The sequence below is a fragment of the Amphiura filiformis genome, chromosome 2 (assembly GCF_039555335.1).
Source record: "Amphiura filiformis chromosome 2, Afil_fr2py, whole genome shotgun sequence".
NCBI classification, from domain to species: Eukaryota; Metazoa; Echinodermata; class Ophiuroidea; order Amphilepidida; family Amphiuridae; genus Amphiura; species Amphiura filiformis.
Genome location: NC_092629.1, coordinates 47,408,319 through 47,658,318, shown reverse-complemented (window position 1 = coordinate 47,658,318; position 250,000 = coordinate 47,408,319). Strand labels below are relative to the sequence as shown.

The window sequence follows — 250,000 nt, the reverse complement described above, 5'->3', positions numbered from 1 at the left end:
GGTGTCAGCTGATTGGCGCCAATGTTAGGTGCCGGGGCTGCTGGGTTAGCGTGCATATTTATGCAGGGCTGAGACAGTGGTGGGGATGTATATGCATTGTCCATTATCACATGGTTAGGGTGTAGCTGGCACATACTTTCTGAGGAATTTCCGGTTACGAAGCGTGACTCGTACAGAGCCATCTACTCTAACTACATATTGGTCACTTGTCTAACCTCTACTACGATGCCCGTCTTAGCCTATTTGGCGGGGCGGGGCCCTGCTTGATTTTGGATTCTAACATGGTCTCCAATGGCAAGGGGGGTTTCATGACTGGCCGTTGCCAAGCGGACTGCATTCCGGGTGGTGGAGTGCAGTGTAGCCAAGGCAGCTGTCATGGCCTCTGTTGCATCAGATTTATCATGATTGAAGGGACATGAGTTGTTTGGGGGAATGTTGGTCCTAATGATATCCAGTAGGTAACCAAGGGAGCATGAGGGTGGCCACGTCATCTGGCAATGGGATGCAATTGGATTACCAACTGGGTGGCGAGAAACACCATCGGCAACTCGGTGACGTACCCTGGAACGTGGACTATACGAAATTGGTAGCGGAAGGACTTTTCCTTCAAGTTGCGGAGTCGGGGGTTTGGGATGTCCTTCAGGCACCTGTTCCCTAGAATTTTAAGGAGAGGTTTATGGTCGACTGCAATAATGAGGTCTTCACAGCCAAGGACAAAGACCTCTCCTTCCACAGGTTGGTAGCGGGATTCTGTAGGTGTTGTAAATCTACTACCGACAAGGGTAATTTTTGCAGTCGTAATTTGCGCAGTCACAATGTGGGGCGCGATTTATCAAATATTTCAACACCCTTGGCTATTTCATTGATTATCACTTGCTTGGATCCTCAAAAAGGGCATTAAGGTCCTCTGTCCAATTGAATGACATGCATTTTTTCCGCTTTAGCAAAGGCGTATGCTACCTGCTTTGGAAGGCTGAACCATGAACGCATGTCTGTGATATTTCGTAGTGTTGGGAATTTCTCGATAGCCTCGAAGAGGCGAGGGCAAGGCTTGACTGAGGTGGGGGATATTTCAAATCCTGCAAATTCTACGGTGTCTCCTGCGAAGGTGAACTTGTCCGGATTTAAGGTTATGCCATTGCGACCACACAAGTCAAGCCAGTGCACCGCCTGGAAGAAAGATTCTTCAATGGTGGATGACCAAAAACGTAAATTCACAAAAGCGCGCACCAGTCACGCAATACGCAAAACGCAGTAAGCGTAGGTGCTGCGCCCAAATATGTGTACGCCGTTCTACACCAATCCACGATGCTATGAGTCCCGCCTATTATACGCTGATCAGAGTATATGTGAATAATTGTTTACACGATTCAAGTTAGGAAAAGATTTTGATTTATTAAGTTGAAAACATTTCAGGAAACAACAGGAATGATCGGTGCCTTCTCTAATATGGCAGGTGCTGCAGGAGGGCTTATATCGTCCAGGTGAGTGTCAATTGAGACAAGTCGTACAGGGGCGTAGTAAGTGGGAGGACAGGGTGGACGAAGTCCATGGACCCCGGGGGTTCAGGAACCCCGAGCAAACTGAGCGAAAATGAAATAAGAGAGAAAGAGTAAGAACGAAAGAAAGAAAAGAAGACCACGTATTCCCTGGCTTAATGATTTATACTTGGGCTTCAGGTTCAGATGGATGTGAAGGACTCTATAGGTTAGGGATGTGGCTGATAAAGGAGATGTTAAAAGGGCCCGCACTGCACCTTGTCCATGGGCCCCTGAGGTGCTTGTTACGCCCCTGGAGTCGTAAATGACTCAAGGCCAAAAACACCTATACCCAAATTCACTTCAGAATGCACAGCACTGTTTGATTAAGTTAACAATATCTTAATTTTTAATGAAAAGTAAGCTATGATTGAAAGTGATTTGATACATAAACATTAATACATGCACTTTATAATCTATCAAATACATAGATTAGGAATGTTACTTATCCAGCAGTTTTCTTATGTTTTAAGCGACTTGTTAAAATGATTACCAGCTTGACAGTTCTTCACATGTCATGGTAAAACTATGGTAAAGAATCATTGTTTATAAAGAAGAAGTTGGGAATCATTTTATCATTGCATTTCTAGGATTGTCGATATTATTGGCGGGAAAATGAAGCTAGTTATACTCTGTTTATCGTCTTCATCTATGTGCTGCTTTACGTGGTTTCTCCTCTTGAGCTTGGGCGTCATACGCTTTAATCTAGGTAAATAGGAAGACTGTAGGTGTTTTCACAAATGTTCACATTAATAACTCTGACAAATGTGATGCGACACTACGAATGAGTCGTAAAGTCGGCAAATTGTATTCTGAGTTACAGGGTAAAATGTGTGTGAAGGTCGTATTCATAGGTACTTTAATTCTATGCGACAAGTATCTCATCAAACACTGTTTAAACCAATCAATAATCCTATTGCTGAAGAGGATAGTAAGCTTCTACCTATTTCTATAGAATAGTTCTTGTCTTTGTATGCTTTGGTTAAATCCTGTTCAAGTGGTGGATAACAAAGCATTGTATTTTGTCTAGCTATGTATAACCAACAATTAACAATGAGAGGACATTACTGAACCTCGTTGACTTGGGTATGATTTGAAATGACCGCCAATTATGACTGTTTGATGATATTCATTACCAGAAATATGGAAAAAGAGACACATGTAGAACCGAAAAGGTAAACATTTTTTAAAGGAACAGAGTTCAACAAACCATAACCCCGCTTCTGGATATCGTTTAAAGTCAAATGATATACCATTTTAAAGCTTACGATATATATTTTCTAAGCACGAAATACAACCAAATTGACCGGGCCGACTTTACGGCTGATTTGTGGTGTCCAGTCACAAATATGAAGTTCCAATGAAAGTGGAGAAACATTGTTTTGGTAACAAACATTTATATAAATCTCCAAAAAATAGTTTGCATCATCTCTAGGAACACATAAAGCCGGATATCTTTTTATGTAGCGGTCTGTATTACCTTTGATATTTTTCCTATTTACAGCCAGCCTTTACGCTTCAAACATCCTTTTTGCCTTCCTCATAAACGGTACTACTCCAATCTATTGTGAACTTATCGTTGAAGGGGTGTACCCCGTAGCAGAAGGGATTGCAATAGGATTATTGATGTGGCTTCGATCTTGTATTGCTGTTGTCTTCCTGTTAGTTATGATGGTCCCTACTATTGGTACGTACCAAGAACACTTTTTAGAAATAGAATAATCGTGATAATGTTATTTTGACTTTAAGATTTAATTCACATCTATTCAACCAAACATATATATTATTGACGGACGTTGCGACTTACACCTTCAGTCTTCCACTGAGTTGTGATGCAAATGACAATAGAGAGTTTGTGAAATGCGGTTCAGAAGCGTAAATTTCAACCCCTAGATGATTGTAGAGGATTATCTATTCAAAACCACTATGCCATGGAAGCCTCGAGAAGTTGAAGTGAACGCGAAAATCTATAGTGAGCAGTAAAATTATGAACGAAAATACGTCAATTTAAAACAATAGTTTCCACATTTCCTCATTGATTGCAAAATTACTTGTTATGTATTATCGAGACTAATTATTGACAATCTAATTTAGTTTTGCGTAAAAAACACACCACATGTTGTTGAAAATTAGTGATTGAGTTAGGATGAAATGTTTTTGTGTTCCAAACATCAGGCTAGGTATATACTTGATGATCATGACGTAAACAAAATAAGTTTGCGAAGTCTCGTTCGATTAAAACTTCAACGTCAAGGGGATTAAGATTCTGTATAAATGACCTATTTTGACTGTTCCCCCATGGGGCAACTTGTCCTCCTTCTTTACACCCCCCCTTGCATGCTGCCGCTAGCCGCCGTGATATTTTACCTTTTTAGGCCTTTTTTGCCCATTTTTGTTTAAAATGTTTCCCCTTGAAAGTCGCCTCCCCCATGCCCTCCTAATTGAAAACCCCTGACAACGTCACTTGGAAGGGGGAAACTGGAGTGCGAGTGGGGTATTAGGGTATTATAGGAGGGGGTAAAGTTTGAGAGACCGAGGATAGATGGAGGGATGGGAGGAGAATTCGGAGAAGGGATGGGAGGGGAAACAGAAGGGGAAGAGTAGAGGGAGATTGAGAAGGAGGGGAAAGAAAATAAAGAATTGGTGTTTCATTACGCTTTTCGTTGTAAAATGGAAATATAATAAGGAGATTAGTGCTGGGTCATGCATCATCACATAATCCTTGTTGAGAAGTAAAGCGAGTTCATTCATGTTTATTCAAACGAAGCGACTAAGCCAGAGTCTTTTGTCTTGAAGTGTCACCAATTCGCTGTAGAGGTGACGTAATAAATCGGATTAACTACCATAGCAATAGATGAATACAATTTTGACTATATCGCCCTGCACTACATGCAGGTTGCACTCATCACATGTGTGTGTCTGTAATCATAGATTGAATACAATACCGCTCTTTTCAAAGATACTAATCTTACAGGTGTGAGTGATCAGCATGATATGGTTCAATGCATAGGTACCGCGTGAACATTGTAGTGCAGGGTGATATAGTCAAAAATTGTATTCATCTATTGCTATGATAGTTAATCCAATTATTGCGTCACTTCTACAGCGAATAACTCACTTGACTATAACAAAGGAAGAAAGTGTGTTGCAGTCCAGGGATGCAGTCGCTTACACGTGCCTTTCTGTTGATCGCCAATTGATACACATGTCCCGAGTTTAAGCGGCATGACGCTGTTGGTGCAGTATCCATTCAGACGTTCGCGTTGGAGTAAATTTGAGCAAGAAATCCAATCGATATTTTTGAAGTTGCCGGTGCAGTTGACGTGAATTTTCAAACTTCATTTCGCAAAGTCTCTATTGAGTACTGGTAACTTCCGTTTCAGTCGTACTTATAAGCATTTCTGGTTAACCAGATTTAAATTAAATCTTAATTTCAACATCCCAAGATGATGAACGTCTACAGGTTAACTTCAATTGTAATTTAAATATTGTCTACTTTATTGAACCAATACATTTATATCCTCCATTACAGGTGTTATGTGGACGAATTGGGCAGTACTTGGCACCGTTACTATTTGTATACCAGTTTTACTCATTTATAAAGAACAATATAACAGACTTTTACTAGATACATCTAATAATATAAATGATAATACCAATGGAAGATGAATCGTGGCATCATTGCTCATTTATAAAGAACACTGTAACAGACTTTTATTGGACACATCTAATAATATAAATGATAATACCATTGGATGTAAACTTTCATCCTTCTATTGTCTATGTATAACCCGGGTGATGGAATGCAGTTTAACATCGGGGCTTGAGATTGGAATTCCAATTTTCTTTTCTCACGAAGTAAGGGCTAAGAGTAAAATTGTACAATTGCGTTTGGGAGTGGCATTCTCTTCTTTCTCCTTTTCCTTGCTATTTTCTTCTATTTCTTGCTTTGTTTATCAAAGCTATCTGGGCATACAGCATACATCTTATTAGCATGCACTGGCTATCTAGGATTTCCCATGGATTAGCAATGTGTCACTCACGGACCAACCTGGGTAAACAAACATACAAACAAACAAACACCTATGGGCTCGACAGGGACCCAGCTATAACTGCCATCGATTTATATATTATATTAATTAACCAAATTTCAGAAAACACATTACTTTCTTCAACTATTTCCATGTTTTAACACATTTTTTTCAGAATTTTTACCATAAAACAGTGGTAAACAAATAGTTACAATGCATCAAATATGAATGTCATTAAATAAGGAACAGTATGCCACTACACGGTGCATCCTTACAATTTATCTGACATAAATATGCTAATTAACATGCATAATTAAATATTCACAAACATGCTCATGAAAATATCAGAATAGTCACAACTTCAAGCAAAATGCAAACTTAATTCACAAAATCAATTCCCATTTTCCAGGGGTAAATGAAATAAGTTAAATCAGTTCTGGGTAAACAGTGCCTATCACAATTGGTTTGGGTTTGGTAATAAAAGCTTAAAACATTGGGTTTCTAAACTATCATCGGTCAAGTCATCTCTATTCCTAAACGCAATGTCATTTCTGATGAAAGTGCAAACCCTACCCCTTCTCTAATTCTGTCCTTTCTTATAACACAGTAGCCGTCTATCATTATTTCACAATCAGTCACAGAATCTTCAAGCCAAGTTTCGCTTACAGATAATGACGGCTGCTTCTGTTTTCCTAACCAAAGTTCTCAGTTCGTGTAGCCCAGGCTATCAAGACAAGGTTGCCGAATTCATTAGGCTGTTCTATAAGCTTATTGATGATAAAAGTCTTGTTCTGCAGAACATGTTTATTTATAGTTACCTTAGCAGCAATTCACCTATGAGCTACAACCGGAACAACTACCCTCTGAAAGATGTAACTTCAAGGTAGATTTTTCACGGTGATGTACGAAACACACGCTCTTTTAGCTATAAACAGCCTGCCCGCCAAGCTAAGCACAGCAAATATCCCAACTAAACACTGTGTTCTGTTTCTAAACACGTCACATTCTCGGTCACATGTCACATGTGTAGTTTCTAAACGCGTCACACGTTACCTATTTTAAACACTATGTTTAGCATATCAATCTTTATTTATGTGTTTACCATTTAAACACTTAGTTTCCCAGCTAAACACTGTGTTCAGTTTCTAAACGCGTCACATGTCACATATTTAGTTTCTAAACGCGTCACACGTCACCGATTTTTACAGTGTATAATTATTACCCTGTAGTAACACTAGGCTATTATACTGAAAACACCAAAGGTCTAGCATACTTGCTTCTAAAGTTATGAGGTTTTGTGATATGTATTTTCTTATGTAAATGGCCAAAAATATCTTCAAATTACACTACTCGTTCATAAATAACAAAACAAATCTAACTTGGACAAAATCACCAAAATAATTCATTTTCCTTAAATTTTTATTTGATTGATTTATTTCATTTCGGTGCTACTTTAATATTTACATTGTTTGGGTATACATGAATTTAAAACCTATAAAGATGCATTTTTAGCTCAGATCACGTTACTTTTTAAACTAACAGCTAGGTAAATGAATAGAACCTCGAAATCACCATGTGGCCTATTTGCTACGTGTCAGGTACGTGAATATTCTACCTCAGCAGTTCCCAAACTATTTAACTGGCGATCCAACAAACTATTTAATATATATTTACGGATATGGGTGTATGACGTTGAATATGAAAAAACACTAACATGTAAAATCCCGGTAATAATATTTCAAAGGCCGAAGAGCCTACTTGTGAAAAAAAATCTTGATCTTAAAAGTAACTTTATGTTTTTCCGAAGCAACCACTTGCGTACATTGATAGAGTATATAAAAACGGGTTCAAAGATGCGTTAATAGGTACAATAAAAACCACAGACCATATGTACACATCTAGAGGTACTGAAATATATCCAGTTTGGGAGATTAAACCCAAAATTATCAATGGGCACCAACACATGCAATTAGTCAGCGCTATCGCAGTCATGCGCAGTGCCATGATAACTTCTTCTTTGAGGTGAGGTGAGTCTTGAGCAGCTCTTCGAGACTTCTGTACGGAGAAAAATATTATGATCCACAAAATAACTATTATACCAGTCAAAAGAAAGTTAATACCGAGAAAGACAACCAAAGAAAAGTACCAGGAGTTCTTAGACCCTGCAGGCATGGGTATTTCAAAGGTATGTTGCGAGATATCATTGTCAATATAGTCAGATTGAATTTCGTAACTTGCTGGCCTTGTAATTAAAGGGAGCCCAATACAAACATCTGATAATTCGTAGAAATCAGAAACAGGAGCAGCAAAAATAGAAGCCAACAAAGACAACGGTACGGTTACACACCAAACTACAAGTACAGCGATTATTGCAGACAGCCTTTTGAAATGCTTTAAACTAAATGGAAAAACAAGATGCAAGAATCTGTCTATTGTTACGATAGTTAACAACAACAGTGACGTTTCACTGGAGAGAAGCACAAGAACACTGGCAACTCTGCACGGAACGCTCACTCGCCAATCATTTGAAAATTGATAGAATTCGTCCCCATAGTAAATATCAGCTCCGGCTAATAATAACATATAAATGCCCATAAATAGATCAGAAACGGCTAGATTTCCAATCAAAACGTCTTGCACTATTTGAATGTCACTTTTTGTATTTGCCGTAATTCTCATTATTATTACAATAACATTGCCAAAAATGGCACTCATTCCAAGTAACCACATAAAAATACGGAGAGTGTCGTTCTGCATCAGACTTCCACATTGGAATAAAAGAGGCTGTTCCTCCAATACGACACATGTTTGTAAATACTTGAAGTAGCAACATAACCTATGGTCGCTGACGTATCTGTGAACAAAACATTCAATGTGCGTGGTTTATTTGATTCACGTTATATTTCATTAAAAACCGTTGACATGTATTTAAGATATGATATGATTGTATTAACCTGTACAACATCGCTGCCAAACGGCGGCCGAATTTCATTATACAAGAAACACAACAAATATTATGAAAGAAACAAATACAAATGTAAGGCAGAAATATGAAAAAAAAGGCAAATTTGGCATGGAAGACAGCAGAGAGATGCAAAAGGGCACAAATGGAAGCCACACCAACACGCAAGCTAACTACTGCTTATTCATCAGATGTAATAGGGAATGGGGCTTTTAGCAAATCTGCTTGTGCGTACACAATGCAGCGTACATAATACAAATATTATGAAAGAAACAAATACAAATTTAAGGCAGAAATATGAAAAAAGGGGTGCATTTCTCAGTTGTCTTCCATAGACTTCTCAGTTGTCTTCCATGGACTTCACTTCTACCAGGATGGAGCAACATGTTTGGTACGCTCTGTTAAGCAAGCGAATGCGCGAACTTAACAACTTTGCGATTGTTGTATAAACGTATCGATATTTAATCTGTTTAAAATTCACGATTCTGAATTATAAATTGTCTATATTACATTTTATTATTCAAATTTTATAAACAAATTTCGACCTCAGCGTACCTAACCTGACTTCAGTTCGACTTCTACAGAGGCACTTACTCTAACTAATTTCTAATCGGTATCACTGCCACGGTAACTGTCTGTGGTAGCGATACCGCCTATTTGTCTATATCTATCGTTTTACAGTTATATTTTCGTCATAGACACAATGCACTATTCTTACAATTCTGTTAAGTTGTCCATTCCATGTAGTTCAGCACTCTCAACATCGATTCGTCCCTTTGTTGTTACAAGAACCCTAATATTTGTTATGAATGGAAATCATATCTGTTAGTAAATTTGGTTGCAATTACCAATTAACCCAGAGATTATCTTTCTTAAACATATAAATGATGGACGATTATTACACTAAAAAGTGTTGGAGTCAAGTCTTCTTAGTCCGTGTCCAAGATATGTGCGAGTCCGGCAGAGTCCGAGTCCAAATCCGTGTCACAACCTATACTGATTACTGATTAGGGTATTTGGATGAGTGAGTGAATGAATGAATGAGTGAATGAATGAATGAATGAATGAATGAATGAATGAATGAATGAATGAATGAATGAATGAATGAATGAATGATTGAATGAATGTATGCACGGTTGTTTGATGGCATGTAAAACTGAGTCATTTTTAAGAAACGTTCAATAATGAGGGCGCTATTTATCTTAAATCTTGTTTCAAAAACTTTTTATAAAGAAATGTAAGGATGTAATATAAAGATATAGGTAAATAGCGCCCTCAATTTGCCAACAAATATACAGTTTATAGAATAAAAATTACCACAAAAATGCAGAAAAAGATGAATAATTTGATATAGAAACGAGAATCTATGGTAAAAATTATTACAAAATATATATGTATATACAGGTTATTTTTGTGATAGCTTTTAGTATTATTCAGGTCTAGAATTGAACATTTATCAAATGTTTTGTTAGAAAAAATAATAAATTATCACAACCGTGTGTATGAATGAATGAATGAATGAATGAATGAATGAATGAATGAATGAATGAATGAATGAATGAATGGAAGAATGAATGAATGAATGAATAAATGAATGAATGAATGAATGAAGGAAGGAAGGAAGGAAGGAAGGAAGGAAGGAAGGAATGATGAAGTAAGGTTTGAAGTTAAATGAAATTGAAATGAAATTGGCTTCAAGTCTGAATTCAACAGAGTCTGAGTACAAGTCAAAACGAATCAAGCAGAGTCCGAGTCCAGCAGAGCCCAAGTCACAGCTAAGTCCGAGTCCATTGAAAAACGGACTTCAGTACGAGTCCAGACTTGAGTCCTCCAACACTGATGCTATAATACTATTGCCAGTATGTTTTAAAATAACAATGTCAAGAAAAAAGATGTAAAATATGGCCAAAATTGGCGAAAATCAAGATGTTCAGAAAACCAATTTGATAAAAATGTATCTTTTAGTTAATATATTGAAATGAAATTAGAGTCAAGTTCGACCAAATCAGAGTCAGTGTCCAAGTCGTCCGAGTAAAACAAAGATACGACCAAATTAGTAGTTATAGTGTTACATAAAAACATTGTTTCACTTACAGTGTTTTCAGGTTCGTCATAACATTCAGACTGCCATTTTTGATGGATGATAAGGAGATATTGAAAAGAAATCTACAAATAACAATTCCAGATCATATTTCAGTGAAAAACGAGAGCCTATAATTGAAGACCGAATTAAAAAAAGACTTGTTTGCTTCTGACGTCAGGGCAAAGGCGCGGCGTGATTGGTTGCAGACCTGCGCAGTACAGCATTCTTAGTCTGGTTGACAGGACGTCACACGCAAAATAGTCTTTTTACTTTTGTCTTCAATTATACCAGGAGTGCCACCCCAACGGTTGGAAAGGAGGGAAAGTATGGATGTATGTAATTACTTTGTACAATTTCCATTTCGTGCACCTCTTCCATATGGCTAATAGTTTCACATGGGTCGTCCGTACATATTACCCCCCCCCCTCAATAACCTGGATCCGCATAGATAGTACTGTTCCTATATAATGATAATGATGATGTTGATGATGATTATGATGATGATTATGATTATGATGATGATGATGATGATGATGATGATTATGATGATGATGATGATGATGATGATGATGATGATGATGATGATGATGATGATGATGATGATGATGATGACGATGATGATGATGATGATGATGATGATGATGATGATGATGATGATGACGATGATGATGATGATGATGATGATGATGATGATGATGATGATGAGTAAGAAGAGGAAGAGGGGCAGGGGAGGATACTTACAGTTGAATAAGTTTAGGTACTTCTTTCAAGAAACCGTTGCTGATGTCTGTAATTGGATTTCTAGACAGATCCCTTTGGGAATAAAAAACAAGAAACCTCTAAAATATCATGTCATTAAAATATCTTTTTTATAATTTGATATCTTTATTAATATGTTAACACGCATCTTATATCTAGTGTAATGGAGAAGAGGTTGACTTTCATTCTTGAGACCGCTTCGTGGTTATCACCGTTATCCAGTGCGCAGCAGTTGGTGTATGGATGAAGGTATTCATCATCGTTATCAGTCGGCTGCGGAACAGGCGACTACAAGCTTTCTCCAACTATTGCGATCTTGGGCAAGCGAAACAATTTTGTTTGGCTGCAGCATCACTTCAGTATCTCCCAGGAGGTGCTGGGCATACTGTAAGTACAGTGTGCGCGGCCGTCCCGGTTTCCTCTTCCCGTGTGGTGGCATATAAAGGGCATATTCTTTCACAGTCTCGTCGTCTTCAAGACGCAGTATACATGGTATATGGCCGAGAAATTTGAGTTGATGAATCTTGACTCTGGCTATCAGTGGATTGGTGTTGGTCAGATTGTAGATGGTTTCATTCACACGCTTCATGTTCACGCTTGACTCTGTAGCAAGATGTTGCAAAGGCATTGATCTTGTTTTCCATGTCCTTGGTTATTACTGATATTGGGACAGTATAATTTACAGCTCTTACTTACAACAATGTTAGATTTTGGATTCCACGAAATGCATCCTTGTGGACTTCCGTTATCATATTGTGCTCAAGAGATCTGAAATAAATCGGATATATTTTATTTGAGCACAGTCTTGCAATTAAATAAGCATCAAACTTCAATTTATTATTATAAGTTAACAAACATGATACAACAAATATAACCTAACAAATTAGTGTTACAACAAAAAAATCTTACTCACATTGCGTGTAGATTGCTCAAGTATTTGAACATATCATCATAAACAATTGTTGCAGATTCCTTGTCAGAAAGTGTCCTGTTTTAAATGATATGGTTCAACGGGTATGCACACGTAGTCAAATAATTATGGTAAGAAAGAATGTATAATATTATTTAGCCTTTTAGGTTTTTACATTTGGCGTATTTTTAAAATACATGTATGAAATTTTGGTACGCCGGAACAACGGGAAATTAAGACCGTGTAGCAAATCTGGACGTTCGCACTGATGGAAACAATAAATATATATACTATACTATATTTTACATCGGTACTTCACGCAAAACGGTCCAGACTTCACTCCAAAGAAAGCAAAATTTTAGTGTGTCAAGTATAACGGGAATAAGGTTTAAAACAATACTACTTTTACGCAAGTGTTCCAATTAATTTTGGCATGGATTGTAGCTTGCGTGACAATAAAGGAATAATCACACTTACAAAACCTCGGTTATCCGCGCGACGCTGAGCACTGTTTCATTAGTCCACTCCCGACAAATTGTGTGAAATTTCCCCTCAATATAACTACATATACATTCAGCAGGACAAAGCCTAGTATCTGCAAAACAGGGATAAACGATCATTTTTTAGAATGTTGATAATGATAACGATAAAGATATTATTATATACGAACTAGACGTTGATCCACGAACCTCAGCACACTTTACATGATGATGATGCTGATAATGATGACAATGCTGATGCCGATGATGATGATTAATTGATATAAAGCATAATACTATTATAGTTGTACACTACATTGTTTATATTACCGCATTCTGTTTCATCTTCGTCCGTGTAGCAGTGTTGAATTCCGTCACAGACGTGTCCCAATGTGATGCAAAATGGAATATTCCCCGTGTTGAACGTCTGTTGTTTACACAGGTAGTATCCCGGACAAATAACGTATGCTTGAAATAAAACAGCGGCGACGTCTAATTTAGTCCTATAGCGCTATAGGTGCGCCGATAGATACCGATGACTTTTTCTACCGTGATCCTGAACATTTGCATGAACAAAACTATAGCACTATGCAAATGTTTATTATTATGCGTGATTCAATTACTAAAATTTATATCACCATTATGTTATAATGATAGAAAGAGTCATCAGTACCTAACCAGGCACCGCGCTATAGGGCCAAAGTCAACGTGGTGCCCTAACAATTCTTATTATTTTTGTCACCTAACAAAATCATTTACAGAACATTATATTAAATAATGCCTTACCACAAACATCTTCGTCAGCGTTATTGATTTGACAGTCATTAAAACCATCACAATCACCGGATGCTTCGATACAAAATCCAGTTAAGCCACATGGGAACTCATCTTCTCGACAAACACCTGAAATTATAATTTAAAAATCAGTTCAATAGAGGACGTCAGCCTTTCGCCATCTTGTGGGTACAAATGATCGGTGTGCTCCTGCGTCGGACACTACGCGCAGGGCGCAGCTTGCCACGCAGCTGTTATCGCACATCAACGCGGTGATTTTGCCGCTCACGCATGGAGATCGAACGACCATCACAGCGTGTACCCACAAGATGGCGGCATATGACGTCACGCTGACGGCCTCTATTATATTCCAAGATCAGCATAGTTACAACAGATGACCATCAAGGCACCATAGAACTTTTTTTTATCTTTTATTTTATTTGTTTCGTTGATTTCATCACATTATATATTTACATAACTCATTTGTTCTCACTTTATTTTACTAATTTCTGACTTTACTGATTACTACAATTTTTACTACATAAGCTTTCTGATTCTTAATTCAGAATGTAATAGACGGATCAAATCGGGATATTTCCCGTAACGATATTTACTAATTGACAGTTTACTAACACTTATTGATAATAGTATTACATTTTCCTGCATGGTAGTAACCAAAGATAACATCTGCTTGTATTGTGTGGTTTTAATTTTAACATTGTAGTGTTGCAAAATTATTTTGTCCACTTCGCTCCATATCTTTTTATTTTTTTTGCAACCAAAATATAAGTGTTCAATATAGTCTACTTCGTTACAAATTTCACATACATTACTTTTATCTTTTCCTATTTTGTTAAGAAAGACTTTTGTTGCGTAAATATTACTGGTTATTTTCCAATTTAATGTCCTTAGCCTAGGTTCTTTTGTTGCCAGAATATTTTTCCAAATTTTGCTCCAATTGAATTTCATGTTTTTGAATTTATTTTCCCAAAAGGTTTGACATATTGGTTTAGTCGATAACTTTGATATCATAGCTTTCCTATATAATTGTGTGGTGCAATTCCCTAATGCAACAAAAAAATGTCCATCATAAAAATATATATCCTTGTTAGTAACATTCTGAGGTTTATTTTTGCATGTCGTTAAAATTGCTTGTTTTAGAGCTAAATATTGTATACAAACACTGGCTGGCTGTGGGAACCTACTGTTGATTTCATCTAGTGAATGAACTTATGTTAAATTCCTCCCATGTACATGATGTATTGCAGCAAGGATTCAAATAACGTGTAGGTGTTTTATGCAGCGAGCTGAAGACGACCACAGCTTAAAAGTTCTGACACGCCTTCACTCCACATGGAAAGTAAGAGCTGCAAATTATCTTACCCAGTAATACATGTACTGTCCCGGCACCCCTTTTGCACCACATGAAAAACTCTGGAGTGGTAAACATCCTCACCAATCCAGTCGACATCCTGTCAAGGTTCTAAACGATCTGAGTTTTGTTGGTGATATTGCACTGCTCGAATTTACTACCTCACGGGCAGAGGTACAGCTGACTAGAACATCAGCTGCAGCAGCAAGTCTTGGTCTTTAAAGGTACCTAATCCTGAGTACATGACTATCAAATGCAACCCGTAGCCACCACTTTGTCCTATAGGGAAATCATATACCCAACTTCAAATAAATTGGTTCTATGATAGCTTCCAATATCAGCGGCCTAACCAAAAAGAAGGCTTTTTTGTGGTCTGCATTCTTGAACTTAGAACGCCTATCAAGGAGTCAAATATCCCCATTGCAACAAAAGTGGGTCTTTTCACCACCACTTGTGTGACAGTGCTACTGTACGGCTGTGACTCCTGGGTGATATCAAGTTATATGATGCACAAGATCTAAGGCTTTGCCAAAGTATATGCTACCTTGGAAGATCCTTGCAGATTGTACCTTCTACACAACATCACATGGCAATTTAGGAAACAAGGTCAACAAAGAACAGCTTTTTATTTGCTATTTTTGTTAAATACAGAGGCTGTTGAGAGACGCATTAACAATGAACCGTAGCGAATGTAGAAAGTTTATGATCGCCTGCTTCTCGATCCACAGCCAAATACTGGTTCCCCATTTCTGATCTGACTAGTATCCGTTGGTTTAATGTGTCATTCATAAGAAGAAGAAGCGATGGTTTCTTTTTACCCCTTCATGAAGCAGGTTTAACCGCTCTTTGAGGTTTTCCTCAGCCTAGTGCATTACTCAATAAATTACCAACTTTATAGTCGCAATTAAATTTAATAATGTACCCCAGATTTTGAATCCTGTCCTTATTGTATAAATTGTACCAAAATGTACTTCATTGTGACCTGCTCACACAAAATGAGCGTTAAGTCGCAAGTTGGTAGTTTTGAAACATCCTGGCTGACTGAGTTCTTTGTTTACCGCGAACCTGTACAAGCTAGTAGTATGTCCTTAGAGAATGGCCCATTGTGCCCACATTCATAAAGGACACACAGACATACGGCTGGAACAGGTGCGTAAGAAACAAAGAACACCAACGCAGTAGCCAGGGCGTCTCGAAACTACCAACTTGCGAATTTATGCTCATTTCGTGGTAGCAGGTCACATATACCATCAATAGATTCTTCAGTAATGATCTTGAGCTTAATGTCGTATCCTTTTGCAACACCGGATGAATCCGACACGAAAGTTAACCAAACGTGATTACCCGAAGATACCAGTGTACGTAGTTTGGGTTGCCCAGTTAACTTGGCCAATACTGAGCTGGTGTCAGATGAGTCAGCACCATATCCGACGATCAGAAAATCAAAATCTAATTCAAGATCAAATCGTGTGATTCGTAATAGTATTCCACCAGATTCAGGCGTAGAAACAGAATAGACGCAGATAATATCATTGGGATACAAATCTTGATGAAAGATAGAAACTGAGTCTAGTGTTTCTGTAACGTTCATTTCTAAATTGTAATTCCTAATTCCACATGCTGAAATTTAAAAAAATATAATATACATGTATGCGAGTATTTTTAAGTTTATCAAATCACTAACTCACGGGAATGATCGTATTTGCACCAATTTCACCCGTAGCCACACCAGGGGTGAATCCAGGTGCTTCATTGTTGAGGTAATATCACAAAATAGGTCATGACATTACTTTGGCGTCGGAAGCATATCAAGCATTAACATTTAGGGGGTCGGGGACGAGCATAATTTGTTACGGTTTTACTGAGAATATTCAATTTCCGACCATTTTAGCCTCAAATGAGGTGTATTCGCTATCGTAGACATGACGTCATATTGGTGACCCGGGCGTTACCATAGCGACTGGATCACGTTTTTGTGAGAACCGCAATGGCGATATCAATGTATGGAATTTATATATCAAATTTTTAAATTACCAGTCACATTTAAGACCTGAAATGATGGAGTCATGTCTACAGTAGAATTCATCTCGACCTTTGCAGGACTTAAACCCCATTAAAAGCTATTAAACCAAGATAACACTCATTAAAACAGCTCAACTGATTAAATCGGATCTTCTCTGGTTGTGCACATGTGTCTGTTTTATATGTGCGGTATCGCTATGAGGTGCTATAATACAGCTTCAGTTGGGTAACTGATTATAAAGGAAACGCAAGGAAACAATGGTATGTGGACCTTTGTTCACGAAATGAGACAATGGCCTGCTTTTTGTTAACCAGCATTCTTGAAAATGAGCAGCATAATGATTGTTGACTTAACACGGTTTGGAAATAATTTCTTCATATTTTTGGTGTTATCTGTCGTTTACATATCCTTCCTAAAACACAAAAGTGCGACTATTTCCAAACACCTAAATTAACTAAAAATTTAGGACATGTTACAAAACTATATTTTCTAGAATTTCATAGAATAGTTTAAATGTACCTTGTACCGTTTTTTGTGGCATCCTTCAGAACGGAGCGGTCCGTTACCAATATAGCTCAATATTTTCGGTCAAATCTCCATTCAATTAACACGGGGAGTTGGCTAGCTATGAGCTAGCTATGCTTTGCCCTCACTCATATTCTACGAAAGTGCGACTATTTTTGAACATCTAACCTAGCTGTAATTTTAGGTCATGTTAGAGAAATATATTTGCTAGAAGTTTGGAGAATAGTTTAAATATTGGCCGGTTATTTTTCACACAGTGATGTTAACTAGGCAAATGCAATATACTTCTAACATACACTATTTGTAAAGGTCGCGCGTCAATGGTGAGAGCACTGAGTATTGTGTATAGGAAAACGGACAGTAACTGCAGTATGAAACCTCATGATTTCAAAAGGAAAACATCTTGCAAAAGCTTACTAGGCAGTGAAACCCATGAGAAATGGCTAAAACTTGATTTTCAAACAGCAGAACATTGACGTGTACAGCGTAGATAGCGTTGTCATGCAACCGCTTGATCCATCACTACGGAAGTATATAGTTGTGACATCGGCAGGAAGTGACGTCGGACTACGATAGCGAAATTTGCCCCGTATTTTGCTGTTTTTTGTTTTCGTGTCTAGAAATTGTAGCAGTCAAGTTAGCTCAATCGATATGGCGTTCGACTATGGTGCGAGAGACTGCTGGTTCGAACCCTGGCGGTTCCTAATATGCTCACGTGGAAAAATTGAGTTAGCTTGAAATTCCCCTGGACAAGGAACTTACTGCTAATTGTCTGATCCTGGTTGCAAAGGTTATTTGTTGAATGTCTAGGGTGTGCGCTCTTGAAGCAGCAAAGTCCCTGAATTGTTGTTATTGGTTTATGGAATGCTGTGGGGCCGTAGTGGTCAGCGACAACCTGTAAAGTGTGCTGAGGCTTGTGGATCAACGTATAGGCGTTGTGCCTGTGCGTAGCGCACTATAAATCACTGCGCTTTTGTTTTCTTTTTTTGTAGTATTAGCGCCCATTTGGCCCTTTTTGTACCCTTTTTAAAATAGCCTAAGCTGTCATGGCTGATCAATGCCATTACCGTAAAACCTCGTCTACAAGGATATAGACAAAATTATAACATTATGGAGTTTGAGCAAATAAATTACTGATACACGCATATACAAACAAGTACTAGACCAATCTAGTATTGGCATATTTACAGTTGTTTCGTGTTAATTTAGCTTTTATCAAAAACACTATATATGCTTGTAGACGAGGTTATACGGTATAATTCTAAAAGAAATAATCTCACCACATTTACGTTCTTCGTCCTGGTAAAAGGCTCCATGATAGTGCCACAGTCCGTTCCATATATAGTAACGACAATGTCTAATTCCATCACATACACGATGGCTGTCTAGGCATATCATTACATATTGATCTGCCAGTAAACATTGGTACTCATAAAATTTACACTTCCATGTACCTGCCAATGAGAACACTTTCTTGAATTATAGCCCAGCAAACACAAAGTTTAACAGTAACCGTTTAAATATCGGATTATATGAAGGGTATAAAACGTTTTAGTAATATTCTGAAAACATTTTTGAAAACTTGCCGCAAAACATCCTAACATGATGTAATTGACTGTTCACAAAATAGTTTGCAAAAATGTTTGCGTTATAACGTTGTGCTGAGTTATTCCTTTTTTTTTCTTTTTTTTTGTTTAAACTCTTGGAATTAAAAAGTGTTTTCTTTTATTGCCTGTATGTGCGATTAATTGTTTTAGATTGTTCAAACGATTTTAGATGCGCTTTTGAAGCACAGTTTACCACGTGTAATCATAATTCGACGTTTCGCAGGTATATATTATTCCCTTTTTAGCATTGATGCCTCATATTTTTAACAAATCCATACTCTGTTACCCTAAACACCCAATTTTTCTCCTTGGACCTCTCAGATGGAGGCCATATTGTTTCAACTTGAATGGTATATTTCTATACAGTTCTGCTTTTGGTTAAGTTTCAATAAAAAAGCATTTTAATAAAATAATAATTAAGAACTAGTAAAACAATACTGTAGTCTTCTGGTGTGCTGTTTGTTTGTTTTTGTTTTGTTTTTTGGGTGTTTTTTTTCATTTTTGTTTATTTTATGTTCTCGCCCAATGCACTCAAAAATTATATCTAAAAGTCCATCTCTCACGCAAACATGTTTAACATTTACTGTCTTCACCGAAAGCCCGTACTTTGAGAGTCTCAGCCTTCCAATTTCATATTCAGTGTATTTATTTATTTCCGTGGTTTTGTACTGCTGAAATGGACTTTGCTACAGGGAAGTACAAAATGTATTATTTACTGGTAACTTAAGGCTTAATTTTCAAGGATTCTACATTTAGGAGGCCTTGTCCATACACATGTCTACACCAGGCACAAAACGAAACTCGCCAGTTATAGTCATCCTTGCTGTTCAACAACCTGATAAATGTGGATTATTCTGAAATATGCATTTTGTTAATTGTACTTTGCTTTCTCATTTGACACCCTGTTTGTGAAAATCGAGCAAGAATTGACTAAGATATGTGCTTCCAAACCCTCAAACCACAAAAACAGCAAAGATGACTATAACTGACGAGTTTCTTTTTGTGCCTGGTGTATATATCTATGTTAAACATTTAAATAAATACTTAGAAATTACGTTCATCTACACGAGGCATAGCAATGATATTCGCGAAAAATACTTCACGATAAGACCGCTTTGGTTGTAAAAGTTCTTCCCGTAGATCGACATAAATTTCAGAATATTGTCCAATTGTTATTGAATTTGGCGCCATAATTCCGTTAAAAGTTAATGAGACTCGTCCCCGCGTATTTCTTATGTCTGGTGTGTTTATTTGTGTCGTTAACCATTTAGATCCCTTGAAGTGTACGATTTCAATATTACAAGCCATATCATCAGGAACTTTAATAATCCATGTACAATAATAGGCAAGTTGAGACCGAGGAGTATTTGGGTACATAGGGCTGGTGATATTTGTTATTTGAACATCAGTCAGGGATATTATGCCATCCTCACAGACCGTAAATAACTCTGAAATAAAAAAAATTTTAAAGGAGAAAAAAAGAAGCGTTAGCTTATATTACGTAAACAGTGTTACGAGCCGTAATTCCTCAAGACCAAATACACCTTTTCCCAGTTCTCACACGAATGCACAACAAAAAAACCATTGTTTGGTTGAGTTAACAATATCTGAATCTTTAATGAAAGGTAAAGATTTGACAATGATTTTGCACATAACAAAAATGCATACATTTGAATCAATAAAATACACCGATTAGGAATGTTACTTATCCTGCAGTTGAATGCTGAATACTGAATGCAAAGTTTTGTTCCAGTCGATGTTCTGTGCGACTGATGTATTTCCTGATTCAAACTTTTCCTGCAAAGACCACTATTCAACTAAACCCACCGTTGACTTGACTTAATATATCCTTTGAGTATAAAATCCTCGCACAGATGGCAATTTTTAAACTGGTGCTCTTTCACCAATCTACCAATTTACTCCAGGAAAACTGACTTCAGCAGTTCTTTGAAGGCACATAGACTACCACCACATTAAAATACCTACAACTTTCTTGTTGAATCTGCCCCGAAAACATGCTTTTATATCTAACATAGTATAACTGGAAATTCCCCAGCTATAAATAATTATTTTCGTCATTTTTACCTAATTATCTTATTGACTTTCCCACATCATGTAATACAATGTTCACATGGGGATTTCCGAGATATTAATATGGATCAATATGTGTCTATTCTGTATTATTTACGTTAATTTAAGGGGGTACTACACCCCTGGCCAATTTTATGCCTATTTTTGCATTTTTCTCAAATATTATAGCGCATAGGTAACAAGTAAGATATGTATACTATAGGGGCAAAGACTACAACTACTGCACTGAAAATTCAGCAACTCAAGGCAAGAAGTTATTGATTTATTGATCAAATATTGGTTTTCCCTCATTTTTGACTGTAACTCCACAACTGTTGTCTGTGCTGAATTAAAATTCCAGTGCAGTAGTTGTAGTCCTTGCCCCAATAATATATCTTACTTTTCACCAATGTGCTATAATTTTTGAGAAAAATGCAAAAATGGGCACAAAATTTGGCAGGGGTGTAGTACCCCCTTAAGCAAAGAGGACATATAACACCAAGTATATAGTATGTAGCAGTAATGTGCTGATGTTTAGATCAAATGCATCACCGCACTCTTTTCACTCATAAATAATTATTATTAATATAAGCCCATGAATAATTATTATTAATATTAATGGCTAATAGTGGCTATTTATTTATTTATTTATTTATTTATTTATTTATTTATTTATTTATTTATTTATTTATTTATTTATTTATTTTTTTTTATTTATTTATTTTATTTTATTTTATTTTATTTACAACATTTATTCATTCTTGGGCTTTGAACAAAGTAATCAATCCCCAAAAAAAGGAAAGCGTATAAAGATTCATAAATTTGTATTTTATTTTACTTATTTGCTATTTTTTTATTACATACCACATCCTTCATCAGATTCATCCAAACATAGCAGCTGACCGTCACATACAAATTCATAATCTAGACATCCATATCTTGAATGACATTGAAATTCGCTTGAGATGCAATCAACTATTCACAAAAGTTGGTGAATTAAAGATGGAAATAGTGATTAATAATGTGAAATTACTTGATGAGATAGAAATGAGAAGTAAATGAATAGACCTGATTTTGTTGTGGTTGGAAAGACGTCATTAAGAGGAGAATTAAGGGATTTTATTTTTGTTACAAATAATATGATATCCATTACACTTTTCCTGGTATTATCTTGGAAATATGAAAATATTGGTCCTTCGTTTTCAAACCTGATTTTTTGCTATGTATTTGTAATGTTTTTTAAATGGAATCAGCCAAATGTGTTGGCTGATTGTGTTTTTAGATCTACATAGCAATGTCCGACGTTACCGTGGTTTCTTTCACCTTACCTTGTTATTTTCGGCTTAAAGTTGACAGAACCCATTCTTAACAATTATTACAAATATTATTTCAGCATTTTGGGTAAAGAATAACAAAATTAAAATGATGTACATATATTTCAGATATTGCTCGGACAACATCATATCATTTGCAAGCTAATATTATGAGGACAATGAAAATGACTCCTTTTTTTGAGAAATTAAAATGTTTAAAATTGATATTCCGCAAAAACCAACTTAAGCGATGAGTTCCTTCGAACGAGACAGATTTGACCTAGAAAAAAGTTGACGTCATGAAATGAGATGTACCTGCTTTGAGAGAAGGGACTATAAACATTCTCAATGCACAGAACGTATACTGTTGTTGTTGTCAGAAAAAAACTCTGAATTAAGTATTTTGAGCTTAGAATTTCAGCGTGATCAATCTCAGACTAGTATATAAACCGTGTTAAGTCCACAAACTCATGTATCTGATTTTCCTGTGCGATATTGCAATACTATAGGTATTATAGGTTCAGTTGGATGAAATATTACAAAGCAAACGCATAGTAACAATACTGTGTCAGGTTTTGTTTCCCAAATGAGAACAATAGTCTGCATATTATTATGCAGCGTTGTTATAGTAAATAATAGTACAACTCATTGTTGCTAATGTCAAACGTGATTGTGATTGTACCACACAAGTAAATGAGAGCATGATAGTGTCCGCTTCATTTACTTACGTCATCAGCCAGCTGACTTGAAAATTAAAGAACACGTACGAGCCCGAACTTTACCCACAAAATGTCTCTTTTTTCAGGAGAAATACACATAAAAATTGCAACGAGTGTCAACTTGTAATGTAATAATTATTCTCTTCGAATGGAGATAAACTTGTTTTTGCAATAGATCTGCCCTTTAAAACACATTTTTGAAACTGAATATCAGTAGAAATATAACCCCTGCGTCTGTCAGTACTATGCAAAACAGCAATTTATTTTAGATATGGTAAATATTTACCAAATTCATTAACGATTTGAGCCTCCAATAAGAAACCGTTTGATTGTTCTTCTTGATCTGATGTGAATACAATCCACACATCTGACGAGTTTATTGTGATTGAATTTGGATATCCATTTCGGTTGTCAATATTCATAATGTTATGATCGGCATTATCATCTACCCCTGTCCCAATGCGTAGTTCATCTACTGGAGCCAGGTCGATTTCCAAAAATATTAGTAAAATGAAATGGGTAATTTGGTTTGATATTTTCCATGAGCAGTCCAAATTGTTTGGATATGGCGCAGGAAAAAGAGGTGATGATAAATTCAGATGAAATCCGTCGTATAATTCAATATTTTCAACATCTGGACAAAAATCTAGTGGATAAAAGAAACAAACAAGTTTCAGAACCTCACATGTTCAAAATTACAATCACTACTGTCTGCTGGGTGAAAATAAATAGCATAGTTACAAGGGTAATTGTTTTTGAACAATTTATTTGCAATGTTTCAGGTTTATAAACTAGCCATTACAAATGTAAATTCCGCGACCTAGGCGAGTGCCAAAATGAGAGCGCGAGAATGCAGATTGGAGCAGCGGGGTGTACACACGCACTTTAAAGGAAATTACAGTCAAAATACAGGAAAAGTACGTGCATGTTGTGGGTGACAAATCATTTCAAAGTAACGGTACTATAAAAGGGAACCCCTCAAAAAAAGGAAAAGGAGAAGAAAAGAAACGAACCTCAACAATTACTATGATTTAAAATTATTCATTCTGGCGTTGTGACTGTCTTTTATATTTTTGGGTCGAGTTCCAAAACCACTTACCGCATATTTCATCTGAATTAGGTATGCATTGTCGCCATCCATCACAAACAAGAGTGAAATCAAAACACCCAGGACCACACAGGAATGACTCTCCACAGGATGTTTCAAAATCTGTGAGAGAGAAACTTGAATATTTAACATTAGTTTCAAGTACACCGTACAATAGCTTATACAGTTGAACAGTGGCGTAGTGTCGTAGGGGCACGGGGGCACATCTAATATGCTTATTTGCTTTTTTTTGGGGGGTGGCTTTTCCGAGCTATATATATATAACAGCCCATCAAAATGAGTACCAAGACAATTTACTTCGGTGCGCGTAGTGAAGTCAACTGTGCAGAGCGACAATTTGGGCAAGGACACAAACAAGCGCGTCTTTCGTTTTAGACATGAACGTGTTGAGGTGCGTCTATTTCTCCGCACATGGTAACTCCGGTCATCCCGTCAAAATCACCATAGATCTACCGCCGTGGATAGGGATGGGCACTCAGAAGACTAGGTGATTAGTCTATGCATAACAGCTCTCACAACTGCATCGCAGTTCCGGTGTACGTGTACGCCTGTTATGCCGAGGGTTATGCTATGTCGAAGGTTCACTATGTCGAAGGCTCGCTATGTCGAACTGGTATTCTTATACCAGAGGATTTGCTATGTCGAATATGAAATAGGGTTCTCTATGTCATTTTTTGACATAGTGTACTTTCGACGTAGTGAACAATATATGCGACATATCGAACCATCTACATATCTGGCTGTGTAACCGCAGTTCCAAGTCAGATACCTCCAGTCCAGTGTCCTGCGTGAGCACATCTACATAATGTCAAGGGATGGGCTACCAGGGTTTCTTGCTCCAATCGCGGGTCTCTACTTGATCATCTTGGCGACAGGTCCGCTCTTATTCGTGAAGCAATATCCAGCAAAAGTAGTAAAGAGTAATTATACTTGACCTGTTGACTGCGCAGATAATTCAGTGCTACACTAATATGGGCGTACTCTCATCTGATTGGCTACAAGATCTGTGCTCTGATTGGTCCAAAATAATCCGAAGTTCGATGGTAAGTTGACAAGATAAATGACGAATTCTGCGACGACTTCGTACTTACCGCTCTAAAGCTCTTCAATAACTCGTCATTGGCTTGTAATTTAATTATGACAACATGGCGAATTATACTATTGTCATTGCTCTTATTAGCCAGAGTAAACCCGTCCTTTGTCATGATTGGCTGTTTCCAGGGTTGCCTGACTCTAGTATACATTCCGCATTCATTGACTTGTTGTGTCCAATTTGTGGCACATTTGTTGCTTGGTCATATACAGGGTGTCCCAGAAAAAATTACCGGGCGAATACATTTGGACGTAAGTCGATAATTAGACATCAGAATCCAAAATTTAAAAATCAGCGTGTAGCCCATCTTATTTTGCATCTTATACGTCAATTTTATTGGATTCGGTTGACTGACTACGAGGAAATGAGCGATTACATAACGCATGCGTCATTTCACTTCATTCCAAGTTTGAAAGAAAGATCATTCAACACAATGCGCACTAGTGGTTAACTCTCAATGCGCTTCATATTTTGCTCGGTGAAATCCTTTTCGTTCTTTTTAAACAATCTGTTTCTTGCAAAACATTTAATTAGGTTTTGTTCAAATTTGAAATCCTGCACGATATTGAAAATGAAAGCTTTGTATGTACGTAAGATGATGCTTGGTACTTGTAAATATCTTTTTTCGTTAATGTTGATATAAATGTTGCATTATAAATTATTGCACAAAGAATCCCAGCTGGCTTAAAAAAATTCTCACACGGCACATTAATGTTTTTTGGAATTGTAATGCAAATTGTAATGCAAAGTTTAAATCTTTTAAAACTTCAACATTAATGTTACATGGTATCAACAATTACACGTAAAGCTGTAAGTACTTGATCATTGTCATTCTTGGTTCAAATGTTCTTTGGAAAGTTAATATAACATTTTGCACAACCTAAAGAATTAAAGTTGGAAAGCTTCCAATTGCAGAAATCAAGGTTTTCTCGGAAAAACTGTTGAAAGTGACAGTGAAAGCATGAATAACATGACACCGTCGGATTATAAAATAGATAATGTGGACTCAATTTAATGAGATACAGAAAAGGAAGTGGTGAGCGAATATGAAAAACGCGCCTGTTGATCAAACTTGGAATGAACTGCATTGATGCACGCATTATGTAATCGTTAATTTCTTCGCAACCCATCAAGCGAATCAAATAAATTTTTCGTATGTTTTGCACAATAAAATGGGCTATACGCTACATTTTATATTTTTTGATTCTGATGTTTATTTCTCGACTTACGTTCAATTTTATTCACGCGGTAATTTTTTCTGGGACACCCTGTATAGGACTAGGAGGAGAGAAACACAAGATCTTACCATTTACATCGGCTTCGATAACGAATTCAACATGATGCATGTCACTGATCTGTTCATATTTGATCCACATTTCATCCGTGTATAACGTAAACCAATTCAACGGTTTTACTGATGTAGCATCGAAGACTCGACTATGACCGATGAGAGGTGCACCTCCGTATCCAATGAGAAATAATGTATCGGTGACACTGAGAGATATATCGAAGATGCGGATGATGTAGCTCATCACGTAGCTATCAGAAGTAATAATCCAGATGCAATTGTGATATGAATGACCGTTTACTAATTCTTGCAGCTGCACAAAAAATGCTACAGTTTCACCAGAAGAAACGCTAATTTGCTTGAAATCGCCTGTACAAACTTTAAAATATAACAATAAAAGGATGACTAAAGTGCCCTGGTAGCAACGTTTGGACAGTATTATTTGTCGGAGATGAGAGCACATCAGACATATCGAATTGCATTTTGAATGCGAAGAATGTCCTTATATCAAATAGTTTTGGTTTTTTTTAATTTGAGATACAAAACACATTTTATGAAAAATGATTAAAAATTAAAACAGTCTTCGAAGTAAACTTTACAGCTGGGATGAAAAGCAGATGATCAATTGAACATTTTGACCTTTTGTATAGAAGATATGGATTTATACCCCAAAACACCAAAACAATTTAGTAGGGCATTGAATTAGCGAGTTACGCATAATTACATGTATTACAGCGTCCAATAGAATACTGTATTGTAATCTTGGGCTGTCAACAGCCTAAAATACATATTGGACCACGACTAATGGAGTAAGCAGTAGAAATGAGACTGTGGATCACAACATTTTGCAAGACGAACAATTTGAGACCATTTTGGTTAAAATACAATCTTGGGGGTTGACACCATGGAGCGATCATTTATCTTTTTGCTTATAACTCGAGAACCATGATACGTCGCAGCACTCAGAGTCTATGATCGCAGGTAGACTAAATTGTATTTTTTCTGTGTCGTTTTGATCAGACAAGATGAATACTACCAACTGACACAACTGTTCCCTAATGTGAGAATCTTAATTCCTGTCTCTTTCCTCCTCTTTCTTCCTCCCCCTTCCCCTCCCATCTCTCTGTCTATCTCTCAAAATTAAAACAATTTAATAAAAATGGAATAAAATACCATATGCGTCAATATTGGTAGTCTACTTACTTGGAGGGTCAGTGTCATTTATACAGCGCGGTATTTCGCATAAGAAGTGTTTTCTAGGAGGCTCAGACCATTGATCGGGGAAATAAAATCCAGGCCTGCGCAAGTCGCATTCAGCTTGACTAATAATATTCACGTCCACGCAACTGGCTTCATTTTCATTTTCGGTCATGTATGCCCAAACACAAGCTTCCTCGTGAATCAGAGAAGAATTTTCCCAGGCTGCGCATGAAATAAGTAAATAAATAAACAATAAGTAAGTAAATAATTATAAAATATTTATTAATTTATCATTAAAAGTAAATAAGAATGTATTTATGTAATTTATGTAATTTATTTATTTATTTATTTATTATTTTGTTTATCCCATAGTGGTAGATTGGTAGATATGGGTTGGGGAGAGTTATTGCTGTTAACTTACGCCAGTAACCAATTCCTGATTTGGTACTAAAATTCCAGGAAGAACCGTCTTGACATTCTATGAAACCAGTGTTTTCGAAATCAGAACAACCAAGCCAAAAACCAGCCGCAATATTTTGGCTATGCGTGTTTATATTCAACTCATTGTATATTGTAAGAAGCTCCGTACAGTCATTTGCTACAGCCAAGTAGGATTCTGGAGACATAAACGAACAGATATCTAAAGCCCTTTGCCAATACGCTGGCCAATGAAACCGCAGGTAACAAGACGAGTTGGGAGACCGTGGTTCAACTATTAGAAGATTAGAGGATAAAAACAAAATTTATTAAGACAATAATATTATCATTAGAAGAATTTTTTGACTTCAACACTACTTAAAATTTGATCGTTACCGGGAGCGCTTTCACGTCCCAACTGGTCCTCAGCCGATGTTACCTTTGACGTCATCTTTTGGTGTGACGTCATCGAAGGTTGTCACAAGCTTAAAACCATCAGAGTCATAACATCCGGCTCGGACGCAGTTGGTACGAGAAAGCGCTCCCGGTAAGCGATCAAATTTTAAGTAGTGTTGAAGTCAAAAATTCTTCTAATTTAAATTATACCACTACGTATGAATTTACAATTTTATATCAAGACTGAATTCGGCAGTGATTGCCTTCGGCTTGTTAGACAGTTTGAAAAAACATCACTCAAACTCGCTCGGTTCAAGAATCATTTACGATTTAACCTGACGTGCTTTAATAATCGTGTGACACCAAAATATCTTCATCTGCCGACCCCGGAAGTAAAAGGATTTCGTGCGAGAAATATCATCCAAAAAGCACAAAGATCTTTACTCAACGAGCGGATACGGCAAAATAATTTTACTTTGGATATTTTAAAGCAAAAACATCAAGAATTAGAAACCAAATTACGCGGTTTATTACCGGAAACAGCATGGTTGAGAGTCTCGGAGTTCATCGCCCATGCGCAGAAGCGAGAACATGACTTGGTAAAGGATCGCCAAATTCGGAAGTTTGGACGTTTAAAAACAGAGAAAGAGAACGCCGATAATTTGGGTAAAGACGGTTTTACAGCGGATAAGAGGAGTAAAGACAAGTGGGTGGTGAATTTGTCATCTAGGAAGCTTACGCAGCCGGAAGTTAATGTGTTAGAACGCGGTCTTAACTTCGCGGTAAGTCCAGAAAGTTTGCCCATCAATGACATTGTAGTTGCCACTGAAAGTGCATGTAAACAAATTGCAAACGATAAAGCGGCTGAATTACGTGCGCGTGTTGTGAACATTGCAAAAAATGCTAAACCCCCGGTAAGCAATATCAATAAGGCAGAGCGATCGGCGGTTGAATCTTTAAAGAAAGACACAAGCATCCAAATCTTGCCAGCTGATAAGGGAAGAGCAACTGTTGTGATAGACAATTCAGTGTATGAAGAGAAAGCTTTAGCTCTACTGCAAGATGAAAGTGTCTATGAGACTCTGACACAAGACCCCACTCAGAAATTTCAAAGCAGACTTATCAAGTTGCTGAAAGAACTCAAAGAAACAGGTGCGATAACTAGCAAGACATATTGGGACTTATATCCTACCGTAGCTGATGTTCCCAGATTTTATGGTCTCATAAAGATACATAAAGCCGAGGCACCGTTAAGACCCATCGTGTCAAGCATCGGTGCTGTGACCTATAATCTTGCGAGATTTGTTGCGGACATCATATCACCTTTGATAGGAAAAACGGAACATCACATCGTTAATTCTCAGGCCTTTGTTAACCAGATCAAAGACTTAAAAGTAGAGCCTGATGAGTCCATAGTGTCCTTTGACGTGTCGGCATTGTTCACTTCTATCCCGGTGAAAGAAGCTCTCGTCGTCGTTCGCAGTTTGTTGGAAAATGACGAAACCTGGAAAGTAGGGACAGCGGAAGATCTAGAGGTGGACGACATCATCAATCTCTTGAACTTTTGCTTGAGCACGACATATTTTGTGTTCAGAGAGAAATACTACCAACAGAAGGATGGATGCGCAATGGGCAGTCCTTGCAGTCCCCTGGTGGCCAACGCGTATATGGAGTATTTTGAAAAGCGAGCTTTGTCATCCGCTCCTCATCCACCACGCATGTGGGTTCGCTATGTCGACGACACATTCTGCGTTTTAAAAACTTCGCACGTGGATGAATTTACAGATCACATAAATTCGCAAGATAATAACATTAAGTTCACCAGAGAGGAAGAGGAAGACGGGCAACTTCCTTTCCTAGACACTCTGATCGTGCGGGCTAGCAATGACAGTGTGAAGGTCAAGATCTTTAGAAAACCAACTCACACTGACCCGTATTTAAGTTTCGCTTCCCACCACCCACTGGAGCACAAACTAAGTGTGATTAAGACATTGCTTTATAGGAGTGAAATTGTTACGGATCCGGAGGATAGAGCTGAGGAAATTGAACACGTAAAAGGAGCGCTCCGAAACTGCGGTTATCGCGACTGGACCTTTTTCAGAGCCCAGGAGAAGCGTGAAAAATCAGCTTCACAGGACGAACCGGATAGTGAAACTTCCAGGGGGTTCACAATAACTTTACCTTACTTGGAAGGAACTTCGGAGCAGCTTCGCCGAGCATTCAAAACAGCAGGTGTTCCCACAGCCTTTAAACCATACCGCACACTCCGGCAAACACTTGTGTCACCGAAAGATAAAGTAGACAAATTAAAACAGTCAGGGACCGTCTACGAAATCTCCTGTTCAGACTGTGATGCTATGTACATTGGTGAAACAGGCAGAAAGTTGGAAAAACGGCTATCTGAACATAAATCAAAGGCTGCCGGTTCCTAATCTGCTGTACATGAGCATATTTCCAGGAGCAAAAACACCCACCAAATAGACTGGGAAAACGTAAATGTGCTGGAAAAAGAACCCAAAGAATTTTCCAGAAGGGTCCTAGAAGCCATTCACATCAGGAAAAAAGGACCCAACTTGAACAGAGACACTGGACTGGATTTAGATCCAGTTTGGGACAACCTACTCTTACCCAAGACCACCAGGGGGACGAGGACAACACCTTTGACGTCATCTTCTTCTAGTGTGACGTCATCGAAGGTTGTCAACAAGCCATAAACCATCAGAGCCATAACATCCGGCTGAGGACGCAGTTGGTACTGTGAAAGCGCTCCCGGTAAGCGATCAAATTTTAAGTAGTGTTGAAGTCAAAAAATTCTTCTAATTTAAATTATACCACTACGTATGAATTTACAATTTTATAATAATATTATCGTTTTACAGCTCTCAATCATTTCAGTGAAAGAATTTCACCTGAATTTCTCAGCGGTGGTAGAAAAAGTATATGGTGTTATTTTTCTCCATAGTAACTCGGCGTTGTTTACAGCTCCGTAAGCTGGCTCAACCTGACCCTAATGGTGGTGCAGATGGTGAAACTTTAGTTGTATGTAAAGTTGGTAAAAGGCCTTTCGTTCATAAGTGGCACCAGGATTTTTTCGTGAAATTGGGCAAAGTGAAATTTGAGGGCAAAAAATCGGTTATTGAAGACCCATTCAGAGATCCCAGCGCAAGTTTTAAAAAAAATCAAAATTGTTTATAAATTGCTTAAAAAAGAAGGAAACGTCATTTACATTGTCATTTGGTATTTTCAAATGAAAAATTTGGCAATAAACGAAGAAAACAGCAATATTGACGTAGTTGAAGCCCCATTCAAATAATGTCAGTATATAAATTACAGATTCATGTAAATGCCTTATTTTTTGTCTTAAATACATAGCTTTCGGCTGAATCAAAATCTGAAATTTGTCTGGATGAGCAAATCACTGAATGGGCCTTTAACCTATTGTTTTCCCCTAATAGTATTATTTTTGGTGATTACTGTTCTGACCGGGGGCAACCGGGGTCAAAGCATAAGTTTTTGTTGTTGTTGTTCGCCATGATATACCCGTCTCTAAAACGTAGCAAATGCAGTGTAACATACAAATGAGGCTTTTATGTGATGTCGAAGTTCAAACTTATTACAAAAGTCTCTATACAAAGGAGTCTGCATAGATTACCGGATATGTATCCAATGCGGTACATGCTTTATTGTTCGCGCGATTTTCATTCAAATTTAAACCAATTTGTTTGTCGTGTGATTGATTACTCGATGAAGAGCAGACTTGAACTCACGATGGCCAGCTCTCACAAAATGAGCATAAAGTTGGCTCCTTGATTTGGTCTTAAAAAATCAATATTTCCTCCCCCAATGTCTTTTGTATTCTATTGAATTTTGTCTTGATTAATTGACTGTATCTTTTATAGTGCCCTGGCGACTTTATGCTTATTTTGTGGGAGGTGATTGTGAGTTGAGGCTTTCTGGCTCTCAACCCTTGACAATGGAGAATCTCTGGGACACTCTGCAGAAACCAGACACAACCCCAGGGGGATAGCGCCGCATCCTGTTGAGGATAAAGTGGAACAGCATTGCCCAAGAAGAAATAAGACACCTCGTTAGAAGCATGCGACGTTGCATTTAGCTGAATTTATACTCCATCGCTGAGCGACGAGCGATTTGTATTTGACCAATCCGATAACGCGCTTTACCAAACACAACAAAAAGCGCGCTACCACATTGGCTAGAAACCAATCGCTCGTCATGCAGCGATAAAGTATAAATTCAACATTACAGTAGTTGTGAACAGTGATGGTGGACACACTATAAGTATTTGACATGAGAGTAAATAATGAATAGATGAAAACAAGAGTAGCATGAGATTAAAATAAACAGGTTCAATAAAGGTTTTCACTGAGTGAAAAAAATGTTATGAATTTATAGCGTATTTATCGAGTTTGTACGGTGTACCATCTCCGCCAATTTCCTTTTTTTTAATTCCCCTTTTTTTATTTCCCCTTTTTTAATTTCCCTTTTTTTTTTAATTTCCTTTTTTTTTTAATTTCCTTTTTTTAATTTCCTTTTTTTTTTTTTTAATTTCCTTTTTTTTAATTTGCACTTTTTTTTAATTTCCCTTTTTTTTTTAATTTCCCTTTTTTAATTTCCTTTTTTTTATTTCCCTTTTTTTTATTTCCCTTTTTTTAATTTCCCCTTTTTTTAATTTCTCTTTTTTTTTTTTTTTTAATTTTCCTCTTTTTTTAATTCCCCTTTTATTTTCTCACAAAGCAGAATCTTAGCCGAGACACATACTCAGTAGTTGTCCAAGAATTCGCTCGCTTCCCGCTGCGTATGCTGGTCTTTACGCACTGTAGTCTTTACGTGTGACAGACCATGGATATAGTATATGGACAGACCCACTATGTAGAAGTCAGTGGTCAGACCAAGTGTGTGTATTATTTACACCACTGATATAGCCTGTGCCGGAGCCTGTGTGCTAGGGCCGTAGACTTATTTCAAGTCACGGGAAAACCATAAGAATACTAGTATATAAATCGCAGTGGTTTTATCCCGGCCCGGGTGAGGGGGGTGTAATTTTCCCAAGGCGTGCCAAAAAATTGCTTGCTTCCCTTCTCGGCCTGCCAAAAAAAATCTTCGCCCCCCCCCTCCTTTGCACATGCCAAATGTTTTAAAATTGCCATTAAAATTGCCATGTAAAGGGACGGCATATTCGTACTATTTAATAGAGCTATTTTATGACTATTAGGCCTATGTGACTATTTTTGCATTTTTTTCACAAACTAATAACACACTGGTAAGGAACTGCATTGGCTTCCTGTGTTCCAATGAATTGTTGTTTAAGTGGGTACTACTATCGATAAATTTGTGTCTATTTTTGCATTTTTTTTAAAAACTAATAACACAGTGGTAACAAAAGTTATGTATATTATAGGGGCAAGGAATCCAGTTACTACACTGGAATTTCAGAGACCCAAGACAAGCGGTTTGTTATTTACGATCAGAAATAAGGTACCGCTAGGATGTACCTCGTTTCCTATCATATATACTGAACCGCTTGTCTTGAGTCACTGAAATTTCAGTGTAGTAATTGGATTCCTTGCCCCAATAATGTACATAACTTTTGTTACCAGCGTGTAATTATATTTTGAGAAAAATGCAAAAATAGTCACAAATTTACCACATGGGTGTAGTACCCCCTTAACTTATGTTGATTGTATATAAATGTAATAATGATAGGCCTATTGCTCCGTCATATTTATCTGAACTTCTTTCAAATTATGTTCCCACTCGTAGGCCTACTCTTCGATCTGGAAAAATGCAACTTCTTCAAGAAACAAAATAAGAGCACATGAGTCATTTGAAATTGCAGCTCCGCGTCTATGGAATGAATTGCCTATATATTTTAGAACTGCTAAAAATGTAACTATGTTTAAAAAGATGTTAAAAACTCATCTTATGTCGGGGTTTGCTCAGGGAAATTTGAAAATGCCACCAAATAGTGAAAAACTGTATAAAATGTCTAACTTTTGTGTTGATTTGTAAAATAAAACAAAGAAAAGTGATTATTTAGCAGTAATCAACCATTAAACAATCAATTCTAGCATTAATTTTAGGCCTACGATCCAAGATTCTGGCCATAGGCCTAGTGCTTAACAGTGGACACGGAAAATCACGGAATCGTCCAATTTGCAACACGGATTTTAGATTTTGTAATACCATGAACACGGAGAAATCGTGGCTTTAGCTATAGGCCGAATAAAGACTTATACAGTGGAAGGGTCTAAATATGTAATATATTATTAACAATTATTATTCTAATCTAATTCAAATTAGGCCTTCTTTAATATAAGCCTCGTGATCACTCTATTGGATTCGGATTGTTTTACTAGGTTTGAATTAAATTTTTGTCTTCACTATAGGCCAAGATATAAAAAAATAGAAAGCTATGCGAGCGCTATCCATGTTGGACAGCTGTGTTCAAATATAAAGTACGGACGAAGCCTTGACTAAGGCTAATGCTCCCCGCGGTATACTAACATGAATCCACTAGCTGCAACATTATACGCACATCAAAAAAAATATCGGGGAAATTAAAGAAAAAGGGGAAATTAAAAAAAGGGGAAATTAAAAAGGGGAAATTATTTCGCAAAAAAATGCATATTCATCAAAAAATTAAACTTTGTCCGATCGGGCCCAAATTTGGTGGGTGGCATTCTTGATACAAGGGGATTACATGCGCGAAATAAAATCGAGGTCAACCAAGGTCAAAGGTCATTACGGAGGGGTCAAATGTCAAACTTTGTCCGATCGGGCTCAAATTTGGTGGGTGGAATCCTTGATACGAGGGGAATATATTCCCGAAATAAAATTGAGGTCAAGCGAGGTCAAAGGTCATTACGAAGGGGTCAAATTTCAAACTTTGTCCGATCGGGCTCAAACTTGGTGGGTGGAATCCTTGATATGAGGGGAACACGTAAAACTTAAAATCGAGGTCATCCGAGGTCAAAGGTCATCCAGGAGCTACATTTTAAACTTAATCCCTAAGCTTCCCTGGGTGGGCGCTTTATATTGGGGCATGGGCGCTTATTGGAATGAATACGGTTGTTATCAATTAATTTATTAAATGAAAACGATTAAATAAAGAAATAAATATAAATAAAATAACTCATTAATTGATCAATAAATTAATAAATAAAAGAATTCATTGATTGATAAATAAACACATAAATAAGCAAATAATCAATTAATAAATACATAAACAAATAAATCAAGGCAGAGAATTTTATTTCAATTTTATATACGCCAAAATATTTTCTGAATTTAGTCAAAATTAACACTCTATTGATGGTAAAAATTTTATGTAAATTTTACGTAGGTCCTAGACTATGCCATAGTCGATTTTTGATAAATAAAACATGTTATTAATCATGATGAAAGCATTCAGTTGAACTCGAAATTATACTGATATTTATTACATCAAAATACTATGGTTATGAAAAAGTTTATATAATTATAATAGTGACAGTAAAGGTACAAAGTAAAGTATACGTTGGCTTATATTATTGAATGCAACATCATGTCATTATATAAGCACTTCAATAACTGGAAGAAACTTTGGGGGACCTACGTGTAATTATCCTATAAATTGCGAAAATCCAGACCGTGTATGCACGAAAATGGCAGGTTCTATATGTGAACCACATGTATATACCCGGTATCCCGGGCCCGGTATATAGGAGTATTATAGCACGTGCAGCCGGTGCGGCCATACGGCCTAGCGAGTTCAAATCGATAATGTATTGTGCATGTACAATCATTGCCCATTTATCATGTTTATTATTGTCGGATTTCTCAACAATTGAGCGCTATTAATACACATTAATGTTTTTAGCAAATAAAATTCCAAAATATGGTACATTTTCTGCCTTTGCTTGTCACGTGGTAGGCCTATGTTGAAGTTGCGACCATATGTTCAAATAAGTTTCAAGGCATAACAATATGACAAGTGGTCGAGTGGTCTAAGGCGCTAGGCCCACAGAGTATCCAAAGCCCTGCGCCGTGAGTTCGAACCCCGCCTCTGCCAAATTTAATTTTACTTGGGAAAATTAAAAAAGGGGAAATTAAAAAAAGGGAAATTAAAAAAAAGGGGAAATTCAACCAAAAAAGGGAAATTCAAAAAAAGGGGAAATTCAAAAAAAAGGGGGAATTAAAAAAAAAAGTGAAATTAAAAAAAAAAGGGGGAAATTTAAAAAAAAAGGGGAAATTAAAAAAAAAGGGAAATTAAAAAAAGGAAATTAAAAAGGGAAATTGGCGGAGATGGTACACCGTAAGTTTGCACTTATAGGGGCTACTGCAATTTTCTGAAATCCGATACCTACCATTGAAAGGCCTGTAACTGTTCTCAACGAGATTGCAGTACAAAAATGAGTTGTCAAAATTTGCAGTATAAAATGCCTACATTCAGCGAGCTTATTGATTTACCTAATGCCCTTTTTGTTCTTTCAATCATCGCGACTTTTTCAAGTATAGATACTTTTGGAGCAGTCATCATACAGTTATTGTTGCCTACATGTATGCACACAACACAGGGGTACTCACAATAGGCAATTAATACGCGGATTTAGGGTTTCTCTACCGGAAGTCAATTTGTGCCGAAATTCCTTCCCACAATGCAATACAATATGCGTATTGCATAACAAAGAATATTGATTAACCTCCGAACTGTATTTATTGTATTGAATACACATTTTGCTTGGTCGCATTTGGAAGAGGGGTGTCTCGAAACCGTAATAGGTACAAATTTAGTAATTTCTGTCAATCAAGTATGGTTTATTCTCTACATGTCAATCTTTAAATCATTAGCATAGTCCTTATAATAACGGAGGACCGGCTTGATGAGTAAATGACAGCAAACCATTGTAAAATACCCCAAAACTCGGTCAGTGGAGCTCCGCCCGGACATGTCAATAGCGTCATTATCGATTGGATTAGTCGACCGTAGCGGACCATTCGATCGCTCATTGGATTAATATTATTACGTGGTAATAAATTTGCATTGGACAATCGATTACTATAATGGTTTAGTACTGCATATCTCGGTTTAATCTTCACTGAGCGGGTTTATGACTAGAAATCCATACATACTATAAGTAAAGCAGTCGTCTTCATCTTCCATATCCAAACACGTATTGTAACCATCACATTGCTGGTCGCGATGAAAGCATACCATGCCATTGTTACAGTCTTCAACGCCTCTTCTCCGACCAGCATGATCAGGACACGCTGAAATAGCATGCATAATCAATGTTGAGATATTAAGTGACACGATCAAGGGAAATGAGTCGGATGTCGCTAATATTGATTTTGAGATATTGGCAAAGAAAGTGTTAAAATTCTTTTGATTTATATTGTTTTCAGGGATTGATAAATTAGCGTAACTTCAGAAAGAAAAGTCGTATCAACATGGGGTTTTCAGTTTCTGAAAGCTCTAAATGTCCTCTTTAGAAACATGTGTAAAACTCATTTTCGACCAATGCCGACATGTGACTCATTCCCCTTGATCATGTCGTATCTTGGTTTTTGACCAGCAGTATTTTTTTGCGTATTTCATAATATGTAACAACAATTTGCAACACCCTTTTCAACTATGAAAAATCAAGTTGTTTTTGGACCACGATGTATGATGATCATTTTGATCAATCGTGGTCAGGACTCAAAAGCGTGAGCCAACTGTTGGCATAATGATAATCGGATTACGGTGATGGAGGAAGCCCTAAGTATTGAAGGATAAACTGAAGAAAACTGCATTTGGTATAAGGGTAAAGAATGAATCGGTGAAAACAAGAGCGCACTATTTGCCAATAATTCTGCATGAGAAATAAAAACAAACCTCGCTCAATGTTTCTTTCTATCGCAAGGTAGAATCCAGAATGAGCGCCAACATAATCAGACGTAAAGAGTACCCACATCGATGAACCTTCAATGAAGAGTCTTAATGGCGCATATTTCTGATGTCTGGGATATTGGTACAACACGGTTTGGTTTGAAATGGTTGAATCATTACCTACTTGCAAAGCATCATAATCTTCCAGTTTTAAAACGCGTCCAGGTTTAATTATAAATATCCTGTCGTCGTTAGCGGTAAATCTCCACGCACAGTAAACGTTGTTTGGGTAAGACAGAGGAAAGTGAGGAGAATTGATGACGATAATGTCAAATGTCTGGAGCTCGACCTCCTTGTCTTTGCAGGTCACTATAATATAGAGTTCAGAATTGGAATCAAATAATATTACATACATACATACACCCCCACACCTCCACACACCCCTACCCACCCCCCACCTATTACACACATACATACACACCCCTACATAAGACATTTCTATAGCTCTTTTCGCAGTTCAGAAAAATAAATGAAACTAGGGCACCTTTGAAAGGGCACAGGGCACGGGATGACCTCTGACGTTAAACAACCCATAACTTTCGTAGCCAGCTACCCAATACTGCTTGTGACTAAGTTTGGTCAAAATCCGATCAAGGATGTGGAAGAAGTAGCAAATTGTGAGAAAGATAGCAGATAGGCGAGGTCTGCATTTTCACTGCTCACAAGGGGGCAATCGTCAGTGAACGGCTCTTTTCAGAGCCACCGGTAGGCGATGGGTGGCATACATGTCTCATACTTAGGTACTTTGTCCTGAAGAAGCCAGAGCTACTCCTGACGTAAGCTTAACAGTTCTAAACTAGTCCGACGGCGAAACCGCTAAAAATACTAATTGACTGACTAAGTATTATTCAGATTTCCTTTTACAAAGTAAGCGTACTGCTAGCCGTCGAGCGCGTATTATTTTGCACATGGTCCAATGCACACGCTTGACGTCGCGCACGTATACGCGATGGTTAATTTGTAAAAGGAAATCTGAATAATACTTTATAAGGTGGAGGCATGGGCTTCACACCACGTTACGTTTTTGTTCTTACCTTCGTGACAGTATTCCTCATCAGAACCATCTGAACACGAAGTATATCCATCACATACTAACTTCAAATCAACGCAAACAGAGTTACACATAAAGTGGGTATCACTGCACTTGGTCGCTGTAATTAAAATGAAGCACTGTGTTTTTATGTAAATTTCCTAAGACATAAAGTGCATATATTAGAAGCAGAGGCCCTACATGTGTGTTAAGAACCAACCCACTCCTGTGAAGGTCTATGTACTTAATGAGATCATAAGATAATTTGTGACGTGTCATGTCAAAAGGAGACACTTTTGGGCAGGAATGTAAATGGAGAAATAGCCAAAAGTCTACCCGGTGGTAATTTTTTCACAATTTGGGTTTGTTGCGAATTTGTGATGTTATTAATGTTTAAAATATTGTCTGATAGTTTCAGACCGGAATATAACTGGCATCTTGTATTTTTTGAAACATTTTTCACGGTAATTCCTACTCTCAACATTGTCAATAATATTTTAAAAGGCCGATATCTCAATTTCCAATTTTATAATACCATAACTTACGAACTCAATATCTTCGCTTAGGAATGTCCGATTTCATTGGGAGAAACGGCGTTGTGGAGCAAAATATCTCTATATTTAAGATATGTAAAAATCTCAAAATTGATAACCTGCCCAAAAGTGTCTCCTTTTGACATGACACGTCACATTTATTTAAAACATGTAAAAAAGCAACTCAATAACTTAAAGACCCTTTCGTACATTATACATATAAGTCAGCGCACGAGTTTTTGATGTGATTTATTATTCTTTTAAACAAAAATGATACTGTTTATAATTCTAGTTTAAAACAGGGAAAATATGACACAACGTCCGAAATAGAAGTAACACAAAACATATAAACAAAGTTAAAAAGCCGACGTTTCGAAAATACAACTTTTCTTTTTCAAGGAATAAAATTAGAGAACTCTCGCAATATGGTGGAGACTAGCTTTTATCATACATGTAAAAAGAAAAAAGTTGCATTGACTGAAACATTGATCAAGCAGCAGAAAATAAAGGAAATCTAAATAACAGTGGAAGCTTGAGTGGGTTATAATTTTAGACCAGGAAAATGCCAACAGCTATCATATACACATAATAATTTCATTTCTTTATCAAATTTCATATCTTTTCTCTGTGGTAGTTTTTATTCTATAAATTGTGCATTTGTGTGGAAATTGAGGGCGCTACGCACACTATATTTTAAGTTTAATTTAGCCAAATAATATGAATTATTCCTTTCATTTCATGCCAGATTTTTTTTAGAAAATTGCTTTGATCATGTTTCTGATGTTTTAATGTCATTATACAGGTGTCACACATAAAGTTTTCAAAACGTTTTAAATTGGTTTTAGTTTGGTTTCGTTTTTATGAAACATTTAAGAAACGTTTTCAAAACGCTGCCCTGTAACAGTTGAATTCGTGATTGCTGAATCTTTGCATCAAAACGTTTTAATAACAAAATAATAACGAATGCAACGGCTCTTAAAACAATCATATTAGAACGCAATTACAACGGTTATAAAACGTTCCAATACAACCAATAATATTATTTTCGTATGTACAAACATAGTTTGTCATTATGAAATCGGATTTCGTCATTTATCATCATCATCTTCATATCATCATTATCATCAACATCATCATCATCATCGTCATCATTATCAGCATCATCATTCCATCAAAGAATGCCCCGACCAACATGTTGGATGTTGGTTTTAATATTAATACATCAAAGAACACATTTTCATGACATGTTTTTATATAAAGGTTCGGGGAAATGGTTCTTGGTCATATTTTGTAAAATGTACAATTGAAAGTTACTTCCTCAAAACATATTTTTTAAATGTTGTGCAAATATTTCAATGAAAAAACTTCCCTTTTTATCAGGAAAACATACTGCATATACATGTATTGTACTCCCTGCAAAAATAGAGATATCGATGAACTTTTGAACCTCTGGCTCATTATATTGGCACGATCGTAAATTTGTTAGATTTTGCAATAAATTCAAATAATGCAGCCTCATACCACATGTACCATGTAGCTTTGACCTCTGCCTTGGCTGCAAGGTGATTAAAAGTATATGCAGGCAGTTCGCGTACTGAAAATGAGACTGCATGCTTGACCCCATGGTATGCCAGCATGACGGTTATAACCGCGGTCTGCGTACATGTATGTCGATCTTTGCCGAGTCGGGGCAATTTGGACATGTTGGATGTTGGTTTTAATATTAATACATCAATATAGGATTTTTTTGAAATCAAAACACCGCTCCGATGCAGGTAAAATTGACAAAATGACTGTGCAGGCCTACACATCAGCCAAACTTATATCGTTTTGGAATATATATCATTGTAGTTTCTGCATAATACAATGTTTAATACACTCTCCTGAATAGAGCTGTTGGGATACTGCCATGACTGTAGTATTTTCCAAAAATTGACATTTTTTGGGTACTCAAGTTTGAGTTTTCTTCCATCGGTAATTTGCTATAGGATATTGAACTATGTCTTAACGAAATGCGAGTTTATCATGGATCTGGATACACCAACTTCAAGCTTCTAGTGGTGGATATAATAAACGCGGTCGCACTAATATCAAAACAGGATGTTTGATACTGCAGCCAGCTAGAAGACACTAAACAACGGCTATAAAGCTATAGCTTTCATATTTTGGTTATCCGAATCCTTCCTGTCGGCAAGAAGAACCGACGCAGCAGTGAGAAGTATATCAAGAGCACGGAGCCTTTGGGATATGCTTATCTCATGATGTGAATCTTGAATTCATCATGTTGAATGAATTTCTTAACGGTTTCATGTCTTATACTACACAAGAGATCGAGAAGTATTACCGTCGTATGATTCTGTGGAAACGTTATTTAAACGGTTAAAAAACTCCACACTTTTACGTTATGAAAACGTAATTTTGAAACGTTTTCTAAACCAAAGGTGACACGGTTTATGAAGGTAAGAAAAACGTTATGATACCGTTTTTGAAACGTTTCATGCGAACGTTATTTAAACGTAATCAAATCTCCACACTTTTACGTTTTTAAACGCAATATTGAAACGTTTTTTGAACCAAAGTGAAACGTAATATTAACGTTAAAAAACGTGAAATGGCTAGCTGCTCCCTGCAAAGATGCAACCAAGAGTTAAGATAAATAGTGCCATCATATTGTTCAACTTGGCTTAAAAATGCATACAGTTCGACATGCCATCAAACAGCCGTGAGCACAAAAGTACCAAACCTTAGTCTACTTATAGCCCTCTTTTGAAAATCATACTTCAATACCAACTCATCTCACAATGATTACAATGGTCATAATCCAAAGAAAGCATTACTTTTTTCTGACAGAGCGGTACGTCACTTTGGATGTGTTTTTATGGAAGGACATAGCTTGGGTGATATGTTAAAAGGGACTACAAGGTAGTCTAAGCAAACCTTTGCTGACATCTGCCCCTTCTAGGCGTAGCTTAATGCCATTTACACTTGGATGGGAGTCAAACTGCACAGTATATCCGTCTATTTCTGTTTCGTATTTTGACCTTGACATTGGGTCATTGACCTGAAACCAGATCCATAGTTCAGATTCCACATGAAACACCATTGTATCATTTACACCTATTTGTATGTCTGAAGTTCCTATTATCGCCAGCATGCTTTCCGCCTTAAAATCATTCCCGGAACCAATGGTGAGTGACGTCCCGAACGTGATATTGAAATCCAGAAAGGTTAGTACAAATGCACCATTAAAGTCGTTTATCGCAATCCATTTGAAATCACCGTATGTTTTTCCTGGATAGTTAACAGTCGACAATTCCACGATCTCTCCAAATGTTATAGTTTCCGTATCAGGGAAGAGATATTCTGTTGAAATCAAACAAAAAATAATAGCTGTGAAAGGTTTGGGCTATTTTATGCGAATACCTTTTTTGGTACAAGCACATTCTGATACAACATGTAGATAGAGCGACAGTCTAATTTGTAACAAAATGTATTCTCATGAGTAAGGTGTATTTCAGTGTAATATCAAGTCATTATTATTGCATAAGTTGTGATATTTCATTGCTAAGTAGTTCGATGTTCTACTTTCGGTGGCGTAAGTAGAGGGACATGGGGGCAACGTGCCCCGGGCGCCACCCTTAGGGGCGCCAAATTGACCAATTCAGCATCGATTCTGCACCCCTCCAAGCGATGAAAGTCCAAATTTTCGCCCGCATTTCAGCACAAAATCAATTGAAAGAACATTTTAAGACTGATATTCAACTTCTAGTAACCAAAATTAATTAGTGGTAGGCCTTATTTGTCCACAATTTCGCGCGCTCCGCGCACAATGTTTCAATATGGGGGGGGGGTATTAGGGACGCCAATTTTGTTTCTTACCCCAGGCGCTAGCAACCCTAGTTACGCCACTGTCTACTTTAATATACATACCACAATCCTTCTCGTCCGAGAAATCCGTGCAGTGTGTAAAACTGTCACAAACTTGATACTCAAAAATGCAAACTATTCCAGCAGCTATGTATTCACATAAGAACCCACCTGAGCAAGCGTCTTTAATAATAAAAAGGATAGAACAGTGGTGTAGATTTCTTTTTGACATGGGAGATTTCTTGAAGTATAGTGAATCCAGCACCTTTTGGCGACAGAATAAGTGCAGAATTCCGGTGCCACGGTTGTTTGATGTATATAGAATTAGCTTCATTATTAACTAAATGTAAACTATAGATGGCGCTATTTATCCTAAATCATTAAAACAGCTGGAATAGGTGAAACAAGCAACAAGGAAATTTTATAAACATATTTTATCAAACAATACAAGGAATCATTTGTATTAAAAGCTTGAAAGAGCAATTTCCAGTAACTAAATAGCGCCACCAATGTTGTCATTAATATATAGATACATTTTATATCCGAAAAAGCTATAAAAATGCTATAAAAGTGAATAATTTTGTAAAAGAGGGGAAACTTAAGTTGAGAATGACTCACAAGCATCTGTAAACATTAGGATGATATCACATTTAGCTGTTTAAGCCTAAAACTTGGTTGTACATGATGTTTTGTTTGAAAAACTAATAAATGATCCCATCAAACAACCGTGGCGCAGCTGCAAATCATTGATAGTAATAAATTTGTCCATACTACAATTAAAGAATGGGGCAGATGCAGTGAATGACAAAGAGTTCGTAGCTAGTTTCGATCGTTATCATGGTTATAATAATATTGTATTAAAATGAATAGGCTACCACTTTCATAAACTTCTATTAGTAGTCATTTATTTTGTTCTTCGCCAATCACAACATTATGTTTAATAATGTTAGAAAAAATTATCAAGCACGAATCACATGCTGTTATGTGATAAAAACTCATATTGTTCATAAGGTCATAAAAAAACACTACTCAACACGCGATATATTCAGAATTTCCGGGCGCCGACTGTCTAGTGCAATGACGTCATGGTTATCTGTGCTCAATTGTCGTCAGCCTTCATTGTATGGGACGTCATTACACTAAACAATTTCGGCGCCCGGGAATTTTGAATATCACGTGTTGAGAGACGGGTGTGTATTTTTATTTTATTTTTTTTGGTCAATATGAGTTTGTTTTAAATAACGTCATGTGATTTGTCCTTGATAATTATTTTTCTTACATAATTATAAGGCATAATGTTGTGATTTCCAGGGACTTCCTTTAAAACACGAAAGTGATATTAATCCTCATACCGTAGTCATTGACTAACGAGATATTCAGAAGAAAGCCAATATTGGGCGTAGTTAACTGATACAGACTAGGAGAACGATTGGAATCTTCAACTGCAAATGCGACCCACATTCTGGCACCAAATACCGTAGATTTTATGTAAATACTTCGTGGGTGGTTATTTCGAACAGGCATCTTATTGGCAGCAAGTGTACCATAGACTGCTTGATCAAAGGACGGAAGAAATCCTGCACCAACTGCCAGGATGTCGTTAGGAGAGATTTGAGAAGCGATAATTTGGATTTGAAATAATCCTTTCTCCGCATATAATTGTCTCATGCAAGTTGGAAAGTGGGGTGCCATTGTTGGATATTCTTTCGGGTAATTATTAGATGAGATCATCGCAGATTCATTAACCTTTAACTCTATTGTTAGCTCTGAGTTGTGGTTGACAACGCATATATCTGTTAGAATAAAAACAGAATTGTGGAAGGTTGGGCATTACTTTGAAAATAAAAGCGCCGTTCGTTCTTTTTGTGTAGCAATATTACGAAATGGCTGGTCGGAAGTTGAATTAACCATTAAAATAAGGCAGAAAGAAAACAATCAATGAGAGTAAGATTTTGTAACACAAGTCTCCACATACATAAATGAGAGCCAGTGCAAATTATTTCACTGACCATCCAGTATTTGAACATATGACCTTCGGGTTATTTATGTATGTGGAGACTTGTGTTAAAAACCTTTCTCATGCTTACTTTTGGACATGGGTAGAAAGTCATGAATATCTCCTGCTTTTTTTTTTGTTGTTGTTGTTGTTTTTTGGTTTTATAAAAAAAACCTTTTTTAAGGTTTGCACTTAAATATATGTGCTAAAAGGAATGTGGTACGCTTCAGTCTGCGTATTGAAAACCCAGATGAGGGGCTGCCGCGCATGCGTAGTGGGGAAGAATCGTACCCAATCTGTATATATTTTTATACAATCACTACGTGCTCTTTATTAGTCCATGACAATAGCCTGTGTCGGAGTCTCTCGGCCCATTTCTCAAAACTATTAAGCAGGTCGGAACAAAATGGCTATGCGTGGTTGTTGTAGAAATAGTGGATTCGTCCTACCATCATATCGTCATGACAGAAAGCTTTTGTGAGATTTTTGCCCGAAATCATGCTCCAGGAGCATATGCTCCTGGCGCATATGGTCCTGGAGCAGTAAGCGCAAATCAGCTATTCCAACTATCGATAATTGTCGGGGTGTTCTATTCTCATAATAGGGGATCGCTGAGCCTGAGGGGAGCTATATGTTTTATTTTTGGTATGATGCTCCTGAAGCATTCTCATTCACATCATTGTACGATAACATAAACATGCTCCAGCAGCATATTTGATATAGATATATTTGGTTAAACTATACTTAATGGGCAATTAAATCAGTGCAGTATTTCAAAATTCAGACTGGAGAATTTTCACTCATCATGTACAAGACAACATAAACATGCTCCAGGAGCATATTTGATATATGCTTCTGGAGCATTCTCATTCACATCATCGTACAGACAACATAAACATGCTCCAGGAGCAGTTCTGATATAATTTGTTGAACTATAGGCCTACTTATTAGCAAGTAAAGCAGTGCTGTGTTTCAAAAATTAGACATTGGTATGATGCTCCTGGAGCTTTCTCATTCACATCATTGTACAGACACCATAAACATGCTCCAGCAGCATGATACCAATGTCTAAGTTTTGAAATTAGCAGTGCTGTATTTCAAAATTGAACAGTCCATATCATGCTCATAAAAACCAATACATCATACTGCAGTTACTGTCCGTTTTCCTATACACAATTCACAGTGCTCTCACCATTGACGCGCGACCTTTACAAATAGTGTATGATAGAAGTATAGGCATTTGCCTAGTTAACATCACTGTGTGAAAAATAACCGGCCAATATTTAAAGTATTCTCCAAACTTCTAGCAAATATATTTCTCTAACATGACCTAAAATTACAGCTTGGTTAGATGTTCAGAAATAGTCGCACTTTGGTAAAATATGAGTGAGGGCAAGGCATAGCTAGCTCCGTAGCTAGCCAACTCCCCGTGTTAATTGAATGGAGATTTAACCGAAAATATTGGTAACGGACCGCTCACTTCTGAAGGATGCCACAAAAAAACGGTACAAGCTACATTTAAAGTATTCTATGAAATTCTAGAAAATATAGTTTTGTAACATGTCATAAATTGTTAGCTAATTTAGGTGTTTGGAAGTATTCGCACTTTTGTGCTTTAGGAAGGATATGTAAACGACAGATAACACCAAAAAATATGAAGACATTATTTCCAACAATCATTATGTTGCTCATTTTCAAGAATGCTGGTTAACAATAAGCAGACCATTGTCTCATTTCGTGAACAAAGGCCACGTACCATCGTTACCTTGCGTTTCCTTTATAATCGGTTACCCAACTGAAACTATAATACCAGCTCATTGCGATACCGCACAGATAAAACAGACACATGTGCACAACCAGAAAATATATGATTTAATCAGTTGAGCTGTTTTCAATGAGTGTTATCTTGGTTTAATAGCTTTTATGGGGTTTAAGTCCTGCAAAGGTCGTGGTGGATTCTACTGTAGACATGACTGCACCATCTTGATTAGGCTTACTGCTCCAGGACCATATGCTCCTGGAGCATAACCTTGGGCAAAAATCTCACAAAACTTTCTGTCATGGCGATATCTTGGCGATGATACTGTACTAGTGACAGGAGACATGATACTTGTATATCATTTAAGACTACGCAAAAAGTAACGCAGCTGTTATAAATACGCCAATAGCCTCAGAACTAATAACTGTTTCCACAATATTTCTACATAGAAAGAAGCATGATTTATTTACGCGTACTTTGATACCCCATTTGTCAAATGTTGTTCAGTATTAAAAATACCTGAATTTAAAAGTTTTAGTTTACAGCGATCAATGGTTATAACACCATTTTTTTTGGGGGTCAAAATCGACTGATCTTACATGCCTAGAGCAAATTCCGGACTTTTTGGCCCTACTACCGGAATTCCATAAGTTTCCGTAACATTTACATCAATGGGGATCCATTTCACCAAATTTATGACAATTCGTAGCGCTTCGTAAGTCTCAAAATCCATCATAACTTTAGAACGTATTGTAAAATACATTTCACTAAAATTATTTACTAATCTGCACTTCCCAGAGATTGCCTACTAGAGGAAAAACATGGGAAAAATCCCTATGTTTCATGAAGTTACGTATTCGTTCCGAGTTGTTCGTAAGTTGCGAAATGATATAATTGAATTATGAGGGTTAAAAATATGGAGTAATAAAGTGTTTATAATGATATTTGATAGGCAATAAACTGATAAAGTAAGCGTAACTTAAGCTACAAAAAACAGAGTGCAAGCCTGCAGCCAGTGCAAGAGCCAAGGCAACAGTGCAGTTGGGTGGACTATATTTGCCGATTTCATAAGCTTATCTAAAACCCCACCGTGTCTGTGCTAACATCATTCACACCTTGCAGAGTCATAAATTAGTTCAAAAAGTGATATTTGGCACTTGGCAGGTATAAATCCTCTGGTTTGGTCAGAAAATTTGATAATTTTTGATGTCCGAGTGTGCGAGATTGCCGAATTCTGCAGCTTTTACGTTTTTACTAGTTTTCACGGATATTTCAACAAACCACATTAATTTCTTCATTTCTTAGCAGCTGAAACATGCATTTAGTACACCACAACGTTGATTTTCAAGCCTAGAATCATGAAATTAAACATCTCTTTCCGCGTCCGTAGAAAATCAAATTTTCCCGGTTTGACAGCAAAATAAACTTAATCGAGTTCATGAATGAATAGTCTCATACAGTGCGTTTGTGTTCTCTCTTGATCATATACGATCGGTTGATTTACAATACGTTAAAATTGGCGGCAAAATCGGAGATTTTAAAAATGCACACCAAACCGTAATAGGTACAAATTTAGTACTTTCTGTCAAAAGTATGGTTTATTTCTACATGTCAATCTTTAAATTATTAGCATAGTCTTTATAGTAACGGTGGAGCGCCTTGATGAGTAAATGATAGCAAACCAGTGAAAAATCCACAAAACTCAGTCAGTGGAGCCCCACCCGTACATGTAAATAGCGTCATTATCGATTGGATTAGTCGACCGTAGCGGACAATTCGATCGCTCATTGGATTAATATTATCACGTGGTAAGAAATGTGCATTGGACAATCGATTACTATAATGGTTTAGTACTGCATATATCGGTTTAATATTCACTAAGCGGGTTTATGGCTGAAAAGGTCACGGTGAATTTGCTGTGGACAAAACTGCACTATGTATGTATGGCGTAGGGAGGAATGGTATGGTATAGACTTACTAGCAATGTGGCAGTCCGCCTCATCAGAGCCATCAGGGCATTCTCGTTTCCCATTGCATTCATTTAATCTCCATAAACATAATCCATTACACTTGAAGTAGGCAGGATCAGTACAAAATGGAAAGTCACCTAAAACTAAGAGTAAAAGTTATAAAAAAAACAGCATAATTATCAAATACCCTCCGTGTTTTATGGTTAGGTTTATTGTTAGGGTATGGTATTCAAAGAGAGTTCCCTCCCCTTGCACCACAGACGTCCCGGGTTGTGCACAAGGACTGTGCACTTGGTTTATCCCGATTCCATGCTCGCTCGTGCTGGTTTCCTTCTGCTTTGAAAAATCGGTGATTAGTTGTTTGGTTATCAAAATCTTCCGTCACCCAATGGAAGTTGGTGAGATTTACAGATAATTGGTGGATGTTACAATCTAAGTGCGGATAGGTTTAAGCTGCAACTGGCCCTAGTTTATTAAATTTATTCATTATTATTTATTCTACGGGAAATTTCCAATGAAAACATTTTAAAGTTAGTTAAATTCAACCCAGAAAGTATCGAAACGATCATAGATGGTCAGATATATCGGGAACTGAAATATATACCAAAAACTTATTTAATGTATATAAAGCGCATTGTGATACCTTATTTGTTGCTCTACGCTATCCTTTGGTCGAGTTATAGGCGCTTGAGTGGCTTCAAGTCGGATTTTGAAAGTTGCCCTTAGCTCCTATTCAAGCCAAATGCGTTGTACTGTGACCAATACATGACCATTGCTTTTGTCCGCCAAATTCAAATGAGTCTGTGTGTCGCGTGTTGGATTGCGATGACCATCAATAATTGTACTCAATGGTCAACAATGGTAGGTATAAATCAAAATGAGGTTGAGGTCAGATTACCTGACAGGTAGGACAGGGAAAGGGGTCCCGAGTAACCAACGATGGCTGAATTGGGTCAAATGCAAAGAGGGAGAATTGACCAAGGAAAGTTAAGACATCTTGTTCAGAGCATGAGACGATGAATCCAGGCAGTGATAGACAGAAAGAGGTCATGAGGTAAGTCAGGGATAAGTAAAGGATAACAAGTATTGAAGTTGGAAGTCGAAGGAGTAAAATAAAGTAAAGTTCATGGTTAAGTAAACAGCGCACATCGGTGTCCTTTGTCTTGATTTTGTGTGGGTGGGTGTATGTGTGGGGGGTGTACACGACGAACGCATTTGGCTTGAATAGGAGTGCAACTTTCAAAATCCGACTTGAAGCCACTCAAGCGCCCATAACTCGACCAAATGATATCATAGAGCAACAAAAGAGGTATCAAAATGCGCAGGAGAAAGCTGCGCTTTATATACATTAAATAAGTTTTTGCTATATATTTCAGTTCCCGATATATCTGACCATCTATAATCGTTTCGATACTTTCTGGGTTGAGTTTATATATTTTTCGTGCAAAGCACAGTTTGTGCAAGTGTTGATTGTTTTGTATTTAGTGTATGCACAGTGTTATATTCATACCATAAAGTTTGCAATAACGTTTATTCTAAAATCAGATAAAGGCCTAGTCTCCACGGCAGCCAGTTTGGTTCCGCTCCCTCCACACAAACAGTCTGCCAATGATAACGAACGAGTTCGTTTTGATTGGCTGGCACTTTTTCCATGACGTCATCCAGCACGTACGTGCTGTCGTGTATCTGATTACATTCAGCCAGGAGTTCAACCCACGGGCAATCAAGTTCCCGGATGCATCGCTGCTGATCAGGTTCTCGTAGACTTTGCATTGTCGCCCTCTTAGCCAACCAGAAACGGCGTATACGTGGTCATTGGCTGACTGTTTGTGTGGAGGGAGCGTAACCAAACTGGCTGCGAAGGAGACTAATAAAGGCCAAATCTGTAACAGTGAAAGTGTCATTTTTTAAATGACTTCGCTACGTTGTTTAAAACATTAAAGAGTGTATACAGTTCAGTTCAATTTTATTTCATCAAATTTGGCTTTATAACCTTCAGGCCACATATTTCAAGTTTGGGTAATTTTGCTTAAATAATGCAATTTATTTCTGTAGGGTAATACATTGATCTTACATGATCTCACATTTATATGTCCAAATATATTGCAGTTCTTGAGTTATGAGAAATAATAGGCCAAAACGAAATTTTCGTTATTTCTCCCCTCCCAGAAAGGTCATGTCTGAACCCATACCTTTCCCGGAAAGTGAGTGTGGGCTTTATTTTTCATTATATATGAGCACAAACACCGCTAGTTCAGGCAAAGCTTTAAACCGTCTAAGGGGCTTTTAGTGATCCGCCGAGAACCAAATAAACCGTGAAACTCCATAATTATGAGGAGTAATCACTGCAAATGCAATATCAATCATACAGATTTTTTTGTTCTCGGTGGATCACTAAAAGTCACTTTGATGCGGTTTGATAAAACCCACACTCACAGGGAAAGGTATGGGTTCAGTACATGTGATGTACGTGCCTTTTTTTGGGGGTGGGGGGAATAATGAAAATTTCGTCTCTCTTGACGCGTTGTCTAGCTTTATTATTATTATAAGGAGTTAGTTACCCATAAATCTTCACAAAAGGTAACCCCAGCCGTTATAAATACGCATAGCTTCAGAACTATTAATCGTATATTCGCCATATTTTAACATGCAAAGAAGCATGAATGGTTTATTTACGCGCATTTTGATACCCCATTCGGCCAATGTCGTTCGGTATTAACAACACAGTAGTGGGTTTTTTCAAGTACCCGAATTTAACAGTTGCCGTTTATATGGGCAAGCATTGTTGCATGTAAAACGCGCCATTATCTTCGCGCTGAATTCAAATCAATACAAATATCTTCAACTTTTAAATTTGGGGATTTTCTTCTTTAAAAATACTATTGTATTATTAAGGGATGGGGTATGAACGTTGGGACAGTATTTATTGTGGGCCATTAGAGCACATCAGACATATCGAATTGCATTCTGAATACGAAGAATGTCCTTCTGATATCAAATAATTTTGATTTTTTGAAATTCGCAATGTAATGCACATTAATGGCAAATGATTAAAAATTGATATTTTTGATATTTATCAGTACTCGAAATAAACTTTATAAATCTAATGGTTTATACTTAAGGGATCTAAAATGAGCGTTTATTGCGTTTCGACAGTATTTTTGTGAGACATGAGAGCACCTCAGACCTATCGAATTGCATTCTGAATACGAAGCATGTCTTTCTGATATCAAATAATTTTCATTTTTGAAAATCACAATATAATACAAATTTTATGACAAATTATAAAAATTTGATATTTTTCAAATTTTTGATATATAACAGTCCTCGAAGTAAATTATATAAATCTAATGACATATTTTTAAAGTGTATGAAGCAGGGAGGAAAAGCCGACGGTCAATTGAAAATTGTGACCTTTCATATTGAAGATATGGATTTTCAATACGAAAGGTCAAAATTTTCAATTGATCGTCGGCTTTTCATCCCACCTACATACACTTTAAGTATAAATCATCAGATTTATAAAGTTTACTTCAAGTACTGTTAAATATCAAAATATCAATTTTAATGATTTGCCATAAAATGTGTATTAAATTCAAAAATCAAAATTATTTGATATCAGAATGACATTCTTCGTATTCAGAATGCAATTCGATATGTCTGATGTGCTCTAATGTCCCACAATAAATACTGTCCAAACGTTCATACCCCAGTTTTAAAGTGTATGTAGGTGGGATGAAAAAGTTAACGATCAATTGAAAATTTTGACCTTTCGTATTGAAGATATGAATTTTTTTCACAAAACACCAAAAAAGTAGGTCTTTTGGGGAAAAAATCCATATGTTCAATATGAAAGGTCAAAATTTTCAATTGATCGTCGGCTTTTCCTCCTAGCTACATACACTTTAAGAATATATCATTAGATTTATAAAATTTACTTCGAGGACTGTTATATATCAAAAATGTGAAAAATATCAAATTTTAATAATTTGTCATAAAATTTGTATTATATCGTGAATTTCAAAAATGAAAATTATTTGATATCAGAAAGACATTCTTCGTATTCAGAATGCAAATCGATATGTCTGATGTGATCTCATGTCTCACAAAAATACTGTCGAAACGCTCAAAACGCTCATTCCAGATTCCTTAATATTGAACGACATTGAACGAATTGGATATCAAAAATCTTTTTTTTTTCTATGTTAAAATATTGTGAATTCGCTTTTAACAGTTCTGGAGCTATAGGCGAATTTTATAACAACTGCGTTACTTTTTATGAAGTCTTTATTCTGTTAGTGCAAAAAATGACATCAGTGGGAAATAGCGTAGTTTGGGAGTGATAGATCTCTGAATATCTCTTTACAGTGAGTAATGCTGGTTTTATACTTTCTATCGCTTGCCACTGAGCGGCGTGACGCAGACGCTTCATCATGGCGCTTGCACTTGTCTGTAGGCGGTGGGCGGCACACCGCTGAGCGGCATGACTCTGAACGCCACTGTTGCCCCTATAAGCACCGCTCCAAAATCGTATTTGTTCTCATACGTCAGAGCGGCACACAGTGTCGACTTCCTATTCGATAAATATAAATTTAATACTCCGTTGGTGAGCGACGGGCGACTGGTATTTCACCGAACGCAAGAAAAGGAGTTCTATCTGATTGGCTAGCAATCGATCGCTTAGGTCGCTTAGTAGTCAACTACAAACTCAAAACTGAGCATCGTATTCAATTCGATTGAAATCGATATTCTATTATTGCCGTAGATAAAGAGAGTGATAGTGTGTCAGTAATGTACATTGTATTGCAGCTGGATTTTACATGCATTCTTTTATATAAATTTTTTCTCAAAGAGTTGAATATGATCAAAATTTTTACTCAGGATTTCAATTTTTTTACCCGCAAATTGCAGTTAAACATATCCACAGCAAAATACCGGTCCTCACTAATTAGTACATTTAATTTCCAGTTAGTACATTTAAGATAAAACCTGACAACAAATAAAATTTTCTTGCAATAGAAATATCATATGGGATACTGATATGGTAGGCCGCAACCGCCACAACGTGGAGCTGCTACGCGTAGCTGACTTTTTGCTCCGTGGAGCCAAATTGACCAATCATGATCATGTTAGAGTTTTTCATTACTCGGAGGTAAAACTGACTAATTAAGTACGACTTACTCATTACGTGAAGCGAATTTATTCATTAAGAATTTGCCAGACGAGCGTCACGTAGTTGCAAGATATCCTCGGTCACGAAAGTTATGATTCAAAAAGTAGTTTATGAAAAGTACGAACTGACTTATTATTAAGATGGACATGCACTCATAAGAAACTCATACAGTATTGTACATAACTATATAGCTAAGCAGAGTGGTGGTAAACTATGCACACAGTTCTGCGATCTGCAGTGTATCGCCGGGAGCTAATTTGTATAACTTGCGCGGTGTCCCTGCTGAATTCGACCTTCAGCAAACTGCAAACCAGTTCGGATTTACTTTATATACTAGTAGTAGGCCACACATACTGTAGTTACTGTCCGTTTTCTTATACACAATACTCAGTGCGCTCACCATTGACGCGTGATCTCTACAAATAGTGTATGTTAGAAGTATAGGCCATTGCCTAGTTGACGTCACTACTGTGTAAAAAATAACCGGCCAATATTTAAAGTATTCTCTGAAATTCTAGAAAATATAGTTTTGTAACATGTCCTTAATTTTTAGCTAATTTAGGTGTTTGGAAATATTGGTACGGAATTATGGAATTATAAGTCATTAAGCTTCTCATTTTCAAGAACGCTGGTTAACAATAAGCAGACTATTGTCTCCTTTCGTAAACAAAAGCCCACAGTATTGTTACCTTGCGTTCGCTTTATAATCGTTCACCCAACTGAAACTATAATACCAGCTCATTGCTCATTGCACAGGTAAAACAGACACAAGTGCGGTGTGTATTTAACCAGAGAAGATCTGATGTAACATAGTTGAGCCGTTTTCATTGAGTGTTATCTTGGTTTAATAGCTTTTAATAGGGTTTAAGTCCTTCAAAGGTCGTGGTGAGTTCTACTGTAGACATGACTGCATCATGATTATTTTTAAGTCAACAACATTCAACAATATGATCACCGTGATAGTATGAGAGTATCAGTACCGTGGGTGTCAGTGATCCTGGCCTGACACAGTAGACAAACAAACAAACAAACACGCCACACACATTACACATGCATGCAAGGTAACATTGACTATACACTAATCAAACAATGGTATTGATCCTGTACAACTGGTCGTGGTTTATTTACAATCGATTCATTTAAAATCCCCATAGTAAACATTAATGTTGGCAAGAGTTTTCTCTCTCTGGAACGAGGATGCATCCACTGGCTCCGCGTAATGAAAAGATCTAACATGATTGGTCAATTTAGCTCCGCGAAGCGAAAAGTAAGCTACGCGTAGCAGCTCCATGTTGTGGCGGTTACGGCCAGCCATATATTGATCATGCGAAAATCGTAAAACATAGAATAGAAACAGTCCCTCATTTCAAATATATAGTTTTGGTTTCTCTATTGTTCAGAAACCAAAAATCAAGGGATTAAAATGTGGAGATGAACTGGTATGCAATCATAACACTATTGTGCTGGGAGGACACAAGAGGGTATATATAATCAAAAGTATAAAGGCCTATAACCATACGTATATAATAGCCTATTGTGCTAACATTTTCATTATCGATATCTATCAACGCGGACGACTTTTGATGCTCTCTGCCGTAGATGGCACACTTCCATGACACCATAAAATTACACCCAAGTTATGCATAGACATCATGTGCATATATTGAGGGGTGGGGTGGGGGTGTTTTGTTTATTTGTCTGAAATATAAACGATGCAAGATGATGTAGATGATTTGATTATGAATTAGATTATTCCCGGAAAGCACAACCCATACCTCTTACCTATGTTCCCTCCGCCACCTATATATAACCTCCTCCTCCCCCTCCCCACACTCGATATCGACTCTTCCCTATTATTCCACTCCACTCTTGAGCCCCCTCTCCCCTCCTTCCCTTCCCACTTCCAATGCTCTCTCCCCTCTGTTTCTCTTTCTCCCTTACCCTTACCCCCTCCCCCTCACACACACATAGGCCTACCCTCTTTCCTGGCGATCTCTTCTATCTCTCTCTCTCTCTCTATTCTCCAATAAATAAATTGAATAAAAGTTAGTTTAAACCAGCTTTCTATGATATTGATCTTCCGTCATGCGACATGCACATAAATAGAGTTGTGTATAATAGTGTTTATAACACTGAAGTCATAATCTGTCAAGTGCCTATTGTAATGTCTGTGGAAATATTTCGATGGTCTATATATTTTCACAGTGAAATCAGCTTAGGCTAATTCGTAGTCTCAAGTCAATGCTTTCAAACTAAATCAATGCTTTCAAATGTAGACTGCTTTGTTCGACTTCTCTGCTCGTGAATATTGCACTGCGAAATTTAAACATTTCTTTTGTATACTTAGAGTAGGTATCTTCAAATCAAATAATTTTACGATCCACACCACTTATAAGAAACTGAAACCAAAACCGAAACTGACTGACACAAATGTTCGGTTTTAAACAAAAGGTAGAAACAATGAGTTCGATATCTTATGACTCAAGTGGTTAGGCAGGACAATAGGAAACCACGTGACCAAAACCAAAACCAAAACTAAAACTATATATTTGAAATGAGGCAGTGTGGCAGGCGCTCAAAATCTCAAATTGTATGCTTAGCCTGAGTTGCACGGCCTATCTCGAATAAAATCACCATGCGTAGTTGTTGAAAAACGTGAGGATTCATCGTACTATCACGGCAATTTTTAACACGAAGATATAGGGATGATGACGGTGTGCGGCACCGCTCCGAGTTGAATTGAGTTCAACTCCCAGCGGTGGAGTGATCGATGTACCGGCTTGCCGCTGGTCACCACTTGAGCTCGCTAGCGTTTCTGGTGCGACTGCCCAGTGAAGCAAAATCATCTTCAGAGCGGCAAAGTGGCAAGCGGTAGGGAAGTATGAAACCAGCATAAACATCCTTTTTAGGTTTTTTTTTTCAACACACCTATCTGACAATGTAGTATACCACACATCAAAGCAGTACCGATCCAAATAGACATTGTCATCACTGTCGTCAAATCAAGACGAGAAAATAATAAACAGAATTATATCTTTATATCAATATCAATAATAATAATATATTAAACTAGTAATAATAATAGTATTAATAATAATAATTATTAGGGAAAGCATAAAGAATAAAGACATGGCAAACATTATTGTTTCCTCATACTTTTCCTGAAATACGTAAAAAGGTCGTATAAAACATTTTAAGGCAATCAGCACAACTATCTCCATAATTTATCCCCAGTGTCAATTTAAACAATAGCATGCAATTGCCATGTTCGCGCCATTACCCTTTAACCAGCACTATTTACAAATTAATTATCAGCGCTGTTTAATATGCAAATTATCTTTTCAATATTATCAATCACGTGTAACAGTTATCTCTCCAATTCTCATAAGAAATATCTTGTTAAACTATACCCAAAATGAATTTCACAATCTGTATGATATTATTTTAGATTACAAAATTACAAAATATTATTTTGAAAACCTACCGTATTATGTCTGATTACCAACCTGCCTAAATATAAGCTTTGAATAGATGCACTTAATGTCGTAGCTCCAGCGTCGTGTGTGTAATGATTATAGGAAACCTAATGCACCGACAGAATATTGGGCTATTCCAGTTAATATCCATACACCCCTTATCGAAGACATCACCTTAAAATCTTACACACATGGGGTTAATAGAGTCATCCGCTCAGGAAACACTCCCTGTGCCGCGTGTGGAAGACTAAAAGTCATATCTTCCATAAGGGGTGTGGATTTCAAATAGAATAGCCCATTGTTTGCGGGAATCGTATTGTATTTTTTGCAGATTCATCACGTGTTTGTTTGAAGTTCAAAAGAACTGAGTTTATTTTTATACCTACGGGTTTGATTATACGGGAAAATTGATGATTATTTTAATAGGATTGCCTTTGCGGATATACTGATATGATAGGTTTATTAACACATGGCAGTATCTTACACGTACATGCATACAAGAACGAGAAATGTCGATTAGATAATAAATAAATAAATAAATAAATAAATAAATAAGTAAATAAATAATTAAATAAATAAATAAATAAATAAATAAATAAATAAATAAATAAATAAATAAATAAATAAATAAATAAATAAATAAATAAATAAATAAATAAATAAATAAATAAATTAATTAATTAATTAATTTAAATAAATAAATTAATAATTAATAAATTAATTAATTAATAAATAAATTAATTAATTAATTAATTAATTAATTAATTAATTAATTAATTAATTAATTAATTAATTAATTAATTAATTAATTAATTGTCTTCTCTGATATTGTCTGAGGAAACACCATTGAAATTGACAAATTGAACAGAAGAACCCATTACTCGTTGACTGCCGATAAAACGCCCAATAAAGACTTAGTCACCGGACCGCGCCGGCCAGTTAAAGTACATGCCCTATCACACCACTCCACACCATACATAAATTCTCCCAGTCACATTTCCCAAATATGAAATTTAAAAAAGTCAAATTTTAATTTACTGCTTTTAAAGTTTGGCAGAGGCGGGGTTCGAACTCACGGCGCAACGCTTAGTACTCTATGAGCCTAGCGCCTTAGACCACTAGGCCACTTGTCTTCTTGTTATTCAGCTGAAACTAATTTAAAAATATAATCGCAACTTCAACATAGGCCTACCACGTGACAAGCAAAGGCAGAAAACGTATTATATTTTGGAATTTTATCTGCTTAAAACATTAATGTGTATTATAATAGAGCTACCATTATTTATATTGTTGAATTCTCAAGCGCATAGAGACAATTAATACGAGCGTCCTATGATACATACACAATACATAAAATCGATTTTGATCTTCGGCATTACTCGGTGACCTCCGATAAAACGCCCAATAACGCCGGTCAGTTAAAAAATGCTTAAGTACATGCCCTATTGAGATAAGCAATCCTTTTGTGATATGTCCATTCATCCATATAATAATAGCAATCAGATTTTTGGATGGATGTTTTACACAGTGATTGGAGAAGAAGCTATGTAAATAATCAAAAGTACATGTCTACATTAATTGACAAGGACAACTCCTTTTGTCAAAATTGTTTTCACCTATTGCCACGGAATAGGCCTGGAAGCGGCACTAGACATTAGCATGAAGCCGCATTCATATGTAAATAGCGTATTGTTATTTAAATTTGCGCCCAGACGTATTGAGGGCGACAGTCATGTTATCCAGACAGAGAATGTCTTGATGCGCCAGGCATGTCAAATTGCTGAGTGATTGTGTATAAATCCCCTTTCTGTATAGGTAATAAGCTAGTACATTTCGTGTTCCAGTTTGTTATAACAAAAAATAAGTATTATATTAAATATAGTAAGTGTATAAACTTTGAAATTGACGTGAATTTGAAGTGCAGAGCTCCAAATCTAGCTAAATCGTGTAGTGTGAAATTATGCTGTGTGACCCCCTCTGCGTGGTAGAATTATATTCATAAAACATTGAATTTAACATATAATATGGGCAGCCAACCACGATTTATCAGCATTTAAAAGATATATTAATTAACAAAGATAAATAATCAACAGTACAAATGACAATTTAACTAGTAAACAAGTCTGAAATCTTAAAATGTTGCCACGTGATTTCCCGAACACATGATATGTCTACATGTGACCATTATTCAGATTTACCGAAGTATTTGGAGTATGGTGCACGGCTTGCAGGCAACTGTGTATTTCTTTACCTCCGTATAAAATCAATAATTCATGCTGGGAGCCAAGTAACATTCTGTCTGCTTAGTGCATATTGGTATTTTATTTTACTTGAGAGCATATAGAAATACATTAAGACGAATAAGGCGCCATGATGGAAAGCTATGGAAGGTCAGGTCGGGTATCAAAGGTTATTTTAACTTCAAATACTACTTGTGTTTCACACCTTGCCTCTGTCACGTATTTCCTTCATGTTATTGACCTCAAGTCCTAATTTTGACTTTGCTATTGCAAAATGTCATTTCATATCAAATTAGTAGACTTTCTTTGAAACAAACATATCACTGGTGCCTGATGGGAATATCCGTCCGCCATTTCATTAAACTGGATCGTTTTCGCCTGGTTTGCGCCCAGATGTATTGAGGCGCGCTATACTCTCATTGAACAGGCAAAGTTCGCAAAACTAACAACGTTGTTATTTGCCAATAGCAATTAACATGATCCAAGGGTCGAACATGAATTATTCATAACGGATCGATAACTGGCCTCACTTTCTAGTTAGTAAACCAGCGGAATTTTTCATAGGTTTTGCGTTGCTAATAGAACAACCGTGAATTTAGTGTCACCCCCTTGCTATTGCTCAGTATGTTAATTAATCCGATTAATTACGTAATTTCGCCAGCGTATGATATATCAGTACTAATATCACAGGGGTGACACTAAATTCACGGTTATTCTATTAAGCACGCAAACCTATGACAAATCCCGCTGGTTTGCTTGGTAGAAAATGAGTCCAGTTATCGATCGGTTATGAATATTCATGTTCGACCCCTTGATCATGTTAATTACGGTTGACAAATAAAGCCGCCATTCAGTTTTGCAAACTTTGTCTGTTCAATGCGAGTACCAAGCTTGAAAGTGCGTCCTCTCTAAGAGCTGAGACCACTGACCTTCACTGACCTCGTTTGTTTTGAAACGCCCTCAACTGAGCTGAGGCCACTGATTATATAATCACCCGAGTGTTTTGAATTTTGATTTATACACTACAGCGTGTGAGCCGGTTAGTAATATTAATGAAGTGACACACTGATGCACGGCGTTTATAGCACTTGTACATTGCACTGATATGTCACTTGCTGAATTACGTGTACGGCCTACTCATAGTATTTAAAATCTATGGCCTACTAGAAGAGTTTAGGTCTATCAAAAGAATGATTGAATGATTTTGGAGAGTATCCCCAGAGATTATCAAGAGCTGTGAAATAATTCTGAGCCGAAGGGGGATTTTTGCACATATTCATGGTAGGCCTACGCCTATAAAACGCTCTAAAAGGCTTAGGATAACAGTACGCGTCCGGAAACGCTTAAAAATATGCAAATTGTCTTATGAACAAAACCAAATTCTTCGCCTGTTTAATAGGCCTATGGTCAATAATGAGTAAAAAATCGGTTTTGTTAAAAAAAAAAGTTTCTTACTGTAAGCCTAGGAGGGCCTATCCACCAATCTGATGAATCTATTTAATTTAAGGTTTGCGGGATCGGATCCCAATAATTTGGATGTTCAACCAGGGGTGGGGGTGTCACAATTTTATTTGCAGATAAGCGATTTTTGGCAGGCCGGTGGGGGGCATTTTGACACGCCGTTTGGAAATTTTATCCACGGGGACCCATAATGAGCCCCCAATTTGCGGATATCATGCGGTATGGCTTATTATGTTGCGAGCGCAGCGAGAAGGAAAATTTGCATATTAAAGCGTTTCCGTACTGTTTTCCGAAGCCTTTTTAGAGCAGAGCGTTTTATTTAAAACGCACCCCCATGGATGTGTGCCAAACATCGCTTCCCCCATCCTCGGCTGGCCAAAATTGCTTGTCCCCCCCTCTTGCGGCTCGCCAAAAATTCTTGCCCCCCCATTTTACCCTCCCCAGGGCTCATAATTATTGCACAGCCCCTAATGATTTCAAAAGAGAACAAGGCCTACAACAATTTTATGAAAACAAAACAAATATACAGATAGATAGCCCTAAACGAAATGGGACATCTATTGCATTGATTTTTCTTGCACAACTTTTATATATTTATCTAATAATTAATTAGTTAATGAATGAATGAATGTATGAATTAATTAGTTACTTAATTAATTAATTACTTAATTACTTAATTAATTAATTAATTAATTAATTAATTTATTTATTTATTTATTTATTTATTTATTTATTTATTTATTTATTTATTTATTTATTTATTTATTTATTTATTTATTTATTTATTTGTTTATTTAATTTAGGCCTATTGAAGTAACTCAGCTCTTAAACATTTCACGTACTCACTTGCACCGGCTCAACGAATTAATCAATAAATCAATTCTTCAAGTTATCAATCAATCAAACAATAATAATATTAATAATTATATAATAGTCAATTTCGATCAATAGACTTATCAAACCATCAAACAATGAACTGATCGACCAATCAAGTTGTCGATCAATTTTAATTTTATGACTTGTGATGACGTGAGACTAAATGACTGACAGATTGACTGATTGATATGTTGATGTATGGATTGATTGATTGGTGAATTGATTGATTGATTGATGATTGATTGTTGGAATAAAGTGTGAAGGTATAACAGGTAAATGAATGAATGCAAGAGTGATTGAGAGGAGGGAGTTGATTGGTTGATTGATTTACTGACCATATATTATTTCACACAATATTATTTTGTAAGATGGATGATTACTGAATCTGTCATTATGGTAAAATAGACAGTGGTGACAGTAGATTTCTTGGCATTGGTGGATGAATAAATTTTTCTGAAATAAATGCGAGCAATAAATTGCCATTTTGAAGTTAAAGTGAGACAGGTGTCAAGAGAAAAAAAAAAATCATCATTATATCAATGTGTTTTTCATTATTAGACACATTAACATAATGCACTTTTGATAATACATTAAACAAAATTTTAAAAGTTATGCAAATCGGATAAAAAATTTAAAAACAACGTATTTTTTTAATTTTCAAACGCGTTTTTTACACATTTCATTTTTTCACCATATTTCGACCTGAGATAAAATGTAGCTCCAAAAGTATACCCACCATAATAGGCATATATTGTCTTTAGACTATTTTCTACTGCATGTACCTACAATCAAATTGATCTATCTGGGACATTTATAAAAATATTTGGTCAAATTTACAAAATTTAAATAATTTAAATAATATTGTTCATGATATAATTAATTGGGTTGTTTTGTCATCAGAATGAGATTAATTTTAAGTGAGTGAGTGATGAAGTGAGTTTAAATGTTAGTGATTAAATAATAAATAAATAAATAAATAAATAAATAAATAAATAAATAAATAAATAAACAAACTAATTAATTAATTAATTAATTAACTAATAATAAATAAATAATAAATAGTATAGACAAGTTATTGTAATATTTCTTCCCAATAGAGGCGTAACATTCTGTTTCAAAATATTTATTTAAATTTATTTGATTATTTTCTAACTTAAATATTTTCTTTAGAGCAAAGACAAATATTTTCCCTTTCTCTAGTATAGCTTTCTCCAATTTGAGCCCTAAATAAAACTCTGCTTCATTTATTATTGATTTAATTTCACGATTTATTCCATTGAGCAATATCAAGGATTAAAATCACACGTCTCACAACAGATAGCTACTTGGTTTAGTGGTCGTACGCTGTGCCTTTCAACCGAGAGGTACCGAGATCGATTCCCGCCACCGCCTACTATTTTGTTCAAGACTGGAAAGAATGAAGCTTATTTGACTTTACAACACTAAATTATTCATGGCTTACCCTACGTGGTGGTGTAAAGTGCTACCGGTAAACATGAATATGAATTTATAACACAATGGCTAATTTAAATAAGAATGCGGCCTCATGCTAATTAGGGAGTGCCTCTTCCTATCAATTATTCCATGCTAATATGTAGGCCCAAGGAGGTTAGATATAGAAAGAAGAGGAAATAGATTACGTATCGCATATTGGTCCTTTGTGCCTATTAGAGTTTCCGCCAAGGGAGGAAGAAAAAAGGAAGGAGGGGGGGAAGGAGAGAGAGGAGAGGGAGACCGATGGAGTCACAGGGCTCTAAATTACATAGACGTAGATCGGGGGGATAAATGCCACAATATTTTGCCAGGGGGATGATCAATATAATCACCCCCCCAATATTGACGCCTGTGTATTGGTTTGTGTCGAAATTAACCTCATATTTTGCCATTTTATAGCCACAGAATGCCATTTTTAGCGCTTTGCGCGAATTTATTCCACTTTTGTCCCATATTTCACCAGTTTAGTTTCAATAGGCATTTGCTAAAATTTTCGCGCGCATTTGTACCATAAGGTTCACTGGTACTGGGTACTTTAAAAAAAATCCTAACCTAACCTAAAACATAACTTTAACCCTTAGATTGGAGCTCTACTAGAAGCAAGGGGGTGACACTAAATTCACGGTTGTTCTATTAGCAACGCAAAACCTATGAAAAATTCCGCTGGTTTACTAGCTAGAAAGTGAGGCCAGTTATCGATCCGTTATGAATAATTCATGTTCGACCCTTGGATCATGTTAATTGCTATTGGCAAATAACAACGTTGTTAGGTTTGCGAACTTTGCCGGTTCAATGAGAGTATAGCGCGCCCTCAATACATCTGGGCGCAAACCAGGCGAAAACGATCCAGTTTAATGAAATGGCGGACGGATATTCCCATCAGGCACCAGTGATATGTTTGTTTCAAAGAAAGTCTACTAATTTGATATGAAATGACATTTTGCAATAGCAAAGTCAAAATTAGGACTTGAGGTCAATAACATGAAGGAAATACGTGACAGAGGCAAGGTGTGAAACACAAGTAGTATTTGAAGTTAAAATAACCTTTGATACCCGACCTGACCTTCCATAGCTTTCCATCATGGCGCCTTATTCGTCTTTATGTATTTCTATATGCTCTCAAGTAAAATAAAATACCAATATGCACTAAGCAGACAGAATGTTACTTGGCTCCCAGCATGAATTATTGATTTTATACGGAGGTAAAGAAATACACAGTTGCCTGCAAGCCGTGCACCATACTCCAAATACTTCGGTAAATCTGAATAATGGTCACATGTAGACATATCATGTGTTCGGGAAATCACGTGGCAACATTTTAAGATTTCAGACTTGTTTACTAGTTAAATTGTCATTTGTACTGTTGATTATTTATCTTTGTTAATTAATATATCTTTTAAATGCTGATAAATCGTGGTTGGCTGCCCATATTATATGTTAAATTCAATGTTTTATGAATATAATTCTACCACGCAGAGGGGGTCACACAGCATAATTTCACACTACACGATTTAGCTAGATTTGGAGCTCTGCACTTCAAATTCACGTCAATTTCAAAGTTTATACACTTACTAAATTTAATATAATACTTATTTTTTGTTATAACAAACTGGAACACGAAATGTACTAGCTTATTATCTTTACAGAAAGGTGATTTATACACAATCACTCAGCAATTTGACATGCCTGGCGCATCAAGACATTCTCTGTCTGGATAACATGACTGTCGCCCTCAATACGTCTGGGCGCAAATTTAAATAACAATACGCTATTTACATATGAATGCGGCTTCATGCTAATGTCTAGTGCCGCTTCCAGGCCTATTCCGTGCTAGAAGTAAAAATATAGATAGTGAACGAATTTAGTATTTCTATATCTATGTGAGAATGATACAATAGAGGCCCTGCATGAAATTATTGATTGGCTCCAAACAAAGGTTTTCAACCGGTGTCCTTCACCGTAGTTATGGCGGAGTGCAGTCCATTCAATCAAATGTTGTCATCAACCTATTTGATCGTAGTGCAGGATTATGTGTGTGAGACAATCTGTCACGGTAGATTGCAATCATGCTTTTGTTGAATGCATTTGAGTAGTCCGCCATATTTACGGGATGATACGTCGCATGCAAGGCCTCTATATGACATGATGAACATAGTCATTGATGCATCAGTTTTAAAATAGACTAGGCGGTTACCCATATTTGGCGGTTCTCGGCTGGGCGCGATTACCAGGCTGATGGTGACATGCCCATATGACAATTTTACTAATTTGACCTCAGATGACCCCAGGGTGACATTGGATGACCCCAAAATGACCTAAACTTATAACTCTAAATGTTGACTGTACCTACCAAGTTTCATGCCCATATATGAGCTTTTACTAATTTGACCTCAGATGACCCGTGGTGACCTTGGATGACCCCAAAATGACCTTCAAAAAATGCTGCTTTAAATGTTGACTGTACCTACCAAGTTTCATGCCCATACAACACTTTTTAGTAATTTGACCTTAGATGACCCCTGGGAGGGGACCCCGTGGTCGGATGACTTAACGAACATAGACATCTTCTTGCCAGGACAGAACTACACCCACCCACCGAGTTTGAGCCCCGTAGGACCTAGTTTCATGCCCATATGACAGTTTTTAGTCATTTGACCTCAAATGACCCCTGGGAGGGAGCCCCGGGGTCGGACGACTTAACAAACATAAACATCTTCTTGCCAGGACAGAACTACACCCACCCACCGAGTTTGAGTCCCGTACGACCTAGTTTCATGCCCATATGACAGTTTGTAGTCATTTGACCTCAAATGACCCCTGGGAGGGGGCCCCGGGGTCGGATGACTTAACGAACATAAACATCTTCTTGCCAGGACAGAACGTCACCCACCCACCGAGTTTGAGTCCCGTACGACCTAGTTTCATGCCCATATGACAGTTTTTAGTCATTTGACCTCAAATGACCCCTGGGAGGGAGCCCCGGGGTCGGATGACTTAACGAACATAAACTTCTTCTTGCCAGGACAGAGCTACACCCACCCACCGAGTTTGAGCCCCGTACGACCTACGACGGCCTCACATTAGCAGTCACAGACAAAACCTAAATCTACAGAATATATCCATTACTCGTCGATACTCGAAAGAGCTCAAAATAAATAACTTAGAAAATTTTCTTGATGTCCTTTAACATGTTTTCATAGTTAACCATCGTTAGCCATGGATATCTATCATGAGAACTGACCGGTGACTAAGTCCGATTTATTGGGACGTTTATCGGCAGTCAACGAGTAATGCAGAACACTCCTACCAACTTCGGCAGCATTGCTGAAACCAGGAGTGATTGATGAGACTGCCAAAAATTAATAACACAGTGATAACAAAAGTTATGTATATTATAGGGGCAAGGAATACAATTACTACACTGGAATTTCAGTGACCCAAGACAAGCGGTTTGTTATTTATGATAAGAAATAAGGTACCGCTAGACTGAACTGCTTGTCTTGAGTCACTGAAATTTCAGTGTAGTAATTGGATTCCTTGCCCCAATAATATACATAACTTTTATTACCAGTGTGTTATTATTTTTTGAGAAAAATGCAAAACTAGTCACAAATTTAACACAGGGGTGTAGTATCCCCTTAAAGTAGTTGTAGAAATGTTAAAAAGTTAATCTTTTTCAATATTAAAACTTTTCAGAGTTAAAGTTTTTCAATAGTACAACTTGTCAAAGTTTTGAACACATAAAAATGAGTGCAAAGTACAAAAGAGACTATTAGTAAAAAGACAGTCACAGACATTTGCTTTATTTAATTGTGAAGTGATCACAAGAAATAAAAATAGATTAAAAGAATAAGCCATTCAAATTAATTTGATCTAAAAAGAGAGATCCAAACATTTTATTTTTTTAGAAAACTGAAAGAAAGAAATCTTTCAGGACAATTTTATGTGATCACAAGAATTTGAGAAAAATGACTCTTTCATGAAAAGAAACACATCTAAAAGAAAGGGGATGTTGAGATATTTCATTTAAAAGAAATTCAGAACAATAACTTTTCAAGATGAAAAGAACAAACTCTTAAAAGAAGGGGGATGTTATGATATTTAGGTGATGATTATGATTCACCACATCACCATTCATGATGTGAGCCCTAAAGGGAACCCTCGTAAATAAATGCTGATCATTATTGACTGAACCAAACGAGTCGTGTTACAGTAACTAAAAAAAATGATCAATAGTGTCGAATGCTTACGATAAATCGAAAAATTCTAGCTGTGAATTTGTTGATATTGACCCCGTCCATAACTTTATTACTGTTGTTCTGTTGTTATTGCGCCCTGATAACTTCAAATTCGGCATTGGTGTCCATCCTCCTCGCTGTTGAATCAGTAGGACGCGACATGTTATGTACGTCGTCTGGTGCTGTTCACCCAGCCCCCCCCCATATATATTGCATACAATCGTCAACTGCTATACGGTATCTGCTTTTTATTTACCTGATTATCATTTTGCCTGTCGTTCGCTAAGCATCCATCTTAGTCCATATGCCCCTGTCAGACTTTCCTGACGCTTGCCGCTGCGGCAAGCGGCATGACGTATAAACCAATGACAAGCCTTGATTGTGTCCATTTGTCTGCAATGTGCGTGCGCCTTGCCGCTCAGCGGCAAGCGACATGGTAGTATGAAACCAGAAGTATGCTGTTAACATACTTGTGTGTTTTATGATTATTAAATTACATTTAATATGGAATATTTTTTCGCGAAATCCCAAGACGTAAACCGCACGGGCTAAATATTAATTGGGGTGTGTCGGGAGATGGTGTCAAATAGTTGTTGGATAGGAAACGTGCTTTCCATAAGTTTACATTATGGGACTCTTAATGTAGCGTATTTGCCTAAAATGGCGGATTTAAGGAGGCTGACTTTATGCAACATCGTGCTGTTATTATCAAATTTACAGGGGTTTGAGGTGATATTTCTTAAACTGTGTCAGCAATTGGCATTCATCACAGCTGAAATACGCTTGTAATGTACCAATTTTTTGAACACGGGAGGAGCTTAAAAATAGGGCGCTGAAGAGTAGTACATACTCAGAAAGTTTGAATGTGCCTCTGGGGTCAAATGTTATAAACTCGCGGCACAAAAACAACTACAAGGATTCCTGGTTGTCCAATGAACTCACGCTGTTCCTTTGTGTACATTAAGTTTATAACATTTGGCAACAGGTGACCATTCAAACTCTCTGAGTGCGAACCACTTTTAAGAGCCATATTTTATACAATTCCTCCCACTTTCAATACTGGTAGATTACAAGCGCATTTCAGTTCTGACGAACTTTTATAGGTATTTACGTTCAGTAAAATCGCCTCAAACCTCAATAAATTTGCTAATATCAGAATAATGTTGCTCAAATTCAGAAATTTTACCCCCACAAAAATCAAATCCAGCCTCCCTAAATCCGCCATTTTAGGTTAATTCACTACATTATGAGGGCCAAAATGTAAACTAATGGAAAGCACATTTCTGTCAAACAATATTGTACACCATCTCCCGACACACCCCAATTAATATTTAGCCCGTGCAGTTTATGCAGATCCCTTCCAGACCAGTCTTGGAAGTTTGCGAAAAAATATTCCGTATTAAATGTCAAGTCTGTATGATTGAATGATACATATTTGTTTTATTATTATTGTTCATTTTGTGTTTGAACAAAAATAAAAAGATAGAAAGAATAAGATCAACTTAAGCAACACAAATACAAAAGCATATCTTACAACATAATATAGGCCTAGTACAATATCGCGCATATTTCTAAATTCGTTTAAATACTTTGTTTACTTTATTTATCCGTGGTACACGAGAAAGACAATTAATATATATATATTATATTTACAGATACTTACTTTGTTTACATTATAGTTACACAAATCCTTCCCGTTTTATACGAAAGATATTCAATTAATTTATTCTCTAAAAACAAGCTTTTTCTTCTCAATTGTTTCTTTAGTTGGACATAAATGACACTTTCGTTCTATTTACGTTTAACTAAATTAGTTACTATTTACTTAGGATAATTCGATGAAGGATTTTATATTGAATGTCCAAAAATATTCCCAATTTAGATTACCCAGATGATTAAGCAAGCGATCATAATAATTCTGATTAGCTGGTTTTGTGGATTGTGATATGTTTAATTGTTTAGATACATCACGAATTGTTAACTTCTGTACCTTTTACGTAATGCATTATGCAGTTACTGTCCGTTTTTCCTATTCAGTGCACACACAGCGCTCCAATTGATGATTGACCTCTAGCTCACTCACTGTACTGTAGGCATAGGCAATGGACTAGTTAGTGGGCTGGTAGAAAAACCCTTCACCCAATAATAGCCATAAAAGCTCACATGTGAATTATAATGTTCATCCTTAACATACTACAATTTGAAGTAAAAAATGTCACGGGAATGCTGTTGTCGAGCTGTTTTCCCGAAGAGAGTCTTCCAAAATTTCATAACAGTCGGACATGTAATTTCAATGGCAAATTGTGCTCAACAGCTGACTCGCGATAGCTCCAACTTAGAACGAGCACCATCGTGTGATCGGTTTGATCAATTTTCGCCATACAAGCTGTAAATAAACTTCAATTCTTTCCCTCTATGGTCATCTAAAAATGATTAAAATGCGTGTTAAGTCTAAAATCACATGTTTCTCATTTACTTGTGTGATACGATCACAATGACTGTGACAAGTTTGACATGAGTTGTACCATCCACATGGCTGGAGAACAATACGCAGACTATTGTTCTCGTTTCGGAAACAAATGCCACGCTCAGTATTGTTAACTGTGCGTTTGCTTTGTAATGGTGCATCCAACTGAAATTATAATACCTATTTCATCACAGCACATTGAATATCGCACAGGTAAATCAGAAACATATGTTTATGAATTTAACCAGGGCTATGAGACCCATCCTTGATTTAACATAGTTGAGCTGTTTTCAATGAGGTTTATTTTGGTTTAATGGGGTTTAAGTCCTGCAAAGGTCGTGGTGAATTCTGCTGTAGACATGACTGCATAATGGCTTTTTTCAATAATTAAGTTTTATAATATCTGTTTCAGAGAGTTTATTTATTTCTAATTTCCATCCCCTTTATAACACAGTAATATATTACAAAATCGATACATCTGCCATATCTTTAACAAAGCTTTTCGTATGCCTAAAATGAACCTTTACCATCTAATATGTGATCGTACAGCACGAATGAGCCGTAAATTCCCTAAATTGTATTCTGAGTTACAGTGTAAAATGTGTACGAAGGTCGTATTCATCGGTAACTTAAGCTGGCGCGACATCTATCTCATTTTGATAGTCAAACACCAATCAATAATCATATTGTTGAAGTGGCTAATAAGCTTCTACCTTAGATGGCTATAGAAATTTTAATAGCTCTCTTTGTTTGCTTTGGCTAATCCTGTTCAAGTGGTGGGTTACCATGCATTGTATTTTGTATAGGTATGTATAACCAACAATTAACAATGAGAGAACTTACTTAAACCTCGTTGACTTGGGGATGATTTGAAATAACCGCCAATTATGACTGTTTGATATTTATTGCCAGCAATGTGGAAATAGTGACACATGTAGAAACGAAAAAAGCTATAATTTTGTTGAAAGAGCAAAGTTTAACAAACCATAACCCCGCTTCTGGATATCGTTTGAAGTCAAATGATATACCATTTTAAAGCTTAGGCCATATAAAATTAATATTTTGGTTCTCGTCCAGAGGATTTTCATGAATTGATGAGGGAGGGAGGTGTTTTTTTTTGTTTGTTTTTTTTTTCAATGTAAAATCAGCATTGCCAGTAGTTTTCGGTCTTTTCCAACAGTGCTTGAGGAAACGATGAGGCACTTTTTTTTTTTTTTTCAAATGTGAGATTCTGAAGGATAAACCCCCTAGAGTACCACAAAAAGACTTGGAAGTGATCCTTGTTCTCTAATAAACTTATTTATATGTATGAAAAATTCATAAATCATTCCAAAGTCTAAAATAATTGAAAAATCTAAAAAAAAAAAAAATCTGACAAATCCCAGAAATTGAGGAGGGAGGGACGAGAACCAAAACATTAATTTTATACGGCCTTATGATGTATATTTTCTAAACACGAAATAAAACAAAATTGACCGGGGGAAGAATTTACGGCTCATTTGCCGTGAACGGTCACATATGTCTTTAATCTTTGTCATCCTTAGTCTTGTACGACCTCTAGCAAGAGACTTGATTACATCTTTCGAAAACAACTTATTATAACTAAGTGGCATATGCAATACATCTTCCAAATTGATTGTTTCTTTGTTATTACATTCTTTAAAACTTTGCCAGCTTAAAATGACTTCTTTTTAAAACTGAGGGAAATTGGCAGGAAAAACAGAAGCATCAACATTACATTGTAACAGAAACTCCAGACCTCCCAATTTTTAATAAAGAAATAATTTATGACATCTTTCCATTGTTCATAACCTTCACTTAAAAATCTTTTAGCCACGTTATATGTAATGCTTTGTCTGTATTGAATACATTCACCATCTAAACTGAGCTCAAAAAGAAACTTATAATTTTTCACAAGGTCATATCTTGAAATCCTGTCTATCAAATTCTACCAAAATTACACACAGGTTTACTTCAATGCTTTACTCTTAACACATGTCAGTAACCAAACAGTTATCCAACTGACACAACAACAAAATGCACTGACATGGAACAGCTAGGACCACATTTACAGCCCAGCCCTGTTTCATGAAAAAAGTGTATGAAAAGCAGAAAGCAGCACCGTTTTATCATCAGAGAAAGGATCGTGTGTGCATTCTCACATATTTTTTGTGCTGGGTGCCAAATGTTGGGCTGTGAAAGTGGAGGAAGTCCAGGAAGCTGTCCCATGACAGTGCATTTTGCTGTTGTGTAGGTTGGACAACTGCTTGGTTACTGACATGTGTTTTGAGTAGAGTATTAAAGTAATCCTCTGTGTAATTTTGGTTCATTTTGATTGACAGTATTTTAAGATATGACCTTGTGATTCACAAGTTGTAAAAATTATAAGTTTCTTTTTAGCTCAGTTTATATTCCTCCTTTTTCTTTTGGTGTAATTAAAACAAAATGTTAGATTTTTTATGGTTTTACTTTCCATAAGAAGTTAAATACGGTATATTTTGAAAATCAGATAACACATTTCCATTTACACAATCTGTGGACATTAAATAAATAAGTCATTTATGAAATACCAATCATTTTAATAATAAGACTTTTCCTCTAAGTGTTTGATCTCTTTGTCTCCAAATATCTAATTTGTCCTTTAATGGTTTAATGCCATAAACATAATCATTACAGTTTCATTACACTTCCTATCTTCATCAATACCGTTTTCTCCTAATTTGTCTTCAAACCAGACAAGTTTCCAAACTTATCTATTTCTCTTACAAGATTCTCCACAGATTTCGAGTCAATAATGCATATTAAAAGAATAGAGAACTCGGGGGAAAAATCGTTGTGATTTATTCGAAATGATCTGCTATAGCAATGGCAAGAGTGTACAAAAACGGATTAATCGCAGAATTTATGGGTAATATTAACCCCACTGTCCAGGCATACATTTCGGGTCCAACGGTAAATGCACCACATTGCACGAACAAACATACCAAGGCTAGCGGTACCCAGCAAAAGGAATCCGTGAGGACTACAGATGACATTTTAAAGGCCATTCGCAGTTCTTTCTTTTTGGCCGTACTCTGAACCTTTTTGGAAGATTTGCGAGCTATTTGAAATATTCTGATGTAAAATACAGCTACGGTAGCAAAACAGATAAGGTTGATTCCAATGTAGACGATAATAGACAAGTAGCTTGCTACTTTGTGCCCAGAGACATGCGCAATGCGATTAGAAATATCATCTGTGTGTTTATGATAATTAACGCGATACAAATCGTCATTTATGCTAGACGTGCCATTATGCTCAACAAAATCACTTCTTGTCAAAACCCAAAACAATTCATATATTGTGTTACTACGAGTTACCATCACCTCTTCTGATGTTATTACTTTTTTAACTATTGGTAATCCTACACATACTTCGGATATCTCGTAAAATCCAGGAAAGAATGAATCTATGACAACAGGAGCGACACCTATTATAACTGAAACCACCCAACAAATTGAAACCAAGATTCTCATTCGTGTATTTCCCAGTCCTCTGTGGACACCCAAAGGGTACCTAACTCCAAGATATCGATCCAACCCTATGACTAGCACCAATAACACAGATGCTTCACTTGATAGTGTTGACAAAGCAGAAGCTATTTTGCAAAGTGGCCCTTTTATCCAACTTTCAGAGTAACTTGGAAAATAATCACCATAATACAAATCAACGGAAGTAAGAATTAGCATATCAATTCCCATTACCATATCGGACAGCGCAAGATTGCATATAAGTATATTCTGTACCTTATTTCCCAGGTCCATAACTAATCGACAACCGATAACAGCGGTATTAAAGACAACAGCAGCTATACCAACAATCCACATCGTCACTCGGAGAAATCCATACTGTAACATTCGCTTACATGTCAGGTATGCAGGTCGTGGCGACGTCGGACGGCAGGTAGTGGCATCATCGCCGATAAAACAACAAGCTGAGAATGTATCAACTGCAAATATCAGATTTTCGGAACTCACAAATGACTGCAACGTTAATAGCTTAAGTGGATTTTCCCTTAAATCACATGTTATATTAACAGTCGATGCTATTGATATAGCTGTTCCGTTTACACTAACGCTTTGTATATGGTTTCGAGATAATATTAGGGATATCAAAACTGAAAAATGTCTTAACATTTCCATGCCAAATTTAGTGAGCCTATTATAACCCAGGTCTAATGTACGTAGGCTTCTTAACCCACTGAAACTTTCATTTCCAATAAAGGCAATCTTGTTATCAGAAAGATTTAGATACTTCAGATTACCCAAGTGTTTGAACGTATACGATTCTATACGACTTATATTGTTCGAATCAAGAGTAAGATAACCCAAATTGTAAAAGTTGTTAAAAGAATAATTAGATATGATTTTTATTTTATTTTGATGTAAAAGTAAAATTTTTAAATCTGTAAAATTCCCCAAATGATCAAAGTCTGTGATCTCGTTATTATTGAGTTCTAGATATATCAGATTAACGCATGAACTGAGTTTAGGTATTTCAATCAAAACATTGTGAGATAATGCTAACGATTCCAGAAACATCAATAAAACAAAACTGTTAATTGGTAATCTACGTATGTTGTTGCTTTGAATGCGTAATGCGCGTAACTTGGAAGTTCCATCAAACAGGTCTTCCTTTAGCTTGGACAAGGCATTCGCCGAAATAACTAGGGTCGATAATCTATGCAAAGTATGAAGTAATTTGTCAGGCAACTCTAACAAGTAATTCCCATCCAAGGATAACAAATGCAGTTGAACAGTACCGTCAAATAGTCCAACTGGTATTGCCGTCAAGTAATTATCTGACAAAAGACTTGGCGCAGAGCAACATTCGATACAAACAGTCCTGGTGGTAGCGTGGTTAATTCGTTTTTTCGAAGCTGCACGAATTTCAGGTTAGTCAACGCTTGAAATGATGAGTTGTGTATTGCTGTCAACATATTTACGTTTATGAATAAAGCTGATAGGTTAGCCAATGAATCGAATACCCCAATTGGTAATTCGACCACAAAGTTGTAGCCCAAGTTTAAATGTTTGAGTCTCGTCAAATTTCTAAAAACATTCTGATGCAACGAGGAAATCTGATTATCTTCTACTGATAATACTTGTAATGTTTCCATCTGGTTAAAAAGGTTTTCTGGTAAATAGTATAATTGATTAAAAAATAATTCGACCTGTATTAAATTGCCAGGTATGGGATGTGGTTCGAATTCAACGAATATGTTGAAACCGGCGTATAAGAACTTAAGACTTATCAATGTAGAGATATTTGGACAGATTTGCATTTGGTTATGATCAATTCTGAGACTAATTAATTTAGTAAGTCCACTAAATATTTCACTATGTACATTTGTAAGTCGATTATATAATACAAATTTTATGACAAATTATAAAAATTTGATATTTTGCAAATTTTTGATATATAACAGTCCTCGAAGTAAATTATATAAATCTAATGACATATTCTTAAAGTGTATGTAGCACGGAGGAAAAGCCGACGGTCAATTGAAAATGTTGACCTTTCATATTGAAGATATGGATTTTTTCCCAAAAGACCTAATTTTTTTGGTGTTTTGGGAAAAAAATCCATATCTTCAATACGAAAGGTCAAAATTTTCAATTGATCGTCGGCTTTAATCCCACCTGCATACACTTTAAGTATAAATCATCAGATTTATAAAGTTTACTTCAAGTACTGTTAAATATCAAAAATATCAATTTTAATGATTTGCCATAAAATGTGTATTAAATTGCGAATTTCAAAAATCAAAATTATTTGATATCAGAATGACATTCTTCGTATTCAGAATGCAATTCGATATGTCTGATGTGCTCTAATGTCCCACAATAAATACTGTCCAAACGTTCATACCCCAGCCCTTAAGGTGACATTGGAAGCTACAATTCCTTCGAATGATGTTAAAGCATTTGATGTGACATAAAGACCATCTAATGCATCCACGTTCCTCAATGAAGGTAGTTCCGTCAATAAGTTATATTCAAGATCAAGATATTCTAACTTTATGAAGTTATTGAACATGTCAGGTGGTAAGGAAACCAGCAGATTCGAGCTTAGAGTTATAATTCTTAGATTTAAAAGATTGGCAAATATATCATAGTGTAATGTCGTTATACGATTAAAATCCAAATGCACTTCTCTTAATAAAGTCAGATTACTAAAGATACCAGTAGGTAACGTAGCAAGTCTATTCAATGGCAGAGTTAAAGAAGAAATATTATAAAGACCATTCAATGCATCACCTGATATACTATACAACTTGTTTGATGCTATCTGTAGTGCCTTGAGTCGAAACATTCCACTAAACACTGCATTCAGCACTGTTAATTCGTTAACAGTTAAGTGTCAAGTCATCTACATACTTCCAACATTTGATATCAGAATCCATGTTTTGGGCTGCATCATTGATCACCACTTGAAACTCAATGGGACCACGTTTAGTTGCCTGAAGAAGAGCTCCATTGAGGACCCTATACTCAGAGAGAGTTTGGTTATAGCGCACACATTGGACTCGGTTACTGACAAAGTCACACAACCATGGAAGATGGATCTGCGGTCTCCAAGGCGTATGAACTTTCTAGTAAGGATAGTGTGGTCGATCATATCGAACGCCTTTGAGAAGTCCGTCAGAACCACCGTTCCAATGTTGTTGACTTTGTCAGCACCTTGGTGAATTGAGTGAAGAAAGCTGACCAAATAGTGCGATGTGGATATGCCCTAAATATTACCATACTGTCATAATGCAGTTTTGTCCACGGCAAATTCACCGTGACGTTTTCAGCCATAAACCCGCTTAGTGAAGATTAAACCGAGATATGCAGTACTAAACCATATAGTAATCGATTGTCCAATGCAAATTTCTTACCATGTGATAATATTAATCCAATGAGCGATCGAATTGTCCGCTACGGTCGACTAATCCAATCGATAATGACGCTATATTGGCATGTACGGGCGGAGCTCCACTGTCTGAGTTATTATAAGGACTATGCTAATAATTGAAAGATTATCATGTAGAGAATAAACCATACTTGATTGACAGAAAGTACTAAATTTGTACCTATTGTGGTTTCGTGGCACCCCTCTTCCAAATACGACCAAGTCAGGGCGGCCCGGTGAAGCAAAATGTGCATTGGATTAACACGGAAATTTGGATAAGATGTATAGATTTCCTTTCTCATTCAAATATATGGTCCCCCGTTATTAAAGCTTGTACCGGGTTAAAAATTCAGATATTTTGAAAAGAATAAATAATTGAAACATAGAGTAAATACTAAAATCATAGCTGTTATACTTTTTGATATATGACGCTAACTAGTTCATCTCCTATATCTACAACACAGCGCTACCAATACGGGTCAATTGCCTATGTGAGTGCCCCTTTGTTGTGTGCATACATGTAGTTATCAATAACAGCACCCAGTCAGTGATGAACTCTTCGCTGATTTTGGAGAAACAGTTGGTTAAAGAGATGCGCCTGAGTTTATCAGCCCTATGAGGGTTTGATTTGGGGATTGGAACCCCTATGGCTCTCTCCCATTTAGTGGGCACAACACCTTCAGCGTATGACTCAAGAGCAACTTGAAATATCAGGATAGATAAGACTATTTGCTATAAAATGATCAAAAATATAAAAAAGAAAGTCATACTAAAATTGGCATTTTGTACGATTCTATGCACCATTTGTGGCTGAACCACTTTAGGGTGCCCTAAAATTCTGTAGACTCAAGTGGCCAAATTAAAAACCTCGCGTCGAGGTTTTGCCAAGTTTTAAAAATAACGATTACTTAATGAAATAACGGTTAGTTCATGAAAAAGAAGAAGTGAAATTTAGCAAAACGCGACGAGGTTTATTTACCCGTAAGAGAGCTCTATTGTTCCGCTATTGTATCCGCTATTGTATCCACTATTGTATTCTATTCATAAAAGCTACTGCAAGAATCGCGGCAATCCCTGATATCGCTGGTGTCTACCGCCGGCGTTTCGTATTTATTAACATTCAAAATGATCCGATACTCTTACATTTATAGACTTATTCCCGCTTTTTATATAATATTCAGAAATTGCAATTATGAAAACTACAAACTTTGAAAGTGAAAATATATTACCATCGAAAATATATCATACTTAAATTCTATAGAATCTATAGAAGCATTGCATGTGACATATCATCCCGTAAATATGGCAGACTACTCAAATGCATTCAACAAAAGCATGATTGCAATCTACCGTGACAGTTCGTCTCACACACATAACCCTGCACTACGATCAAATAGGTTGATGACAACATTTGATTGAATGGACTGTACTCCGCCATAACTACGGTGAAGGACACTGGTTCAAATTCTTTGTTTGGAGCCAATCAATAATTTCATGCAGGGCCTCTATAGATACCCAATCCAGAAGTGCCCATTTATTTTCTAATCTTTTGTAATCGCGCCCAAATATCCCGGCAAATATCTTAATATACACGGTTTTATTGATTCATTTTGGGCATTTCAAAAGTTAGAAGTCGTCAAAAATGGCAACATCTAATTGATATCAATGGTTGAGTAAACATTGTCTAAACACTAGATAAAAAGACAGCTTTGTACTACAGAGAAGATGTGAGGAAAAGGAGATAGATCCAGCTATCCTCAAACAAAATATGTGTGCTGCCGCTCATTCAAAAGTAATCACGCTATTCAGGTTTAACAATAAAATACAATAAAGGGTTCGAACCCATGATGGGTGTGATACACAACTTGCTGCTTAATAGTTTTAGGGAAAGGTCAGTGTCTGTATATCATCATACTATGCATACCATGCATGCAGACCCTAACATCCAGTTATATTTAAAATAAAATATGACCGAAGTTCCATGGCAAATTATAATTTCTGACGTTTGTTGACTCTTTCAACCTCTACGATTTATGATACAGACTATTTTCAATTATCAAAATATCTTTATTAGGTTTGCAGGAAATGACAGGAAAATACATACAACAATAAAATAAACATGATCAACAATCATCCCTTTTCTAACAAAATCCTAAAACACTCTCCCTAAATAATTATAATTCGAAATAATAACACCTATTCATTTATTCATTATAAACCTCTCACAAACTGGAATGTGTATGTGGTGAATTGTAATTTTAATAACCGATATATGGAAACAAACAGGTACTATAATATTATTCAAAATCAAGAATAATATCAAACAAATCCTCCTACTCGAACAGTACACTTAATTTAGGCCCGGAATTTAGGCCTGCATTATGATTATAGACCTAAGGTAAAAAAAAATACTTGAAGAGATAACAAGAAACCTTTCGTGCTTGGCCACTGTAGTGCTTGGCTGATCCTTGCTGGATGAAGGTCAATATTCACTAGTAGAACATTTATAATGAGAATTCTTTCAAAGCGATGAGAATTGGACAAAAGTATGAGAATTGAAAATTTTCTCATTTCTATGAAATTTTCTCATCCAAATGAATGAGAAATGTTAATTAACGTGTCAACCACCTGTCACATTGTTTTAAATGAGTAATTTAAGTTTCAACCGTCATCTTTGCGTGCTATATATAAACCACATGTACAATCAAGTGATAATTTGCTGGGATGTTTCCATAGTTTACAGACTCTCCCCGCTCCCCTTATTCAATGTTGTATAACAAACGCCGCATTTTTTAATGTGCTCTATGTTTGCTCCAACATTGATTGGTGGGGGAGGGAGGAGATAAAAATATTTAAATAGGTTGGAAATTATACAAATAAAATATCCTATGGTGAACTTCATATGAACGGCTGAATTGAACCGAGGGTGCGAAATATGCATATGCAGTTAATAGGCCTACGAATTTCTATAATAGGAGATGAAAACAAAATTAAACATGTGGAAGGAAACACAAACATTGATAAAGAAAGAAAGAAAGAAAGAAAGAAAGAAAGAAAGAAAGAAAGAAAGAAAGAAAGAAAGAAAGAAAGAAAGAAAGAAAGAAAGAAAGAAAGAAAGAAAGAAAGAAAGAAAGAAAGAAAGAAAGAAAGAAAGAAGAAAGAAAGAAAGAAAGAAAGAAAGAAAAAAGAAAACAAAAAAGAAAAAGAAAGAAAAGAAAAAGAAAAAAACACAGATATTTTACATGGATTCGAACTTATAATCTTTGGGGCAAGAAGCGATGTATCTAACGACATGCTACTGGGAGAAGTTAACAATCACTCTTGATTTTAGCGTATTCATTGCTACTACATTGTGCTAATTGATCTTCGATCGGAATGAATTCATTCATTAAAACTTATGTTTTGATCGTATACGGCATTTTATCTCAAATATATTTTGATTATACACGGTCACTTTACACACCCTTTTGTGTGCGATATGTTTATAGGTTATTATTCCTCCATTTAAGGCAAATTGCCACGGTCTACCATTTATGTAAAATAAATATATATTACCTTTTAAGTTATATTATGTTGGTAGACCGTTATTGCGTCATTCTTGTTATACATATTATAAATAAATTAGCACGACTAACAACGGTTCTCCTGCAGTGTAGTGGATTCATTACTGGGATTGTGATCAGGTGGTCTAGAGTTCGAATCTCATTGGCGCCGTTTTTTTTTTTGTTTTTTTTTTCATTTATCCCTTTTTGAAATTTCAGATAACACCTGCGACGGCAGGTTTATCGATTCTTATTTAAAAACAAATTACAATCCGTTATGAAATCTGTGAGATAAATTAACAATGTCTCACGATACTGGTTGAGGCTTACATTTTATATACACCTATTTGGACACAAATAACGTAATGTATGTGTTTTGTATCAAAACAAAGTAATCATAATAATTTTGTATTAGAAAACGAAGCTCACATTAATTTCAGTGTCAAAAACCATTTGTGTCAGGTTGTTGACAGGTTAATTAGTATTTCTCATTCATTTGGATGAGAAAGTTTTATAGAAATGAATTCCTCATTTAAAACAATGTGACAGTTGGTTGACACGTTAATTAACATTTCTCAATCATTTGGATGAGAAAATTTCATAGAAATGAGAAAATTTTCAATTCTCATACTTTTGTTCAATTCTCATCGTTTTGAAAGAATTCTCATCCTAAATTTCCACTAGTGATTGATCTATTATGTGAGTGAAATCAAACACCGTGTTCTCTTTGAGCGTGTTTATAGTGAGCCAGATTATGCGGTATTTAGCTGGACTGCCACGCAGTCTATATTTGTTTATGTTTTACTAACCATTGCAAATCTAGACTACGCGGTAGTTTAGCTAAATAACGGAAAGACTGTCTCACTATAAACACGCTCGTTGCTACTCCCATGTAATCGAAGGTCGTAAAAATTAATCCGATAACAATAGAGGATATTCATTACTACATCATCGATGTGGTTGCTCAATGCTCATGCATAAAATTCTTCCACATATGCTGTTTAGCTTAATCATGTTAATCGGGAAGTGACCTCTTGAAATGATATCATCACACTGATCAGAATGGTCTTTATGTTATTACAGTGCGGCCCACATAAAATGTTCAACACAAAGTGAACGATGTTATAACTTGGAGGGCTAACAAACCAACACCGCCAAATTCGACTGACGTGTGTACAACGTGAGAAAATGGAACACTCGTTGTCTGATAATGCATGTGTTTATGGTTCGGATAGCGGTTACTTAGCAGCTCTCGTTCCGCTTGGGTTTATTGAATACACTCTATATATAGTCATCAATATGTCGTTTACAGTCCCTGGCTGAACTATAGGGTTCAGCTATTATTTTTTTTAATAATTCTTTTACCCCATGCAGCTGATTGGGGTGGTTACGGGTCGTTTAAAAACCACTATCCGCGAAATGAGGATATCGACCATAGGCCCCGCAAGGCTAAAAAACTGCTAACCGCGAAATATGGATATCCAACTAGTTTGCCCTCGAAGCTGTAAAAAATCACTCATCGCGAAATATGGATATCCAACTAGTTTGCCCCGCAAATACAAAGAACCACAAACCGCGAAATATGGATATCCAACAAGTTTGCCCCGCAAATAAAAGAACTGCTAACCGCGAAATATGGATATCCAACTAGTTTGCCCCTCGAAGCTTCAAAAAACCACTCATCGCGAAATATGGATATCCAACTAGTTTGCCCCGCAGGCTACAAAGAACCATTAACCGCGAAATATGGATATCCAACTACTTCGCCTCGCATGGCTACAAAGAACCACTTACCGCGCAATATCTTTTTACCGCAAAAAAAAAAAATTAATATCTACCAAAACACGTTTCAAAACGTAAAAGGGGCCAAGTTTAAAAAATCTTTCCTGTGTGGCTTTTCACCCTTTTTTAAACTTGGTCCCATTTATGAAAGTTTCTAAAGACCCATACGAAGTCATCTTTAAGCTACTTGTTTGTTTTCTTAGTTGTCAGTGTTCATTTTGTACAGTAAATTAATTAATGTTCGTGCTTGATTGAAGTTTTTCCGTAAAGACGTTATATAATGTATTTTGATTTAAGCAAAAGTAGCAAATACTCACTTTGTTAAATTCTTCATCGTCTTGTGCGATCCTGCGCCTTATGTACAGATGTAGGGCCTATAATATGTAACAGGTTGACAGACAGTCAATTTGCTAAGTATATATAATACTCTACTACTCTTTATGAACACGCAATATAATGAAACATAAACCTTCAAATGTTTTTGATAATACATAGCCTACGTCATATTGCACCGCTTTCGAACAGTCTTAAACCTAATTGTTGCATGTAGAAATTAGGACTCATTCTTCATGTTATTACGGTACCACTTTACTGAATGGGACCAAGTTTAAAAAAGGGTGAAAAGCCACACAGGAAAGATTTTTTAAACTTGGCCCCTTTTTACGTTTTGAAACGTGTTTTGGTAGATTTTGATTTACCTATAAACTTGGCAGTGACTGTGGAAGCATTATAATTTAAATGGAGATGAGGATCCACTCTTTCGAGGAGATTTGAGCGCGCAAAAATTCAATTCCAGACTATTTTAGCCCAAAATGAAGGTGAATTTTGCTATATGAAGAGCCAGTGCGCGCAAAGCGCACAAAATTGTGCAATGTTACCCAAAACATTATGTTTCGGGTTAAAAAAGAAGATGCATACAGGAATTATTGGGGCCCTTGACCAGTGTTGACACTGGCCCAATTGTGAATTGGGCCCTGTCTCGCTCCCCCCCCCCCCCCCACCTGCTCTCCATATCCCTAAACGTACACTACACAAACTCTCATAATATAGAGACGTAGCACATGCTCTGTGCTTGACTCTGATAACTACGATGCTCGCTACGCTCGCTATTCGAGGGCGTGGCGGTTTGCGAATGGGGCTAGTTCTATTAGAGACGTTGATTATTATATGGGACGAATAAAAACCCAATTTTAACGAGCGGATAGACTTTTTAAGTAGGGTTGGTGGGTTGTGATTTCTTAGGGTCTTATGACCCTAAAATTTCACCGAAAGCTTGACACATCTGGCAAAACATATTCTGAAGAAAAAAAACCATTTCAAGTCAAGACATTTTCAATGAATGATTTTACATGATTTTAGCAAAATATTTTAAAACAATCTCCAAACAGCAAAATATGGGTCGGTATGGCCGAAAAACGGAGTTTTATTCGTCGACTAAAGATGATTCCTGCTTTGTTTACTTACCAACAAGCATGTCTTTAAGTCAGACGTTAATAGCCTACTGAGCTACGAATAGTAGAGGAATCGAAATGTATAATGTATAAACTACAACTTCTGTTCGTTGTAAGATATCAAGTTAACACGGTACATTAAAGGCTACAGTTGATTACATTCCCCACCACGCATTTCCATTAATATAGCAATATTTGAAAGAAGCCTGATGATTTATCTCACTACATTATTGTGAAACGATCGTGTTTTACTTAGGCCTGAGACAAAAATACCTTGGATATTTTCGCCTCAGACTTGGGCGATGCAATAGTTCCATACGTACCTGGTAAACAACGTAACACAATAAATCTAGTAAATAACTCTAAAATATCTCCCTTAGTATGCCAACTTGAGTATGACTACTATATTTTCCCTTTAAATCGTCGCTGTTTTGACAAACTGTCGTATGACGAAAAATGCAGTTTTGAAAAGATCGCATTTAAAGTTTTTCCAATTTTTGAAGACCTACCAGAGAGCGCCAAGTATGAAATATGTTTATTATTATCAAAGAATATAATTAATAACATATCTGTCTTTGTTCTCAACATAATACAAACTTTTTATTTATTCTCTAATATAGAAGTAATTAATCTGCAAACTCATACGACAGTATGCCAAAACATGCACGTGGTATGCTATCTACTGCTGATGTGGGTTTGGATGACATACGTGGTATGCCATCTACTGCTATATATGCGGGTTTGGATGACATACGTGGTATGCTATCTACAGCTGATGTGGGTTTGGATGACATACGTGGTATGATAGCAGCTGCTGATGTGGGTTTGGATGACATACGTGGTATGCCATCTACTGCTGATACGGGTTTGGATGACATAGGTGGTCAGCAATCTACTACTGATGTAGGTTTGGATGACATACATGGTATGATATCTAACTACTGATGATGGGTTTGGATGATATAGGTGGCGTGCCATCTACTGCATACCACGTATGTCATCCAAACCCATCATCAGTAGTAGATGGCAATCTAAATCTTCATCCAATCAGAATTGTTTTTTTCATCGAACGAAACCTAACACTTCCCCTAAACATGCTAAAGACACGTTTTTCATTACATGCATTAGGTTAACAGATAACGCAATTCAATGTTTATAGCAAGAGCGAATGTGCTAAGTCAAAACCTCACGTGATCCTTACAATATTTTGTCAGATTTTATGTATAATTAAATGAAAGAGCACACTATATATTGTCCATATACAGACTTGACATTTAATATGGAATAATTTTTCGCAAAATTCGAAGACTGGTCTGGTAGAGGTCTGCATAAACGGCACGGGCTAAATATTAATTGGGATGTGTCGGGAGATGGTGCAAAATAATTGTATGACTGAAAATGTGCTTTCCATTAGTTTACATTATGTTGCTCATAATGTAGTGAATTAACCTAACATGGCGGATTTAAGTAGACTGAATTTGATTTTGTGGGGTAAAATTTCTGAATTTGAACAACATTATTCTGATATTATCAAATGCATTGAGGTTTGAGGCGATTTTACGGAACTTGAATACCAAAAAGTGTTCGTCTGAACTGAAATGCACCTGTGATCTACCAGTTTTGAAAGTGGGAGGAGCTTCAAAAAATATGGCTCTTAAAAGTGATACGCACTCAGAAAGTTTGAATGGTCCCCTGTGGCCAAATGTTATAAACTTACTGTACACAAAGAAACAGTGTGAGTTCATTGGACAACCAGGAATCCACACAGTTGTTTTTGTACCGCCGAAGTTTGTAACATTTGACCCCAGGGGACCATTCAAACTTTCAGGAACGTACAGTTTCTAAGAGCCCCATTTTAAGCTCCTCCCCTGTTCAAAATCTTGGTACATTGTAAACGTATTTCAGCTGTGATGAATACCAGTTGCTGACGAAGTTTAAGAAATATCCCCTCAAACCCCTATAAATTTGAAAATAACAGAACCATGTTGCATAAAGTCTGAAATTGTGTCCCCCACAAACCTAAATTTAGCCTCCCTAAATCCGCCATTTTAAGCAAATTCGCAACATTATGAGCACCATAATGTAAACATATGAAAAGCACATTTTCTATCAAACAATTATTTTACACCATCCCCCGACACACCCCAATTAATATTTAGCCCGTGCGGTCTATGCAGACTCCGTCCAAACCAGTCTTGGAGTTTTGTGAAAAATATTCCATATTAAATGTCAAGTCTGTACTATATAGCTTCATTTCAATGATCAATTCTCTTTAAATTGCAAATCTTGTGCGATAAGTTATTATATATTTTCGCCTGTTTTATCATATGGTTGTAAGCGCGCTTACAAATTGATTATGCCCGTATGTCATTCAAACCTGCATCAGTTAGATGGCATACCACGTATGTCATCCAGACCCACATCAGCAGTACATAGCATCCCGTGTATGTCATCCAAACCCTCATCAGCAGTAGATGGCATACCACGTATGTCATCCAAACCCACATCAGCATTAAATAGCATCCCGTGTATGTCATCCAAACCCTCATCAGCAGTAGATGGCATACCACGTATGTCATCCAAACCCACATCAGCATTAAATATCATCCCGTGTATGTCATCCAAACCCTCATCAGCAGCAGATGGCATACCACGTCCACGTATGTCATTTAAACACATTATCAGGGAGATGGCATACCACAGCTTGTGTTGTGACTTTTACTTCTTCTCTTCATCTTTCTTTCTTGCTGTCCCAATCATAGTGTTTGTGTAGGATAGTGTTTGTGTAGGATGTGGATTCTCAGGGGGCGCTGAGACCCCCTGTCAGTATAACAGCAAGAGCTGACTTCAAGAACTCCTCTCTTCCAACTCGGAGCTCATCCAGCCTCTACCATGTTACCTCGCCAGTGTGGTATGAGTAGGCAGAAGGAAGGGACACTTTTGTAGGGTGAACCTTCTGTAATCCAGCTATGGGTAAATAGCGAATACTAGCTATGGTTTAAATAGTCGTCAATGGTCAACAGCATTGATGTATGTGTTGCGCCGGAGGAATCAACCGTATGGTCAACGACAAAACACAATTACACAAAGCTCATATCTGGCATCCAGGGAGATGGTTTGTGTCAAGAGGAGGCTAGTACTGTAAGAACTCAGGAATGGCCCTCTACTGTTGGTACGGAAGGACCTGGCCACCCACCGTACTATTTGGCCTTGAATGTAAGCATGAGAGTACAAAGTCAAAAAGAAAACGATGGTATCGGAAGGTGCGACCCGCAGGCCGGAAGATACGTCAATGGCTACTGGGGAAGAGAGATGCTGCTCAGAGTACACCTGTTGGTGATGACAGATCAGGATTAAAGCCTGCTACAGGAAGTCCTGTTCTTGACGGTCCCAGGAAGGAAAGGAACAGCACCCCTTTAAGGAAGCCAATAAATATTGCTACATGGAATGTACGCAGTATGTCAGGAGGAAAGATTGAAGTTGTGGAGAAGGAGATGGTTGCAAACAATATTAAGATCCTAGGATATGAGTAACAGAGTTGTGGTGGCTTGGTCAAGGGAGGTTCACTACAGATGATGGAAGTATGTTCATCTATTCTGGAAAAGATACTGGAAGGAAACGAGGAGGTGTGGGTTTCATAATAGAAAGAACCACAGCCAAGTGTGTTTTGGGATATAATCCAATAAATGAAAGAGTGATGACTGTAAGACTGCAAGGACATCCTTTAAATGTATCTATCATACAAGTGTATGCACCAACATCAGATGCATCAGAGAGCGAGGTGACAGACTTCTATGAGATGGTACAAGGAGTTATGGATAGTATACCTAGAAGAGACTTACTCATCGTACTGGGGGATTGGAATGCTAAGATTGGCAAAATGAAGGAGAAAACTGGGTGTATAGGCCAATATGGACTTGGGATCAGAAATGAACGTGGAGACAGACTGGAGGAATTTTGTGAAGCTAATAACCTAGTCATTGGGAACACGTTATTTCAGCATCATCCACGGAGACTGTGGACTTGGATGAGCCCAGGAGATAGAACAAGAAACCAGATCGATTACATCATGGTCAGGAAGAGGTGGAGAACATCACTCCAAAATGTCAGGACACGACCAGGCGCTGACTGTGGTAGTGACCATCAGCTACTTGTTGCCAAAGTAAAACTAAAACTGAGAGCTAAGAGAGGAAATGCACCACCTACCAGGTATGATGTTGACAACATTCCCACTCAATATTCAGTGGATGTGAAGAACAGGTTTGACGAGTTACTGAAAGTTAATGAAGAAGAGCAGACCCCAAATGAATTGTGGGAAGACATGAAAGAAACAGTCCAGAGCACAGCAAAGAAGTACATCCCTAGAAAGATGAAACGGAAACAGCCGTGGATCTCTCAGCAGACCTTAAACCTAGCTGATGACAGGAAGAGAGCAAAGGCAGATGGAGGAAAGGAAGAGTGGGCACGCTTAAACAAAGAGGTCTCCAAAAGTGTTAAGGAGGACAAAAGAAACTACATCGAAAGGAAATGTGTGGAAATGGAAAGATGTAAGGGTGACTCAAAAATAGCTTTTGGTATTGCCAAAGAACTTACCAAGAAGTGGACCCCAGGATGGATGTTATAAATGATGAGAAAGGTAACACTCTTACCGAAAGTGTAGACATCAAAAGGCGATGGGTTCAGTATAGTTCCCAGCTGTTTGAGGCACAAGATGACAAGGTGTATGTACAGTGTGAAACGAGTGAGGAAGAACCTCCACCATTGAGATCTGAAGTTGAGCTTGCCATGGAACAAATGAAAATGCTAAGTCACCTGGCATTGATAATGTAGCTTCTGAGTTGTGGAAGGCAACTGGGAAAGAAGGGATAGACCTAATGTGGCGTCTATGTGGTATCATCTGGAAAAAGAAGAAATGGCCGAGAGACTGGTGCAGGGCAGTATTTATTCCATTGCCAAAGAAGGAAATTTGAAAGAGTGTGCCAATCACCGGACCATCAGCCTGATTTGTCATGCAAGTAAAGTGCTTCTGAAGATCATCATCAAGAGAATGAAGAACAAAATGGAGCAAGAAATATCTGATGAGCAGGCAGGATTTCGTGAAGGAAGGGGTACTAGGGACCAAATTGTCAATATCAGGAATGTGATTGAGAAATGCAGAGAGCATAGACTTCCTCTTTACATGTGCTTCATAGATTACAGTAAAGCTTTTGACTGTGTTAGCCACCCTCAGATGTGGGAAACTATGAAAAGATGGGTTTCCCAAGTCATCTTGTGGATCTGATCAGCTGCTTATATGAAGACCAAGAATCGGCAGTCAGAACAAGTAGTGGAGACACAGATTGGTTCAAGATTGGAAGAGGCTTACGACAGGGCTGTGTGCTATCACCAAACCTATTTAACATCTACTCTGAAGACATAATGAGAACAGCTTTGGAGGGGTTTGAAGGTGGAGTGAAGTTTGGCGGTACAAGAATTACTAACCTGAGGTACGCCGATGATACCACTCTTATTTGTAGCAGCAGAGTAGAGCTGATTGATCTTTTGAAGCGCATCAAACACCTTCTCCTGAACACAAAGAAGACAAAAATAATGGTTGTAGACAGAGAGCGGAAAAGTGATGAGTTTGTGATAGATGGACAGCAGATTGAGGAGGTGAAGCAATTTGAATATCTGGGTTCAATGATTAACAACAGTGGTGACAGCACAACTGAAATTAAGAGAAGACTGGCTATTGCAAGGACAACTGTGCAGGGCATGTCAAGCATATGGAAAAGCAGAGGCCTATCCATTGACCTCAAGGTACGCCTACTTCGTGCAACTGTGTTTTCCATTGCCACTTATGGATGCGAGTCTTGGGCTATGACCAAGAATGATAGGAAAAGAGTAGATGCTTTTGAGATGTGGTGTTACAGGAGGCTTCTACGAGTGACATGGAAAGACAGGAGAACAAATTCCTGGATCCTCGACAAGATTGGTACAAGTCTAACCATCAGAAGCGGCATAATGGAGAGAAAGCTGAAGTACTTTGGCCATATTGTCAGGAAACATGGAGGTGTAGAAAACAGATTTTGCAAGGGGCTATGGAAGGCAAACGAGGAAGAGGACGTCCACCAACATCTTGGACTAATGACGTGAAGCTGGTTTCTAACCAGGGAATGCAAGGTGCAACGCACTTGGCATCAGATCGAGTGAGATGGCGTACTCTTGTGAAGACCACAGCAGCGCTACACAGCGCCACCTGACACACAGAGAGAGGCATACCACGTAATATGTCATATCGGCATCCAACCCTCATCAGCAGTAGATGGCATATCACGTATGTCATCCAAACCCTCATCAGCAGTAGATAGCATATCACGTATGTCATCCAAACCCTCATCAGCAGTTACTGTAGATGGCATACCACGTATGTCATTCAAACCCATCACCAGTTAGATGGCATACCACTATGTCATCCACACCATCATCAGCAGTAGATGGCCGATGGCATACCACGGATATCATCCAAACCCGCATCAGCAGTAGATAGCATACCATGTATGTCATCCAAACCCACATGCATCAGCAGTAGATACCACATAATATCATCCAAACCCACATTAGCAGTAGATTGCATACCACGTATGTCATCTAAACCTTCATCAGCAGTAGATGGCATACCACGTAAGTCATCCAAACCCGCATCAGCAATAAATAGCATACCATGTATGTCATGCAAACCCATATCCGCAGTAGATAGTTTACCACGTATGTCATCCAAACCCAACATCAATTAGATGCATATCACGGATGTCATCCACACCCTCATCAGCAGTAGATGGCAGACCACGTACGTCATCCAAGCCCTCATCAGCAGTAGATGGCATACCACGTATGTCATCCAAACCCACATCAGCAGTAGATAGCATACCATGTATGTCATCCAAACCCACATCAGCAGTAGATGACATACCACGTATGTCATCCAAACCCACATCAGCAGTAGATGACATACCACGTATGTCATCCAAACCCACATCAGCAGTAGATAGCATACAACGTATGCCATCCAAACACACATCAGCAGTAGATAGCATCCCATGTATGTCATCCAAACCCACATCAGCAGTAGATAGCATACCACGTATGTCATCCAAACACACATCAGCAGTAGATAGCATCCCATGTATGTCATCCAAACCCACATCAGCAGTAGATAGCATACCACGTATGTCATCCAAACCCACATCAGCAGTAGATGGCATGTCATTCAAACCCATTATCAGTAGATGGCATACCCCGTATGTCATCCAACCCTTATCAGCAGTAGATGGTATACCACGCATGTCATCCACATCCTCATCAGCAGTAGATAGCATACCAAGTATGTCATCCAAACCCTCATCAGCAGCTACTGTAGATGGCATACCACGTATGTCATTCAAACCCATCACCAGTTGGATGGTATACCACTATGTCATCCACACCAGTATCAGCAGTATAGATGGCATATACCACGGATGCCATCCAAACCCTAATTAGCAGTAGACAAATGGTAGATGGCACACCACGTATGTCATCCAAACCCTCATCAGCAGTAGATGGCATACCACGTATGTCATCCAAACTCACATCAGCAGTAGACGGCATACCACGTATGTCATCCAAACCCACATCAGTATACAAATATTAACTGTCTATGGGTGTGATGGTCGAAATATAATCACGAGGTGAAAGATGGATTGTTCCATTCACGAGCCGGAACGGCGAGTGGAATGGAACAATATATCTTTCACCTCGTGATTATATTTCGACCATGTACCATTACACGAATTTAAGACAGTTAATATTTGTTTTATATCACTCATGCATAAATTCTATTACTAAAATACTATTTAAGGTAGGAAATACATTTTTTCATCAACATAACACTATGTTTTGCCGTGATATACTTCACATTTTGGGGTTCACCCCATAACTAAATCGGCGAGTCCAAGAGTCAGCGCACGGCTTGGCGCATGCGCACTACGGCAGAGCACATGACGGTAAAGACTATCACACGGAGAGGGTGATTGTAAAAATGATAAATGGTAATCAACCAATGAACTGTCTAGAATTTATATGAGTGATATAACAGTAGATAGCATACCACGTATGTCATGCAAACCCATATCCGCAGTAGATGGTATACTACGTATGTCATCCAAACCCAACATCAGTTAGATGGCATACCACGTATGTCATCCAAACCCGCATCAGTAGTAGATAGCATACCATGTATGTCATCCAAACCCACATCAGCAGTAGATAGCATACCATGTATGTCATCCAAACCCACATCAGCAGTAGATAGCATACCACGTATGTCATCCAAACCCACATCAGCAGTAGATAGCATACCATGTATGTCATCCAAACCCACATCAGCAGTAGATAGCATACCACGTATGTCATCCAAACCCACATCAGCAGTAGATAGCATACCATGTATGTCATCCAAACCCACATCAGCAGTAGATAGCATACCACGTATGTCATCCAAACCCACATCAGCAGTAGATAGCATACCATGTATGTCATCCAAACCCACATCAGCAGTAGATAGCATACCACGTATGTCATCCAACCCCTCATCAGCAGTAGATAGATAGTATACCACGTATAGGGTGCACAACTTACAAGTTCCCCCTAATGCTTTTTGAAAGAAATCGAAAACTATTTAACGAAATGTAAAAAAAAGTTATGGGTAACCTTATTTGTTTTACAAATCTGGACCAATTTGTAGTGTCACACATTATTGCGTTCGGTCACAATGATCGATTATGTAAAAAAAAGAGACAGTTTGCAAAGTTGCACCTTGGTCCATAGGAGTCAAGGTCTGTTCATGTGTTTGTAATGGAAATAAAACTTAAAGTCTAGATGTTCAGTAGGTAATGTGTCCTCCTACACTGTTAACAAGTGCATTACAACGTCGGCGCATGCTGTTTATTAAAGTCCGGATCCGTTGCTGGTTTCAGCCAAATTCACTATTGACATGTCCTGACGAACAGACGTGACACGTCCACGAGGTGCTCTCGGCTGATTTTTCACTTCTCCTTTCACCTGAAATTTTGTTCTCAATTTTCGAATCGCATAATGGGCGCAACTCCCGCACGACGAGCAATTTCTTTCAGTGGTACATTTTCATCCAGCAAACCTATTGGTCGACCGCGAAGGAAATCGGGCAAACGTGGCATTTTTAAAATGACTTTTCACATGTGATGAACTACTGGCGATGTATGGTCTATTCTCTCCGCAGTACATATCCCGCCCAACTCAGCCATTTATCAATTAAAGAGAAAAGAATTAAGCACCTGCTTTGCTTTTGAAAAAGAAGAAAAACAAAGATTAAGTTTTCTTTAACAAACACATGAATATTCCTGGCCTACTGTATTGTTTTAGAGTTGATTGCCTCATATGGACTCAGATGTAACTTTTAACACTGTTAAAAACGGTCTCTATTGTTTACATAATGAACCATTGTGACAAAACGCAATGACGTGTGAAGCTATAATTTAGACCATTATGTGTACAACAAATAAGGCTACCCATACCATTTTACAGGTTTGCATTTCGTCAAATATTTTTCGATTTATTAAAAAAAGTATTTAGGGGGAACTTATAAGTTGTGGATCCTATAATATGTCATCCAAACCCGCATCAGCAGTAGATAGTATACCACGTATGTCATCCAAACCCGCATCAGCAGTAGATAGCATACCACGTATGTCACCCAAACCCACATCAGCAGTAGATATCATACCACATATGTCATCCAATCCCACATCAGCAGTAGATAGCATACCACGTATGTCATCCAAACCCACATCAGCAGTAGATAGCATACCACGTATGTCATCCAAACCCACATCAGCAGCAGTGGCGTAGCCAGGATTTTGGAACCGAGGGGGCACAACTTGTAAATGTACCGACGGAAATATTTTTTACCGACGGAAGTTGTGATTTGTTGACCCAACAAATTTGTGCATGGTTTGAAAAAGTGAAGAGCAAAAAAAAAAAAAAAAAGAAGGATAATAGACGGTACTAACATAAAACACGTTAATTATGTGTAATTCAAAATTTTTCTTCATTTTCTTTACAATTCTCCCCTTTTTTCTTTCACCCTGGGTGAAAAATAGTCTATTGTTAACCCAATTTGTTGTCACAACAACGCCTTCCGGCTACCGACGGCCTTACATGAACCGACGGCCATGGCGAGCGGGGGGCACCGGCCCCCTGCCCCCCACTGGCTACGCCACTGATCAGCAGTAGATAGCATACCGCGTATAATGTCATCCAAACCCATATCAGCAATAGTTAGCATACCACGTATGTCATCCAAACCCAAATCAGCAGTAGATGGTATACAACGTATGTCATCCAAACCCACATCAGCAGTAGATAGCATACCACATATGTCATCCAAACCCGCATCAGCAGTAGATAGCATACCACGTATGTCATCCACACCCTCAACAGCAGTAGATAGCATGTCACGTATGTCATCCAAACCCTCCTCAGCAGTTACTGTAGATGGCATACCACGTCATTCAAACCCATCACCAGTTGGATGGCATACCACTATGTCATCTACACCACCAACATCAGCAGTAGATGGCATACCACGGATATCATCCAAACCCGCATCAGCAGTAGATAGCATACCATGTATGTCATCCAAACCCACATGCATCAGCAGTAGATACCATATAAGTATCATCCAAACCCACATTAGCAGTAGATTGCATACCACGTATGTCATCTAAACCTTCATCAGCAGTAGATGGCATACCACGGATATCATCCAAACCCACATTAGCAGTAGATTGCATACCACGTATGTCATCTAAACCTTCATCAGCAGTAGATGGCATACCACGTATGTCATCCAAACCCGCATCAGCAACAGATAGCATACCACGTATGTCATCCAAACCCATATCCGCAGTAGATAGCATACCATGTATACCCAACATCAATTAGATGCATATCACGGATGTCATCCACACCCTCATAAGCAGTAGATGGCATACCGTAAAACCCCGTCTACAAGGATATACCTAAGAAACGCCCTCAATAAAATTGGTTGCTTTTTGTATTTGGAGTTTGAGCAAATATATACTGGCACTGGGTGGCTATGCATTCCATCGAAGTATGTTGTAACACCAATCAATTGTATTGACATAATAACGACTGTTTCGTATATCAGGATCGTATAGCTCAATTGATAGAGCGTCAGACTTTGGAACTGAAGACATGCTGAAGAGAGCATGGTCCGGGCACCGGTTCCGTTTTTTTTCATTCTCGTTTAATTTTAACTTTTGACATGTTCTTTTTTATCTTTCTTCAAATCTACCTTTCTACTTTTAATATTAGGTGTTTTTTTTTTTTGGGTTTTTTTTTTTTTTTTTTTTTTTTTTTTTAGTGTTTTTTTTATAGTTTTTTTAGTAATTTTGTGGTTTTATAGAAACTAGTAAAAGCATTTATTCTAAATAATAGCGAAACCCACGGTTAGACAGATGTGTTGTAACTACTTGTCTGTCCTCTTCTTTGCAATAAAAACCTATGTTGCACCTTTGTGTCATCCCAATTCTTGAGGAATGGTAGGTAGGGTGCGTTTTTGGCTTAAGCACGATTTTGTTTCTACTTGAAATGAAATCAAAATAAATATTGTTCTGTTGCCACAATTGCAGTTTTTTCAATAAAAAAATAGATGAGGAATAATAATTATTCCATATTTGAATCTATTGTCCCATCAAGAATAGAGTGTCTTCAAAAACTTCAATCAATTCATCTGACAAAGGAAACTATTCTGGTCATTCAATTTTGTTTCGCTTGCACCTGTTATATCACAGGCGTTGGTAGAGAAGGCACACTTCTCTTGTCTTCACCGAAGTAGTGATGTAAACACTAACATGATTAATTACCATAGCTAGCAATGGACATACACTATTTTTTGTTCCACTTGAACCCATACTCATAGGCTATTCGCTGTCGATGTGACGTAATTAATCGGATTAACTACCATAGCAATTGATGAATACAATTTCGAATATATAGCCCTGCACTTCATCGTTCACGTGGCACCTATGCATTGAACCATAGTTGTCAAAGAAATGCTAATCACTCGCCATGTAAGATTAGTATTTATGAAAAGAGTGGTAGGCCTATTCAATCTATGTTTGGTGACATACGCGGGTGATTAGTGCAATCTGCTTGATGGTAGTTATTGCGATTATTACGTCACTTCGACAGCGAATTGTAGTATAGACGAATCCAACAAGCCAAGTGATGGTCAGAATTTATTCGGCCATTATACGCTGGTGAAGTTGCGTAATTAATCGGATTAATTACCATAGCAATAGGTGAAAACAATTTTGAACATATCGCGCTGCGCTACAAGCAGGTTACACTCATCACCTGTACTGTGTATGTCTGCAATCATAGATTGAATACAATACTGGTCTTTTCAAAGATACTAATCTTACAGGTGCAGCATGATATGGTTCAATGAAGAGGTACCGCCTGAACGTATCAGTGTATAACGCGGTATATTCAAAAATTGTTTACACCTATTGCTATGGTAGTTAATCCGATTATTACGTAACTTCGCCAGCGTATTGGAATAAAACAGGAGGATGTGAGTTCATAAGGGCAATGTCGGGGATTATAGGTCACAATCGATGTGGAGAGATGAGAGGTCCGACCAACAGCCATAGCGAATGGTTCATGTTCAACTAATTCCAGCGGACGGTCTGTGGCTAGTAAGGAATCGTCTTTGACCACATGCGCAGATCTGTCTCGTCAGGAAGATATTTAATATCCCGAATTTATAATAGGCCTATGCCTACCAGTTCCATCGTATAACCGATCTGCTAGAGAACATTTGTTACCATGTTTAATAAATTCGTATTTATCGTATAATAAAATGTAGCCAAATGTATATTATGTGTCACACGGTTTTCTGCTGAACCACTAGCAGGCTATGTTACCACATCTATGACAATGACAAAGGTGAATTTTGATGATTTTTACGATCGTCCGGATGAGCAAATCACTGAATGGGTCTTTAGTTCCTCCTCTCCTTATCCTGCCAATATTATATGAATCAAAGAAAAATAAAGAAAAAATAAAATTAAACAAGAAAAAAAGACAAAGAAAAGAAACAATAAAAGAAAAACAATAGAATAAATTAAACTAAATATGAAGAAAAAAATGATCACGAAAGGAGTCTTTAGAAAATGCAAGAAAATATAAATGAAAAGTTTGAACAATATTTTGTTTATAAAAGTTTGTGTGACCGTGATGAGGCTCGAACTCACCATCTTCCGATCTAAAGAACCAAAGTCTTATGCCTTGCCAAGTGAGCTATGCTCGTGAGATGCGAAATAAAGATAAAATAATACATTGTATACCTGCTTGTGTCGGTAAATGATTTGCTCAAATTCCATAATGATATAATATTGTGGAGGGCGCTAGCGTGAAATATGCTATCATCACAGACGCTACTATTCCTTATAGACGGGTTTCTACGGTATCCCGTATGTCATCCAACCCCATTATCAGTAGATGGCATACCCTGTATGTCATCCAACCCTGATCAGCAGTAGATAGCATACCATGTATGTCATCCAAACCCTCATCATCAGTAGATGGCATATCCCGTATGTCATTCAACCCCATTATCAGTAGATGGCATACCCTGCATGTCATCCAACCCTGATCAGCAGTAGATAGCATACCATGTATGTCATCCAAACCCACATCAGCAGTAGATGGCATACCACGTATGTCATTCAAACCCATTATCAGTAGATGGCATACCCCGTATGTCATCCAACCCTTATCAGCAGTAGATGGTATACCACGCATGTCATCCACATCCTCATCAGCAGTAGATAGCATACCAAGTATGTCATCCAAACCCTCATCAGCAGTTACTGTATAGATGGCATACCACGTATGTCATTCAAACCCATCACCAGTTGGATGGTATACGTATACCACTATGTCATCCACACCAGCATCAGCAGTATAGATGGCATACCACGGATGCCATCCAAACCCTCATTAGCAGTAGATGGCATACCGCGTATGTCATCCAAACCCTCATCAGCAGTAGATGGCACACCACGTATGTCATCCAAACCCACATCAGCAGTAGATAGCATACCACGTATGTCAAGCAAACCCATATCCGCAGTAGATAGTATACCACGTATGTCATCCAAATCCTACATAAGTTAGATGGCATACCACGGATGTCATCCACACACCCTCATCAGCAGTAGATGGCATACCACGTATGTCATCCAAACCCTCATCAGCAGTAGATAGCATACCACGTATGTCATCCAAACCCTCATCAGCAGTAGATGGCCTACCACGTATGTCATCCAAACTCACATCAGCAGTAGACGGCATACCACGTATGTCATCCAAACCCACATCAGCAGTAGATAGTATACCACGTATGTCATCCAAATCCTACATAAGTTAGATGGCATACCACGGATGTCATCCACACACCCTCATCAGCAGTAGATTGCGAACCACGTATGTCATCTAAACCTTCATCAGCAGTAGATGGCATACCACGTAGGTCATCCAAACCCGCATCAGCAGTAGATAGCATACCACGTATGTCATCCAAATCCTAAATAAATTAGATGGCATACCACGGATGTCATCCACACACCCTCATCAGCAGTAGATTGCATACCACGTATGTCATCTAAACCCTCATCAGCAGTAAATGGCATACCACGCAAGTCATCCAAACCCACATCAGCAGTAGATAGCATACCATGTATGTCATGCAAACCCATATCCGCAGTAGTAGATAGTTTACCACGTATGTCATCCAAACCCAACATCAATTAGATGCATATCACGGATGTCATCCACACCCTCATAAGCAGTAGATGGCAGACCACGTATGTCATCAGCAGTAGATGGCATATCCGCATACCACGTATGTCATCCAAACCCTCATCAGCAGTAAATGGCATACCACGTAAGTCATCCAAACCCACATCAGCAGTAGAGAGCATACCATATCATGTATGTCATGCAAACCCATATCCGCAGTAGATAGTTTACCACGTATGTCATCCAAACCCAACATCAATTAGATGCATATCACGGATGTCATCCACACCCTCATAAGCAGTAGATGGCATACCACGTATGTCATCCAAGCCCTCATCAGCAGTAGATGGCATACAACGCATGTCATCCAAACCCACATCATCAGCAGTAGATAGCATACCACGCATGTCATCCAAACCCACATTTGCTTGTAGCAGTTCACCCCGGCCTTCCCGCCCATGAAATTGATTCAGTAAATACCACAATTTATTTCGCAACATTATGCCACATGTAAGGCAAGATTGATGGACCCCAGCTTTCAGTCAGTCAGTCAGTCCAAATAGCTTTGTAAAAAAAAAAAAAAAATAAAGTGAACAGACCATGACTTTGGAGCTTTAAGGGTAAAAACTATACTAGGTTCAAGCATTAAATATAATTTAGCATCTGCCATGGGGTATTGTCGAAATCAAAATTTGCGCGTTCGAGCCCCACTATGTGAGCCAGTGTGTTGTGCCCTTGAGCAAGATAGCTTAATTCCCAACTGCTTCATTCTATCCAGGTGTAAAATGGGGAGCTGCTGAGGGTAATCACTAATCACAATCTAAGTCACTGAGAGTAGGCCTACCTGCGCATCAGTTGCGGACTTGGTGAAGCGGAAATGATTCTGATATATCCTAATGGCAGCAGAATAATTGTTGAAGTGTGCTGATATTTTTTTTATAACTGCCTGTCCAAAATGACGGGTAAGGGCCCATGCCGGGGCCATCGTGGATGGTTAAGACTGTACACTATAACCGGGACTATACCGTGTCATCCTCATATCCCGGCCTCATAAACTTCTTCTTCTTCTTTTTTTTTTTTTTTTTGATGAACTCTCTGCTGGGTGGCCCGCTGGGTGGTAAACTTTCCAGTGTGCTAGCGGACGTGAGCGAGCTTTCCTGTCTTTTCTTAACGTACCAATTTAGTCTCGTGCTAAATCCAACCGCACCTGTCGCTGCCTGTGTTGATTTTTTTGTTTGTTACTACGCCATCTATCGGCAGAAAAAAATTAGCAAACAAAATAATTTTTTGCCCAGGCCAGCGACAACATCCACCATGGCCGAAATTGAAGCAGCGAAAAATATAGTATAATTTACTTGTTTGTGTGATTTTTAATTCGACATCTGTTGTCTGATACTAGTGATATATATTTGTGGATAATTCTCTCACCATGGATCACCCAGCCGTAGAGAAAGAGTTCCGGGAAAAGCTCTTGCGATCTGTCAAAAAAGAGGTAAGCTTAAAGTTGTTGACAAGTCTTGTCATGTTTTCAGCGTACAGGTGGTCAGTTTCCAGTGACCTGTGGCATTATTTTAGAGGCCACGATTGAATGACATTATATGACCGATATCGGATTTAGCTCTTCACATAATTTGTCTTTCTAGTATGTGCACACAAATGTTGGTACCGTAATTGGTATCCAAATCATTAAATGCACCCGCAAATGCTTGCTGTGCGTTGATGTTGAAAATGATTTCATTCGAACAGCTGGTACATGCTGATGTAGACTGTACATAAAAATATTAATTGAGCATGTGCATATGTACTATATAACACAGACTTTATGTGACATGTAGTTACCACATTTTGCAGCCAAACTCACTTATATTTTTACATAGTCATACATGTAGAATATCATATGTGGTCATGTGTCATATGGTGGGGCACATTTGCGTTACAAGCACTGATTTTGATCATTTGCCCTCATTTTCACTAAAATTGATACATGTCTAAAACTATACATCTCACACCAACAAAACTATACATTTTTGGAAAGCTTATGTTCCAAGGAATCCAACAATGCAAAATTGATGTTGGTATACAGGGTGTGTAAGAAAATATATAGGGTGATATCATGAAAAAAATTAATTTGACTAGAAAATTGATAATTTATTGCATTTGCTACTGATATAGAATACCTCTAATGTAATCTAATTTTGTGGCAGGCAAAACTATGAGCTTTAATAAAATGTTTACTTTTGCTATGTTATGATTGACCAAAGTGGTGATACAGGGTGTGAAAATGTACGTAACTTTACACACCAAATGTTGGTTACATTTTTGAAAATATTTTCTTTAGAGTGTATCCTACATTTATTTTAACTGCATATTTGGATTCCTGGGGTAAAATGCTTTCCAAAAATGTATACTTTTCCTATCTTAGGGTGTATAATTCTCAAGATACAACAATTTAAAGCCAAAACGTGTGTTGTGACTGAAAATCCAGGCATTTGTGTGTAGAGAATAGGGAAAAATTGTGGGTCTTGTGACTTGCAGTTCTCAGTGAGCACTTGTAAACATGAAATAGATCAAATTAATAGTTGAATATGAATATTGAATGAACAAGCATTGATTTGAGATATGATTTGCATGTATAGCACAGAATTTGGCAATGATAAAATCTAAAATTCAAAAAGATATCATGTTTCCACAACATTTCTCATAGAGATTACACATACTCCTCTACCGCTTATCCTCTACCGCTTATCCTCCAGGTTTATCCTCGTTAACATTTTAATATTTTTCACTAATTAAATAAATGATAATTTCAAATTGTGAAACATATAATTGAAAAGTAGAATAATCAAGCTGTATAATGAGCCCAAACTTTATGCAATTGGACAAAGAACAGCTCTGTAACAACAAGTTAAATCTGAAAGAGGAGAGAAAAATGTAACGCCTCCCACTATTTTGGGGTCCCACCATATAACACATGACCATGTACCGTACCCGTACCGTATACAATTGTTAATTTATTTGTCATACATCATGTTTGTGTGACAGGGTCAGAAATTCTGCGAGAATCCATTCATTCTTGCAAAGATTCTAGCCAATAAAATTGCAAGAATCTTAATGGATTCCCATAAATATTTCAGTTTATCAAACAAAGTTTTATGGTGAGAATCCATGGATTCTTGCAAAATTACACTTGGACTTTTTGGAGAATCTAAAAGGAGTCTCGTACTTGGTTGCGAATTTCTGACCCTGGTGTGATGTGAAGGTCGATATGTCTGTGTCGTGTGAATATCTACACATGAAAAATTGAACTCCAATAATTTATTATAGTAAAACTGAACATACATTGTAACAACTGAGAAAACACAAATTAAAAAGCTTTTTAAACCTTTTATTTACCGCAGGCTTTGCCGTTTGAGGAGAGCTAAAATGATTGCTCCGCATCACTCCCCTCAAATAAAGAGCTTTTTACTCGCCTACCTTTGGTGTAACAATAATAACCACATACATGTATAAACAGTACATTCATACGACTCAGTACACCGGTCGATCTTACCGCTTCCGATGTTGATTAAGATACTTCTTGCATCGATCCCGAGATGCGGAAAACCAATAGTCATTTTGTCCCACATAAATGAATAAATAACAAAAACCCCCCCGATCCCCCGGTGGACTCACCCAAAAGGTGACGTCACACCATATGATCGTCCCTTATCCTCCTTGGTCTCCGACTGACACAGACGTGCCTATCGATTGTTCATAGCACTGTGTATCAATTACTCGACTAAAATGTAGATATATCGGTTGTAGTTTCACACCTTAGGTAAAACCAAACCGGTATTGTTCGGCTGAGGATAGTTTTGACGGCATTTTCTGGCGAAAGAGTGACAAAAAACGATCCAAAACTTAGCTACATATCGTGCCTCCGTTTGTATACGGGACACACGAGCAATTCAAAATGGCCGCTCGTTGACGCCATTCATTTTGTTTCCCACGTAAAACAACCATTGCAGCCTGTAAGTTACAATAGATGTTCGTACATACACATTGTATTTCATGTACGGTAGGTTATTGTTGCTATGTTAGGGTGATTACTCTATCGTTATGTCTTCATTACCGTCCGATAAGACGAGTTAATCAGATATTCATACGGTGGGGATTGGTAGGGACCCGCCTGACATTTTAGTAATAAAGTTAGCCAGTCCTTACTTTACCACTAACGTTAGCGACCAGCCTCCGTGCTCAGGTTTGCTTACTGGGCTTGAGTCGCGTGTTGGGGGGTAGTGCCCCTCCCTTTTCTCCTCGCTTCGCCTCGGCCCTGTCGGGCTTGCCCTTCCCTGGTGACGGAGCGGGACCCACACCCGCTCTGTTTCACCCACAGGGAGTGCTCACGATCTTCTAGATGTCTTTCTTTTGCTTAGGACTCTCCGAGTTCCAGCTTGACGATTGGGATAGGCTCCGCCATCGCCATAAGACGAAGAAGAAATCTACCAAGGGCACTGGTAAGGTCGACACGGTGGATTCTGCTGTGACAGCCCCTATGGGTCATGGCAGGTCTGCTTAAGGGGCTCCGGTCCCCGGACAAGCAGGCGGTTCCTTCGGGACTGCTAAGCGCCCAAAGGCTCAGCAGCCAGCGAAAGCACTGACTATACGCCGGAGCAAAGTAGCAGGCAGCAGAGCGGTAACCACCAGCGAAAACCCTGGCGGGTTTTGCAGCAGGAGGATACCAGTCGATACGGTAGATTCTGCTGTGACAGCCCCTATGGGTCATGGCAGGTCTGCTTAAGGGGCTCCGGTCCCCGGACAAGCAGGCGGTTCCTTCGGGACTGCTAAGCGCGTCCAAAGGCTCAGCAGCCAGCGAAAGCACTGACTATACGTCGGAGCAAAGTAGCAGGCAGCAGAGCGGTAACCACCAGCGAAAACCCTAGCGGGTTTTGTAGCAGGAGGATACCAGTCCTCTAGCGAAAATCCTCACGGGTTTTTAGCAGGAGGACACCCGTCTGTTGCAGGCATATCTACGGGCTCAAACAGCCACAGTAGTAGCCAGCGACGGGCAGCATACAAGGGTACCCCGGGCTTGCCTGGGTTGAAACCTAGCATGCATGGGTTCAGCAGAGACGATACCGCGGCTAACGCTGTGGGTGTAGTCTTAGCAGAACCAACTGGGGTTGTCACATGGCAGCGTTCCATTCAGGGAACGCAGTGTGGCGAGGGTACAGCGGTCCACAGTTGGGAACCCTCACGGGTACCCACGCTGATCCCGCACCGGTACCGCAGCCCCCGCCTTAGTCGCCACAGTCTCTGTGGCAACAAGGGGGGGGGGGAGGCGGTGCTGGTACTGCAGTACCATGGGGTTACCCTGGTGGCGGATCCTTTCAGGATCAGCTGCCGGCTGGGTATGCCCCGTGGTACCCGCCGCAGGGTGTTTCTTCCACGGCCTAGCACCGTGGCAAGTGTCGCCTAGCGATGGCCACGCAGTACCAACATCAGCTGTTGACCAGGCCAGCCGGCATGGGGCTAACCCAGATCTTGATCAGGGTAGGCCACGTGCTGCTAGCGCTAGGACGACGGCTGCGAGAGCATGCGGACCCAGTGGTGCCATGGCGGATACCTCAGGGTCTTGCGGGAGTACTCCCTCTTCTGCTGGCAGGTAGTCGGCGAGCCACACAGTGGTTATGCCTTCTTACCTGCTTTCAGATGCCCGCCCTCAGTTACCGTCATCATCGGAGCATGATACGGATACTGTGGGCGAGGGAAAGGAGTCGGAAGCTGAGTCCGTAGTGACATCACTACATTCTCCTTCCCCGCTGCCCCGCGAGGGAGCAACAGCACTGATCTTCCTCCGGACACCCCCTAAGGGGGAGTCCATGGAGGAGGACCAGGGATCCTTTCAGTAGGATGCTCAGCTGCTGCTTCCTCACAGGGGACGCCTGCACTCTCATTCCCGCAAACCTCACGGGTAGATATCGTAGGGCTGTCGAGCTCAGTAGAGCTATGACGCCGCTGCTTGCACGCTTCCTCTGCGTGTAACGCGGGAGGACCACGGACCTACCTGAGGGGATCAGAGGGGACCCAGATGTCGCCACGTGTATCACGCTCAGACAACATCTGAGCTCTTCCGCGAGGTGAGCCTATTAGCGGTGCTAACAGCTAGCCTCAACGAGAGCTCCATGGGCCTAGCCCATAGGGTGTCCACTCAGCGCCCGGGGGTGGGGCCTGCCACTCCAATCGCTCAACGCGATGGAAAGGCAGGGTCCTTTTTCTTTGGATGCTTCTGCGCCACGGTGGAGGACCGTGCAAAGAAGCTACCAACGGAGCACTCTGAAGAAGTCGGAAACTGCCCTTACCATGGGTAGGAGCTCCGACTTCAGCAGGCCGTGCACCACCAACAGTACCCGAGCCCACTACCTCTGCAGCACCCATTTCTGGGAGGCGCAAAGGTAGCACAGGAACAGCTGGCAAGCCCCAAGAAGAGCAAGCGCTCTTCCAAGGGAAGCTAGGCAGAGCATTCCTGGGGGCTCAGCGGTTTTTCCACAGGGGATCTCCCAGTGGATCGACCGCTATGGCTTTCACCCAGAGGTGGGAAACCATCTCTTTGAGCGCCTGGGTATGGTCAGTGGTGAGTGGGGGTTACAGACTGGCAACCCAGTCTCCCCACATTGCCTGCACATTTCAGAGGTCCACAGTAGTGCCGTCAGACGGCCCCCAGCGCCGGGCACTACTGACAGGGATCACACAGCTTCTCACGAAGCGGGCGATTGTCCCGGTCTACCCCCCGCTCTACGGGTGATCTTGGAGCCATTGGCTCCAAGGAAGACCGGCGACCGGCGACGGGAGCCCCATCCGGAACCGCAGGCGTTCTTCAGGCCCAAGAGGTTCAGAATGGGGACTCTCGCCTCGGTGCTAGCCTGCCCCATCAGGGGCATGGGAACAGCATCGCTAGATCTCTCGGACGCCTATCTGCATATGCCAATCGCCTCTCAAGATCGGAGGCATCTGCGCTTCTAGGTACAGGATCAAAATTACCAGTTTTGATACCGGCCATCTGGCCTGTCCATCTCTCCCAGGGTGTTTAACACTCTTGGTCAGAGCGGTGGCAGCGTACCTGAAGCACAGGGGTGTCAACATCAGTTGCTACCTGGACGTTTGGCTCATATACGGATGCACTCCACTGAAGACTACGGGTCTCATGGGGTTGATAGTCAGCAGCTCAAAAAAGTCCAGCGTGGTCCCGACGCAGACACCACTATTTGTAGGGGCCCAGATCACCCTCACGGAGGGGTTCGCGGTGCTCTCACCCGAGCGGGTGACGAACATGGTGCGGTGTGCCTGACTCTTGGCCGAGTCTCGGGCAAAACCCGCTGTGGCATGGATGAAGGTGGTAGGCCTAATGGCCAGTATGGTAGACCTCGTACTGTACTGCCGCTTTCTACGTTAGGCTTACCCAACTACACCTTCTAGCCTGCTTGCAGGCCCAGTCGTCACCCAATATCGCTCGCGGTTCCGTTGTCGGAGATCGCGCGAGAGAACTCTGGTGGTGGACCCATCAGCCCAATTTGACCCAGGGTGTCAGGTTTCCTGCACCCCGGTATGTCACGTGGTGACGACCATAGCGCCAAAACGGGGCTGGGGGTCCACATCCACGGAGACTCCGTCTCGGGCCTATGGGGCCATAGAGACAGAGTTTCACATCAACCTCCCTCGCTTACGAGGAGGTGATCGTGGAATCACATACCGTTGTCCTGACGGATAACACAACCGTGGTAGCCTACCCCAACAGACAAGGGGACTCCGGGCCACCACGATTGAGCCTGCATGCACGACACCTGATAGGGTGGTGCAAGTTCAGGCAGATTCCGATGAGAACGATACACATCGCGGGCGTCACCAGCATCCTCGCGCACAATCTGTCACGAGGAAGGGTGTCGGGACCAGCAGAATGGTCCCTTGCTCCATGCAGGTCGCTCAGACGATCTTCAAGGGGATGTACCACCCCTCGAAAGATCTGTTCGCATCTCATCGCAATCATCCACTGCCGGTGTACTGCTCAAGGGTCGCGGACCCCCAAGCATTCACCGTGGACGCTCTGTCCATAGACTGGGGAGGGATGACAGCTTACATGTATGCAGTCCCTCCGATCTCACTACTCATGAGGGTGGTGGCCAAGATCGGGTGGGAAGACTGCATTGTCATTCTGCTAGCGGCAAGGCCGCTGGCACTCCCCGAGGTACCAGATCTACTCCGGATGCCCGGAGCGGAGGTACCCAGTCTATCACTAGAGCACCTGCAGTTAGCTGCATGGCCCTTACCAGGAACGCGCAGCGCGAGGGATACTTTTCATCAGAAGCTGTTTTTCTCATCGCCGGGCTAGACGGAAGTCTACCCTCCGTGACGTATAGCCAGAGTCTGGCTCCATACTACGCTTGGTGCAATGAGACAAATAGCTCTCCCGCTAGAGCCTCTGTGCTGCTAGTTCCGGAGTTTCTGACAGAAAAGTTCCAAGCAAGACTTCAGCGGGCCACTGGGGCCAGCTATAAGTCAGCTGTCCTCTCCATTCACCGAGGTTTCGAGACGGGTCGACTATCATAGCCGATGGTTACCTTATTAGTCTACGCCTCGACGGTATGTTCAACGAGTGTCTACCAAAAAGGAAAGTGATCCTCCTAAGGGGTCCCAACACAGTCTTAGATTACTTTAAGGGTCACCTTTTGACCTTCCGTCCAAAGCGGCGCTTAAATACGTAACTCTCAAGATGGCTTTCCGGTTTGGCGTTGGCTTCGGGACGGCGGTGCTGAGTTGCACACGGTCTCGAGGTTAGCTTCCGTGTTCACAAACACTGGAGCGACACTGTTTCGGGCGCTCTGTTCTCGTGACTACTGAACGGGCGCGGTGCATACCGACATTCGTCCCTCTCCAATCCCCAGGGTTGGGCAAGGTTCGCTGAAGCCAAAGATAGGCTGGGGTGTCCGATAAGGCGCTGCAGCACTATTTCTTCCGAACACAAGCCTTGCGAGGGACTCACGACCGCATTCATCACCCTTACAGAGCCTTTCGGTCCAGCCGCTGTCGCAATGGCTGGTCCAGGTGTTGGTGGGGTCCGGGGATCGCGAAGGTTTCGCGTCCCACGACCCACTCGACACGAGCTATCTCATCATCTTGGGTATACCGCTCGGTTGTCCCTTGAGGAGATCTAGCAGGCGGTGTCCCGGAAGCCACCTTCGCCCTTCTCTACGATACTTCCGCTTACGTTAGTAATCAGAGACGGGCGGAGGTTTACCGACATTGTTCGGCGATCATAATACGGTGGTGTACGGGTACCAGGTTTTCAGACTATACAGAATACTCAGCATGGTAAGAACCAGTGTCGCTATTCTTAACCACCAAACTTATTAAGTAAGGAGGTTTATGTCTGTGATCGCGTGGTCTTTTTTGTTTCTCGACCGCTGGGGGAAAATATTTTCTGACCTCGCGAAAACCATCGTTACCGCCTCCCGATCCCTGATCAGATGCTGACCAATCTTGTACCTCCATCCGTCGGTTACTTGCTAGATCGATCTTTCAGATGTTGATGCAAGAAGTATCTTAATCAACATCGGAACGGTAAGATCGACCGGTGTACTGAGTCTAGTCCCAAACAGAAATGTTTGGTAGACTCATAACCGTCGCGATCTTACCTTTCCGATGTTGATTATCCCGACCCCGCCACCCCTACAAGTTTGGTCCGGTAGGGGATCCCAAGTCGGATAAGGGATTTATCATATGGTGTGACGTCACCTTTTGGGTGAGTCCACCGGGGATCGGGGGTTTTTGTTATTTATTCATTTATGTGGGACAAAATGACTATTGGTTTTTCCGCATCTCGGGATCGATGCAAGAAGTATCTTAATCAACATCGGAAGGTAAGATCGCACCGGTTATGAGTCTACCAAACATTTCTGTTTGGGACTAATACGCGTTATATAACAGTATGCGTGATTGGTCGATAGGCGGTCATAAACAACGTTTATGCCCTGCTTTCTGGTCGTTTTAAACAAGCCGCGTCAGAACCGATGGATGCTCGCGAGTAGGATATACGCGCGTATACTCGCGAGCTATTTACGCAAAGCGCGAATGATGTACGCGATGTTCGAGTGCGTCTAAACACGGTGGACTGAGCAAGTAAACGTTTTCTTACAATTGGCAATGGAAAAACTTTTAAAAAGGATAAGAAATTGGTAGTTTTTAGTCTAAAATGACGATATTTTTTAGTTGTGGAGGAAAATAACAGCACGCAGAATGTTACGTATGTAACATAAACAATCGTTTAGTCATGAAAATATATGAATGAACCCCTAATGTATACAGTAAAAATGCTCTACTGTAGCTCACTCAAGGAGAGGATAAAAAAGCTCCCCTGCAAATTTCAAACGGCAAAGCCTGATTACCGGTACCGTGAGGCCTACCGTACCAGTCTGAAATGTCAAATTAAATTAAATAAAGTTTTAGGAACCTTTGTTTTTAGTTTGGACGCCCTGTTTTCAGGGTTAAAGTGGTCCAAATAGCTTCCACTAGACCCCCTGCTTTAACCAGGCACCGCTAACCCTGGTTTTGAGATCACCATGGGCCTATAATTTTATCCATGCCCCGAACAAAAAGTAGTCAATATTAATAGGTTTAAATTAATGTATACCAAATCTGAATATTCTTGTCATCTGCTTGGTTTTAAAGAGCATCGATTTTGGGATGAGAACTTGATAGTTTTAATGCAAACGGCACAGATTACAATCTACGATTTCCGCATAATTATAGCGTGTGAAAACATTAATGTGTGCGTAATTAATATAATTTTACGCTGTGAACAAAGCACACACAGAACTATGCCTGGGGCATAGTTACTTTTGCGGACATACATGTACATAGGCAAAACTATGCCCGCACTTTAAGCCAATGAGATGGCGGGAATCTTTAGATGAGGCATATAAATTACACTAGCCCCATCATTTTTCTAACGGTATAATAAAAAATCATTCAGGTTAGAGATTAAACCGGAATATTCCTGCTCACCTTGATTTTCTACTGCTCTAAATACCAGATAAATACCCGATGCCGCTGATGTCATTTGCATATTTGCCAGTTGTCATCCCCCACATTGTGATTAAACTTTTCAAAGCTTCAGTACCGGTAAGTCCCTGCACTGTGGTGAACCGGAATACGGAGACTGTGGTTTTCTATCAATTGACGAAAGCCGGCTCTCCTCTCCGGAAAAAATCCTAGTTTTAAAAGAAAGATAAATGCCGGCGAACTAGCGGAGAAAATTTAGCCGGCATTTGCGGCCAAATACCAGAGGACAGCATTTTCTACTGGTAATCTTTAATCCCCAAACCGGATAAAAGCTGGCTTTTTACTCCAATAGAAAAACACTGTATGACATGATATCAGTTTTTGGCTTTCTATGGCTAAAATAATTATATACATTAGGCCAGTGTTCGAAATAAGCACTTATCCTCTTGTCCTTTTGTCCTTTTTTGGTGTAAAACCCCTATTTGGTCCTCTTTTGCAATGTACACAATGTTACCTGGAAAAACAGGAGGTCTTTGTTTTTCTGGTAGGTAAGGCCCCTATACTGATCACAAAACTTTCCTTAGCGCTTCTTGTATGACTATAATAACAAGGCTATAGAACTTCATTATTACCGGTATTTAACTAATAACTGAAATTTTAGAAAATAAAAAGAAAATTTTAGAATCTTCCAAAAAGGAAGCGGAAGTGGATGCTAAACTTATTTGTTTTACTCTGCCTTATAAACTGACATGGTTTATGAAATATTAAATTAAATCGGATTATTAAATATGATAAAACTGTACTGGTACACATTATTTTCCTAGATGTATTTCCCAGGTATGACTAGATACATATGCCACCTGCTGTCACAGCCTGTATTTTTACAACTCTTTATTTTTATGCGCCCTATTACACAGCAACCAACCAGAGGTGTGAAAATAAAACCTGTTACATTTGTAATATTTTGCTATGGAATCTAGGTGCCTACAAATTACACATCCAGGACAGTGACCTTGATCTGCATGCACTAATGACACAAAACTAATCAATGCTTTGAACGACCCCAATACCCGCGAATAAAACACTTTTTAAAACATAAGCTTGTGTTGTGTTGGTATTTATATGCACCGGCCACAGCGAATCGTGAGCTGAGAGCAGGCACAATTAATATTGTAAATACCGTATTGGTCCGAGTATAGTCCCACCCGTTTTTTAGGTGTTTTAGGTTTTGGAGTGTCCCTGGACCTAGACCTAGACTAGAAGTTAGGATCATTCATGGTTGACCTAAAAAAGAAAATTTAAAAAAAATTCAAGATGTTTTGTATTTTTAATATGAAAATTGATAATTTGTATTCATGTCATACTCTATTGTCTCGAGACAGCAGGAAAGCACAACAACGCAAAGAATAGACTCCGCATTGCCCCCACGATCATGAGGACCATTTAATACACATAAGCTTATTTATAATAATTTCACAATCTCATAGAAATTAAGACTATATTGAGATAATAACAGATTTCATATCAATTAAACAAATTATATACATTGAGATGATTAATTGCAGCAAGCATTTGGAATTATTTATCATCTTCATATAAATCAATAAATACACAAATTATTGGAAAAATGTGTACAAGCCAACCATACAGGCTGGACAAACAAAAGTTGACTTCTGAATCACATTTAACCAAATTTCATCTTAAGCAAATCTTAAGCATATCTTAAACAGATACATCTTTGGATCAAACAGAGGATTGGATTGGAAAACAGCATTTTTAACCGCAATTAAATAATTAGAAATCTCCAAAAGAATAAACAATGCCAACACTAGCAAACGAACATTTTGTATTCAGCAAGATACGGCATCAATGCTTAAACCATTTACTGATATAATCCACTGGTATTGACAACCAAGTAAATAAAGATACTCCAAATAAGCAACAAAGCATTTATAACCCTGGTATAAAAAACGCAGCAGAAAGGGAGGAAAGCATGAAGGCAACCAATAGCCCACTATAAAACGCAGTAGAAAGTGGAGACAATCTACCGACGAGATTCTTCAGGTTTCAAGAAACTCCGTAACACATTCAAACACCATAAAACGCAGTAGAAAGTGGAGACAATCTACAGACGAGATTCTTCAGGTTTTGAAGAAAATCCTTAACACATCCAGGCACCATTAAACGCAGTAGAAAGTGGAGACAATCTACTGACGAGATTCTTCAGGTTTCGGAGAAATTCCGTAACACATTCAAACACCATAAAACGCAGTAGAAAGTGGAGACAATCTACAGACGAGATTCTTCAGGTTTTGAAGAAAATCCTTAACACATCCAAGCACCATAAAACGCAGTAGAAAGTGGAGACAATCTACCATCGACGAGATTCTTCAGGTTTTGAAGAAACTCCATAACACATTCAAACACCATAAAACGCAGTAGAAAGTGGAGACAATCTACAGACGAGATTCTTCAGGTTTCAAGAAACTCCGTAACACATTCAAACACCATAAAACGCAGTAGAAAGTGGAGACAATCTACAGACGAGATTCTTCAGGTTTTGAAGAAAATCCTTAACACATCCAGGCACCATTAAACGCAGTAGAAAGTGGAGACAATCTACAGACGAGATTCTTCAGGTTTTGAAGAAAATCCTTAACACATCCAGGCACCATTAAACGCAGTAGAAAGTGGAGACAATCTACTGACGAGATTCTTCAGGTTTCAAGAAACTCCGTAACACATTCAAACACCATAAAACGCAGTAGAAAGTGGAGACAATCTACAGACGAGATTCTTCAGGTTTTGAAGAAAATCCTTAACACATCCAAGCACCATAAAACGCAGTAGAAAGTGGAGACAATCTACCGACGAGATTCTTCAGGTTTTGAAGAAACTCCATAACACATTCAAACACCATAAAACGCAGTAGAAAGTGGAGACAATCTACAGACGAGATTCTTCAGGTTTCAAGAAACTCCGTAACACATTCAAACACCATAAAACGCAGTAGAAAGTGGAGACAATCTACAGACGAGATTCTTCAGGTTTTGAAGAAAATCCTTAACACATCCAGGCACCATTAAACGCAGTAGAAAGTGGAGACAATCTACTGACGAGATTCTTCAGGTTTCAAGAAACTCCGTAACACATTCAAACACCATAAAACGCAGTAGAAAGTGGAGACAATCTACAGACGAGATTCTTCAGGTTTTGAAGAAAATCCTTAACACATCCAAGCACCATAAAACGCAGTAGAAAGTGGAGACAATCTACCGACGAGATTCTTCAGGTTTTGAAGAAACTCCATAACACATTCAAACACCATAAAACGCAGTAGAAAGTGGAGACAATCTACAGACGAGATTCTTCAGGTTTCAAGAAACTCCGTAACACATTCAAACACCATAAAACGCAGTAGAAAGTGGAGACAATCTACAGACGAGATTCTTCAGGTTTTGAAGAAAATCCTTAACACATCCAGGCACCATTAAACGCGCGGTAGAAAGTGGAGACAATCTACAGACGAGATTCTTCAGGTTTTGAAGAAAATCCTTAACACATCCAGGCACCATTAAACGCAGTAGAAAGTGGAGACAATCTACTGACGAGATTCTTCAGGTTTCAAGAAACTCCGTAACACATTCAAACACCATAAAACGCAGTAGAAAGTGGAGACAATCTACAGACGCGATTCTTCAGGTTTTGAAGAAAATCCTTAACACATCCAAGCACCATAAAACGCAGTAGAAAGTGGAGACAATCTACCGACGAGATTCTTCAGGTTTTGAAGAAACTCCATAACACATTCAAACACCATAAAACGCAGTAGAAAGTGGAGACAATCTACAGACGAGATTCTTCAGGTTTCGAAGACACTCCGTAACACATTCAAACACCATAAAACGCAGTAGAAAGTGGAGACAATCTACAGACGAGATTCTTCAGGTTTTGAAGAAAATCCTTAACACATCCAGGCACCATTAAACGCAGTAGAAAGTGGAGACAATCTACTGACGAGATTCTTCAGGTTTCAAGAAACTCCGTAACACATTCAAACACCATAAAACGCGGTAGAAAGTGGAGACAATCTACAGACGAGATTCTTCAGGTTTTGAAGAAAATCCTTAACACATCCAAGCACCATAAAACGCAGTAGAAAGTGGAGACAATCTACCGACGAGATTCTTCAGGTTTTGAAGAAACTCCATAACACATTCAAACACCATAAAACGCAGTAGAAAGTGGAGACAATCTACAGACGAGATTCTTCAGGTTTCGAAGAAACTCCGTAACACATTTAAACACCATAAAACGCAGTAGAAAGTGGAGACAATCTACAGACGAGATTCTTCAGGTTTTGAAGAAACTCCATACAAAGCATTCATTCCCCTTCTATAAAACGCAGTAGAAAGTGGAGACAATTTACTAATGATATTCTTCAAGATTTCAAGAAATTCCATACAAAGCCTCTATTTTTAAGCATAAAGCAGCATATTTGGACATACCATTTTATTGGAGTATCTTTAACCATATTTAGTTACTGAATCACCCTTCCAGCTTTTGGGAGGGTGGGTGGGATTTTGGTCCATCAAGATCGAAGGAACAATTGCAAGTGCATCACTAGGAGAACTATGGACATAACAAAGGAATTAACAATAAGACGGGAGACCTGAATGGCTGCACACCACTAAAGTGACAGCTGACTGGACAGAAAAACTGAGCTTGTTGCTATAACAACATAACAACAACCCCTAAATTAAAACTGACTTGACCAGGAGACCAAAACACTTTAAGTGTACTTGAGAATGCTCAAGTGGGAATAAGAGGATAAGCCTCTACACCTAGATGCACATGACAGCCTAATGTCCCCTGCTGCTGAGACAATCTAGTTTTTAAAAGATTTGCAACTTTAAAAAACGGAATTAATGATTTCAAAATGCATTGAATTTGATTTTTTTTTTTTACAATTTCTGGAATTTTTTCAAAAATGGGGGGTGGGACTATAGGCCTACTCGAACGTGGGACTATACTCGGACGAATATGGTAATTGTGAATCTTTTTTCAATTACTCTACTTGTACAAAATGCAGTGGTATCCTATACTAATACAAAACTCGGAAAAACTCCACGAATATTATTTTTTGGAGAAAATTGGAGAACGTACGTTGAACCCTGGCTTTCCACCTCATGTCAACCTGATGATTGAATTCTTTCCTCCCCGAACAATCTGTCAAAAACCCACCCTGGATAAACGACAGAGGTAAAAACATTTTGACATACACATTAAAAATTTTTGGATTTAACAAATATTTTTGGAAAAAAATGTGTGCTGCGTGGTGCAACCAACCTGAAGTGACTACCAAACACTAACATGCCCCGGCGCACACCCAAGTCATTCATTATGATGTAACGTGATGAAAATAAATTTGCTGAGGGCGCTCAAACGGACATGTATATTTTCATTACCTGCACATACTCACCCAAATAAGGGGGCTATCATTTTCTTTGGAAAGGGAGGTCCCAAGTTGGCATCAATAAAATTGCGAACCCCCCCGCTATTTGGGCAACCAAAATATTATGACCTCCCCCCCACCCCATCTTCGAAGGATCTACACAGGCTTAAATTGTATTGAAAATGAAATCAGTCTTTTTGAACAAAATAAACACACTATATGGTCATCTTGTGACTCCCTACATTTCAGTCATCAAAAATTTTATGACCCCCCCTTTTCTTTCTAAAAATCTATGACCCCTATATTTTGGACCCCCCCTTCCGAAGAAAATGAAACCCCTAATAAGTACTGTGCTTTGGTTCTTTGCATGACAAACAGGCCAGTTATTTTTGTAAGAAGGGGCAAAGCCAGACTTTGCTAGCGTGAAGCTAGAGCTTCAATGGGTGGGGTGCATGGGCCTGTCTTAGAGCCTAGAGCCCCTGCTGGGGAAAGGCCCAGTGGAGTGGAGGTCCAGGGGGCAATTTTGACAGTTAATTTTAAGCTAGGACTTGGAAACAGCAATTTCTGTCACTGAGACAAACTTTTTTTTGGGGAGGGGGGGGGGGGGCATTTCTTTAAACATTACCCCTGGCCCCATTGCTTCAGGCCTGCATACAAACAGTTTATGTCCATATTTTGAGACAGGTGTACAAGAAAATAAATTTTAAAGTGGATGCACACAGGTTGCCAATATCGACAAATATATGCCTACATAGCCCAGCTACCCGTGTGCTTGAATCCGGACCCGTATGCTTGAATGCATAAATCGGGACCTATAATATTTGATGTTGATTATTGGATCCTACTTAATGATTATTGATTATTTATTATTGATTGCAGGTAAAACAGATCATGGAGGAGGCTGTCACCAGGAAATTTGTCCATGAAGACAGTGGAAGCATTATCTCACTTTGTGGTATGTTGTTTAGTTTTTTCCTTTCATGTTCAGTCGTAAAACACAATTTGTCATACTTTGGTGGGGCACTAACTTGTGACCAGACGGGTGTCTTCTGGAAAATCACAATCAAAATTTGAATGTTTTTTATATTAGAATAGCAATACTTGAGATACATTGTTTTCAAACCATGGGTACTCGATTAAACCAACCAATCATGATGAACAGGATAGCGCGAGCTCAAAAACATGAATGGTCCAAATGATTTTTTCCGGACTCTTTAAGCCCTGCAAAACCCTTGCAATTTTAGCAGTCCAATGAGAGTTTTAAGGGGTCCATTGATTTAGCATACTTGGAAGATTTTGTGAGTTTTCTGTGTCATAATTGGTCCTTTTTTTGTATTGACAATGACAAATTTTTATTATGAGCAACTCTGCAAAGGATTTGTAAACATAATTTTAAAAGCTTTTGTGCATCGTAAAATTTAAGGGGTCCTTGCAGTTTTGATCGGACCAGTGGGTCAATTTCAACTTGTTATTTTAAACGGGTCCAAACTGTCCAAAACCAAAAAAGTAAGCGGTCCCAGGATGCGCACTTGAACAGACGCGCAAAAATGTGACCCCTGCTAATGAATGCCAGACAAGTGCTAACAGGGCATAATTTAGTGATCAGATTTTGCGTAGCAAAAGTGCTATGCAAAATTCTACTTGTATAGCAGTTTCTCAAGTTTGAGTAGCAGATTTAATTCTCCCGATTTTAGGAATATTTTAAAAGTTTTCCTAAAAATATATCTAGAAACAAACCGCAAAATTCAAGAACAAAGATGGCCGCTTTCATAGCGATCCTGTGTGCACACACGGCAAAATACAAGGCAAAATACTGCCAAAATTATGACCCCTGAAGGCAAATAACACGAAAACATGGTAAATAAGTAACACAAACTTAATTTTGTTGCATGCACATATCAATTTATTAGCTCTTATTGACAACAAGGTGAGTTTATAGTATGTCATGTTTTGTAAGTGGTAAAATTTTGCATCGCAAAATATGCGATGCATCGAAAATAATGAATCGCAAGTGACCTAGATTGAGTAGCAAAATGCGATGCGATACCGACTAAATTATGCCCTGAGTGCTAATAACCTGCGTCCAACATCAGGGGTTAGAAATAGAATTTCAATGACAGTCTGTGAAACGATTGTTTAGAGATTTAACATCGAATCTTATATTTAAAAAGATAAAATGATTTGCAACTTGAATCAAAGTTGATTCTTTTGATACACTAACCAAATTATGATTCCCACAAATTCCCTGACAAGAATCACAGTTGATTCTTTGTGATTCATGCAATATATGTGACAGCTTTTTATGAATTGAAAAAAATTTAAAAAAACATCGCGAGATATCACATATATCACTCTGATCTCATTTCAATAGAGAGACATTTTAATTAACTGTCTTTGCATCATATCTGAAATAGTAATTTGTTATTGCACAGTCAAGCATAGACAAATTGACCTGTTTTATGAAATGGTGGTCATTTCATTTCACCGGTATAATATCCCATAATGCATAGCATGGCGATCACATTACGTCAGCAATCTTGTCTGTGTCCTTGTCTTGCTGTCATGGCATGGATGAACAATTATGCTAAGAATTATGGGGACTGATAGAGGAGATAGTCAACTTCAATAAGTGTGAATTACTCATGTTAGGTATGACATCATGCTTGATGTAGTGACGTTATGTGACATAATGTTTGTGTAGACCTCTACGTATACTCCTGGTTCAAGAAAAACACAGCGCAATTTTATTTTGGGATTAAATTAAAAAAATATTATGCTGTTTGGCCAAATGAATTCAATATTCTCTATAATTATACCCCCCTCTGATAAATACCCACCATTGTTTTGGTTTTTTTCAACCAAATTGTTCCTGAAATACTGGCAAATACCATAACAGTACCTGTAATTTCAAACATACGATCGCCGATTTCACGATATATACATGTGTGCGATCATTGAACATCGAGTACAGTAGACATTTTTTTAATTGTTTGTGCAGTGCCAATAAAAATTTTAAAAAGATTTTTTTTCAATTTCGGTACTCGATTTACCCGCCGAAAAATGTTTCAGGTATGCGGTACAAAATTACTCGAAAATCCCTGCCTTAGTGGGAAGTTACATGTAGAAATTTAGATATGAGACCTGTATTACAGACACATGTGATGAGGCAGATGTTTTAAATCAAAACAGACGATTAGTCCACAAAAGGGAGCAATTTTACTTTTGTGCAATTAAGTAATTAAGCCGAACAAGCCGAGCAAGAGTAATTAAGCCGAACAAGTGAAATTCCTCTAAAGTGAGGAAAAATGTCATCCCTGGGAATAAGAGAGAACAGATGATCATGAGGAAGAGATAAGAACCTATCAGAAAAATATTAGAAATTAAAATCAGAAAGGCTGTGGTTTTAAAAATAGCATAAAATTGGGGAAAACAGTGTTTTGCTCAGGAAATGTCAGTTTTAATGTTTGCAATGAAATAATAATGGGATGCCCTTAAAATCTAGACCTGCCTCTATAGTACATGTATGCACTTGAATGCACAGGGCATTTATTTGGCCAAATTTGTACCTGGGTAGTATACACAGTACGCTGTTGTGGAAATGATAACATTCTTTTAGTGCTGTCTACTGAAGATACAAGAGAAGATCATTGTTCAAGGTCATGTTGAAGGACATGGCAGAAGAGGTAGACAGAAGACACGTTGGACAGATGGAATCAAAGAGTGTACGACATGGTCTCAGATTTGAAGCAGGTTTCACTGCCAAAGTGTGTAAAAATTCACCCCAGAGTGAAAATAGCTATGTTTAATTTCTAAGGTGTCTTTTCTAGGGTAAAATTGTTTGTAGAACATGATTTTTTTGTCAAAACGCGTGCATCGTACATCGTTTTGCTACAAAATGTTGATTTGTGGCCGATTTTGCCCGAAAAACGCACTTTTTGAGTGACAAAAATTTTCACATGCCAACTTTGTATACTCATAGAGTCTACAATATACATAGATATGGCCCTTTAAAATGTTAACATATCAGCTGAGGGTACTATTTGATGGATTCAGGTATTTGTTTTGTGATTGACTTAATCATTTGCACGCCAGAATCATTCAAATATGACATGCCTCGTGACAATTGACATGCCAAAATAAGCCGTTTTGCGGCAAAACAATTGATTTGAAAAATCATAACTCTTGATAGGAAGGTGCTACAGTGATGGTTGACCTACCAGTCTATGCAGTATTTAATGGGCTTTCATTTGATACCTAACTTTTTTCATTGTAACTAAGGGAAAGACTTGCAAAATGTAAAAATGTTTCCCCTACCCCTTAAAATTTTGATGTGTGTAAAAATTCCCGCCATTTATAAAAATCAGGATTACAAGAAAACTACAAGAGCTATAGGCTTGAAAAACTAATCACTTATGCACAGTATAAGTTCCTACTTGGGTATAACATTAATATTTTTCCATTCCTTCTCAATTTTCTTTTCTAATTTTTTTATCAATTTGTGACATCTGTAAATTACGTAAAATTTGGCATTTCGAAAAATCGCAAAAAAAAAAATATGAGGGCGGCATGTTTAAAAAACTAATCAGTTATTCCCATGATACAGTACTACAGGGATATAGTACCAAACTTGTGCTAAAATGCATATTTTTTTAGTTCTAATTTTTTATCAAATTGACTCGCCACCCCATTTTTGAGCAAAATCGGCAACAATTGGTACCTGTAATATTGCGCAATCATGTGACCTATATTCAATGTCTGTGCATCAATCAGATGTCAGACTTGCACTACAACATGATGTGAGCCTTGCAGAGCCTTTATAAGTGTGCCAATAGAGTTCAAATATGTTGTGATGATGTTGTCACTTATTGATCTCATATTTTTATTTCCGTCAAAAGCATATGCCTCTACTGTAATGCTCATATCAGGAAAACAATGACAGATTTTGCATTTCTGACTTCAGAAAAACTAATCAGTTATTCCCATGATACAGTACTACAGGGATATGGTATCAAACTTGTGCTAAAATGCATATTTTTTTAGTTCTAATTTTTTTATCAAATTGACTCGCCACCCCATTTTTGAGCAAAATCAGCAACAATTAGTACCTGTAATATTGCGCAATCATGTGACCTATATTCAATGTGTGTGCACCAATCAGATGTCAGACTTGCACTACAACATGATGTGAGCCTTGCAGAGCCTTTATAAGTGTGCCAATAGAGTTCAAATATGTTGTGATGATGTTGTCACTTATTGATCTCATATTTTTATTTCCGTCAAAAGCATATGCCTCTACTGTAATGCTCATATCAGGAAAACAATGACAGATTGTGCATTTCTGACTTCAGAAATGAATTCTGCACAAAATTTCAGTCTAGAAAACATATTTAAAACAATAGTTTTTGAAACTTTATATTTTGCCATTTTTGGCAGTCAAACCTGCTTCAAATCTGAAACAGTGTCGTACAGGACTATCTCTTACTGACCGAAATAGCTGGAATGACATCATCAAAAGGGTCACAACGGGTCAGTCATGACTAAGGCAGTGACTCAAGCCCGGATATTCGGGTACCTGCCCGTTTTTTCCCTACCCGGATACAAATTCCATTTACGGATTACCCGAATTAAACCTAAAAAAAAAAAAATTGATTTTTGCACATTGTTTTGTAATTTTAATATGAAAATTCAAATTCAATGCATTTTGATATCATTAATAGAGTATGACATGAAAACTATGTATCAATTTTCATATTAAAATTACAAAACAATGTGCAAAATTCAATTTTTTTTTTTTTTTTTTTTTTTGCAATTTGGTACCCGGTTACCCGCCTGAAATTTACCTCGGTACCCGAATACGTCATTACCCGATAGGTCACAGCCTTAGTCATGACCCATAGGACGACGATGACTGAAGATACAAAATGTACATCTCAACATTTTTCTCAGTCCACATGCTGCATGTCATCTTCTAATCAGATTAAAATTACAAAATAAAAATGGGATGCCCTTAAAATCTAGACCTGTCTCTATAGTATTAGGCACTTGACTGCACAGGGCATTTAGCGTAGTCGTCAGCGACAACCTGTAAAGTGTGCTGAGGCTTGTGGATGAACGTCTAGGTGTTGTGCCTGTGTGCAGCACACTATAAATCACTGCGCTTTGTTTTTTCTTTTTTTTTTGCCAAATTTGTATGGATGTAGTACTGTATACTAGTACACTGTTGGAAATGATAATTCTTTTAGTGCTGTCTACTGAAGATATACATTGTGTACATCTCTCCATTTTTCTCAAATTCTAAAAGATATGTGTACATTGCATACTCTGGAGGATGTTGTTGCTGTTGTAAATAAAAGAGAGCAATTAGGCCTTTGATTGGTGTAACATAAAAGAAAATTAGGGTAGGTAAGTCAGATTTTTTAAAATACTTTTTTAGCTGTAAATTGCATTCGATAAAGGCATTGGAACTTCTTTTTCTTCTTCTTTTTTTTTTAAATTTGTTTAAATTTTTAAATTTCATTATTTTTTTTATTATTTTTTTTGCACAAAAAAAAAAATCGGGTTACGCCAATCAAACAATATTTTTGAGGCCTTAGCGAGTAACAAATTAAATGTGACAAACCCATCTAGCATTTATAACCCTCATTTTTTTCAGGGATTACTGTGGCAAAGTTTCTGAAATTAAATTGAATGATATTTTATTTTTAAAGGTAAAAACAATACGTAATTTCTACAAGGTAATATACAGGGATGTAAGTTTTCGGTATTTTTACAGAATTCAGGTTAGTCCAGATTTACGCAATTTCTTTTATTTTCAGCCCATTTTGGGGTTTTTTAGCCCTAATTTACGCGCTTTTTTCCCAATTTTCCGTATTTTTTCTTCAGGCTTACTTACATCACTGAATATACACAAGAAAATAAATCAGAAGTAAACTAAATTTATCATAAATAGAATTATAAAAATAGCAATAATTATTTTTTTCTAAATGCTCATCTGTGTTCTAAAATGCATAATAACTCCATTCAGTAATTGTCCCCACTGAATTAAAATAGACTGGACATCATCAACAAAATATACTTTTTAAATCGGAGTTGTTTTGCCACTGATCCATGCTCATGTTTGTTGCTTCAATTCTTCCCTTTCACTCCTACACACCAACAACTATAGAAGTATGTGTGCACACAATGAACATAGCAGCGACTTGGCAAGCTCTTGATGATGTGCGTATAACCCAGCTACGTGAGCACCATTCTGTGAGGCTTACAACTTACAAGTCAACCTCTCCGTACCATATGGAGTCAAACATTTGACACTTAGGATGATTACTTTTGCACAACAAGACTAGTATCATGCACTATACACGTTGCTGAGGATTTCAAGTGTCTGTTTCTGGACTTGCAATTTATTTTCTAGGATGAATGTTCTAAAAGATGATAATCACCATCCATCACTTGATTGAAAAATGCCTTTTTTTAACCCTTGGTCAAAATAGTATTGGGCACAAGGCTTGCTTGCTACTATCCTGAATGTGTAATATACTAATTCCTTCCTACTTTTCAATCCATAATCCATAAACATTGAACTCAACTGATTATCGGATCGGATATCGTATTTGCCCGATATTTGCAATATCGGTATCGGATCGGATATCGGTAAAATAAATTTTTTAATTTTTAAAATGAGCTATTCCATTTTAAATCCAAACATCCCTACATGTATGACCTTAATTTTCCACACAATTAGTATGAATTTCAAATAGGGTCATCTCATTACCTGTATGGGTGACTTCATTTAAAATCTACACCCCCTGTGTGGAAGATTAAGGTCATTACTTCCACAGGGGGTGTATGGATTTCAATTGGAATAGCCCAATGGTACCGTCAAATTGAAAATGGAACAACCTGCTTGATAATCAAAACATAATCTTGTGTTAGCGCGAAAATGCGGCCCTGCCTATATACTCACCAGTGCCTGTAATTCAATTAAATCACTAGAAAGCAGAGGTCAGAATTTATTAATGCACTTAAGGCAAGAGATACATAGTAATTTAGAGTCGTTAAGGAAGAAAGTTGTGTAGTTTGTATGCAATTGCAAAACTAATTTGGCCTCTCCATGAACCATCTTTTAATAATGGATCAGTCAGTCAGAATTTTGTTGTTCCTTTTACCATACTTCAAACCACACAATGTGATCCCAAGGAAAGTGTAAACAAGAATTGAAATTGTTTACGAATTACTTAAAATAAAGGAAAGGATAAGTCATTAAAATTGTCATTGAGTATTTTTGAAATGAACATTTCGCAAAAAAAACAAAGAAAACTGCAGTATATTGGCAAAAGTTGAAGCCCCATTCAAATATATGTAGTTACATTTTCATGTAAATTAATGTTCTGTTTTGTCTAAATACACACTGCATTCAGGCTATGTTAGCACATCTACATGCATAATAAGTAGTATGAACAAAGTTGGGGTTAATACTCCTTCATGTAATTATACCAGAAATTAGGGTTAGTTTAGGATTAGGGTTAGGGTTAGGATTAGCTTACACGAAATAATTACATGAAGGATTGACCAAAGTTGGTGTGCTAAAAAAGGGAATATTCAATGACTGAGTTTTGAAAGTAACATGGCGTGCTACAAATCGCACTTCTGGAAATGTTAAGGTGGGCTGTTACTAACAGTTACTGTAACTTACTGTTAAGGTGGAAATATGTGAAGGTGGGCTTTTACTAACAGTGTTAGGCATGCTATTAAATTACACTAAATAAGATGTTTAGGAATGTACATGTAGGTGTGCTATAAATTGCACCCGGCAAGGCAAGATGTGCGATGGTGTGTGTGTGATCGCACTTGTTGCACGCCAAAAAACTCAATCCCTGAATATTGAAATTTTGAAATGATTTCTGAATGAGAAGATTACTGAATAGGCCTTGTATAACAAGAACACACTTGGACTAAATAAAGTCAATTAATACAAAACAATGCAGTTAATTATGCAGCATGATTTTTGTTTGAAGACAACTTTCAGTACCGGTACCGTATACATGTACCATACTGTTATCATATATTCATTTGGCAAATGGATGCATTGAACTTTTTGATTAAAAAAAAATTGTAGTTCCAAAACTAAAAAAGAACAGGTTTTCAAGGTTATTTTGAGATGCAGATAATAACTTCTTTTGTAGACTGCTTTGCATTCCCTTTTCGAAAAATGGCAATTCCATGCATAAAACACAATACATCCCCAGTGACTGCCCTGCCCAGAAATAGCTACATGTACATGTACATGTAGCTGTTGGACAGAACTAGGATTGGTGGCTCTTCCATGATCAGAGGGGTTGGAGGGATGATTAATTAAAATGGTCTACTATAGTAGACTACTTGTTTTGTAGCTTCTTTTCAGACAATTTGCAATTTTCAAAGCAAATATTTAAAAAAAATGTTCAAAAAAAAATGGTCAGAACAGTCAGTCACACAAGGACAAACATGCAATTGTTTTGAAAAGTTTCAAGCATGGTTGCTAGTACAAGCAAGGTTGTCTTTTCAATTTTTTTATTGTAAGTACATAATTATTATAATACTTGTACAAAATCTGAATTTAATCTTTATAGTGAATTATGTGTAAAATCTGCATTCATTGTCTGAAGTACTTGAACTGGGACAACAAAAGTACTCAGTAATAACACCAAAAGATGGTACCCTATTATAGTGTTGAATGCAAAATTATAGACTGTCCTTCTAAATGCTTCAGAGCATGAAATTTTAAAGCATTAAAAAATGCTTATTTAGCAAACATGTTTTCTTATGAAGAGAACATGGCCAGATAACAGCATGCGAGAGACATGTAAAACTAGCCTGTCTGGATGTGGGAAGATTTGAACATTTATAACCAAAGCAAAGAAGAAAGCTGTTGCTTGATTTGATTTGATTTGATTTGATTTGATTTGATTTGATTTGATTTGATTTGATTTGATTTGATTTGATTTGATACTTTTTAAAGAATCACATACAAATTACAAACTACACTACAATTACAGTTACTAAATTATTACAAAATAAAATAAATTGCACATCAAAATTGCAAAACATGAAGTATATTACAAATCAACACAAGTACCAAGGATACTGAGGATAGCCCAAAAAGCTTCAATTGGGAAAAGCTTATTTCCATTGGGGTCCTTTACAATCAAGAGAAAAACATAGGAACAAAATGCCATACAAAAACAAGAATAGAGACAATGATGCATGAAGGACGCAAACAGTTAGAGACCAGCTCAAACTCTAAAAAATCAAATGGACCCTTGATCAGACTGTTTGAACAATTTAAAATCATAAGCAGTAGTTAGCTCAATCGATAAGGCGTTTGACTATGGTGCGAGTTGCGGGTTCGAACCCTGGTGGTGCCTAGTTTTTATTTCATTCCACAGTGAGTTCCAATGATGAATTGCAGTTAACTTAAGTCTTAAGTTTTAATCAGGTTTGGATTAATTACCACAAGGACAGATGGTCCTAGGCCCAGAGCCCGGGGGAGGGGGGGTACTCAGTACAAATGACCATACGGGGACGTGCCGCAAATATGGGTAGCATTTTCGGCCTTTTGGTATATCAATGACCCCTTTTTCAAAGCCTTTTTTTTTCAAAATTTCTTCATTTTTTCCGGAAAATAGCCCAATTTTCCCTTAATCTAGCCAAAATTTTCAAAATTTTCCCAAAATTTTGGGAAAATTTGTAACAACTAAGACAATTTGGGTTAAATTCGGCCGAAAATTTTGACTTTTGGTATATCAATGGGTCCAAATTTCTTGAAAACCAATTGGTATATTTATGGGTCCACTTTCAAATTTTCAGCGCACGTCCCTACCAAAACCAAACTTGAGTACTTCCGCCCAGAGCCTAAGATCCAGGGAGCCCCAAATTAGATATGAAACTATTGTCTCCTATCAGCATTTGGCATTTAAATTTAGTATGTTCTGAAACAGGCCGCATCACTCGCATGCAACGCATACACTTAAATATATAAATATATGCACATCCTGCCTTCCTGTGCCAGGCAGTACTAAACTTTCTAGAAAAAAACAAAAATTCATCACTTGATGGAGTGAACAATACATGTAATTGACACTTTTTTGTGATATTTGACTTTTAAATGCTGACTTTCAAAATAAATGTTTTACAAAGTGGAAAATTCTTTGCATACATTGTAAATCAGTGGCATAGTCAGGTCAGGGGGAGCCAGGGAGAAATTTGCCCCCCCCCCCAAAAAAAAAAAAAAAATTTCAGGGATAAAATAGGGACTGTAAAGTGTCATAAAAGTGACTGAAAATGGGACTTTAAAAATTGACAAATGGGGATGAAAATTTGGCTCTTTCCCACACAATGGGACAAACGGGGACAAATATTTGGCTTTGCCCCTCCACAGTAAAAAGCTGGCTATGCCTCTGTTGTAAATTGATTAACATTTGATCTATTTTAGGCTCGTTATTATGGGCCCCTGATCCTGTTGGCTAAAAAGAAGAAGATCAGTGAAGAACAATATTGGCTATTCCATTTAAGATCCACAGTCCCCCTGTGGAAGATTTTGGAAGTATCTTTCACAGGAGGAGTATGAATTTCAAATGGAATGATCACATTAGGCAGCTCCCTTCAAAACTCACCCTCCCTCAATCTTTCTCAGAGGGTGTATGGAATTCAAATCAGGCCCATAACCAGGGGGGGTGGAAGGATGCCCCCCATCCCAAAATGCCCCAAAAGTCCCCTTTTTTGACCCAAAAAGTCCCATTTGCGAGCATAGCGATCGAAAAAATTGGGTTTTTTATGCCTTTCAAAATCTGCCTCCCCCCCCCATTTTCAAAAAGGTCCACTTTTTCAAAATCAGCCCCTCCCCCCAAATAAATCCTGGTTACGGGTCTGATTCAAATAGAGCCACCTAATGTGTTCATTCCATTTCAAACTCATACTCCCCATGTGGAAGATATTTGATTTTGCAGTAGAAAATATTGAGAAAGCTGAGCCAGGAAATTTTATTGCTGGGCCAGTAGCTTTACAATCTCACTGACCCGGATGGCCAGTGGAAAACAGACCCTGAAGTCAGACCATAGAAAACAGAGTCAGAGTCATAAGTCAGAGTGACCCTGGGTGGAACGGTAACATAGTGCACCAACAGTTATTTTGGAAATCAAGTGCAAGTTAAAAGAGGTTGAGAGGGATGCTTTATCTAAAACAATACTGTAAACAGGGGTAGCGCTAGAACTAAACACTCCAGTGTCCGCAGTGGCCCCCGAACTTGCAGTAAATTAAAAAGTAGGAGGTCCGGAGTAGAGTTTGGCGAGTCCGAGTTGCACAAATGCAGCATAAATAGCATGTCTGCAATAGCCCTAGATTGAAAAACTGGGGGTCTGCAGGGACCTCTGAACTTGCAGAAAATTTAAAAACAGGGGTCCGAACTCTATTTTGGTGGGTCCGGGACCCCAAAAAGCAACCTAGCGCTACCCCTGACTGTAAATGAAATATGTAAAGTGCAATAGTCCAAAAAATTGTAATCCTTCCAAAATAGAATGTACTGTATAAGCCCACAGTAAAAGTTAACAACGTTGATGTGTTGTTGTCGTTGTCATGTAGTCAACATTTATAGCATTGTATTGTACAGTGGAAAAATGCGTACCATGCTGTACTGTACTTGCGTAGGTGGGGAAGACAAATTCCACAATCTTGAGTGTTTTGTCAGTATTTTTGTGTAACAAATAGCTTGATAATTTATACTATTTCCTAGCAATGCTCCAGTCCAGATATATGCAAAAGTTATTGAGTTTATCTGATTTCAGCAGCTCAAATTTATAGCAGAATGGGCTATTCCAGTTGAATTCCACACTACCCCTGTGGAAGATTTTGGAAATATCTTCCACAAGGGGAGTATGTTTTTCAAATGTAATTGGTCAGGGTTAATCATTTTGAAACCCATACTCCCCCTGTATTATGGCTTCTCCTATATCTTCCACAACTGGAGTGAGTATTTCAAATGGAAGTTACCCAATTGTCTATTCTATTTGAAATTGATGCTCCCTCTGGAAGACTTAAGCTCAATCTACTAAAGGGGTAGTGTGGATTTTAAATGGAATAGCCCTATGTGTCATTTTTAGACAAAACGGTTTGACTAAGACAACCATATGTGAACCACTTTGATGTTTAAATTGAGTCTGTAAGTGTTGCTTTGGTAAAAGCATTTCAGGTGATCCCTTGATGTTTGGAGAAAACATGCGTGTGTAGCCCTGAGACAAACTTGGGCAATAAGCGGGTTATGTGTGAATGGAATAGATATGTATGTGATTATCTGTACATCCCAAAGCATCACAGTGACCAAAATATTTCTGTGGCCTTAACCCCATGAGAACTACCTGCCGATTGGCCGAAATGAATACTGTGTTCAATTTTAAACCAATCAAGAGGGTATTAATACATTCAAGTTTGGCCATAAATAGTTTAAAACCTAGTCATAATTGGCAATTGAAATGAGCATTTCAAGTTATCAACCAATCAGAAATGCTGTTAGATGACCAGTAGTGTCCAGGGGGTTACATTGTAATTTAGGCATAAAGAATGTTTGTTTGCCCTTTCAAGTCTTATGTGAATCATCTCACATATTTTGAAATATGGTACATTTGGGGCAAATGATTTCCATATTATTTGGGTCGGTCAGGATCGATTTTTAGGGCAAACAAACCTTAGTTTGTTTGGTCTTATTTGGGGTTTTACATCATAGCAAGTCACACTCTCTGTATTGGAGATTAAAGTCATGTCTTCCAAATCCATAGGGGGTGATGGATTTCAATTGGAATAGCCCAATTAGGAAATCATGGTTACTTCACTGCACCCATTATGCCACCAACTAATTTCTTCTAAATTGGACCAAAATAATTGCCTAGTTTGGACCAAAATAATTGCCCAATTTATTCTAATGTTATTGTTATGAAAAATAGGAAAAGAAATACTCGATCACCCACGTCTGAGAATGCATTGAAACCTAAAATCATGGAGGCGATAGGTATGTGCAGCCATGGGCTACCATGCTGTTTTCAAATAGTCAGTTGTGAAGATTTAATTCCCTTTTCTTTAAAACTTACATTTTGTCTGTCATCCGTTTTGTTGTGACTGACCTTTTGAGTGGAGAAAAAACCCTTAGTCCAGTCAAGTGCTGATACATGTAGTTCCAGTAACATAAAAATATACATATGGTGCCTCCCCTTTCAGCGGACTGCAGAAAAAGAACCAACATATGAATTCATAATTTAATAGTTTGTGACAAGCAAATTCATAGCAAATAATACTTCCCAAGATATTTGCTAGATAGTGAAACTCTAGAAGCATTGAATGATGTGGAAGGCAAAATGATGTAGACACTTAGGTCAATTTGTTGACTAGAATTTATATTGAACAAACCAAAGACAAAAACAAACGAGCAAATAATTTTTGTGATGCTAAAGAAAAGAACTTGTTTGTTTCCTGCAGGTTTGCTAAAAGCCAAGATTCAAAAAAAGAATTTTAAATCTCCAATATTTACGATCTTTTTCAGTTGCAATAGATTATTAGATGTGAAAATTAGAATGTTAGAAAATTACAAAAGATTGATTTTCAATTGGTAGTATTGATTTGATCTTCCTTGCAAACAAAATTTGTGATTACAGATGTTTTGAAAATAAAAGGGCATTAGGTTTTAAGTACCTTTCCGTATTTTCAAATAGAAATATGAAATGCGGTCAAATTTCTCCCAAAAACAGAATTAGCATACCACAGGAAACACACTTGTTTCTAGTTTTAATGTGATGGTTATATTATATGGTAATATGGATGATAATACATTAATTAACACTTGACTACATATTGATTATTGCCTATTCCACTAATAATGAATAATGATTAGTATATAGTATTTGAGTATGTACAATGCTTCCAGGGTATTGCACACCTGACACCTGGGTCACTCAGGAGTGTCTAGAATGGTTTTAGGGATATGTACAGTGTGCTATCTTCAGTAGATAGCAACAAGCACAGTTATTGGCATATAGCCATTGACTGTCTTTGGCTGGGTAGGGTCATGTCAATACTTGGATAGTAAAAAAAAAATGAAAGAGTCTACCCAAACATGGGTGTCTACAGTTCATAGTGAAAAATGAAGAGTGGGTGCCCATGGTTGCTTGTCAATGCTTACATGTAGAGGTGTATCTTGTCAGTTATTTGTGTTTATTCTTGTTTGTGTTTCTGTTTGTGTGATTGTGCTATCATCAGTAGATAGCTTGAACTTGAAGACAAAATATAGCGAATATACATTCATGTATACATAAAACAACTAACGCAGTTTTGAATTTGAATTTTTTTTTTCTGGCACGTTTTCTCAAGGCAAAAATAACAGCCAAAAGATTGCAAATTTGCTTTAATTTTCTTGTAGTAACAAACATCATTAAAAGAATCTTACTGACAAATCTGCAGATTGAAGTGTCATTGATTGTTGTGTGTAGCTTTGTCAACATGCAAGGCATCTTTTTATAAAACAATAACATGATACTCATCATCCAATAACAAAGGTTTAGCCATGTCTATCATGTGCCATCAGAGTGTACATGTATGTGAAAAGAAGTTGCTCCCTTGCCATAGTGTCCTGTGAGATGCAGAGATGTTTCCTCTTTATTGTTTTCATACTGCACAGAAAGAAGCCCATGGTGTGAAATCACATTAGATCTGATATCTTTTGGGGATTTACAGAGCTTCAAGAAGATCGAGAATTCTGGTTTTTTTTAATGATGAGAGTGGTTATGACACGGTTTCAGATTTTTTAAGCAGGTTTGACTGCCAAAAAGGGCAAAATATAAAGTTTCAAAATATATTGTTTTAAATATGTTTTCTAGACTGAAATTTTGTGCAGAATTCATTTCTGAAGTCAGAAATGCACAATCTGTCATTGTTTTCCTGATATGAGCATTACAGTAGAGGCATATGCTTTTGACGGAAATAAAAATATGAGATCCATAAGTGACAACATCATCACAACATATTTGAACTCTATTGGCACACTTATAAAGGCTCTGCAAGGCTCACATCATGTTGTAGTGCAAGTCTGACATCTGATTGGTGCACACACATTGAATATAGGTCACATGATTGCGCAATATTACAGGTACTAACTGTTCCCGATTTTGCTCAAAAATGGGGTGGCGAGTCAATTTGATAAAAAAACTCAAAAAATATGCATTTTAGCACAAGTTTGATACTATATCCCTGTAGTACTGTATCATGGGAATAACTGATTAGTTTTTCTGAAGTCAGAAATGCAAAATCTGTCATTGTTTTCCTGATATGAGCATTACAGTAGAGGCATCTGCTTTTGACGGAAATAAAGATATGAGATCCATAAGTGACAACATCATCACAACATATTTGAACTCTATTGGCACACTTATAAAGGCTCTGCAAGGCTCACATCATGTTGTAGTGCAAGTCTGACATCTGATTGGTGCACACACATTGAATATAGGTCACATGATTGCGCAATATTACAGGTACTAATTGTTCCCGATTTTGCTCAAAAATGGGGTGGCGAGTCAATTTGATAAAATTAGAACTCAAAAAATATGCATTTTAGCACAAGTTTGGTACTATATCCCTGTAGTACTAAAAAATGGGAATAACTGATTAGTTTTTTAAACATGTCGCCTCTCATATTTTTTTTTTTGCGATTTTTCGAAATGCCAAATTTTACGTAATTTACAGATGTCACAAATTGATAAAAAAATTAGAAAAGAAAATTGAGAAGGAATGGAAAGATATTAATGTTATACCCAAGTAGGAACTTATACTGTGCATAACTGATTAGTTTTTCAAGCCTATAGCTCTTGTAGTTTTCTTGTAATCCCGATTTTTATAAATGGCGGAATTTTTACACACATCAAAATTTTAAGGGGTAGGGGAAACATTTTTACATTTTGCAAGTCTTTTCCTTAGTTAAAATGAACAAAGTTAGGCATCAAATGCAAGCCCATTCAATACTGCATAGACTGGTAGGTCAACCATCACTGTAGCACCTTCCTATCACGAGTTATGATTTTTCAAATCAATTTTTTTGCCGAAAGCGGCTTATTTTGGCATGTCAATTGTCACGAGGCATGTCATATTTGAATGATTGTGGCGCGCAAATGATTAAGTCAATCACAAAACAAATACCTGAATCCATCAAATAGTACCCTCAGCTGATATGTTAACATTTTAAAGGGCCATATCTATGTATATTGTAGACTCTATGAGTATACAAAGTTGGCATGTGAAAATTTTGTCACCCAAAAGTGTGTTTTTCGGGCAAAATCGGCCACAAATCAACATTTTGTAGCAAAACGATGTACGATGCACGCGTTTTGACAAAAAAAAAAAATCATGTTCTACAAACAATTTTACCCTAGAAAAGACACCTTAGACATTAAACATAGCTATTTTCACTCTGGGGTGAATTTTTACACACTTTGGCAGTGAAACCTGCTTCAAATCTGAGACCATGTCTTATGCTCTGTGTCAAGGCTAGCACTGAAGTCATTGCATATTTTGTGGCAATGATGAGAGTGGGGATGTAAGGATAACATTGCTTTATCAAGATTTCTCAATTAAAAATGATAAAATGCTGTAACATTACTCCCAATGCTCACAGCCTAGAGGAACATCTTGTGTTTTTTTAGCCTAATATTCAATTTACAAAAAAAAATGTATGTGGGAAAAACAATGGAGCACATCACCGATATCTGTCCCATCTCTAAGTCCCCACATGGTACCCCTGGATCATCAAGAGCTTGATGAAGACACCATCAGCTACCTGTCTAGCTACGATGTACCTTATTTACCTTACACGCAAGAAGAAGTAAAAATATGAGCAGGAAGTTGGTGGTGAAATCTGGCATGAAAAAATGCATTGCACAGAAAATCAATTTTCATTGTGGTGGGGTTTAACATCATGAAAACTGTTTGCACTTTATTTTGATGCATACACAGGGTGTGTTCAATGTTTTCCTGACTCATCCTGACATAGAGTGATGTTCAAAGCACATCTGTATTAAAACACCTGTTTTATACATGTTTTTAACCCCATGAGAACAACCTGCCGATTGGCCAAAAAGTAGTTTTCATTATCAATTGGCCCAATCAGCAACATTGTTAGAATAATTTCACCACACCAAAAAATTGGGGTGAATTATATGCAAAGCTCCATTCTGATTGGTGATTAAAGTGAAAATATCATGTAATTGACCAATCAGAGGTAATGTTAGATTGGCAGGTAGTGCTCAGGGAGTTAAAGGTGGTAGCTGAAGCATGGGAGTGCATCTATTAGATGAAATGCAACAGCTTGTCATGTCATCATTATTAAGATTTGGCATACATTGTACAAGGGGAAGGCAATTAATAATGCAGACAGAAGTGCTAACCATAAATTATCGTTAGCACTTTTGTCTTCAAGTTGCCACTCCCTTGTGCATTTAGCATACTGAATGTATTAATGAGTTGCCTTCCCCTTCCCACATAAATTCAATAATCCTCATCATCAATTATCAATCATTATCATTATGCCATCATGCATTGTTGTAAATTATAATTGCAGTCACGTAATCGTTCATCATCATTGATATCATCATCAGCGTTGTCGTCAGTGTCATCTTCATCTTCTTCATCTCAATATACTTAGCACTATCATATTATTTGGTTTTTAATTTTTCCCTCCCACTGGCGCCAATCCTTCCAGTGCCGCCGACAAGGCAGATTAAGGGGGTGCATTTCCCCCTAGGACCGGGGTCCTAGAGGGCCTGTAAAAATAAAGAAAGCATACATTAATGGGCCCATAAAAGCAAAGAAAAGACACCTCAGGGGGCCCCGTAAAAAGGAGGCCTGTGCGTTCATTTTACCCCGGGCCCATAATGGCTCCCCACGACACTGAATCCTGACTCCTCCCATCTCCCTCCTGACATTCACTCCGCCCTGGAAAAAATGTTCATTTCCCAGGAATGTAAACAAATTTCCCTCCCAACATATCTGGATTTCCAAATGTTTTTTTTTAGATTACCAAATTTCCAGCGAATTCCCCATTTTTCCAGGCCTGCCCTCACTTGTCCTTTCCGCATGCACTCATACATTTACTGGCTCAATCACAAAATATTTATAGGTCAATGATTAGCTCGTTATTTTTTGTGGCTAACAGACTGTGTGTCAACCGTTTAGTGTGGATGTACTTAGGTAGCAGGATGGTAATCAATTTTGTACATGTATGACAACATTACACATACGCTGCATGCACACAATAAAGCACTAGGCCAATGCCAGTACATCAATATTCTATAGGCTAAGTTAATGGTACACAACTAATTGGCAGCATGTCACACAATTGCAAGTCTAAACCATTATATCCAGCTGAAAAGTTAATTTATCTTATCGGTAAATCCCATAAGCCTTTGCGAGTAGACCTGTCATGTCGTCACGTCGATGCGCACATCGTTACGCCGCATTTGACAGCTTTGAAATGTGTAGTAACGATGTTCGCTAAATGACATCCATCTCAGGTCTAGCTGCAAAGGCTTATGGGATTTACCGTAATAGACTTTTACCCTATGTATGTCCCATCATGCACTATTCCAGGGGATATGACCATAAAAAGATGCCGACCAATCACTGACAGACAATGTCCCAGCATCACCTGTTAAAGAGGGCCAATTCTGTCGGTCGGACATCCGGGCTATCTCTAGTCTCGGGCCCAAACTGCATGTGGCTCACGGTTTGTTATGAACAACAGAAACCGACTGTGAAGGAGGCTACATAGCGATGTTGCTGGAGTGACCTTCAATTTCGGAAAAAGCAACACTCGACCATGGAATTTAATTTTAGGTTTGTCAGTAAATAAACGGTAAATCAAGTAAGTTTCTTCCACTCTGAAGACTTAGAAACAGTTGTGTGATTCCACTGACTATTTGCGGTCGAAATTTACATAACACCAGTGACAGAAATCATCAACAAAAATTGAACCAGGGACTTGTTTTCACTCGAACATCATCAACCGGAAGTGACGTGACACGGACCGACAGAATAGTTCTAAGGAGTGCAACATACGAAACTAAGTACTACGTACACATTTCATATTTCTATGATCTTTTGTGTAAATATGGTCGACACTCAATGCTCCATCATGTAACACAAAGGCATACAATACCGGTGTGATTTTTAGACATGTATGCAAGATTGAACGATCAGCCCTCATGAATATTCAAGAATTCTCAGCATACAAAGCTCAGGGACTTTGCCTGTTGGTGAATGGTCTGTACATTTTTTCGTGTATGGGTATGACGTTGAACACGGGCATGAGATTTTTCAGCTGATCAACTGAATTCAGTTTTTTTTACTATTCAAATTTACACATTTTTATTTATTTTCAGCCCAATTTAGGGTCTCTTTTGCCAATTTCATACTGTTTTTCAGCTTTTTTGTTCTACTTCAGCTTTTTTCAAGCAAAGACACTCTCATGCCTGACAACCTCATAGTGTGCAACTGATGGTTACCAAGGGGTCCTTGTGATTATTTTGTCTTAATATGGGCATACTGATTCCATATGTGGATCATCGTAAAGTTCCTTAAATGTTACGGATATACTAGTGATGGAGTTATATTGTATATAACACAAATGAAGAAAAATTGATATATCAGTTTTTGCATTTGAACTCTTCATTTGTTGAACAGCATTACTTGTCCCTGAATAGGAAAAATCTGTTTTGCAATCAGCCTCACTGCTGTCCAATTGAGATATTGATCTACATGTATGTATGTGAGCAATTGCAAGAGATGGGAGATAATGGAAAGAGGCATGTCTGATCTCTTTGGGTCATGAAAATTAGTGAGAATGATTAAGGTGTATGATTTGGTGGGACTTTTTGGGGGGGTGAGGTGGCATTATTCTCACGATTCACAATACAATGCTCCGCCAATAGTTGTTCTTGCTAGTCCAATTTTTGACCTCCAGGGTCGACATCACCTTTTTAGCCGCCATTAGATTTTCATGCGAGTGTGATAATAATGTTGAAAACAGCTCCATGCAGGATTCTAATATTACTATGTGTATGTTTTTGAATAAATCATAAAGTACATAAATATTGCCTTGACTGTGAAAAAAAATATATTGCATATCGCATAGCTCATTTTCTAAAAAGAAAAAAAACATACATGTAGCACTTAGCTTTTTTTACCAAATGTGTCTGAGACACTTGTTTTCTTTCTTTTTTGGTCTAACATACAAAGAAAGTTACTGCTTATTTATGCTATTCCAAAACAATGCATTTTCTGATTTGGGATATATAGGGATGACAAAAAGCACCCTCCGTCAAGATAGCCAATTCTGATAGTGCATAATTATTAATTAGTCATTATTGTGGCTAATTACAGGGCATAGAAAAGGGCAGAAAATCTTGAGAAGTGGCATCAAATAAATTGATGACTACATACAAATAATAACTTCCAAAATTAGCACAAAAATTGCTGCATTTGTTATTCATCATTATGATTGCATCCAAATTCTATTTTCATAACCAGAAAATCCCTACTATTAAATGTTAAACAAACAGTTGTAAAACAGTTCTAACTTGCTGAAATGTCTGACATTTACTCAGATTTGCGCTCGTTAGTTCTTAATCCTAGAGAGGCAGAATTATTTCCATGGCCAAGGTAACTGTGAGGTTGATAGCACTCTAAATAATTTCGGTAGTTTCTGAGCTCGCTGCTAGAAACATGTATATTTTTTGGTACTCCCTTTATGATAGGCTATCAGTAAACAGTCAACATTAATAGGTAAATTTTCACGGGAAAATTTTCTGGACACGTGACCAATGCGTATCAATGTGAGTGTAACCTCGAGCCTGATCTCTGACCCCCGGCGGTGACCTCGCTATTCAAGTCTTAGTAATTTTGAATCGGAATAGTATTTTTGACCGCAATTTTGATAGAAATTTGTGCATTGCAAATTTATTGAATATTATGTTATCTTAATTTTTTCACAATATCATCAAAACGTAATTTCAAAAATATCTATCTACTGAAAAAAATATTTATCTACGGAAACTCTTACCATAACATTATTAACTTGCGACAAGTAACTTATTTTGCCTCAAAGAAGGAATTCTTCCTATTCAAATACATTGGAAGACCACCCGCTGTGCTTGGGGTCACATTCCATAATGCTAATATGTCTGCGCCCATGGCTGTCACGTGTCCAGAAAATTTTCCCGTGAAAATTTACCTATTAATTCTGACTGGTAAATGGGCTATTCCAGTTGAAATTCATACGCCCCAGTATGAAAACATGATCTTAACCAAGCATGCCAAATCTAACAAAATCTAACAAAGCAAAATCACTGCACATGCATGGCAATATCCCATGTGATGTGATGATGCAATCACCCCAAGTCATACCCACATTTTCGTTGGCCGGGGCAGTGAAACACCCGTGGCTATCATTTTGCGATGCACTGCTATCACGCGAAGGGTCTTGAGGTCAAAACCAGGGGGTACCCACTTACACCCAGCAACCTCTTTCCTCATCTTCTGTTGTTTTTTGTTCGTTTCCTTTCCGATAGCCAAACAACACTTGGAGGATTAGGGTTAATCTTCCACCCAGGGAATGTAACTATCAGTTTAAAATGGGGTTACCTGAATGGTTGACTACATTTGAATCTGCACCCCCTGTGTGGGAGATTAAGGTCATCACCTCCATAGGGGTGTGATTTTAACTGGAATAGCCCAATTTTAAATCATAACTTGATGGATGATATTTTCATGTGTCAGAGCTATCTACTGATGATAGCACCTGATCATCCATGCATATGTCTAAATCAGGGTTAGCGGTGACCTGCTGAGTCCAGGGGTCCAAATTGGCAAATAAAGGGGTCCAGGCATCTAATTCTACACAGACGCACAAAATTAAGGGGTCCAAATCACGGGGACCTGCCAAATCAAGGAGTCCTGGACCCCAAGACCCCTTAAAACGCTACCCCTGGTCTAAATAAGAATTGCAAGTGCAGAGTGTTAACAATTATGTGTGTTATATGGCTGTGCTACATTTGCTGTCAATGTTATTGATATGATAAAGAAAAAAGATACTATGTTATCAAACCACACACTATGCTATAGACTTCTATTATCAAAAGTGCACATGTCATGTGACAACATTAACAACACAATAGACTACTTCTATGTGAATGTAATGTGTTAAAACATGGAAATAGTACTGGTTAAAAATAGCCAATGAATTCATTCAATCATGCAGATCAATATTCACTCTATTTAATAGTCCAACAATTAGAGAATAAACGATAGGAATTTTTATTTTGCCTATCCTCTACCGTGTGATAGACGACAGACAGGTCCAATATTTTGAGTAGTGGATGCCGGGCAGCCGGTATCCACTACGATAAAAATATTGGACCTGCCTGTCGCCTATCATAGAGAGGATAGGCAAAATAAAATTCCTATCGCTTATTCTCATTCTTAGTCAGTTAAATATTATCTTAATAACTGTAAACAATTTTTTTAAAGCAAAAACTAAGTTACCGTCATAAAAACTCCCTCATTATAAAATGAACGAAACTTGTTTACAACTTCACGTATTCTGTTATGCGTGTACTGCTAGCGCGTCGCGTATTCCGCACTAGTCTCGCATTGCAGCGCAATACATACGCGCACCTCTACAAGCGTGTAAGGCATTATCAAGGCGCTTGATGGCGTGGGGTCGCTCTACGGCCTGATAAACGGCCCACGAAATCTTGCGATTGTCCAATCAAAAATGTGTCTACGAACTAGACCACTCCCACTGACTAAGAATATTTAGTATAAAACATTCACCTGCTATCTACTGATGATAGCACACCACCGTAAATGTCATATTTCAATCTATTCTGATCAAAATAGTTGTTACATGTATGTGCATTAATACGTATTGTGTCTGACAGGTCTTGTACATGTATGTTAAAAAAAACTATTAGAACTATAATCTGGATTAAGTACATTTTATACAATATTTTTTATTATTATTATTAATAAACGACACTTATAGAGCGCTATATTAAAATTGAATACCTGAGTGGAAGAAGGGCCCAACTCCATCAAAACTGTTTTTGAGATATTAAGAAAAAACTTCATATTTGGAAAAGTTTTATAGACAGAATGTTTTCATCTTCAGGGGACCTATAATACATGAACATACAATATTACATACATTCGAAATTATATATGATGTTTCCATGGCAACGGTACAGGTCTTAATACAAGCTGGAGTTGGGCCCTTCTTCCACTAATATACTTAAAGTGGCAGTTCCATGTTATAAATAGCTACAGAAATTAGGTACTCACCATTAATTGCACAAGTATAACTCATGTAATATGTTAGCAAGAAAGTTTATAGTAGTGAAAAGCAGATTTCATGTATGAATAAAATTCCTCTTTAACCCCATATTTGTTGAAGAAGGGCCCAACTCCATGGAGTTGGGCCTTTCTTCCATGAAAACCATGATTAAGTGTTCATAGAAGACTATTTAGAGAGTCAATATTGGCTTCTCTTTCACACATAAGGAAGAACAGTCTGCTGGCAATAAAATGCTGGGTCTAACTCATTTTTGTAAAAAATTGGAGTTGGGCCCTTCTTCCACTCAGGTATTCAATTGTCAAAGCGCTTTACAATAAAAAACATTAAAATGCAGATACAAGAATATACAACAAACTATATCTTAAAAAGTACATAATTATTAAGAAATATACATGATATACATATTAAAATCACATGAAAAATACACATTAAAAATTTAAGTAAAACCAAAGAACTAATGAGTGTGGCAAGAAAATCAAAATAATCATGAAACCTGGGGAAAATGAGGCAAACCCCTTCTGTCAAAGTGTTTAAGAAGCAAATCCTATTCAGGTGGGAAGAGGTACGCTTTTAGGTGCTTCTTAAACACGTTGACAGAAGGTCTTAACGAAGATGACCTGGAAGTGCGTTCCAGTGGCGTGGGCCAGCCGAACAGAAGGCGTTGTCACCAATGGATCGTGAAGTGTGTGGAACATGAAGCAAATAGTTATTGCTGGATCGCATGTTATCTCTGCCAGGAACGTAGAGGACGAGGTGATCCGACAAGTAGGCCGGAGCTACATCATGCAGAGCTTTAAACACTAGCAGCAGCACTTTGAAGATGATCCTTTCGGCAACTGGCAGCCAGTGAAGGTCTCTAAGCAAAGGTGCAGATGGTTCCAGTCTATTGCATTTGTAGACAACTTTGTCGGCTCTATTTTGAAGCCTCTGCAGTTGTTTCCTATCCTTTGCTGAAATACCAAGTAGAAGTGAGTTCGCATAATCAAGTCTAGACAAAATGAGAGACCTAGCAAGATGGTGACAGCTTTCAGTTGTGATATACCTCCGAATTCTGTACATGTTTCTGAGATGAAAGTTCCTTGCTACTGGGCAAGAGAAATATTTCTAGTATAACTGCCTTCCCAGGCAAAATGGGCAATTTTATAGTAATTCAAAAAATAAAACAAAAACATTCTACCCTGCAAACCCCAATTTATAGCAAGAAAATAACACTAACCAATACAGATTTAATGAGAAAATGGAACTTACATGGTGACTGCATTCAATCATTAAACCAAGTCACTGAAAATAATGATTATAATTTATGGCATGTGCAAATTATATTATTTCCATTTTGAAGACAGAAAAAGGAAATTGGAAGTAGGAGGTTATTTGGAGCAGGAAGTTTGGCTTGTTATAAATTTGCAATTATCTCAATTTATGTAGTTTTTCAAATGGACAAGGAGTTACATTAATAATGATTATCGTCAGCCTACTGCGATAATTGCTCAAGTCAGTTTTTGTAATGTGTAGGTTTTTAATTCTGGTCGCAATGATTTTAGTACAAAAATATAGTGTATGCTACACATGTTGGTGGATATGTATGCAATGTTGCTATGGCGAATTATGTTATATGAAACTTGTACATGTTGATCTATGACATACAATTTCCTGGTTGGAGAATGGAGATAAATGTTCATTTAAATATAAATATGATTTTTTCATTCGTATTTTGAACGAATTAATTTGAATTATATCGCAAAGGTAATGTATGCATATGCTGTATTTGACAATAAGAATAGCATTTCTTGTGTTCACCAAAGAAAACAAATTGACGATATTGAAAATATTTGAATTACAAATTTATAGCTATGATCATTCATCAGGGAAAAGATTTATTTTTAAAAATATATTATCAATTTTACAAGAATTAACAGTACCCAACTCATAAACCTCAATTTCATTGGAATTGTCCAAGATAGTCGCACCATATGGTGACTATATGCCATGTGTGTGAATTATTAACACAACAGCATCTTAAAGTCAAATACTAAGGTGGTCCCTTCCATTCTGACTCTCCTCCCACGCAGAAGTAGTACGTACATCGGCACGGAGGCTTAGTCATTGAGTGGGTACCCATAATACATTGCATATTTGAAGTATTTGAGTGATGTCAGTTTTAATGCAGGTTGAAAGCAAATATAATACTGTGCAGCAGCATTGGATGTACTTTGAAAAATTTGGATAGCAATTTTTAGCAAAAACTGTTAGGTGATGTTCTTATGATGAATATTGTAAAAATTGCTATGCAAGCTGAAATTTGTACATAACAGATTGTCCAAAATAAGGAGCTTTTTGCTTCGTTACACTTTGAAGGTTATTCCAAAACTGCTGTATAATTTTAGCAGTATCAATTGTTTAACGGTTTTTACTGTTTTTTCTGGTTTATTTTGTTTGTTCTTTTCAAGCAGCTATGTCCGGGAGCTACGTGTATGCATTTTAAAATTACACAGGTTACAAAATATTCAAGATATCCTGATTTTTTACATCGTCATTGGTTCAACACGTAATTGGGAATTTTTGAGAAATAAATTTAAATGTTTAGTATCTTTTAAAATATGGAACAATATTTTGTTCAATCTAAATTGTTTGGTGTTCGAGAGAGAACCCCCATAACAGGGTCTGTTTTTAATATTTTTGCTTTAACAATGGTTTAAGTACATAGCCGGCCAATCTGGATGGCTGCCCAATAAATGATCCTGCCGTGATGTGCTCCATTGTCTGAGAAGGTACATGATTCAACGGTTGTCTCTGCAGAGATTCCACTTTTCAGGTTTTAGCCTGAATTCAGGTTTTTTTGAGTCAAAATTCTCGGGTTTTTATTTAATTTCAGCTCGTTTGGGGCTTTTGGGCCTGCATTTGTGTGCTTTTTCAGGTTTTCCTGACCAGTTTCAGGTTTTTAAAATTAAGTGAAACTGAGTGACATCTCTGTCTTTGTATGATGCATTTATTTCTAAATTTGTGTATGAATCCAATTTAAAGTTTTGTTCAAAGTTCTAACATAATGTTTACAAATGGTTTCAGAATATTATTTTGCTAACTTACAGCAATTTGAATAAAAAAGAGAGCTGTTCAAAAGTGACAAAAATTTACATTGGCTTTTCCCTTGAAGCACACAGATATTGAACACAGCAGAATGTGTGTCCATCTGTCATCCTTCAGCAGAAAAACCAGCTGAAATCGCCTAGGATTTTTTAAATTTTTTGTATGAAACCAATTTCAAGTTTTGTTGAAAGTCCTAACATAAAGTCTTTAACAGCCCTTCTTACTAGTACTTTTTTCCTGTATTACATACGGGAATTAGTTAAAAATACGCGAGTACACATTTTTTCAACAAAAAAAATACGGTTTTGACCATTGATCAAAAAAAATTTCAAATCCCATTTCAAATCGGCTGCGAGTGTAGACTATAAAACATGAGCCCGATCTCATAAGCTAGCACAACTGTGATTGGTGCATGGGTATGTAACAAAGGCATATTAACCAATCATGTAAAAGCACTAAGTATCCTGTGAGAAGCAATCCTTGAAAACAGAGTTTGGTGAAATGGAAATTCATGCAGTCGTCTCGGATATGCAATTTGTAGTGTGGATTTTCAGCATCGCTCACACTATAACATCATATACGTCAACGCTTTATATTTTCGGAAAATGCGGGTTTTAATGAAAAATACAACTTTTAGGGTTTCAGAATACAGTTTTGTAATCTCAAAGGTTGGCAGGTCTGCTTTAAATGGTTTCAAGGTTAATTATTACATGTAGCTCTGATGCTAAGGGACCGATCGTTATTTACGGCAGGGGGGGAATGGGTGTTTTGGCAAAAATATCGACAAAAAATTTCGCGTTCCCCCTCGCGTCCGCTCAAAATTTTCGCGTTCCCCCTTGTTTTCCCAATTTTCTCCATTTAAAATTTAAAAATCCCCCCACCTGGTTCAACTAAAAGTTTCAGGTTCCCCCCCTCAAGACCACAAAAAATTTTGTGTTCCCCCTAAATTTACCCATCCCCCTGCTATAAATAACGATCGCTCCCTAATTACACAGCTTCAGTCTATAGTCCATTTCAATCATTACAATGAAGCCTATTACAAGTTCTATTCAACAAAATGAACTCTATCATATATTCTTTTAAAATGCAAATTTTTTTGGGGGGGCTCATGATGATACTCAAACTCAGTAATTAAAATGAAGCCAATTTTAATTTCCATTCTGTCAAAACATTAAGTTGATTATTCAAATGCTAATTACATGGCTTCAGTCTAGTCAATTTCTAAGAATTCAATCATTAAGCCTTAAGCCTATGTCAAGTTCTATTCAACAAAATGAACTCTATCATATTCTTTCAAAATACTGATTTTTTTTTGTGGCTGACCATATCACGATGATACACAAACTCAGCAATTAAAACGAAGCCAATTTAAATTTCCATTCAATCAAAACAAAGTTACTGAAAGCAAAACAATGAAATGATGTTGTTGTATCTTATATGGATTCAAACAGTGGTATAAAAGCTCATTACGGGGAATAAAATCACATCATGCCGAATGATTTATCAAAATACGCAGAACAAAATTCTCCATCTATCGACCACTTTATTGTGTAATTTAGTTTTAATATCTTTAAGAAATTGGAAATTGCTTTTTGTTTTAAGTGTACAGGTACTTTTTGTGCATAGTATATGTAAGAAATTCTGTGAAATTTTACTATGTTGGAGTGCAATATGGTTTATCTTGCCATGAATTTGTTTCCAACTCTTTGCGAGGAAACCTGACATCGTTGTCCCAGTGCATTATGGGATAGCATTTCCCTAATGTCAGGGGCATACATTTCTTCTCTCTCTGGCACTAGTCTTTTTTATTTTTTTCCACATGCCTGGCTCACAGGCATGGCATGGGGATTAGACTCCGGCGACAACATCAAGTGGTTATTACACAGCAGGTATTAGAATGGCTTTAGTCTCTTGTCAAAGCGGTTTCAGTGTGTGTAGACATAGAGAGCAGATTTTGTTTTTCGGCTAAGCAGGTTGTGTTACAACTATGGATCACAATGGCCTCATCCCAATGGCATAGTTCAATAACCTCATGTAAACAATCATAGTGCAAAATTTGACTTCAAATTGCAGAGTATGAGTTTTTGTACCCAAATTGTCAAAGGTCATTCAATGAATGTACAAATGTATTTGGGTAAAGAACTGTGCCCTGATGATGTTGTGGATCCTTGTGATAGCAGCCATCAACTATTAATTGACATGGTTTTCATTAATGTGTGTCAGTGTACTGTTTTAAATTGCTCAGGTTTGCATGTCAGGTTAATTTCAAAAAATGTAATGTTTGATTGGTATGTATGCTCATACGAAAGAATACATAATGAAATTAAAATACATTTCAAACAATTAAGAGAATGCGAATAGGAGAGGGCAATAAAATTATATGTTAGTTGTAGTAAAATGACATGTTTGATATTGTTATGGATGGCCAAGTAGCACACAAGATACACTATGAGCAGACATGTTACTTGTCAGGGTTTTTAGCAGGTTTTGGCTTCTTTTGTTTTGCTCAAAATAATGTATATGTGTGTTTTCTTTAATTTTCAGCCCAATTTGAGCTATTGTGTCCCAATTTCATGCTGTTTTTAGCTTTTTTGCACATTTTTCAGGGTTTTTATTTCACTAAAGGTCAGTTTCAGATCTGAATGAATGGTGTAGGTTTTGCTTTTAATACTAGATATTACCTTTATATTCAGGCATGAGAATTTATTACCTGAATTCAGGCAGTTTTGTTGTCCAAATTTGCACATTTTTATATTTTCAGTCTGTTTTGGGCCTTTTAAGGCTGAATTCACACGCTTTTTCAGGCACTTTTCAAAAAAGCCATTCTCATGGCTGTATATTAAAGAAACTGAACACTGTGTTAATTGGCTTACACTAGAATTGGTAAAGCTATTTGAAAAATAAAGTTGCCACCAAACTGTTCATCAAGATACAGTTAGAAATCATACGATAATGTGGACTGGAAATATTAGAAAATATTCTCAGATGGAGCTATACTATCATGCAAAGAATTATGCATTCGTTCTTCTTATAATTGACTATACATAAGTCTGTATGCTTCAAATTCAATGCTGGAAATGATAAGCTATTTGAAAAAAAATAAACACAAAATCATGTGAAAATATTAGAAAATAAATTTATGGTAGAGCTGGATATGCTGAACAAATTCATTGCTAGAAATTATGCATCAAATTCTTTTTATTGACGATGTATTAAGTTGGGGATTGAAGACTTGAAACAGGATTGCTATAAGTGGATTCTTAGTGGAATACATTTAATTCTGAAATATTTATGAATGTGTAACAAATGCATATGCCTATATTAACCTTTTTGAAAGTACAGGCAAGTAATTGATATGAGAGTGACCTCTGCCTGTGGTGTCATTGGGCTATTCCAGTTGAGATCCATACACCCTGTATGGAAAACATGACCTGAATCTTCTACACAGGGAGTGTGCATTTCAAATGGGATTACCTGAATGGGAGACTCCATTTGACATTTACACCCCTGTGTGGAAGATTAAGGTCATGTCTGTCATAGGGGGTGTGTGGATTTCAACTGGAATAGCCCTTTATCACGCAACTTGGGCAATGACAGTACTGTTGCATGCGGCATATTAGTAGAGATAATTAACTGAATGGCATGGCAAGCGTGGATAAGTGGATCATTCTAATATTTATCATTAGTAGTGTTGAAAGTGAATCAAAGGAACACCATTTTCTTTGGAAAATCGGTGAAGTGAAACAATGGGGAATACTAGAGGATAAATTGAAAACCAACAACAACTAAACAAAGCAATAACAGGACCTAGATTTTGTGCCAGTTTGCGAGAATCAAAAACCATCTGAGTTCACTTACTGCATGATTCAATGAAAGAAATTGATTCTCGCAACAAATGTTACAAGAATCATCACAAGAACCGATTCAGTGATTATCTTCGAATCTGGGACCTTGAATAAGGGCCTTGAAATTTGATTGTGAGTTTCCATCACCCGCCCACAATACCTTTTTTTATCCCATGTCTGAAAGTAATTTGGCAGAAATAATGTTGCTGTTTTATTTCAAACTTGGAATATTTCAAGTCTTTTTCTTCTTTCAAATATCTCTTGCAAACACTTTTTCATAAACGTTAATCTACTAATTAACCCCCTGAGCACTACCTGATGATCTAACATTGCCTCTGATTGGTCAATTACATTATATCTTCACTTTAATCACCAATCACAATTGAGCTTTGCAAATAATTCACCCCAATTTTTTTGCGTGGTGAAATTATTCTAACAATATTGCTGATTGGTCCAATTGATAATGAAATCTTCTTTTTGGTCAATTGGCAGGTAGTTCTCATATGGTTAAGGGTAGTATACTGACCTGATATTTTCTTTACTCTGGTTACCATTAAAAAAAACTGTGATATGTGTTAAATAATTAATATGAAAAATATAATGAATAATGAAAGAGTCACCTCAGCACTCGCCACAAATTATGCGACAGGAAATTCACTAACTCTCCTAATAATTAAGCAAGTAATTGTGGGCACAGATAAATTTCCCCCATAGTTAGTGATTTTATTCAATTGCTATGCTGTTATGTCTGAGGCTCTGTATACATGCTTGATTTGTGGTAGCTTCTGTTGTTTCTGGTGGCCCCACAGGAACCTTACCACCCACATATTATTGATGCACAAGGCTTGTTTATGAAAAAGAAGAATGTGCTTTTTGTGGATAATAATAATATGGATCTAGATCTAGAAATAATTGATACCAAACATCCTTGGAAGTAGAAAAATGATTTTTTCTTTCTTTTTGTCAGAATATATTTGATTTCTGTTTAATGTTTTAGCTATCTCTTTTCTGGTAAATCAATCCATTCAATTTAACCAGTTAGTCAATCATATGTGCTATCTGTCAGTAAACAGCATCAAACATGTGCTATCTTCAGTACATGCATCATGCATTGTGTGCTATCTTCAGTAGATAGCATTAAAACATTTTGTGCTATCTTTAGTAGATGGCATCATGCATTGTTTGCTATCTTTAGTAGATAGCATTAAAACATGTTATATCTTCAGTAGAATGCATTAAAACATTGTGTGCTATCTTCAGTAGATAGCATTAAAACATGTGCTATCTTTAGTAGATAGCATTAAAACATTGTGTGCTATCTTCAGTAGAAAGCATTAAAACATGTGCTATCTTCAGTAGATAGCATTAAACATGTGCTATCTTCAGTAGAATGCATTAAAACAGTGTGTGCTATCTTCAGTAGATAGCATTCAAACAGTGTGTGCTATCTTCAGTAGATAGCATTCAAACATGTGCTATCTTTGGCAGATAGCATCAAAATATTGTGTGATATCTTCAGTAAATAGTATTAAAATATCTCAAAATATAGGCCAGCCCATCCATTATGACACAATATTGGGCGAACAAAAGACAACTTCCTGTCTTTTATTCTGTTATTAGTAAGCACCTTATTATTTTAAGAGCTAGCTTCAGTATGTAGCATAATTATTATATATGCTATCTTCAGTAGATATCACCCTGTATTTTGTGTTATGTTCAGTAAGATAGCCCCAATGGATATATGTCAAAATACACAATGTCCTGAAAATGGTTTCCACTTTTTATCAGCATTAATTGTGTGTTTTTCCAGTTGCTTATCGATGGATTTAAATAATTGGGGAATTCAGATTAAAATAATTTTTAGCCCATGCAGACTTTAATTTCAAACATTCAAAACAAAATATGCAGTGTTCATAAAGCATACTCTGTAAAAACCTGATGAGCAAAAATGATCAAGGTCCATATCAGTGCTATTTCAAGCAGTAAATTGAATGGACAAACACTGGTATATACGATATTGGTTTTTGATTCAACACGTATCTACAAAATGAAATATTTTAACCTTGTGATCCAGGGCCAGTATCACCATAGCAATCACATAGAATTTGATCAGATTATTTCAAGGCTATGCACTTGATTTTATTTCTAATGCATTATATACAGATTGTTATCCATGTTTACAGGTCTGTTTAGAAAGCTATATACTAAAAATAGCACACAATTTATGATGCTTTCTACTGAAGATAGCACACAATGTTTTAATGCTATCTACTGAAGATAGTACACAGTTTATGATGCTTTCTACTAAGATAGCACACAGTGTATGATCCTTTCTACTGAAGAAAGCACATAATATTTTTAATGCTATCTACTGAGGATAGCACACAGTGTATGATGCTTTCTACTGAAGAAAGCAAATAATATTTTAATGCTATCTACAGAAGATAGCACATGTTTTAAGGCTATCTACTGATTATATCACACAAATGCTATCTACTGAAGACATCACACTTGTGTTTTAATACTATCTACTAAATATATCACACAATGTATGATGCTTTCTTCTGATGATAGCACATGATATGTTAATGCTATCTACTGAAGATATCACACAATATTTTAATGCTATCTACTGAAGATAGCACACAGTGTTTTAGATTGGTTTTTAATATAAGTAGGGTAGGAAGAATAGGGATTTTTTTAAAGATTTTTTTAAAATTACTATTTGTCCAGTAATGTACCAAGAGTGTTCATTCAGAATTTTATGAAAGTTTGCAATTTCTTGGGGGGGGGGATTCTATGAATTTAGAAGAGCAGCGAAGACATCAGTTGCAATTGCATTACATCCCAGATGTTGAATCTACATCACACAAAAAATTTAGGATGGGGTATTTTTATTTTAGAGTTGCTTTGTCGATAACCAGTGGCATTATAACCTCCAATTTTAATAATATTAAGGCCAATTTATTTCAAATTCCCCAAATTGCTATTTTGCTGAAATGCTCACAGCATGTGTGTAGTATGAAAATGTAGAAATGTAATCAGTTAGTTGCCTAATCTCCTCTTCCACAAAAAAATAAAATAAAGGTCCTATACCTCTACAATAATGAAACTTAGGTGCGGATATCACAGGAGAGTGATTTGAATAGTTTGACATGTGTAAGCATCAAGGCATGAGAAATTGCTTCTTCTCAATAAACTGTGTATTAATTTGCCTATCAAAATTAATGAAAAAAAAATGATCAAGACTGGCATTCATAAAATGGTATACTGCACGTATGTGCTTACAGTGAAATAAAGAGCAATGCATGTGACGCATTATAATATCAAGCAATGGCTCTCTAATAAATGGATGCCCTCTAAATGTCAGTTTAAAAAATTAAATGTCATGCATTCAGGTGCTGGGGGCATCATATCCAAAGAACTTAAACAAATTATTAATTGTTTGCAGACTGAAAAATTTATTAATTGTTGGTAATATTTCATTTGAAGTGAGAATCAAAATACCCAAGGTCAAAGGACAATTTGCCCCAAAATTGCACAAAATAGCCTCTTGAGAACTCAAAGAGCACCCACAAGTGTTCAATTGTAGAATTCTTTAGAAATAATACCCTCAAAATCAAAAAAGTATTTTAAACAGTTAAAGCCATATTATAACATTTCTGTAAAAATAGATTAGTATTTATTTTCCATAAAATGTTAGCTTTTACTGTCAGATATGTCCCCTTTAATTTTGAGCCGAACAAGTGAGGTAAAGCATAGAAAATTGAATTTACTACTTAAGCGCTCATGCATGTTACTCCCATGGTTGTAATACTGGTACGATCCTCGGGGTGTGTGTGTATGTATCCCATACGCCGTGTAATGCGTATGTGCATACGTGTTCGACTAATATTTCCATTGTAATAATAAAACGCCTGTTCTATCATTTTATTCAAAATCTCGGATTTTGACAAAACTACAGCACCTAAAGTCTTGATTTTTGCAGAGTATCCTTATTGACTAAAGTACATTACAATCGTGTAAAAACCAGAATTTAAAAAAAAATTGAGGGTGTCCTCCTCAGCAAATGTTATAATATGGCTTTAAGTAAATTAATACTTAGAGCTTTTACTGGAACATTTTTTTTTGAGGGGAGGGAGCGAGGGTAATTATTTCTGTACTGTGTATTTAAAGATGGTTGGTCAGATTTTTTCACATTGTGTGTTCTATCTTAAATTGAGGCCTACTGTTAAAACAATACCATTAAAACAATCTGTTCCAGCAGTTTTGAGATATGAGAAGCATATATTTACTCAAATCTCATGGGGGATGAGGTTTTTAAATTTTTTTTACTGATATCGTATATCGGCCGATATTTTAAAATCGATATCGGATATCGGATCGGTATATAAATGCCATTTTGGTTGAGCTAATAATAACAGTTGGCAACAGTATTTTATTTGAAGAAAAAAACTGGTCTGTCTGATTTTATATTTGCTACATAAACCAGGTATTAATAATTCATGGAGCAGCTGGTACTGGTTGGTTTCTGACAGACAGGACTGTTTTTATATGACAGGTAGCACCTGATGAATCAGCTGATTATGAGTAGGCGTGGATACAACCCTGGACAAATCAATGGCTTCAAACAGAAACTGGTTTGTTTAGGCTGAGAAAAAATACTTGTATTGTATGTGTTTGGTTACAGATTACTGTAAATATCTGTGGGGGACGGGAGGCACAGCACACTCAAAGGCAAGCTTCAAAATAAGCAGGCACCCAGGAGCGATTTACCCAATGGTCGTAACATTTTGGCTCCTGGTCCACACCAAAATCATACCAGACTCTTCATTTTCTTAGAAATTTAGCCTAAAGCAGGTTTTGTATTTAATGTGTACAATTGAAATTTAAATAATAACTCTTAGCTCTTTAAAAATGGCTCCTGGTTCACTAGATAATGCACGGTTGTTCCATGTATATATAGAATTGGCTTCATTATTAAGAAAATGCAAACTATGGATGGCGCTATTTATTATAAATCATATTTCTTAATTTGCAAGGGGTAGGTAATCAATACTGCCATTTAAACAGACGGAATAGGTGAAACAAGCAACAAAGAAATTTTATAAACATATTTCATCAAAAAAAATAAAAGGAATTATCTTTATTAAGCCTGAAACAGTAATTTCCAGTATCTAAATAGCGCCACCAATCTTGTCATAAATAGATACATTTTATATCCGAAAAAGCTTTAAAAATGCTGTGAAAGTGAATAATGTTGTAAATTGGGGGAAATTAAAGTTGAAAATGACTCAAAAGCATCTGTATACATTAGTATGCTACGGCTTTAAGCTGTTTAAGCCTAAAAATTGTGTTGTACATGATGTCTTGTTCGAAAAACTAATAAATGATCACATCAAACAACCGTGAATGAGCAGGAGCTGCTTTTTCCCAAATGTGTGGTGCCTGGTCCAGATCTGCTTATAAGCCTTGCTCAAATGGTTCTCTTTTGAGTTTGAATAGGAGTCACATGAATCCCATTTACAATGTCAAAATGCCTGTTTCCTAAAACAATGGTTTTTTTTTAAAATTCTAGTTGGTGCGTGGTGGAGCACTCAAATGGTCCTTTTCAGAAAATGAACGGGAGTATCATGAATCCCGTTTAGGGGGTCAAAAATGCTGTTTTCTAAAAGGTTTTTTTTTAATAATTCTAGTTGGTACTTGTTGGGATCATTTTAGTGTATCTACTTACACTTTTTTAAAGTTTGTGTTTTCTGATTTGTATCAGGATCATCCCCCAAAGTAACATTCTAAATATTTAAAAAATGATAAAATATATATGTAAGGGGTGTATTTGATCAAAAACCTGTAAAGGTTACTTTCAGATAAAATGCTCAAATACAATCTTGTTTTAACATATGTTTTTAAAATATCTGGTCACGCATGTGTACACTATATGAAACTTTAGAGGCCCTTCCACGGGTAAATATAAACACTTTTCAATAGTTTGCTGCTTGATGTGCAAGCAGTAGTGGTACCAGAATCGTTTTTAGGGGGATTCATTTTTCCTGAGTGGTGAAGCTTCAGATGAGGGAATATCCCCACAGTGCAAGCAGTAGCAGCACCAGAATTTTTCAGGGGTGGCTTCTTTTGATTGGGGAGACCTAAAATGGGAGATTTGGCAAGTTTACGAAATCACACCCAGCCCAAGTTGCAATATTTTAAGTTGCTTTTATGGTGATTGTAGCAAATTGGACAGACCAAGGCAAAACATACTACAATTACAAAAAACATTTCAAATGATAATTCCTCATAAACAGTTTCATTTGTCAAAAACTTGCATTATGGATATCATAATTTAATGCCATAATCATGCCATGGCAGCATCTTGTTTTGGATGTGTCAGGAAAAAGGGAAATCCCCAGGTGCAAGATGTGTGTAAGAAGTGTTAAAGTGATTTACAAAAGCAAATTTGTTGCTCACCTGATGCTTTCACCATAACACCATAGCTTATTTAGTCTGACTGGATTGGTGATTCATGATATTTGTCATGACATATTTTTTGTGTACATATCTTGAAATTAACTTTATGAGATTTGACAGCCAAATTCAAAAATATTATGATGATTAGCCTATTGGAGTATATTGATATTACTAGTTCATGATTATTTGACCTTTATTTTAATCAATTGCTTGCAATACAAAAATAAAAATGACTTTACACATTGGAATATGATGTTTATAGTGAATAGTTAAATAATGGGCTATTCGAAGTGAAATCCATACATATACACATGTATATTTCAAATGGAGTCGCCCATTCCGGTAACCCCATTCCCTATGTGCAAGATTAAAGGTCTTGTCTTCCATAGGGGGTGTATGGATTTCAAATAGAACAGCGCATTATCAAGTTGACACATTTAGAATGTTTTCCTTTTTACAGAAAGAAAACAATGTTTTTGTTTTAAATATGTCTCATTGAATTCATCCATTGTGTGCTATCCTCAGTAGATAGCATTAAAACATAGGGTGATATCTTCAGTAGATAGCATTAAAACATTGTGTGCTATCCTCAGTAGATAGCATTAAAACATAGGGTGATATCTTCAGTAGATAGCATTAAAACATTGGGTGATATCTTCAGTAGATAGCATTAAAACATTGGGTGATATCTTCAGTAGATAGCATTAAAACATTGAATGATATCTTCAGTAGATAGCATTAAAACATTGGGTGATATCTTCAGTATATAGCATTAAAACATTGTGTGCAATCTTCAGTAGATAACATTAAAACATTGGGTGATATCTTCAGTAGATAGCATTAAAACATTGGGTGCTATCTTCAGTAGATAGCATTAAAACGCTGGGTGCTATCTTCAGTAGAGAGCATTAAAACATTGTGTGCTATCTTCAGTAGATAGCATTAAAACATTGGGTGATATCTTCAGTAGATAGCATTAAAACATAGGGTCATATCTTCAGTAGAGAGCATTAAAACATTGGGTGATATCTTCAGTAGATAGCATTAAAACATTGGGTGCTATCTTCAGTAGAGAGCATTAAAACATTGGGTGATATCTTCAGTAGATAGCATTAAAACATTGGGTGATATCTTCAGTATATAGCATTAAAACATTTTGTGCTATCTTCAGTAGATAACATTAAAACATTGGGTGATATCTTCAGTAGATAGCATTAAAATGTTGGGTGATATCTTCAGTGGGTAGCATTAAAACATTGGGTGATATCTTCAGTAGATAGCATTAAAACATTGGGTGATATCTTCAGTAGATAGCATTAAAACGTTGGGTGATATCTTCAGTAGATAGCATTAAAACATTGGGTGATATCTTCAGTAGATAGCATTAAACATAGGGTGATATCTTCAGTAGATAGCATTAAAACATTGGGTGATATCTTCAGTAGATAGCATTAAAACATTGGGTGATATCTTCAGTAGATAGCATTAAAACGTTGGGTGATATCTTCAGTAGATAGCATTAAAACATTGGGTGATATCTTCAGTAGATAGCATTAAACATAGGGTGATATCTTCAGTAGATAGCGTTAAAACATTGGGTGATATCTTCAGTAGATAGCATTAAAACATTGGGTGATATCTTCAGTAGATAGCATTAAAACATTGGGTGATATCTTCAGTAGATATCATAAAAACATTGTTTGTTATCTTCAGTAGATAGCATTAAAACATTGTGTGCTATCTTCAGTAGATAGCATTAAAACATTGGGTGATATCTTCAGTAGATAGCATTAAAACATTGTGTGCTATCTTCAGTAGATAGCATTAAAACATTGTGTGCTATCTTCAGTAGATAGCATTAAAACATTGGGTGATATCTTCAGTAGATAGCATTAAAACATTGTGTGCTATCTTCAGTAGATAGCATTAAAACATTGGGTGATATCTTCAGTAGATAGCATTAAAACATAGGGTGATATCTTCAGTAGATAGCATTAAAACATTGTGTGCTAACTTCAGTAGATAGCATTAAAACATTAGGTGATATCTTCAGTAAATATCATTAAAACTTTGGGTGATATCTTTAGTAGATAGCATTAAAACATTGGGTGATATCTTCAGTAGATAGCATTAAAACATTGGGTGTTATCTTCAGTAGATAGCATTAAAAATACTGTGTGCTATCTTCAGTGGAATACATACTATTGTAGTAGATAGCATTAAAGCATTGAGTGATATCTTCAGTAGATAGCATCATTGTTTTGTGAGAAAGTCGGAAATTTAATAGAGCACATTTTGCCACATATTCCCACAAATACAGGCCACAAAATCCATCATATTATGATTGATGTACATATGATGTATATATGTCTGTAGATTGCATTGGCAGTGTCAAATGCATCTATGGCAAGGTGCGACAATAGCATTGTGCATTATATGTCTTGATATATGTAATGCTTGACACAGGTAACAGTATAGGGTTGCGCTAATGGGAACCATAATGGCTTTGTGCAGATCAGCAATAGTTGTATAATTTGACATAAGCAAAATATTCACACTTTGTTAATTTGAAATATATACTATTTTTATTTTCTGTTTTGGTATGATAGAGGTTACAAAATTTTGACTTTATACACCATGGAAAATATTGTTACTTTATCACTTTTGTTCTAGATTGAAAAAGCAACACAAAGCATGAACATTTGTTTGAGGCAAATGTTTTGGCACCGTCCTCTCAGGTTAAGTGCATCTGATCTTATGATGTATGTATGACATCAATCAGGTCCTGTTTCCAATTTATGTTATACAGCTTTTTGACTCCTGTGAATTTTAATCTAATTCCAATAACAATAACGTAATATATTCTGTGGGCTTTTCCAGTTGAAGTCCAGACACCTCCTTTGGAAGACATTTGAAATTCTCCCTCCATCAGTTTCCATCTAGGGGGTATGGATTTCAACTAGAATAGCTCATTTGATCTGGTCATTCCTGATGTAGATATGATACAGCAGAACCTTGTTAAAACACAACATATTTGAGCTCAAAATTCTTCATGACACAAAATGTTTTGTAATTCCCAAGCATATTAAGGGCTCATATTGAAATACCCTACCACGCTTTCACACAGAAAGAAGGCAGGATTCCCCTCGCTAAGCCCGCACCTCAGGAAAGCTCGGTCATAAAACGGATTATAAAGATGGATTATATGCATCAGTGATACACCCTGCCTTTTGAAGTGGTCCATGATGAATGGGAAGAAAACAAACTGACTATGGCTCATCGCACAACCCAGGAAAGCGCACTCCTAATTTAAGTGGCTAATTGCAGTGTTATAATCACACAGGATTTTAACAAAAGAAGGCTAGCATAGGAAAGCTGCAGGATGGCGCACACCTTCCTGTGTAAGGGAATTTCAATATGAGCCCTAAATGACCTGATAACCCAAATTCTTGCTTTTACTAAATGAAATTACACCAGATTATCCTGTTGATTGTGAAGAATTTTGGATTGGGGTAAGATTTGCCAGGTTGACATTTTATATAGCGCATTGTGAAACACAGATTCCTCAATGCGCTTTACAATAAGTGTTAAAAGGAAAATCATAATCACAAAATTATGTTGTATCAAAACACAACAAATTCAGTATAAAAAATGAATAGGCTTGAAAAACTACACATAAATACATCATCAAGTATAATAAAATATATTTTTAAAACCAGACCAGCAGTGGAATGCAATATAATAAAATACAGATTTAAAGAGCGCACTAGCACAGAATTACACAATATGTGACACGATCAAGGGAAATGAGTCGGATGTCGCTAATATTGATTTTGAGATATTGGCAAAGAAAGTGTTAAAATTCTTTTTGTTTTATATTGTTTTCAGTGATTGATAACTTAACGTAACTTGACAAAGAAAAGACATATCAACATGGGGTTTTCAATTTCTGAACGCTCTGATTGTCCTCTTTAGCAACATGTAAAACACATTTTTGACCAGGGTCAACATGTGACTCATTTCCCTTGATCATGTCATGTGAATATATACAGCAAAAAAAGTTGGATGTGGGGCCCACCAATAATAGCCAGCAGACCAGTTTGTACACCTTGCATATATCGTAGCATACACATATGTACTGTCTGTTTTTTGCCTCTTCCATCAATTTGGCAGCCCATCTTGCAATGATAAACTTGTAAAAACAGTAAAATGAAGATACTTTCTTTTCCCAAAGTATGTGTTGGGCCGTTCACCAACCTTTGTCAAAAGACAATAACATTGTTTCCAATCTCTTTGTATACACAACTTGTTCCATGTAGAAAAGTATATAAATTTATATATTTGTGGTAATTTCACTAATAATAATATATTTCGCTCCTATATTTTATAGTTGAGCACTTTATCTAGTGATGGTTTCACTATAATTTCTTACTATAAATTTATATATATAGATTTAAATAGAAGATACATACACCCTTTACCATGTTTAGAGGTAACCAACATCCATGCCAATTATTTCTGTAAGTTTCTTTACTTAATTAATCTATGTTTATGTGTTTCCCAATAGTTGCTGTAGATTCGTGCTTGGTACATGGACTCAAGCGACGTGCCGTGGGTATCTTCAAGGGTAACAACACAACGGCATCGCTTCTGAAGCAGGTCTCCAAGAACTACACACCAGCAGCACAGGTGTCTCAAAAGGTCCATGAGATTGAAACCAGAATGGAAAGCAGAAAGTGAGTAGATTTGTACTGTACCTTAACCCTAACCCAACTAGGTGTCACTAAAGCTCACTATTAAAACCACTCTGCGTGCATGCATTCCATGTGACTTGATGACGCAATCAGCCTAAGTCATAATTACCAGGGAATTGCTGCCCGGGGCAGCCAAACCTCGGCAGCTACATGTCGGTGATCATGTGCGTGGCATGCGAGGGGTACTGGGTGACTTCTTTCTTCACTTTCTCTCCTTCTCTCGTTTCTTCTTTACCTTCCGATAGCAAAAAAAACATGTGCAGGGTTAGGGTTAACATACATCAATGGTACAGCTGTTTGATGGGATCATTTATTAGTTTTTCAAACAAAACATCATGTACAACCCAATTGTTAGGCTTAAAGCTGTATCATACTAATGTATACAGATGCGTTTGAGTCATTTTCAACTTTAATTTCCCCTTATTTACAACATTATTCACTTTCACAGCATTTTTAAAGCTTTTTCGGAAATAAAATGTATCTATTTATGACAAGATAGGTGGCGCTATTTAGATAATGGAAATTACTCTTTCAGGCTTTTAATAAAAATAATTCCTTTTATTTTTTGATGAAATATGCTTATAAAATTTCTTTGTTGCTTGTTTCACCTATTCCACCTGTTTAAATGGCAGTATTGATTGCCTACCCCTTGCAAATTAAGAAATATGACTTATGATAAATAGCGCCATCTATAGTTTGCATTTTCTTAATAATGAAGCCACTTCTATATACATCAAACAACCGTGGGTGATCACAGGGAGTGTGATTTTCAAGTGTGCCACCTGAATGGGTGACTCCATTTGAAATCTACGCCCCCTGTGTGGGAGATTAGGCCAAAAAAAAATTGTTTGTTTGTCCATAGAGGCTTATGAAACAGTTGGGTCGGTAAGTCGGATTTTTTTAATTTTTTTTTTACAGATATTGCACTTGAAACTGACAATATGAAGACTGGTAAATAAGTCAAAACACACAGCACTTTACTGGTTTAACTCTTGAGATGGTTCTGCATGTTATACTGTTCATTTTCTTTACATTTTCTTTCTTCAAATTTATACTAACCACTGTTTTATACAAAGTCCCATCAAAAATCAAAAAAAACAAAAAAAAATTAAAAACAAAAAAAAATTTTTTTTAAAAAGACACGGTCGGGACCAGGGTACACAGTCGGTCGGACGTGGACAAACAAACAATTTATTTTTTTTGGCCTTAAGGTCATGTCTTCCATAGGAAGTGTATGGATATTAAATGGAACAGCCCAATGTATTAAGAGCCATTTTGTTTCTCTCCATTATTTACTTGTGGAAAATTCTTGAATACACTTTTATTTCATATTGTCTTTTGTTTTTATCTACCTGTACCTGTAAAAAAATGATGACCATGAACGGTGATACATACTGTCTGTTGTTTTTATCTATCTGTAGAAAAATGATGACCATGAATGGTGATAGTCCCAATCGTCCTGGTAACAGCATCAGAGTCGCACTTCAGCTACGCAACCTTTGGATCAGGGTGGCGCTGTTTGAAAAAGAACTCTCCAAGATCATCGAGTACATCACACAAAATTACAGGTAATCAGAAGTACACACATATCACAGTCTTTTACGGACCCTTATGGGCCAAGAATCAACTGCGTCTCCCCCTACCCTGCCTGTATGGATTTTCTAATCTTCTGTTGTTAATCTGGTGGTGGGTTTGAACAATTTTCAGAGACCATTTTTGTTGAAATTGGAGCACTTCTTGTTTCTGACCCCTGTTTTTTGGCCAATATAACTGACCACCCCACCCACCTTTGACCTCTATGCTTATAATTCAAGAACGGTATGTCGCAGATAAGTCAAACTATACTTTCCTGAATCCTTGAGATGAGAGAATAACAAAATGTGAGCAATTTAGCAAATTTGACCCATATATTGACCTTTGTCGAAATTGAGCTTATTTGTTTAATTTTTCAACCAATATGAGTCTGAGATACATTTCTTTGATGCTATATAAACCTGGGATGGTTTTGATGAAATTATGAGACGATCATTTTAATCTCTTCTGGCGGACTAATCACGCAAATCAGTGGTCGATGTAAAATTCCAAGAATGGAGTTTTCAACAGCTTAGAAATCATGGGATGGGGTAAAAATGTCAAATTTGCAAATAATTGACATTGTCGATCTATGTACAAAAAGAAAATATATTAAAGCTAAAGGATCATCCCATAATCATGCGCAGTCTCGTTGTTCTATCTATCTAATTGATTAGAAGTGATTTCCGAGAGACTTTTTTTATACATATTTCAGTGGGAAGCGTAATCGTGGTGTGCCCCCTATAGTGTCCCCCACACCCACCACACTCACCCCACGCATACTTGAACTCATTTGGGGTCATGCTGTTAAATTCTAATTATGGATCAAGATATATACAGTAGTATGGACATTTGAAGTCCAATTCCAATATCAACTGAATTCATAAACACTTGTTACTCTGATCATATCAGTACCAATGATGTGATTTCATTTTAAGACTACCATTCTTGAGTATAATGTATTTTTGGCATTGTATGTTGAGCAGGACCATGTAAATTTCATAACCCTGTAAAGCACTATCGAGAGGAGACATGTGATACTGAAACAAGTACAGTGAATGCAATAAGTGACGTCACATAATTGAGTTCATTGCCCACGAGGGTGAACATGAATGCAATAAAATTCATTCAAGATTCGCTTAGTGTGCACAGTTTATCGTATTACATTTCTCATGATGCAAATTAATGAATTAAATATTATCAATTGTTCTTTTTTCCTCATCTGCGAATTGGGAATATATTTTATTTTATGATTTTACTAAACAAACAAATTAAAAAACACACAAATTTCAATTCTGTAGGTATATACATAGTCTGCAGTAACAACCCACATTGGCATACATGTATAGTGACGTCATATTGTGGAGCCCATTGAGTTTCTTATATGCTTATGGTGCTGCATATTATACTGTACAGCAGGGGAAATTTTCGCAGGGGGTATTATTCATGGTCGAACAGGCAGCCGCGAATTTGTAACCCCGCAAAAATATTTATTACACATATATTTGGAAACATGAATTAAGGTAGGAGCATCCGATAATAGGCACATGCAGGAAAATAGCCACTATTTCAAATCAGAATTATGTATCCATTTCAAATATATAACCAATTGAAGATAAGTCTTTACTCCATTGATTTTTAATGTTTCATGAAAATTTAAACAATTCTTATGTTTTTCTTTATTTTTGAAAATTCCCTAATTTTGTCTACAAATAATTATTGCTAGCCTAGAGGGAATGTGATATGGTTTCCATAGTTTGTGGGGTGGTTAATAAGCCTAATATCTAAATTCTCTCGGCAGATTTTTTTGATAAAATGTTTATTTTTTGAGAAAAATCATTTTTTCTATTTTTAAATTAGGGAAATCTAAAAACACCCATAACTTAAAATAGAAACACTTTATTAAAAAAAGCTGGTGAGAAAAGTTTCTAAATTTAATAACCTTTCATATGACACCTTGTTTGTTAAAATTGGCCCTATGGTTAGCTCAGACAATAATTATGAAATTGGGTCATTCAGTGTTTCTAGATCAAATCAAGAAAATTTGAGCAAGTACTAACATTACCTTCAAATATCCCCCATATTACTGACCAATATATTTGAAAAAAGTCACTAATATTATTTGGTAACATTTTTGTAATAAAAAGATCCAAAAAGCAGTTCTATAACTGGGATGGAAAGGAGAAAAAATAATATTTAAACATAGTATCCATTTTTAAACTTTTACCAATTTTAGTGAACGAGGCTTAGTGTCAAAACCACTTTATGTACAAAGTCAATGGGGTTTTCCAACGATAAAAAATGGCATAACTCAAAAACGCTTTGTTGGCAAAAATTAAAACTTGGCAGGCAAGTTTATCTCACCCAACTACACATCCTGTATCATTTTAAACCAAATCTGTGCATGACACCGTAGCCGATGTTTCTACCTTAAACACCCACTAACTGTCCAGAATTGATAAAATCGCAAAAAATTAACCCAGCGAATATATCCCACCATACAGTAGATGTCTGTGATTCACTTCCATCCTCTGTATAAGTAGCGATTTTCGTGAGGGTTTTATTTTTGCGAATTTACGAATAGAGGTTACATCGCGAATTTAGCAACATGCCACCAGTGGCGGCGCTACTGGGAGGGGGAAAGGGAAAATCAAGGAGGGGCATTTGCCCCCCAAATATTTTTCTTGCCCCCCCCCACCACCCCCCCCCCACTTTTGAGGCACAAAACCCCAAATTACGTAAATTTCCACTTTTTGCAGCAATTTTTTGCAAAATTTGTAGATTTTGCCCCCCTGAAATTCACTTTCTGTAAAGTAAATGTAAATGTAATTTTAATTATTTCTGACTCAGAAAAGTGAACCTTTTTGCGGATTTAAAGATATATCTTACCCACTATGTCCATTCACTATGGGCTTTACATACTTCCCAACTGCAGCATTGAGAAAAACTAAAATAACAAGAAAATATATTTGATCCATTTCAATATATACAAAAGTTGCATACTCTGATTGCAGCCAGAAACATGAGATTATTGCATCCACACTAAGTCAACAATATATGCTATGGAGCTTGGCTATCCAATGAGCATTGGGCTATTCCAGTTGAAATCCATACACCCCCTATGGAAACATGACCTTAATCTCCCACACAGGGGGTGTAGATTTCAAATGGAATCACCCTTTCGGATAACCCCATTTGAAATTTGCACTCCCTGTGTGGAGTTATGTCCTGCATAAGGTTATGTCCTGCATAGGGGGTGGATGGATTTCAACCGGAATAGCCCAGTATTTGCTGGTTGGATCGATTGTCATATATGCTGTTTCCAGGAAAAAAATAATATGCAATTTAAAGCTGCACTGGTACAATTGCTTGTGTTTTGTTGTTTTTGTGTTTTTGTGTTTGTTTTTTGTTTTTGTTGTTTTTTGCTGAACCATGAAATGGTAGATCAGCCTATATAAGAGTATGCTTAATACTTTCATTGTACTAGCTTACCCACTCATCATAAGACCCTGGTCACTATTCATATGGGTCCTTTTCATATCTCACAATGCCAATAAGGTATGGCCTCCTTCAGGAGTGGTGTCAAATGAAAAAGAAAAAAGTATATTGAAAATAATTTCCACACAGAGGTAGACACTTCTCATAAAAACCTAAGTCAATATTCATATTTTTGGTCCTTTTCATATCTGGAAATGCCAAAAAGGTATGATCTTCTTCAGCTAGTTTTTTTAAAACAAAGTAAGTCACGAGCCGTACAACATTTAAATTACAAAAAAAAAATTGTTATGTTATTGAAAATTGAAACATGTCAAATTACTTGTCACTTTTATACTCACAGACTTTAGTTGGGTGATTTAGAGCAATTCCGTGACCGTGGAGAGCGAAGGTTCGTTTCTCAGTGGATTTGTCTTCTATGAAGGTTAATTAAAAATTTAGCGGGGTGCCCCTACGCGAAAGTGTGGCGGAATCCGTGACAGCCCGAAATCCAAAATGGCCGCCGTACCATTAAAAAAATTATTTTTCAATGGTTTGGCCTACAATGCTGTTCAGTATATGTTTTCAGAGGTTTTTTGGGTCGAGGAATTCATATCTGATGTTGATTTTATGATATGACCAACTTTTGACCTTCAAATCCAAGATGGCCGCCGATTTACAGCTCAGAAAGGTTAAATTGTCACATTTGTCGTATAGCCTTCATAATAGGGTCTAATTAAAGTTCTCATCATGCTGAGTTAAGTGATTGATTCTAACAACTACCAGTAATAATTATTTGACCTATTTTTGACCTTCAAATCCAAGATGGCCGCCGATTTTTAGCTCAGAAAAGTCAAATTTTCACATTTGTCGTAGAACCTTCATAATAGGCTCGAATTCAAGCTCTCAACATGCCGAGTTGAGTGATGGACACTAAAAACTACAAGTAATAATGATTTGACCTGTTTTTTGACCTTGAAATCCAAGATGGCCGCCAAATTTCAGCTGAGAAAGGTAAAAATGTCAAATTTGTCGTATAGCCTTCATAATATACTCTAACTAGAGCTCTGAGCAGAGAAGTGCCACTTCCCTGCTCTGAATAATCAAAGAGTCTTCATAATAGCCTAATGAATACCCATTCTGGCACACACATACACCCCAAGACAACTACCCACACACCCCTTCAGGTCTACGGGTGTTTTGCTCTGCACCCTATCAACAATGAATGAATGCAGCATCAAATTATATATTTATCTATATTTAGAAAGAAACATATTCTATGAGACTGCCGAGTTGAGTGATGGACACTAAAACTACAAGTAATAATGATTTGACCTGTTTTTGACCTTCAAATCCAAGATTGCAGCCGAATTTCAGCTGAGAAAGGTAAAAATTTCAAATTTGTCGTATAGCCTTCATATACTCTAATTAGAGCTCTGAGCAGGGAAGTGCCACTGAGTAGTCGAAGAGTCTTCATAATAGCCTAATGAATACCCTGGCACACACATACACCCCACACACCTACATATGCATATATTCACATTATTTGAATGAGTTTAGTCTATATTGGTTTCAGGTCTACGTGTGTTTTGTTCAATGAATGAATGCAGCATCAAATTATATATTTATTTATATTTAGAAAGAAACATATTTAATGAGACTTGTGCATAGATCACCTACAACACTGCTTGCTTGTTATCTACAGCGAAATCATCCCCTAACATTGTCTACTGAAATATGGCAAGCCGTGTAGGGCCTAAGTTGTCTGATACTATCGTCCAAGGTAAACATGGTAAATGGGGTTACAAACAAAAAGGAAAAACTGGTCAGGATTTGACATATAGGGTGATTTTTACAACACCTCTTCATGGTAATATGGGTCTAGAAGTCATTACATGCATCAAATGTTACATTATATCTCTATATCATCTTCAGACAAGCTTGAAAAGGCTCAGTGTTCAACTAAACTATCAAGTTCTGAAAGTGATGATGAGACAGAGGACCATTGGCAATCAAGCGCCCGCGTTCATCTGGGGTGGACCTCTTCACGAAAAAAAACTAAATGTGTATGGTGCATGCAGGATGTGGATCTGAAGCACCAGAATAGACCACGGGTTCATAATCAACACACACTCGGCATGGCGCTCCTTTTAGAGCCACACAGTCCTCGTAAAAGATGGGGAGCTGGGGGAGCGTCTCATACAGCTTGTTGAGTCCACGTCAGCACTGTCAGATCCTTTAGCAAATTGATATCATGTACCACCATGCCTGTTGGTTGAAGCACGTCAACCACCTACAAATTGATGTGTTTTCAGAACATGCGTCTCGCAGAGGTGAAGAATTTGTGGATTCGATCATCTTGAGCACAGAATCCGTTCACTGCAGCCCCTCTTTATAGCAGACTACAAACGCATGACTATGATATATGCATAGTGACTTTGGCTATACAGTGGGTGCTGTAAAATCGTCCAATCTCAAAGACCTGCTCAATGCTCGTTAATGGGTATCAAGACACAATTGGCTTCAAAGAGAGAAATGAGACGAACAAGAGTGAGTGGTTCCATGATATTGAGGAAAAGGTGATGACATTGAGGCTGCCATTTCATCACTTGGTATCAGTAATGAGCAGCTCCTCCAGAAGAACCTGGCACGGCGGCTAAGAAGATCAAAGACACATCTACTGTCGCCTGGTCACCTCATATCGACGAGGAGTAAAGATCTGGTGGAACTCTACACAAGAGTCGTGTCTGCATCAACTATGCTGACTTTAAGATTATTGGACTCTAATAGTCTTTTAAGCATCAGCAGCATGCCCACAGGAGATTGCCGACAGTAAGCCAGCCATTGTTATCGTCGACACTGACGACTTCAAGATCGATATAGCAGGCAATGCAACAGGAGTAACAGAAAAGCTTGAAAAGACCTGACCGCGAGCGCAAATGAAATCAAAGAAAGTGACATTGCTTAGTGTCCAAGTCAACCACCATGGGACAGAAGGACCATTGGCAACCAAGCACCTGCATTCATCTGTGTGTGGGCCTCTCCACGACCAAACGAAATGTGTATGGCGCATTCAGGGTGTGGACGCGAAGCAGGCATGGTAGTACACGATAACAATTTGCGAAAGGATCTGACAGTGCTGACGTGGACTCAACAAGCTGTATGAGGCGATCCCTCAGCTCCCCATCTTTTACGAGGACTGTGTGGCTCTTAAAGGAGCGCGATGCTGAGTGTGTGTTGATTATGAACAGCTTACTCCGTGGTCTATTCGATCACTTCAGATCCACACCATGCATGCACCATACACATTTAGTTTTTTCGTGGAGAGGTCCACGCACAGATGAACGCGGGCGTTTGATTGCCAATGGTCCCTCTGTCTCATCATCACTTTCAGAACTTGATGGTTTAGTTGAACACTGAGCCTTTTCAAGCTTGTCTGAAGATGATATAGAGATATAATGTAAGTGATGCATGTAATGACTTCTAGACCCATATTACCATGAAGAGGTGTTCTAAAAATCACCCTATATGTGACCAGTCCTGACCAGTTTTTCCTTTTTGTTTGTAACCCCATTTACCATGTTTACCTTGGACGATAGTATCAGACAACTTAGGCCCTACACGGCTTGCCATATTTCAGTAGACAATGTTAGGGGATGATTTTGCTGTAGGTAACAATCAAGCAGTGTTGTAGGTGATCTATGCACAAGTCTCATTAAATATGTTTCTTTCTAAATATAAATAAATATATAATTTGATGCTGCATTCATTCATTGAACAAAACACACGTAGACCTGAAACCAATATAGACTAAACTCATTCAAATAATGTGAATATATATGTATATGTAGGTGTGTGGGGTGTATGTGTGTGCCAGGGTATTCATTAGGCTATTATGAAGACTCTTCGACTACTCAGTGGCACTTCCCTGCTCAGAGCTCTAATTAGAGTATATTATGAAGGCTATACGACAAATTTGACATTTTTACCTTTCTCAGCTGAAATACGGCTGCCATCTTGGATTTGAAGGTCAAAAACAGGTCAAATCATTATTACTTGTAGTTTTTAGTGTCCATCACTCAACTCGACAGTCTCATAGAATATGTTTCTTTCTAAATATAGATAAATATATAATTTGATGCTGCATTCATTCATTGTTGATAGGGTGCAGAGCAAAACACACGAGACCTGAAGGGGTGTGTGGGTAGTTGTGCTTGAGGGTGTATGTGTGTGCCAGAATGGGGTATTCATTAGGCTATTATGAAGACTCTTTGACTATTCAGAGCAGGGAAGTGGCACTTCTCTGCTCAGAGCTCTAGTTAGAGTATATTATGAAGGCTATAAGACAAATTTGACATTTTTACCTTTCTCAGCTGAAATTTGGCGGCCATCTTGGATTTCAAGGTCAAAAACAGGTCAAATCATTATTACTTGTAGTTTTTAGTGTCCATCACTCAACTCGCATGTTGAGAGCTTGAATTGAGCCTATTATGAAGGTTCTACGACAAATGTGAAAATTTGACCTTTCTGAGCTGAAAAATCGGCGGCCATCTTGGATTTGAAAGTCAAAAATAGGTCAAATCATTATTACTGGTAGTTGTTAGAATCAATCGCTTAACTCAGCATGATGAGAACTTTAATTATACCCTATTATGAAGGCTATACGACAAATGTGACAATTTAACCTTTCTGAGCTGTAAATCGGCGGCCATCTTGGATTTGAAGGTCAAAAGTTGGTCATATCATAAAATCAACATCAGATATGAATTCCTCGACCCAAAAAACCTCTGAAAACATATACTGAACAGTATTGTAGGCCAAACCATTGAAAACATATTTTTTTTAATGGCCGACGGCGGCCATTTTGGATTTCGGCTCTCACGGATTCCGCCCACACTTTCATGAGGGCACCCCCGCTAAATTTTTAATTAACCTTCATAGAAGACAAATCCACTGAGAAACGAACCTTCGCTCTCCACGGTCACGGAATTGCTCTAAATCACCCAACTACTTCCCAACTTCCTTTTTCGATGAAAAGTAAGGAGTGCTAATTACATGTAATATTTTCTGGGAAGCATGGGTCTGTTCCACTTAAAATCCATACCCCCCCTGGAAGATTTAGCAAAACTCTTTGACAGATATAATTGGTTTCAAGTAGAATAAACAATTGGGTAATTTCCATTTGAAATACTTGCTCCAGTTGTGGAATATATCTAGGTAAACAATATAGGGAGGAGTATGGGTTTCAAAATAATTAACCCTAGTCAATTCCATTTGAAAAACATATTCCTGCTGCAGCGGTATAGTAATGGAATAACCCATGTATGATATTGAAAATATGGGAGCTCAAATACATGAAAAAATCTGAAGACAATGAAAAACTGGTTGGCTTCAAGCAGTGTTTATTTTCTGTTTTTGACCTTTGGATTAAAGTTGTTATACTTTAGACAGATTTCATGTATGATTATTGGTTTACCATTTTCCGATCTCAGCAAATAATGTGTCACAAAGAAATTTGATACATGTGTTTACTTGAAAGTTCACAAAACTTGATTTCAAGAGCAATAAAAGCTTGTATACTTTCATTTGATATGATATATGTACTATGGATCAAAATAAAACCCCAGATCTACTAGAGTATATGGTTTGTAGACGGATATTATTGCGCAGCAAATGAGAAGTGCTTTGTGACTCCCTAAATATTGTTTTCCTAGGAGAATTACGGCTATTACCTTACAAGTAATTATGTACTCAGATACCCAAGTTTTGGGTGGGAATCCAGGTACCTGTAAAAAAATATTTTAAAAGTTACAGACCCTAAAATTACTTGTTATTCAAGGTTGGAAACTGGATAAATGCTGCTACTAGTACTGAAAAATAATTCAAAGCTGGATAAAATTGTACATTTTAGTTACTTTTGCATATATTGAATAGCCAGATAATAACAAGTAATTTTAAGGGTCTATAACTTCTTCTTTTTTTAATTTTTGCAAAAACAATTGTTTCGGGTAACCTGTTATTGGAATTTTGATGGGGAGCTACCCAGAGAAAATATCTTACACTTCCCATCATGTATTTGTTCCGTGTACTGATTTGCTATTCAGTATAACATGGGTTGATAGTGACAAGAAAGACCTTTTAATATTTCAAAATACGGATGAGCTCTGTTTTTAAAATTAAGGTATTTTTGTCACTATCTACCCATGTTGCACTGAATAGTGAATCAGTACAGGGAAGAAATGCATTGTGGGAAGTATAAGATATCTCCGCTGGGTGTTATCCATTGTTTCAAATCCTGTATTAATCACTTTCATAGGCCTAACCATTTTGAATAATTTAAGCACATTAATTTTTATAATAATCCCTTTTATGTTTGGATATTATTTGGTTTTGACTTTCTGAAGCCGGAATGGAATATGTCATCCTATCCACACTGTTATATAACTTGATACAATTTGTTGCGCACACACTCCATATTATAGTGTCAGTGCGTGAAATTAATTTTACCGCCATTTACTCAATCTGTACAGGATCAGAGAAGATATCCCAGAATCCTTTGCAACATGACGCATCACCTCATTACCGCAAATGACACTCCTGTTAATTTGTTTGTACAGGTTCCCTTTGTTTTCATGTTGAGAATAGACTGGCTTAAACATGGGTCGATAAACATCTTTTAATTGCAAGCTCTGGGATGTGCTCTGTTCATTGGTGTACATTTTGTCACTATCAACCCATGTTGCACTAGATAGCAAATCAATACAGAAAACTAAAATGGAAGAAATGCATTGTGGGAAGTGCAAGATATCTTCTGTGGTACAGGATGATGTATGGTGACAGTCTATGTTACAAAGGGATCTACTGATAAATGACTGTATGAGTGATGTTTAAAAAGAGCAAGGCGATATATTCATTTAGGGATGACCGCAATATGCTTGAGCAATGACTGATACAACTCATTCAGATTTTAGTCAGGTTTATCAATTTTAATTGATGTGTTTGGGGCTCGAGCAAACTGACGTATGAAAATTTTGAGAGAGAAAAAATCAGAACTCCGCGGGGATTGAACCTGGGTCGCTGGATTACCAGTCCAGAGTCTAAGCACTGTACTACCTCAGTTCACAGTCGGTACTCTGGCAATCTCAACTAAAGTCCCCATCATGATAACTCTCTCATTGTGTCTCAGCGGCCAATTATAATATTAAATGAAGAAGGAGGTGGCCTATTCTTCATTGTGTATTAATTTTATCACACAAATAGCAGTCAAAGGCTGTGGTGGTGCCAGGGTTTTTTTTGGGGGGGCATTAAGGGGCAAAGTGAATTTCAGGAGAGTCAAAATCAACCAAAGGTGACATTTTTGTAATTCTGGGTTTTTACCGGCAAATGCCCCCCCCCCCTTATCTCCATTCAGGTAATCCCATTTGAAATTCACACTCCCTGTGTGGAAGATGAAGGTCTTGTTGGGAGGGTGAAGTGAATTTCAGGAGAGGCAAAATCAACCAAAGTGAACATTTTTGTAATTCTGGGATTTTACCGGCAAATGCCCCCCCCCCCTTATCTCCATTCAGGTAATCCCATTTGAAATTCACACTCCCTGTGTGGAAGATGAAGGTCTTGTTGGGAGGATAAAGTGCATTTCAGGAGAGTTAAAATCAACCAAAGTGAACATTTTTGTAATTCTGGGATTTTACCGCAAATGCCCCCCCTTATCTCCATTCAGGTAATCCCATTTGAAATTCACACTCCTGTGTGGAAGATGAAGGTCTTGTTGGGAGGATAAAGTGCATTTCAGGAGAGTTAAAATCAACCAAAGTGAACATTTTTGTAATTCTGGGATTTTACCGGCAAATGCCCACTCCCACCCCCTTATCTACATTCAGGTAACCCCATTTAAAATTCATACTCCCTGTGTTGAAGATTAAGGTCATGTCTTCCATAGGGGTGTATGTAATTCAAATAGAATAGCCCAATGAAGAAGAGCCTTGTGTGCCAATCAGCAGGCATGATTCCTGTAGTACATGGGTAGGTTACAAAAGATTTGTAACAGCCAGTGACAATGAATAAATTGACATTTGCGACTCAATAGCATCATAGCATTTGAGGAGTTAAAGCGCAAAAGCTGGAAAACACTTTAAAACTTTTTGTGTTAAGGGATCTGGAATGAGCGTTTTGGGCGTTTTGACAGTATTTTTGTGGGACATGAGAGCACATCAGACATATCGAATTGCATTCTGAATACTGAAGAATGTCTTTCTGATATCAAATAATTTTAATTTTTGAAATTCACGATATAATACAAATTTTGTGACAAATTATTAAAATTTAATATTTTTCACATTTTTGATATATAACAGTCCTCGAAGTAAATTTTATAAATCTAATGCCATATTCTTAAAGTGTATGTAGCTGGGAGGAAAAGCCGACGATCAATTGAAAATTTTGACCTTTCATATTGAAGTTATGGATTTTTTCCCCAAAAGACCTAATTGTTTTTGGTGTTTTGGGAAAAAAATCCATATCTTCAATACGAAAGGTCAAAATTTTCAATTGATCGTCGGCTTTTCATCCCACCTACACACACTATAAGTATAAATCATCAGATTTATAAAGTTTACTTCGAGTACTGCTAAATATCAAAAATATCAATTTTTAATCATTTGCCATAAAATGTGTATTTCCATTGCGAATTTCAAAGGACATTCTTCGTATTCAGAATGCAATTCGATATGTCTGATGTGCTCTAATGTCCCACAATAAATACTGTCCAAATGTTCATACCCCACCCCTTAAGACCACCAACATGTGCCCAATAATTATAGCTTTTAATTGACACCCTACTTAAAAAAATCCAATATATATTTTGAAATTATGATCAAAATACCATATTAGCATGATGAAATTAAGTTCCCATATATCTCAAAAGAAAAAGGGATGTATCAGTATTTGCTGAACCGTTAGTTTCAGTGATGCCATTAACACATGATGGAGGAGAGCATGACCTATGTGTAACTATGTTTGCCCTCTAATACGATTGCCCGCTAATATTCATACAAGTAAAGCTGACACACAAGAGGAATGGTATGATAAAGAGATCCCTAGACTCTTGAAAAGGGATGTCATTTCTGCCCCATTTGCATGATTTTTTCCCAGGAGTGGTAAAATGCCTGAAACTTTATTATTGGCCTTTTCTCAAGAGGCACAAGATCTATAATATAAATGTGATATTGGCTTCCTTGCCTTATTTCCAATAAGATTCATGTATTAAATATTATTAAAGAAGTGCATTGCAGATTTTATTTAAATGGCTAAAACTGGCCAAATATGGCTCTTAATTTGCACCCTCACCCAATTCTTTGTACTGTTTATTTTGTTTTCTTTCAGTAAATACTATGATAAAGACGCTCTTCTTGCCGACCCTGTGGAGGGGCCTATTTTGGCTTCACTACTAGGTAAGGATTGACACAAAGCAATATACATACAGCTTATTAATTTGTTTGCAATTTTTATACAAGAGTTCTTGCAAAAAGTTGGTTCAAATGACATTATTATGAACTGTTCACATTATGTACATGGCGTGCGGGACGATCATACACACATCAAAGGACTGTACCGTAGCACAACCGGCGGAGTGACACACATTGTCATCATCGGCGCTGGTAGTAAATTCATCCTAAACGTCAGTTGTTGTGTCTTTGGATTTTGTTTTACATATATTAAGGGATCTAAAATGAGCGTTTATTGCGTTTCGACAATATTTTTTGTGGGACATGAGAGCACCTCAGACCTATCGAATTGCATTCTAAAATACTGAAGCATGTCTTTCTGATATCAAATAATTTTCATTTTTGAAAATCACAATATAATACAAATTTTATGACAAATTATAAAAATTTGATATTTTTCAAATTTTGATATATAACAGTCCTCGAAGTAAATTATATAAATGTAATGACATATTCTTAAAGTGTATGTAGCAGGAGGAAAAGTGACGGTCAATTGAAAATTTTGACCTTTCATATTGAAGATATGGATTTTTTCCCAAAAGACCTATTTTTTTTTTGGTGTTTTGGGAAAAATCCATATCTTCAATAATGAAAAGGTCAAAATTTTCAATTGATCGTCGGCTTTTCATCCCACCTACATACACTTTAAGTATAAATCATCAGATTTATAAAGTTTACTTCAAGTACTGTTAAATATCAAAAATATCAATTTTAATGATTTGCCATAAAATGTGTATTAAATTGTGAATTTCAAAAAATCAAAATTATTTGATATCAGAATGACATTCTTTGTATTCAGAATGCAATTCGATATGTCTGATGTGCTCTAATGTCCCACAATAAATACTGTCCAAACGTTCATACCCCAGCCCTTAAGTAGTTTATAATATTTTTTTTAAAACTTGGTTGTGTACACTTTTTGAATCTTTGTAAATCTATCCAAAGTGCCCCCGCTGGTCAGTTGGTACTGTTTAGCCTGCATATATAGTTTAACATCTCCTTATTTTTCCCACATTAAAGTTGGTCCTTGCGCCCTGGACTACTCCAAAATGAAAACGGCCGACCACTATTGGACGGACCCTCCCGCAGATGAACTGGTGCAGAGGCATAGAATACACAGCGGAGGGCCTAGGAGTGTTGACGGGCAAGGCCCTAACTCCCCTAAACGACCTGGACTGCAGGTGAGTATGAAGGGTCAGGGTTCAAAGGTTACTCCAGATTCCAGAAAAATGTTGTACTCATTTCCGGTGCCCATTTATACACTTGGGACATTGAAGATATACAGTAGAGGTTTAAAGCCTTTTCTAAGGGCACAACACAATAGCAATAATGCTGGGGATTCGAACCCGCAACCATCTGATTATTGTTCAGAGCCTGTACCAATAGGCCACCTTGCTCCCAGATAGACTGGGCCAGGCTGAAAGGTTTTTCAGTCTAAGAATCCAAAATCTCAAGTAGGTGTCAGAAATATGAAATTACATTGAAAGTAGACTTTCCTGCATTTGTTATATTTAATAACATATGGCATCTCCAAGCAAGGGAAATGTCATGTAGGAGCTAGAGAATTTGCAGGATGCTGAAGCACCGGATGTTATTCTTTTCTCTTTTCCTTGGCATTTGGACCAGATATAATTTATAATATCTGCCAGGGCATCTAGGGACAGATGTAAAGCTTTTGACATTTCGGTTTGTTGCTATCGTTAATCTTTTTATCCCATGTAATATTGTGTAATTGAAACAGGTATATTAGTAAGGGAGCAAACCAAAAGATGGATGATACCCTATGAATAAGGCCAAAAAAAGTGGTTTTTTGGCCTCAATCGACCAACCCAAAGCGTGTTTTACATTAATATTGCATAAATTTCCTTTTTTCCTTCCGGGTTGCAAGTGCAATTTCTGGGAACTGGTAAGGTGTATATGATGTGACTTGGTGGAAGAGTGGCAATTGGCGGTCTGAAAATTACACTAGGTTTTCGTCGCAAACTATGCTAATTTAGTAGCTCATTTGCATAAATTTGCATTTTTTTTAAATAGATTTTTTAAACATTTTCCTCCAGCTCCATGTGAAATCATCCCGATTAAAACAATCCCTGACATGGTGGAGAAATTGAACAACCAGAGAACTACAAAATGCTATTTTTGTTTGTCATCTGAAGTCATCGTTCTCATTTTCTTCATTGTCTTTTAAACTTTTTTTTCTTCCTCTTTGTCTGCCTGTGTCTTCTTCCTCATGGTCATTACCTTTGTCTTCTCTGTCCATCTTCCTCTCATTCATCACATCGAGGGTTGAGAGCCAGAAAGCCTCAACTCACAATCACCTTCTCCCACAAAATGAGCATAAAGTCGGCAGAGCATTATAGAAGAAACAGTTCATTAATCGTGACAAAATTCAATAGAAAACAAAAGACATTGTGGAGGAAATATTGATTTTTGAAGGCCAAAGTAAGGAGCCAACTTAATGCTCATTTTGTGAGAGCTGGTCACAGTGAGTTTTGGCTTTCTGGTTCTGAACCCTCGACATTTGTCTTTATCTGTATCATTTGATCGTTTCATTGTCTTAACTATGTTAAATTTAAGAAAATATCTACCCCCTATGCCTGACGCAGGTTGTTCTGGCCTGTTTTTGCTTCAGTAAAAGCAAGAAATGTGAGGCTCATTAGAAACCAAGCACATTAGCCAACTTAGCCAACCATAATGGGCTATTCCAGTTGAAATCCTTACACCACCTATGGGATATACCTTAATCTCCCACACAGGGGGTGTTTATTTCAAATAGAGTCACCCATTCAGCTAACCCTATTTGAAACTCACACTCTGTGTGTGGGAGATTAAAGTTATGTCTTCCATAGGGGGTGTATGGATTTCAACTGGAATAGCCAAATATAGTTCAATATGAATTTGCACAAATGTTGAGATTTGCAAAAGTTATGAAGCGTACCATATGGCTGAAATATTGTGTACAAGAGCATTTTAAGCTGGAGGCCAATCAAGCTGCTGCTGTACTTCAGATGTAAAAAGTGATATCGCCAAAGGCTGCCTTCTGCATTGAACCTCATGAGAACTACCTGCCGATTGGCCAAAAAGAAGTTTTCATTATCAATTGGACCAATCAGCAACATTGTTAGAATAGTTTCACCACACAAAAAAATTGGGGTGAATTATTTGCAAAGCTCCATTCTGATTGGTGATTCAAGTGAAGATATCATGTTATTGACCAATCAGAGGCAATGTTAGATCGGCAGGTAGTGCTCAGGGGGTTAACGCATAAATAGCGCGTATATCGGTTGCTGAGTGCCAGAAGTGGTTAAGTACAATAGCTGCCATGTGTAGATGAGTACAATATACTGTGTGTTAATTGCCAAATGTTCACAGGGCAGCTGTTGCACTTACCCACTTCTGGCACTGAGCAGTCAATATGTGTAAAGTCCAAAAATCTTGAAAACGTATGTATGTTCAAATATTCCACAATTTGATATAGAAATAACCTGATATTGTCATCCGGTGTCTACATCTGCCTTCTTGTAAGCGTTGAATCATTTAATGTTGCAAAAAAGATGAATAGCTAGAGGTGGGTTTAGGGGTTGAGACAGTAGTATTGGTGTTGGAAAAATAATGCTACCTCCCATGTTATGTCAGAGGATAGAGGCACGGCTGGATCTTAAAACAATACTTTTATTCTTTAAATGACACTATAAATAACAGTTAGTGATAAAAAATAACGTAAGGCAGCAATGGCATGTTTTGTGCCTGAATTTTTCATATATTGATTGCTCAGTACCAGTGGGTAAGTGCAATAGCTGCCCTGCGAACATTTGGCAACTTACAGTATACTGTACCCATCTACACATGGCAGCTATTGCATTTATCCACTTCTGGCACCGAGCAGTCGATATATATGCTTCTGTGCCATGCTATATTCCCTGGGTTTCAATCAGTGCTGAAATTACGTATTGATTTTTGGTGTAGAATTCAGAAAAACAGGAAGATAAAACCACTCGGTGATGGCCAAGAAGAATATAGGAAGTAGGGCAGGGTGGGAAATGTGCACTTAATGAGAAAAATTGTTATTAAGGGGAAGAAAAATCAAAATATGCTTGAGATGCTCGAAACTTCCAATACCCATAGTGAAATATGTTCAATAAATTAGAAGTGTTAATCACACAATTTTTTTCCAAAAAATGTGTTTAAAAAAATTTTGTACTGATATTTTTGTTGCAAAAAACATAAAAACAAAATGTGCCCAACAGCTTTGAGAGATTTTTATTTTGCCCAAGTATGGAGCAGGAATTGCATGGGTCCACCATATGTTTGCCAAATGAAGGTACAGGGGGTGTAGATTTCAAATGGAGTCACCCACTCAGGTAACCCCATTTGAAATTCACACTCCCTGTGTGGAAGATAAGAAGGTCATGTGTATGGATTTCAACTGGAATAACCCATTTCAGTATAACAGAGTGGATGATTACTGGCAAGTTTATGATGATAATAATTAAATTTTCAAATTTGTTTTATTCAAAAAAAATGTTCTTTTGTTTTCTTCTGCATCCAGGTCAGGAAAACGCCACCCAGCAGCACCCCGTCAGAGGAACACCGCGCTCCAATGTCAGCAAGGGACTATGTGGAATCATTACACCAGAATAATAGAAGCCAACTTCTGTACGGCAAGAATAATGTGTTCGTACAACCAGTAAGTTACAAGGGAGGGATGCGTCTGTGTTTGCCTGCAAACAAGGACACACCCAAAAAATGTAAATTGTGGACTTTCCTGCAAACGAGCAACATCCTTGCTTCTCAGAGGTCTGCACTAGGTCACAGTTGCATGCCTAATGCATTTTAGAGATATGTCCGCTATTGTGCATTAAATATAGCGACCTTGGTAGGCGTATTTCATACTGCTATACACACCAAAATTTTTGGTCCTCAATTTGTTGATTAAATGTTGATTCAGATGTCCTCATTTTGATAACAATACACAATGGCTGTGGTTGCTGATGGCAAACACAAACAGGGTGTGTGTTAGGGGTGTCACCGTGTCAACATTTCAATGTTTCATGTTTAACCGACCGCAAATGCACTATCCGTATGAACATTAAAAAAAATTATTTAAAATCAATTTTTCAACCAAAATGGTCATAACAAATGCTGGTCTCTTATTTTATTATGTCTGAAAACATATCTAGGCGATAACCAGCTGAAATCTAGGATATAACGCTGACAAAACTTCAGCCAGGCACAAGTGACCTGGTGAAGGTGGTTGCCATATAGATATCTGGTTGGGGCATTTTTACAGGATAGGCGAGTCTGAACTGACTGTAACAAGGTCTTTTATCATGGGCCATCTGCCCGGTCTTTACCACTTTACCAGATGAGCCACGGGGAGTGGAATTGGATTTTTTAAGGTTCTGTAAGGAACCTAAAAAAGCCTAGGTTCTGTAAACACCTGCAGTTTATGTTGTGTACTAATTCTAAAAATACAACAAAAGTGCCAAATGTATTTATTTTTAAGTCATTCCATCAAATTGATTTCTAATAATGGATATACATTTTACTGGGGTAATATGAATGCCCTTTTCAAATTCTATTCCTAGGTTATTTCCCATGGTAAATTATTGCTATTTAAAGTCTTTTGTTAAGCTGACACTTATTGGTATGAATTTGTGTGATAATGGGATCTTTTCTTCCAAGTAGTATAGACAGTGTTGCCAAAACGTTTCAATACCATTAATGGGAACCTGACAATGGGCTATTCCATTTAAAATCCACACTGTCCCTGTGAAAGATTTTGGAAATATTTTCCACAGGGGGAGTATGGATTTCAAATGGAATGAACACTTTAGGCAGCTCCATTTGAAACTCACCATCCTCTGAAGAAGATTCAGGTTGAATCTTTCTCAGAAGATGTATGAAATTCTAATGGACTGCCTAATGTGTTCTGTGTTCATTCCATTTGAAATTCATACTCCCCCTGTGGAAGCTATTTCCAAAATCTTCCACAGGGGTAGTGTGGATTTTAAATGGAATAGCCCAATATGGCTTGATTATAATGAAATTTTGATTTATATTTTTCATATTTGTAGAAGGAAGATATCCAACAGATTCCTGGCTACCTGTCATTGCATCAAACGCACGAACATTTGACCATTAAATGGACACCCAATCAGCTGATGAACGGAGGAGGGTCAGAGGGTGATGAGAATGAGGGTGATAAAAGGTAAGCAGAGAAATTGTTTGTCTGGATGTTTGTTTGTTTGTTTGTTTGTTTATTTACATTGAGGGGTGGGGTGTGTTTATCATTGTATAATGTGATGACTCCCAATCAGCTAATGAACGAAGTGTGATCCAGAGGATCTATTAGATTTAAAATCCACACTACCCCTGTGGAAGATTTAGCTGAAGTCTTCCAAAGAGGGAATATGAGTTTTGATTAGAATAGACAAATTGGGTAACTTCTATTTGAAATTCTCACTCCAGTTGTGGAAGATAAAGCCATAAAGAGGGAGTATGGATTCAAAATGATTAACCCTGTCCAATTACATTAAAAAAACATACTCCCCCTGTGGAAGATATTTCCAAAATCTTCCACAGGGGTAGTGTGGATTTCAACTGAAAGAGCCCAATGAGGATGATAAAAGTTAAGCAGAGAGATTGGTTTGTCTGTACATGTATGTTTCGTTTGCATGTTTGTGTGTATTATTATTGATTATTGATAACATTTGACCGAAACCAGGCAAAGCTCAATAGCGCTCAGAGGCTACTAGATGAAAGGGATGCCAACCGTATATGACGGGACAGGGGAATGGGGAGAGGCCTGATGTTAGAAGCAAGAGTAAAAACCTGTGAGGACAACCAAACTTACATCCCGCAGGGAGTTGAACCTGCGCTACAACATTGAGAAGCGAGTAAGAAGACCACTACTCTAACCCGTATGTTCATGTATCACATGATTGAAAGGTTGGGCCACTAAGTAGATTCCCAATCAGCTCAAGAATGGAAACGTAGCAGAGCGTGATGACAATGATAGCAAGAAAGTGTAAGCTGAGAGAAGACTTGTTTTTACATTTGTCAATGTGCCTCTTTGCTTGATTAATCAGCTAATTAGTGGATATCCAGTCACTTGGAGACAGGTCAAAGTCTGATGAGAGTTCATAGCAGATGACAAAAGGTCATATAGTCAATGCATTGGTTATTTTTGAGTTGAGATAAATGACCAGGGTTTTCTTTAACGCACAAAACATGTGTGTTTACGCGTTCAGGCACTTTTCTGACTCCTTCAAATCCCTAGTTCCAAAGTCCAATGCGTACAAAATCTTGAAAACGTACGCGTTCAGATATTGCAAGAATTGAATAGAGAAACACCTGATATTGTGTATTTATTCTCGGCTTTTGGCATTTAGGACCTATACTCCCGATATGTAGGACAACGAAAGGCTTTATGGACCGGCATTTCACAATTTTCAGCTTTTCAACTGTTCAAATTTAAATTTTACACAGTAATAGTGCCAAAATGGTCCACCAAATCGCTTCAATTAGGTCTTCATTTTGCAACATTTTCCTAGTTCTAAGGGGGGAACATCACCCTGCGTAGTTGATAAACAAATGGCCACTTTCACTTCTACTTTCGACATTTGCCAATTTATGTTTAACACAATTTATAGGCCTACCATAATAGGGAAAACATTTTGAAGCTTAACTGTTGAAATATGGTGCAAAAGTGGAATAAATTCGCGAGAAAAGCGCGCAAAAATGTGCACTTTTGGGGCTAAAATGGCCAAATATGAGGTTAATTTGGTCAGAAACCCACATACAGGCGTCAACATTGGGGGATGATTGTATGGATCATCCCCCTGGCAAAATATTGGGGGAGATTCCCCCCCACCACCCCAATCCGGATCTACGCCTATGGCTCCAAAAACACACATATTGTTAAAAATGTCTTCAAAAATAATATAATAAAAATACCCCTTGGGCAATGTTATGGACCCCTTCAGAGGAAAAATTCACAATTGAAAGGGTCAAAAAAATTTGAAAATACCCCTTCAGTAAAATGCTTAAAGAAAACCCTGTAAATGACAAAAATGGTGTTTAATTGAGCCACCTGCAAGAAAAGTAATATTCAGCTGGTTTTGAGTGTCATAACTGGCTTTTCATGTGTGCAATTGGTAACTACTATGGTTCGAACTAAATTTTAAGGCAGCATGAGCATACAAATTACTGGAAACTAAAATGCAAATGTAGATGCACTCCAAATATCTGATAAAATGATGATAGTTTATTAACAAGGCTTCTATTTTTGAGAAAGTCTGTTACCATGGTTACACACCACTAATGGCCATTTATCTGTAGTTGAGTAATCGTGCAGATAACCCGAGTCGTACAGAGACTTTAACCCCCTGAGCACTACCTACCAATCTAACATTGCCTCTGATTGGTCAATTACATGATATCTTCACTTTAATCACCAATCACCATCAAGAATGGAGCTTTGCAAATAATTCACCCCAATTTTTTTTTGCGCGGTGGAATTATTCTAACAATGTTGCTGATTGGACCAATGGATAATGAAAACTTCTTCTGGCCAATCGGCAGGTAGTTCTCATGGGGTTAAAGTGTCTTGACTGGGAAAAGGGGATATCATTGCCTTCAGTCAAACTCCAGATATATCGTATTTGTTGTTCTATTTGCGAGTCAAAAATAGGTTTTCTGTGACAAAACAAACTGATTTTCAAAGGGAAATAGCAAACAAGCCTGCAGACAGTGCAGAGCAACACATGTGCACTCAATATTTGAACATGTGACTTCCTTTTTCTGATTTTACTGAACTGAAGCATATGTTGTTTTTGCAAGCGTTGAGGCCAGTTAGAGGTATAATAGTCCAATGTCTTTTGGGCGTATTGCTGCAGCTAATTTGTTGCCACATCTTCTACAGCTACAAAACTTACTTTTGCAGAAAATGTCAAGAAGGAGAACGAAGCCCCAAATCAATTGAGCGGAAAATTGCAGCTGACAACTGAAGCACTAACAAACTTCTCCATAGAGGATGGAATTTCGATTGACAATCTGGGTATACGCATTTTGAAATTTGCATAGTTAATGAGCTTCGTCCACATGCAGAATGGCTCACACAATACATTTCACCATTGAATTATCATATAACAACAATTTGGCCCATGTATAGCAATATTATACATGTAGGTCAAAGGGTATTAATAACAATGTCCATGGGTCAAATTTTCAAAATGCTCCAAATTTAATAAAAATAGTATCATATTATTTGTCTTTAGAAATCAATACAAAAAAGATATAAACCCCTCAAAAAAAGTATGGAAACTTTCAAAAACGGCTGTATATATGAAATCTATCTCCACATTGTTTCATATCAGTGAAACCATTGTTCTTTCCTGTCAACAATGACCATTTGTGACGATAACTTATACCACGGCTGAGTAACTTTCTTTGACAGACAGAGAGGTCTCAAAGAAAATGTGCCAAACTGACCATTGTCTGCGCTCATCTTATTGCTTTGAATGATCGAACGAATGAATAAAAGAATAAATGAAAAGTTGTTTGCCGTACATCATGTTGAATAAAAAGTGCTAGGATGGTTCTACATGTGGATTCAAATGGATCAACGCAAGCTAATCTCTCTTGCTGGTCACTTCTTCATCATAGTGGTCATGGTTCGATTATCAGATCTGGATAAGGCTCGAGCTATTGGTCAGCTTGAGGCTAGCATACCTTAGAATCAAAGTGCGGCAACTTTTGGAGTTTCCCGCAGTATGATCTTCAAGCTAAAAGCCAAGTTTCGTCAGACCGGAGATGTCAAAGACAGACCTAGAAGTGGCCGCCCAAGAAAAACAACAGCTGCAGAAGACCGGTACATCAGACTGGCAGCACTTTTAAACCATTTGTAATGAAACTGTGTGATATTCCTTATTCATAATATTTACTGATGCAAATGGCGCAGACAATGGCGGATTTGGCACATTTTGTTTGAGACCTTCTTGTCTGGCCAGCAGATTCTAAATCTACACACCCCTGGTTGTGACTTAAAGCAAAACAATTGCATTAGTACGCAACATCACACCCATTTTGCTTGACTGTAAGGTTATGCTTCCTGTTGGCAGCCTGAAAACCTGAATGCAAAATGCAGGTTTTTGTTGTTGTTTTGTTTTTTTAATGCCCACTGTTTTAGCCATCGCTGATATTTTTCTTGCAGCCACTCTATCTGAGTATGTTTTTGCGACTCATATAATTGACGTCATAATTGTCAGTTCCCTGCTGTATATATCTTGAAGCCACTGCTCTTTGAATAAAGGGAACTATTGAGCACTTCGAGTTTTGATTGAAAAACCTACACATAGACACCATTGACATCATATAATTGATTGACTGTTTTTCAATATAAGGCTTATTATGGATCCTGATTGAAATTTGTCGTCTGCTTCATATACTGTCGCATCTCAAAAGGCTACTTTGAGTGATTGTTTTATTACGGTCATCTGATTGTGATGAGATTGACTGTAAAATTAAATTTCTATATTAATTTTGAGATATTATCACAATATATTACAACATCATGTCTAGTCATAAAAGAAGCATGCTGAAATTTAAAATTACAATGATAATAAAAATTACACAAGGCAGCCTTTTGAGATACGACAGTATGCGATGCAGACGACGAATTGAATGCCTAGTCACACATCTATTTTTTTACATTACATTTATGAAATTATTAAATGCAGCCATTTTGAAGCTGTAGTAGATTGATTTGGGCTGAAACTGTTTGAAAAAAAAAATATCAGAAATGTTTCAAAATATGTTTGCAAAAATTGTTCAAGCTGTTGGTGATTTTATATAGGGCTATTTATAGCCTCTTCCAGAAAATGCCCTACTTGGCAAGTGCATGGGCCGGTAGAGCAGGGTGTTTTGTTCGAAAAACAGTATAAGGATTTGGGATGGATAAATTTGTTCTGTCATTTTAATACTTTAACTGTTTCAATGTAGACTGTCCCACAGTCTTGGCTCTTTAAGGCTACACGATCTATTGTTGGTCGAAGCAGCCGAAAAAAATCGATTTTAATTATCAAAATCAATATATTATTGACAAATAACACTTGATGTTTTGCAAAAGTTCATTCTACAAATCATATACTTTGAAAACTTGCTTAATTTATTGTTGGGAATAATCTATGTACGTTTTACAAAAGTGTTGTTGTTTCAGTCCTCTTTACAACATAACTCAAGAACCACACCTACAAGGGTATACCTGTGATATTTGAATTCTTCTACACACTCGCTACGAAATGATCAATGCAATTTTTGCCAAAGCTCACTACCATTCGCAAGATGCTGTGAACTACCAAATCGCAACAGTTTAACATAGTTGCTAACCTTAATCAGTGATCAGGCTACAATAATATTTTGCTTAAAATAAGTTCCCATTCAAGTTGTATCACATAACTACCCCTAAAACAGGCCCTAAACTAGACAACTTTCTGATATGTTTTGTATTGCATTGAATTAAGGCCAATAATATATCAACACAACAGTTTTTAGCATCCACCAAAGAAAAAAAAATCATGCACATGGAGCAGAGATTTCCTTTGTAAAACCCATACCATTCCTCTTATGTGTCAGCTTTATTTTCTGCAATATTTGAGTGCATACATGACATACCACTAGGTCTTGCTCCCCACTGACCCACCTTAAACTTGATGAAACCCTATCAAAAAAAATGTAACCAGGAAATGTTTTCCTGGTCACCTAAACAATAGATTCCTACTGGGAGCCTACCAGGTACCTGCCGGGAGCCTGCCAAAATATCCAGGAAAGGTGAAACAAATTTCACCCAAAAGTAAGAAAAATACAGGAAAGAGGGAAAAGGCAGGGCAAACCAGGAAGCCCAATTACAGCCCAGTCAGAGCACTTTTCAATTTCCTGGTTTCTCAATTTACAGTTATATTCAGGTATTAATAGTTATGTTCTATTCAACACAAAATATACACAACCAGACAATGGAGTTGTGGTCTGGTGCTTTTATGGGCCAATGTAATCAATATTGATTTAGTGCAAAAGTTTATTGGAGATAGAATGGTGTGGAAAATAATAATATTGTCCATGCTTGTTTACAAGGGTATAGCACCCAATGAGTCAAACAATCCATTTTTATAGCAGGTCTGTAAACAGTATAAATTCAAGCAAGTTGTTTACAACCCGGGGGGCACTTCCATGACAGATATGCATCATGTGCCTCGGGATAGACCCCCTTTTTCAAACCGGCTGTACCCAATGACCCCCTTTTTTGTGTTATGGTCCTACCTAGTACCCAATGACCCCCTTTAAAAAAATGCATGTACTCAATGACACCCTTTTTCTATTTCCTGCTATACCCAATGACCCCCTTTTAATTCCCAAATTTAGGTGGTATTTGTGTTCTCCTCCAGAAATAATGAGATTTCTCACATTTCCAAGGTGGCCAAGTTGTTTTTACGCAGTTTGGCACTTATTTATGTGTACTTAATGATACTCTTTTGGCAATCCTGTACTCAATGACTCCCATTTTACTTTTTGTTACCCCAATGACCATCCTTTTTTCAAAGTTTCATACCGAATGACCCCATTTTTATTCAGCTTGTGTACTGAATGACCCCATATTTTTGTAATTGTACATTTGACCTGAATGCCCCCTACTTTTAACATGGTCGAGGCACATCCCTGCCATTTCAGATAGGGAGTGCCTCCCCCGGGTTTACAACTTAGGTCAAAATCGATGTATGCATGTAAATGCTAGAGCAAATGTAATGGTCGGCAGAAGAAGAAAGAAGATCCTGTAAGAAAAAAACGCTAACCGTGACTAACGTCAACGGCTGTGTAAAAAAAATCGGGCAAAACAGACACATCATTTATCTCCATGACCATGGTATGACATTTAGAATTTCGTATTGGTGCTGCCCTATTTCTTAAAGTTTGCACTGAAGTGCCATATCAGTTTGGGTGTGCCAATGTGGATCATGCTCTAATGAATTTTTATTTATTCTGGATAAATAATGGGAGTATTAATTACATTCAATCATAGGAGTTTAGGCAAGAAGTAGAAGAAGCTGTGTAATTAATATTACTAGCGGTCGCGGTCAGAGTCTTTCGCGGTTGGTAAGTTTTGTATATTTTTTGTACATGTAAATGTTTTATTTAATGTGATTAATGGTATGAGAGGAGATTATCATTTAGAAATATAATATTTAGTATCTTTTCCATATAAATCAATGGCTTGAAATTGCAATTAGATCATGATGGAAGTCTTCTTGCCACCATATCATATCCACCGTGAGAAGTCTTGCCCCTGTGGGATGCTGGGCCCCCGGCCCCTGATATTTAAAATGTGTATGCATTTGTAAATGCATTCATTTTTTGCCCATTTTGGACAAATTTGTTGTACCTTTTAGCCCATTTGTTACCATTTTCGTCCAAGTTTGTCCATCCCCAACCTTGAAATGTACCTTGCTGCCCCCTGCAAAAGTCCTGGCTACATCACTGAGCAGATGAACACAATTTTATTTACTTCCCTCTTGGGCCCCTATGGTATGCTGGCTACGGATATTTAAGATTTGTATGCATTTTGTTGTACTTTTTATTTGTTAGCCCATTTTGGATAAATTTTGTTGTACCTTTTACTTTTTAGCCCCTTTGCAACAATTTGCCCCCCCATAAAATTTGCCTTCTCCCCCTCTCTCTCTGAAAAAGTCCTGGCTACACCACTGTGCAGATGAAACAATTTTATTCACATATCCTTACACTCTGTTTCATATAACCAGAGAAGATGAGATGATATAACATAGCATGGTAAAATTCAGTGGTTTGATAAGGCATGCAAATAGGCAATTGGATCATGACCTCAGTAAATGTTGACATTATTGATGTGTGACTAATTAGGTGTTCATACACAGTCCCTGGTATTATATAATATTGTGTGATTGCTTAAGGTGGTTATGGAGGCATTATAAAAGTGCTCTAATCATGTTTTAAACAGATTAATTGAGTAGAGCAAAGTACACTGATCAATATGCCTTTTGTTTGGAGACAATCGGACATACGGTTGTCAAAATATATCAATTTATATTTTCTTTGTATCTTATTGTTTTTATCAATAATCAATAAAGTTAATGAGCTAAAATGACTGGAGAAGCTCATTAACATATAATTTTTGCCAATATTTTGCTAAAAATCCATGCATAAATGTTCAGGGTACTTTTATTTTGCATACTTTTGGCCTGAAACTTGGTCAAAGTGTTTCTAATATGTTCTAATGTATTATATAGTGAAGCCGCCCCCTAATTTGCATATTTGCATAATTGATTAGCATTTATGCAAATTAGCTCATTAATTATGCAAATATGCAAATTAGAGGGCGGCTTCACTATATAGTACATTAGAACATATTAGAAACACTTTGACCAAGTTTCAGGGCAAAATTATGTAAAATAAAAGTACCCTGAACATTTATGCATTGATTTTTAGCAGAATATTGGCTACAATTACATATTCATGAGCCTTTGCAGTCATTTTAGCTCATTAACTACATTGATTATTGACAAAAACAATAGGATACAAAGAAAATATAAATTGATGTATTGTGGAAACCGTATGTCCGATTTGCTCCAAACAAAAGGCATATTGATCAGTGTACTTTGCCCTACTCAATTAATCTGTTTAAAACATGCTCAAAGCATTTTCTAATTTCTAGAAAATGCATCCAATACCACCTTAAAAGGGCATTTCGTGATCCACAGCCTCATCCCCCCACTTTTCTCAAAAAAAGTTGAGATTTTTACATCACTGGAAACCTCTTGCTACATGTTTATGTACAAAATATTTCTTGCAGATTAATTCATTTAGCAAAGATATCGTGAAATTACAACGCATTGTCTATGGAGCAGTGTAATACACATAATCATGCATAACTCGCGAACGCAAAATCGGAATCAACTGAAATTTTGGGAATAGGTTTTTTTCGTGGATATCTAATGAAAAATGACATAAATAGAGGATGCTAGGATCACGAAATACTCCTTTAAGGTATCTATAATAAATTACTGAGTTTTTCGAATTGGTAAGTTCAGTGACCATGTTGACAAATTGGTTGAATAAACAATAGATGTTAATTTAGTTTCACCTGGTGCAGGGCAATTTGAGGTGCAGTCTCGAATAATCAAAATAAATGTACAATTTTGTAGAACACTTACTTTCAACATTGGCAAAGTATTTTGCACAGACACTGATTATGCTGCTAACCTGTGAGTTACGGTGAGCCTTGCCATGCTTACCAGACTTGTACCTGCGTTGCTATTAAAAAAAGTCACCCATTTTTCTTAACCATCTGTCTCTATGGGACAGGAAATTGTCAAAAGTTGGGGGAATCTTCAAAAGTCACCCATTTGGGCTACTAAATCACAGTTTGGCAACCCTGTTTAATTTGGGTGATTTGGAGACTGTGACCTAATTCACTGATTATGCCACTAACCTGTGAGTTACGGTGAGCCTAACCAGACTTTTGTACCTGCATTGCTAAAAAGTCACTCATATTTCTTAACCATCTGTCTCTATGGGACAGGAAATTGTCAAAAGTTGGGGGATCTTAAAAGTCACCCATTTGGGCTACTAATTCACAGTTTGGCAACCCTGTTTAATTTGGGTGATTTGGAGACTCCTAATTCAATAAACAAACATTTAACTGTTGACAATAGGTTCTAGTTTGAACACTGGCATGATAATGTTGACAAATTAGTTGAATAAACAATGCATGTTAATTACTCAAGTCAGATTCTCCTGTGTAATGGTATGAGTGACCCAATCATTTTTGACAGGAAAAATATTTTCTTGAAAACCCTCTCACTCGGTTATTTCAAAACGGTAACCACGCTTCCCTAGAATGTGCAATAATTTAGCATTAAAATTTTTCTTATTCTAACAGCAAGCGTTTCTAGAATGAATTATGGCGAAATGTGGTGTAAACGATTACCAGTATAGTGTAATATAGATATATGGACTGGACATGGCAGCCTTCATACATTCTAATATGTAATCGATCAGAAGAGCATTCAATTTATTTAAATGAAACGCCTAACGTCAGGTGGGTGGTAAAGATGATTGCATCGACAGCTAAAGCCTCCTTATAGAATTCAGACCCACATAAGCACACATTTGGGATACATGAATACAATGGTACCACTTTACACATGACTGCCCTTACACATGACTGTAGTGTGGTCACTTATTGATCCTCCGCCTGTTGTGTAGAGCGTTAATATGATGCCGGATCAGTGACCAATTTAATGGCGGAACCCCTTTCTTGAAACAATGGTACCACTTTTATGAATAGCCTGTCGCAACTTCTAATCGGCATCAAAAGAACAAAAGATTATATAATCTATTGCGACTCTATTTCTATTAAAAGCTCTTTGGTATTAACATGTTGACGACAGCTCCATTCATAAAATGATAATTAGGTGAACGTCTTTCCTACATTGTGATTGGTTGCATTACTTGCAAGTACGGCAGCAGACATCTGCACAAAGGTGCACCGCCACATGTTTCAACCACATCTGACATTGTTTACAAACTCGATCCCTCGATGAATTCAATGTTGGCACCGCTCCATCAACTGTTGCCATGGTAATTGGTTTTAGGGATGCACCATTAAGATCGGGAAGGGAGTAGTGCCTGGCTAATATTTTTCTTCTTCAATATTCGCGTTTTATTGTATTTTTATTGTAATTGCAGTGGGGGGAATATAATTACTTTCCCAGTATGTTATAAATAAACAATCACAAATCACTAACACGCGAACGATAAATGATAATAAAAGTAATATAAAAAACCTGGGCGATTTACCGTGGCGAAAAAACCAAACAAAAAAGATAAAACAAAACAAAACACTTCGCAGACTTTTTCAAGGGGGAGCAAGGCAACTTTAAAGGGGGGGGGTGGCGCTAAAAATCTAATATTAGTTCACCAGCATCCCACGTGCACGGGAGAGGGCAATACTTCTCATGGGGGCAGCTTCCACCTCCCCTCTTGGCTACACCAAAGGATTTTCTTTAGTTGTTACTCATTTTTAGTGGGCGAAATACTGATCCGCTTTTTGGTCAATCGCAATCTCAAATATTGTATTTGAGAAATCTTGGGAGATCAAAAAAGTCATCAATACGACCCTTTCTCAACATCAGCAAATAATTAGGGACGCACCATTAGATTCTCAGGGTGGGGTAGGAAGTTTTTAAAAAAAAAAAATTTTCTTCCCCCGACCCCAACTTCCTACCCCCCCCTCCTGAGTATCAAATGGTGCGTCCCTTACACAGGTGTTTTGGCTGATTGCCAACGATCTATTTTTAGTTTGTTTACGATATCTCTTGAGTGACTTGTGATTGGATGTTCGTGATACACGCCCGAACACACCCATCCAAATCGCGCCCGGTCCTGGGTCGACAGCTATCAAATTGCCATAGCCGCATGGTGACCTAGTTTTAACAAAGTATTCTAGCCAGGGAGAAAATGCAGATTTGCATCTTGAAAAAGGGTATTTTAAAAGAAAAACAGCGATGAATTTTCACAAAATTATGGATGATTGTTATCGTAAATTTAATATATTGTAATAAATATTATAGCATAAAAAAATAAGTATTTCATCTTCATATCATTGTTATCACATTAATAATCATCACCATCGTCATCATGATCATCATACCAATTTATGTATTTTCGTCTCACCTCCATAAATGAGCGAGTTATTGACATTGTTAACCCAGAGAAGATGACTCTGGTTAACCACATCGTCACACTGTACAGGAGCACGGATCGATATAATCTAGGCCTCATGCAGGTCAAGTCGGGGGTCAAGTGGGTATACACTTTCTCAGTTTTATTGTTACTACTACTACTTTGTACAACAGTACATGGACATTGATCTCGAAAGATGTGTTTACGGTGTTTTTTTCCTAACCATATCGGCCCCGGGATCGGCAGACTTGTAGTCGAGTCACTAAAAGTCGAGTCCGAGTCGAGTCGAGTCATCGAGCCCTCGAGTCTCGAGTCGAGTCGAGTCATGAAGGCTTCGAGTCCGAGTCGAGTCGAGTCATTTGAAGTTTTCAGTCGAGTCGAGTCGAGTCGAGTCAGGCCATTCTGTCGAGTCGAGTCGAGTCGAGTCGGATATATTTTGTCGAGTCATTTCGAGTCACTTCACGTTTATATGCTCATGATACCAGCTGTCAACTTGATAGCCCAATTTGCATGAATTTGTACTTTTTTGAAATTAAAATCCCAGTGAGAGTACATAATATTAATTTATGAATCCAGTGCATTGTGGAAATCAGTAATCAGACTCATACTTGTAGTATTGCCATTAGGACCCGCCATGAGTATGGAGTACGGGTGGTATGTCCCGGACCACGCAGTACTTACGGTGCGGGTCCCAGGCCATGGGTACGGATTTCAGGTCATGGGTAAGGATACGGTTATGGATCCCTAGCCATGAGTATTCAGTACGGGGCCATTGCAAAATAGGGTGCGAGTACGGGTACAGAGCCATGGAGTACGGGTACAGTATAGGTACGGAAATTGGGACTCGAGTACGGGTACTGGTCCAGTAGTGGTATGGAAATTGGGACTTCAAGTACTTGTATGGGTCCTATTATGGGTATAAACAAATTAATTAATCAAGTACAAAAAGAGATCAAATATTGGTGGTCATAGTGAATCTAGCCTAAAGGTGGCATATTTTGGGATGCAAGTGAAAAAACTATGTCTATGTACAGTATGGACAGCCATACTGTGCAATACTAATTTCAACATATATTTAGCAATGATTTAGCTTTGAGTCTTATTATGCACATCTGGATAATTATATCCATGTTTTATTAATATTTCAAAATTCATATACATCCCAAATTTCTGTATACATGTATGGTAAGAACCTCTCTATTCATTTGACTCAGATGCACAAGCCCAAGCCTGGGCACAAGAAGTACATGTGGCTGGTGGAAATGCTCACACCAGTCAGTCACATATTGCAATGTAGTTCTTCATGTGTGCAGCATGTAGAGGAGTGTATTTGGATGGGGAATAAAGTGATCAGTCATTGTGTGAATGAGACATGTAGCATACATGTAGGGGTGTGTGCACAGGCTGTTACAGTGACATGTGTGTAGCATTCATGTACATTTTTAACACACAAATAAATTAGAAGTACCTGTATTTGCAAAACATTACACTGTAGTGCCAGGATAGTGAGGATATACACTCAAATAACACACTGCACACAACTGTTACCATGGTTACAACAGACTTGAGAAAAAAAAAGCTAAGATTTTCTGTGGGACTCATCAGACCCCAGCATAGACCATAATGTCATAGGGCCTACTTTCAAACCATGAACTAAAAGGATTTATTTTCGCAAGGATTTTAATTTTATGAGTGGGCTAAATTCACAAGAGACTGCGTAGGCCTAACAAAAATGAGCACAGGTGAAATTAAAAAGGTAATTGTATTATGAAAGTCAGATTGAAATTAAATAAGCTTACTTATTAAAATCATTAAATCAATATCAAAATTTAGCACAATGGTGATTTGTGAAATTAAGTCTCCAAGAAAATGGTGGATTTTGACAATTTGCAAATGAAAAAAGTCCTCACAAAATTAATTGTTATATATTAACAGGCATGAGAATGGGCAAAAATAGCTCAAAACAGCCTGAAAATTAACAAATTTGAGCACAAAATTTGAATTCAGATAAAAAATCCTGCAAATTCTCACGCCTGTGTTAAATTGTTTACAGGTTACGAATAAATACCACCATGTAAAATCAATTACTTACAATATTGTGTAAAACAACAAGAACTGAAGTATGTGTACTACTACAATTGACCTACATGTACTTATGAGTGATGACCACTTTTGACAATCAACTCAAAACACTTCTGACAATGATCAATAATAATCTTTGATCAATTTTGTTAACATTGATGTGTTTTAAGATGATGTACAAATGTATAACAATGTTGATTGATTGAATCTCAGACCATTCATGTTACCATGTAAATTGTTTGTTGTTTGATGTAATAATGTTTGTAATATAGCTACATAAAAGGCAAACATGTAGGCATTGACATGTACTTTTAAGTGTAGGTAATCCAAAATGAAATAATTATATATTAATTATTAACCAGTTACATCAAAAGGTACACAGTAATCAAAGAAAGAATTAACTTACAAAGTTGGATGTTTGGTTCTGTAGTGTGAGTGTCTATTAAAGTTGGATGTCACACCAATTGGGTTTGAGGCACTACTGTTGCACACTTTGCAGATTGCTTCATGTTTGTTTGGCCCTTTCTTATAACTTTTGTAGCCAAATTCCACAATCCCAGGTTCATCTTTCATCATCTTGCTTTCTGATTCTGATGTGCACAAACAGTTACACTGCACTGCACAGCAATGATGTGTGATGATTGACTGATGACACTTTATTGATTGAACACCACTTGAAAGTTGACCTATTCACTTGTGTGTTTTATGAATGGGGAAGTTCAGTTGCTCATTTGCATAACAGTAACAGACACAATTAATGGGTACAGTTTTGATCAAGTCCTGAAATTATGCTCAACTTGGTAGTTCTATTGTATAGGTGGAAGGGTTTGGAGCTAGACTACTTTTCAATATACCTCCATGCACCAAGTACATGTATGTAGGGATGTGAGAGAGGCTCCCAGCTGGTATAGTAAGAGCCCACTTTGTAAAATATAAGAATCATTCACACACTGAGATATGTGGAAGAATACATGCAGATATTATTAGAAATATTAAGGTATAATTTATATTTTCGAGTCATTTTTAAAAGGTCGATTCAGCCATACTGACTCGGGTCACAAGCCTCGAGTCATCGAAGTCGAGTCATCAAATTTCGAGTCGAGTCGAGTCATCGAATCATCACCCCTCGAGTCGAGTCGAGTCGTCGAGTCGCCTTGCCTCGAGTCGAGTCATCGAGTCACCAAAACTCGAGTCGAGTCGAGTCGAGTCATTTCGAGTCGAGTCACTACAAGTCTGGGGATCGGACCATCAGAGCAGATTGAAGAATATTTATATTCCTGGAACTGGAACTAGGAAGCTTAACGGAAGATGTTTGCTTTAGAACTTGGTAGGACAACTCGCAAGAATTCGACCACGCCATGTGAAGACGGGATCTTTCCTCCGGCTTTCTTCCTCCATCCATCCAGACACGATTGAAAGATGCTAGATGGTCATCGTGTGCACGATGGAGGTCTAGATTGGATTGTTCGAGTTGATGCCGTTGTCAAATTGTTCGCTGCTGCTGGAATCTGTAAAATTGGAAATAAAATGTGTCAACATGAACATGCAGTCATTTGATCATGGAGGGGAATAAAATCCCGATCATCAATATTCTTATGCATGCATTTAGTGGAATTATACAAAATCTCCAGAGAAATACGTTATACTTTTATAATAATATTTTGAGGAGAAATGTGGATCTTCTAGGCCACAGAAGGCGAACTTTTAAAAAATCTTAAAATGAAAACTCAAATATCACGAAAGACAAACGAACCCAGGATTAATACGATGATGATGCTGCTCAACAAGATCGAGCATGGTAAGTTCTATATCAAGATTGCAAGAGTACAATCTAGTAGTAATATTTGGCTAGGCCCTATGTAATTTAATATTCATCATATCATCATTGTGATTTCAATTTGACTAATTTTAAACGCATATAGGCCTACATCTTTATACTCTGTAATTATATAGACCTATTTTACTTAAAATATTTTCTCATGCTTCATTTTTGTTACCTTCGTTCGGTCGTGTTTAAAAAGAACGATCTACTTTTTCCAACAAATAATCAAAGCATCCACAAAATATTCAAAGCATCATAGTTAAATCATGTAGGTTATATTCACGCCATGTGAATGTTTAGATTTTCCTAAATATTTAGTTCAATGGCTCGACAAGAAAACAATATTATTTCTGATCTTCCAGGATCCGTTCATGAACCTGTTTGTATTCTTACAAAACTTTGCAATGACTATGATTATTTAAAATTAAATCCCGTGCCCCCCGCCTAAAAACAAAACAAAAAACAACAACAAACAAACATTGACAACACAAACTTTCACTGCCCTTGGAAGTCAAATGGTGTATCCGAATCGTGATGTGCATCGAAATTCAACAGTCAGGTGATGCGGTATACAACCATCCCGTTTCGTCCGTGTCGTGCTGACCAATCGAATCCCGCTGCAATGCCGAATTGATTTGACGACAGCGAGAGTTTCCCGGTTTTTCTCCGGTTTCGAGCTGTTCTGTCGTAAGTTCTCGCTTTCCTCCCGCATATTTCCTGCATTGGTACGGGAATCTCTCACATTCCCCGTTTATATCTCTGTTGTTTCCTTCATTACCTGGTTTTATCATCATTTTACTCGTAGAGGCGGTGATAATTTCCGAACTTCAGCAAACTCTGACACCGCAGAGGAATATATGGTTTTCCGGATGGTTTTACCGTTAGGTATTACCATCTGCAGTAATGTCGGTTTACATTTTGTTTCATACGCATAGGCCAAAGCATATTATCATGCTTGCAGCTCCATCGAAAATAAAACATCTCGCTAATTTAATAACTTCACATCTCATTGAAAAATTATCCGTTCATTCAGTCTTCAAAAACAGATTCCTATTATAAACTATTGCATACATAATTGCATATAGCCACCATTCCGAGTTTTAATATTCCGAATGTCCGACGATCATCATTCACGATCATGTATGTCTACAAAATTCACATCATAGGCTAACAAGCATAGGCCCTATTATTTATTTGAAATATTATTTACATATCTACGAGAATGTTCATTTCCGATAAGCCTTGTTTAAAAGTTTAAAAAATAAAAAAAAAGAAAAATAAACATCGCAAATAATTTTACATCCGATTCTTACACTCAAGGCGTGGTGGCATAACTTTCAACCAGTGAAGCTGCGAAGAAAGAAATCTATTAGCATGTGTGTTGAATGCACTCTATTTACTTCAGTTTGATTGGTTTAGCCACGCCGGCTCATCAAAGCATGACCCTTTCCCACCCTGAGACAGAGTACCAAGTATAAAATCTAGAAGTTTTTATTTGAGCGACGCTTGATTAAAATGCGTAGGCCTACTCGTCTACCCGAAGGTGCGTTCTTATACTACCAGGTACTTAATAATATTTACAATAAAATAAAATAGATGTAGGAATTAGCAATAAGCCGATACGATTTAGTAATTGGTTAAGATGCGCCATGAAAAATCTGCACCGATTGTGACTCAGGGAAATCTCAGAGCCTTCAACATGTTCAACAAAGGGTTTTGGCCGGCTTTTGCGATCTGTTTTGTTATGATTCTCTATGATTATATTAGTTTATTATTTGCTTTTTATAGTAAAAACACAACGAAAATAACATAAATAAAAAATCTAGAAGCCTCAGTTGAGACTTTAGATACGGAGTAAAACAAATTAACTTGTCCAAAAGCCGGGTCCAAAATAGGATAAAAAAAAACGGAAAAAACATTCGGTAGCGACCTTTCCGCCTAACGATTTTAATTGGACATGAATTTTCTCGCCTTGCCAATATGTTATTAATTCAACCATTATAAAATGGTGAAAATAAAGAACGGGTATGAATCTGAGACAAATACCCTAGTTTTTTTTCAGGTATGAATAAAATACGCACATGAAATTGTAACTTAATATAGGCCTACTATAAAAAGTTTTTACAGTGATACCATCATGATCATACTGTATTAAAGGCTGGCTACACGTACGTTACGTAACATGACGGGATCGAGAGCAGCAATGTACACATACGACCAAGTTGTGTTTTTCTAACGGTCCACCGTTAGATAAATGCACTTGAGTGCATTGTTGTATATTTAAGATAATGAGCTATGGACTGTAGCTGACTTTCCGGTTTCCCTTTGAGTAAATTCTTTTGTTCTCCACACTTTTTAGATCCTGGTTAAGAACTTGCAGGATACCGGCGGGCACCCGCTAGGAGCCCACCGGGATTCTCGGTAAAATAGTGAAACAGGCATTAATTTTTTTTGATAGGGAAGAGTATCTAGGCAGAAGATTCAATTAAAATGTTTTTTTCACTTCCATAACAGTATTTGTTAGTATTAATCATTGCCCATAGCACAGTTCCAGGAATAGTTAATTGGCGGTTTGGTTTCAGTAAAAAACATTGATCAATTAAATATATAATGGTGTTACATGCATCAGCTTCTATTTTAACCAAATTATGACAATGAATATTGTGTCTTAGTGAGGCGGATATGTGACATAGATTGGATGAGATGTTCACTTTTGGCAGAAATCATGAAAATGGGTATATAGGGGGTTGAAGGTGTGCTGATTTCAAAAATCTACGGATACAAATAATCTGAGCAGCCGTTTGGCCGCCATCTTGGAATTCAAAATGGCCGCCATTTGAATATATAGTATGTTAAATTTCTCCGCTTGTGAAGGTCACAATTTGCTAAAATCAGTGGCAATACCCATATTTGTATTGCAAAGGGACCCATAAAAAGTACTTTTAAACATGAGAACTGTTACCGTATGGGACCAGCATGGATTTCAAAATGGCCGCCATTTAAACATTGAATGTTGAATATCTTGGCCTGTGAAGATCACAGGATGCTAAAAATGGTGGCAATACCCATATTTGTAATGTCAAGGGTCCAATAAAAATTATTTTAAACATGAGAACTGACCTTAGGGTACCAGCTTGGATTTCAAAATGGCCGCCATTTAAACATAGTATGTTGAATATCATGGCCTGTGAAGACCACAGGATGCTAAAATTGGTGGCAATACCCATATTTGTAATGTCAAGAGTCCCATATATATTATTTTTCATGATAACTGCTGCCGTAATTATTTAAAAATGTGACTCCTTTAGTATTATATGAAGACAGCACATAACAAAACAATCAGCAGTGCTGTCTCTTCTTTGACGCAGCTTATTATGTTCAACAAAGTGAAGCCATGCAGGGCCGAGAGCCACTTTGTACGCCATACTGTGGAACGAGGAACACTTCTGCCTAAATCGTGGTCTCATCGAAGATAAGGGCATTCCTGTCTCGTGTTGCAAGGTCATAGACATTATTTATGATCATAATGAGGTTGTTTATCATACATATATGAGCTAGTTTGTATACCAATGGCAACCTGGACAACATAGATCACAACCCAACGTCAACTTTAGCATGTGCTGCATTTCATGGTACCACACTGTCTCTCACCCAGCATTTGTATTCAGAAGAGACTGGTACTCCACTCCAGGACATTAGAATGGGTCTCGATAATGCAGCCATTCCTAAATCCAAACACATCAAGCCATTGCCTGAGACCTACACTTTCATACCTCCACAAGGCATGCCTAACACCATCACTGACCATGCCACAACCCCCTAAAATATAATCAGTTGTGTGATTCCTGAATCACCAATACTCATTTCAGATGAAATGCAAACTAAGTGGATGACCAGCTTGGTCAGCTTACTTTGTTTACAGGATTCAGTTCCTCAACCACCAGCAAGAATTGGACAGCTACCGTTGTTTAGAGATATAGCGCATTCAGTTGCTATGGTTAAGTATGGTATGGATGTCATCAGACAAGCAACTACTCATGTAAATCCTGGTCAGGTGCCAGTGTTGATGGAGGACCAGCCTTTGTATGCAATTGCCAAGAAGATGCAGTGGTCCTAGCCCAGCAGCTATAGCGAGGACAAGTATGTTGTACTAATGTGTGGTTTTCATATAGAAATGGAAACGCTGAAAGTAATTGATAGGATGGTAGTGGTTGATTACCGTGTTGGCTACTGCAAATGTCACAACAAAAGGAAGAGCTGGCAGTCTTCAGAAGGGATCTCACACATGGGCATGGGCATATCAAGTTACCACTGCAGTCAACATGCAGGGAACAGCATACAAAACACATCAAGAAAGTACAACTCAGTCAGAAAGACTTCTTTTTCCAAGTAGTGTCATCATATGGAAGTCAATCATCCGCAATTCAGCTATTTGTGTACAACACTGCAACTGGAACTACTCTTCCTCCAATTAGTGAGGGCACAGCGTTAGGCAAATTTCCCGCTGTATGTAGAAACACTTTACAACGGGAAAATTATTCCATGGATCTTTGCTATGGATCACTACCACTCACTAAAAATGGCTTTCGGTCCTTGTCAGAGATCTTATGCAGCTTCACGCTCAGTGTCCTGGTGCTTTTGTTCAATTCTTAAAAAGGCAACTGTGTTACACAGGTCGGGCAAAAATAAATCCTCAAAGTCCAAGATGAAGATCACAGGTATGAAAAGTAATGTACAGCTGTGTTTTCAAGAATGTATATATTATGTCAGGCCAGAGATGGAAACACTGATTCTTTCTTTGAACCATGCTGGCCACCTTCATTTGCTGAAAACAACATGATGCGGCAGTGTAACAAGACTGGTTTACTTGGATACTTGGAAGATTTGGTACCACGCCCAAAAGAACGCCAGAAGTAGATGTGAAAATCATTTTCACATCTACTTGTGGCGTTCTTAATCATTGACGGTGCCGCACTGGTGCACATGCTTGACCCCAAGAAATAACTATAAAGTCATGACATTTAATGACTATGCACACCAAGTGTTCCTTCCATACCTAGCGAAGTGAGAAGATTGGCTGTGATATAGGATACATACAAATCTGACAAAGTCTCAAGTCATATGCAAGGCAGTATCGTGGTGATAGCCACGCAATTCGTGTTGCTGACAACACAAGAATGTCAAGAAACTGGGACTTTTTTCTCCGTGAGGATTCCAATAAAGCAGGACCTTTCCAGTTTCTCGCTTCTGCTATGAGCAACAGTCTCGGTACCAGAAGGCAAATTGCTCGTGACAACCAATAAAGAACGTGTTCTTTCAAACCCACCATCAGAAGTATCTGAACTACAACCTAATTGTAATCATGAAGAGCCCGACTACAGGCATGACAGGATGCTGCTGCGTGCTATGCATGTCGTTCATGGAGTAAGCAATTATACTTGCCACTGATACATACGTGCTTGTACTAGTCATGGCAACAGCAAGTGTTTGCTCGGGTGTGAACTATGGCTGGCATTTAGACATGGATCCAAATTTAGATACATATCGGCACACGGTATTGCCAATCAGCTACGCACAGATTGTTCATGGAGCCTTCTATTCATGCATGCTGTTTGTGGATGAACACATTGTTCGGCTTATCTAAGGCGGAAACTATTCGGCTTTTGTTACTGCTCGCGTCAATAAAGTCCCAACTCAGGCTCGCGTACATTCACGCAAATGTGCGCCAGTCACACATTACGCAACGCAAAACTCGCGTAAGCATTAACGCGCCCAACTGTGTTCATGTCATTCTATATTAATATGAGGCAGCCAAACAAACTTTAGTACCGTTTTACATGTGTTGCTTACGTCACAAATAACAAAGGATATACTATTGTCATGGACGTAAAAGATAACAGACCGCGTACAAGCAATCACAAATTTCAAAGTCTCAGCATCACCCGATAATGAGGGCTGATTCTTCCATGAAATGCGGCAGGCAAAATGGCTACGCACTTACCGCGTATTTTTACGGTATCGCGTGATCGTTAAGGCACGCAACACGCGAAGGCACAAAACGCTGGCGTGATTGTTTATAATATAGAAACGGCACGATCGAACAATCGGCCCTCATGTATATGTGAGAATTTCAAGCATACAATGCACGTGGACTTTAACTGTTGATACATGGTCTGTAGTAGTCTGTGACTATTGTACTTAAATGGCGGCCATTTTGAAATCAAATATGTCTGCTTAAGCTAGCATTTCTCATGTTTGTAATAATATATAATTATGGGACCCTTGGCATTGCAAATATGGGTATTGCCACCAATTTTAGCATCCTGTGACCTTCACAGGCCAATCTATTCAACATACTGTGTTGAAATGGCGGCCATTTTGAAATCCAAGCTGGTCCCTTAAGGTAACAGTTCTCATGTTTAAAAATACTTTTTATGGGTCCCTTGGCAATACAAATATGGGTATTGCCACCATTTTTAGCATCATGTGACCTTCACAGGCTGAGATATTGAATATTCTATATATTTCAAGGGCGGCCATTTTGAAATCCAAGATGGCCGCCAAACGGATACTCGTATCATTTGTATCCGTAGATTTTTGAAATCAGCATACTTCAGAACCCCCAAGTACCAATTTCTATGATTTCTTCCAGAAGTGAACATCTATTTCACATATCCGCCTCACTATCTAAAATTTGTCAAGAACAAGGGTGGTATGTCATCCCAAAGGTTCCTTCGTCTAAGAAAAACCACATTCACAGCTTTTTAAGGGTTTTTTTTACGGTTACAGTGTCATGCACAGATTTGCTTGAAAATAAGAATGGCCGTATTTTAATTTCATGATGTGCTACATTATATGCATTTAATGCAAAATGTTGGAAGATGAATTTCAAAGCCGTAGGATGCACGCCCAATCCAATCAGGATACAAAAGTCCATTTTTTCTGAGAAAAATGTTGAAAATTAGCCCTCTTTTGAAGGAAAAATTCACAAAAGGTCCACTTTTGAACTTGCTACCCCCCCCCCCCCCCCCCCCCCAAAATAACCTCCTGGCTATAGGCCCCTACCTGCAGTTTTTTCATGCATTGACTTGAGTGTGGGCCAGGGGCATAGAAAAATTTGATCTATTATATGATAACAAAAAATCATCAGCAATGAGTACAATTGGGGGGGGGGGGGGGGGAAGAGGTTGATGATCAGGTTACGGACCTCTCAACTACAATCTGTTTTGCTTTCTCACAATGTTTGGTGATTTAATTGATGAAATTCTGTAGTAGATCATATTTTTTTTGTTCATCAGGGTCTATAAATTTTTTCATTTTGATTTCATTTTATTTTTTGTGATATTGATATTTCATTTCTTATTTGAAAAATTGTTTGTTGCCCAGTGTAGTTGTAACCTTGATATGTTAAGACTTTGTGTAACAATTTGGTTTCTGTTATATGTTTGTTTCTGTTTATTTTATTTCAGATTTTATTTTGTGTATGTTTAGGTCTAATTTTCTTTTAATCAAGAATTTATGTTAAGATTTGATTTCTTGTTAAAATTTTATGCTTGCATTTTATTTTTGTATGTAAAGATATAATTTCCTTTTAATCATAATTTTATGTTAAAATTTGATTTCTTATTTGTGTTTTTGTTGCATTCAGTCCAAAGAGTCCAAAGACCATTAGCCCAAGACTAAATGGGCGGATAGTGTGAGTAATTAGCATGTGACGGGTTACTAATTCAACATACTATCTGGTATATGGACTACTCTCAAATTCTGCTTCTTTGCTCCTTCCCATTTCATCATGAAATTTTGACAATTTTTGCGGAATAGGGGCTGTGTCGTTATTCCGAAGGTTCGTTATTTCAAAGGATCATTATTCGAATTTGAAATAAGGCTCAGTTATTCTGAAGGTTCATTACTCCGAAAGGTTATTTATACTCCGAACTTCAGAATAACAGTCCTTCGATATAATGATCCTTTCCGTAAATTTAGAGTAATGACCCTTCGGAGTAATTAGAAAATTGTTATACTTAATCTCTTCGTAATACCAGCACAACGCTCTAACCAACTGAGCTAAAGAGGCACGTTGGAGAAGAGCGGGAGCTATAAATCTATTATAGGTGTTAGGTTCCAATGATTCAATCGAACCTACAACACCTATAAATTTATATCTCCCGCTCTTCTCCAACGTGCCTCTTTAGATCAGTTGGTTAGAGCGTTGTGCTGGTATTACGAAGGTCGCAGGTTCGAATCCGGCTGGATGCACTGGTTTTTTTTCAACGTTTATGTGCACTGGCCTACTCTGGGGAAAGATGTAAAATTTGTTCAGATAAATAATGACCCTTCAGAGTAACAAGCTTTTGGAGTATTATAATATATAACCCTTCGGAATAACGAACTTTCGGAGTATTGAACCTTTGGAATAACAACCCTTCGGAATAACGAAGTGTCATCATGGATTCTTTCACAAAGATCTGCCTTCCCCAAAGCTCAAAGAGTCCGAAGTTCATTAGTCCAAAACTGGATTCTGTGAGTAAAATTGGCACACTATCTGGTATATGGACTGTTCTTAAATACTCTGCTACTTTGTTCGTTCCCATTTCATTACAAAATGTTTTCTATTTTTGTAGATTCTTTCACAAAGTTTTGACTTACCAAGAGTCCAAAGACCACTATGCACCTGTAGTGGATTTCTTTAACACAGTCTGACTCGTTTACTTATTCAAAACAGGGGTCACACTTTTAAGTTATTCTTTCTATTCAACATGCCCTTCAGCACAGGTTGATCCTAAACATCAGTATCTCACAGCAGTGCATGATTTCATATAGATCAACAGTGCAAACAGCAATTAATGGATAACAATGTTGCATTCTTTGAGACAAGAGCTACAATTAGTGGGTTTTTAGCGGGTTCACCGTCGGACACGTTTAGCCACCAAACCTTTATAATTAGCAGATAGGCGAGGTCTGCTTGTTTTCTGTAGACAAGGGGCAGTCTTCAGTGAACTGCTCTTTTCAGAGATACCAAAAACCTTTAAAATTAGCAGATAGGCGAGATCTGCTTGTTCTCTGTTGAAAAGGGGCAGTCTTCAGTGAACGGCTCTTTTCAGAGCCATCAGTAGGCAAGGGGTGGCTACATGTCTCATTCTTAGATACCTTGTCCTGAAGAAGTCAGAGCTACTCCTAACGAAAGCTTGACAGTTCTAAATTTGTCTGACGGCGAACCTGCTATAAACCCACTAATTGTTATGAATTCCCGTCGTAAAAGCCTATCCCACAATAGGAGCTACAATGTACGGTAGTCTTGAACTGAAAAACTAGAGACATTATTTACCTGTGGCCCACGGTCTACAAGATATGTCAATCATGATCCATTCCACCACGATTCCACGCATCAGCTTTGCATGTAACATGATGTTGATAATGAAAGATTATAGACAAATCCAATTTCACATTCCTACACCTCAATGGCAGCCACAGCTGGGTGTGTCCCTGTCGTGTTCATTCCACCTGAAATGTGAAATGATGTGGTCTTGGCGGGAATTTTAAACTGCATTCCATCACCAGTGTTACAACACAATACAATATAACATTGATTTTTAAGCAGCTTTAATCCACCCAATTGGGCAGTCACAACACAAGTTTGGTGAGGAGGGGACCCAGTAATGGCCGAATGAATTCTGACCATCACTTGGCTTGTTGGATTTGTCTAGTATATAATAACATTGGGTAACATAACTGGCTATACCTTTTCACTTTAATAACTCTACTACTTGCTAATGGGTGGTTGGTTTCTGTTTAATTTTCATGGTTTGGTAATATGATGGTTAATCATACCTAACTTAACACTCACAGTCATGGATACTTAATTGCAGCTAAACATGCAAGTTAATGGAGCTGCGCATATTTATCAACACTGCAGTTTTGCCAATATCTGTCACCAGTGTCAAATATATAAGTCTGGAAAAGTCTATTTTAATCAAAGCAGTAGACTTAACATTATATTTTTGTTAACAGATGACATTTACAATGTTTACAAACATAAAGTGCATGACCTGTTATTAAAACAGGAAATCTAGGGTTTGCACGATTTAAAATCAATTGATTTAAATCACAATTCAATGCACATTTTAAATCAAATCACTGATTTAAATCAACTTTTTTATTTTTTACCATTTTTGATACATTTAAGTTAATGTCTTTCTTAAAATTGACCGTTTTACTTCATTCCTAATGCTTTTATAACTTTTGGATACAATTAATATACCTGTATGATGTCATTTGTCTATTGCTAAAAAATCATCTTCAAGGTGCAGAATTCAACAGGTTTTTTCCAAAGATATTACCATTTTTTTCATTAATAATTTTACATATAAAAACATGTTTTGATTTTTTGTAAATACCTGATAGGATTTCATATATCTCTAGCATTCCACTGATCTCTTTTGCCTTCATCATGGGCTATAGCAGTTCTTGGAATAAAACAAATCAATTTAAATAAAAGAAATCAGATTTAAATCAAATAAATTGATTTTTTTTAATTGATTTATTTTTAAATAAAAAGAAAATTGCCAACCCTGGTGGAAACTATTTATGATCAAATGGACTTGATCATGCTAATTGTGAACGTGACATGGAAATACATTTGGCTTTCTCGGAACTAACAAACCATATTGACTACAAAAATAGCATTCTACTAATTTGTGCATTAAACAAAACAGAAAAACAAAGGCAACAATTTATTGCATTAGGCCCTTCACAATTGATTTTGAGTTTACTATTTCCCAGCCACATCCAAAATTGAGAATTGCAAAATATTTGATTTTTATTTGTCATTTTCTCTGTTAAATGACATTTTAATAACATTAATTTGTTACTTTCTTACTTTGATCATCTTAACTATGATGCTAAACCATCAAAGATTATTACCAATGTATAAAATCAGCCATAAGGCCAAAAAAAAAAAGTTGTTTGTTTGTCCTCCACCGCCCGCTCCTCAGATGAAGGCCTGACCAATATTTTTTTTTTCAATATTTTTTTTTTTTATAAAAATAAGTAAAATTCAATTTTTTTTCCCAGATTTGGAGTATCTCTGGACCTCTTTCATGGTTGAAAATAAAAAAGTCCACCAAATCATTAAAAGACTATGACATGAACACAAATTATAACTTTATTGCATATTTTTTTAAGTCACCATGAATGATTGTAGCATTTAGCTCTAGCAAGGTCCAGAAATACGACAAATCCGAAAAAAAAAATAAAAAAAAATAAAAAAAAAAAAATCCGCCTGCCCGCACGTCCTCTTTCAAAGCTGTGGAGGACAAACAAACAATTTTTTTTTTTTGGGCCTAATTGCAAAATAATTAAATGTACAGTGCCAAAATGTACTGTTCATATTTGGCTGAGACAACTCGTTTCAAAAGAAAGAAAATAATAAGTAATTAATAATTAAAATTTACCACATGCCTTTTTAAAATCTTAAACAATAAACTAAGAATTAATTATGAAGGAACTTTAATACAAGTCATCCCAATGTATTTTCTGCCACTGTCTACTCAAGATTTCACTGCCCTTTTCTGTGCCCTGATTGTAAATTTGATGCAGGATTTCAAGGTAGTTTTGTTGAAAACATATGTGAATGCATTATTTGCTCATCCGTTTAAATAAAGGGAAAACGGATGTACTGATAGAGGTTAAGTGTGCTTGTCATCAGCTCCGAGGACCCTATAGCATCCTCATCATTATCCATAGCAACACAGGATATGCTAATGATATGGTTGCCATGGTGACTGTGATGTAACCATGTGTGTTAAGGAGCTGGCCAATTTTGGAACAAGATGCAATGTAGGACTGTTATTGTTAGTAATTGTTGTGTGAACTGATTTTTAATACTTTGTTTGACAAAATCTAAATATATGAAGAGAATGAATGAAATATAGGTTAAATTAAATATAGTAGGGTGTGAAATTAAGGAATGTGGAGGATAATGATGAAGAAAAAAAAATGTTGCCCTGTGGTAGAATGTTAAAGGTGGGTTGGTCCACTTACTCGGTCAGACAGCAAAATAAGTATTTTTTCAAACCGACGGGTGTCAAATGATTATATTATGCTAAACAGGGGTCTTGAACAGCTTTTAAAGCCATAATGTACAATTTATATCAGTTTTGAATTTTGTTATCTGTTACTCAAAGTGCTGAAATAATTTTGGTAATATATGTCAGGAAAGGTTTCTATCCATTTAAAAAATTTCTATCCAAGTCAAAATAACATGGTAAAGTGAAAGAAATCCCGGGACTAAGGGACTAAAAAGTTAAGTTCTAAGGGGGACTTAATGTCAAAATATTAATACAACATTATGTCAAAATTGGATGTTTACCTGACAAATGAAACAAAGTGTATTAGTTGGGACCCCGGGGTCACTCCCATTGTGGCCTGTACACCATCCGCGATAATTAAAGGGTAGTGTTTCGTGGGTAGGCACGATACACGCGTATCGTGTTTAGGGTGTCAAAAACATGAAAAATTGGGGAAAAGGGTAGCAAAATTTCAATTGCTAACATGCAGAAATGAAATTTAGGGTGTGAAATTTGATGCAAAGAATAAAATCCCTGTTTAGGGTGTGACAATAGGTGCGTGTTACCTGTTTAGGGTATCGTTTTAGCCAAGGGTTAAATCCTTGTTTATGGTGCTTTTCAAAAGTTAATTATCGCGGATGGTGTACAGGCTACAATGGGAGTGACCCCCCGGGGTTGGGACATGTGTAAAGATTAATTTCTTCTTATATAAGATTATACATTATGGCTTTAAGCATGACATTATTTACTCGAACTGTGTATTGACATTGTTTACTCGAACTGTCTGGGACATACAAAATAGGGTCTGCAGTACACAATGTATATCGTAGCTATACAATGTATGTTAAATTCCAGGTATATATGTACCCCATGGTATATATTTGTACGTGGGGAATACTAGTATACATTATTGACTTGAGAAACTGCAAATGAGTGAAAACAAATATCAAGTCAGACAATAAAGCATTAGTGGCCAATTGAAAGGAAATTAAATGTATTGACAATATTAAATAGCGCAGTCTGATAGAAAATTATCTTGCCATATGGAACGTGATAGAAATACAGCTGTATGCAATTATATTGCAGCTATAGGATCCACAACATGCTCATTTATCAGGGCACAGTTCTTTAATCCCAATACATATGTACATTTATTGAATGACCTTTGAAAATTTGGGTATGAAAACTCATACTCTGCAACTTGAGGTCAAATTTTGCGGTATGATTGTTTAATTGAGGTTTTCGAACTATGCAATTGGGATGAGGCCATTGTGGTCCATAGTGAGTAGTATCACTGACGATATGATCTGCAATATATTGCTAATTAATTGAACATAAAATGGGCTGTTCCGGTTGAAATCCATACACCCCCTGTGGAAGGTATAACCTTAATCTCCTACACAGGGGGTGTAGATTTCAAATGGAGTCACTCATTCAGGTAACTCCATTTGAAATTCACATTCCTTGTGTGGGAGATTAAGGTTATGTCTATCATGCATAGGGGTGTATGGATTTTAAGTAGAATAGTACAATGGCGCTGTGCAAGCGTACTGCAAAAGTGGAAACTTTTGTGCAGCAATAATTTTGATGTAATAATAATAACAACAATAATAATAACAATAGTGTATGAGGATTCTAAAGTCGGAAGTGTAAAAACAACAAGCAAAAAAATGGCAAAGCACAAAAAACATTACACCTTGCAAGATTATAAGTTTTGCAGAAACAGTATACACATATGTGACATGATCAAGGGGAATGAGTCACATGTCGGCCCTGGTTGAAAATGAGTTTTACACATGTTTCTAAAGAGGACATTTAGAGCTTTCAGAAACTGAAAACCCCATGTTGATACGACTTTTCTTTCTGAAGTTACGCCAATTTATCAATCGCTGAAAACAATATAAAACAAAAGAATTTTAACACTTTCTTTGCCAATATCTCAAAATCAATATTAGCGACATCCGACTCATTTCCCTTGATCGTGTCACATATGGTTAGAGGGGAAATGGGGCACACTATTTTCCCATGGTAACTGGCTACGGGCCTATCACCCCGAACCCAAAGGGTGTGGGGTGATAAGTCCGTAGCCAGTGTGTACAATTAGTTCATGAATATTTATGAGGCGTAATATTGTGCCATATTTATGTGTGCATACAGGGGATATCTATACATGGTGTTGTATTTCATTGTTATGTATCAATGCCTTTGCACACGTTTGCATGAGATAAATAGACATGATTCTTCTGATTAGCAAGAATCATTATCAGGCTCTCATTTTTAGGAGGTAGGCCTGGATCCCGAGGGGGGGGGGGGTACTCAGTACAAATTTCCTTTCTGAGACGTGCCGCGACCACCGATATCTTCTTCAGCCTCCTGCTATATCCATGTCCCCTTTTTCAAACCCTATTTTGGTATATGAATGGGTCCTTTTTTCAAAATTTTCTCAATTTTTTCGGGAAACAGCCCAATTTTTCCTTAATCTAGCCAAAATTTCCCCAAAATTTTGGGAAATTTGGAAAAACTAAGACAATTTTGGGTAAATTTGGCCGAAAATTTTGACTTTTGGTATATCAATGGGTCCAAATTTCTTGAAAAATTGGTATATTTATGGGTCTACATCCAAAATCTCAGCGCACGTCCCTACCAAAACCAAACTTGAGTACCCCGGGCCTGGATCACAGCATCATATTTCCTGCATCATCCTTACTTAATTGTTCTACATCACACTGGAGATGGAAAGCCCATATGTTTTCACATTGACACTGAAATAATGGCTGAGGGTTGTTTTGATATTGTTAGCTCAACTTGCTTAAATTGGGTTAACTTATCATTTACACAGTAACAGCTATATAGGGCCCTGAAATAATTTTGCATTCTCATATCAAACAGGGTGAAACTCTAAAATATTTTATGTAGTGCTAACTGAGATGACATGGTTGCTGATGAACATAATTGTACTGATTTGTTTCCATTTAAAGTTGTTTGAGCAATGCAAACAAGGTAATTTTAACTGGGTACTATTATAATTGTCTGCATATATGTTGCTGTCTACTGCTGATAGCATTATTTATAGCAATGCCAACACTTTTTCCCTTTCTTCCCAATCTTGTGTCAATGAATAAAGTACACTAAACACTAAACTTTCATCTATAATAAAGCATGGTATGGGGAAACTAAATCTTGCAGAATGGCAGCCTTTTGCATGTAACCTGGCCAAGTCACTGAAAATTAGAAAAACATAAAATAATGTTTGCAATGTGACCACATTAATTATTATAGTATGTGGTTAATAAGGATGAGCCACAGTATTTCACATAATTATTTGTGCAACAATAGCGGGGCTTATGTACCTATCATCTTTACACTTTCCGCTAACTAATTGGTCAAGACCACAGAATTGAAACCAGAGAATCAGTACTGGACCGCCTTCTTGATGCACACATGGGACAAAATTGGGGATGTATTCGTGTTTTGCTCTAAATGCACCCAAATCTAATCAGTGCTTTCCGTGATACATGACACACTTCATGGTGCAACGTACTGACTGCGTCTAAGGAACGAAGCAATTCGTTATAGTGTGAATATCACACAGAATTATTTATGTCTGGGCGATTGCGCATGGCGGTATAGGAGTCCTGATTTTTCTTAATAATTATGTGGTAAAGACACACAAATTGAATATTTTGAATCAAAAACAACCCAAAGCGGATTTGTCAGTGAAATGGACAAGCTTATACATGTTTAAATATGCACACATTTAGGATGTTGTTTGCAATCAATAATATATTCTCTTTTTACTAACCAACACACATTTCTAGCAGGTATGCATGTGTGCCATCATAATAATTAAATAACTATGTAGGTTGAAACTTCAAATATATATATTAAAAATATGATCTAATATATTTCTGTTTGTGTTCCTTCCATTTCAGTGTCTATTGGGACTATGCTGTAGCTGTCAACGTGGAAGATGTTGTGTATCTACACTGTCACCAACAACGTATGTACAAAAATATCTCTCTTGCAAATCTTTTGACTCATGAAAGATCCACCTGCTTAAAAGGATTAGAAGCTTAGGCAACTAATTTAGTTACAGGTCATTAGTCAAAAAACCCAATAACTTAGTTATAAACCCTAACCCTTTCCCTAACCCTACCCTAACCCGAAGCTTCACCATAATCCTATTATCCAAACCTATACCCGAAGCCCGAATACTAAACCTAACCCTAACTCAAAACCTAACCATAATTCTAATCCTAACACCCTAACTCTATCCCTAACATGAATCCTAATGCTAGCACTAACCTTATCTACAATCCTAATAATAGCCTAAAATGTCCTAAACCCTAATTTTAACCCTTTTCCAGAGATGAGATTTTATTTCAATTTTGGACCTCTGTACAAAAGTATAGGAGATCGTTTATTTTTCCTCCTCCCTATTTGGCATAAACTCCTGTCTTTTTGGACTATTTATGATCCTTCAAACTAACAGGCTCTCCACTAATTTGACTGAATTTGCATCCCACAATTTAAAAAAAGCATATTCCAATTAGAAGTGTCTTCCCCACATCACAGGAACACACTAATTGTATCTTTTCAATTATATCTTTTCTGCTTTGCAGCCGATAGTGGTGGCACTCTGGTGCTTGTAGGACAGGACGGAGTCCAACACCCACCTATACACTTCCCTAAAGGTGGTCATCTCCTAGCCTTCCTCACATGCTTGGAAAATGGACTGCTTCCAAGAGGTCAACTTGACCCGCCACTCTGGTCACAGAGAGGCAAAGGAAAGGTAAGCAAGTGTAAAAATAAGAGCTTTTCTATAATCAAAGACAAAATTAAAAAGACTAGTTTGTGTCTGACGTCATGTCAAAGGGTCTGCGTGATTGATTACTGACCTGCGCAGTGTGTAATTTTCAGCCTGGTTGACAGGACGTTATACGTATGCAAACTAGTCTTTTTAATTCGGTCTTGAATTATACCAGGACTTAGTTTAGTGAAAAAGGTGAGTTTTGATTCACCTGAATTTAGCCGGGACCAAGAGTTGCTAATCATAAGTCTAAACATGACTCATATTAACAGTCAGTATTTCAGCCAAAATACTAATGACACAATTCAATAGCCACAATGGCCGGGCTCAATTGAACTTTAATTTTAATCTCAGATTGCAAAAAAAAAACCATTTTGGTGCAAAATTTCATATTTCCTGGGTAGACTGTATGGTGAAAGGTTATCAATAACATGCCCCTCCAGTGAACATACGCCTAATCGTACCAGGACAATATGCATGAGGTGTCACTAGAGTTGGAACAGATAATACCGTAAAACCCTGTCTACAAGCATATAGAGTGCTACTGATGAAAGCTAAATTAATCCAGGCGCCATTATGGAGTTTGAGCAAATAAACAAGTATTATTGTAAGACCAATCTATTGTATTGGCATATACACGCTTGTTTCATATTAATTGAGCTTTCATCAAAAACGCTTTATATGCTTGTAGATGAGGTTTTACGGTAGTCATGAACGGTCCTTCATTCCATGTACAGCTTGCACAGGGAATGCATTCCCGCCTCACATCACAGGAATTGGGAAATGGACCAGCTTCAAAAAGAAGGTTAACAGCTACTTAGGCACCAACCTGTCAGCTTTACCATAATGATAAATGCTGCATGCCTTGATATATTTTGACATAAAAAGGGGGGTAGAAAGATCCTCAAATACCGTAAACTTTCGCCTAATGGCGCTAGGGCTCCCTTTACAGGAAAGTGCCCTCCAATAAAAATCCCACCAGCAAATAAGGGCACGTACCCTTAATTCTTGTTGGGATTTTTTGAGATTTTTTTGTACTCTATGTACATGAAATTTACCCCAAGGCAAAGGAGCCCAGGTGCGCCATTAGGCGAACATGTACGGTAATTAAGGGGAAAAGAGGAAAATAGTATGCACGTGTTATAATATTTTTGCGCATGATTGTTTGGGCTATATTATAATGATTGAGATGCTATTTGGTGTGATTCTTCAGGTGCTTCCCAAACTGAGAAGAAAGACTTCGGCGCAGGCCAAGTCTGGCAGCATGAGTATGGAGAAGGATGGGACACAGATATTTGAAGGGGAAGAGGCTACTGATTATGTGTTCAGAATCATCAACAGCTTCAAACCAGAATTTGGTGAGTCACAAGTAAAATCTTTCAACAAATGTACCACAGGCATTGTTTGATTGAAATTTGGATCACCTGTCGGTGCTGCTTCAATACTTGTTGTTAACAATGCATTGCATACACATATTAAATTTTACTACAGTGAAGAACACTCAATTGATTATTTCATAAATTATAAGGGCCGACTAAGCATTGACGATCGATCATAAGATCAAACAAATGTGGCTCCATTGCCTAAATGACTTGCAGGATGGGTGGTGGAACAGAGGAACATTTAAATGGAAGTAATTTCTATGTAGTAATCTGGACAGAATTATCTGATCAGTCAAAAATGAATTAAAAAATGTCAAAATAAATTAAAGTACAAGATGATAAGGAAAAATGAATGCTAAAATGATGATAATTAATTGAGGGATGGCGTGTTGATGCAGCGGTTGTTCCCTCACCTTGAACCACTGAGGTCCCGGGTTCAAGCCCTGGCCATGCCCAAGGACTGTATGTGCACTTTGTGTTTCCCGATCCATGCTCACTCTCGCAGGTGTTCTCCGGGATCTCCAGTTTCCTTATGCTTTCAAAATTGGTGATTAGCTGTTTAGTTATCATAAAACCTTCCTTCACCCAATGGAATTTTGGGAGCTGCAGTGATGGTGGATATTACAATCTGAGTGTAGATATGTTTGCGCCTGTCTAGTTGATGCGATCTGATTTTTTTATTCCATAAGATGAAATTACTGAACTGTTGTAACCAAAGGACTACATCAGATTTGACAAGTGATCCTGCCTCCTAGGAAACTATTTTCCAGTCATGATTAGTCTCTTTCAAAGAGTTCAAGCACAATTTGAATTTGTGACCTGTTATGTCAAAATCAGAGGGAATTGTTCACCTACATGTTAAGAAGCTATAGACCCCAGGAAGACCAAAGCCAATCGATTGACCAGCCTTCCATGGCTGGCTAGCCCATTGGCTTCACAGTTCAGAAAAGAAGACCTCTTAATACTTGTATTCTTATCTATAATTTCAGTTCCTGAAGAAGCTATAGACCCTAGGAAGACGAAAGCCAATGGCTTGGCTAGCCTTCCATGGCTCATCAAGGATCTGGCACCGAGACATGTACTGATACGTCAGGAAGAAATTAATCACTCACCAACCAAAACCACAAGGTCCATATACTCACCGGGGACGCCATCACCTGTAGATTGCGTCAATATGAGCATGATTGCAGCCAATGCAACGTAAGACAACTTTCTGTTATGGTTTCATATTGGGTCATTCCAATTGAAATCCATACACCCCCTATGGAAGACATGACTTTGATCATCCACACAGGGAGTGTAAATTTTGAATTGGTCACCCCATTCAGGTTATCCCATTTGAAATTCACACCCCCTGTAGATTGCGTCAATATGAGCATGATTGCAGCCAATGCAACGTAAGACAACTTTCTGTTATGGTTTCATATTGGGCTATTCCAGTTGCAATCCATACACCCCCTATGGAAGATGTAACCTTGATGTCCCTCACAGGGAGTGTAAATTTCAAATAGGTAACCCCATTCAGGTTATACCATTTGAAATTCACACCCCCTGTGTGGGGGATTAAGGTTGTGTCTTCTATAGTGGGCATATTTATGTAGCTACCAGTGGTGTACCGACCCAGGAGGGGGATTGGGGGAAAGTTGAATTACTGTCAAGTATGAAATGTGTATGTGCATTAAAAATTTCACAAATTTATCGAGCGACATGGATTCTGAAAATTTTCATGCTCACAAATTTATCTTTTTCCTTAATTAAAAATGTGTCAATTTCGAAAAAGATTATATGCCTACAAAGATTGTAGCTCTTTTCAAACCACGAAACTTGTGTGCTGCAAAAATATTGTGCTTTACAGTTATACAGGGTGTCCCTGAAAGAACTGTATCATCAGGAACTGATTTTTCTTTGGGTATTTTAACGCATAAACCAAGCATAACTAAATAACTGATGTGGTTGAGGAATATATCAGTTATCACATACTTTTTGAATTTTGACAATTGATCGCTCCGTTTTTGAAATAAAAGAATTTTATGAAATTACCTAATTTTCAATCCATTCCACAAATATCTATATCAATGCCAATAGATGATGATGTGCAGTGATACAGCACTCCGAATACAGATCATTGATTGATATTTGAATCCGTGGAAAGGTTTGAAAATGAGGGAGTTTCATAAAATTCTTATATTTTAAGAACAGTGTAGTCAATTGTCAAAATTCAAAAAGTATATGATACCGGATTTTTTCCTCAACCACACCAGTTATTTAGTTATGTTTAATTGTGGCGTTAAAATACTCAAACAGTTAAGTTTACGACGATACATTTCTTTCAGGTACATCATGTATCATTAGTTCTAGCTAAAAGTTTCAAGGTCAAGCAAGTAAAAAAATTCAAGGTCAAGCCAGTAAGACCTCTGATTAAATGATACAATGGAAAAGGGTGCTCACATAGAATAGTTGTCTTATGTAAATTTAAGGGGTACTACACCTGTGGTAAATTGTGACTATTTTTATGTTTTTCTCAAAAAATAATAACACACTGGTAACAAAAGTTATGTATATTATTGGGGCAAGGAATCCAATTACTACACTGAAATTTCAGTGATTCAAGACAAGTGGTTCAATATATATGATAGGAAATGAGGTACATTCTAGCTGTACCTCTTCTTATCATAAATAACGAACCGCTTGTCTTGGGTCACTGAAATTCCAGTGTAGTAATTGGAGTCTTTGCCCCTATAATATACATAACTTATGTTACCACTGTGTTATTAGTTTTTGAGAAAAATGCAAAATAGGCACAAAAATTTATCGAGGGTGTAGTACCCCTTAAACCAACAAAAGAAATTCTTTGAAAAGTTTTAATTGGCCTGACTTTGACACTTTAAACTGGTCTGACTTTGAAATTTTGAACTGTCCTTTATCTTCAAACTATGAACTTGGTGGTGACCTTGAAACTTTGGACTGACCTGACCTTCAAATTTTGAAAACTTTTCCCAGAACCCATTGATTTGTTCTCTTTTCTGCCCATGAAACCAACAAAACCACTGCCTTCCTATCGCAAATCTTCATTGTCTAAGCGTATTAGAATTGACCTTCATAACTTTGAACTAACTATTTAGCTATTCCCTATTTTTCTATGCTTTCTTTGAAAGTAAAGGTCAGGAGAGATCTTATTGTTTGTTTTTTCCTTTTTCCCCATTTGCAGTAGTCGGTCATCCATCAAACTTTTGTGCGACACCATGAGGAAACAAATCATCTCAAGGGCATTCTATGGATGTAAGTGGAAAATAGTATATTAGGGATGTAAATCTTCAGGAAATTTCCTAATTTCAGGAAATAAAGTACAGGGAAATATACATTTTCAGGAAATATTAAAGCAGTTTCAGGAAATTATGTCAGAGCTTGTTTTCATCCCTGACATATGGTGACATTTTAATTTTACAGACAAAAAACATGGAAATTTAGAACTCATTAGAACTATTTCCATTTTATACCTGTGACTTCAACACCAAAAGTTTTGAGCAAAACTGGATTGAAAAAAATAAAGAAATAGTTTTAAGGCTAAAACTCTGAAATGATTGTAGCCTTCATTACCTTTCTAAAACAAAAAAGAATAGTGTGACATATGTGATGGGTTTTCACAGATCATATCACAAATATGTATAAATAAGCAAGTCAATGAATAAATAAAATACGGGGAATATGATGTGCAAGCAAATACAAAAAACTTGTACTTATTAAAAATGCCAAAATCTTAAAACCAAATGTATCAACTTGTGTCTTTTTAATTGATACACTCACATTCTTTCTCTGTGATATAAATTATCTTTCTTGTTGCACTTTCTATGTATAGGGTTAGCCCACTGTCGACACCTGCGCACGGTGCGGACACATTTATCAGGACTAGTTCACCCAGTCATCATAACAAAAGAAGGTCAGCTGTCTGCAAAGAATGGTCTCACAGAGGAAAGGTGGCATCAACTCTTTGAAAATGAAATGGTAAGCACTACTACTATACAATCAAAGTCCCTGTGTTTTATATGCTTGGAATTCTTGCATATTCATGAGGGTCGTTCATTTGATCCTGCTTGTCTAACAATTACGTCAGCATCGTTGGCCTTCGCGTATACACGATTGAGCGTTGTGCCGTAAAAATATGCTGGTATGTGCGTAGCAGTTTTGCCTGTCACTTCATTCAGCGATCTGCCCTCATTATAATTATCAGGTGATGCTGAGACTATATGATTTATTGAGCCAATCAGCAGCATGGTAAGAATGGTGGTAGGGCTGAAGAGCCTTAACCCCATGAGTACTACCTGCTGATTGGTTATAAGAAGACTATTATGATTTATTGAGCCAATCAGCAGCATGGTAAGAATGGTGGTAGGGCTGAAGAGGCTTAACCCCATGAGTACTACCTGCTGATTGGTTATAAGAAGACTATTATGATTTATTGAGCCAATCAGCAGCATGATAAGAATGGTGGTAGGGCTGAAGAGGCTTAACCCCATGAGTGCTACCTGCTGATTGGTTATAAGAAGATTATGATTTTATTGAGCCAATCAGGAATATGGTAAAAATGGTGGTAGGGTTGAAGAGGATTAACCCCCATGAGTACTACCAGCTGATTGGTTACAAAAAGACTATTATGATTTATTGAGCCAATCAGCCGCATGGTAAGAATGGGGGTAAGGCTGAAGAGGATTGAGCTTAAATATCTAGAAGCTATGTTTTCATTGGTCACTCCGATGAGTAGATCACATAATTATCCAATCAGAAACAATGTAAGGAAGGCAGTAGTTCTCAGGAGCTAAGGGTAAATTGAATACATGTCTTACAATGCAATGGAGATGTGGACATAATAGTCTGATAGTGACCAGACCTGAATCAATCAGGTTCAAGTCGGCAATGATGAAAAAGAAAATGGACATATAAAAGGTTCATAACTTTGCAACCATATATTCAAGAGAGCTGGGGATTCAATATCAGTAAGTGTAGGTACTAAACAAGTTAGTAATGATAGGTCATAATTGTTTTAATTTAACTTAGACACAGGGTAGCAGATATGAAAAAAAAAGCATTTTTTTACGCCAGACCTAATAATAATAATAATAATAATAATAACAATAATAATAATAATAATAATGATAATAATAATAATAATAAAACAGCATTTATATAGCGCATTGTGAATCACAGATTCCTCAATATGCTTTACACAATAATAAAACTACCAAACGTGATCAATTTATAACATATGAATTTAACTTTAAAAATAAATAAATATTAACTATGCATAAAATAGCAGGCCAGCTGCACAATACAAAACATTGATAAATGCATAAAGCAAAGACACCGCCACCTCCATCCAAAGGATGGAAACGCCTGTGAAAAATGAGAGACCCACCTACATGTATGTACCATAACAGCCAATCCATGGGCCTTCCATGATAAATATGACACTTATAATAAAAGTACACACAAAGTAAAAAATTATTCTCATAAAATAACTAAGACATACTGATACAAAACTGAAATTTAAAAAAGGGAAAAAAAATATTGAGCTGGTGAAACAGCTTAGATATACTAAAAATGACAATCAAAAACCTGCACATACATAACAAATAATTTAAGCAAAAGACACAACCATCTCCATCCAAAGGATGAGGACGCCTGTGATAAGAAGCATGAAAGATCCAACAAACTGTTGTTAGAACATAGAGATCTTTTTGTAAGCAGATTTTTTACATTCAGGTTGCTTATTGCAGTGCATTGTGGGATATATGCAATTCACCCTTTATTTGGCATGATGCATTGCATGTATTGTTATCGACTCTTTTCCATGCATCATTGCTTGTTATAAACATATCAAAAAAAGTAACTAACCCCCCTTAAATAATGGCTATCAAAAAGGAGCTATTGTATTACAAATCTGTAAAATGCGTTGGAAGCAGAATTTATTTCTGTGCATTTTGACACCTTATTTGATACGATAGCCCAGAAAACAATAAAACACTGGTCAATTTAATGTAGTGAGGTCCAGATTTGAAAGTTGCACTTTCATACAAATGTTTACAATACAAAAACACTCAGATATCATTACACAGATTTTCTTCCATTACACTGAATACAAAATCAATAGCATTTACTGCAACCTTCAAATCTTGGGCCGCAACGATCTAAATGTACGCTGTGACGTCAACATTTAGTCAATTGCTGCAAATGAGGTGTCAAAATGTGCAGAAATAAATTCTGCTTCCAACACATTTTACAGATTTGTAATACAATCACCCGTTTTTGAATAATGGCCATTATTCAAGGGGGGTTAGTTACTTCTTTTGAGATGTTTATAATGGAGCAGTACAGCCATAAATTGTCACAACGTACATTTTTTTTTGTAACAGCCATAATGATCTCATTATACTATCACGGTACATTAATGCCTAATGATCCCGTTTTCTCTTCAACGACGGATGACAATTCTAAATGGGCGATTCCAGTTGAAATCCATACACCCCCTATGGAAGACATGACATTAATCTTCTACACAGGGAGTGTGAATTTCAAATGAGGTTACCTAAAAGGGTGACTTCATTTGAAATTGGCACCCTCCATGTGGGATATTAAGGTCATGTTTTCCACGGGGAGTGTATGGATTTCAACAGGAATAGCCCAGTATATGCTCCTCTTATAATGGAGAAATCATTTGACCATTTCTGGTGAATTTTATTAAAAGTAGTTTGGCAAAGCCATTATGGGGTATACTCAGTTTGATGGATGGTACATAGAAAGAACTGGGTCACCTAACATACATGAGCAATTTAAAGCAGTAATTTATTGATATGACAACCAAATCTAAATTTTATCCATTTTATTTTGCAAGATTAACAGTCTTAAAGGTCCATAACCCGATCGACAACATCATCCCCCCGATGTTTGTCATTGTTAATGAGTTTTTGGTATCACAAAATAGATCGTATTTTTCTCATTACTATCCTGAAATTTTCCAAGTCGATGTATTTCCGGAGAAATCAGAGAATTCACACAAAAATAGCTTCCTTCCTGGCTACCAATTTCTTGAATTATGGACAGGTTTATCGTAGATAATTATAGTCTCCTCAACAGCTAGTTTGGTTTCACATCATTCACATTGTATGAAAAGAGCGAACCGCAATAACTGCTGAAGAGACTTCAGATCGACCAGCATTGGCGTCGGGGCATTTCTGTTTTGCTTTGTTATTGAGCTCTATTGCCATTATGCCATAATTTATATACAAAAATCATCATGAACGATATACAGACGAACACGAAAAGACTGGTTGTGGGGAAATGTCACCGTAGTAGTATTGAAATGTGTACCTAGTACAGTGTGGAGCTTGTGTCAGTGCAACCACGCCACGCACGCATGGCACATCACGAACGGGAATTACGGCACATGTTATTGCTTCCCTTCCCAGAATGCAATTCATGCATACCAAGTATTGGGTTGCAAATTTTGCTATTTATTCACATTTACGTAGAAAATACTCTCGTTTTTTTCACAAAGCTGCATAAAGGGACAATATTTGATATTATATGTAATTTTAAAGACAATCCATATCCAAAACCAATAGGGTTACCCCCCTTTAAGGCCAAAAAAAATAATTGTTTGTTTGTCCTCCCACAGCATTGAAAGAGGAGGTGCGGGCGGGCAGATTGGTTTTTTAATCATTTATGGTGACTTTAAAAAAAAACCATTTTGTTTCTTTAATATGCAACATTATAACTTGTGTTCATGTCATAGTCTTTTAATGATTTTAAAATGGATATAAATCCATGTATTTTGAAGTCATTAATAATATAAGACTATGACATGAATACAAATTATAAATTTGCATAATGAAGACACAAAATGTTTTTGGGGGGCTTTTTATTTTCAACCATGAGCAATCCTAGCATTTAGCTCTAGCTAGGTCCAGAGATACTCCAAATCTGAAAAAAAAATATTGGTGCGGGCTTAATCTGAGGAGCGGGCCTTAAACTAATCTTGTTGTTATTCTAAAAGTATGTACCATTCTTCTCATCACAAGAATCCCATTTATTTGTTTGTTTGCAGATCACAGATGAAGCTGAGGTTATGAAGCTTGTGTACTTTGGTGGTGTACAACATGAGATCAGGAAAGAGGTAAGCAATAGGCTATTCCAGTTGACATCCATACACCCCCTATGGAAGACATGACCTTAATCTTACACACAGGACAGGGAGTGTAGATTTCAAATGGAGTCCCCCAATCAGACAACCCTATTTGAAATTCACACTCCTGGTGTGGAAGATTAAAGTCATGTCTTCCATAGGGGGTGTATGGATTTCAATTAGAAAACACAGTACTGTCCTTCATTTAAGCATACTAGGCTAACTCTTGAGTATGCTATCATGACGATAATACCCAAGGTATATTCGACCTAGTCAGTACTCCAGGCTCTTAATTCAGTCATTTTGGGGGCGATTATGAAAATAATTAAATGTAAGTTTAAATGCGGAATGTATCTCAGATAAGATTTAATTGGTAAATTTATTTAGACATTTGACCAATTACATTTGTTCAGGCACATTGAAAATGGGGTCAGAACTCAGAATTGCGGCGAGAATCCGAGAATTGATTCTTGCAAAGATTCTCATAAACAGATTTGCATGAATCAAAGTTGATTCTTGCAAACTTTTGTAGTGTACACAGAAGTTGATTTGCAAGAATCAAAATATTACCGCACATTTATTTTGCAAAAATCAAGATTAATTCTCGCACTGCAAAACTAAATTCTGACCCTGCGAAAACGGGGCACTTAGACAGTTGTCACTAGTGACATTTTTATGTCAAAATAGGCTACATGGTATCAATACATATGGCTTCCTTTTAATTGGTAGTTATTGCTAGAAATAATTGTTGAAAAACTACACAAATATGTCTTGCATGTTGGATCAATGAACAGGGCTTCTGAATATAATGATGGTGTATTCTTTAAAGGGGGAAAGGACAATTTAAACCATTCAAACATTTTAATAATTTAATAATAATATCTGGTAACACTATGTTTCAGTTAATGTAATCTACATAAGGTTTGTATTAGTTTATATTTGGGGTTAATTGTTCACATGGCAAATATTTTAATTGTTACATATTTTTGACAAATTTCACAGGTTTGGCCATACCTGCTTGGGCACTACAAGTTTGGTTCCACTGCTGATGATAGGTGTTCTATTGATGAGGGCGTGCGTTTGACATATGAGCAAGTGGTTGCTGAATGGATGGCTGTCGAGGCGATCATCAGGCAACGCGAGAAAGACAACCAAATGGCGAAGTTCTCATCGGAAAACAGCTCAGAGGGTCAGATTCCACTTACAGGCCGGGATCCAAGTCTCGATAGCGAAGTCTTCGAAATTGAAGAAGATAACGACGACTATATCGAAAGCGGGGAAGTGAGGGAAATGTCGGAGCTTACGAGCGAACAGATGACGATTGAGCAGAGGGAGTTTGTACAAAAGGAAGATTATCTTGTGTTTGAATGCCGTAAATCGCGCCAGGACACTTTAGAGAGTGAGATGGGACGCAGCATGAGCGAGGCATCTGTCGATAGAGCCGATGTCGTGACTGGGAAAGAAACGCCGCAAGGAAGCCCTCCAAGTGACGAAGGGTTTGGCGACTCCACAAGTTTGAACTTGAGCGTCGGTCGCCAATCCACGAGTAGTGCCAAAGATGTCATAAGCGCCAAAGATCAGATTACTCAGGATGACGATGCCACCCCTGCTGCGTCCACTCTTGAGGGCGATGTTGTGCTAGAAAGGACTGGTGCACGTAATTCAATCACGGTGGAATTGATCAATGGGAAGGGGAGCACGAGTCATGAGAAGGAAGACGCAGATGAGGAAGAAGAGGAGGATGAAACTGGAGACCATCTTAGAGGGTTGAATATTCCTGATTCCGTGAGCTTATTATCGGCCGAGAGCGCTACAGCTTCCCCGGCTTCGTCAAATGGTGGCGTGTACTCGGTAAGTCTTGACGTTTGACTACGATCTTAATACAAAATTCAATGTTTAACATGATTCAAAAGTAATTTTATTATTTTTGTTATCAAATTAAAAATATTGTATGCAAACTTGTATCCAAATTCTTTTTTTAATTGATGTGATCCAAATCTGAAGTTGCCCAGTGATGCCATCATTTGAGGATCGTTTCAGAGAAATTTTAAGTGTGAGATACATGTAGCCAGTGACTGCATTGATACTACTGCATGATTTGACCTACCTTGACCTATGCCGTTCACTCCAACATGGGGTTGAGTGGTGGCATCTGTTTCACGATGGCCCTCCATTTCTGTCTGTTTATAGATTGGTGACTAGCCTCCACCACAGACTTCAGGTTTAATTTGGTGCAGTCAGCCTTGATGCAATCTAGCCATCGTTTTGGTGGTCTACCTCTGGGTATAGGTAGGCCCATTGGTTGGACTGGCTGATTTGTTAATGCAGGGGCTGGAACCCTGGTGTTGTAACTAGCTAGGCGGGTGAGACAATCCTCTCCTAGCCACCCTGAACTGTCCGTCACCTACTGAACAAGTCAGTCGGCTCACAACCCCCACCGTCGTGAGGTAGACCAGGCCGCTTACCCATTAACTCACAAGTCGGTCGTCCTCTCACACTACAAGTTCATCACATGCTTGTCTATTCCGCAGACGGAACTCCTTGACACGTTCAGTCTCAACCTCCACCGCGTCGACAAAGATGTCCAACGCTGTGATCGCAACTACGCATACTTCAACATGGGGAACCTGGAGAAGCTGCGCAACGTCATGTGTAGCTATGTATGGGAGCACCTTGATGTAGGCTATGTTCAGGGGATGTGTGATCTAGTGGCTCCGTTATTAGTTATATTTGATGATGGTATGTACCTTTACATATGTGTTGATGTTTGTTTGTTTACCTTTGTGTATGTTTACTTGTTGGGGTGTGTGCATATTATACAGATACCAACTGTGGAGCCTGATGGCATCTGTTGAGCTCCATGGTTGGAGGTAGCTTCAAAAACAATGTCTTTGAGCCATTGAAGGGGGTATAATAGCCCTCATTCTGTGATTTGAAGACTGCCGTAGTAAGGCAATTATGTATGGATGTGCATGTGTGAAACTCCATGGTTAGAATGTGGGTGTGTGAAACTACAAAACATTTGCACCAGGAATCATGATGGCTTATGGTTATGTGAATCAGACCCGTAATCATATCAAGAGCTATCTTCAATTTGATCAAGTTAAAGATGCTTACTCACGATTGTTAACATATTAATTATTGCTTGTGACCGTTTTTCTCTCTTTCTGATACAGAGGCCAAGACGTATAGTTGTTTCTGTGAGTTGATGAAAAGAATGTCAAAGAACTTCCCTCATGGTGGTGCTATGGACAATCATTTTGCTAACATGAGGTCACTTATTCAGGTAAGGGAAGGTCTACCCCCTAGGGTTGATTTATGGGTAGTAAGGTTGATTAAGGGAATGGAGGTAGACATACTTTCCCCCATGGTGGTGTAATTTCACTCTTTGAGGGGGTCATATACATGTATATGGTAAGAGGGGCTAGGGGTGAGGGTACATACTGAGCCAGGGATTTTGTGCCTGTGTACCCGGCGAATTTTTCGGGCGGGTAACCGGGTACCCGAAATTGAAAAAAAATAAAGAAATTTAAAAACATTTTTTTTTTTTTTTTTTTAAGTTATAAATTAATTTTTTCGGTTTTGTAGTGTCCCTGGATCTAGACCTAAATGCTAGGAATCGTTCATGGTTGGCCTAAAAAAATGTTGCATGATTGTGTTTTTAATATGAAAAGTGATAATTTGTGTTACATGTCATACTCTATTAATGATTTCAAAATGCATTGAATTTGAATGCTTAAAACATATTAAAAACACAATCGTGCAATTTTTTTTTTTAGGTCAACCATGAATGATCCTAGCATTTAGGTTTTGGTCCTGGGACACTACAAAACCCCCCCCAAAAAATAACTGAATTTTTTTTTTAATTTCGGGCACCCGGGCAGGGTATTTCCTGCCCGGGTAATGAAATCTCGGACAGGTACCCGCGAGCCCGTCCGAAAATCCCTGGCTTGGTACATACTATGATCAGTTCGTAATAGTCAAGAGTCCGAATCGGTCACACAAAGCAAAGTTTGCATATGTACTGCGCCCAGCTGTGTGTACGCCATTCTATATAAATCCACAATGTTATGAGTCCTGCCTGTTACGAGCTGATCAGAGTGTATAGTATCCATTACGTTGGCTATTCCAGTTGAAATCCATACACCCTGTATGGAAGACATGACCTTAATCTTCCACACAGGGGGTGTAAATTTCAAATGGTGTTACCTCAATGGGTGATTCCATTCAAAATCTACACCCCCTCTGTGTGGGATTTTAAGGTCATGTCCTCCATTGGAGGTGTGTGGATTTCAACTAATATATCCTATATCATTGTATCTTCAACAAATAATTGCAGAACGTATACATCATTGTCATTTTTTGTTGAGTGTAAGACCATCATGGAAGTTTTCCTGGAAAAGGAAATTGAAACCTGTAATATATGTTGAATATATTTAAAGCAGTTGTTAAGCAAAAGTGTAATTGTTAATTAAAAGCAATATATCTTCATGTAAATTTGAAGTGCATCAGTCAAATTAAGTAGCTCAAAACTTAATATTGAAACCCTGTGGGTGTCACTAACACAAGTGATCATACAGGTATATGCTTCCCAGGAAAAAACCCTGTTTGGGTCCTCGCCGCTCCGAAAATCTCTGAATTTGACCAAAATAGAAAACTGAAAGACCCCTGGATTGCTCCTTCCCCACTTTTCTCACTCTTCCTCCTCATTTTTTCAGGTGATTTTCAACCAGAAAGCCAATAAAGACCCTTGATTTTGACCGTTCACAGCTCCAAAAGACCCCCTTTTACAAGTATGCCGTCAGTTCCCAAAGACCCACCGTCTCTGAATTCTAGGGGAGCATACCCACCAAAATTTGATAATGTGCCCCTGCTCCCACATTAAAACAGCTGGTTTTCTTTTCCAACTCATAGTAAAGAAGTATAAAATAAGTTTCTTGTAATTCTATCAAATAGTTTTCTGATCTTAATTGAAGAAACATTAAAAAGGACTGCTATCTCAACACTTTTTCTTTGTAGATTTTGGACTCTGAGATGTTTGAGTTGATGCATCAAAATGGAGACTACACTCATTTCTATTTCTGCTATCGCTGGTTCCTCTTAGATTTCAAGAGGGGTATGTAGAAAAATGCTAACCAAATTTGAACAAGGAAACTGCACACACATTTTTGTAATCATACTTGTGCATATATATTAAAGTTCTACAGTGATATAAAGAATAATAATTGTATATAAATTGCCTAAAAGTGAAGGATAAGTCATTAAAATTGTCATTAGGTATTTTTTAAATGAAAAATTTGGCAGAAAATGAGGAAAATAGTAGTAAGTTGAAGCCCCATTGAAATACATGTAGCTAATTTGTCTACATATTAAGTAAAATAAAATGAAATTACAGATTCATGTCATATTTTGTCTTTAGTATACAGCTTTTGGCTTAACCACTAACAGGTTAGCACATCTTTGACACTAACAAAGCTGTCAAAATCTGAATGATGATTTTTACGATCCTCCTAATGAGCAAAGCACTGAATAGGCCTTTAGCAGTGCTTGACAAAATATCCAAGTTCTATTTTAGTATATTTTTTAAGCTTTAATGTATTTCAACAAAAAAGACCACTTCTGGATGTCTTTGGCGCTCCATATCTTATGGAGTTTTTGAACAGTCCCTGTGGCTTTCCCAATGCGTAGTTTTACGTCCTCGGTGCAGGATCCAGATTGACAGATCTTCCCTCCTATGTATGTAAACTCCTCAACTTGGGCTAGTGGTGTTCCATTGATATTTATATTTATTTTTGTGTTCTTTTTGGTGATTGCCTGTACTTCAATTTTTCCTATGTTGATTTTCAGTCCCAGTGTTGTACTACTCTCATGCACATGGTTTACCAGAGTTTGTAGGTCTTTTTCACTCCCAGCTACAAGTGTGATGTCATCCGCTAAACGTAGAATTAGAATGCATAAATTGAAATTACACTTTGTACAAGTCTTTAGACTTGATTGTCACAGCGACTTGATTGTCACAGCATGTGAAAAAACACCCTAAAAAAGCAACAAAAAAATTTGGCCCTTATTTCCAAAAATTGACCAAATAGTAAAATTTGACTTTTATTATTATTTTATTTTATTTAGTTACAACTAACTAAAGGATTAAGATTTAGCTATGTTTCATTTGGCAAAACAAGATAATATTTTTTTAATTCCAAAAGATCAATGCTGTATTTTTCTGAAATAGGGAGTAGTGCTTTATGCAGTTGCAATGCAAATGTTGCTGTCAAAACACCCTTGTACGTATGTGTATACAATGTTGGATTAGGTTAGCATGGATGTTTCAATACTGCAACCAGAGAGATGCACACAATGTCACTACCAACTTGATATGAAACAAAGTATAGTTCAGTATCCAAAAAATCTTTCCTGTGTTTCTTTCATGTCACAGAGCTAGTCTCACGATGACACTTTTGCTGTATGGGAAACAATCTGGGCAGCCAAGCACTGTGCATCCGGCTTCTTTGTGCTATTTATAGCTTTGGCCCTGGTTGAGTATTACAGAGATATTATCTTGGATAATAACATGGACTTCACCGACATCATCAAGTTCTTCAATGGTAAGTCAATTTGTGTAAATAATGGGCCATTCTATTTAAAATCCACACTACCCCTGTGGAAGATTTTGGAAATATCTTCCACAGGGGGAGTATGAATTTCAAATGGAATGAGCAAATTAGGCAGCTCCATTTTAAAGTCACCCTCCCTCTGTGGAAGATTCAGGTTGAATCTTTCTCAGAGGGTGTTTGAAATTCAAATGGAGCTGCCTAATGTGTTAATTCCATTTGAAATTCATACTCCCCCTGTGGAAGATATTTCCAAAATATTCAACAGGGGGAGGGCGGATTTTAAATAGGATAGCCCAGTGACTGTTAGTCCAAGGAGAGAGCCATTGAGCTAACCAAAATTGGGTTGTGCTATCCCACTAACTCCCACCTTCCCTTCCCTCCTTCCCTCCATGATAGTGCAGACTTGTGAAGACAAATGCACAGTGGATTCTAAAGTCCTAAATGACTAGCCGGGATAGATTGAGGCAGGCAGTGGCTCAAGAACCTTACTCATTTGAAAACTAACTGTAAGATACATGTACATGGGACCCATGACTTTACGTCTGCTCCAAAGGACATATTACTCTCCTGGTTCATTTACAGGGAGGGGCAGCATTGTGTTATTTGCTATACTATTTGCTTTGGCAAAATATTGCAGGGTTATTATACTAGATAACAAGATGGGCTACACTTGCATGAATTAAGTTCTAAGCATGTATCAAACAGAAATTTGCTGCTGTAGTGCACATTAGGAACCATTGGTTACTGGTTCAAGCCTGGGCTCATACACCTGTTCCGAATTATGATATGCCATATGCTTTGTATTGTGATCATTTCGATCAGTGGTTCGTAACAAAGAAAGTGTGAGCCAGTTGACCTAGCAACGGTCCTATTCTAATGTGCACTACCAGAGCTGCCAACTCTCCCTCTTTTCGCAGGAGACTCCCTACTTTTAAACCTTCAGAACCCTTAATTTTTGGTCATCTCCCTGAAAAGGAAATGGTTTCATCCATTAAGATGTACACATTTTGACAAATCTCCCTGATTGCAACAGGAAATCTCCCTTTTTTTCAAGATTCAAATGTTGGCAGCTCTGCACTACGCCATCAAATATATATTTTTTGGGATAACTCACTTCACCAACACTGACCATCATAACTTTCATTCTCATTCGATTTCCAAACAGAAATGGCAGAGCACCATGAAGCCAAGGATGTCCTGCAGGTAGCCAGGGATCTTGTTCACCGTGTACAGAGCCTCATAGAAAATAAATGAACCTACCAATATGCGTCATCAGCGGATTAACCTCTACCCTGCAATCCCAAATCAGATGAAAATGAGTGCTACATTTGTCTCTCCAGTATTTTAGTCCTATATTAGTGGTTGGATATGACCTGTTTTCCTGAATCATAAATTGGAGGAAGAGTACTACCCTTGTCTCTCCAGTATATATAAATAGTATAAGACCTTATTTCCTGAATCCCAATTTGTAGGAAGAGTGTTACCCTTGTCTCTGTAGTCCTTTAGACCAAAATCAGTGGTTGGATATGACCTCTATTCCTGAATCCTAAATTGGAGGAAGAGTGTTACCTTTATCTCTGTAGTCCATTAGACCAAAATCAGTGGTTGGATTATGATCTCTATTTCTGAATCCTAAATTGGAGGAAGAGTGATATCTGTCTCTGCAGGATTATCTGGTCCATGGAGGCCAAAGGAGGCTAATTTGAAATTGAGATAAAGGCAATAAAATGGAGTAAAAAACAATAAAATATATTAGCAAATAGACATCACAAAGCTTCATAAATTTAGAACCAAGTATGCTAGACCTTTGGTTCTTTCTGTATTTGATAGCCTAATGTTTGTACATGTATAAGGTAATAATTAGAGTAACTCAATTGTCAAAAATGCCTCCTTTGATCTCCATGGACCAGATCATATCACATATTACTCCCAAATCAATGGGTGAAAGTGACGTTAATTTCTGATCCCAAATTGGCGGAAAGAGTGCAACCCTTGTGTCTGCAGTATATTTATCCCAAATTCCCACATTCCAAACTGGCATAAGAGTAGTAGCTTTGCACCAAATCATTGGTTGAACTCCCTGAATTCCAAATAAGGGGGAGACAGAGTGCTACAGTTAGGCCAAAAAAAAAAAAGTTGTTTGTTTGTCCTCCACCGCCCGCTCCTCAGATGAAGGCCTGACCAATATTTTTTTTTTTTTTATTTTTTTTATAAAAATAAGTAAAATTCAATTTTTTTTCTCCAGATTTGGAGTATCTCTGGACCTCTTTCATGGTTGAAAATAAAAAAAGAGTCCACCAAATCATTAAAAGACTATGACATGAACACAAATTATAACTTTAACTGCATATTAAAGAAACAAAATGTTGTTTTTTTTAAGTCACCATGAATGATTGTAGCATTTAGCTCTAGCAAGGTCCAGAAATACGCCAAATCCGAAAAAAAAAAAAAAAAAAAAAAAAAATCCGCCCGCCCGCCCGCACGTCGACCCTTTCAAAGCTGTGGAGGACAAACAAACAATTTTTTTTTTTTTGGCCTTATCTTGGCTCTCTATTTTTCTTAACTTGATTCAAGGTAATAATGTGTCTGATGGAAGGGTAATAATATGATCCTTGCCCTGCAATTCCGAATCAAACAAAGGTGAGTGCTACTTTTGTCTTTGCAGTTGCAAGAGGTTAATATGACCTTTGACCTTGCAATCACAAACCAAGAGGAAACAGTGCTGCACTAGTCTCCACACCACATTATTTAATCTTTGAATTTCAACTTAGCTGGTGAATTCTAACATATCCCCTGCAGCTGAATAATTCTGAATCGTGGAGGTTAAAATTCACCTTCGTTGAGGCCTTTATTGGTTTTGAAATTAGCACAAAAGTTGAACATTCCTACACCGGCATCAAAAGTATTCCAATACTCCGAAGCCAAAATGACGCTTTCATGCCTTTTGAATTTGTATTGCCCACAAATTATTCATCCCTTTTCAACTGTATACAGTACTTTCATATATTTATTGAATTCACAAGACAAAATTCAAAAGATACAAAATCAGATTTATTGACAGTGCTTTATAAAACTGACAGTGTACATTTCAAGTATTTAGAGTACTCATCCAATGTCAAAGTTTAAATGTCAGATGTCGTAGGTCATATAATTGTAGGTCATGTCATGTCGGTTGAGCTGTTCCATTCTGAAATGCAAGCTCTCAAAGACTTGAATTTTTATTTATTGCATAACATAAACATACATTGTCAAACAATAATTTGTATATTTTTTGAATCTAAAGATTATTTAATGAAAAGTAACATATAAGGCAAAGTTCAGAGGTCAAAGTGCAAACTAACTAGCCATTGATATTTTTTAGCTTATCATATTTAAGTATTTATTGTAATTGAATACAGGTAAGGTACTCTTTGTGTAAGCTTTATTAAAACCAGGTGTTTATCAAAAGGTCATCTTTGACTTTTGTAATAGGTCAAAGGTCAACTTTTGTGAGCTTCTCACATTCCATTTTTTGTTTTTAATTGAGATATTTTACATAGGAGGTTACAGTTTGTTTGTTTACCAAGGTTGGTCTGTAAGTGACCCGATGGTTAGGACTTTGACTCATGAGCACAAGGTTGTGGGTACAAGCTCCGTCTGGGCAAACATTTATGTCTGTGGGCAAGACATTTGATCTCACTTGTCCAATTCCACCCAGGTGTAACATGGGGAGCTGTTAGGGGTAGTCATGCTGGTGTTGGTATTGATAGCAGCCAGATGGAATGAATTATCATAGTAGCAGCAGAATGTAAAGCGCTTTGATATTTGTTTGATTACAGATGTAAGGCAAATTCCTACATGTTTTATTTATTTTATAGGAACAATGACAATGGGTCAATGTTGATCAAAAGTTTGTTTGACTTTTGCAGTACCGGTAGGTCAATGTCAACTTCGACTTACTAAAAGGTCAAAGTTTAACATTGATCCGCATTCATATGTTTAAGACATGTTAGAGTTCAATTAGGGGTGATTAGAATCCAAACAAGTTACTTAATAGTTGAAATATACTGAGAAATAGAGTATGAAATACAAATTATATTTTATTGATTACAAAAAAAGAAATTAACCATAGTGACAAATAAAATGAATAAAAATTGTACCATAAAATTTTGATTGTGTTGTGAACCATGCAAAAAATAATTCCCCCAGTATTCATGTATGATGTCATATGTTCTGTGTATTCTGTATTAAAGCACTATTGTACATTGTATATTTATTAAAAACAATAAGATAAAAAGAAACTCTTGTATGTAATTGTTATGTATAGCAAAAGTGTACAGTTTAGCAAAAAGAGATGACTATTTATTTACTATCGTGTGTCAAAAGTGTATTTAAAGACATGAAGCACAGAGTTTTTTAATAGAATTTATTTAGCCAAGTTTAAAAAGAGATACAGCATCCGGAGGTATGTATGGATGGACATTGCAAAAACAGTATGTCTGGCGATGGGAGGCATGATAGACAGCATCAAGCTATGATGGTCTCAATTGTAGAGGTGCAATGTCAATTCCTCTGTGCATACATATGGACTTAACACTGGAAGTTGTAATATTAAACATTGTTAACATTACTTTTTAACTTGGGTCCAGAGTTCTTGCCTGCCAGATAAACTTATGACATGTAATTTTTTTTCTGGGAACATTGAATTAAATGAACACTTGGTGACATAATCTTCCACATTATATACCAATCAAGAACTCTGGAACTTTCCAAGCCCAGAAATAAGGCTTATAAAAGTTTTATAGCTTGTAGTAATGTATTTTGATTTGTAAACAGTACTGTGTTGTATGTAGCTGAAGATTTTGTAATATTCTGTGACGGTGTATAGTTAGGAACGTATTGTGATACGTGAGAAGTACGCGATGTATTTTTACGAATGTGCGTGTGACCGATTTTGGACAATGCAACCTGAAGCTCCCAGAAAAATGTAGGGGTTGTAATATGTATACCAGCATGCAGTGCGTCATACTTGCAACTCGAGTCTTATTTCATTGGTCTGTCAATTTACACATGTAGGTGCCTGATTTAAAGATGGTGTCCAGTGGTCGCTAAATTACCGACAACTTCATCCTCTCTCAGTTTGGTCAACCTCAATGTGTTATGCGTTTATTGCAAATTCTGCTAGATATTGGAAATACAATATCATTTTCTTTTGAAAGCCAAGTAAATTGCTGTAAAACAAACTTCTTATTTGGATGGAAAATAAGAGTTTTAAAAACTATGCTCTAAAACACCATCAAATTTGTATTCTTTAGTCAAGCAGTGTTGCCAGTCTTCAGGAAATTTCCTGATTTCAGGAATTACTTGGACGATCTTGTACATTTTTCAGGAAATTTTTTGACAACACTGACTGGCATCTCTGTTCAAGGAAGGACTCTTTGATCATGATCTGAAATGTGTCTTGACCGTTGGACCCGTCTTAAATGGCATTATTATATACGGTAGTTTCCTATTTGATGCCAAGTTCACAAGAATATGTTTCTGGGGGCTTCACGGCTTAACAGGTTGAAATTTGCAGAAGTTTTAAAAATCAAATATTTTATGAATCTCCAATCTGCAAGGTGAAGAGAGAGGTTTCAGTTTAACAGAAGACTCGCAGTGTTTCTAAACATATTAGAGAGCACTCGCATTGTTTCTAAACATACTAGAGAGCAATGTTATTCTGTCAAGAATTGTACCATGTTTAGAGATATGAAAATAAATGACATTGTTTCTAGTCATAACCAAGAGTACCCATAATCATGTCCTTTATTTTCATTTTGAATATCTCAGGAATAGCAATATTTGGACAGTGTTTTTATTGTTGGAAAACTTTATAATTAAATTAGAAGGCAAAGATCCAATATTAATTTGAAGATGATAACTTAAGTGTAAAAACAAAACTTGAGCCAAAATAAGATTGCGTCTAATTTGGAAGGAAAATAAATATGAAAAAAAAACTCTTGGTTTTGATGATAAGTCTGTAAATTAATGATAAATTATCTATGTCTTACTTAAAGTACGGTTTAGACCAAATCTAGAGATTATATCTTGCCTGTTCGTCGATCTAAAACAATTAAAAATATTATGAACTGTACTGATTGGTTGGAAATCTAGACAGAGTGCTAATACATTGTATGTAGATCTGGGGTTTCTCTACCGGAAGTCAGTTTGACCGAAAGTCCTTTCCACAATATAAAATGCACAGTGCGAAAGTTTGGTTGGCTTATATACGGCGGAAAACTGCGTGTGTCAATAAAGTCCCAACTCAAGCTCGCCTAAATTCACATAAGCGTGCGTCAGTCACGCATTACGCAACGCACAGATAGCGTAAGCATTGCGCCCAGCTGCGTGCCTGCCATTCTATATCAATACACTGTGTAATGAGTCTTATTTTTTCTGCCTTAAAAAAGCCGAACAAACTTTAACAGCGCATCTGATAGCATCCCACACAGGCAATAAGTAGAGCACACAGTAAGTGTTCCTGGGCAACATATGCTACGTACAGTGATTACAACGCCGCGCCTTAGGCGCACAATTGGGCTACTTGGCGATCACTTGCCGCTACTCAAAAAAGCATGCCGCTACTTGCCTAAAATTGGGCTACTTTAGCCAGTGTCAGGCCGCGGCAGTAATTTGATGTATTTTCCTTTCAATTTAGCCGATTTATAAAGGTTTTGAGTCTCTGAAGCTCGAAATTGCAATACAACGGGTTTTGTGACCAATTATTGATCGGTCCTTTAACTTCCCATTAAGTACCGGAAGTTTGGAAGTCAAGTGTTTTCCCACCCAATTGGGTGATTTGCGTTCTAAATTCGGGTAAATCCGCCCAAATACCTGGTATTGGGCGCTTTTTTAGGAAGTTTAAAATTTGGCTACTTGAGACTCATTTACCGCGGCTTGGCGAGCCAATGTGCCGCGCCTTGGAGCTGAAAAGTTTTGGCAACACTGGCTACGTATGACAGTGTAATTTTGGTAAACTTTCTTGTGGTAGTGAAATCCGGGATCCACATACTGATTTTGAGCTTCATTAACTGGATTTGGATACATGTAGTGGGCTATTTCCAGTTGAAATCATATAGAATACATGACCTTAATTTTTAGACAGTGCAGAGGCCCCTCTATATAACAATATGCGTACTGTACAGAATAAAGCGTAGTATCAACACGCCTCAGATTGAGCATGTTATGTTAATCTTCTACACACACAGGGTGTGAATTACAAATAGAGTTACCTGAATGGGTGATTTCATTTGAAATCTACTCCCTGTGCGTGGGTGATTAAGGTCATGTTTTCCATAAGGGGTGTATGCATTTCAACAGGAATAGCCCAATGCAGGATATGTGAAGCTTGCAACAGGGCTGTAGGAAGCCATAGGTGCATGACATGCCATATTTATGAAAAAGGGGTTTAGGGTAGATTTGTCAGTCAAATGGGAACCTGAAATTCTTTTATGTTTATGATTTTACGTTAGAGCATGCTAGCGACTTACCGATCAGATATCTGCAATCGCTTTTCTGGTGAGTGTCAGAAGTTGTGACACCACAAATCGTTCTGCTCCTTGAGATTGCATAGCATGGTGTGAACATTATTGTCCTTTGGTGAACTTTGAGGGAAAAACTTAAAAGAATAAAGTTGCCAAACCGCACCCAAGTGCCATGTAGAGTCATACAAATAAGTTTTGCTTGATTTTTGTTCAGGATGATTAGATATGACCTGTGACCTCATATATGAGGAATATTGCTGTGTCAAATTCGGTGGGCACAGGTTTAAACTAAATGATTCTTATGTTGGGAAAATTATTTTGTCTTTTGCGTACCAATATGTCGTACATGTATACCTTTTTATTCTGTTGTATATACATAAGTATAACAAATCCATTTTGGTTTTTTGTGTTTGTGCGAGCAAAAGTAATCAATTCATGCACATTCTGCTATTTGAAATCAATACACCCTCTATAGAATGGAGACATGGCCTTTTTCTTCCACACAAGGAGTGTGAATTTCAAACAGGATTACTAGAATGGAGACATGGCCTTTTTCTTCCACACAAGGAGTGTGAATTTCAAACGGGGTTACTGGAATGGGTGATTCCATTTGAAATTCACACACCCTGTGTGGGGATTCAGATCATGACTTCTGTAGGGGGTGTATGAGTTTCAACTGGAATAGCCCATTGATATTTGAGGCATGCATTGATTTGGATCAGGAGAAGGCAAAATCTCCTATGTGTCATTGGCCCCTGAACATGTTTAAAGCAAAACCTCCTACGTAACCTCTTGGCAGTTTTGTTTTGAACATGTTCAGGGGCCACAAGCACATACGAAGTTTTTCCTGCCCAGTGACGAAGTTCAGAGTAAAGTCACTTTGAGCATGACCCTTAAGACACCAAATGTCCAGTTGTAAGTCAAAGTCAGTAAGTCATAAGTCTGGTTATAAGTAACTGCAAGTCTGGGAAAATAGACTTACACAGTCATATCTGAAAAGAAAGAAGTTCTCAACAAGGAGTCGGTTTAACAGCTAGCATCAGAAAAAGACTGGTCAAATGTATTTGAACATGATGATAATGAGTACAGGTATAAATATTGTGATATAATAAATAAAGTTAAGAAGTATAAAAATGTGTACAGATAATTAAATAATAACTATATATATAATATATTAAAGCAAAATAGTATAATTGTGTAATGTTTTGTGTAAAAAACCCAAATAATTGAGAGATATTTTGTATGTGAATGTGTGTCAGATAGTCGCATAGTAGAGATTTGCTTACTAAGGGAACTGTGTGTAGGATGGTTAGGTTGAATTTCTGCTGATTGCTAAGAAAGATGCATGAAGAGTATTTTACTTTACTTTATACAAATTGGTTGGTGACTGGGCGTTGAAAAACATGTTTTCCATCGGAGATCATCCATCCAGATAACTGAGATATCCGTATTATAGAGAGGTTGGGATAAATAAGTGAGGTGGCACTGTACTGTCAAACATTGTGCAAATTTGTACTTTGAGCAAAGGACAAAATTGGACAGTGGTTGAGGCGGGCCGACTTGGACGCTGCACTGTTGACTCTATATTGATTTGATTCTATTGCTCGGTATTTGCTGGCGTAGTGCACATTAGAATATGACCGTTGCTAGGTCAACTGGCTCATGCTTTCTTTGTTAGAACCACTGATCGAAATGATCACAACACAATGCCTATGGTATATCATATTTCAGAACATGTGTATGAGCCCAGACTTGAGCCAGTAACCAGTGGTTACTAACATGTACTACGGCAGCTCATTAGAAGTATTTTGTTTTAAGAAAGGCCACCAGTATTGTTTCACGCAAGTCATGTGATGGCCCAGATTTTATGCTCCCCCTGCAAATGCGACATAATCTAATTTGTACCAACCAAATGAGATGCTCCCATATTACAGTACCATTGTAGTACTTGCCAATCCTTTTGTTTTGAATATAATTAAATGGATAAAGTAGGCAGTGCAATTTTACTAAGTCAGTTATGGCTATTATGAACATTATTTTTCTTTTCCCTTTTGTGCAAATTACATATTTCACAAAAATCATCAATGTGTCATTCCAGTTGAAATCCATACCCCCCTGGAATAAATGACTTTAATTAATCTCACACAGATAGTGTGAATTTCAAATGGGGTTACCTAAATGGGTGACTACATTTGATGTCTTCACCCCCTGTGTGGGAAATTAAGGTCATGTCTTCCATAGGGGGTGTATGGATTTCAACTGGAATAGCCCAATGTCACACAATTTGGATCAGATTGTCATCATTGGGAGGAAAAACCTGTGGCCCCTGAACATGTTTAAAACAAAACTGCCAACAGGTTACATATATAGCAGGTTTTGCTTTAAACATGTTCAGGGGCCAATGACACATGGGAGGTTTTTCCTGCCCAATGATGTTGTGTTACAGGTACTGTTATCCTGATATTTTTAGCAAATGGTTTCTCTGCCATTAAAGTGCAAAATCTACTTAACTTTGGTGAAAGATGATGATTGGTAAATAGTTTATTCCTTAACCCCATGAGAACTACCTGCCGATTGGCCAAAAAGAAGTTTTCATTATCGATTGGACCAATCAGCAACATTTGTTAGAATAAATTTGCAAAGCTCCATTCTGAGGCAATGTTAGATCGGCAGGTAGTGCTCAGGGGTTAAGGGCTCTGAAACCCACCTTTGCACACTTATGGGACCTGAGAGCACATCAGACAAACCAAATTACCTATTGAATACAAGGAATGTCCTTTTAATATCAAATAATTTTGATTTTTTGAAATTTGCGATATAATTTGGTGTATCTGATGTGTTTTTTGGTTCTACAAAAATACTGTGCAAAGATAGGGTACAGAATCCCTTAAAGCCATAATGTATGATTTGTATCAGATTTGAATTTTGTTATTCTTACTCAAAATGCTGAAATCATTTAGCAGTAACTGTCAGGAAAGGTTACTGTCCATTTTAAAATAACAAGGTAACATGAAGGAACCCCTACAGGCTTTTTTAGCTGTTTAACGTGGAATTGTGGGGGGGGGGGGGGCTTAATGTCTGAATACTACACTATGTCAAAATTGCTCTATTGACCTGACAAACCACAGCAAATACAGGCTGTATCAAAATGATTGGTACCCATCAGTTTCCAGTGATTATGGACAAGACTACCACAACAAAATGCAACATTGGAGCTAGCATATTTATAGAAGCATGTTATAAAAGATAATAAATATATAAATACTGGACATTTCAGGAGGATCCAAAGTTGCATATTGTAGAAGCAGGCTTGTCAATAAACACCAAAACTGATGGGTACCAATCATTTTAATACAACCTGTATGGCTGATTCAGTTTAGGTGTAAGTTGGTTTAAAAGGTTTGAAAAAAATTAACCCAAATTCATTTTAAAAGATCGTACATTATGACTTTAAGAAATGACAGTTATGTCAGTGAATACATAAAAGTACATCATTGTGATTTATTACTTGCATAATGCCAAATAAGAGATAACTGTAAACCATCCTTATCTAACGCATGAAGTTCCATGTGACCAAGGAAAAACTGGTTTTCACTGTAAAAAATGGTTTTGTCGCCCTCATGGCAGCTTACAAAGAGGGTGTATGCAATATGATTTTATTTGAATTTATTCAGCATATCATATTTGGTAGTAAAGCACTACAAGTGTTAGATAGGGGCTGTGTCTAGTATTGGGCATAATCCAAAAACGCATGATGTTATTTTGTGCAGAGATGTCGCCAAAATATTTCTTTCCTAAGCTAACTAAAAAAATTTGGAGAGCGAGTTAGCACAGCTAATGTTCCCTGGCTTTGCACCACAGAGCCCCGGGTTCAAGCATAGGCCGTTCCCAAGAAGTGTGTGTGCACTTGGTTTATCCCAATCTATGCTCGCTCTCACAGGTTTTCTCCCATTGCCTCCTTTCAAAATTGATAGTTAGTTATTTGATTAACAAAACCTTCCTTCACCCAATGTGAATTTGGGGCGCTGCACAGATAATTGGTGAATGTCACAATCTAAGTGCGGATAGGTTTGCACCAGCTTCGGCTGCAACTGGCCTAGTTGATGCAATCCGATTTTGATTATTCACCAGTGGCAGTGAAATTACAGCGCTTTTAATCCTCTGAGGAAAATGCGCTATATAAATCCAAAATATATTATTTCTATTTATTTTAAAAATTGGTGCCAGGAAGAACTGCCATGGGCCTTTCCATTTGAAAACCCTTCCCTTTGTGGAAGATTTTGAAATTCAAACAAAATATAGCATTTTACACATTCCACATGTCATGATTTTCATCCACAAGCAGTGGAAACGGTGAGAAGATTTGGAATTCCAAACAAAAATTCCTGAAAAAAGTGCCACTGCATTTTTAGCTGAATTTTAACATAAAACGGACACAAAATTTCCACATGGATTGACCATAATTGGGCTATTCTATTTGGAGTCCATACACCCCTAAAGTTGTTTTTTTAAAACTTCCGTGGTCCAGGTACGCGCTGGTGAATTGCTATCGCGTAGAAGTGACAAGGTCGCCTACTACGCGCCACGCCGAAGACCAATGGGTCAGCTGGCTTGTTGTCAAGTGCATTGATCAGCCAATCAGCGTGATTGTTTATTGCTTTTGCGTTTACGCTTGTGTATGCGATACGCACAGGCACGACCACAGAATTTTTAAAAAAAAAAATTTATGGAGGACATGTCCTTAATCTTCTACACAGGGGGTGTGAATTATAAATATGGTTACTTCAATGGGTGACTCCATTTGAAATTGATACTCGGTGTTGAAGATTAAGGTCATATCTTCCATAGGGGGTGTATGGATTACAACTGGAATAGCCCAGTGGGGATTTCAAATGGAACAGCCTGTTATAATGGAAAATGTTTTCCTCATTAATTTTGTGTTCAAAAATAATTTTTCGTTGTTGGTACATGTATTTTTTTTTTATTTACTGATGATGGGTATATGAAAGATATAATTATTTTACTTTTGTCTGATAGCAATGTTCAGGAAGTGGAATAAAAGTCCAGTGCAATCTAGTACTATATAATAAAAAGTTGGGTTTTATTGTGATTATTTCATTGATAGTGCAGTCTCACAGCAGCTAAAGGGTGTATCCCATCATGCATTGCAGTATGCTCCATAGCAAATGTATACAAAAAATAAGTAAGAGCCGCTTAAAATATAGAGACCTATGGATAGTTTCACTATACGAGAATCGATTTGAACATTTAGAAAATCCCATATCAAAATTGCCGAAAACAGCCCCCCTCCCCCCACCCCAATCAGGACCAGTGCCCCTCCCCAATAGGATCACTTGGGGGAAGGGTGCACCGCAGCCCATGGGTCTGTGAGTGGCACCTAAATTGCAGAGATTCCCTTGAGTTCTTATGCCTTCAGATTCTAAAAACTGAAACCATTATCTGAAATCGGTGACATTCCAAGGTTTCCATTTCTTATATTGCACAGCCAGTTTTGGATTCTTAGTATACACTGCTGTCGTCATATCGACGTCATACCTACAAGTGCGCCACCAAGATGACGTTCCTAGAGATTTCAAACTTGGGCCTTTGAGGCATGGCTTTTTGGATTCTTGTGTGGCAATTGGATCTGGTGCAGAATTTGACAACATATCACAAAATATACTTGGTCGAGGTGGAAAATTACTTACCACACGACCTTTGAGTTTCCATTCAAAGAACTTGTTATAAAGAGTATCATTTTTATCCAAAATCTGAAGATAGTTTGCTAATTCTGCAATTGAGGGAAAGTCGCTTATATGTATGTAAGAATTCGGCGGAGCGAATCGTTCAATGTCCACCTTGGGTGCGCCGTAAATTATGGGGACAATATTGTGTTGAAGCGCAGTCCTCCACGTTTTCTCGGTAATGTAATGGCGACATTCAGAATTGGCTAAAGCGAGGTAAAATTTATATTTACTTAGCATCCAATTGCATTTATCCGAATCGCGGGGCATGCATCTTAAAGAAAAACCTCCGCATCTCCCATAGATATCTATGTGCACATGTTCCATTAGATGCTCGACTAGCATTGATCGAGACCAAAATATTTCTTCACAGTTACTCGCCATCCATGCTATTAAACGAGTTTTGTTTTTAGCAAAATTCGGTAGTTCATCAGTCACATTAGAGTTATGGTTTTCAACAAAATAACCAAAAGGACGAGGCATTTCAGAATCCATATGATATGTCATTAATTTATGATATCGTATATCTTTTAATTTCATGTCCTGCACCCACCGCAAGACTCGTAAAGGAGTTTCCGTGCTGTAGTAGATCCATGTTTGACCCTGTGTAGGTTTGATTGTGCTCAGAAAATCCAGTTGACCAACGAAATTTTTGGGTAACATACCAAATAAAACAACATCTTTATTAACGAAATGTTCCTTTTCCATACCAACTCGTAATCCAATTGCACATTTATTTGGACATACAAAATGCGCCGTGTAGCTATATCCCACGCTTTCTCGAAACAAGTTTAAAATTCCCGCCAATTCGGGATAATATTCCATTTTATTTAAACTCCCATAAATGAGAACTTCTTTCATACACGTGCTATTTATATCACCTTCACCATATTTTCCGTACTCCTCTTTAAACAAAGAATAATTCCTGCTGAGTTGTGTAGAAGAGCAGACTTCCATGCGTCTCTTCGGAATTCCAAATCCATGGTCAAGTCTACTTGGAGCAATTGGGCTGTGTTTTTTTAGGGATGAAATTTCTGTATATAAGAAGCCAGAAAACGCAGATCCCAGATATGATTGCGATGCGTACATACTGACGAAATCTCGAGGTGTTGGCCTCCATCAGGTGGTTATTAGATTTAGAATGTTGAATCTGGAAAAGAAAACAATTTTCACCGACATAATAATAATAAGTCTTTATTTTCCACATCATTTAATGAATATAAAATACACAAAAGAAACAAAAAAGACAAGTAAAATGACATGGAGGAGATGATCAAAACGCTATGGAGGCCATAAGTGGTCATCCCCTAAAACAACTAGGCCTATCACAAACAAGATTTATAAAATGGTTCCGTCACCAATGAAATGACCTAATCATAACTTAATCAAGATCGGATGATACCTTTTAAATCTCCTTTTATGAACGTGAATTGAGGCAGGAGCCAGAAGGTGCGGGTAGGGGTTGGATACTAATAGTCAGTGGCAACGCAAGACGACATAGAGGTCCACTTTTCAGGGTGAATATGTTAAGAAGTAGGCCCTACACAAGAGGGTCCAAATTAGAAAGAAAAATTAACTAATTATAGGGCCTGAATTTTATCAACAGATCATGTTCTAATAACTACAAGGCTAATTATAGCGCATTTCTGGAACTAATATGGGCCTACGGTTGATGCTTGTACCAGACACATTAAGGAGACCATTCTTACAAATGAAAATTTACTTGCCACGCCCATGCAAGCCAAGGATCATCAGTTCTCTTGAATGTTAAAAAAACAATAATTACGTACCTGTTTTGTCTCATCAATTTTAAGAAAACTTGATGCTTTTTAGTATGCCAATTCAGATAATGTTATTTTAATATGCCTACGATGTATTGCTTCACACAAATGTGCCGCCATTCTTTCAAATATAAATATAGCAAGTTAACACGCGAGTGTTATTTATACAACGTACACCAACAAAAGCAGAAACTTGTCGCAATGTGATCGAATCTGAAGTTCTATGCCGGGGTTCTATGTCGGGGTAAACAATCTGAGCATGCATAATAATCATCCATAGGCCTATTAGTTATAGCTGAAAAATATTTATTATCAAGATGTAATTATCACAGGCACAAAAAGAAGTAGGGCCCCTTAAAGCTACACAAGCATCAAGAAAACATCACCAAAATCTTTGGACCTACACCTGATATTATTATTATGTGACTCACACAAACATACTGAAGGAAATGCCTTGCCACGAGAGTATATTTACCGACAAGCTCCTTGTTCTGTTAAAGGGACAAAAGGTCACAGGATATCAAAACGGTCAAAGTCCAGTTTATAGTCATTGTAATGAGTAATATATGCACACTTGATCATTGGACCCTTTTAAATTTTCTGTACAGGGTGGTATGGTACAAAAGTGAAGTTATAAAGAGACATTCAGCACGGTAACCAATCCCAAACTACGATTATTCCTTACTGCGTTTTCATGGCAGGGAACATATTAATAATTATGCATAAAGGAATTACCCAGCAAAAACAAAACGTTTTACAGAAAACATTTTATTGTCGTGTTGTGTAAAGGATATATAAAACATTTTTAATAACTCAATAACAATATAAAAATAAATCCTAATCCTTAGACCTAAACTAACTAAACCTATAGGCCTAACCTAAGCCCTAACCCTGACTCTAACAGAACCATAAAACCCAGATGCGATCCCTAATCTTAACCCTTAATTCGGACCTAAAATGCCCTAAACCCTACCCATTTTCGGACTAATCACTCTATACGGACTAATGGGCTGTACCCATTGGCATTATATAGGGTTTAGATGTCCGATGTGAAAAATGGAACTATTTGTAGGCCTACAGGGTGTCCCTGAAAATACTGTATCCGACGGAACTGATTTTTTGGGTTATTTTAACGCATAAACCAAACTAATTATATAGGCCTAATTTGAGGAATATATCAGCTATCACATACCAGGGCATATAGCCAGCTTTCTTGGTCGGAGGGGGGGGGGGGGGCAAAAAAAAATTTCGGGTGCACAGACGAAAACAAATGCAGATGCATCATACAATACATATACCGGTTTTGTTTTTATAGAGATGATGTGCTCACGTAGCGGGCAAACAAATTGCATTTTACACTATTTTTGGACCTGATCGGATTGAAAAGGGCTTTACTGTGACAATGTGCACGCAAAACAATTGTATTTTACACTATTTTGGCCAATGATCAGGGTAAATTTTGATGGAAAATTGGCTCCTAGCCTCTTTTCTTTTCCTGTGTCCTTCAGATTTTCTCTTTCATTTTTTTGGACACTTTTTTCTTTATTTTTTTGTCGGGGGGGCACTCCAGTTATTTACTTATGGCGTTAAAATACCAAAACAATTTCAATTTAAACTTAGTTTCCGACGATACAGTTCTTTCAGGGACACCCTGTATAAGGGAGCATGGTTCAGGGCAGTAGCGTACGCATGTAGAGTACAGGGAACCCATACCGTCGTAGCTAATAGGTCATCACCAATGCGAAAGTGTCATATCGATAAATGATGTGTCTGGTTTTTTTGTGGTTTTTTTGGTTTTGGCTTTTTTTAGTTTGCGTTGCGAACTAGTACGCATAGTCGCATACCACACTTTTGTTAGTCATTCGTGGGAAATTCACCCAGTTGATGGACAAAATAATGAGCCTTTTATCAATCTACCAAAACCAATGTTCAGTTTGGGTGATCAAGACTCGGCATGCCCTTCCCTTTTCTCACACACACCCCCGCGCGCGAGCGCACTTTTTGAAACCCTGCGCACCCCTACTGGTTTGAACTGATTGGGAAATATTTGAGTTCTTTGGAATTTATATATTAGGACTATCAACATGATCAATTACGTCTATCTTTCTCGGGATGAAAATCTACAGCTAGATATTGAACTTAATAAAGGCCCCCAGCAAACACAAAACATTTTCGACATCATTCGCAAAAGGTTAGAAAAAGTTGCCAGAAAACGGTTAAATGTCGGGTTATATAAAAGGTAGGCCTATATAAAGGATAGGCCTATCACACGTTTTCATAACATTCAAAAACGTTTTGTGATAACTAACTATACATATTCTAACATAATGTTATCTAATACTATTGTTGACAAAATATTTGGAGAAAATTGTTTGCAAAAATATATTACAATAACATTTTGCAAAAATTGTAAGAATAATTTTGTATTGTGTTTTCGTAACGTTTTCTTGACCTTTAACTAACCCGACATTTAATATTATTAAAACATTTTTACCAACACCAACAATCCAAAATATAACCTGATGTTAAAACGTTTCAAAAACGTTTTGTGTTTGCTGGACCTAATAATCCGAGGCTGCCTACCGCGCCGTCAAGTTAACGATATTAACCCCTGTCCCATATATCCTTCCGTACTTGACTAAAAGTACCGTTGCGCGCCGCGCCGCCCACGGGTAACGTTGCGTCAACCCGCGCTGAACACGCGTAGGCCTACTAGACGCATATCCTTTGCTTGGTAACCAACAATGCGGGTGGCGCGAGTCTCTAAATCAAAACACTACAAAATCCTGACGTGAAGGAGTGTCATTTTCATACTCACTTCAAAAAGAAGACTTTGTAACTGAAGGGCCAGGAGCAAATGTGTGACTTTGATTTATTTTGGTGCGGGTTCGACTCTTTGCAATGGACATCCCACTCATTGGGGAGGTGCTACAGATAGAAGATGCCGAGCCTGAAGAAGCAGGACCATCATATGCAGTTGACGTGCCTTCAATGTCTAACCCAATCTTTGGGGTTGCCGATACCAACGACGACGACGATGACGACGACGACGACGACGACGATGTTGATGATGATGACGATAGCGAAGAAGAATCCGGCGGCCCAAATTGGGGTTCTTTACCCGACATTGCAGTCACACAAATAGCCTCTTATTTATTGCCATGGGAGAAAGGCAGAATGGGGGTAACATGCCAGAATTGGAATCGCATCATCATGTCAACGCCTCATTTATGGCGTTCAGCCGAAATGAGATTCCGTGGAAATTTCAACGATTTTGAGCACGTGATATATACCAGGAGCGTCGGAAGATACCTGAAGAATTTGTACATCTATGGAGGGGTAAGAATATGTCGAAGACCAACTCGATTCCAACGTACATTTACTGCAATGCTGCACAATCTGTACCGCCAAGGTCCTGTCCAACTGAAAGAGTTTTCGATAACCGAGCTTCAATTTCAGCATCAATTTCGTAACGGCATCTCCGGAAGCGGTAGTCATGCTAGAAGTGGAATAATTCGCTCTCTGAACAGATTCCTTCGATTTCAGACACAGCTTGAACGTTTAGATTTAAGTTATGCTACACTGACTTTAAATGAAGGTGTTAGTCTTATTCGGTCAGCTGGAGATAGATCATCACATAAACTGAAGTTTTTGTTTCTTGATGACTACTTCGAAAGAGATGCGCCGGTTGCTGTCGGCAGTGAGTTCGCCAATACTATTGGTCGCTTTCAAGCACTTGTCGATCTGACTTTGAATTATGGATTTGTGACAGATCTTCTATTAACAAAACTAGGGGACAGTTGCAGGAAAAGTTTAGAATACATCCACATACGAACGCACCGGTGTGATTCGTACCAGCATGCAGTGGATTCGTCCTGCTGGCATGGAATACGTCAAAATATTCCTGGCCTTCGTGTTAAGTTCACTATGAACGGTGTCTTGAAAATCAACGACATACAGCGGCTTCTTGTGACGAGCATGCCGTTGGAATCCGTTCATATTTACGGTCATAACGACGATGGTTATCACCCGGATCGAACCGCGAAACATCTGGCTCGACATTATCACGACACGTTACGGAAAGTCGTCATCGATGTAGGTCCCGTGTACCGATCATACAGCCGTGGGCTTATCAGTCTGGTGACGGAAAGCAAATTGCTTCGATATTTGGAGATCCATGGACGTGTAGCATGGACAACCTTACGGGAAATATTTGAACATATTGATGAAGAATACCTCAAGAAAAACTTGGTACCAAGTTTAACCAAATTTCACACCGTTCTAACGTGTTTTGCACCACAAGAAGAACCAGAAGCAGAGGTGTTGGTTATGGAAGAGTTCAGGCCAAGATTTACACAGCATAACCTAGATTATGAAGTCACAGTGGACCCGATATATCCCGTACCATTGTTGGGACCGAACCCACACCTTATGGCTGTGTTTTGGTAACGTGAAAAAGAAAATGACTCACTGACTTTCAAAGCTGCAAAGAACGAATTTTATTTTATACACGAAGGCAGTTTATTCACCTGATGCTTTATAACGGTATAGAAACTATACTTGTTATGTTTTGTTTCTTTGTTTAGCTTCTATTATTTTTGACGATGAATGAAATAAAATTGATAAATCTGAAACACAAATACCATTCATAGAAAAAAGCTTTGTTTATTTTGAACGCACTGCTATCTACTGAAGATAACACTTATTACATATTCACACACTGCCATCTACTGAAGATAACACTTATCACTTATTCATACACTGCCATCTACTGAAGATAACACTTATCACTTATTCACACACTGCCATCTACTGAAGATAACACTTATCACTTATTCACACACTGCTATCTACTGACGATAACACTTATCACTTATTCATACACTGCCATCTACTGAAGATAACACTTATCACTTATTCACACACTGCTATCTACTGACGATAACACTTATCACTTATTCATACACTGCCATCTACTGAAGATAACACTTATCACTTATTCATACACTGCCATCTACTGAAGATAACACTTATCACTTATTCACACACTGCCATCTACTGAAGATAACACTTATCACTTATTCACACACTGCTATCTACTGACGATAACACTTATCACTTATTCATACACTGCCATCTACTGAAGATAACACTTATCACTTATTCACACACTGCTATCTACTGACGATAACACTTATCACTTATTCATACACTGCCATCTACTGAAGATAACACTTATCACTTATTCACACACTGCCATCTACTGAAGATAACACTTATCACTTATTCACACACTGCTATCTACTGAAGATAACACTTATCACTTATTCATACACTGCCATCTACTGACGATAACACTTATCACTTATTCACACACTGCCATCTACTGAAGATAACACTTATCACTTATTCACACACTGCTATCTACTGAAGATAACACTTATCACTTATTCATACACTGCCATCTACTGACGATAACACTTATCACTTATTCACACACTGCTATCTACTGACGATAACACTTATCACTTATTCATACACTGCCATCTACTGAAGATAACACTTATCACTTATTCACACACTGCTATCTACTGACGATAACACTTATCACTTATTCATACACTGCCATCTACTGAAGATAACACTTATCACTTATTCACACACTGCCATCTAACACTGCCATCTACTGAAGATAACACTTATCACTTATTCATACACTGCCATCTACTGAAGATAACACTTATCACTTATTCACACACTGCCATCTACTGAAGATAACACTTATCACTTATTCACACACTGCTATCTACTGACGATAACACTTATCACTTATTCATACACTGTTATCTACTGAAGATAACACTTATCACTTATTCATACACTGCTATCTACTGACGATAACACTTATCACTTATTCATACACTGCCATCTACTGAAGATAACACTTATCACTTATTCACACACTGCCATCTACTGAAGATAACACTTATCACTTATTCACACACTGCTATCTACTGAAGATAACACTTATCACTTATTCATACACTGCCATCTACTGACGATAACACTTATCACTTATTCACACACTGCCATCTACTGACGATAAAACTAATCACTTATTCATACACTGCCATCTACTGAAGATAACACTTATCACTTTCACACACTGCCATCTACAAGATAACACTTATCACTTATTCATACACTGCCATCTACTGAAGATAACACTTATCACTTATTCACACACTGCCATCTACTGAAGATAACACTTATCACTTATTCACACACTGCCATCTACTGAAGATAACACTTATCACTTATTCACACACTGCTATCTACTGAAGATAACACTTATCACTTATTCACTTATCTACAAGTATTCACACACTGCCATCTACTGAAGATAACACTTATCACTTATTCACACACTGCCATCTACTGAAGATAACACTTATCACATACACACTGCCATTATTCACTTACACTGCCATCTACTGAAGATAACACTTATCACTTATTCATACACTGCCATCTACTGAAGATAACACTTATCACTTATTCATACACTGCCATCTACTGAAGATAACACTTATCACTTATTCACACACTGCCATCTACTGAAGATAACACTTATCACTTATTCACACACTGCCATCTACTGAAGATAACACTTATCACTTACTTCACTACTGACGATATCACTTATTCATACACTGCCATCTACTGAAGATAACACTTATCACTTATTCACACACTGCCATCTACTGAAGATAACACTTATCACTTATTCATACACTGCCATCTACTGAAGATAACACTTATCACTTATTCACACACTGCCATCTACTGAAGATAACACTTATCACTTATTCAC

General features: G+C 37.4%; 4 protein-coding genes across 4 annotated transcripts; 3 read left to right on the top strand and 1 right to left on the bottom strand.

The window, feature by feature from the left end:
* Nucleotides 1-28,885: 28,885 nt before the first annotated feature.
* Nucleotides 28,886-31,099, top strand: LOC140141082 (uncharacterized). Its single transcript, XM_072162861.1, has one exon. The coding sequence runs from the start codon at nt 28,886-28,888 to the stop codon at nt 31,097-31,099; it is 2,214 nt and encodes a 737-aa protein (XP_072018962.1).
* A 69,969-nt stretch (nt 31,100-101,068) lies between these two features.
* On the top strand, nt 101,069-229,350 carry LOC140141075 (small G protein signaling modulator 2-like). The gene is made up of 22 exons (XM_072162848.1): nt 101,069-101,270; nt 117,147-117,222; nt 158,641-158,809; nt 160,249-160,395; nt 173,255-173,322; nt 174,397-174,557; nt 177,926-178,063; nt 179,454-179,587; nt 202,701-202,748; nt 211,050-211,117; nt 211,740-211,909; nt 213,141-213,285; nt 214,299-214,509; nt 216,518-216,588; nt 217,166-217,311; nt 221,408-221,476; nt 222,488-223,336; nt 224,017-224,224; nt 224,662-224,771; nt 226,505-226,601; nt 228,007-228,087; nt 229,262-229,350. The coding sequence occupies exons 1-22, from the start codon at nt 101,208-101,210 to the stop codon at nt 229,348-229,350; spliced, it is 3,318 nt and encodes a 1,105-aa protein (XP_072018949.1). The 5' UTR covers nt 101,069-101,207.
* Nucleotides 229,351-241,057: 11,707 nt separating this feature from the next.
* Nucleotides 241,058-242,452, bottom strand: LOC140141063 (alpha-(1,3)-fucosyltransferase 4-like). The gene has a single exon (XM_072162838.1). The coding sequence runs from the start codon at nt 242,432-242,434 to the stop codon at nt 241,058-241,060; it is 1,377 nt and encodes a 458-aa protein (XP_072018939.1). The 5' UTR covers nt 242,435-242,452.
* A 3,575-nt stretch (nt 242,453-246,027) lies between these two features.
* LOC140141051 (F-box only protein 39-like) lies at nt 246,028-247,575 on the top strand. Its single transcript, XM_072162831.1, has 2 exons — nt 246,028-246,119; nt 246,210-247,575. Exons 1-2 carry the CDS (start codon nt 246,028-246,030, stop codon nt 247,573-247,575), a joined length of 1,458 nt encoding a protein of 485 aa, XP_072018932.1.
* The last annotated feature ends 2,425 nt before the right edge of the window (nt 247,576-250,000 follow it).

What these genes read in the sequence shown, in the direction of transcription:
- LOC140141075 (XM_072162848.1), top strand. Translation starts at nt 101,208, where the DNA reads ATGGATCACCCAGCCGTAGAGAAAGAGTTCCGGGAAAAGCTCTTGCGA. An exon ending in ATGATTGCAGCCAATGCAAC is followed by an intron (nt 214,510 to 216,517) that starts GTAAGACAACTT and finishes CCCCATTTGCAG; the next exon opens with TAGTCGGTCATCCATCAAAC. An exon ending in CATCATCAAGTTCTTCAATG is followed by an intron (nt 228,088 to 229,261) that starts GTAAGTCAATTT and finishes ATTTCCAAACAG; the next exon opens with AAATGGCAGAGCACCATGAA.
- LOC140141051 (XM_072162831.1), top strand. Translation starts at nt 246,028, where the DNA reads ATGGACATCCCACTCATTGGGGAGGTGCTACAGATAGAAGATGCCGAG. An exon ending in GCAGTTGACGTGCCTTCAAT is followed by an intron (nt 246,120 to 246,209) that starts GTCTAACCCAAT and finishes TGATGACGATAG; the next exon opens with CGAAGAAGAATCCGGCGGCC.
- LOC140141082 (XM_072162861.1), top strand. Translation starts at nt 28,886, where the DNA reads ATGAATTTACAATTTTATATCAAGACTGAATTCGGCAGTGATTGCCTT.
- LOC140141063 (XM_072162838.1), bottom strand. Translation starts at nt 242,434, where the DNA reads ATGTACGCATCGCAATCATATCTGGGATCTGCGTTTTCTGGCTTCTTA.